The sequence below is a fragment of the Stomoxys calcitrans genome, chromosome 1 (assembly GCF_963082655.1).
Source record: "Stomoxys calcitrans chromosome 1, idStoCalc2.1, whole genome shotgun sequence".
Classification (NCBI taxonomy): domain Eukaryota; kingdom Metazoa; phylum Arthropoda; class Insecta; order Diptera; family Muscidae; genus Stomoxys; species Stomoxys calcitrans.
Window position 1 is genome coordinate 3,681,163 of NC_081552.1, and position 213,311 is coordinate 3,894,473.

The 213,311-nt window shown below is 37.7% G+C and overlaps 11 protein-coding genes and 1 long non-coding RNA gene across 23 annotated transcripts; 7 read left to right on the forward strand and 5 right to left on the reverse strand.

The window, feature by feature from the left end:
- Positions 1-27,085: 27,085 nt before the first annotated feature.
- On the reverse strand, positions 27,086-39,281 carry LOC106084752 (protein kinase C and casein kinase substrate in neurons protein 1). Of its 8 annotated transcripts, none has more exons than XM_059370853.1 (10): positions 39,192-39,281; positions 31,141-31,247; positions 30,940-31,049; positions 28,753-29,090; positions 28,373-28,599; positions 28,166-28,286; positions 27,989-28,099; positions 27,760-27,920; positions 27,473-27,639; positions 27,086-27,394 (listed from the first exon to the last, which is right to left on the reverse strand). In XM_059370853.1, exons 2-10 carry the CDS (start codon positions 31,242-31,244, stop codon positions 27,282-27,284), a joined length of 1,452 nt encoding a protein of 483 aa, XP_059226836.1. In that variant the 5' UTR covers positions 31,245-31,247; positions 39,192-39,281; the 3' UTR covers positions 27,086-27,281. The 8 variants fall into 8 exon arrangements, with proteins under 8 accessions (XP_059226836.1, XP_059226837.1, XP_059226835.1 ...); XM_059370854.1 differs by lacking the exon at positions 39,192-39,281 and adding an exon at positions 38,641-38,868; XM_059370852.1 differs by lacking the exon at positions 39,192-39,281 and adding an exon at positions 38,313-38,868.
- Positions 39,282-47,321: 8,040 nt separating this feature from the next.
- On the forward strand, positions 47,322-48,168 carry LOC131994301 (uncharacterized). Its single transcript, XM_059361030.1, has 2 exons — positions 47,322-47,389; positions 47,444-48,168. The coding sequence occupies exons 1-2, from the start codon at positions 47,340-47,342 to the stop codon at positions 47,760-47,762; spliced, it is 369 nt and encodes a 122-aa protein (XP_059217013.1). The 5' UTR covers positions 47,322-47,339; the 3' UTR covers positions 47,763-48,168.
- A 1,485-nt stretch (positions 48,169-49,653) lies between these two features.
- Positions 49,654-57,149, forward strand: LOC106084753 (protein argonaute-2). Its single transcript, XM_013248660.2, has 10 exons — positions 49,654-49,871; positions 49,945-50,004; positions 52,986-54,029; positions 54,219-54,508; positions 54,589-54,677; positions 54,738-55,332; positions 55,399-55,767; positions 55,825-56,475; positions 56,528-56,895; positions 56,952-57,149. The coding sequence occupies exons 1-10, from the start codon at positions 49,856-49,858 to the stop codon at positions 57,043-57,045; spliced, it is 3,576 nt and encodes a 1,191-aa protein (XP_013104114.2). The 5' UTR covers positions 49,654-49,855; the 3' UTR covers positions 57,046-57,149.
- LOC106084754 (protein PBDC1) lies at positions 57,032-72,605 on the reverse strand. 2 transcript variants are annotated; one of them, XM_013248662.2, is made up of 3 exons: positions 72,498-72,605; positions 72,325-72,432; positions 57,032-57,528 (listed from the first exon to the last, which is right to left on the reverse strand). In XM_013248662.2, exons 1-3 carry the CDS (start codon positions 72,507-72,509, stop codon positions 57,139-57,141), a joined length of 510 nt encoding a protein of 169 aa, XP_013104116.1. In that variant the 5' UTR covers positions 72,510-72,605; the 3' UTR covers positions 57,032-57,138. The 2 variants fall into 2 exon arrangements, with proteins under 2 accessions (XP_013104116.1, XP_013104115.1); XM_013248661.2 differs by having other exon boundaries at positions 72,313-72,432.
- A 1,858-nt stretch (positions 72,606-74,463) lies between these two features.
- Positions 74,464-74,884, forward strand: LOC106084739 (uncharacterized; the record flags this gene model as incomplete). The annotated part of the gene is made up of 2 exons (XM_059360825.1): positions 74,464-74,552; positions 74,612-74,884. Coding segments are annotated over 2 exons (207 nt in total), but the record flags the coding sequence as incomplete, so codon positions are not given.
- Positions 74,885-78,600: 3,716 nt separating this feature from the next.
- Positions 78,601-79,740, forward strand: LOC106084731 (large ribosomal subunit protein uL24). The gene is made up of 2 exons (XM_013248633.2): positions 78,601-78,704; positions 79,041-79,740. The coding sequence occupies exon 2, from the start codon at positions 79,065-79,067 to the stop codon at positions 79,515-79,517; it is 453 nt and encodes a 150-aa protein (XP_013104087.1). The 5' UTR covers positions 78,601-78,704; positions 79,041-79,064; the 3' UTR covers positions 79,518-79,740.
- Positions 79,741-97,331: 17,591 nt separating this feature from the next.
- Positions 97,332-109,473, forward strand: LOC106084745 (short/branched chain specific acyl-CoA dehydrogenase, mitochondrial). The gene is made up of 4 exons (XM_013248649.2): positions 97,332-97,602; positions 97,698-97,809; positions 108,023-108,330; positions 108,395-109,473. The coding sequence occupies exons 1-4, from the start codon at positions 97,570-97,572 to the stop codon at positions 109,187-109,189; spliced, it is 1,248 nt and encodes a 415-aa protein (XP_013104103.1). The 5' UTR covers positions 97,332-97,569; the 3' UTR covers positions 109,190-109,473.
- Positions 109,397-110,436, reverse strand: LOC106084747 (ninjurin-B). Its single transcript, XM_013248651.2, has 3 exons — positions 110,216-110,436; positions 109,770-110,155; positions 109,397-109,713 (listed from the first exon to the last, which is right to left on the reverse strand). Exons 2-3 carry the CDS (start codon positions 110,151-110,153, stop codon positions 109,594-109,596), a joined length of 504 nt encoding a protein of 167 aa, XP_013104105.1. The 5' UTR covers positions 110,154-110,155; positions 110,216-110,436; the 3' UTR covers positions 109,397-109,593.
- Positions 110,437-111,172: 736 nt separating this feature from the next.
- LOC106084744 (long-chain-fatty-acid--CoA ligase 5) lies at positions 111,173-184,763 on the forward strand. Of its 4 annotated transcripts, none has more exons than XM_013248644.2 (12): positions 111,173-111,554; positions 112,279-112,721; positions 138,134-138,469; positions 138,565-138,719; positions 172,818-172,991; positions 173,061-173,598; positions 177,347-177,700; positions 177,765-177,967; positions 178,034-178,116; positions 178,180-178,408; positions 178,468-178,641; positions 184,210-184,763. In XM_013248644.2, exons 3-12 carry the CDS (start codon positions 138,403-138,405, stop codon positions 184,345-184,347), a joined length of 2,115 nt encoding a protein of 704 aa, XP_013104098.2. In that variant the 5' UTR covers positions 111,173-111,554; positions 112,279-112,721; positions 138,134-138,402; the 3' UTR covers positions 184,348-184,763. The 4 variants fall into 4 exon arrangements, with proteins under 4 accessions (XP_013104098.2, XP_013104097.2, XP_013104099.2 ...); XM_013248643.2 differs by having other exon boundaries at positions 111,173-111,468; XM_013248645.2 differs by lacking the exons at positions 111,173-111,554; positions 112,279-112,721; positions 138,134-138,469; positions 138,565-138,719 and adding exons at positions 166,761-167,358; positions 167,587-167,622.
- Positions 123,758-124,976, reverse strand: LOC106084746 (uncharacterized). The gene is made up of 3 exons (XM_013248650.2): positions 124,468-124,976; positions 124,068-124,397; positions 123,758-124,008 (listed from the first exon to the last, which is right to left on the reverse strand). The coding sequence occupies exons 1-3, from the start codon at positions 124,540-124,542 to the stop codon at positions 123,802-123,804; spliced, it is 612 nt and encodes a 203-aa protein (XP_013104104.2). The 5' UTR covers positions 124,543-124,976; the 3' UTR covers positions 123,758-123,801.
- LOC131998043 (uncharacterized) lies at positions 129,039-129,844 on the reverse strand. Its single transcript, XR_009398505.1, has 3 exons — positions 129,763-129,844; positions 129,525-129,708; positions 129,039-129,350 (listed from the first exon to the last, which is right to left on the reverse strand). It is a non-coding gene; the product is annotated as an uncharacterized LOC131998043 (long non-coding RNA).
- A 15,653-nt stretch (positions 184,764-200,416) lies between the features above and the next one.
- Positions 200,417-209,157, forward strand: LOC106084758 (lysosome-associated membrane glycoprotein 5). The gene is made up of 5 exons (XM_013248670.2): positions 200,417-200,807; positions 201,349-201,431; positions 201,548-201,796; positions 207,975-208,381; positions 208,448-209,157. Exons 1-5 carry the CDS (start codon positions 200,714-200,716, stop codon positions 208,488-208,490), a joined length of 876 nt encoding a protein of 291 aa, XP_013104124.1. The 5' UTR covers positions 200,417-200,713; the 3' UTR covers positions 208,491-209,157.
- The last annotated feature ends 4,154 nt before the right edge of the window (positions 209,158-213,311 follow it).

The following is a 213,311-nucleotide window of genomic DNA, read 5'->3' on the forward strand; positions in this document are numbered from 1 at the left end:
AAGTTACGAATGTCATCCGTGCCGCCAAATCATCCAAGGCGTTGGGCCCCGACGGAATCTCTACAATGATGTTGAAGAATCTGGATTCACCTGGAGTTGAGTACCTTACCACTGTCCTCAACCTGTCATTGAACACTCTTATAGTTCCCGATGTCTGGAAAATGGGCAGAGTGATCCCACTACTGAAGCCTGGAAAAGACCCTAATTTGGGAGAGTCGTACAGACCGATCTCCCTTCTCTCACCAGTGGCAAAGACAATTGATGCATTACTCCTCCCGAGCCTCGTAGGAGAATTTCCATTCGCCGAGCATCAACATGGATTTTGGAGACTGCACAGCACAACAACAGCTTTGCATGCCATCACCGCACACATTTGCCGTGGCTTCAATCAGCCCAGGCCATGTGATAGGACGGTCCTCGTGGCACTGGACCTATCGAAGGCATTCGACACAGTCAGCCATGCCAAATTATTTGAGGACATCGCCAACACGTCCCTCCAGCTAGACCTGAAACGATGGGTCGCGATTTATCTGTGTGGTCGTCAGTCATTTAACCTCTGTTTAACCTCTACCTATCCTCCATTCCAACCCCTCCAGACGGCATAGAGATCGTATCATATGCGGACGATTGTACGATCATGGCATCAGGCCCCCTACCCATTAATGACATCTGCGATAGGTTGAACGTCTACCTCAACGAACTTGCCTCATATTTCGCTGCAAGAAATCTGAAGATATCCGCCACCAAATCTTCAGCCACATTGTTCACTACAAATACGCGTGATGTGAATACTGAGCTGACTGTGATTGTCGATGGAGAAATGATTCCGGCTATCAACTGTCCCAAAATACTGGGCGTCACATTTGACAGCTCTTACACATTCTCCCCACATGCCACAGCAATCTGCGATAAAGTCAAAAGTAGAAGCAAGGTGCTCAAGTCACTTGCTGGCAGCACTTGGGGTGCAGACAAAGAAACCTTGTTGACCACGTACAAAGCAATTGGCCGGTCTGTGGTAAGTTATGCTGCGCCAGTGTGGTCTCGTCAACTTTGTGAAACGCAGTGGAATAATATTCAGATCTGTCAGAATGCCGCACTCCGAACTGCGACAGCCTGTCTCCTCAGTTCTCATGTAGACCACGTCCATCAGGAGACAACGATCCTACCAGCGCGAAGACATAACTACATGCTGTCCAAGCAATACCTTTTGGGCTGTTATCGCAGAAACCATCCAAATCATCATCTTGTGGATAGATATCCACCGCCCAGAAGCCTTAAGGTAGATCTACATGATCTAGAGCATGAGGTTCAGCGCTACAAGAGAGAACCTCTAGATCAAGCGGGTCTAAACAACATTCATGCAGACACGGTAGCAGATGCGATAATTGGCTACAGGGTGAATGTAGTCCTTGGAGAACGACCGCCACCCATTGCACCCGAAGAAATAGACCTCCCCCGGCAAACCAGAGTAGTTCTGGCTCAATTACGTTCCGGCAAATGCAGCCGCCTCAATTCCCACAGAGCTAGGATTGATGCCGACGTGCAAGATGTATGTCCCGATTGTAATCAGGGACCGCACGATACACGTCACCTGTTTAACTGCCCGGCCAGACCCACTCAACTCAGACCCAGATCCCTGTGGACGCACCCCATCTTAGTCGCAGAGTTCCTGGGTCGTGACACTCAACATGTTACCGTTTTACCTCAATCATATTAAAATTGCACAAAATGAAAAAAAAAGGTACAGAATGCTTTGAAACATTTTTAAAAGAACTCAATCCGGAAATTTTCTGCATTTTGGGTGTTCTAAACGCCCAAGGATAACACTGTAAACACAAGTTGTTGCAAATTATTGAGGATATAGGGGGTATTGTTTTGAATAGTAGGACAACAGGTGATACAGAAGGAAGTTTTAGCTTAATGGGTAGCTCTGTAATAGACTACAAAGTATGCTTCCACAGCTTTTTGAGATATGTTGTAAATTTTAGTGTGGATATGACAATTTTTCGGACCACCTTTACACTTAGAGGTCAAAATACCAAATCAACGTCGGATGAGTGATAATGAAAGGGTGTCTATACGGAAACTACATTCGAAGGACAAGTTTAGGATTCAGTATAGGCAAAATTTCACAGCACATGATTCCCATTTTTCTGTAGACTTACCAGCAATAGACATGATTGACACGATTATATCTAAAATAAAACAGTCGAACGTAGTAAAAGAGAGAAAATTAGTTTTTGAGCCGAGGCAGATATGGTTCGATTGGGGGTGTTTTCGTTTGCGGGCAAGCATGATGAAGAATTTGAGAATGTACAGACGTCCGCATACACTGATTAACCGAAGACGTTATTTTTTAATCAAGGGCCAGGTTTCGGTCTCTATGCAGTAAGAGGAAACAGGCGTATTATAATAACAATCTGAAGAAATTGGAATATATAAATTGTAGTAAGGACTGGTGGGCTCTGTCCAAATCGTTAAAAACCCCTTCTGGCTTCCATAGAGATAATCTTAATGCAGACCAGTCCAGATGCCACTTTGAACAGATTTTGCAGTATACGTATGAGAAGCAAGCAGTGAGCTGGTGTATACCCTTTTTATTGGACCCCTTCCTAGATTCCCCTATAGAATTCGCCGAATTACTCAATGCCATCAGAAAGCTAAAGGCAAACAAGTGACCAGGGCAGGACGGAATTCCCTACGAGTATTATAAATATGCTCCCCATAATTTTGAAAGATGTTATCCTTACTTTTAATAGGATTTTGTGGATATACCAATATCCATCATACAATCTATATTGATTCCCCTTTTTAAAAAAGGTGATCCTAACATTACTTCAAATTATAGAGGATTGCCGCTCATCCTATTAAATGGTATTACAGGTCGGCTAGAACGTGGAAACATTCTTAACGAATTTCAAACTGGTTTTAGGAAGGAATTTTGAACGGTTGATAACATTTTTAACCTTGTGAATACTGTATGTCTCAATATGAATGATAATAAACCCACTTATAGTTTTTCGTCGATTTTTCGACAGCATTCGATTTGATACCTAGAAACAGCCTTTTTTACAAATTATCAGGTATGGGTTTATCTACGAAGATTATAAGAATATTACAGGGCCTGTATAATAATACAACTACAAAGATTTGGAACGGTTGCAGTTTTTCGAAGGCATTTGGCGTAAATTCGGGTGTGAAACAGGGATGTATTCTAAGTCCGACACTGTTTTCATTATACATCAACCATCTACCACATGAATTACTGGGTGGGGTCAGTGTCGCAGGTTGTAATATTAAAGTATTACTTTACGCAGATGACATAGTAATTCTAACTGATTCCCCCAATGGTTTACAAACGACGATAAACTCTTTGCAAGGGTATGCCAATAAATGGCGTTTGAAAGTCAACTTATTGAAATCGAAGATACTGGTTTTTCGTAGAGGTTGTCGAATAAAGGCATTATGATAATCAAGAGATTGAAATTGTAAAGCGATACACTTATCTTGGAGTTGAACTTGCATACAATTTATCATTCAATACCTACTTACAGACTAAACTTTTGTCTTCCAAAATGGCTATAAATTCAACATGGTCGAGATATTTAGCCCAACCTGGAATATCGAAAACTACAATAATAAATTGAAGATTTTCACAGCATGCGCCAAATCAGTAATGTTTTATGCATCCTTAATATGGAGTTTACAGAAATATGAATGTGTGGAGAAACTGCTAAGATTTTCCATTAAAAAAATGTTGTGCCTTCCAAATAATACGCCAAACTATATCATGCACTTAGAAACTGGTCTACCCACTTTATATATGTCTACGTTAAAGAATCATTTTTGTTATATCAGCAGAGTTCTGCGTTTAGGATTACACAGATTGCCATGGATACTTATTTATTGGGCAAAAGAAAGGTCAAATATATGCGAAAAGATACAATACTTTCCTCCCAATCATAACTCCCCCTTTGTTATTATTGGAAGGAGATTATTGACACTTTGAGTACTCAGAAACGTAATAATTCTGTAGCAGTACAAATAACTCGCGATTCCACGATCTTTATTCGTGTTTACAATACAGTCAAATCCCCTCTTGTACAACATATCTATCTGCATATGCAACAGGCTTGATTATAAAAGCTAGAGGATGCCTGCTGGATTTGAATGCTAAACATTGGAAGTAATAACTCAAATGTATTTTGTTCAATTTGCAATTTAAATCAGCCCGAAAACACATTACACTTTGTTGGAGCTTGCCCTATATTAGCAGAATACAGAACAATATTTTTTGGCAAAAGTATTCTTGAAGAGAGTGAAGTTATAGATATACTAAATGGGGCCGTACTTGACACAGTTGTTGGAAGTCATAACGGAACTCTAGATGCTAAATTTAAGCCAAATCGGATGAAAATTTCGGCTTCCAGGGGCTGAAGAGGTCAATTCGGGAGATCGGTTTATATGGGAGCTAAATCTAAAACTGAACCGATATAGCCCATTTGCAATCCCCACTGACCTACACATCAATAGTTAGTATATGTGCAAAATTACAAGCGGCTACTCAGCTTAAAGTTTCCAAGACAGTAAAGAATCTTGGGATACTTCTGAACAATTTCCTATATTTTAATAGTCATATTACTCAAGTATTTGATAGGACACGAAGGGCTTTTTTCCCGAATCAATCGTTATTCTACTCAAAAATACTTTCGTATTTTTAAATAAAGCCCTATTAAGACCAATAATTACTTATGGCTGCCCAATTTGGTTCAACATATCGCCTTCATGCATGGAGAAAATAAGGGTTCTAGAGAGAAAAATACTAAGAGTATGCCGATCACCTTAAAGTAATTTTAAGCAACACGTGTCAAATAGGAAACTATATAAGATTGCCGACATAAGTCGTATAGACAACTTTATAATTCATTTGATTAGAAATCATATTGTACGTTGTACTCGATCGGTTGAATTTAATTTGATTGTGGCTCCCTACTACTCGGATTCATCTTATCTAGAAAACACTATACAAAAGGGTAACGTACCGCCCGAAGGTTTCCTATATTTAGATAGCCAAAGGGCTATACAGAAGGAAGATGGTACCCCAATTTTTTTTATCACTACCTAAGGCAGTCACGATTCGAACTCATAACAATGTGGGCATGGGATATAGTACCGTCATATCAGATAAGGATTATAATCGAATAAGCATATTAAACGCCAACGAATACTGGTGGGTAGAATGATGTAAATCGAAGCTTGTTTCGCATATTTTTCTTTTTTATACTTTGACCATTTTATCCTTCTTATCATACATGTAATGTTTTTTTTTTCATTTTTCCATTACAGTCAATTAAAAATAAATCACATTAAGATTGATACTATGTAAAAGCACTATATAAATTGTAATAGATTATGCTCGAGTACTCCATATGGATCATTGTATTTAACCATTATACTTATACTATTGTTTATTTTAGTACGTAAGAGATTGAATAATTTAAATAAACAACTGCTAAAAAAATACAAGTGACTAGCTACGCGTTCGACCGCTATCGTAATTTCGGCAGACGGACGGACAGACATGGCTAGATGGACTCAGAACGTCTAAGCGAATATTTCGGAATGACGAAATTTGTATGAACCCATCCTATGGTGGTGGGCATAAAAATATGTTCAAAAGGTCTTTTTCATAGTTCTACACTATTTGGGAGTTATTGATCTTCGATAATAGTGGCATTTAATGAGTGACCTCGTTATGACTGAATTCGTTTTAAATTCAACAAATATCCATACAAATGTCGCTATTGTTATGTCAGCCCAAGCATAAATTAAAGGACAAGATCGCGGTGCTAAGGGTTACAATTGTTATACACAGGGACGTAGTCAGGGGGGGGGGGGCTAACTGACATAGCTGCCATATAAACCGATCTGGGATTTTGACTTCTTGAGTCTCTAGAGGGCGCAATTCTCATCCGATTTGGAAGACATTTTGTACAACGGCTTCTCTCATGACCTTCAATATACGTGTCTAATATAGTCTGAATCGATCAATAGCTCGATATAGCTCCCATACAAACCGATCTCCCGATTTTGCTTCTTGAGCCCATACAAGGCGCAATTCTTATCCGAATGAGCTGAAATATTACACAATGACTTCTACAATGTTCAGCATTCATTTATGGTCCGAATCGGACTATAACTTGATATAGCTCCAATAGCATAACAGTTCTTATTCAATATTCTTTGTTTGCCTAAGTATCTCTGTATCGCAGAACTCGACAAATGTGATCCATGGTGGAGGGTATATAAGATTCGGCCCGGCCGAACTTAGCACACTCCTACTTTTTAATTATACATTATTTGAAATACATTAGCAATGAAGTAAAAAATTTTAGGACATGCAAGCACTATTAAAAACAAGTAAAAGCGTGCTAAGTTCGGCCGGGCCGAATCTTACGTACCCTCCACCATGGATCGCATTTGCCGAGTTCGTCTCTCGGCATCTCTTCTTAAGCAAAAAAGAATATAAGAAAAGATTTGCTCTGCTATTAGAGCGAAATGTCAGCCAATTCGAATAAGAATTGCGCCTTTTGAGGCCTTAAGAAGTAAAATAGAGAGATCGATTTATATGAGAGCTCTATCGGGCTATAGACCGATTCAGATCATAATAAACACGTATGTTGATGGTCATGAGAGGATGCGTAGTATATAATTTCAGGCAAATCGGATAATAATTGCGACCTCTAGAGGCTCAAGAAGTCAAGATCCCAGATCGGTTTATATGGCTGCTATAGCAAAACATGGACCGATATGGCCCATTTACAATACCAACTGACCCAAATATTTGTGAAAAATTTCAAGCGGCTAGCTTTACTCCTTCGGAAGTTAGCGTGCTTTCGACAGACAGACAGACGGACGGACGGACGGACATGACTAGATCGACATAAAATGTCGCGACGATCAAGAATATATATACTTTATGGGGTCTTCGACGAATATTTCCAGGAGTTACAAACAGAATAACCAAATTAGTATACCCCCATCCTATGGTGGATGGTATAAAAATGATCACCCATATTAATTTACGTTTCAAATAAAACCAGTTCGGGAATTAAACCGATTAAGGAACGAAAAGTCTAGTAGAAATTTGTTAGTTCTGTTGGCTTTGACCGTAGATTTGAGCACAGATTTTCTTCCAAGAAAATCGTTTTGCTGAAAAGACTTCCTTATGACACATAACGACATGCGAAAATCTTTTATCAAATTCGTCGAGTCAAATTGCATGTTTCGAAAAAGTTCGTCTTTCACAGTAAAATACCCACGTTTTTCACGATTACTTTTTTGGAATACTACAAAATTATCACTGATAACATAACACTTTTATTCAATTTTTATGATAATGGAAATGCCCTAATGATTGAAATCACAAAGCCCTTTTGCTTCAAACCCTATTAGTATTATTATACGACACACCTTGTGTTAAAGTAAGTAAACAGACTTTTATGTATTGGAGCAAGTTTTATATTACATTTTCATCTGCCGCTAGGTCATTTAACATCAATTAGTGGGCAAAGAAAGAAAATAGTTTACAACTGCAATAACGTAGAAATCTTTTCGTGTTTCTGATTTTTAGTTCTACCACCTTTTCTTATTTTATCTCCAAAAATAAAGAAAACTTTGGGACTTATAAAAACAGGATTAAAATTATAAGCATATACGACAATAGTTGGATGCAATCTTTACCGCACATCTTTTCCATCAAAAACAGATTTTCGATCAATTTAATTAAGTTCGAAAAAGCAATTAGCGAGATAATTTAAGCAGAATGTAGATAGCTCTTCATAAAAATTGGAAAAAAAATATTTTTTGAAATAATTAATAATTGTAGTTGCTTAATGTTTTCAGATTGTTTGCGTACAATTTTATGGAAATAAAAGTCATTTAAAACCAATATACCAACACAAATAACCTCTTGTAATTAAAAAATAAAATCCTGGCTACGTCCCTGGTTATACCACTTGCATGGGTGGTGTCTACCAGAGAACTGCATAAAAGCCAATAGACACTTATGAAAAACACTCGATAGGCACTTGTTTTGTTTCGCATCCCAAAAAAAATTACAACTTAAAATAGTAAAATAAAGCGACCCAAACATTAAGTTAAAACTTATTTTTTAAAATACATGTAACTAATTTTTGTGGTGGCATGCTTAACAAACATACGTGATTGCCAAATATTGGGTCTTATGCAGTTCTCTGGCGTGCACACGATCCCATACTCCTAATGGTTTCTCATTAAAACAACGACTTGATGGCAAATATAGGATCAAAATATGGTTTGGGTACTAAGCTATGTAATCTCTCTCGCGTGGGATGTATTCAGGCACTATTTAGGAAAATAGATTTTTAAAGACTCAGATTATCGTTAGTTAAGTCATTTGTATTTTCAAAATGTATGAATTTTGCTGACATCTGTTAATGGTCGTTTTCACAATTCTCAACTGTTTCTAGGGTGCCATCTATTTGAGTATAACTATTCAATGTTTTTTGTAAAGCTTAGACATAAACCATATCTGAGTGACGTATACATAATTTCTACAACATCCAGCTTCATATAGATGGCGTTTCAACGGCTTTGAATAGAGATGGGCCATGAGTGAATAAGTAAAAGATATTTACCCATATATACCCAAAAGCTGGGTATTAATAATTTTGCTGATGGCTTGGGTATGTATTAACACATTTTGCAGGCAATTTTTAATTATTTCGTTTTCTTTGTATGTAAACCTGATCATTTGATGTCATAAAATCGGACTATAGTTATTGTTTTGGGCAGAATTATTCTATGAAACTTAATTTGTCCATTTGTTTTTCTTAGTATATTTAAGTAACCTGAAATGTATTTAATAACCATCAAACATAATGGAAATGAAATGTAACATCACTAATTTACCGCTTACGGTACTATCTATGTACATTGTTCATATTTATTTTTTTGTAAACCAGAACCTGTTTGAACATCAAAGAGAAAAGAAGTCAATTTCACTCATCGAGTTTTCTTTTTAATCCACACATAAATTTGGCGACCGTGACAGGACTTGGAAGTCAAGTCATTAAGAACAAATTTGAAGTTACATTTGATCGCCATAGCCGCAAAAATCTAAATAACGAATAATATCAAAATCCAAAAATTCTGTCGTTGGCAACTGCCGCTTCGCTGCGCACATATTTCCACATTTCCTTCATGACATAATTACCAGGTAGTGTACCGTAAACAGCTGAGTACAATTTTTTCTTGCGAAGAACACTATCTGTCAACGAGTTTTGTTTGCGTACGTGTGTATTATAGTTAAGAACCAGAACACACAAACAACGAAAAATGGCAACTTAAAATCAGAGTTGCAATTATCATTGATTTTGACAGATAGTGTACTCAATATTTTGTTGTTGGGCAACTGCCACCACCTGTAAATGAATATATCTTGATTTCCTTCGTCTGCGTTGCTAACCGACCGCCGTTGCTGCTTTGGTGTGCCATTCCATCGGCTAATGCCAATTTGATGTCGATTCACCATTGATACAGTTGTTAGATACATCATCTTATCCCACATCCCATACAAATTCATCGTAAGTACACCAATTCATCAATGCTTTTCGTTTTCGCTTTCACCTTACAATCATCGAAATTCGCGTATCTATACCTTTTTCATCGCTTATTGCCATTTACCACTCCCTCGTCGTTCCAATTGGAATTTGCAAACCCCCTGTCGCTTTGCCAAATTTATTCTCTTCGATCATCTATCAAACATCACTGATTGAAAGTTGCGACATCTGACTTCGAACTTGTTCACATCGAACATTGATAGCATTATAGTGCTTTTTTCACTTGCAACCTGTGCAAAGTTTACGAGTCGCTACTAATCTTCAGCGTTTTAAACCGTTGAGTTACAGTTTAAGAAACATTTGTTTACATCTGTTCAAATATGACGAACAAAGAGCACATGGAAGTGGGAGACAACAGCGCCTCTGATTTCACATCATTGCAATCGCAGCGAACGTCCATGAAACGAAACATTTCGAATCTAAGAGCAAAAACAAGGAAAGATGGCGATAAAGTAGAGCCAACAATATGAGAATGTCGTCTACAAATTCTGGAATCATATCTTAAACAAATTATTGTATGTAGTTACATTCAGACACAAATTGAAAAAGTGAATCGAGCCGACACTGGCAGAGGCGACATTGTACAATTATATGTCGGTGCGAAATCAGCAATATTAAGGAGGCTGAAACTAACTCGTCGTTCGCGCGAAATTGACCAAAGCTTTTGAACACAACTCCCCAAACCAGTTCTCACCACAATAGACTGCCTCAATTAAAGCTCCTACGATTCGTGGAAGAAAATTATAAGCGCGCTTTGGACCGTCTTAAAGAGAGATATGATAACAAGTCTTTGATTTTTTTAGAGATTGTAAAAACGTTGTTTACCCTAGCACCTATGCCGAAGCTCAGTGCTACAGGGTTAAGATCGATTGTAGACACTGTAGCGACTATTCGCGGATCGTTGTTGACGTTCGGCAATGAGTCCGATGTAGTTAATGCAATGCTCATACACAGAGTGTCATCAAAAATTCATCCGGAATCGAAAACTGTTTATAATGATAAGCAAGACTTTTCGAAATTGCCCTCTTGGGATGATTGTTATGCGATTCTCAGTCGTAGGTGCCAGTTTTTAGAGAGTTATAATTCAGTTTCTCATACAAATACAGACCGTAAAATGGAAAAAAAGAGAAGGATCGTCGGTCAGGTACATCTTTAGTAGTATCCAATGCTTCATGTGATTATTGTCAGAGCAAAGATCATGCTGTGGGTAGCTGTCCATCATACTTGTGCCTTCCAATTCCTCGAGGTTTTTATTTTACAAAAAGCGCAGCTCGTTGTTTGAATTGCCTTCGAAAGGGACATATGGTGGCTAAATGGCAGTCAAAAACTCTTTGTCGAAATTGTAATTTTTCCCATCAACTAGTGAGACACGAAATGCGTCAACCACGAATCCCCAAAGATCCTTATCGGTAGACACATCTCCATTTCAGCCATCGTCGCAAACCCTAAATTCTTCTCAGCCGCAACAGTTACCAAAGCTGTCGTCTTCGTCATCGGTTCACTTTGCCATGAATTCATCCATAGCTACACGTTCTTTCCGTAGAAATATATTACCAACCGCCATAATTCTCGTAAAAGATAATTTTGGCATTTTCCAGCAGGCGCGAGCACTACTTGATTCTTGTACAGAGATTTGTCTAATAACCGAGAAAGCAGTGAATCGTCTTCGCCTTCGTCTTCGTCTCCCTCGAACAAAGGACATTCAGGATATATTAGGGGTGTCTGATATTCGAGCTCAGCTAAGTTTCGAACATAAAGCAGACATCTAAATTTTTCGTGACCAAGTCGATTTTGGCAAATCAACCGTTTGAGCACATGCCAATTTCTCTTTGGAATATACCAAATGGAATCGAATTGGTGGATCCTCAGTTTTATATGCCACAGCGGATAGACTTGTTAGTAAGTGCTGTCATCTTTGTTGACCTTCTGAGTGATGGTATGATTTGCCTTGGCGATGGTCTGCCATATCTTATAAACACGTTGGCAGGTTGGACTGTAAGTGGTAGGGTAAATTCAACAAGGCCAAGTGAATCATTAACATGCAATATAACTACGAAATATGATAACTGAGACGCAAAATACCAAAATTTATCGCCTCTATCGGAGGAAGAGAAAATATGTGAACAGTACTTCGTTGAAAATACTACATTCGGTGAGAATGGAAGAGTAAAAGTACGTTTGCCATTTAAACAAAATGCACGTAAGATTGGTTAATCATTCGACACAGCCCAACGACGATTTAATTGACTAGAGAAGCGTTTTTCAAAAGACAACCAAAACCAAAAAGTTGACTTTATGAGTGAATATATAAATCTTGAGCATATGACTCCTATTAATGAGTCAGCGTTAAGGCAACCACATTATGTGATACACACCATCCAGTTCTTCACCTTCAAAGGTCATCTACAAAGCTCAGGGACTTTAATGGTTAGCCCTACCATACAACAAGATCTCATTCTAACACTTCTTGTCTTTCGTATGCATAAATATGCGATGACAGCAGATATATGCAAAATGTATCGCCAATTTGTGGTTGATAAATGTGATCGGAATTTTCAAATTATTGTTTGAAGAAAAAACAATGATGAGCCTCCCAACCTCTACCAGCTTAACACTGTTACATACGGCACGTCTGCTGCCGTATGTGATTTGCAGTTTATTAACAATCCAACCATAAGACCAGTGCTTTCTGCTATTTCGAAGATTTTTGATGTTTTCGGATTATTAGGCCCGATCATTGTTTCATGCAAAATATTGATTCAAGAGATGTGGAAGAGGCAGTTTGATTGGTACTCTCCATTAAATGAAGAACTAATGAAGCGCTGGTTTCAAATTCAAAACAGTTTACCCTATATAAATCAAATAGAAGTTCCACGCTATGTTTCATTTGACATACATGGATTTTCGGATGCGTCGCAATTAGCGTACGGTTGTTGCTTATATGTTGTAATAAAAACACAAACTCAGTTAACCTTTTAATTGCTAAATCGAAGGTGGCTCCTGTCAAACAGCAATCACTTCCTCGTCTAGAGCTTATAGCTGCACTACTGCTTAGTAGAACTTGGGACAAGATCAAACACAAATTCGAACCTTACACTTGCCGTATATTCTTCTGGTATGATTCGAATATTGTCCTGAATTGGCTCAAAAACCACTCTTCATCAACAAAACAAACAAATCCCTTGGAATCACGTGCCATCTAAACTAAATGCAGCTGACATCGTATCTCGTGGATGCCTTGCGAAAGAATTGACATCTTCAATGTGGTTTAATGGTGCTGATTTTTTACAGCGAGACGAATTGGACTGGCCTAAAGAAGTAGACATTTTGGTTGAAGTTCCAAAGAAGAAATCAGAAGAATAGTACTCACAAACACACTGCAAATCGAGTCTTGTATACAACAAATCATCAGTCGACAATCTACGTATACTAAAATTCTTCGCAACATAGTCTACGTTTTTCGTGTTTTCAATACCAAATTTAAAATGAAATGAAATCACATTAAAGGGCCAGTTTATTTGCAGGTCTTGGAAAAAATCACAATCAATAACACAATTAGGAACATTCAATTCCTTCAAACCCTCTGCCGTTCTTAGCTCAGCTTTGTTGCTTTATTTAAAAAACTCAAATCCAGCAATTGATTGTCATATTAAACCAAAAAATACACCTCAGCCTATACTAACAAGTGACAAATTCAAACATTAAAAATCTTAATTTCACATAATGTTTCAAACAAAACACTGCTATGTGAGTATAGGCGTAGGTGTATCATTAAGTGCCGATCGATTTGTTTCAAAACAATTACAACAACACACATCCGAAGCGCAAGTCGTTAAATAGGCTGTGGATGTGGTCGAACAGAGAGTAGATCGGAAGTAGAATGCAGAGAGCTAACTAATGGAAGTGATGTTCGCTCTTTGATTTCTCAAAGATGTTACGAATACAGTAGCAGACTTAACATAGATAATGTGAGCAAACGGAAGTAAATTTTTAGTCGCATGTTAAATGTGTAACTGCGTTAAAATTTAAAGTAGTACAAAGCAGACGTAATATAAAAAGAGTAATAGTAAAATATTTTAATATTAAGGGAAACGATTATAGGTTTTAAATACTGTAGAAAGTAAATGTGAGCAGGCTATGTTAAATAAATAATAAAATAAAATGGGCTGGTGAATGTTTCGCCAACATTCTCCCCCCTGGAGAACGAATGTTTTCGGTTATAACGATGATGTTGAGCAAATATGGCTTTTCATTGGGAGTGTTTTAGTTGAGTCTCAAGACTCCGCTGTGCTCCGATTCACAGCGAGGTATTCAGGCTATATCTTAGCAAATGGTCTTCGTATAACTGTGTGTTTCTGATGATGAAAGGGTGAGATGATAGAGATGATGTTCGCTCTTTGATTTCTTAAAGATGTTACGAATGCAGTTGCAGACTTAACATATTGGGTTGCCCAAAAAGTAATTGCGGATTTTTCATATAGTCGGCGTTGACAAATTTTTTCACAGCTTGTGACTCTGTAATTGCATTCTTTCTTCTGTCAGTTATCTGCTGTTACTTTTAGCTTGCTTTAGAAAAAAAGTGTAAAAATAGTTTATGATTAAAGTTCATTCTAAGTTTTATTAAAAATGCATTTACTTTCTTTTAAAAAATCCGCAATTACTTTTTGGGCAACCCAATAGAAAATGTGAGCAAACGGAAGTAAATTTTTAGTTGAATTTTAAATGTGTAACTGCGTTAAAATTTAAAGTAGTACAAAGCAGACGTAATATAAAAAAAAAATAATAATAAAATATTTTAATATTAAGGGAAACGATTATAGGTTTTAAATACTGTAGAAAGTAAATGTAAGCAGGCTATGTTAAATAAATAATAAAATAAAATGGGCTGGTGAATGTTTCGCCAACACAATGCCTCTCATCTGCAGTCAGTTATCTCTGCTGAGGAATTGGAATTTTCTTTTTGGCGAATTATTCATGATATTCAGACAACAACATTCGGTGATATATGTTAACCACCTTTTGTCAAAACCCGTTGAAAAATGCATACCTTATGCCCCATAGTAGCAGTTCCGATTTGGACCAAATACTAATAAGTACAAGTCATTGTTCAATTGTGTATAACAAAATATTAGTTTTTTTAGAAGCTATATCTAAAAATAAACCGATTTGAACCATATTCGGCACGGATGTCGAAAAGCCTAACATAAGTCCAAGTGTAAAATTTCAGTGAAATCGAATTTTAAATGCGCCTTTTATGGGCCCAAAACCTTAAATCGAGAAATCGGTCTATATGGCAGCTGTATCCAAATCTGGACCGATATGTGCCATATTGCAGAACTTTGTCGAAGGGCTTAACTTAACTAACTGTTCCAAATTTCGGCGACATTGGACAATTAATGCGCCTTTTATGGGCCCAAAACCTGCCTAAAATCGGCCTATATGGCAGCTATATCCAAATCTGGACCGATCTCTGCCATATTGCAGGAGTATGTCGAGGGGCTTAACTTAACCCACTGTCCCAAATTTCGGCGACATCGGACAATAAAAGCGGCATTTATGGGCCCCAAACCTTAAATCGAGGGATCGGTCTATATGGCAGCTATATCCAAATCTGAACCGATCTGGGCCAAATTAAAGAAGGATGTCGAAGGGCTTAACATAACTCACTGTCGCAAATTTAAGCAAAATCGGATAATAAATGCGGCTTTTATGGGCCTAAGACCCTAAATCGACGGATCGGTATATATGGGGGCTATATCAAGATATAGTCCGATATAGCTCATTGTCGAACATAACCTGCCTTTGGGCATAAAAGGATCTGTGCAAAATTTCAGCTCAATATCTCTATTTTTAAAGACTATAGGGTGATTTCAACAGACAGACGGACTGACATGGCTAGATCGTCTTAGATTTTTACGCTGATCAAGAATATATATACTTTATAGGGTCGGAAATGGATATTTCGATGTGTTGCAAACGGAATGACAAAATGAATATACCTCCATCCTTCGGTGGTGGGTATAATAACAATTACTAGAGTCGGCAGTCGGTTAGCGAATGCAGTTTTATCATACGACACGAACTTTCAAGCTCTACTACCGAAAGATCACCGCTTTACACAACTTTATCTTGAATACCTTCACCGAAAGCATTTACATGCAGGTCCTAAAGCCCTCGTGGGGATTATACGACAACAAGTATGGATAGTTAACGCAAGGGAACTCGTACGAAAAGTCGTTTGACGTTGTGTACATTGTTTCAAATTTAAACCTCGATTTTTACAGCAAGTCATAGGTGATCTCCCAGCTGACCGTTTAAATGCTCAACGCCCCTTTTTGGTGTCTGGTGTAGACTTCTGTGATCCCTTTTATACGAGTTATTGCATTCGAGGGAAAGTTCCTCACAAGACATATTTCGCTATTTTCGTATGTTTTGCATCAAAGGCAGTTCATATTGAACTCGTTTCAGATTTATCGACTAATACCATCATCTTATGTCTTAAAAGATTTATAGGAAGACGTGGTATTCCCATTCGGCTATATTGTGATAATGCAATGAATTTCGTTGGCGGAAACTCCAAATTCTTGCCCAATCCGATGACCCTAACGATGGGGAGGCACTTACCTCAGCTCATCTTTTGGTTGGGTCGTCACTATTAGCGCTTCCGGATGAAAATTAGAAACCTGTAGAAATGTTAACTTTTTAAATCTTGAGGCAATAAATTGCTCATTTTCATCCGGCACAGTGATTTTTGTTGTTTGAATATTATTCAGATCGGACCATATTCGGATATAGCTGCCATATAGACCGGTCTTCCGATATAGAATGTTAAGCCTATAAAAGGAACATTTTTCATCCGATTTCGATGAAATATGGCACAGTGAGTTTTGGTTGTTGGTTTACACGTTTTTGTGGAATGTTGTCCAGATCGGACCATGTTTAGATATAGCTGCTGAATATTTGTAGTTAATTTGGCTGCTATTGTCGCAGCAGTTCTGCTTTTACAGCAGTACTTCTGCAATTTCCAAGCAGCAGGCTGACTGCTGAAATGTCTGTTGTTTACTGAAAAAGACTGCTGCTTCATTATGTGGGTGATGTTAGAAGAAACAAATAAAAGCGTGATAAGTTCGAACGTGTTGAATCTTATATACCCTCCACCATGGATCGCATTTGTCGAGTTCTTTGCGCGGTATCTCTTTTTAGGCAAACAAAGAATTTTAGCAGAATCCATGGTGGTGGGCTTCCAAGATTCGGCCCAGCCGAAATTAGCACCCTTTTACTTGTTTCTTCTAACATCTCCTTCATAATTAAGAAGTAGGCATTTTCAGCAAACAACAGACTTTTCAGCAGTCAGCCTGCTGTTCTGAAATTGCAGAACTACTGCTATAACAGCAGCAAAATTAACTACGTAAATTCGGCAATCAGTGTTTGCTTTTTTCAGCAACAGCAATCTGCAAACAGCAGATTTTTTTTGCGGTTTAGCTGCCCGAAATGTTTGCTAATAGCAGCAGCCCTTTGTTTGCAGAAACAGCAGTAATGTCTACATTCCAATTTTCAGCAGACAATAACTGCTGTTTTAGCAAACATTTTTGCTGTTTTGAATAACAAATTTGGTTGAGTGTTGGGTCTACCAAATCTTACTGCTGCAAATTTCGACGCATTCGAATGAAAAATGCTTTTTTTATGGGCGCAATATCAGGAGATCGGTCTATATGGCAGCTATATCTTAATATGTTCCGATCTGGACAATGTCTCACAGGAGTGGATAGGGGTCTACCAGAACTCACTGTGCCAAATTTCATCGAAATCAGATGAAAACAAGTAAGGAAAGGCAAAAGTCTGGCGGTGCCGACTTTATAATACCCTACACCTGTCTTATTTTGAACCAGATTTGATGGACCTCGCTGGATGCTTTCAAATGGGTTATTAAACAATCTGTATCACATTTGGACAAATATGTTCAAACTGTAATAAATACGGTTCACAAATGACAACTTTATTGCAAATTAAACAAAATTTGATAATGTGGTACTCGTCGAGAAAAGCGTTGTGCAAAATTTTGGCAAGATTGGTCAAAAAATGCTCTTAGAGTGAAAATCGGGCGATATACATATGTGACAGCCATATCTAAATCTGAGTCGATTTCTATGAAATTCATTTATAATGTTGAGCAAAAGAAAATCTGTCTTGCCATATTTCGAGAGAATCGATTAACAAATTATCATTTGATTGCAATTTACTGCAAATCGGACGAGAATACATATACATGAGAGCTATGTATAAATCTGAACCGATTTCGAGCAAACCTAATAGATAATATTGTGGAAGTCGTCGAGGAAAGGGTTGCACAAAATATTGGGAAGATTGATCAATAAATGCGCTTGCAGTGGCTCTAGAAGTGAAAATCGGGCGATATACATATGTGACAGCCATATCTAAATATGAACCGATTTACATAAAATTCACCAGTAATCTTGAGAGTCATAAGAAAATCCTTCCTGCCAAATTTCAAGAGAATCGGGCAACAAATGACAATTTTATTGCATTATTACTGCAAATCGGACGAATATATATATATGGGAGCTATATCCAAATCTGAACCAATTTTTTCCAATTTCAATAGGCTTTGTCTCTAGAGCGAAAAACATGTCCATACCAAATTTGAAGACGATGAGATGAAAACTGCTACCTGTAGTTTGTACACAAATTAACAGGCAGACGGACATAGCTAAATTGAATCAGAAAGTGATTCTGAGTCGATCAGTATCCTTATCCTTTTGGGTGTTACAAACTAATTCACTAAGTTATAATACAATGTACCACAGTATTGGTGTAGGGTATAATAAGCAATTGATTGCCTCAAGATTTGAAGTCGAGAGATAGGTCTATATAGCGGCTATATTTTTTCAATTACCAAACAGATGGTTTTAATTTGTGGTGTGGAATATTATCGTATAGAAGCTACCTGATCCATCCATTGGTATACATTTTGAAATGTGGCTGAGCTAGCTCGCATTTTTTGTTATTTGTTATTGCTCTACTAATGTGCACATGACTGGCATGGCCTTTTGTATCTAAATTTAAAGAAAGTATGTTATGGAAAGTATACATTCAGTGGTGATTATAAACATCCACTGAGACACACATTTACATATGTGTTCTTTTTTCTTCTAACATTGCAGTACTACTGCTGTAATAGCAGAACTACTGCTACAATAGCAGCAAAATTATCCACTAATATTCAGCAGACATTGTTTGCTATTTTCAGCAAAGTTTATTCTATGAGTGTGGAAAATGCTAAAAACTGCCTAAAGTAATGCAAACAAGTAACAGGCAAAGTAGCATACAATTTTTTTAGCAAACTTGTGTACTCACAACAGCAGATTTTGTTAGTTGGAATAGCAGGTAGAAATGTTTGCTAATACAGCAGCCCTATGTTTGTTGAAACAGCTGTAATGTCTGCTTTCCCATTTTCAGCAGACAAAAACTGCTGTTTTAGCAAACATTTTTGATGTTTCTTATATCAAATCTGGTTGAGTGTACCCAAATACCCACGCATGGGGAATATGTTTACCCGATAGAATTCCATCTCTAGTTTCGAATGATTAGGAAATCTTTAACAAGTGACTACGAAATTTTCCATTCAGGACACATTTGTGAAATGAAAAAAGCTTAAAGGGTTAAAAGGCGTAAGGGCATTAGTACCAGCTCTGTACGATTTTGGTTCATGTCGGGAATGAGAAGAAGCCCGAACCATGATTGTTTCATGTTTGGCTTAACAAGTCTTCAGTATAATAGTCATAGTCACTACGCTACAGGGAGTAAATCAGCTTTGTAGCCTACTCCAGTTTGGTTAAGTCTCGCGTAGTATGGCCGATCCACATAACCTCTCGGTTGATGTAGTTTTAGTGTCTTCATCTGTAATACACTAGCTAGGTTAGGTTCGGTTGGAGAGAAACTTCCATTACTAGACGGTTTACTCGGAGACATAAAAAAATAGAAGAAACTCTAACCTACAATGACTAGCGGATTAGGGGTCTGAAGGGAATCCAGGCACAGAAAGAGGTGTTCACCAATTATCCTGTATTTTCTCCTTACAATTGCAGGGCAGTAACACCAAGGAGCTCGAACGTAGATAACTCTTCTTTGTCATCGCACATTCTGCAGAGGTCTGCCTCTCCTTGCATCCAGCGCGACGTCAAAGAAATGACGTTGCAATTACCAGTCAGGACGCCAATCAGCAATCAGTTCCAGGATAAGCAACGTCCAGTTGCGCCAAATGCTCTCGTTATGCAGCTCCTGTTATGTCACAAAATGGAGGGGCTTAGGCGAAAAACGTGTAAAGACTGTCTTATGCGACACAATTGACTATTTAGACAGTGTGACACCATTGACTTTCACATTCATTTGCCGACGTGCCTCCGCTGCCTAGGAAGTCAATGTATATGAAGATTTGGCATATATTACAACTTCTTGCAGTGAAATAAGTGGCAAACTCGGCGAGATAGACGTTGGCCATATACTCATCCACATTTGAGAAACTTTAATTTGGTATGTTATCTTTTTGACATTTGAGAAACTTTAATTTGGTATGTTATCTTTTTTTTTGCAACACATGGAAATATTCTTTTCCGACCCTATAAAGTATAAATATTCTAGATCGTCGTAAAAATCTAAGACAATCAAACCATGCCCGTTCGTTCGCCTGTCTCTTGAAATCACGTTTGTCTTTAAAAATAGAGACATTGAGCTGAAACTTTGCACAGATTCTTTTTTGGTCATAGGCAGGTTAAGTTCGAAGATGGGCTATATCGGACTTGATATAGCCCCCAAATAGACCCATCTGCCGATTTAAGGTCTTGGGTCCATAAAATGCGCCAAATGTCAAATCAGGCATATATTTCGGTATTATTATTTCGAGGAGCCTTACAAAACTCGCTATACGAAATATCTCCGAAATTGGACAAAAAATCCCTTTTTGGGCCTTAGACCTTAAATCGAGAGATCGGTATATATGGCAGCTATATCTAAATCTAGACCTCTGAACCGCTGAACAGCAGATTTTGCTGAAATTTGGGTCTAAGGCCCAAAAAGGTCTAAGGCCCAAAAAGGGCCCATTTATTGTCCAATTTCGGAGATATTTCGTATCGCGAGTTTTGTAAGGCTCCTCGAAATAATAATAGCGAAATATACCGATCTCCCGATTTAAGTTCTTAGACCCATAAAAGGTGGATTTTTTTAGCCGATGAAATTGAGATGTGTTAGATCCCCACATAGCCTTCTTGGATATAGTGTAATGCAAATTTTGCCCATGAACACTAAGGAACAGGGGCAAACTTCTTACATATCAATGAGTGCAGTCCGATTCAAGTTTAAGCTCAATGATAAGGGGCCTCCTTTTTATAGCCGAGTCCGAACGGCGTGCCGCAGTGCGACACCTCTTTGGAAAGAAGTTTTACATGGCAAAGTACCTCACAAATGTTGCCAGCATTAGGAGGGGAAAACCACCGCTAAAAATTTTTTCTGATGGTCTCGCCAGGATTCGAAACCAGGCGTTCAGCGTCATAGACGGACATGCTAACCTCTGCGCTACGGTGGCCTCCATATAGATATAGTGTGCTATGCTATGGTTTCATAAATAATGCTAACTACTAAATTTTCCATGAACATTCCATTAAGGAACAGGGGATACTTCTCTCATACCAATGAGTGCAGTCCGATTAATGTTTAAGCTCAATGATTGCCGAGTCCAAAGGGCGTGCCCCATAGCGACACTACTTGGTAGTGAAGTTTTAACATGGCAGGATACCTCACGAATGTAGCCAGCATTAGTTATGGAAAACCGCCGCTGAAAAATTTTCTGACGTTCAGGTCGGGACTTGAAGAAAGGCGTTCGGCGTCATAGGCGGACACTCTAACATCTGCGCCACGATGGCAATTCATAAATAAAGCATTTTAACATATATATTCGAGGTGGTGAGTATCAGAGAATAGCAGCTGTCATTGCTGTCACGAGAAGCTTAGCCGTCAGCTGCCGGGCGCGTCCACATGATGCGGATAGTGGAATGCTCAATACGAAGTAGCTGCAACGGCAGTCGCGGACAATCAGTGGTATCGAACGGAGAGTCTCAGTAAGAGGTCGGGCCGCACCGGCTCTTGCACAAATACTGAGTGCCTATGATGCTCGATATGACAAGGAGAGCTATTGGCGCCTTTAAATAACCAATGGCCAGCCTGTACCCGCGGCGATCGGTCCTTTGGACCGGAACGAGCTTGCTCACCTACAGGAGCTTGTCAAGGATCGCTACCTCCACATGCAATGTGGCTACAACAACCAGCAATCGTTGTTGACGCTTACGACTCTCAACGACTAAAACATAAAACACTCCTTTTAATTCGTTAAGCTATTGTAAGCAGTATTGGCACTCAAGAAAATTATTTCCTACCAAAATTTAAGGAAAAAACTACCAAACCCAACCAAAACCTACCACCACAGAGTTGGCAATTGCGCCATTACATTTGAAACACGTCAAATAATACATTTCCAGCCCTAAAAAGTATACACATTAGATCGTCGTTATATTCATAGCCAATTTATTCATGTCCGTCCGTCTATTTGTTCAAATCACTCTACAGCTTATAGTTCAAAGATGGCCTATTGCTTGATATAATCCTTTATACCGATCTCCCAATAAGAAACCTCGAGTTCATAAAAGTCGCATTTTTGCCACGATTTCAATAAATCACTATGCCGAGATCTGAATATGGACCAGATCTGAACACATTTATGAACACATTTATTTCCGATTAAATACATTTAACACAAAAACCACATTTCATATCCAGAAATTACGAAATTTGGAAGAGATCCTTTTGCCCTTGTAACAGTATGCACTCTTAGAAACGAGAGTTTCTGCACGCAGAAACGAAAATATGTAAAATAATTTTGAGTTTTCCCCCTCAATTTTTTCGTAATTATTGTAACTTGGTATTTATATATTGGGAAAATCAACAAAAACCTGAGATCAGTCTACCAACCTACCAAGAGAACAATAACCTACAAATTTCGTCGGAAAACTACCTGCTGGTGAGCATAAAATGATTGCTGACCCTATTTTACATTTTGAGCAATACTCACGAGGACTCACATTGACCATAACTGAATAGAAGACACACACAGCTACAGTTCAAAGTTATGAGAACTGTAAACCACCTTTTGTCACAATCGGGTGAAATGCGCAATTTATGCACTCATAGCAGCTATGTCGAAATATGGGCCGAAATTTGGACCAAATTCGGCATGGACATTAAGTGGTCTAATTGAACCATATAGGACAGAGATGTCGAACACCCTAACATATTACATGTCAAATTTCAGCGAAATCGGATAATAAATAGTAGAGACCTTGAATCGAGAGATCGGTCTATATGTTCCCGAGTTCTCATATACAAGTAACAGTTTCAGCGAAATCAGGCATAACTGAACTGAACCATATTTAACCGGCAGATCGGTCTATATGACAGCTATATCTAAATAAAAAAAAAAGCTTTTATGGGCTTAAGACCCTTTATCGGCAGATCGGTCTATATGGCAATCATATTTTGTCAATGTTTCAAATTTCAGCGAAATCGGGTAAAAATTAAGCTCTTATGAGCTTTGCACGCATTATCGGCAGATCGGTCTATATGGCAGCTATATCTAACTATAGTCCGAACTGAACCATATTTAAATCGGATGTGGTGGCTTAAAACAATTCACTGCTTCAAATTTCAGCGAAAACGGGTAATAAATAAAGCTTTTATGGGCTTCAGACCGTTTATCGGCAGATCGGTCTAAATGACATATATATCTAAATATTGTCCGATCTTAACAATATTTGGGTCGGATGTTGAAAAGCTTAAAACAACCCACTATTTCAAATTTCAGAGAAATTGGGTAATAAACGCAGCTTTTATGGGTTTCAGACCCATAACCGGCAGATCGGTCTATATGACAGCTATATCCAAATAAAAAATAAAGCTTTTATGGGCTTTAGGCCCTTTATCGACGGATCGGTCTATATGGCAGCTATATTTATATATAGTCCGGTCCGAACCATATTTGGGTCGGATGTTTCAAATTTCAACGAAATCGGTTAAAAAATAAAGCGCTTTGAGCTTTAGACCCTTTATTGGCAGATCGGTCTAATTTGGGTCGGATGTCGGGAGGCTTAAAACCAATAACTGCTTCAAATTTCGTCGAAGTTGGGTAATAAACGAAGCTTTTACGGGCTTTAGACCCTTTATCGGCAGCCAGGTCTATATGGCAGCTATATCCAAAAATGATCCGATTTGGTTTGTTCAAGAACTTAACCTACGTGCAGCAAAAAGACGTATCTGTACCAAATTTCAGCTCAATATCTAAATTTTTGAAGGCTGTAGAGTGATTACAACAGACGGTTAGACACACGGACATCGTTAAATCGTCTTAGAATTTTACGACGATCCGAAATATATATACGTTGTAGGGTCGGAAATGGGTATTTCGATGTGTTGCAAACGGAATGACTAAATGAATATCCTATGATGGTGGGTAAAACAATGGAAGTAAGTCTGACATTTTGAACAGACGGAGACAGAAAGCACGCACGTCACTGATAAAATCAATTTTCATCCAAAAATAGAAAGCAAGTGCAAACAAGTAAAAAGGCGTTAAGTTCGGCCGGGTCGAACTTTGGATACCCACCACATCTGGTATATATGTAAACCACCTTTCGTCAAAATCCGGTGCAAATGCATACCTTATGCCCCATAGCAGCTATATCGAAATATTTTCCCATTTGGACTAAATACTAATAAGTACAAATCATTGTTCAATTGTGTATAACAAAATATTTATCTTTCTAGGAGCTATATCTAAAAATAAACCGATCTGAACCATATGCGACACGGATGTCGAAAAGTCTAACATAAGTCACTGTTGCAAATTTCAGTGAAATCGGATTATAAATGCGCCTTTTATGGCCCCAAAGCCTTAAATCGAGAGATCGGTCTATATTGCAGCTATATCCAAATCTGGACCGATCTGAGCCAAATTGAAGAAGAATGTCAAAGGGCCTAACATAGCTCACTGTCCGAAATTACAGCAAAATCGGATAATAAATGTGGCTTTTATGGGCCTAAGATCCTAAATCGGAGGATTGGTCTATATGGCAGATATAACCAAATCTAGACCGATCTGAGCCATATTAACAAAGGAGGTCGAAGGGCCCAACACAACTCACTGTTCCAAATTTCAGTAAAATCGAATAACAAATGTGGCTTTTATGGGCCTAGGGCCTAAATCGGCGGATCGGTTTATATGGGGGCTATATCAATATATAGTCCGATATAGCCCATCTTCGAACTTAACCTGCTTATGGTCAAAAAAAATAATCTGTGCAAAATGTCAGCTCAATGCCTCTATTTTAAAGACTGGAGCGTGATTTCAACAGACAGGCGGACGGACATGGCTAGATCGTCTTAGATTTTTGCGCTGATCAAGTATATACTTCATAGGGTCGGTAATGGTTTGGTGTTGGTGTTGCAAACAGAATGACAACATGAATATAACCCCATCCTTCGGTGGTGGGTATAAAAACAGGTAAAAGAGTGTTAAATTTGGCCGGGCCGAATCTTGGGAAACCACCACCATGGATTCTGCAAAAAAATTTTACAAAATAAATTTGTAGGGCATAATTTTATTCTACATACCAAACTTCTGTCAAACCAGCAAAAATTATAACTCATGGGAACCAAACAAGGATGATCGGGAGATCGGTTTATATGGGAGCTATATCACGTTATTGATCGATTTGGCCCACTTGCAATCCCCAACAACCTACATTTCAAAATTTCAAGCGGCTAGCTTTACGCATTCGATCTCTATTGTGATTTCGACAGACGGACGGACCTTCCGTTTGTAACACCTCGTCATTCCGTTTGTAACACCTCGAAATGTGGATCTAAGGCCCCATAAAGTATAGATATTTTTGATCGTCTCGACATTCTGAGTCGATATAGGCATGTCCGTCCGTGTGTCGAAATCACGATAGCGGTCCAACGCGTAATGAAATTTTGCACACATACTTCTTATTGATGTAGGTCGTAGCGAATTGCAAATGGGCCATATCGGTTCAGATTTGGATATAGCCCTAATATAAACCGATTTAACTTCTTAAGCCATTAGAAGCCTCTATTTTCATCCGATTTGACTGAAATTTGGAACTAAGACTTGAGTTGAGTTGAGTTGCCAAGTATGATTCGAATAGATCTACAAATAGATATAGCCCCCATATAAACCGATCCTCGGATTTGACTTCTTGAGCCCTTAGAAGCCCGAAATTTTGATCCGATTTGGCTGCAATTTGGCCCAAACCCCTATCTTATGACTTACAACATCAGTGCCAAGTTCTGTCAATATGGTGATATAGTACCAATATGACTTCCCCTAAGTACTGATTTGACTTCTTGAAATAATTCAAATACAAACTCAGTTAATAAGGGTACATTTTTAGCAGAATCCATGGTGGTGGGTACCCAAGATAAGGTCCGACCGAAATCAGCACGCTTTTACTTGTTTCTTGCTCTCTTGCGTTTTCCTTTTGAAAAATCCCATCTCGATATCGAGTTTGATTATCCCAAACAGTCAAAATAGGACAATTGTACAAATTTTAATATAATATTGAGAATACTACTTGGGGATTTTTTATGCAAATTGTATGTTGTAGGTTTTCCGTTTATTGTATATGTTCTTGTTAATATACTTTAATATTATATTATTATAATAATATAATTGTAATGTAAGGGGTTTGTTTTGTATTCTTTTTTGTATGTTTTTATTATTTATATATAAGTTAAATAAATTACAAATACTAGTAACATGTAAAACGGAGTTGGATCTTTTCTTCTGCATTTTGAGAAAGGGTTTCGCTACAAAATTTTAACAATATTGTAAAGATTATCGTTTTTACTTCTTTTCTATATTGCTTTTGTTCTTGTTTTTCTTTTTTTGAAGGACATACAGTGCTTTCTTTCTTGGATTTCTCATTGATTGAGTGCGTTTTTAAAAAACTCACGCTTAAAAATGAAAAAAATCTTTCTTTAATTTCCCTAAAAAAATTTCATTTGGTTTTTTCATTACATGCTGAACTTATGTGTAAGAAGACTATAATTTCGGGGTTGGAAAATAAAAGGAAATAGGTTTTAAATATTAAAGTCAAAAGTCGCATGCAAAGTGTTGTTTCGATTTTCTTTTTGTTTATGTTGCAAATGTAAATGGCTGTCGCTTTTGGTTTGACTAAGTGATTTTTCTTTCGAAAGGAAGTGAGGGGAAATGGTGTTTTGGGGGGAAGGGCCAAAGTGGCAGGACCTGGGGAAAAATATTAAGTGTTTCGTCTGTGTCGTCTCTTTTGTGGTCAATTGTTAATACTTAATAAATGCTACAAAAGCTTCCGTTGCTTATTATTGTTGTTCGTTTATGGTTCTGTTTTTGCTTTTCTCACTGTATGAATGAAGGATAGTAGAGTAAACAAGGTGGATCAGCGCTTTTGATAGTATCCGGGTGTATAGGTGTGTGTGTGTGTGTTTGCATAGTGGAATTTATGTGTGCACGACTTCCACATAATTAGCGGGATACAATCCAACACGGCCATTCATGCGTCCCTTGCACCATCCCTGTTCGTCTTCATCTTCGAGTTTTTCAAATACATCTCCTGCAAGGAAATAAAAACAAGAAACCAAACCCCTTTAGATGCCCGCACGTCTATCTTATGAGAAAAATGTTTGTATACCTTGTTTGAATGTCAGCTCATCACTTTCAGCGCCATCGTAATCGTAAAGGGCCTTCACGGGAACTCCTGGCTCCCCATTATCAACCAAAACATTGTCGCCTTCGTCCCATTCTTCTTCCTCTTCGAAGGGATTGGCGTCAGTTGAATTCGATTTGTTGCCATTGCTGCTGTGTTATTGTTGTTTTGATGTTTTCGTTGCATTTGTAAATAAGCAAAAGGCAATGGTACGTAAACGATTTGTAAACTATACCTCTTGTGATGTTGTAATTAATTTCAATAATACTTACGTTACGCTCGAATTGCGAGCATGTGTTGTTTTATTTGTCGCTGCTGTTGCTGCCGTTGCTGATGTGGGCGAGGTAGCTGTAGAGGAAGAATCTTGTTTGCCAGTTGGTTTCGCTGTAGACGAATTGTTGGACTTTTTCAAACTAGACGTACCCGAATACTCCTGCAATAAAGCCCAAATGTTAATGATTTGGGGCAACGTCTTGTTTATGCATTGATTTCAGTACTTACATGTAAGTCTTCATTCACCGGCCTTTGGTTAATTAAGGTTATAGGCGCTGCTGGCAATGCCTCTTTTGATTTACTACCCTTGGCTATGTCCCGGAATTCCTCCGTGTATTCCTAAGCGAGGATTAGTAGGCATCTCTTTTACAATGTCGAAGGGTTTTTGATATTCACGTTACTTACCACAAATGCGGGCCAATTCATCGCCATATTTACACCGTGATTATTTGACCACCATTTCAAATCTTTCTGATTATCGGCATTATTGATGGTATGATAGAACTCTTCATAGATTTGAGGCAAACTAACAGCAACAAACAAAAGAAGCGTTAAAAGAAAAAAAAAAACAAAACAAAAGACCTATGCCATGGCTGTTGTTTATATTCTTACCTTGGTACCTTAGTAAGATCCAATACCGCATGTAAATTGAACAGTACTTCTTTGAAGAACATCAATCGTGTCTTTTCCATGGCTTGGCACTTTTCGAAAACTGACGTCATATCTTCTATGTACACAGAATTGTATTTGGTTATCTCGGCAATTGCCTGCTCATATTTCTCCCTACACTTTTGCACTTGATCTTTAGTCTTTTGAACACGATCGTGCATTTTTTTCACCTATTAAGAGAAAAATTAAAAAAAAAAAAAACATATTCTCAACCAGAGGCTTTACGGCGGTACTCAGTAAGCAGTTTATCTTTGTAATAAGCTTCGTGGAAATGGAATACCTTGGGCAAGATAACTAGTTGGGGCTTGATAAGAATTAATTACCTGATCAGGCGACAATGAACTGTCGGCGGTGGCATTCCGTTCTTGGTTTGTGGCACTTTTTTCTGTTTTGCACGCAGCATGATATTCTGACTTTGCCTTCTCCACCTTAGCCAACAGTTTGGCCCATGTCTTTTGAGCCTTTTTAAAGAGGTCCTCCATGTCTTTGCGCTCCTTGATTTGCATCAACGTGTGATGGTAGTTGTCCTTTTGCCATGATTTGATTTGTGAACTCACATCGCTACACAGATTTTCTTTGATTTTCATGTGTACATCGGATATGCGTTCCGACTCTGTCAAAACGCCCTTCCAAGCAGCCTCTGTTGTGCCATATTCCGGTCCTGAAAGATTATTCAGTTCGAAGAAAAAGAAAAACATAATCAACACATTGGTAATTTGCATGCTCGTTCTCTTCACTTCACCATCTTCTGGGTGCTCTTACATAAATAGAACAATAGAGCACCTTAATTCCCTAATGACGGCGAAAGCTATCATGTTGCTGTTTGTGCTTAACTAAAATGTGGGCAGATTTGCATTTTCTAATATTCTTTCTGGGTGTCATTGATTTTTGAAACCTTTTCCGTGTAAATACTAGCAGTGCAAAACATAAAGAACAAAACTGCAAAACTAAAGCAGATGATGAAAATAACAACAACAGAAGGAGAGCACAGTGCTCACTACCCCTTAAGCCATACTCATTCGCCAACACCGGCACTCACTAGCACTAGCACCCCCAACCCCAGCGTTAATAAAGCTTTCTTTTAATGTTGTTGTCATTAAGAAACATTGCCGCCACTCGCCGCTCAAACCGGCCCAAGCAAAAAATGCCCCTCACCACCACCACTTGCAGTGTGCGAAATCAATTGCTACTGTTGAATCAAAAAAAAAAAAAGCTGAGGTGTGAGCTCTCGTAAGAGGGTGGTCGGTCGGCCAAGTGTGTTAAGTGAGGCAAAAACATTGCAAAGACTACACCGCACTATGGACTATTGTACATACAACTCATATTTGCTGCTTTTACAAACCACTCTCAATAGTGCAATACATAAATCACATTAGCCGTACTGGTGTTTGCTTGTGCTGACTGCTGGCTAGTTATTGGCTTTCATGCAGCGACAGCGGCGGCGGCGGCGACGGTGACGGTGACGGCCTCGCTCCCTGTTTGTCAACCAACGAAGCAAAAGACAGAGATTATTTTCAGCTATTAGTAGTATGACGCAACAATAACGATGCCTTGTTTAGCATTCAAAGTACAAATATTTTCGAGTTGCAGTCACAAATTTATTAATAAATCCATCGTAAGGTCATATATCCAACTCATTGCCCAGCGTATATTTAATGCAGATCTGCGAACCCGATGGCGAAGGAAAGGTCAGGGAAATATCGAATGCCAATTAAAGTGAACGCCCTGACCGTAAGAGATCAATGCATAGAACAGCAGACATCGCTCTCTTAGGTACTCCGAAAGCGACAAATGAATTGATTGAGTTCGGATCCAATACCACCAAGAATAGACAGGCGAAATTCTTTAGTCGTAGTGATGAGGGGTGTTGGGCAACGATGTTGAAGAAACATTGTATGCTAGAGCACTCTCTATACTCAAAGTTCACTTTGGCGAAAAATTCATTGATATTTCCGATTGCGTACTGAGAGCATGCCCCACTTATGGGCATAAACAAACTAAGCAAAGAATTCATAGGCCCAAACTAAATGAGAATCTCATTCAGTTCTCAACCGGCGGGGCGCAGCAAAGGGAGAATGTTATGGCTGTATTATTATATTCTATCTAACATTTGTTGTTGTTGTATTTACTTTTTTTTTACCAAGTTAGCAAGCATGGCAAAGAAGCTGATGATGATGACGGCGACGAAAATAACTGCTAGCAACAACAACACAAACAGAAGAGGAATGCTTAATTCCTAAATAACTTTGATTTCACTCACAACCATTCGTAATGAATTATAAAAGAATGTGGTCAATTTTAAAATAGTAGGTGATGGAGAGATAGCGATTCGGTCAAGTAGTACCAGGGAAAGATACACACACACACTAACACACACGCATCATTCACACCGTAAAGTGGGGTGGATGATTAAATAGAATAGATAAACTTTTGTTCTATTATAACTAAAGCGCGTCCAAGTTCTTGGGAGTGTTATGGCGGTGCAAAGCATTCAATATTTATTTAGTTACCTTTTTCTATAAGTTCTGCCCATTTTTTTGACCATGCACGCAAACTTTTGGCATACGACTTTTCTATATCCGCTCTTTCCTGTATGAGTTGCTGCAAATCATTACAAAGCCTGAAAACGATAAATAGACATGTTTTAGTGTCCCAAATAAAAAAAAAAACACACAGCACACTTAAGCACCTCCTTATTGCTATATACTTACTTGTATCCATCTTCTATGCGTTTGGTCGTACGTTTGTAGTTACCAGGCTCCCAAAACGATTCACTACCAGCTTCTAATAATTGATCATCGCTGTGGTGCGACATTTTCTGCAATCATAAAAATGAAATTATTATTTGTTAACCCGATGCTCATCTATAGTTATAAGAAAGGTAAATGCTGGCCTGTAAAATTCATCATCCAGTGCATATTGGAAATCAAGTTCATTTCAATACACATATGTGTATATTTTACCAGAGCTGGGTTCGGCGCTTATAGGGAAGTAGGTCAACGGATGTGTTCTAAGAGATAGAATTGCACTATATGCATGGAATGGTCTCAAACTGAACTAAATTTTGATAATGGACATTGCTCCCACAAACAGTGAGACCTAATTGAACATATCCTAAAGTTGCACACAAGGTTTACCAGGAAACGTTTTCTGATGGTGCAGCAGAATTTTGAAAAAACATTGTAAGTAATTTTGCCCACAATTCAAGGATTAAAATCGGGTTATTTGGACTGTAGAAGAACATATAACACTTCAGCACAAATTTATTGATTTATTTATTCATTGAGAACATGTAACAAAAATCCACAAAAATGGCCAATGTAGATAATTTCAATGGGCTACTCATTAGGGTGTTTAACAGTTAACAACAATAATTAAGTAACAAATACTTAATGTCTTAGAATATTTAACAACAACAAATAACAACTGATCCATGTTTAAATAATACTTTTCTTGAAAGAGACTTTACATTTTAAAATAATTTAAATTTAGTATTTAATTATATAAGTACAATAGAAAGCTACACATTGGTCTTTTTTATGGTACAATTAAAAAAAACTTATTTTATTCACAATTTTCGCAAAGATAGAGAAATAAAACCATGGCAATAACGCATCTAAGTTCCCAAAAATGCAATGCAACAACAAGAATTAAAGCAGCATAAACCATTTTTTAAATGTGCAATATATAAACTTTAATAGTCTGATTGTGACAATAGACGTATTTACCGCCACACTTCTAAAGTACTCACAAAGTTTACCACGATACGAATTATTGCTAAGAGAAATTTGTTTTAATGTACCAGGTAGGCGGTTAAAAAGTCTGGCTACTCGAAGCACGAATGAATTAGTCATAAAACCCCTAATACTGGGCAATATCAGTTGGTTAGCCCTGCGTGACCGGGTAAAACTGAACAATTCGACAAAAAAGGTGGAGATTGCGGAATCAAAACCTTTCGAAATAATATTAATCAGCGAATGTCAATAAAATGCCAAATGAGCAACCTAAAAAACGTTGAACATGTGGAGAAATATGATCAAATCGTTTAACGGAATACAGGTAACGAAATCCAATAAAAAAAGCTTTCAGTCACTTGAGCAGAAAAATCGAGAAAATCGTCTAATTGTTGGCACATCGGGTTGGCACATATTAGGCGTGGATGGTAGAGTACGTTACATAACTTCGAAAGATCAATCTGTATTCGAGTGACCAGGTGTTGGAATGTATTGCTCGCCGAGTTAATAATCTTTTCACACTCGAGGAGGCTTATTAGGCATTAGGAAGTGAAGTCGTGGTTTTAATTTCTCCAGATTATGAGTCTATTCCATTTTTCAGATGGACCGATGAGCGGTATCGAGCGGAGGGTCTCAGTGAGAAGCCGGTTGGCAGAGGCTCTCGCCTAAATACTGAGTGCTTGTGATTCTGGATATGCCAAGACGAGTTATTTGCGTTTTTAAATAAGCTTTGTAAAATGTCCCTTTGTTGTAAACCTCCAAAACTCCCTGCCGTAAGCAGAAATCGCTCCGCCGTACGCTATTGCATCTTGGCTATTACGTCTTGGCAGTGAAACCGAGATTTCCCTAGGAAAGATGATATCTCGCGTGCGCCAGAGAAACATTCTTATTTGAAAAATTCCCGAGCGGTGAGTTGGGCGGGGAGGGTGAAGTCCCTGTAGAAAATAATTCAACCCGCCTGTTCTGTTTAAAAATTTCTTAACAACTAAATTTATTTGTTCATGTCTTTAACATTCAATTTTAAATTTGAATTCTTTAACACAATTTGATAAATTTAAAATGAAGTGTATGCTACATCCCCAAGTTTGTTGCTCTCTTCAATCAGTCGCCATCATGCTCTGGTCCTCGCCGTCGAGAGCTACTTTTGTAACGGTCGCTCACTTGTTGCTAGGTGCCTTCCGCGCTTGCTTTGAAATGCCTCCTCACTGAATCGTTTCTGGCCGTAGTTCTATTCTGTCGTCGGTTAACATTTCGGGATTATGAAAGAGTCGCTAAACACAGAAATGGACTTCAACGGATTATCAGAACTCCGGAAAATATCGAAAGAGAGAGGCAGTCAGTTGTGCGTTCTCCCCGGCGTTCGGCTCGCAAGCACGCAGCTGCTGTGGGAATTTATGGCACCAGTGTTCGACGAAGTCTCCATTTTGTTCAACCGTCAATTTATTGTTGTTATTGCAGTGTGTTGTACACTCAGGCGGCAGCCCTTGCCTGCATAGCACAACAACTGTTTTGCATGCCATCACCGCACACATTTGCCGTAGCTTTAATCAGCCCAGGCCATGTGATACGTAGCACTGGACCTATCGAAGACATTCGATATGGTCAGCCATGCCAAACTATTTAAGGATATCGCCAACACGTTCCTCCAGCCAGGCCTGAAACGCTGGGTCGCGAATTATCTTGTGGTCGCCAGTCATTTGTGGAATTTAAGGTTAAGAAGTCGAAGCACCGTAGAGTGAAACAGGGAGGTGGGATGATATCTCCGAGGTGGGATGATATCTCCGGCACTGTTCAATTTCGAAGAAATGATTTCGACCATCAAGTGTACCAAAATACTTGGCGTCACATTTGACAGCTCTTACACATTCTCCCCAAACTTGCCGGCAGCACTTGGGGTGCTGACAAAGAAACCTTGTTGACCACGTACAAAGCAATTGGCCGGTCTGTGGTAAATTATGTAGCGCCAGTGTGGTCTCGTCAGCTCTGTGACACGCAGTGAATTAATATTCAGATCTGTCAAAATGCCGCCCTTCGAACTGCGAGGGCTTTCTCCTCAGTTCTCATGTTCTCGCCAAGCTACAGTAGGAGAGCAAGCTCGTTCCCGTCCAAAGGATAGATCGCCGCTGGAACAGGGTGGCCATTGGTTATTTACAGGCGCCATTAACTCGCCTTGTCATATCGAGCACCATAGGCACTCAGTATTTGTGCAAGAGCCGGCGACGCCCGACTACTCCGTATGGTGTATTCCACAATTTCCATCTATTTGTGCACTTGTTCAAAAATACAACTATATAGCGATTATCTATTGTTTGTCGTCCAACAAATCGCATATAAATGTTCAATTTGTTGAAAAATGTAATTTTTTGAGCTGAACGATACCTACAAATAGATATTCTGTAGATCGTAGATCGATTTTGCGAAGTCCTTTCGTCCGTCCAAATTTAAATTTGGCTTTTGGTTACAAAAAGTCTCGACCAAAAATCTAGGATTGATCTACGGTGGTGGTAATCTATGATTCGGATTGAACAAACTTAACTTTTATACACCTCTTTAAGTTATTTATAAAATGAATTGTTTGTTTTTGTTATACACGTTTTATTTTTGTTTTTTTTTTATGAAAAATTTTGTGCCTAATTTTGGGCCAATTTAAACTTTTTTTACGTTACTTATGTAAAAAACAGAAAGTTATTGTATGCTTTTGTTTTTGTTACTCTTAGTTTTTTTGTTCGTTTTTTTAGAATAAAATCGAAAAAAAAATCGCTACTTTTTGTACGACTGCTACTTTTTTTACAATTTACACTTTTTGTGCCACTGTTTGAAAATTTCACTAAGTAGTTGTGCAAGTGCCGGTTTCTTATTTCAGCTACATCAGCATGTCTTCTATTTTAAAAAGAAGACAAATTTTAAAGGTTTACGTAAAACAGATGAAGCAAAAAAAGCTACACAACATGACTTAATATTAATATATAATATCGAATTTCAAATAAAGATCTGCACCTACGATAAACACCTGTCGAGAATCCCATGGCAGCTGGTTGTACGTACCGGATTGACCCGACGGAGTTCTTTATCGGTAAGGGCTGCCGCCTCTGTGTGTAACACACTGCTACAACAACAACCATCCTGTCGATATAGAAATCCGGCAAACCCATGGCAGCCTGTTGCACGTACAGGATTGAACCGATGGAATCATTCATCGGTAAGAACTGCCGCCTCAGTGTACAGCACACTGCTACAACAACATAGAAATCCGAGGAAAAAATGCACTTGTTTAGGTCATATTCTACGTGGACCGAGGTGATACCCTAGAAACAAAAGGAACCGCCGTACAAAAAGAGAGTTGAAATCAACTTATGCCCTATGTTCACGCTGAAATTTTACTATTGGTCTTATTATTTTTAATATAGGGTATTTGCTCCTAAGTTCGGTATGTACCAGTAGTCGATACTTTTGTTTTTAAACTCAAATAACTAAGAATATTTAAAACTTTCTATTTTAAAAAAATGGTCAATAAACATCAATAATATGCTCGGCTCTACTTGTAAACAAAAATATTTGAACTGAGATTACAGATAATGGCATAAATACACCTTTAGTGAGAAGTGTCCATCAACAAGTGCAAAAGTGCCTCCTCTTAAGAAAAAAATTAGTGGAAGTGTCAAATAAATAAGTTAAAAAATCATAGACAATTTTAAAATGTTTGATCACAAATAGCTTGTAATGGTAAAGGACAATCAAAAGAACATTTTAGTTATAAAAATTGGATTTTTAGTAGTCGGCATTTGAGTGCCGAGTGAAAAATGGCTCTTTTGCGCCCTTCCGAAATCGAATTGGCAGATCGGTTTATAAGGAAGGAATATCAATATATTGTCCGACGTAGCCTATCTACATTTAGTAATCTGTAGTATGTTGAAGGCCTCCGTGGCACAGAAGTTACTTGTCGAGCTATGAATTTCAATCTCCGGACTCGAATCCTGACCAGAAAAATCCGAAAATATGTCCCTTAATTCAATTATTTTGTAACGCTGCAGCCTCTTAATATTAAGACCTGAAACTTGGCACAGATTATTTTTTTACCCAGTGTGGTGTTCAGTTCAATTATTGAGGTCCATTTTCGAACTAAATCTTTATAGAACACCTTTATAACCGATCACCCTGTTTAACGTTTTCAGCTCAGAAAAGGAATATTTTTTACACAATTTGTTCGAAATTTCCAAAAATGTGTGAAATTAGATCTCCTTTTATTCGAAAATGGTCTATAACATATCAGATTTTAATATAGCTGCCACGAAAATCGATCTCGGAATTTAAGGTTTTGAGCATATAAAGGCAAATTTTTAAGCTAATTTCGCAAGTTTTGTATAAATGCGTTGTAGAGAGATTTTAATGAAATTTGCAACATCCTTTCCTAATGCGGTCCACACCGAATCTAAGTTGAATTTTGCATTTATATATACCGATCTCCAAATGAGAAATATATCTATGGTTAGGGACATCTAATTTTGTATCGGGTGAGCTTATGATTTTTTTTTTGTGTGTTTTCGTTATTTTTTTATAAAGTGTGTGAGTTTATAAAATAAAAACATTTGTATTAAAATATAAATAATTAATATTTTCTCTACCAATATACAATATGTCGACTTTGGGAACTTACTACTCGTGAAAAATAACTTTTTTTAAAAAATTTGAAATTTAACAAAATTGATAAAAGAAATTGCAATTTTTGGTTAATTCTGTTTTTGATGTATTAACCAAAGATTGCAATTGCAACAAAATTTCCATATGTGAAAACCAAATTTCAATTGAATTGAACATTTGTAGCCGGAAAAAGAATGGATTGAAGAAGGCAAAATTATTAAACTGCCGTCTACGGGTACACTTACCCTATAAAATATAATAAATAAAGGACACACATGTGTACATAAAATGTATTATCTGAATCTAACCTGAATCTGAATCTTGCTAATATGCAGCTTTAAAAAACATTACTACTCTTCTCTACTAGTATATCCATTTTTCATTAGTACATAGATAAGAATCCACAATCACGCGTTGAAGTCTGTAGTAATAAGAAGGCCGATTATAAATTCCACAGAATTTCCATGTTGCGTTTTCACAAAAATACTGTTTAGTAGATGAGGGGAAATATCCATGAAACGAATTTGGCCCAATATTCAAAGACCCCACGTTTGCAGCCCACTCAGAAGTTTAACAAAACTAAACTAAATACACAGTAATCCTCACTAATATTGGTTGCGCAAAAAGTAATTGCGGATTTTTCATATAGTCGGCGTTGACAAATTTTTTCACAGCTTGTGACTCTGTAATTGCATTCTTTCTTCTGTCAGTTATCAGCTGTTTCTTTTAGCTTGCTTTAGAAAAAAAGTGTAAAAAAAGTATATTTGATTAAAGTTCATTCTAAGCTTTATTAAAAATGCATTTACTTTCTTTTAAAAAATCCGCAATTACTTTTTGGGCAACCCAATATTTCTATTAATTATGCAATTAGATGGATCAACTTGCAATAGCAACTAAAATTTCTGTATGATTTCTAGATTTTTTTTTTTTTGAAAATTAAAACGTCGAAATGTGTTTCTTTTCCTAGATAGGTAGGTAAATAAATTCTCCCAAAAAATGTATCCAATAGAAAACTAACGCTTTGCTCAAGAATTTGCCCTTCTAGTCTTCGCCTTGAAATGATCTCTCACACGCTCATCCAAACAATATCGGTGTTCTCTTCAAACAATCTCCAATTGAAAAAAAACTGTTATCAGAAGGAGATTGTGAACCCCCACCCATCCCAATGATAGAATTTAATATTTAATTAACTTTACAAAAACACCAACCAAACTATGAACTGTCGGAATAAAATCAACATTAGACAAGTTTCGAGTTTTCCTACCTGAGCTCCAAGTATTGGTGTTGGGGTTGGGGTGGGGTACTTGGGCAAACAAATATCTTATAGATACGCTGCTATCTTCGTACTTGAGCAAATTATTTGCGAAACGATGATGATGATGTTGATGATGATGACGACGACGTCGGCTGGCGCTAACCAACACACCTGATTACGTTTTAGATAATTTCTTAAGAATTTGAGCGATTTTGAAGATTTTTCCTGCCATTCACCAAACCAGGAATGGACTTACATAATTGGATAGTCTAAGCTGGAGGAGGGAGGGGCTTTAATCACTTGGCAATTCCGATGGTCTTTGAATTTAAAGTTGTTTTTTGTCTTGTCACACTAGCCGCAGCCACAGAGACGTCGGATAAATATCAAATTAAAATAACAATCAACAAATCGAACGACAAACAAACGACGAACACACGCACGCACACGGAAAGACAATTATATTACATTAAACATAAACGCTGGAAAAAATCAAAATTCAAATATTTTGTGCCTCGTAAAACAACAAGTTTAACTTGTTTTATCGAGCGTTGTTAGTTAAGCGTTTTTCCACACACAATACGAACCCGAAATCACATAGATTAAGCGTTTTGACGACCACCGCACCGAACGGAATTTATTGATGGATTTTTTCACTGGACTCCTATTTGCTGCTGCTCTCCACCTTTTTTATATTTTTTATCTGACATTTATTTTTGGAATAACCACAAACCGCACTTAACACACTTCCTATGCGGCTTTAAATGTGAGTTCACAATAATAAAAAGGACAACGTCAACAAAACAACGTTAAATTTAAACCTTCTGTGGGCACCGAGCCAAGACGTCCACCCATAGCAAATGGAAACAAAAAATGAATAAAACAAATCTAATTTCTTCTGTCAAATATCGAAAACACGGAGCGCAATAGTGAAAATACCTCTCCATGCACAAACACTTATATACACATATAAATATGTAGATAAATTCACCCATACACCCAACATATACGCAAAGCAGACAAATTGCAACTATTTGTACATTTTAACTTCGGTTTTCCACTTTCCATTACATCGAATTATGAATACGATAATTTTATCTTCATATTGATATAATTTAAATTTAAATTTGTGACAAACCTTTCCCAAATCGTAAAAAAATCGCGACTTCTCTCTGCGTTGGAATTCTACTCTCTAACGAATAAGCTTGCCATATTGAAAATTTGATCTGCACTGCCATATTGATAAACTCTAGGAAAATTTATACAAGGTAAAGTCATTTGCACAACAACACGAAATCAACTATACATCCAGGATGTATTGGGTTGTCCAAAAAGTAATTGCGGATTTTTTTAAAAGAAAGTTAATGCATTTTTAATAAAACTTAGAATGAACTTTAATCAAATATACTTTTTTTACACTTTTTTCTAAAGCAAGCTAAGAGTAAAAGCTGATAACTGACAGAAGAAAGAATGCAATTACAGAGTCTCAAGCTGTGAAAATTTTGTCAAAATTTGTCAATCCGCAATTACTTTTTGGGCAACCCAATATTAATTTACAGCTAGTGGCAGTTGCCCAATAACAAAATATTGAGTGCACTATCTGTCAAAATCTGTGATTAGTGCAACTCTGATTTTGTGTATGTTATTAGTTCGCGCAATCTTTCGTTGTTTGTGTGTGGAATGGTTCTTAACTATAATACACACGTTGACAGCTAGTGTACTTCGCGAGAAAAAATTATACTCAGCTGTTTGCGATTCACTACCTGGTAATTATGTCATGTATACATCCCCATGGTTGAATTAAGAAGACTGACTACTAGGCATATTTATATAAAACCCCTTTTATAGTGCTCCGGGATGCATTTGTAAGGTGAGGTCATGCGAATAGCTGATTCCATTTTTTTTTTATTATGTTTTGGTTTTCCTGTAATTCTAAATGCCAAAGGCTTGATAACACAGCTGTGATTTTTTCTCAAATCTTGAAGGAATGTTCTATTTGATCAGATATTTCACACATAAACCACAAAACAGTGTTAACAGGATGAGACTACAAATCTATAAAACAAAGTTTATTTCTAAAACCACCTTGACATTTCAGTTTACGGCATTTGCCACTCAAGGTTGTTACGTTGGGGGCTTTTTTGTAATTGTACCATGACAATGCTCTTTAAAACCGGATTTAATCAAGATATATTAAATTACAGGTAGCGGCAGTTGCCCAACAACAAAATATATAACGCACTATCTGTCAAAAGCAGTGATTAGTGTAACTCTGATTTTGTATATGTTACTAGTTCGCTCCATTTTTCGTTGTTTGTGTGTATTATGGTTCTTAACTTTAATACACACACACAACCAAAACTCGTTGACAGATGTGCACTTCGCGAGAAAAAATTGTACTCAGCTGTTTATGGTAATCTTGCGGTCTTGTGATTTTGCTTACATGTACATACCCGGGGTCATGGAGAAACCATTAAAGGTGATCTCATTTGTACAACAACCACATCATCAAGCTGATCGCCGTCTTGCAAACACACTCAACGAAATTTGTGTGCGTGTGTTTGTACGTGTGCGTACATGTGCAGAGAATATGCGAGAAAGAAGATAACAACAAAGAGAATGCCAACAAAAATCTGACATCTTAATACTGTAAAACCTGGTCGGCTGTTTACAGCTGCTCGCGTGAGTCCACCTTTTTAAATCCGCCTTAACCCGAGGTGGAAAAATAAGTATTTGTGGATGCATAAAAATAATACTTCTGAAATAAAAAAAATAAATGTTTCTTTCATAACAAGCTATTCGAATAAACCTGTACGACGTAATAACGATTGCAAAAGAACGTGTTGTGCTTTTGGACATGCAATTACAACAAAAACAAAATCGAGTAAGGAAGTAGAATAATGTACAGCACTCAAATGAATAGATATGATGGCTAATTGACGCATTAAGCCGCCTACAACTTACGCGCACACTATAAGAAGACGACAAATCAAAAAGATTATTATTGAAATCTCCCATCTCTCTAAAACATCAACAACTTCACTTTCAAATGCCTGAAAATTTCCCCGTGAAATATAAACAACACCAACAAGAACATTTTTACAACCAAGTAAAAGTTCTACAAACAAACATTCAACCATCCCATATTGACTACCACTATAAACAACTTTGTACTTAATAGAATGAGAGACAAACAAAGCAAGTCCTCCACCTCTCATACACGGACGATCATTTCTGCAACAAGAATTTCCCGAAATTTCAAAGACGAAGAAGTTAAAACTGCGACAATTAAAATGCGGAACATTTAAATTATCACTATAAAGCCTAGTACTAACTTCGACTTTTCACACGAACAACAGTCAAAACGCACTATAAAAAAAATGTTGACGAAGATAATGCGAACACATTCCGTGCAAGTGGTACTGAGTTCTTTTAGCAAAATAGTAGCGACAAGTCGCTGCATTAGTATCTGCAATTAAATCCAATAAAATAAAAAGTTTTTTATTGATGCAAAGAAATTTTCTTTAAATATATTTATAAAAATGTTATTTGGGAGAAGTTCAAATAAATTGGTTTATTGAGTTGATAACCGCTTTAATTAGATTCTGGGCTTTATCATAAATCCAAATCACAAAATTGTTAATCAATTATTCGAATTTGTTTTTAAGTCCGGTTTCCATGATTTTTTTAATTGAATGTACAAATTTCTTAATTGAATCATGTTTTTCAATCTTTCTGTGTAGTACGCACATGACCCATTGAACGGTGCTAGAAACATCTCCATTAGCGTTGCTTGTAAAGTTGGGTAGTTCCGTACAGAACTAGTTCATTAGAACTTATCCAAGTAAGGAACTGCTGGAACTAGGTCCATCTCTTTCCTTCTTATTTTACATGTACACTTTTCTTTTGGTCCCTTTTGTTTATTTGTTGAGCAGCTGATTGAGATGCCATATTTTTATCTTCATACAACAACTAAATAAAAGCGTCAACTTTTTAAAGGACAAAAACCGTGTACGTTGTGATTTAGGTGAAAGGAAAATAAATTATTCGTGGCAACCACATTAAATGGCACAAGCATAGAAACCAAGATATATATTTACAGGTAGCGGCAGTTGCCCAACAACAAAATATTGAGTGCCAAAATCTGTGATTAGTGCAACTCTGATTTTGTTTGTGTTACTAGTTCGCGCCATTTCTCATTGATTATGTGTGTTATGGTTCTTAACTATAATACACCACACACACATCCAAATCTCTTTGACAGTGCACTTCGAAAAAAATTATACTCAGCGGTTTACGGTACACTACGTGGTAGTTATATCATGATAGAAACGTGGTGGCATCCATATATTTTTTATTGTCAATAAATCAAAATTGTTTTGATGCGCTTCGATTCGTGTTTTTTAGCATCGAGACTTAATACGCGTTTAAAACAAAGTACAAAAAATGAATTTTAAATTCAATTACATATACAGTCTGTATGTTTTTATCTATATATACAATTAAAAATACTCATTTTAAGGTTCAGAACAAAATTCAAAGCTCTTTTTTGTTTTGTATGAAGGAATCAAAAAAGTGGATCGCAAATAAGAAAGGAGGAAAGGAACTAGTTCCTTTTGTGAAACGGAACTAAAATGCCCAAATCTAATTGCTTGACTCAACATCGCCAAATAATTGATATTTTAACGTCACCATTCAGTAACGAAAGGCACACCTTGCGAATATCTCCATTTATAAACCGTATCTCAATATTCGCTTTTGTGACCGCATCTTACCACATTTAAAAACAAGGTTAGAGGCAGGTGCGGTAAGATGATCATTTAAATACACACGGGAGTCAGCCTCGACACCAATACCTGATCGAGTTAAGCCTAGAATAGTTCCCCATAATCAAATCCCTGGTATGAACCGAATTGAACTTGATAAGCACAAACCTACCATCAGAAATGTAACAGCAGTGATTAATATCACTGGGGGCCAACTTGCACACGGCGCAAGCGGGAAATTTGTATCAATGGCTCACGAAGATTCGTAATTGATCTCGGCATGACACTAAAAAGAATGTTCGCGCGACTGAGACGTCTTTGCTGAACTGTTCCAACTGCCGTATTCTCTCACACAGCCTAGCATCAATATTAGCAATATTTTGCTGGCAAAATAGAATATCAGATTTGACATTCTGAATTGAAGCAATAGACTCATCCACCCACCATTAATTGAATATCCTGCAAACATTTCTGCATCTGCTCATCAAATTTTTGTTTCCTGGGCTCAACATAGTCATCAAAAAGCCCACGAATACAGCTGAGACGATCATCTGCTGCTTGCTCAGACAGGCCATCACCTACACTCTGCAAACCAGTAAGCAGCTCAAGCGCACCACTCTGAGATTGCACGGCGTCAACATAATTCGTTTGACTGGTATTGGATAATGTAGTCAGAACACCCAATACTGTAAAGTCCACGAGTGGTGAGCATGCGACAAACAGGACATTTCCAGCTTTTAATAATAGCTTGTTTAACAGATACAGGAACCAAGATTCAAAGACGAACAATAGCAATGGTAAAACAATTCAAATGAAATGGCGGCAAAACGATGCACCACACAGCAACAACAACAGCTCAGAGAAACGGCAACAAAAAACCACGAAATAAATGGTATCCGAGTACGAGATGCTATTAGCTTATTAGGCAGATGACAACAGCTTAAAACTCCATAGATGAACCCACGATAAGCTGAGTATTCTGCTCAGCTTTTCAGGCGGAATGCTGTCAAACTCCATATAAAAGAATGTCGGCGAAACGCATGGCGAAATAATTAAAGGTGGTCTCATTTGTACAACAACCACAAATCATATGGTGCAATCCGCCATGTTGTCATCAAGCTGATCGACGCTTTGCCTACACACACATAGAAATATGTGAGCGTGTGTGTATACATGTGCGTATATGAGCAGAGAATATGCGAGAAAGAAGATAACAAAAAAGAATATGCAAACAAAAATCTGTCAACTTAATACCGTCAAACCTGGCCGGCTGTTAAAATTGCTCACGTGAGACCACCTTTTTGAATGCGCCTTGGACGAAACGCTGGAGAAAAATGGGCGAAAAAGAAGTACTCTGTTTATAGCGAGGAAAATGGCAAAAAGAAATTTTAGTGGCAACGCTTGACATCAATGTCGGCTTCACTTTTGTTTTAATCGTTTCAATGGTTCTTTTTTTTCAATTTTTTTTGCCTATTAGGGCGAGATCATTAAATTTGACAATTTTCGTTTGTTTCTTTTTCGAGACGAGCTGAATGATCGAAGGTGCAAATGGAAAAGCAACACACACCAACCACTATGGGACGCATTTCGTCTTTGGTTAGAAAACTTTTCGACCATATTAGGTGTGATGGCTTCAAGACCGTGCGTTGGTATGTTGTATTTAAATCGTATTAATTGCGAAACGCATCTATGATACAATTACCACATTAACCAATCTCGACAATCCTGCTTATTAGCTGTACTTTTTCCAATTCATTTATTTTTTGTAATGGCAGACATTCTGTCTGTGGTAAATTACACTTTCTTCCTTACCACACGCTAAGACAACGGCAATGGCTCTCGCCGTTGCTCCGTGGTCCCAGGTTCGAATCCTGGCCGGACTCTGCCGAATTTTTAATTTTTTAAGTCTTTTTTGCCTGTTAGGGCGAGATCATTAAATTTTACAATTTTCGTTTGTTTCTCTTTCGAGACGAGCTGAATGATCGAAGATGCAATGGAAAAGGAAAGCCAAAGTTAGCAACATACACCAACCACTATGGGACGCGTTTTGTCTTTGGTTAGAAGACTTTTCAAACATATTAGGTGTGATGGCTTCTTTTTGTTATTTTATTTATTTGCGAAAAAAATAAAATCATAAGTGCAGATAAAAAATGTCTTTTGTGCCGGGCTGTATCATTATCAGTGTTTTCATTAATTATGGCAACAGGAGAGGTAAGCTGATTTAGCCCATGATGAATGTTCATGGAATTCATAAATTTCCTTTATCAATAGGTTTTCGTGTGTGGCCATCTTTTCGAGGAGTAGTTTCTGAAGCTTAAACGCGTAAAAGCATAAAGGTTCAATGCCAGAAGTATTACAGATGTAGTTATTGGATTATTTTTTGTACGGTTTTGGTAATTCTTGTTTATACATTTTCGCAGGATTTTCCGTTCGAAGATTTCTATCTATTTGGCTACTGATGGGGAAACAGTAAACTATATTGGAAATCCGTATGTTAGCACAGGTCTGATGGCCACTTTGTATAGCAACAACTTTGTGGATTGGGGTGTCTGCTATTTAAGATATATGTAAATGAACCAACAATTCTTTTTGCTTTCAACAGTGTTGACCGGGCATGTGTATTAAACTTCATCAACTTGTCGAATGTAATACCCAGGTACTTGATTTTGGATTCCATTGGGATATTAACGCCATCAAGGGCAATTTCCAATTCCTTACTTTGTTGAACTACATACTTAGGACATTTGCCAGATGCATTCCTTATACATATGACTCTGGATTTGTGTACATTTATTTTTATTCCCATGTTTCATAACAAATCTTAATGATTCTAAGGTGTTGCAGCACTTTAACGCGGGCGATTTCCGGCGATGTATCATGGGCGTATAATAGGCAGTCGTCTGCATATAGAATTGCCTGTGAGTTATGTGTCGTATAAGGAAAATCATGCAGGAAAAAATTAAAAAGATGTGGCGCTAACACATTTCCTTGCGGTACTCCACTATTAACAGATCCTATATCAGAAGAGGTATTTTGGATCTCAACACAAAATCTTCGATTTGAAAGGAAGCTGCGTATTGTTTGTACCAGGTAAGAATCAAACTCAAGGTCAATAAGTTTGTGTAATATGCCTTGGTGATTTACAGAATCAAAAGCTTTTGCAATGTTAAGGGAAATAGCAATTGTACATGTTTGGTTTCCATCGAAGCCGCTCGATTTTTTATTTTTCGTAGATGTAATAATGCTTTTGATTATCTTAATTTTGAAGGGCGTTAAATTCGTCATCAAATGTAAAAATGTGACGGGGTGGACGGATGATATCTTCAACTGGACGTGGGGGTAATCTTCTACTGAATGTGTTCGAGTAAAACTCGTGGAAATGTTGGGCTATATCGGAACTATTGGTGAGTATGTTATTATCATGGACAATTTGCTGACAAAAAGGTGATTTAGATTTCCCTGTGATTTGGTAAATCTTTTTAAAAGCGGATGGACCAGGTTTAATAGTTTGTAATTTTTTATTGAATTTTTCTGCTTGGTCTATGTTGACAGTTTCCTTTATTATTGTTTTTAGCAGTTGTATCTGATTAGAAAGAAGTTTTTACTCACTGCTTGTTCTATTTCCTGAACGATGAAATATCTTTTTTAATTCCTTCCGCCAAAGATGTTTAATTTTGTAGAGCTTTCTAGCCTTTTCGGAAATAGGAAATTTGTTGTTATAGATTTGAACCTGCTTTGTGTGACGATTATGTAGATCTTTAAATGAAGAGTTGAAATTTTCAATTAATGTATCTATTTCTTCATTTTCCAGGTTGGAAGAGCAAAGAGGCATAATACAGCAAGAAGCTGAGTCCACGTCTTGTATAAAATGGCTCCTGTTTGTATCCTTATATGATGTAAAAGTACGTGGAATTCCCATAAGGATCTCGAGATGATCTATACGGAGCGACAATTTGATTGGGAAATGATCCGAGAATGATGGTAAAGATGTTAAATGAAAATTTGGTACTATTTCATTTAAGAGATGAGGGCTAACAAGAGAATGGTCCAAAAATGAAGACCCATTTGGATATGATGGCGTAGAGTCACATATTAGAGCCACGTCAAGATTGTTGTCCTTTAGCCATCTTCGCAGAACTCTACCGTTTGTATTTTCTATTGCATCTCCCCATGTCTGACTTTTGGAGTTCAAGGATAAATCCATCAAAATTTCCGCAAATTTGGGTGAGTTTGGAAAGATCTGCCTCAGATTAATGACTTCGATAATTACATTAGACGTAAATCGATCCAATCAAATATTTCTTGCGGACGGTATTGTTCAAAATTCTATTTGAGCGAGGCAAGTATCTATTCCAAGATCGTTAAGGAAAATTCGGTTAAAATGAATCGGATTTTTAACAACAATGGCGACTCCAATCGATCAGTTGTCATAGATGAAATTATATCCGTCTAATTTTATCTTCTTTCTCTTCAGGTGGCACTCCTGTATGAATCCGATATCTGTCTTGTTACGCTGGATAATGTTCGTTAGCTCTATTTGCCGACTGGAATCAAGGAGAAACCTTACATTGTATGTTACAAAATTAAGCAACCTATGGTCCATAATTATTTCTTACTTTAATAGGCGCAAAAATCCTGTTGTGGCCTCGGGTTTGGACATAGTCGAATACTCAGAGAGGAATATGTTAACCTCTTGTTTCAGTGTCAATTCCTCTGGTTCTAGAAACAGCGAAGCCAGTTTCAGAAACTGTTCGATGACAAGAGGCTTGTTTTGCTGGAGATTATCTCGCAGTGAAGAACCTGATTGGAAAAGACTTGAGAATGTTTGCCCTGGCATTCTCATGGACATGTCCACAGCTCTATTTACGTTGGCCCTAGCCTGGGCCTTTTCTTCAGTGGCTTTAGCAATTCTTTGCTGGCGAGCAGCAGCATACTTTTTGTAAGTCGGACATCCACGCCAATTCGCTGTATGGCCTGTCTCACCGCAATTATTACAAAATGGATTCACCGAATCTTCCCTTTGACGTTGACACACGCCTGGGCCATGATCTTGATCGTACTTCACACATCTGTAGGCAGAATTGCAGTTCTTCGATATGTGCCCCCAACGCTGGCATCTATGGCAATGGATATCGGACTCTTTCTTTTTAGGCTTTTCCCAAGTGACAATTTGGTTCTGCAATCCTCTAATGGTAGATATGTCAGAGGTTTTTTCCTGACAACAAGGAAACTATGAAAAGACCAGTATCATTATTTTTCTGTGTCTTGTATTTCACTACATTGGCAACAGTATCTGGAATTTCTAATCTAATTCAGCTTTAATGTCACCTGTTTCAGTGTTTGCAGTAAGCCCTCTTACAACAAAATAAACCTGTTTCATTTCTTTCGGTGTGAAAGAATAGGAGTGTACTCCTTTATCTCGCAAAATCGCCATCATCGAGGAGTGAACAGATTATTTTAATTAATATTTTTTACCTTGAAAGAAGCAGTACCAATTGTATCCCTCAAGGAGTCGACAAGGGCTTTTACATTAACATTGTAAATAAATACCGGTGGGCACCATCTTGGTTTTGATTCACTATTGTTGTTATTGTTGTTTTTATTACCATTGGTTCCCTGAGTGATTTGATTTACTGGAGCAGAGGCGAAATTCACTTGAGTTAGGATGTTATGTTTTTTTAGGCTTTCTCTTAGTTCAAGACTTTGTAAATCCTTTATGTCAACAGTGGTTTCAAGTCGCTATCTTTTGTTGGCATTTGTTGATGTTTGCGCGGCTATATTGTTGTTGGTAGACACTGCCTTTGGTTGATGCCTCTTCCTCAGCGACGTCGAAGGCCATGTCATGTATAATTTCGACAGGAATCTTGTTAGCAAAAATTGAATTTATTTATTGTTTTACTTGAAAATATATGAATTTGTTTGTTTGTTATTCTTTGTTGAAAAAAAAGCACGTCAGGTTGAGTTCAGCGTTGCCTACTCAAGACAGATTTCAAAAGGTGGTGTCACGCGATATTAAGATGTCAACTCTGAAATTGCAATATTACATTCATGACATAATTATGTATATAGATATGAATAAATATATATATATATATATACATATATATATATATATATATATATATATATATATATATATATATATATATATATATATATATATATTTATATTTATTCATATCTATATATATAATATATATATTTATATAAATGCATGCTTGTCTCAGTGTACACGATAATTTGGTATATACCCATTTTCAAGATGATTCTTGGTGAAAATAGCCCACGAACAACACCTAAAATACACGCCACCAACAAGCACATGCAATGTTGCCAGGTGTAATGTAAAAATTGTCAAATTTATAACAGCGCAGCAACTTGCTGAGTTTCATTTTATGGAGAGTTTATACGGGACATCAAACTTTTATTCATAGACAGCAACTGCCTTGACCACTATATTTTCTCTTTTTGTCGCTCGCATCGAGTGCAAAGTAATCAAGATATATTCATTGTGGTCAAGGCAGTTGCTGCCTATGAATATATGTTTGATGTCCCGTATATACTGTCCATAAAATGAAATTCAGCTAGTTGCTGCGTTGTTATTATTTCACCATATTTATATAATACCTGGCAACATTGCATGTACTTGTTGTGACGTGTATTTTGGCTGTTGTTCGTGGTATATTTCCACCAGGAACCATTTTGAAAATGGGGATATACCAAATTATCGTGTGCACTCACACATACATATGTCAAAAAAAGAAAGCTGCCACATTTTCTAGTAAAATTTGGATTAAAAGTGCTTAAAATCTTAATTTTGTGGTAATGGCAACCCACTTTTCAAACTATATATGCAGATGTTGCAACCACATTCAAGTTATTTGAGAAAATACATTTCATCAAGATAATTACGTAGCAGAAAAATTAGCTTTTGCAATAAGACTGTAAAATCTGATATTAATCAACTATTTAATAAAGAAAAGAGAAATAAATACGAAAAGTTTTTTGTGTCACAAATTCTTTAAATTTTATAAGAATGGGAAAAAAGAAAAGTAAGTATCTTGCAAAATATATGTCCCTGCAACATATACATATATAGATGATGATGAAATTCTTTATTTGTAGAAAATAAGCAAGATGGAGAGAAGGATCCGGCCAAAGATCGTCAAGGAAATGCTCAAACAGGTATAAACATATAATAAACATTTATCCTTTCTCATAAAATCGTGCTCAAGTTGTTTGATCCATATGTCTATAAATCTTCCCATGAAGATTTGCTTAAAGAACAGCGTCCTCTCATATCAATGAGTGCACTTTGATTTAAGTGAGAGGAGTAGTGCACAAATGGAGGTTTAACATATAAAAATAAAATATTTAATGTGTTTTTGTTGTTAGGTCAATCCGGTACGAACAATCAGATTCAATGTGTTGTTGTAGCAGTTTGTTGTGTTATATCTTTCGTCCCTTGATCCAGGAGCTAAGATGGGGTGCGTCCACAGGGATATGGGTCTGAGTCGAGTGGGTATGGCTGAGCAGTTAAACAGGTGACGTGTATCGTGTGACCCCTGGTCACAATCGGGACATACACATGGCACGTCGGCATCAATCCCTGCTCTGTAGTAGTTGAGGGCTGTATCTGCCGGAACGTAATTGCAAATTTCTTCAAGTGCAATAGGAGGCGGTCGTTCTCCAAGGACCACATTCACCAGGCAGCCATTTACCGCATCTGCTACCGTGTCTGCATGAATGTTGTCTAGACCCGCTTGATCTAGAGGTTTCCTCTTGTAGCGCTGAACCTCAAGCTCTAGATCATATTATTCCATTGCGTGTCACAGAGCTGACGAGACCACACTGGTGCTGCATATTCAATGTTTAGTGCCTTATGGTGGATGAATTATATGAATTAGCATGCTAGCAGCTGGAATACTGATTTGGTACTCACAATCCACAAATGGTTTCCCATCGCAAAATTTAGAGGACAGAATTCTCTTGTACTCTTTCTTATTCCCGTTGTCGAAGACGAATTTCACATTTCATGGTATTCTGCAACTTATTCGCCTTCGACAGTTTGATGATAGAAAAATATTGCGGTAAATAAAAAAATAATATAAAAGTAGGTTCCATACTCTTTCGACAAATAGGTGCGATGTAGTGTAGAATGCAATTAACTTATATATTGATTGTTTTCGTCAAATTTGACAGTCGAATTCGACTTATGTGATACCAAAAATGCAAACGAATTTTCGTCTTCGACAATCGTAATACCATTCTGTAAAATTTTCAACATTCGACTATGTCATCGCCAACCGGAATAAGGGGGAATACGTCTTGGACCCATGTGTATTTTCAATTTGTGTGTCCTCTTGATCCTCCCGTATCTACGCGATAGATTTGTCTGTACAAACTTGAATACTTTAAGTAAGACATAAATAATGTTTGATAACCAACCGAATTGGGTACAGCTACATGTTTCTTGCAAATGAAAAATTAAAAGCTTCTAGAAACTTTTTAGTCGCTTATGGACTGCAATTCAGCTTTAGTTGCGTCGACAGGACATGCAGTAAAGATGAATAACAAGTTGGAACATATTTTCAGGTTTAGTACAATATCAGTGTTTTGAATGTTCAGCTGTTTAGTGGTATGCATATGAATCATAAAATCATACTCCCTATCCGTAAATTCTACAGGCCCGGCACATAGCGTGCCCGCTTTAACGGAGCAGAAAGTTTATCTTAGCAACTTTCAAGTGTAATATAGGTGTGTGTCCTTTCACCAACATTATTCCAGCTGTTGTTAGAGAAGGTCATGCTGAAAGCGAACAGTGAAAATCCAGGAGGTGTTCGCATAAATGACAGCGATTACTTAGATATAATGTCTCCCGGTTTTAACGACATCGAAGATAAACCGAACAGACTAGCAGAAAACGCTGCAGCTGGGCTTCAAATAAACATAAAGAGGACAAAATTAATGCCTGTTGGCACAAGCGTTATAGCACCCCTGACAATCATCGACGAAACGTTGAATCCTTCTGCTATCATGGAAATTTAATATCAGGAAACGTTAAATCTGAAAACGTTATAAAGTACCGTAAAAATAAGGCAAGGGTACCTTTCCAAGTAGTGCACGGAATATGGCGGTCAACAACAACAGACGCAAAACCAGACGTTGTTGTTTCTTCAGGTGCAATGGGAGGCGGTCGTTCTCCAAGGACCACATTCACCCGGTAGCCATTTACTGCATCTGCTAGCGTGTCTGCATGAATGTTGTCTAGATCTGCTTGATATGCCGCTTGATCTAGAGGTTCTCTCTTGTAGGGCTGAACCTCACGCTCTAGATCATGTATATTTACCTTAAGGCTTCTGTGCGGTGGATATCTATCCACAAGATGATGATTCGGATGGTCTCTGCGATTACAGCCCAAAAGGTATTGCTTAGACAGCATGTTGTTATGTCTTCGCACTGGAAGGGTCTTTGTCTCCTGATGGAGGTGGTGGTACAGGTTGTATAGCTCCTTCTCGGCAGAACCGAACCTGTCTGCTTTCCCCATGCACTCCATGTAGGGGTCACAAGCGCCAGGCGCAGGCGAGATGGGTCTATATTGCACTGAATGGTGTATCACGAAGGCCAATCCCCCACCTCCATTCCTTGAGCGATCCTTACGTAGCACATTGTATCCGTGACAACTGTGCAAGCTGCAGGTGTTGGTCAGCTTTGTCTCCTGGATCGTTGCGACCAATATATCTTTTCGACTCATTAAATCCACAATCTTCACCCTTGTCGGTGAAGAACTCCATCGGATCAATCCAGTACGTACAACCGGCTGCCATGGGATTGAAAATAGCATCGCGCAAACCGATGCTTAAAAAAATCGTTTGGTGCTGGACAAAATGACCTGGTATGACAAGTTGTGTGAGAGGATAACACGAAGCGAAGGTAATACTATTAACATTCTATATGTTTTTATTTTTCTCAGTATACGTAGATATATTTAGTAAGTAAAGAAGTTGGGTAAATTGGGTTGCAATCCATAAACGACCAAAGATTAAAAAATTGTTCTTAGGATAGTTAGATTAGGTGTTAGGTGTGCAGTGTCTTAAAACGCTTCTAATACCTCTCGTCGCCTTGCAATACTTAAACCTTGTACATATTTGGTTTTTTTCAATTAGCTGGACCTAGCGGACAAAGTCAGGGGCAAGCCCAGCCCGCATCCTCTGGACAACAGCAAGGAAGACAGGGCGGACAGAAAGAGGCCCAAAAACATCAAGGATCTGGAGCCGGCAAAGGCCAACAACAACAACAAGAAAAAGCATCGGTCCAGCACGGAGGAAATAAAGGTCCACAGCAACAAGGAGAACTAAAGCAATCACAGCAGAAACCAAAGCCACAGACAGGCGACCAAGGACAAAGTCAACAGCAGAGTTCTTGGGGAGGAAACCAAGGACAACAACAACCCGGCCAGTGGCCAGGACCAGGACCAGGTGGTCAGGGAGGGCAACAACAACGTGGTCCTCCATCACAGGCTGTTGCACAAAGTCAACAGCAGAGTGCTTGGGGTGGGAATCAAGGACAACAATCCCGCGGCCCAGCGCAACAGGCCAGAGGACAGGGACAGCAACAAGGTTCTTGGGGAGGAAACCAAGGACAACAACAAGCCGGCCAGTGGCCAGGACCAGGTGGTCAGGGAGGGCAACAACAACGTGGTCCTCCATCACAGGCTGTTGCACAAAGTCAACAGCAGAGTGCTTGGGGTGGGAATCAAGGACAACAATCCCGCGGCCCAGCGCAACAGACCAGAGGACAGGGACAGCAACAAGGTTCTTGGGGAGGAAACCAAGGACAACAACAAGCCGGCAAGCTGGCACAACCAGGTGGCCAGGGAGGGCAACAACAACGTGGTCCTCCATCACAGGCCGTTGCACAAAATCAACAACAGAGTTCTTGGGGTGGGAACCAAGGACAACAATCCCGCGGCCCAGCGCAACAGGCCAGAGGACAGGGACAGCAACAAGGTTCTTTGGGAGGAAACCAAGGACAACAACAAGCCGGCCAGTGGGCACAAGGAGCTCAACAACGTGGGCCAGCACCACAAGCAAGCCAACAACAACATCAGCAGCGTGGTGGTCCTGGCCAGCAGCGTGGTGGTCCTGGCCAGCAGCGTGGTGGACAGCAATCTATGGAAACATCATTCCAAAAAATGTCTGTATCAAATGGTAAGTCCTATTTTTTTGCTATGTGTGTTATATCATTTATTTTGACACAAATCCTAAAATTTGGCAACCTCTAAAATCTTTTTCTCGCTTGAAAAATAAGAAGTAAAAATATTTTTGTTTTTCTTATGTGTTTTTGTTTTCTTACTGACTTGTGTTTATCGACGAATGCTTATTACATGCAAATTTTAGAACAAGTTCTTCCTTTGAAGCCGAAGTCTTGTTCGGGTATTGTGCGCGGAACTTTGGGAACCCCAGGTAGCGTCGAAGTAAATTACCTTAAATTAGATATAAATAATATGCCAAACGAAGCATATCACTACGACGTCACCATCACGCCCGACCGACCAAAGAAGTTTTTGAGGCCTGCGTTTGACCAGTGCCAAAGAGAAATGTTCGGAACTATTGCAGCGGCTTACGATGGCATGAAGAGCTGCTATACAATTTCACGCCTGCCAACCCCCATCGAACACACTGTACAGGTATGAATCAAGAATATTATTTTCTTAGGAGATAAATCCCATAACAATTAGTAGTAACTTTAATGCCTACATAATTTCAGGTTGCAGACTCCGGCAATCGTATGAAAGATTTCAAAGTTGAAATAAAGGAAACTACTGATCTTGTTGTGGACCTCAACTCTTTGCGAACGTATGTCGCCTGACATTATAATATTGATATGTTATGCTGATGTTTTACTCCATTATATAGTTATCACAGAGAGAGTGTCTCCGATAAGCCAATGAGAGCCATTCAGGTGTTAGATGTCGTCTTGTCGGGCAACAACCATGAACGCGGCATTCGTGTGGGAAGATCATTTTTCCATAAACCCGCAAATCCGTTTGATTTAGAGGGAGGGTACGAAGCTTGGACTGGTCTGTTTCAGGCTGCCATTTTAGGTGAACAACCTTTTATAAACGTCGACATTGCTCATAAGTCGTTCCCACGCAAAAGTAGCCTTATAGAATATTTGCAAAATCAAAATATCAGACCAGATGAACCATTGAACAACTATTCATATAGGGATGTGGAAAAATTCCTCAAAGGCATTGATATAGTATATGAACCACCAACATCGTTTGGAAGTTTCCCAAGGAGATATAGAGTGTTAGGTATTGGAGATCCAGCTTCAAAACTTCGGTTTAGAAATGATGAGGGGCTAGAACTAACTGTCGCCGCATATTTTCAATCTCGCGGTTATCAGTTGCGTTTTCCAAACTTGAACTGCGTAAAGGTTGGCTCGACAGTACGATCAATTGCTCTGCCTATGGAATTGTGCCACATTTCGGAAGGTCAAGCCTTAAACGTGAGTAACTGATTAAAAAAAATATCTATAACGAACTGTTTGTATTCGTTTTGTATTCCATTACAGCGCAAAGATGACGCGAAGCAGGTTCAAAAAATGATTCGATTTGCTGCAACGTCTACCAACGTGCGCAAGGAAAAAATAATGAACATTCTCCAATATTTCAAACATAACGATAGTCCAATTATACGAGCCTTTGGCATTCAAATTGGTTCGAATTTTATTAAGGTGCCAATGCGTAACTTACCATCACCTTACATGGAATATTTGGGTGGTCAAACTGTAACCACATTCAAAGGCGCATGGCGCATGGATGGAAAGAAGTTTTTGGCTTGTTCAAAACCCCAAGGTGGTGGCCACAAATGGTGTATAATGTATGAGAAAAATCCAGGTTCTCGCTTAAACTATAATGAACTCAATAATTTCAAAAATAATGTAGGTATACGTGACATTGGGTGTTCCATAGTAATAGCCGACTATTGCATATTATAGGTTTTGAGAGAGTCGGAGAAATTAAACATGAATTTAGAAAAAAGCGCTGAAATCATTGAATACAACTCTCGCGATATCGCCAGCACACTCCAAGACCTTGCTAAGCAAAAGTATGCCTTGGTATTTGTGGTTCTGGGCAAATTCGCATCCTATGCCACTGTTAAGCAGAGTGCCGAATTAAGGGTAGGCATTCTCACACAATGCATCAAAGAACAAACTGTGGGCAGAACAGCCAGAGACCAGACCGTCTTCTCCAATATACTTTTGAAGGTTAATGGAAAACTTAATGGAACAAATCATAAGATCTCTGCTGATGCGATGATGGCTCCTATTAAGAAGGTTATGTACTTGGGGGCAGACGTCACACATCCTTCACCAGATCAGCGCGAAATTCCCAGTGTCGTTGGCGTTGCGGCCTCACACGATCTTTTTGGAGCTTGTTACAACATGCAATACCGCCTGCAGAGCTCCAAAAGAGAAGACATAGAAGATATGGAGTCCATTGTGCTCACACATTTGCAAGTATTTGCAAAATACCAAAAGGGTTATCCCGAACAAATTATCTACTACAGAGATGGCGTCTCGGATGGTCAATTTCCTATAATTAGAAATGTGGAATTGACTGCCATTAAAAGAGCTTGCGCAAAATTGGTAAGAGACTTTCAATCTAATGTTTTCTCTCAATATTTGGTTTGTTTTTCAGAAATGTCAACCAAAGTTGACATGCGTCATAGTGGTTAAGAGGCATCACACTCGATTTTTCCCCATGAAACAACCAAGAGATGCTAGAGATTTTAACAATGTGGATCCAGGCACTGTGGTCGATCAGCACATAACGCATCCCAATGAAGTTCAGTTCTTTATGGTTAGCCATCAATCCATTCAGGGGACAGCAAAACCTACGCGTTACAACGTGATAATGGACGAATCAAAGTTTAACATTGACGTTTTACAGAAACTTACATACAATTTATGTCATCTATTTCCACGATGCAACAGAGTCGTGTCCTATCCAGCTCCTGCTTATTTGGCCCATCTTGTCGCATTCCGTGGACGCGTTTATTTGGAGGGGTAAGCGAGCATATATTGCGCCTGCTTTTCAATTAATTATTTCTTTTGTTTCGCAGAGCCCGAGGCTATTCCAAGGATTTAAAGGTCGAATACGAGAGACGTCTTATCAAGCCCAACTTCATGGAAACCAATCCAATGTATTTCATATAAATATATATATTTAAAATTAATATGTATACTATCCATATAATCTCCGTCATCTTTACAAAAAATCAATTAATGCGAAAAAAAATTTAGTTTATACTAATCCGAAATGACTTGTTTCTTTTCGTTTGTAAGGCATGATTTGGGTTTTGGGGCCGGTCGAAATTTCCGATATACCTCGTCATTAAAGCCTTCAATGTTTCGGGCGATTTCTATTGCCAAGAATTGTATGCGCACAACAAGTAATGAGTTTTCCGGGGAAAATTCCTTCGAAGCATCGGCACGCATCAAGGTTCCATAAGAATAATCATCCAATTTGTTGAACTTTTCTGCGAACGCACGCCATGCCACTTTGGCCTTTGGAGATTTGAGCACATCATCAGAGAGAATATCCACACGTAAATCTGGAAAGTCCTGACGAAAAGTCTGATAGATTTGTTCGTCATAGGGCGTCAGTCTGATGCATGAGGGATGTATGCTTGTTATCAGCTGTAAGAAGAGAAATGTTTTATGAATGTCATGAATTTTAAGTTTTTTTTTTATTCTTTTTTAGTTTGATTAAATATGAAATATTTTACACAATCATCCCATTAGTGAATATACTTTTCTTCCTATCAATTAATGCTGCAAATAAGGCCAACAAAATAATTTATGTCTAGATAATTTGGATTAAATGAGAACATGTTCATCTGTGTCTAGTCTTAGAGCAAGTGGATACAAATTTAGCTTTTCATTGATTTTAAACCCAAGTCGGTGAATTGGATTTTTTTTATTGGTGTGTTTTGTCTCCACCCCTATTTTTGTTCTGTTATATACCTAGACTTAAGAATCTGCAACTTTGGTGGTGTGCGGCCAGAGTGTTTGGACCGAATTGCAGCATGGGTGATCGAGTACGCTTCTGTAAGCAATTTTTGAATTTCGTTATGTCCCCATATTGACACTAGGTTTGGTCTTTCGGCAACTCAAAAGCTCTCAGAACGATTGTCAACCCACCAATGTCTAGCCTGAGATATAACACAAAAATAAAAAAGCAACGCAATTGCTATTACATTATACAAAGCGACAGTGGCATTGGAAATCCATGGTTCATTGGTCCAAATTAATGCATTCTATGAACCCCATTTCCCTTAACCGCTCCTTTACCCCCATACCTATTACCTCTCAAGTGAATGGACCTAAACACATTATTTCGTTATCACTTAGCGTTTCAAAATACGTTTTTATTGGTAATTTTTTTACCGATTTATTAGAAATATACAAATCTTACATTCACAAAAACACAAATAAAAAAAAAAAACACAAGGACGTAGAAAGTTCTGTGATTTTTTTGTAAACTCTGAGTTTTAAATCGACGTTAATTTCCCTAACTAAATAAGCTCAATTAAGTGGTTCATATTTGGGTAATATCAAGAAACATATCCCAAACAAGCAATTAAAGAAATTGAAATGAACTCTATAATGCCCCTATCTATAAATGAATTAGCTAAATGTTTAATACTATGATTTCAATAAAAAAATAATAATAAAATAAAAAGTAATCAGGGCGTGCAAATTGTAAAAGTTTTACGAAATTATATTGTGTATTGTTGACCTTTTTTATTATAATTTCGTGGATAGTTCGGCTTGAGGCCATGTACAATTATTAAAAACAGATGTCGGTGCTTTTTATTAATTGTTTTATTTTAAATTTTTCCAATATATCGATTACCAGCGGTAATCTTCATCAGGGAATGGATAACGAAAAAGATTATAGTAACATAAAACCGAATTTAACAAAAGCAAAGAAACAAAAATATAAATTTGATTAAAATTTAACTTTTAAAATAGAAATTACATTTTAAAACAAGTGAACATTTTTTCTCACACCACACAAGAATGACTGAAGCTTATTGTCTATTGCCTATATTTATTAATTTCTTTCATTTCGAGCAATGCAAAGCCATCAGGCCTATAAACAATCACACTATCCATAAGACGTACTTTTCTAACTAAACTACTCAATTAAAATAAAAAACTTAAAAACTTAGAAAATGCAAAAACTTTTAACCTTTTTAGCACTTACTGATTCTAGATAACATTTAATTATAAATAAAAAACAAATTACTTAAAATTATAGGCAGTAACCGGTTAAAAAAAGCGTACTCAAAAAGATCAACGTAATAAAATAAAAATAAATAAAAAAATAATAATACTAAAACCAAAATAAAAAATAAAATCATAATAATACTCTTGGCTTTAAAAACAAACAATAAAGAGTTACAAACAAAACAGATTTAAAAAAAAAATAATTAAAAAAAGACAATTAACAAAATGGAAAAAATAAGTAATACTAAAATCAAACAAGTAAAACGGCGTTAAGTTCGGCCGGGCCGAACTTTGGATGCCCACCACCTCGGGTATATATGTAAACCACCTTTCATCAAAATTCCGTGAAAATTTCATACCTTATACTCATATACCTCATACCGATCTGAACTATATACGACACGGATGTCGAAAAGCCGAACATAAGTCGCTGTGTCAAATTTAGCGGATTATAAATGCGCCTTTTATGGGGCCAAGACTTTAAATCGAGATATCGGTCTACATGGCAGCTATATCCAAATCTGGACCGATTCGGGCCAAGTTGCATAAACATGTCGAAAAGCCTAACACAAAGCACTGTCCCAAATTTCGGCGAAATTGGACAATAAATGCCTCTTTTATGGGCCATAAACCTTAAATCGAGAGATCGGTCTATATGGCATCTATATGCAAATCTGGACCGATCTGGGCTAAATTTAAGAAGGACGTCGAAGAGCCTAACCAAACTCACTGTGTCAAATTTTAGCAACATCGGACAATAAATGCGTCTTTTATGGCCCCAAAACCTACAACCTAGATATCGGTCTATATGGCAGCTATATCCGCTATATTGAGCGATCTGCGCGATACTGCAGAAGTATGTCAAGGGGCTTAACTTAACTCACTGTTCCAAATTTCGGCGACATCTGACAAAAAATGAGCATTTTATGGGCCCAAAACCATAAATCAAGAAATCGGTCTATATGGCAGCTATATCTAAATCTGAACCGATCTGGACCAAATTGAAGAAATATGTCAAAGGGCCTAACACAACTCACTGTCCCGAATTTCATCAAAATCGGATAATAAATGTGGCTTTTGTGGGCCTAAGACCCTTAACCGGAGGATCGGTCTATATGGCAGCTATATCCAAATCTGAACCGATCTGAGCCAATTTAACGAAGGAAGTCGAAGGGCCTAAGACAACTCACTGTCCCAAATTTCAGCGAAATCGGATAATAAATGTGGCTTTTATGGGCCTTAGACCCTAAATCGGAGGATCGGTCTATATGGCAGCTATATCCAAATCTGGACCGATCTGAGCCAAATTTACGAAGGATTTCGAAGGGCCTAACACAACTCACTGCCCCAAATTTCAACAAAATCGGATAATAAATGTGGCTTTTATGGGCCTAGGACCCTAAATCGGCGGATCGGTCTATATGGGGGCTATATCAAGATATAGTCTGATATAGCCCATCTTCGAACTTAACCTGCTTATGGACAAAAAAAGAATCTGTGCAAAATTTCAGCTCAATATCCTCATTTTTAAAGACTGTAGCGTGATTTCAAAAGACAGACGGACGGATATGTCTAGATTGTCTTAGATTTTTACGCTGATCAAGAATATATATATACATTATAGGGTCGGAAATGGATATTTCGATGTGTTCCAAACGGAATGACAAAATGAATATACCCCCATCCTTCGGTGGTGGGTATAAAAATAAATAAATTAACAATAATACGAACGATAAAAAAACAAACCGTAAGACTATATATTAAGACTCATGGGTTTGTATGTACGATACAATCATAACTGACTTCTTTTTTTTAATCGTCAATGCTCTTAATTTCGAAATCTGAAAATCACTTTCCAGATTTTCTTTTGCGTCTATCGTTATGGCACATTGCTCTCCCTGAAATGTTGTGTGTGTCGCAGTATAGTCCCAATCCAGTCCCTGTCCCCTGAAACCCTCCTCAGTCTGCCCACCGCATCCTTAGTGTCCAGAATGGAAACTTGGCCGTATTCTGTCTCCCCGTGCGGCCCATCTCCTCGTTGTTAAATGTCCTCTCAATATTCGAGAAGGCCGCCATTGCGTACTCCTTCAGTTGGAGAGACGTCTCAACTTCAAGCAACACTACGTGGAGGGCCGTCTTCTCCAACCAGCTCTTGAGTTAGTTATGCCTGAACTTTTTAAATTTTACAATTTTTGTTTGTTTCTCTTTCGAGACGAGCTGGATGATCGGAGATGCAATGGGTTTCGTTTGAAATGTCAAATGCTACATCTGGTAATAAGCATAATTGCCTCTTTACATTTACGATACATTTGTTCTACATTTACACCTTATTTACGAGAGCATAACCAGGCCTTTAAACTCATTAACAAGAAAAAAATAGGAGACCGACATTTCAATAACTTAAAAAGAAACAACAAAACGAATCATATTATTAAAAGCGACCTGAAGACGATGTATGCTCACTTGTGACTCACTGGAGTACAACTCCAGACAATATAAAATGGCCGTCAAAACTAATGCATGCACCAAACGCTCCCTCACAAAGACTGGTAAATATAAAATCGTGGTATACAGGCTTCTTAAAGAAAAGTTAACCTTAGACACTCCGGAACTAACGTGCCGATCAAATCGAAGTCTGTCATCCAGCTGAACACCCAGACAATCAACGCTTTGCACAAATTTTAAATCTACATTATTATATCTAACACTAACATTATTGTGACAGCCTGAAGATGATGTCATCAGCATATGCTGTTTTTTTTGCAAACGGGCATTATTTTGGCTGATTTCCAATCGGACGGAAAATAAGAAGTTAACAAAATAGAATTTGCAAGATGTAACAAATGACTAAACACAAGAGGATGGACTTTCTTAAGAAATTTTAATGAGAAACCCTCTACACCAGCTGCATTGGACTTAATGGCCGAAAATGCCTTATCCAACTCCCACAACTACACGTTCGGAAGCAAAACTATTATAGTCATACTCCCTGAGAGAATTACTTTGGGAGTCCAATTGGTTTCTATTAAAGTTCGTATTCAAATCCTCCACATTCAAATCACAATCATACGACTTGCAACTGCCAAGTCCATTGGATTTTAACAACGCCCACAACAGCTATGTGCTTTTATTGCCCTTAAAACTGCAATACATTCGCTTCCCTTCTAACTTTTTTTATAACAGATTTGGCTTTATTCATGGCTCTACAAAAATTCGGAACTTAACATTGGATCTATTCTCCAAGAAAGATTTAAAAGTCAAATCTCGAAACGAAAAGTGATATAAAATGAGGGGATTGCTAAACCAATCCTCACTCCTAGTCCTCATCACCATTTTCTATGAGAAACGCATAATGGATAGACCCAAGGCAGCTACTAAAACTACTACATTGAAAATCAACGTCGCTAGTGGAATAAAAAGCTGAAAAATCAGTAGACGAAAGAACTTTCTGCAACTCATCACAACTCAAAGTATTACAATCAACATAGTCAAAGTACTACAAAGCATTAAGGACTGAAACGTTAGGAGAAACGAAAATAAACGCATGATTCGATATACTGGAACAAACAACCTGGTTAGTAACACAGATACAACTACGATCACTAACAAGAACAAAATCGAGTAAGGAAGTAGAATTATTTACAGCACTGAAATGATTAGGTAGAGAGTTGTAGCCAATTGACACATTAAGCCGCCTACAACTTTCGCGCACTCTATAAGAAGACGACAAATCAAAAAGATTATTATTGAAATCTCCCAAAATTTGACGTCAGTGTATCTCACCAAAAATAAGCGACTTCACTTTCAAATGCCTGAAAATTTCCCCACAGAAGATATACAACACCAACAAGAGCATTTCTAGAACCAAGAACAATCCCATATTGACTACCACTATAAACAACTTTGTACTTAATAGAATTAGAGACAAACAAAGCAACACACCCACCCACCTCTCACACACGAACGATCATTTCTGCAACGAGAATATCCCGAAATTTCAAATCGACTTGACGGTATACTTGGTTAAAGACAAGTTTCGGAAAAAGGTCAAAACTTCGGCAATTAAAATACCCTACATTTAAATGATCACTTAAGCACACAATGAGGAGCGAAAAACGAATTATTGCATGTAACATTACCTAAGTTGCAAGTATTCACAACTAATAACGCTCTAAAGGCTCAATGAAAAATTAATTGCTAAAAAAAAAAAAATACAATAATATAAATAAAAGACTAGTACGCACGGGATCCATCAGTAACGGTGCTAGCCACATCTCCATTAGCGTTGCTTGACTCAGCACTACCAAATAATTGATCACATTCACTGTTTTAACGTCACCATTCAGAAACGTAAGACATACCTCGGGAATATCTCCATTTATAAAGACGTATCTCAATATTCACTTTTGTGACCACAGCTTACGACATTTAAAAACAAGGTTACGGGCAGTTGCTGTAAGATGATCATTTTAATACACACGAGAGTCAACCTCGCCACCAATTACATCGTTTAGCCTAATCGAGTTAAGCCTAGAATAGTTCGCCATAATCAAATCCCTGGTATGAACCGAATTGAACTTCACCAGCACCAACCTACCACCAGAAATATAATAGCAGTGATTAATATCACTGGGGCCAACTAGCACACCGCACAAGCGGGCATTTGTTCTAATGGCTCACGCAGATTGGTAAGTGATCTTTGAACTGCTCCAACTGCCGTAGTCTCTCACACAGCCTAGCATCAATATTGGCAATGTTTTGCTGACAAACTAGAACATCAGATTTGACTTTCTGAATTGAAGCAATAAACTCACTTCGATAGGAAGCCACATCACCATCCACAATTGCTTGAATATCCTGCAAACATTTCTGCATATGCTCATGAAATTTTTGTTTCATGGACTCAACAAAGTCATCAAAAAGCCCTCGAATACAACTGAGACGATCATCAGCTGATTGTTGAGACGGGCCAACACCTACACTCTGCAAACCAGTAAGCAGACCAAGCGCACCACTCTAAAATTGCACGTGGTCAACAGAATAAGATTGACTGCTATTGGATAGTGTTGTCCTCAAGACGCTGGAATTATCGACACCACTGGAACGTGCATCAGCGGCACTATCATTAGCAAATCGACTGCTATTGGGTAATGCACTCCCCAAAATGGTGGAATTAGCACAACACAACTGGAACGCGCAGAAGCGGCTTTATCACCACTGCACTTCTTACAGGTGAACTGCAACGACTTGTTTGTTTTGATTTCATTACTAGAAATATTGATGCACTTTGTGTGGAAATAATTGGGGCAGCCAGAACACCCAATACTGTAAACTCCGCGAGTTACAGCCTTGTTTAACAGGTGCAGAAACCAAGATTCAAAGAAGAGCAATAGCAATGGTAAAACAAATCAAATGAAATGCCGGGAAAACGAGGCAACACACAGCAACGACAACAGGAGCTCAGAGGGACGGGAACAAAAATCAACGAAATAAATGGTATCCGAGTATGAGATGCAGGTAGCTTTCGCAGACAGATGACAACAGCTTTACAATTCGTTAATCGGACTACGATACCCTACATTATTATAATTTTTTGTGTGTTAAGTTTCTATATATTGGTGCACAGTGGTCTGTATCCGTTTTGTAGTTCATACGTTCGTCAGTTTGGGTGTTAGGCTCCTTGTAGTTAGGTTCTTGGGCTAATATCTTGACGTCCTTGAGATTAGACACTTGTCCTCGAGTTGCACAGTGGGCTGTGAGTGCAGTCTTCTGTTCTAAAGGCTTATCCTTTGCCTATTGAATCGATTTATGAGCGCAAAACCCTTGTCTTTAGCTTCGTTTTTGTTGTGCCAATAAATGCCATTTGGCACAAATTGGACTTGTCTCCATCGCAGCTTATTTTCGATTTTCCCTCTTTCCTTATCCTGGTTTTAGCCTTGCTAAATAGGCTGTCGACGGTATTGCCGTTTTTTAGTGCCAGTTGCTATGAGTCCTTGTTGTAAATGTCTAAATATGCCGAAAAGCCTAAAATATATCTTGTCCTTTTATAAATTCTTGTTGCAAGTTCTTTCGTTCCTCGTCCTTTGTGTTCTTCACGTCTCTTATTAGAATTCGAATTCTCTTCTCATTTTTGATGTGGAAACATTTGTCGCTTATTTGGAATACCTTATCGATAAAATTTGTGCCAGTTTTGATTTTTATCCACCTTGGTTGCTTTGAGTAGAAGTTGTTACGTCTTCCCGATGTTGTGTCTTTCTGTTACCAATCGAGCTTCAATCTGTTGCCTTTACAATTGACTACTGTGTCAAGGTAGGGTAACATGCCATTTGTTTCGCATTCCATTGTAAATTGGATCTGTTTATTGAATGAATTCATTAGTCCGATTGTGTTTTCTATTTCGTTCTTGTCGATTATGCAAAATATGTCATCTACATATTTGGTCAAAATCGCGGTTTACTCGTTAGTTTATCAATACAATTGTCCATGATTATGTCTGCTTATAATTCGGTGGGCTTTGGTATTAAATATTTATACTTATGGAAATATTTTATAAAATGCTAAACTAAATGTACCTCAGTTCATTTTGATTTTAAGGTTCCTCAACACAAAAGCCATAACTTATATATTTATTGATTTCAAATTTTAGTATTTTAATTACTGTGTTCAGCTACTTTAAGTTGCTGAAGTTATTAGAGTAGTGAATCTTTCATCAATCATTGTTTTGTGTTAATTCGTATCTTGTTCCATGTAATTTGTTCAAATTTTTATTTATTTTTCATTGAAGTTGTCTCAATTGAGTTGTTATTCATTCATTATTATATATTTGTACAAAAGAAAAAAATTATACCCACCACCATAGGATGGAGGTTTACAAATCTAGTCATTCCGTTTGTAACACCACGAAATATTGATCTATATATTCATAATCGTCTCGACATTCTGGGTCGAACTAGCCATGTCCGTCTGTCGAAACCACGATAGCGATCGAACGCGAAGAGCTAGCCGCGTGAAATTTGACACAGATACTTTATATTGATGTAGGTATTTGGAAAATGGGCCATATTGGTTAAGATTTAAATATGGCTCCCATATAAACCGATTTCCCGGGTTCACTTCTTTAGCCCCTGGAAGTCGCAATTTTTGTCCGATTAGGCTGAAATTTTGCACATAGTTTTTGTTATGATTTCCGATAACTGTGCCTAGCACGGTCTAAATCGGTCTATAACCTAATCTCCCGATCAGTTTATATGAGCCCCTAGAAGTCTCAATTTTTGTCCGATTTAGCTGAAATTTTGTACATAGTTTTCTGTTATGACTTCCAATGCCAAATACGGTTTGAATCGGTCTATAACCTGATATAGCTCCCATATAAACCGATATGCCGATTTGACTTCTTGAGCCTTTACAAACCTAAAATTTTGCACATAGTATTCTGTTATGACTCCCAATAACTGTGCGAAGTATGTTCCAAATCCTTCAAGAACATGATGTAGCTCCCATATAAACCAATCTCCCTATCTGACTTCTTGAGCCCTTACAAGTCGCGATTTTTCATTCGATTTGGCTACAATTTGCATATAGTGTTCTGTTATGACTGTCAACAACTGCACCAAGTACGGTCCAATTCGGTTTATAACCAGATGGGCTCCCATATTTCAGCAGAATCTATGGCGGTGGGTTCCCAAGATTCGGCCCGGCCGAGCACGCTTAGCACGCTTTTACTTGTTTTGATATTTTAACTTAAATGTAGCCCATTAGTCAAATAAGGTCTTAGGGCTTGGTTTTTATTTGAGCCAAAAAATAAATAAAATAAACAATAAATAACATGCTATACTGTATGGCCTCTTTGGTTTACAACCATGCACAAACAAACGAATTCGAAAGTGTGGTAGCTAGCCTTTAGCGGTGTTCATAACCACTCGTATAAATGTGGCATTTCTCGGCGGTGTTCCAACTACCACACTCTAATTCTGCCTTTTTACACACAGGGGCTTCTATCAGGGATTACACATCACAAAGTCATACCTGTTGCCCGCAGTTTTAATGGGTTACCTTGCATACAGAGATTTCACTAGTGCAGACGTCTTTATTGCTGTTAAACTTGATGCTAATGCTGTCCTTGTAGAAGTTTTAATGATGGTGAAGTACAGTTTTAGTTGCAGAAATTCCGGCGTATATTACCAGAGGTCTAAAGAATGGCCCCTCCTGATCCCACAGGAGTTTTTTTTTTTATTCCTAACGGACACATCAAAGGAAGTCAAATCATGCCTCACATTCCATAATCTATACTTTTTATGCCTCGTTTTTTGTTATAGCGCGCTAAACAATCTGTTTTTTAATATTTAACTTTGAAATTATATAAATTCTTGCCAATAGATAAAGCAATTTTAAAAGCAAAAAAATAAATATTGCACTTTCTTCAATTGTGTAATCTACTTTGCTTTTTCTTTTATTTGTAATTATAACAATAAATCCGTCCGAGCGTTGAACCTTCTGATATGAAAAATTGCAACTTTTGCCGCATCCCTTCCATTTATAATCACTGCACCCATGCCATCATAGGCCATTTCTTCAAACATTGTTCGAAAGCAGGTTTAATCTCCTTTTTATTAAATTCTTCTTTCCGGTCTTATACATCCTGTAGTAAGTATTCCACCCACTCATATTTTCTTCCCCGCCACAAAACAAAAAAAAAGGAATTTCCACCGAAAAAACTAGTTTTATATCGACAATGAAAACTGGCATCGCATGTTACCACAATTAAAAAAAAACTTTTGGGGTCTATAAAACAGATGAAATAGGGATATGTCGAAAAATTCCAATTTTATTACCGATATTGGTTGCCGCAATCTTAGGCAAGAAATGCATGCACAGAGGCCGGCTAAAGTTACCCCCACCGTTACACATCTTATATATAACAAGTAAAAGCGTGCCAAGTTCGGCCAGGCCGAATCTTATATACCATGGTGGCATGGATTGCATTTGTCGAGATCTTTTCCCGGCATCTCTTCTTAGGCAAAATGCTCTGCTATTAGAGCGATATCAATATGGTCCGGTTTTGACCACAATTAAATTATATGTTGGAGACCTGTGTAAAATGTCAGCCAATTCGAATAAGAATTGCGCCCTTTGGGGGCTCAAGAAGTAAAATAGAGAGATCGATTTATATGGAAGCTGTATCGGGCTATAGACCGATTCAAACCATAATAAACACGTATGTTGATGGTCATGCAGAGGATCCGTCGTACGAAATTTCACGCAAATCGGATAATAATTGCGCCCTCTAGAGACTCAAGAAGTCAAAACCCAAGATCGGTTTATATGACAGCTATATCAGGTTATGGACCGATTTGAATCATACTTGGCATAGTTGTTAGATATCATAACAAAACACGTCGTGTACAGTTTCTTTCCAATCGGATAAGAATTGCGCACTCTAGAGGCTCAAGAAGTCAAGACCCAAGATCGGTTTATATGGCAGCTATATCAAAACATGAACGACGATCAAGAATAGATATACTTTATGGGGTCTCAGAAACGGCTGAACCGATTTTCTTGAAATTTTCACTGATGGTGCATAATGATCCCGTGGTGAAAATATGGTACTAAATTTTTTGATATCTGAAGGGGGAGTGGACCCTCCCCTTACCCTGATTTTCAGAAACGCCAGATCTCGGAGATGAGTGGTGCGATTTAAGCGAAATTTTGTGTGCTCTCATATAGTACCCTAAAAATAAAAATTTTATATCCAAATTTCGGATGGGGAACCTAGGGTGGGCGCCCCACCCCAAAACCTACCAAATATATATATACACCAATCACGACAACATGGGACTCAAATGAAAGTTATTTAAGATTAGAAAACGTATCTGATATCCAATTGTCGGACGAAGTGTTTGGGGGACCACCCCAACCCCCAAAACAACCCTAAATCGGACATATTTACCGACCATGGCAATATGGGACTCAAATGAAGGGTATTTGCGAATAAAATACGAATCTGATATCCAAATTTGGGACAAAGTTTCTGGAGGTCCACCCATTCCCCAAAATACCCCCCAAAGAAGACAAATTTACGACCAAAGCAATATGGGGCTCAAATGAAAAGTCTTTGGAAGTAAAGCACGAATTTGGGTGTAGAATACGAATTTGATATCCAAATGTAGGAACATGTATTTAGGCAACTCCCAAGGCAGCCGGTTGTACGTACCGGATTGACCCGATGAAGTCCTTCATCGGCAAGGGCTGCCGCCTCAGTGTACGACACACTGCTACAACAACAACATGTATTTAGGGCATCACCCCTTCCCCAAAACACCCCCGAAGGGTAAAAATTTTTCGACCATGTCGCTCACATGAAAGGTATTTGAGATTAGAAAACGAATTTGATAACCAATTTTGAGACAATGTGTTTGAGGGACGCATCTCCTTGTAAACTCCACCTCAAAACCAATGGCAATATGGGGTTTAAATAAATGGTATTTGAGAAAAGAGCACGATGCTGATATTTTTCAGGGCCAAGTGTCTTGGAGACTACCTCACTCCCGAAGACACCCTTAAATCAGACATCATGAGAATATCGGACTGAAATAAAGTATTTTAAGAATGGAGTACATCCTATTGGGTTGCCCAAAAAGTAATTGCGGATTTTTTAAAAGAAAGTAAATGCATTTTTAATAAAACTTAGAATGAACTTTAATCAAATATACTTTTTTTACACTTATTTTCTAAAGCAAGCTAAAAGTAACAGCTGATAACTGACAGAAGAAAGAATGCAATTACAGAGTCACAAGCTGTGAAAAAATTTGTCAACGCCGACTATATGAAAAATCCGCAATTACTTTTTGGGCAACCCAATACATCCAAACTTAAATTCGTAGACCAATAAAGATCATATGGGATTCAGATAAAGGCACTTATATTGTAGAACTGTTTGTCAAGCGATATACTATTTTCGTAGCATGGTATTTCACTAAAATCTCTGTAATTGTCAAAAATAAATATTCAATAAATATTCAAATATGTTCAGCTAGTGTATGTATAACATTTAGGGGCCTGAATACTTAAATATTCCAGCGTATACCGCAGTCAGCATGTAGGCGAATAAAATAACCACGATATAGACATATGGAAAACCATGTAGAAAATTCATTGCCCATAGACATTTATGTGGGTCTGTACTTAGTTGGACGAACAATTGACCTGGTCCGTGTTTGACATCAAACTCAGTCCATTAGGAATTAAATTGAAAACAGTCGCCGTGCTATGCAATTTGCAAAATTGCATTCTAAATTCTCACATAGAAAGGACTGAGTGTAGTGCCTTAAGCGTCTTTACTACGGGCGAGATTAATCAGTGTGTACGATTATTCCATTTGCCAGACATCGGAAACTAAACAACAACACTTCCTAACAATCCCCCAATCCTCATCGGCAAGGGCTGCCGCCTCAGTGTACGTGTTCGTCTTTTTTCGTCATGGGAGAGGCACATACCGGAGTGCCTTCTCCGCACGCTTCTGGTCCGTGCCGGGATTGAAAAGAACCCCGGACCTTGGTTCTGTTCGGTTTGCCAGAACCGCCTTCATCATCGGTCGGTGTCAGTGAGGTGTAACCGGTGCATGGAGTGGGTACATTTCCAATCTTGCTCTGGCCTCACTTCACTACTGGAGTATAGTCATACTGGCTATATAGCAAGGTGCTGTGCGAACATAGCCCCAGCCAGTGGATCACAAGCGTCGTCGTCGTCGCCTTCTGCGTCCTCGTCAACGGACTATGTGACCCCCCCGACCTCTCCGTACGTCAATTTACGCAACGGCAGCATCCTAGCCCAAATATTGCAAGGCCAGTGCCGGGAAGTATATCGTTCTTGTTGACCACGTACAAAGCAATTGGCCGGTCTGTGGTAAGTTATGCAGCGCCAGTGTGGTCTCGTCAACTTTGTGTAACGCAGTGGAATAATATTCAGATCTGTCAGAATGCCGCCCTCCGAACTGCGACGGGCTATCTCCTCAGTTCTCATGTAGACCACCTCCATCAGGAGACAACGATCCTACCAGCGCGAAGACATAGCTACATGCTGTCCAAGCAATACCTTTTGGGCTGTTATCGCAGAAACCATCCAAATCATTATCTTGTGGATAGATATCCACCGCCCAGAAGCCTTAAGGTAGATCTACATGATCTAGAGCATGAGGTTCAGCGCTACAAGAGAGAACCTCTAGCTCAAGCGGGTCTAAACAACATTCATGCAGACACGGTAGCAGATGCGATAATTGGCTACAGGGTGAATGTAGTCCTTGGAGAACGACCGCCACCCATTGCACCCGAAGAAATCGACCTCCCCCGGCAAACCAGAGTAGTTCTGGCTCAATTACCTTCCGGCAGATGCAACCGCCTCAATTCCCACAGAGCTAGGATTGATGCCGACGTGCAAGATGTATGTTCCGATTGTAATCAGGGACCGCACGATACACGTCACCTGTTTAACTGCCCGGCCAGACCCAGATCCCTGTGGACGCACCTTATCTTAGTCGCAGAGTTCCTGGGTCTTGACACTCGACAGAATCAAGCAGACGAAAGATAGAACACAATAAACTTCTACAACAACAAGAACAACAACAACTTCCTAACTCATAGAGCTAGCACGGGATAACTGTGAGCGCCACACAGGCTGGAACTTTGAGCTCCTATCTATATGATGTTCATAGTCGTAGACAATTAGCGGTATCCGGTGGAGTCTCAGTGACAGGCTGGACGGGACCGGCTCATGCACAAATACTGAGTACCTATGATGCTCGATATGACAAGGAGAGTTATTGGTGCCTTTAAATAACCAATTGCCATCTTGTTCCCGTGGCCATCGATCCTTTGGACTATAGGAGCTAGACGCGGAACGCCACCTCCACATATGGACTCGTGGCTACAACAACAACCAACAGTTACATTTGAATGCTTTTAATGGTCTTGCCAATAATTTTGCTTCTTTTCGTAGGCCATCCCGTCGGATTCTAGTTGCAGCTCCATCTATAGTTTTAACAATCAACAATAATCAGTCTGCTGGAGAAGGACTAAAACAGACTAACGCGATATGTATGCCCCCATCTTCTGTTTCTTTTTATAAAATATTGCAGTCCCTTCATTTCCCAATGAAAAATTGTTTCTCTAATCCAAATGCTGGCATCATTCTTACCGAGAAACTTACGTTAAAATGCACTTCAGCGTGATCCATTGCTTTAACCGCCCACATTTCCTCCACCAGACCATCATTACCAAACTCATCGGCAGGCCGCGAAAGCAAAGAAGCTCCTTGCTAAAAGTGAATTACCAATACTAAATTAAAATTTTCATCACCTACTGCAATCGATGCCTACGAACCATTAATTCCATTTAATTTAATTAATTTAATTTTTTTCACACGTGTGACAAAGCCCAAAGAAAAACTTTTGTGTTTCTGTTTTGGTTTTTAACTTCTATCCATTCACAGGAGTTGATTGCTTGGCATTGCATGGTCACTGTCAATTCCTATTTATGGAATAATGGATAGTTTACACGAAATGTTTGTCATACGTCGAATACAAAACCATAAAAGTTGACATGAATTTTGGGTGACAGTTTGATCGCTCCGCAGAAATCCAAAAATCGACTATTTCAATACAATTTTAATACAAAGAAATTTGTGTGCGTGTGGGTATATTAAAGCGTACATGAGCAGAGAATATGCGAAGAAAAAGACAACAACAAAGAGAATGTAAAGTTCAAGAAAAGGATGAAATAAACTTGTTTTATTTGCATTTTGAAAAATATTGACCCTAACAACCCGCAAAAATCTCGTAAGAAAAATCTGTCATCTTAATACCGCCAAAGCTGGCCGGCTGTTAACAACGAAAAACGGCGCGAAAAAGAAACATACACAAAATCAGAGTTGCACTAATCACTGATTTTGACAGATAGTGCACTCAATATTTTGTTGTTGGGCAAATGCCACTACCTGCAAATGAATATATTTGATTTTGGCGAAAGAAATCCAAAAAATCAAATGTGGTAAGCTTGTCAACCACCGAAAGAACGACTTTCGGAAAATTTTCCGCAAAAAGAAAGTAGTATTCAATTACAAGTAGTGGCAGTTGCCCAACAACAAAATATTGAATGCTCTTTCTGTCAAAATCAGTGATTAGTACAAATCTGATTTTGAGCATTTTATTAGGTCGCACCATTTTTCGTTGTTTGTGTGTGTGTAATGGTTCGTAAAGCTAGCCATAGACGAACGATAAATTCGAGCAATTTGTTGGGTTTGTGGTCGCGTTTTTACGTCTGTGGGGTAGTTTGCGAACAAATTGCAAGTTTTTGAAAATTTTCAAAAACTTGCAATTTGTTGGCAAACAAATCATACGTGTGTGGGCTACTGCGCAAATTTTAAGCCATTTTGCCATTTCAGTTGCTCTTCAACCATTGTAACGAAAGGTCGTGTAGTGCACACAAAAAATGGCAAGCAAAGACTTTATGATAGAATTTTTTGATGTGTTAAAAAATGAAAATGCCATTTGGCAAACAAAAAGTGAAAAATATAAAGACAAATTAGAAAAACAAAAATCATGGGAAAAACTCGTAACAAAATGGAAAGAGGTTGATAAATATGCTTTTTATAATCCCTTGGAGTAAGCATTTCCATATTTTTGAGCGTTGCTACATGGGAATGCTTTTTTCTTTCGAGCAGCCACTCTTCACTCCATTTTCTTTTTCTTTTTTTTTCGATTTTTTTCTTTTCTTGTTTTTTATGTTCTATGTCGAAACATGTATATATAATTAAAAGCGCAGCTGCATCAGCCGCTGCATCGTCGCACATGTTTTTTTAAGTTTCCTATCAAAAGAAAAAAAGAAAAGAAAAGCACAAACCGAAGTTCAAACACAAAATGAACATCATCCGCTTCGTAGCATATGCTTACTCTTCAACGTCAGCCGAATTATGATTTGTTCGAGCGTGTGTGGAGAAACGGTATGCAATAAATCGCAGCAATAAATTTGCAAATCACACCAACAAATCGTTCGTCTATGGCTAGCTTAACTATAATACACACACACAACCAAAACAAGTTGACAGATAGTGTACTTCGCAAGAAAAAATTGTACTCAGCTGTTTGCGGTGTTTATACCATGTTTCCATTAAAGGGCAAAACAAGATTTGCTACGAAATTTCGCAATCCTCGAGGTTTGCTACGAGGTTTCCCATACATTTTTGGTTCGAGATAATCTCTTCAAGTGGCGAGGTTTGCTCAAGATTGTGTTCGAAAAATTGGGCAACGCAAATTGACATGCTACGTGGTGCAAAAAAAATTAACATGTGTACGAAGAAATAGAAAAGGAGTTGGAGGAGCTTCAAGGAATTGTAGTAACCATCCAGGAAATTAACACAAAGTTGCACAATTTAACAAAGTAAGTAAGTATTTACTCATTGCATGTGTTTGCTCTTTTGATAGTCACAATTTTTTTAGCAATGAGAAAAAGAATATTGGCTCATCTGGAGGATCACCATCATCATGGCCATTGTACCAAAAAGTACATGACGTACTTGGCCCTTTTCGGAAATATAATCTTGAGGATGTTGTCTAAGACACCATATCAGGTTTGTAAAATAGGACATTAGACCTGACCAATTCCGCGCCAATTATGCCTCTCATAAGTTGTCTACATTGAGTGCAACAAAACTTATTCAAGAAGCAATCCAAATAAATAACTATTGTACTACCCTTTTCCATAACTGCGAATGATTGAGTGTCCATTATTAGCTTCGACAGAGGGAACACCAACCGCTTGTGCATCTTATTGTGACCTACTCCCCTCTATAGCTTTAGCAAAACCGGAGATAATCAAGAATATTTGTGTCCCCTTTTTAGAATTATTTCCGATTCGATTAAGCTATGTCCGTCTGTCTCTCCATGTTAATTTGTGTACAAAGTACAGTTCGCAATTTTTATCCGATCGTCTTCAAATTTTGTACGGGCATCTTTTTTGGCCTAAAGACAAAGGCTATTGAAATTGGAAAAAATTGCTTGAGATTCGGATAAAGCTCCCATATATATATTCGTCCGATTTGGACTAATATTGCAATAATTTGGTCATTTGTTAACCGATTCTCACGAATCGCAAAAATAGCAAACATATTCTTTTATAACTCTCGGTATTGCCATTAAATTTCACAGAAATCGGAACAGATTCAGATATAAAAGAAGAAAAACAAAATGTTTTTGATTTTCCAAACTTGGATTTGTACATTAGGGTGGATCATATAAGAAAATTTTTAGAGTTGTACTATATACATTAGACATATATAATAATATTAAAAAAAGTAGTGATTTTTCAGATACAAACTTGCCATCAGAAAACGAACCTGTGGAATACAGTGAGATGAAATTTTTAGATTTGGAATTTGAAATTCAACGGAAAATGATTTTAAAGAAATTTCTCACTGCTCTCTCGTTGGATAATGCCTCTTCAACTCCCCGGAACAAATATTTGAAAAAATTGAGAAATTAGAACATGAGGAAGAAAAGATAGAGCTGAACAAAAAAGATGGGAAGAAAAAATGTACAAGTTGGAGTTAGAGAAATAGGCATGTGAAACATGTAAAAAGGGCAGGTTGGAGAAGACCTTCATGCTGTGATGCTTGAATGTGAGACGACTCTCCAACTGAAGGAGAACGCAATGGCGGCCTTCTCGTATATTGAGAGGACATTTAACAACGAGGAGATGGGTCGACAGTCACCGCCCTGAGTCGTACGGGGAGACAGAATATGGCCATGTTTCCCTTCTGGACACTATGGATGCGGTGGGCAGACTGAAGAGGGATTTATGAGACAGGGACTGGTTTGGGACTATACTGCGACACACACAACATTTCAGGGAGCGCAATGTGCCATAACGATAGACGCAAAAGAAATTTTGGGAAGGAATTTACAGTTTTCGAAATCAGTTGTGGTTGATGATGTTGCAGCCACATTTCTATCGCCTTGCCACATCGAATATCACAGGCACTCAGTATTTAAGCAAGAGCCGTTGCCGCCCGGCCTCTCACGGAGACTCTCCCTTCGATACCGTTGATTGTCCGCGACTTCAATTGCAGCTATTCCGTATACAAAGACTTTCACTAATCGCAACCTGTGGACTCGCCCGGTAGCTCTCAGCTGATCTTCTCGTAATAACGATGAACACCAAACAAATTGGAGCTCAGAGTTTCAACTGATGTGGTGCTTATAATCATCGAGTACTGGGTCGAAATCAGTATATGTATATGGCGGCCCTCAATGCCGTAGGCTCTAGTACAGTGAGGTCGAAGTGCGTGGAATCCCTGAATAGACCTCAGTTTCACGACATAGTGATAACATGTTGACAAATGCAAATCACTTGAATCGTAGCTAAACCCTGTTTACACTTCTCTTTGAATCCGGATTTAATGGCTCCATCATCTGTTTCCCTTTATGAAATCAGCTTACGAGAACCTTAAATCCGGATTTAATGACCAGTCTAAACGGGGTTTAAACAGCTTTTGGAGATTATCTAAAATCAAGTGAATTTGGGCTCTGGTGTAAACATGGTTTAAACGAGGTTTAAGGGTGGTACTTCGTTCTTTTTTCGTAATAATTTTCCCCGATTACTTTTTTAGATAATAGATCTTAAGGGAAAAAACTTGCTAAATTCATACATTCATGACTTATTATAAAAATTTGATTAACACTTTTATTTTATCATTGATATTTGTGCAGTGTTTCAAAAAAGTAATCACGAAAAACATGGGTTTTCAACGATGACAAACGAACATAGTACCAGCCATTAAACAAGATTTTAGCTGTGTTCGGAAACTCAAAAATTTGTGCAAATTTGCACAAATTTTTACTAGAAGTCGCGCAAGAGAGTGCAAATTTTGACAGTTCAAAAATAGAGAACCTGCTAATTTCTACAGGGACTTTTTTTGCCAGCAGAAATTTGCAATTTTGAGCAGATGTTTTGTAAAGGTCAGCTGTTTTATAAAAAGCAGTCGTTACATGAAAATACAAAAGCTAACGGCAAAATGGATCAAAAAGGCAGAGGTAAGTAAAAAATATAAATCTTGTTTATTGGGTATTGTTAGATTTGTTTCATTTTTATTTACTTTTAATGAAGATTCATGGCAACAGCTAGTGTTCAGTTACAGAAAACTCGACAAATGAAGTTGTAATTTTACCTCAAGTCGGTTGTAAGTGCAAAATTTGCGGAATTATTTGGAAAATCTTGAAAAATTACAACAGACACCAAGAAAAGAGCAATTATCGGTTTCTTAAGTGTTTTGATGGATTCATCCTCATTGGAGAGCTACGATGAAACCAACACCGTTCCTTTGAATTTGTTAAAGAGGGAAGATGCTGCCATGGGACTGAGTGGGTCTAGTTGAGCAGTTAAGCAAGTGACGCATAGTTTGATTAGAAAAAATTAGTGAAAATTAGACTGCCAATTGTGAACAAATACAGATATCTTCAATGATAACAAAGTCTCCGTAGCCGCCACATGTCCCTTAGCCTCACATCAGTGGTCGTAGCAATTTATCTGGCCAAAATACCCAAAAGCATTAGATGGTTAGTCCAAGGTATTTTTGTCAGCACAACAAGTGTAGTTTTGTATACGGTGATGGCATGTATAGCAGCCTTCGAAACGCATGCTGATGCTAGGTGAATGGAAATTGTCCAACGAGAGGAGAGGGAGGAATAGTCTCTCATGCGTCTTGGCTACTGATGAGAGAAGGAAGATTCGTCTGTACGATTGCCCCATGCTCCTGTCCTTTTCAGGTTTTAGTAGCGGGATCAGACTGCCCATCTTTCAAACATCGGATACTATAGTAGTGTTCAGATAAGCTGAGCAATCGATAAGTAAGGCAATCGACTCTAGGCAGGTCCAGATTCTTCAGCACCAGTGTAGAGATTCTGTTGTTGTTGTTGTTGTAGCAGTGTGTTGTACACTGAAAGACTCCATCGGGCCAATTACAGACTCCATCGGCCCTATGCGATACGTACAACCGGCTTTCATGGGATTGCGCGGTAATTTGTGATGGCTGTCGTGCGGCACGGAGGTCCCGGATATACAAATAGCTCCAATTCCAGCCTCTACACTCCCGGGTCAATAAATGGACGTTTATATAAGGAAAATACTTCACATGAATCGCCAGCATTTTTTATTAAAAAATTGTTTTCCAAGCAAGCAAATAAACAAACCATAACAAAAATCAGCTATTCTTCTGCAAATTTTCACTGGAAGTTGTTCGCGTACTTTTGCTTGCAAATTTTTTAAAGAGTAAAATGGCTCTTACTCTCCTGCAAATTTTTACTGACAAATTTTTGCTGGAAAAATACGCGAACAAACCTTTTTAATTGCTCTTTTTGTTTTTCTTCGTTTGTGTATGGTGCAAATACCCCTTTATTTATACCTATTTCGTTAAGCACAGAGTTGATGCCAGATTGAAAGCGGCGAAATATAACGAAACCGTCTGACATTTCTCTACTTCCGACAGCGCAACTGTCAAATTCTTTCTTTTTCGTATTTTTACGATAGTTGTTTGGTGTAAGTTTTTCTAGTGAATTTTAAATCAAGAAACATCGCAATTTACAAGGACAGACAAACTAAATATGAGTTATGACCGCTTTGCAACTTATCCAAGTTATATGGGAGTGATAAAATTTAAGGAAAACTCTTGTTGGCAATGTGAAAATTAACTACAGTGCTAAAAGTACCGCTCCTATCGTTTAGTGACTGACAAATAAACAAATATAAGACAGTCTGTGCGCGTTGTGTTAGAAATACATTTAAAGTTTGATTCATCTGTGAAATTTATTACACATAAGCAAGTAAATTTTATAGTAAATAATAAAATATTTTCCCATTCTTGCTTTCTTGCAGTGAACACAACAAAGCACACTCACAATGAAGTTGAACAGGTTCGTGTCGTCTTCCCGCAGGAAGAATCGCAAGCGCCATTTCCAGGCCCCTTCCCACATTCGCCGGCGTCTTATGTCCGCTCCCCTATCGAAGGAGTTGCGCCAAAAGTACAATGTCCGTTCTATGCCCATTCGCAAGGATGACGAAGTGCAAGTTGTTCGCGGCCACTTCAAGGGCAATCAAGTAGGCAAAGTTGTGCAATCCTACCGTAAAAAGTTCGTTGTTTACATTGAGAAGATTCAACGTGAAAATGCCAATGGTACCAATGTATATGTGGGTATTCATCCCTCCAAGTGTTTAATTGTCAAATTGAAATTGGACAAAGATCGTAAGGCCATTTTGGAGCGTCGTGGCAAGGGACGTTTGGCTGCTTTGGGCAAGGACAAGGGCAAATACACCGAAGAGACAGCTGCTGCCCAGCCAATGGAAACCGCCTAAGCCCATTTATTATAGTAGTTCATCAAACAACAAAAACAACAACCAAATTGAAAAACATCAATATCAAGACCAACAACAAACTTGATAACAATAATGTCGGATTATGGTGGCATGGAAGGATAAAGTCCGTGACTTGCTGCCCAGGCCACCGTTTTTATTACGATCTTGTGATTGTGGAGTGTTTTATTTTTTATTAAAATAAAAAACCCTTAAAATAAAGAAAGCTTAAAATTTGTTTTATAAAATTAAAAGGTGTAACAATTGGGTCGTGATGTGTTCTATTGTAGAAGGAGGATTAGTTATAGCAAACAGACAGTGGAAAATGAAATAAAATGTAAAAACTATTTCAACGGTAAGTTGTCGTTGTTGTTGTACACTGAGGTGGCAGCCCTTGCCGATGAAGAACTCCATCGGGTCAATCCGGTACGTACAACCGGCTGCCATGGGATTGTGCAACGGTAAGTGTTTTGTATACAAGCAAGTGAAACCTAAGACAACATCTTTGGCTCTGATTTGTTTATTTTGGTTTACGAGCCCCTCACCTATCTCCTTGAAACTGATATATTATGAGTAAGCTTGGTGGGCTGATTCCAACAATGTAAACAATTTTCTCGAGAAGTTAATCGTTCTTGAGAAATACGCCCACAAAGGGACGGTCAAAAGTTGCTATATCTCTGTTTGTTCTTTTCGAAGAGATACTAAATTTTTGTGCAAAAAATATTGAAAAAGTTTAAAGAAAATTTCGTTAAACATCAAAAAGTGAACCATACCAGTAGTTTTTCCCATTCCAATGAAAAGCCCCTTTCCAGACCTTTCCTTTCCTTTACAATAATTCATACATATTTTGCAATAAAAATATTTTAAGAGAAAAAATTGACCTGTCTTCACTGTCGGACATATGAGAGGAGAAAAGCTTACGCCCGGCCGTCTGCCATCAGACTTACTTAGACGTTTTTGTCAATTGTGATGTCACAGGAACAGAAGAAGGAAGATGCCTTCTAGTTCCTACCGTTGAACCATCCAGATGGCTTTAAAAAGCCCAATAACTTACGAATGTTCACATCCGCTAAATCAGACAGGTTCTCAAAGAAATCAGAACCTAAAGTGGAACTCCTTCGTGCGGGACACACACACAGAAGGTGTTCTATAGTCTCTTCTTAGATGTTCCTGCAGCTTCTGCAAAAGTCGTTGCTGGCAACCTTTAATCTGTCTTGTGATTGTTTTCCGATTAGACAGTGACCTGTCATGACGGATACACTGACTGAGAAGTCTGTTCTAGCCAATGATAGCAAAGCAATAGACTACTTCAAGTCTAGATTAGGTCACATAGTTTTGGAATGCTCACAGACCCTTCTTTGTAACCATCTATCATTCGTTGTCCTTCGGGCCTGGTCCTGAAAACTTAGCTTACATGGCGCTAGAGCCATACCCACAGATTCCAGTGTCCCTGGAATGTGTAGGGTAGTTCCGAGTCTCGCAAACTCATCCGCTTTTCAATTCCCTGGGATATCTCTGTGGCCAGGCACCCAGAACAGGTGAATTTTGAACTATTCAGCCATCTCCTGCGACAGTCGAGGGCGGTTTTTGTGTTCAGAAATACGTTCTCCTGGGTTTTAATGGCTGCCTGGCTGTCTGAGAAGATATCTGTGTCAATCGTCGTAATGACAGTATATCTTAGCCATTCCACCACTTCCTTAATTGCAAGGATCTCCGCATGATACACACTGCAGTGGTCGGGTAACCTTTTTGAAATGATCAGTTCTAGATCATTAAAGTACACCCCAAAGCCCATCTGGTCGTTTAGTGTGGAACCATCCACATAGAAGTGGGTAGCCACAATGTCCAGAGGCTTATGCCTCTGGACATTGTGGCTACCCACTGCCGTGAGGTTAAGGGAGCTATCCCATTGGTCATGTGGCGGCTACGGACACTGTGTCATCCTTGATACAATATCCGATGTTCAAGGCAGTGTGGATTACACCCTACCAGAGCCGCTTTTTATAAAAATGACTGTACCTCTATTCCTGATAGAACCGATTGGAACTACGATATCTCTGGTAACTGAAGTTACATAGACTTCTATGTGGATGGTTCCACACTAAACGACCAGATGGGCTTTGGGGTGTACTTTAATGATCTAGAACTGATCATTTCAAAAAGGTTACCCGACCACTGCAGTGTGTATCATGCGGAGATCCTTGCAAATTCAGTGCATCAGATGGTGTCGTCCTTAGTGCGGCCATGATGCACAACGAAGCCATCCTTTGGATCCGGTTAAGTACTGAGCAGTAGGTGGATTTTGGAAGCGCCGTCCACCAGACCACAACACCATATAGCATTATAGGTCTGACAACTGCAGTATATACCCAATGCATGACACGCGGTCTAAACCCCTAACTTTGGCTAATGGCTCTCTTGCAGGTGTATAGGGCAAGAGTGGTCTTTCTTGCCCTTTCCAAAATGTTGGATTTGAAGTTCAATTTCTTGTCCAGCAAAACAACCAGGTATTTTGCGCTTTCTGTAAATTGAACATTCTCTCCACCCAAGGAGACAGGTTCCACTGTAGGCAACTTGTATCTCCTGCTGAAAAGAACTACTTCTGTCTTGCACGGACTTATACCCAGACCACTTTCGGTAGCCCACTTTGCTGTTGCACGTAGAGCTTCCTGAAGTATATCTCTTAGAGTGCTGGGAAACTTTTCCCTAACCGCAATTGCCACGTCATCAGCAGACGCGACCACTTTTACGCCTTTTTCTTCCAGAGACAATAATATATTGTTAATGGCTATATTCCAAAGTAGAGGAGACAGCACACCTCCTTGACCCATCTTTTTGGATCGCAAGCCTGACGTAATGCATCTTTTAATAAGTAAGTTATTAATAAACTTTCTTATGGTAGAGTTGATGCCTCGAAACTCCAACTCCTTCATGATTGACGTCGGTTGTACATTATTGAGAGCACCTTCAATGTCAAGAAATGCTACCATTGCATATTCCTTGACAGCGAGAAAACCCTCTATGTAGCCGACTAGGTCGTGAAGGGCTGTTACACTGGGTTTGCTTTTACTATATGCATGCTGCTGCCGCGACAGGCGATCTCCAGGGATCTTTGCCGTAAGATATGTTTCTATCAACCTCTCAAGAGTCTTCAGCATAAAGGATTACAGGCTAATAGGACGAATATCGTTCGCATTTCTTTTTAGCGTTTTCCTGCTTTCGGAATGAAAATGATCTTCGTGCCCCTCCATCCCACAGGTATATATGACATTCTGATACAAGTAGAGTATATCTCCCTAAGCCAGGGAACCAGTCTATCAGACACAGCTTGTAATTCAACCGGTGATACATCATCAGGGCCTGGCGATTTAAAGGATTCGATACTTCTTATCGCCCAAAGGATTTTCGGCTCAGATACAATTTGCCTAATGGCCTCCGATGAATGCTTATTAGTGACAACCTCTTCTGGCGCCACGTTGTCCGTTGGAGAATTTCCCGGGAAATGTGTATCAACGAGTAGTTCTAGTGTTTCCCCACTAGACATTGTCCATACATTCTCTGACTTCTGGATATACCTCACCGTAATAGGTCTCGAGGGCAGAATCTTCCTTAGCCTAGAGGTCTCAGATGTATCATCCACGGAGCTGCAGCATTCTACCCCACCCAATCGTGTGGGGCTCTTGTGGGTTTTGCTCTGTTGAAGAGTTTTCTGCAGTCCTTCCTTAGACCAACCAGCTCTGGGGTCCACCATGGCGGTCGCTGTTTGCCCCTTGGCTTGGCACTAGGGCATGCTGACACAAGCGAGTGATTTTATTTATTTATTTATTTTATTTCATGCAATGCGAAGCCATCAGGCCTATAAATAATCACATTATGCATAAGACGTACCTTTTCTAACATCAATTAAAAATAAAAAACTTAAAAACTTAGAAAATGACAAAAAAAAGGTTTAACCTATTTAACACTTACTGAATCTAGATAAAACTAAATAACAAATAAAAAACAAATTTCTAAAAATTATAAGCAGTAACTGATTAAAAAATCCTACTCAAAAAAGATGAACGTAATAAATTAAAAAAATGATTAAAGCAAAATAAAAAAAAAGGAATACTTAAACCAAAATATACAAAAAAAATTCACAATAGTACTCTTGGCTTTGAAAACAAATTATCAAGAATTATAAACAAAACAGCTTGAAAAAAAAATAATTAAAAAAAATCACTTAACAATAAAAAAGAATTAAGCAAAATGGAAAAATAAGTAATACTAAAATCAAAAAATATATAAATTACCAATAATACGCACGATAAAAACAATCCGTTCAAGTTGTTGACAATTTGACACAAAAATAAAAAGCGCTGAAAGTGTAGACGGAGACGATTTGATAAAGATCTTGTTGAAAAACTGAAGTTTTTTAATTCCGTAGGCAACGAGTTGTACAAATGCGCAACTCTTACAAAAAAAGTACTACTTAAAAAATTATTAAATATCTACCCTGGGAAGAACCAACTGTTTAGTTCTGGTAGAATGACAAAAATTAAATTCATTAACAAGAAAAACGGGAGACCGACATTTCAATAACTTAAAAAGAAACAAAAGCAAACGATAATTAACATACGACAGGATATCACAACCGACACACATAGGGTGTTATATGAACACGACGACCTACACCGTAAACAAAACGAATCATATTGTTAAAATCGACCTGAATACGATGCATGCTCCCTTGCGACGCACTGGAGTACACCTCCAGACAATATAAAATGGCCGGCAAAACTAATGCATGCGCCAAACGCCCCCTCACAAAGAGCGGTTAATATAAACTCGTGGTATACAGGCTTCTTAAAGAAAAGTTAACCTTAGACACCACGGAACTAACGTGCCGATCGAACCGAAACCTGTCATCCAGCTGAACACCAAGACAATCAATGCTTTGCACAAATTCTATATCTACATTATTATATGTATCTAGTGTTAGATATATGATTGTGACAGCCGGAAGATAAAAAAGGGCTTTAGTTTTTGAAGCGTTAAAACTGAATCTGAAAAACATTCAAAAATCGGTTATCACCCTTAAAAAGCAATTGGATGTCATCAGCATATGCAAATGGAGTGCACCAACAATCCAGACGAGAAAAACATCATTGACAAATAACACAAAAAGAAGTGGACCTAATACTGAACCCTGAGGAACACCGCTTCTTACAGAAAGAACACTACTACATTCACCATAAAAACAAACAAACTGGCTCCTACCTGTAAGATACGAGCATAACAATGTACATGCACTGGTCGAAAATTTATAAACGGACTTTAATTTACTAAGAAGAAGGTCATAATCCACTCTGTCAAATGCCTTTTCCAAATCTAAAGACAATAGCACGCAAAATCGTGATCCACCCATGTTTGACCGGATAGAATCTGTCAAACCCAATAACAATGAGGCTGTACTCCTACCTCGCCTAAATCCACACTGGGCATCACAAATAAAACGGTTACTTTCCAAATAGCCAGACATTTGACATTTAATAACATGCTCGACAATCCTAGAACAAATAGGTAAAATAGAAATCGGACGGAACTCCTTCAGAGCGTGATAAGACTGTTTTTTTCCCAACGGGCACTATTTTGGCTAATTTCCAATCGGACGGAAAAGAAGAAATTAGCAAAATAGAATTTACAAGATGTAACAGATGACAAGACACAAGAGGATAGAGTTTCTTAAGAAATTTTAATGAGAAACCATCTACACCTGCTGCATTGGACTTAATGGCAGAAAATGCCTTATCCAACTCCCACAAATACACGTTCGGAAGCAAAACTATTATAGTCATACTCCCTGAGAGAATTACTTTGGGAGTCCAATTGGTTTCTATTAAAGTTCGTATTCAAATCCTCCACATTCAAGTCACAATCATAAGACTTGCAACTGCCAAGTCCATTGGATTTTAACAATACCCATAACAGCTATGTGATTTTATTGCCCTCAAACTGCAGTACATTCACTTCCCTTCTAAATTTTCTTATAACAGATTTGGCTTTATTCCTGGCTCTACAAAAAATTCGCCACTTAACATTGGATCTATTCTCCAAAAAAGATTTAAAAGCCAAATCTCGAAGCGATAGATAATATGAAATGAGGGGATTGCTAAACCAATCCTCACTCCTAGTCCTTGTCACCCTTTTTTTATAGGAAACGCATTATGGATAGACCCATGACAGCTACTAAAACTACTACATTGAAAATCAACGTCACTAGTGGAATACAAAGCGGAAAAATCAGTAGACGAAACAATTTCCTGCAAATCATCACAACTCAAAGCATTATAATCAACATATTCAAAGAACTGCAAAACATTAAGGACTGACACGAAAATAAACGCATAATCCGATATACTGGGACAAACAACCTGGTTAGAAACACAGACACAACTACGATCACTTACAAGAACAAAGTCGAGTAAAGAAGTAGAATTATGTACAGCACTAAAATGAGTAGGTATAGAGTTGTGGACAATTGAAACATTAAGCCGCCTACAACTTTCGCGCACACTATAAGAAGACGACAGATCAAAAAGATTATTATTGAAATCTTCCAAAATTATGACGTCAGAGTATCTCACCAAAACATCAGCAATTTCCCCGCGGAAGATATACAACACCAACAAGAACATTTCTAGAACCAAGTAAAAGTTCTACAAACAAACATTCAACAATCCCATATTGAAACAACTTTGTACTTAATAGACTTAGAAACAAACAAAGCAACACCCCCACCTCTCACACACGAACGATCATTTCTGCAACAAGAATATCCCGAAATTTCAAAACGGACCCGACGGTATACTTGGTTTTAGCCAAGTTTCGGAAACACCTACTACACTTAACAAACTGTCAACAACAACATTACTAATTTCGTTAATTTTAGATAACCTCTCAGAGAGGTTAAAAATGCGGCAATTAAAATGCCCTACACTTAAATTATCACTATAAGCAAACAATGAGGAGCGAAAAAACGAATTATCGCACATAATATTACCTAAGTTGCAAGTATTCATAACTAATAACGCTATAAGGACACAATGAAAAATTAATTGCTAATACAAAATAATAAAAATAAAAGACTAGTACGCACGAAATCCATTGGCAACGGTGCTAGCCACATTTCCATTAGCGTTGCTTGACTCAGCACTTCCAAAAAATTGATCACATTCAGTCGCACTCACTGTTTTAACGTCACCATTCAGAAACGTAAGGCACACCTTGGGAATATCTCCATTTATAAAGACGTATCTCAATATTCGCTTTTGTGACCGCATCTTACGACATTTAAAAACAAGGTTAGAGGCAGGTGCGGTAAGATGATCATTTAAATACACAAGGGAGTCAACCTCGCCACCAATACCTGATCGAGTTAAGCCTAGAATAGTTCGCCATAATCAAATCCCTGGTATGAACCGAATTGAACTTGAACAGCACAAACCTACCACCAGAAATGTAACAGCAGTGATTAATATCACTGGGGCCAACTTGCACACGGCGCATGCGGGAAATTTGTATCAATGGCTCACGAAGATTGGTAATTGATCTCGGCATGACACTAAAAAGAATGTCCGCGCGACTGAGACGTCTTTGCTGAACTGTTCCAACTGCCGTATTCTCTCACACAGCCTAGCATCAATATTAGCAATATTTTGCTGGCAAACTAGAATATCAGATTTGACATTCTGAATTGAAGCAATAGACTCATCCACCCACCATTACTTGAATATCCTGCAAACATTTCTGCATCTGCTCATGAAATTTTTGTTTCCTGGGCTCAACATAGTCATCTAAAAGCCCACGAATACAGCTGAGACGATCATCTGCTGCTTGCTCAGACAGGCCAACACCTACACTCTGCAAACCAGTAAGCAGATCAAGCGCACCACTCTGAGAATGCACCGTGTCAACAGAATTATTGGGTTGGCCAAAAAGTAATTGCGGATTTGTTAAAAAAAGCTAAAAGCTGATAACTGACAGAAGAAAGAATGCAATTACATAGTCACAAGTTGTGAAAAAATTTGTCAACGCCGACTATATGAAAAATCCGCAATTACTTTTTGGGCAACCCAATAGATTGACTGCTATTAAATAATGTTGTCCCCAAAACGCTGGAATTACCGACACCACTGGAACGCGCATCACCGGCACTATCATTAGCAATTTGACTGCTATTGGGTAATGCACCCCTCAAAACGGTGGAATTAGCAACACAACTGGAACGCGCAGAATTGACTTTATCACCACTGCACTTCTTACAGGTGAACAACAACGACTTGTTTGTTTTGATTTCATTACTAGAAATATTGATGCACTTTGTGTGGAAATTATTGGGGCAGCTAGAACACCCAATACTGTAAACACCACGAGTGATGATTTAGCCAAAAACAGGACACTTCCAGCTTTTAGGAATAGCATGTTTAACAGGTGCAGGAACCATGATTCAAAGGCGAACAATGGCAAAACAAATCAAATGAAATGCCGGGAAAACGAGGCAACACACAGCAACAACAAGAGCGCAGAGCGAGATGTAATTAGCTTATTAGGCACGAGATGCAATTAGCTTATTAGGCAGATGACAGCAGCGCAAAAATTTCGTAGATCGGACTACGATACTCTGCTTTATTTTAATATTTAATTAATTTTTCACGGAGCTCAATAACAACACTTAACTTCTCATGATTATCGATAATCGGGCCTTCGTGATCCGCTTGATATCCTCCTATCCTATGTCTATATCCTCCGTAGTTTCCACTTCCTTTTCTAGTCTAGAAGGGATAGTGATGCAGAATTTGAGCCGAAATTTATCCCAATCCGCCTTTCTTCTGTTTAGCCAATGGATCATTACTTCAGTATTTTCTGTAAGGCTGAAGCTAATATAACGATGATCAGAGAAGCTGTGGTCTTCCAACACTTCCCAGTCGCATATTCTTCCACTTATATCTTCCGATACAAAGCTAATAATTCAGAATAAAAAGGGGACTTTTTTTTATCTAATATACTATTGAATTCATGTCCAATAAAGTTTATTTTAAAATTTAATTTTACGAGTTTTTTTTACTGTTTGACCTCAGAGAGGAGAAAGACCGGCAAATTTTTTCCAATTTAGTATAAAAAGGGGATTTTTAATCTAAAATACTATTCCGTTAATCACCTTACGGTTAATACATCTAAGACCAAGGCTATTATGTTTGGATCTTATGATAACATCTGTGATTTGAATATTCAAATTGAATATGTTCATCAATTTAAATGTCTTGGCATTGTCCTCGATCCGAGACTTTTTTGTAGAGTGTGGATTTCTTTGAGAAGAATTTATGCTTCTAATATCTACTTGCCTACTTCTGTGAGGAAATGCCTTGCTCATACCCTTTTGTTGTCCCAAGTAATGTATGGCCCTGAGATCTTTCCGGTACTAACTTAATTCATACAGCGTAGATTAAACGGATCGTGAATACGATCGTGCGCTTTGTTTATAATGTTAATAGGCGTGACCACATTTCGAATTATGTGCAGCAGTTCCTAGATTGTCCATTTGATAATGTTCCATAAAATCATCAAATATGGACGACCGCTTACTCTGTACGAAAGCTTTATGTTTAGTAGGTCTACCAGAAATCCGCAATAGTGATTCCACCCAAGTGATGTCAGCAAGTGAGGACTTTGTGTCTACTTTTGGCTTTATCGCAAATTGCTGTGGCATGTGGGGAGAATGTGTAAGAGCTGTCAAATGTGACGCCAAATATTTTGGGACACTTGATGGTCGGAATCATTGCTCCAACGACCATCACAATCAGCTCAGTATTCACCTCACGAGAATTTGTAGTCAACAATGTGGCTGTAGATTTGGTTGCAGATATCTTCAGATTTCTTGAAGCGAAATATGAGGCAAGTTCGTTGAGGTACACGTTCAACCTATCGCAGATGTCAACAATGGGTGGGGGGCCTGATGCCATGATCGTGCAATCGTCCCATTTTCCAGAATTCGGGAACTATAAGAGTGTTCAAGGACAGTAGTAAGGTACTCAACTCCAGGTTAATCCAGATTCTTCAACATCAATGGAGAGATTCCGTCGGGGCCCAACGCCTTAGATGATTTGGCGCCACGGAAAACATTCGTAACTTTGCCGACGGTAAATTGTGATGGCTGTTCATCGGCTCGGAGACCACGAATACGGCGAAAGGCTCTCCTTCTTGCCCTGTCACTCTCGGGATGCACAATAACCTCGCGGATCTCTTCGGATCAGTCACGGTAAAGTGAACGAGTAAAGCCACTATTGTGAAAAATTTATTTCTTTATTGAACGAACATTTTCGAAATTTAATTATTATTATTAAAATGTATATAAAAGTGGTATAACCTGATCGGAATACGACATATATATAGTGGAATATATGTCGTATTCCGATCAGGTTTCCCATTGTCGCTTTAATTATCTTAAGTTTCATAGACTTAACCCGCCTGTCGAACAGCTGCACCCAGTGCTCTTGCTGTTGTACCACATTTGTATGTGAAGCTACGCTACGGTCCTCGTCATGCTGCATAGGTGACTATGCTCGTTCGGGTCCATTGGACCCATCGCCGCGGGAACGCTATGAGCATTTGTTATTGTAGCATTTATTAGAAGTAGAGGCTATAATCAAGCTTAAAAATTAACAAAATATTTAATATAATAATATAATGGATTATAAATGTTAGATATAGTACATACGAATACTACTAAATTACCAATAAAACAAGTAAAAGCGTGCTAAGTTCGGCCGGGCTGAATCTTATATACCCTGCACCATGGATCGCATTTGTCTAGTTCTTTTCCCGGTATCTCTTTGTAGGCCAGCAAAGGATTAAGAGAAAATAATAGCTTTGCTATTGGAGCTATATCAAGTTATGGTCCGAATCGAATAAGAATTGCATCTTTTTAGGGCTCAAGAAGTAAAATGGGGAGACCCGTCTATATGGGAGCTGTATTAGGCTATAGACATATTCAGACCATATCTAACAAGTTTTTTAAAGGCCGGATAAGAGTTGCGCCTTCTAGAGGCTCAAGAAGTCAAGATCCCAGATCGGTTTATGACAGTTATATCAGGTTAAATACCGATTTGAAAGTCATAACGAAGCACGTCATGAGAAATTTCAGCCAAATCGGATAGGAATTGCGCTCTCTATATGCTGAAGAAGTCAAAACCCCAGATCGGTTTATATGACAGAAATATTAAGTTATGAACCGATTTCAATAATACTTAGCACAGTGGTTGGAAATCGTAACAAAAAACCTCGTATAAAATTTCAGCCAAATCGGATAAGAATTGCGCCCTCTCGAAGTCAAGATCCAAGATCGGCTTATATGGCAGCTATTTCAAAACATGGACCGATATGGTCCATTTACAATCCCAACCGACCAACACCAATATTAGAAAGTTAGTGTGCTTTTGACAGACAGACAGACGTCATGACATTTTAAGTCGATCTTAAAATGTCATGACGATCAAGAATACAATATAGACTTTATGGGGCCTAAGACGAATATTTCGAGGAGTTAACAAATGACAGAATGATCAAATTAGTATACTCCCATTCAATGGTGGAGGGTATAAAAATTTAGACGTTATTAACTCGCTTTTGACATCGAGTATCACAGACACTCAAGCTGAACGCAAGTTGAACACCACGATTAACATCACATTAATCCCATGGCAACCGGTTGTACGTACCTTATAGACCCGATGGAGTGCTTCATCAGCAAGCGCTGCCGATTCATTGTACAACACCCTGCTACAACAACAACAACATGAACACCACACAAATCTGAGCTCAGAGTTTCAACCCGTGTTGTGCTCCTAGTCGTCAATTTCAGTTTTTTATCCAAAGTATTTTACCTTGTCGGAAATGTATTGGCCGTCTACGTGGCCCTCAATAAAGCTACTTTATTCCTTATTATTAGGACATGAAACCAACTATTTATCCACGTGTTCCTAAGCATATGGCTTACCCGATCCATCTTATACAATACTAAGGATTCGATCACGGTGTCAGCCCTTATCTTATTTTAAGCCCCTACGATGTCATGTACACAGAAAGAAATATGTTCATGATATTAATGATTTTGTCATAACTTGTATGAAAAAAAATATATATATTTAATTACGTCCAAATAAAACCAAATAAAGTTTAATAAATTTCAAAACAATTTCACAACATGTCATAACATTTATGAAAATTAAACTAAACTACATAATGAAAAGTTTTCATAGCATTAACATAAACAACTTTACATAGCATTTAAGAAACAAATTTCATAAAATTTATAATAATATTTATTTTGTTTGGGTATTGTTGACCTGTTTTAAAAATTCTTAAATTTTGTTGTATTGTTTCGGCTATAGGTCCATGAAAACACAAATATTTAATGTTTTTTCTTTTATTCATTCCAATATTTCGGTAGACTCCAGCTACCATTTTCAAGGCTAGATGGATTTAAACAAAAAAATAGAAAAACACAAACTTTAGTAAAAGCGAATCACACAATAAAAACAGAAATACAATCAGAATCTTTCACTAACTATTACATTAAATGAGTTGCTACACAAACTTTTGTCTGTTGGCAACTGAATGTTCTCTTCTGCCGTGCTTGTTGACTGTGTGACGATATACCTTCGCGCAGCTTTCTATGTCTTTTTTGAAATTCATTCTCTCGTCAGGTGGATGATATGCAACATCTCGAAAGTGAATCGTCTGTAGTTGTTCTCTTGAGCCAAGATGCCCACGTCGTTGAAGTTTGGCTAATGACCAGTCAATGCACAGTGTGCTGCTAGAGCAGTTTTTTGCTCGATTTGTTTATCCTTGGCTTTCTGGTCAGATTTATGTCGTCTACATATTTTGTCAATATCCTAGGTTTTACCATTTTGTCAAATGTGTCAATCAGAAGTTCCTCCATTACAATGTCATCAATAATGGGTGAAGCGGGGGATCCCATTGGCATTCCTCTAAGCTCTTCATACAGCTTGTCATCGTATTTAAAATATCTGCTGTCCTTAATGAAGAATGTTAGTAATTCTTTGAAAATTGCCCGTGGTATATTGGTATATTTCTCAATCTCTTCCCATTTATTTTCAATTATCCGAAGTGCCAAATTCATTGGAATACTTGGAAACAATGACACCACGTCAAAAGATACTAAAACTTCGTCATTGTCTATGGTCATATTTTTTCGCTTTAAAATCCACAGCGTCTTTAACATTATATTTGGAATCCTTTGTGATATTTTTCAGAATATTCACTACGTACTTACCCTCCTAATGCTGGAGACATTTGAGAGGTACTATGCCATGTACGACACCTCTCTCCAAAGAGGTGTCGCACTGCGGCACGTCGTTTGGACTCGCCTATAAAAAGGAGGCTCCCTATCATTGAGCTTGAACTTGAATCGGACTGCACTCATTGATATGTGAGAAGTTTGCCCCTGTTCCTTAGTGGAATGTTCGTTTCCAAAAATTGCAAATTGCATTTACTTACATAGATGATAGGACGGTGCGTTTATTAATGAGCATATTGGTCTCAACGGTGTACCCTCTCTATGGATCTTTGGGAGTCCATATATTCGAGGGGCCAACGCGGTCCTGCTGGTCAATTTATTCTTTTTCTGGATATTTATGAGGTTCAAATTGTAAAGTTTATCCACCAATTTGTTGTTCCTTGTCTGTAGCTTAGATGTTGGGTCAATCTTTAACCGCCTATACATACACATATCGTTTATTATTGCCTTCATTTTATTCTCGTAGTCATCTTTGTACAAAGCCGACGCCTTATTGTATTTGTGTTCCACAGTTGAAAAAATATTGCTCACGGTTACGTTTTTTGTATAATTTTGATGGTCTTTCAATGGCTTCCACTTTGCAAATTATGTACCAAGTTTTTACGCTTCAACACCTCCAGTTCCGGATGCTCCTAAAAAAGTAAAGATGTGTTATTAAATAATAAAATTCTTATGAAATATCGCGTATCCTCTTTTATTTCATGTTAGAAAACTTTTTTTTGGCACGTTTCACTTCACTGGAAAGTTCAAACACACCCAATATCTTTAAGATTATACGTAGAATAAAAAACGCGGACATTGTGCAATTATAGAAGGCAGCGTTACTTGCCCAACAACAACAACGAAATCAACGATGCAACCATGTGTGGATGGGGGTAGAAATTCCCATTCATCTGTCTAAACTTCTGTACACTTTTAAAATAACATTCTAGTTTTTATTTGCATAGCACGTGCAGCATCCAAAAAATTAAAAGCTTTGTGATTACAAACGTATAAATTATAATTTCGTGGATAGTTCGGCTTGAGGTCATGTACAATTATTAAAAACAGATGTCGGCGTTTTTTTTTATTAATTGTTTTATTTTAAATTTTTCCATTATTTCGATTACCGCCGGTAATCTTCATCAGGGAATGGATAACTAAAAAGATTATAGTAACATAAAACAGAATTTAACAAAAGCACAGAAACATAATATGAATTTGATTAAAATTTAACGTTTGAAACAGAAATTAAATTTTAAAACAAGTGAACTTATTTCTTACACCACACAAGAATGAATAAAGCTTATTGTCTATTGCTTATATTTTTGTATTAAGTTTCTATACTTTGGTGCACAGTGGTGTGTATCCGTTTTGTAGTTCATACGTTCGGCAGCTGCGGTGTTAATTATGTGCAGCATTTCTAATGTGTAGCTTCTTTTGTAGTTAGGTTCTTGGGCTAATATCTTGACGTCCTTGAAATTTTGTACATGGACCTCAAGCCGAACTATCCACGAAATCAACAATCAAAAATGTCAACAATACACAAAATGTCAACAATACACAATATAAAACGTACAAATTTTAAATTAAAACATTAAAAATGTGAAAAAACAAATGGAATTTTGAAAAACGTTAAAATTTAAACAAACCATTTGACCTAAAGGTTGGTACTATATTCGATTTTCGCGGTGAAGCTCCATATAAAATATTGATGAAAAGTGTTAATTTCGTTATAATTTGTTTTTTCATTTAGGGGAAATTTTCATTTCACGAACGCCCAAAAGAGCACAACACTGTCGCTGCGCAACAGGACGTTTTGGTACGTAAAATAAACGCGATCGCCAAACTTTTTAATGTAACTAAGTGTTTGTTAGTATAAGTGATCTTGCTCACATGTATTTACTCGGGGTGGAAAAAAATATTATTGTATAAAAACATAATGTTTCTTTCATAACAAGCTATTGTAATACATACGTATTACATGTGTTCTTTTGGTCTTGCTATTACAACAAATTTTTTTTATACAAGTGGAAGATGCTTGCAAAGGCTTTTGGAAAGTTGTGCTTATTTATCTAATACATACGAAAATACTACAAAATTTTGTTATTTTTACAAATAAAAGCTGAATGCGATTCATTTTAAATAGTTTTGTGTTCCATTATTTATTAATTTCGAGGGGGTGGGTTTTGGTTGAAATTGCAACAACATATATGAATTTGAGTACGGTCCACACACTAATATTTGTGTGTAAGCAGCTGATAAATTGGTTGGTGCCATATTAATTTTTATACGTAAATGGCAACATTTTGGCCAAAGAAACCCAAAAAAATCAAATGTGGTAACCTTGCCAAACCACAGAAAAAACGATGTAGGGAAATTTTTCCAAAAAAAAAAAAAAAACGTAGCACCAGCCAAGACATATTTATTTACAGGTAGTGGCAGTTGCCCAACAACAGAATATTGAGTGCACTATCTGTCAAAATCATTGATTAGTGCAACTCTGATTTTGTGTATGTTACTAGCTCGCGCGATTTTTCGTTGATGGTGTGTTATGATTCTTAACTATTGGGTTGCCCAAAAAGTAATTGCGGATTTTTTAAAAGAAAGTAAATGCATTTTTAATAAAACTTAGAATGAACTTTAATCAAATATACTTTTTTACACTTTTTTTCTAAGCTGATAACTGACAGAAGAAAGAATGCAATTACAGAGTCACAAGCTGTGAAAAAATTTGTCAACGCCGACTATATGAAAAATCCGCAATTACTTTTTGGGCAACCCAATATAATATATACACACACAACCAAAACTCGTTGGCGGATAGTGTACTTCGCGAGAAAAAATTGTACTCAGCTGTTTACGGTACAGTACCTGGTGATTATGTCATGGTACCAGCCTTGAGAGTTTATTTGGATACAACTCTGAAGTTGCAATATTTCGTAAGCTGGGCATGTGACTTAACCTTCTTTAGTAAACACTGTTGCTTACTTTTCTTGTCTGTGTCTGACATTCAGAACGTGATTGTGAAGCCTGTGTAGGCATTCCATATTTCGAAATGTAGAATGATTGTAAACTAGTGTAATTAAGAGAAAATTAAAATATAATTTGCACAATATAAGTAATATGCAAGACATTATGCTTATAAATAAAAAAATCTATTTAATATTGCCACTTTGCCACATTTAAGAATCTTCGCATTGAAGGGGATTTTTGTCCCCTCCACGATTCTATGATTTAGATTGAAGACCAATTTGTTGATTTTAAATTTTTGTTGTTCAGCACAACAAATTGCTGTTAATTTGCATTTTTGCCTACAAGTAAGTTGAGATGTGTGTTTTCCCACAGCTGTGCGCTCATGAAATACTAGCGCACGTGGCTATTTGCCCCCCCAACCAGCCTGCTCAAATGTGTCTAGAATCTTATACGTATAAATAGGAGTTTTTTTTTAATGTAGTAACAATTATATTTTACATTTTAAATAAATTTTCTTTTAAACTTACATTCAAATATTGGCTTTTGTAACTCACTAAATGCTTCTATTTTTCGTAAATTTCTATTTTAGTGTAGCATAGTTACTATATGTAGTATCCCTGCAAACATTTGGAAGTGACTTTCTCACTCCCTCCCTGAATAGTCACTTTTTAGGTACTTTTGTATGATAGTTTGTAGAGATTTCATGATTTAAAACAAAAATATACATTACAGTCGGAATTCTATCATTCATGTTTCGCTAATTAGTTTCTCAAAATCAACTGTTATTGCTACAAATTTAAAAATAGATTTTTTGTTGTTGTTTTGTACGCTGACACAAAAAACCCCACACAAGAGAATGTATATTTACTTAGCCTTCTGTAATGAAGAAAGGCACAGAGCGATAGCATACGCCTCACAATCGTAAGGTTTGCCTGTTCAAATCCCAGGCAGGGAAACTCATTGCAAATAAAATGTTCGATTATTAATCTTGATTTGGAAAAGAAATAAATTAGAAAGAGAAATAAAAATAAGCCCCACACTAAAAGATAAAAAAACATTAGGCAAAAAAAATTGATATTCAAATTTTAAACTTTTTAGTCCCTTTTTAGTCACTCATGGGTATATATCACTAAGTGACACGTTTTCTCCCGTACCAAGACACTAATTAGAGTAAAAAATGATATCGGTTGAAATTGTTTTCAACTTCCTTGAGTGCAGATTTAGTGACTCGCACGATAGAAAATGTTTGCAGGGATATTTTACGTTTTAGCCTTAAAATCATGCTCTTGTATGGGTTCGGTGTTTTTACGTTTCACCTCTCTCCTAACTTAGTGGCCCAACACAATTTGGGAGCCAAACACGAGAAAGCATACGATTCAACAAATATCTCATCGTGAGACGTAAAAACAACACACAAATCAACATGTGCTGCAAAACACTAACAACAAGTGGGCAAATGTGGGGGCATGGCAGAGAGTGTTTAGACAAGAGCTCTATACATCATACGTGTACTGGAGGTAGATCAGTTGATATTAGCAGTCAGACGTTGGAGGTCGCAGTTTTTCGCACGTCTTCCATCCTCATCTCAAGTGATCAGTACGGTGTGTACGTGTGTGTGTGTGTGTGAACGGTGTACATACATACAGACAAATTGGCAGACCAGCCCTGCTTATTGGTGGACATATAAATTTATTCAATTGAATTAAATTCTTCAAAGAATCAAAAGCATAGCCATATACTACCATGAATGCATTAAGGAAATTGCCCACACGCTTGGTGAGTTCGTTTTTCCTAAGGAATATAACAGCTCTTTTTGATTATGAAGTTATGCTTTATGTAATATGTCTTCTCAATTGGTTCTTTTTCCAAAGATCGCCAATGCAGTGCGACAACAACAATGTGCTGCCATGTCCTCGGGCAGTGCCAATACTCCAACTCCCCTAACTTTTCTTACCGATGATGAGAAAATGATGAAGGAAACCGGTAAGTGGAAATCGAATGTATCTCAAAGTCCGACTTTGTTCGTGTTTTTGAAGGGTTTATAACGAATTTGGGGTATAACTTCATTAGAGAAAATCGCTTTGCTGGCTTTGTATTGTATATTAAAAAAAACCCAAAAACATTCTAGTTCTTTTTTCTTTTGTCTGTCACATAGTAAGGCGGCTGTTACGCAACCCTCCCCATATGTATATTGTTAATTTTATTTTTTTTGTTGGCTGGCTTGTTTATCTTTGAAAATAAGAAAAAAAGTTTGATTTGCAAGTTACTGGCATAAGTTAATATGTATGTACATATGTGCATATTTTGCCTTTTTGCGCAGCATTTAGATTGTTTCTTAGGCATTTCTATATGAAATGCCCCTATGAAGGGGACAAAAAGAAATTCGATTTTTTTATTGAAAGAATATTCGAAGTAAGAGAGATATATTTAAAGCCCAAGATAAATGTTAGTTAAGCTGTTTTATAGCATCCATTTACATGCACCTACATACATATGTGTAATGTAGATATATTTGTTTCACATTGATATCAAGCGCATTTCGTTTTCTAAACGTACTAATTTATGCACTACTGCAGGCATGCAAACCAGAATATTCGTCGATGTCGCTAGTGCCTGCTAAGCTAAATATTAATGAAAACGCAAAAACAAAGCAAGCGGCATGCGGTTGTTGATATTGCATAACTCACAATTTGTTACTACCTACCACATACAATTTTACAAAAAGCTGAAAACGTACTCGATATTTGAACAATTGTTGTTTTTGGCCTTAGCCTTAAGATAAGGGGCTAACATACGCTCTACTGGCCACAACGGATGTGTTTTCATACTTGTGTCTATTGCCGTGTTATTGTTTAGTTGGGGAGAATAGTGAAAAATCACATTTATATAAACAGAAAATCTCGTGGGTAGTGAACATAGACGTATAAACGCATTCCAAGTTCCTCTGCAATGGTGGATGCTAGACCCTGGCTTCTATAATTGTGCCTTAGAACAGGATCAAGGAAAAAGTCTGACAGGAACTTTGTCATTTATTTGATAGGACAACATGTGTCATTTATTTGATAGGACAACATTTTTAGGTAAATTAAGCCTAGAATAATGAAGAAAGCTTTAAACTTCTTTCCTTTATATATATATTTATATCCTTCACAACTGCTATTATCAAGGGGTTTACCTACATAAATTGTTAATAACTTTAAGTATGTAAGGGTATTTATTATCTATAGACTTAAATAAAAAAAAATAAAAAAAAAAAACTCTATAAGCAGATAGGTACTCTCTATTTGTAACCCATCACTTTCTATTGGCGCCAAAAAGATGAGAAAAAAATTACGGATTTTTTTTGGTAGTCCTCGCTATTTATGAACTTTTCTATCAACACACCAAATTAGGTACACGTGATGCCCCTTAAGGATTTTGCCCTTTTTAATCCATCCTCCTTCCGGGTACAAATGTTTAATTCAATTTTGCTTTTACAATTCAAAATTTTGCTTTGTTTAAGATGTATTAACCAAAAATTCTAATTTCTTTTATTAATTTTGTAAAATTTAAAAAAAGTGATCTTCCACCGGTTTTTTCTACGGTCGGCATTTAGTATTTTAGTTAAGAAAGTATTAATTATTAATGAAAATTACTGATGCATTTATTTTAAAACAGCTTTATTCTATTTACTCACATACTTAACACGAAAAAACCAAAGGAAAAACCAAAAATAATTTCATAATCACACCCCAGCAAAAAATTAGATACCCACAACCATAGGCATATTTCTCATCTGGAGATCGGTATACATAAAAGCTATATTGAACTAAGATTTGGTGTGGACTGTAGAAAGGTCAATACTACCCAACTATCCGAATTTCAGGGAAATCGGTTGAAAAACATGCCATTTATGTGGCCTTGAAGCTCAATCGAGAGGTATATCTATACAAAAATTTTATCCCAATACGGTGCGATATGGATCGTATTCGACGCGAATATTGAGGGTATCTTACTCCTCTCTCTCTCTCTCTCTACACACAACGCATTCATGCAAAATTTTGCGAAATCGGCAAAAAACCCCGCTTTTAAATATTGAAAACCTTAAATTGCGAGACCGATCTGTGTGGCAGCTTTATCCAAATCTGATACAAAATACACTATTTTCGAATAACAGGAGATCTTATTTAACATATTTTTGGAAATTTCGAACAAATTGTGTAAAAAATATTCCTTTTCAGAGCTAAAGGCGATAGACAGGGTGATCGGTTATAAAGGGGTTGTATATAGATTAATTCGAAAATGCCCCTCTATAATCGAACTGAACTCCACACTGGGTAAAACATAATACCTACCAAGTTTCAGCTTTTATTATTAAGAAGATGTAATGTGATTATATCAGTTAAGGGGTATATTTTCGGATTTTCTCGCCAGGATTCGAGCCCGAAAATTGAGGCCTTCAACGTAGTACAGATAACTATTTCGTCCATAGGCGGGGTAATATATTTTTGTTTACAAGGAAAGCCGAGGATATTATAGATGTTTATTAATAATTTTTTAAAAAAAAATGTTTAACATATTCTCAGTTATTTGAGTTTAAAAATAAAAGTGCAGACTACTGGTACATGTCGAACTTAGCAGCACTTAACCTATTGTGGTTGGCGAAAAATCTTTGAAATTTTTAGTATCACTTTAGTGAACTATCAAATTTGATGTTCAGTGACCATTAAAGCTGTGTATGAAGGAAAGCAATGTTTTCCGAAATAATTTGCATGCTTCAAATTATATGACATTGTTCTGCATCGCGCCACATTTTGAAAAGGTTTTCCCATAAAATTTGCCAACATTTTTTGGGTTTAATTCTCTGACGACAACGGAATGGTACACTTTTGCCCAAAAACAAATGCAGGGGATGCTTGTGAAATTCCAGGCCTTTAAAATAAGCCAGCTATTCATTACAATGTCATCCTGCATATCGAAGACATGCTGCAAGAAGTGCAACAAATCCCATATTAAGTCCGAATATGCAAATTAGGCATTTATATGATTTCTTTCAAAAAGTCATGGGATAATAGTGATTAAAAAGTAAAGAAAATGAACATGCCTAAGCAAAAAGCTCAAAAAATGTAATTCAGAGAAAGTAGCCGGGTATAATAAAAAAATGCTCCTTCCGGGATTCGAACCTGGACTTTCAAAGATATGTCTCATATGCTTAGAGTTATTTTATAGACGATTTTGAAAAATACAATAATATTTTTACAGCCTGTAAAAAATATCAAAGAAATTGACTATAATTTGCTTTGAATTTACGACCGCTTTAATGATGTTTGTTTTTTTTTTTATTTCACAACAGTAATATTATTTTGCCAATATTAAACGTCAATTGTTTTCAAGAAAGTAAAAATAAACTCACACACACAAGCCTTAACATATTTTTGGCATTGCAGAGCGCCATGTGGCATAACACTAACAACAGAGAGAACCACATTTGTGAATAAGAGAAAGAGAGTATATCGGCACCACAAAATAGACACAACATAAACACCCGTGAATACTTATGTCTCTGTAGGCGAATGGGTAGGCAAGCGGTTTTATGAATTGACGTTATATCAATGCAGGGCAGCACAAGGGTTCGAAACCACTTTGCTTTTGAGGGTAACATTTCATTTATTCGGTTTAAAGAAAAAAGTAATATTAGAAGTATTAGGTTTAGTTCTATTAAACTTTTCACAAGCTTAGTCAGCGGTTTAAATTTAGTTCTTCCTTCATTCCTATCCCGAAAATTCTTCGGAAGATGAGTTGGTTGGGTTTGGTTTGTTTGTGTCGAACGTTTCAATATTTAAATGGCGTTACACTTGTGATAGAACAAATCTTTGGATTCAGCATTATGCCCTTGCCGCCCACTGTTCTAGTGGGTTCATGTGGATAATAACGTTGATATCTGCTAACTTTCCTAGAGAGTTGAAGTGGTGCTGATTTCAGTCGGTCCAAATCCTAGTTGGAAAGTTGACAAAAACAATTTTGCTTTAATTTATTTTGAGTTTTCTGGCTAGTAAGCGCTATATCTTATCTTTCTAATCAGATTAATCATTTAGGTATCTACACATATTAGATAATGGCCAAAACAGTGTTTTTTTTATAATTCTTGCTAAATTTACCTTCTAAGCAATTTCTCTTATGCAGTAATAGTCAAAACACAGTGAGTAAGGAAAGGCAAATGTCGGGCGGTGCTGACTGCATAGTACCCTACACCTAGCCTATAAGTAAAAAAGTGGGTGCTGTATCCAATTCTGACTAATTTTTGTTGGCGTACGTTTTGAGATTGGTTATTAAGCAATCCGTATAAAATTTTGAGTAAATATGTTCAAACAGTAATAACTATGGTCGACAAATGACACCATTATTGCAAATTACCCAAAATCCGTTGCGCATAGGTTAGCATGTCCGCCTATGACGCTGAACGCCTGGGTTTGAATCCTGGTGAGGCCTTCAGGAAAAAAATTGTCTGCAGTTGTTTTCACCTCCTAATGCTGGCACTATTTGTGAGGTGCTCTTTCGTGTGAGGTACTCTTTCATGTAAAAAATTCTCTCCAAAGAGATGTCAAACTGCGAAACGCCTTTTGGACTCGGCTATAAAAAGTAGTTCCCCTTTTATTGAGTTTAAATTTGAATCGAACTGCACTCATTGGTATGTGACAAGTTTGTCCCTGTTCCTCAGTGGAATGTTCATGGAAAATTTGCAATAAATCAGATTTCGAGCAAATTTCTCTTTCACTGACTTCACTGACTCTCTTTCGATTCTTTCAAAGGCTGCAGTTACTACTTCCGGTGACCGACCTATGATATCGATGTCGTCGGCATAGGCGAGTAGTATGTGTTCTCTTGTGATTAGTGTGCCATATCTATTTACATCTGCATCTCGTATAATCTTCTCCAGCAGGATGTTAAAGAGATCACACGATGGGCTGTCTCCTTGTCTGAACCCTTGTTTGGTATTAAATGGTTCGGAGAGATTCTTTCCTATTCTTACTGAGGAACGCGTATCAGCAAGCGTCATCCTGCAGAGTCTAATTAATTTTGCAGGGATACCAAACGCAGACATGGCTTGAAATACCTTTGAATGTAAAGGAGTATCGAAGGCGGCTTGTTGATTTGTCCTTCTCGGGTCTTTTCTGGGATTTGGCGCAGTGTGAATATCTGGTCTAGGGTGGATTTACCAGGTCTAAAGCCGCATTGATTGGGCCCAATTATCTCAATCTTTGACACAGTACGCTCGAGAGTATCTTGTATGCGATGGGGAGGAGACTTCTTCCTCTGTAGTTGGCACATTCCGTCTTGACTCCTTTCTTGTGTATGGGACATATTATGATGAGGTTCCAATCATCGGGTATGCGTTCTTCTACCCAGATAGCGCAGATAAGCTGATGCATACGTCTTATCAGCGTGTCGCCTCCGGTCTTAAATAGTTCAGCGGGTAACCCGTCGGTTCGGGCGGCCTTGTTGTTCTTTAGTCGGGTTACTGCTACTTGGACCTCATTCTGACTAGGAGGTAAACATTCTATACCATCATAAAGGATTGGTTCTGCGGTATCCTCTTCGCCGCCAACATCGGACACTAGCAGTTGGGTAAAATGTTCTTTGCATATCCTCAGCATGTTATCTGTGTCAGTTACCAGATTTTCTTCTTTGTCTCTGCAGGAGGATATGCCTGCACCAAAGCCATCGGTTTGATGTTTAATTCTTTGGTAGACTTTCCGGACTTCATTCTGACTCCTGTACATCTCAATTCGCTCACACTCATGTCTTTCCATTTCTTTTTTCTTTCTTCGGAACAGACGTTTCTGGTCTCTCCTTTTCTCCTGATACCTCTCCTTCATCTGACGCGTTGCCACCGATTGCCGCATTCTTGGCTTCTCGTGTTTTGATCGGGTGACAGCCATCTGGCTTTGTGAATATTTTTATGTTGAAATCTTGTGGTACTAACTACCATGTTTTTTGCCGCGGCAAAATCTATCAGCCTCAACCCATTACTGGACGTTATCTCGTGGAGGCTAAACTTTCCGACTGTTGGACCAAAGATGCCTTCTTCCCTAATTTCGCATTAAAATCTCCCGGAACGATTTTAATATCATGGGCGGGGCAGCGGTCATATCCTCTCTCTAGGCGCTCGTAGAAAATATCCTTGGTCTGCTTGTCTTTGTCTTCCGTCGGGGCATGGGCACAAATAAGGCTGATGTTGAAGAATTTGGCTTTTATGCGGATTGTGGCTAGCCTCTCATCCACCGGAGTAAAGCTGGAGACAAGGTGTTTCAGTCTCCGACTAACCACAAATCCACAACCAAATTCATGCCTCGTGTTATGGCAGCTATAGTATAGTTCGTCACCTTTTGGTGTTGTAGTGACGCCATTCCCAGTCCATCGCACTTCCTGTAAGGCGGTAATATCTGCCTTGTACTTCTCTAATACATCCGCCAGCGTGTATACTGCACCTTCTCTATAAAGAGTGCGAACATTCCAGGTGCAGATCCGCAAATCATGGTCTTTTTTTCGTTTGCGTGGGTCGTCAACGTTGGGGGCGTCCGTTTTTACTATTCCTTTGTTTCTCATAGTAGTTCTCAGTTTTCCGGGGGCGGGTTACTGGCCCAGCGCCCCAACCGCATGGGTTTTGTGGGATTGCACACGTATCCCTTGTTGTGGCGAGCTGCTTGCTCCAAGATCCGACGCTCGCCGCCAGCCGCCCCTAACCTGGGAACAGACGCTGATGTTGAGCATTGGTTATTTGAAGGCGCCAATAACTCACCTTGTCATCTCGAGTATCATTGGCACTCAGTATTTAATTAAGAGCCAGTGCCACCTAACTCCTCACTGAGAGGAGCTGAGCTGACTGCCCGCGGCCGCATTTGCAGCTACTCCGCAGTCCATCCGCAACCTGTGGACTGCGCCCGATAGCTTTCAGCTAAGCTTCTCGTGATAACGATGGGCACCACACAAGTCGTAGCTCAAAGTTCCAGCCTGTGTGGTGCTCATAGTCATCCCGTATCGGCCGCGGTGCCAATCGGCAGCCATCTGTATGGTGAGATGTAAAATTGACGTAGAGGATGCTTTTTTACATTGGTGAAAAAAAATAATTATAAGATTTTTTATCTTGTTGTGTAGGTATTCATCAAATAAATAAATAAATAAATAAATAAAAAAATGTAAATTTTGCTGTGACAAACGGTTACTTTCTCACTATAGAAATTTTTGCCATTTCTGCCTGAACAAAAATGAGCACAGCAATTTGAAATTACCAAAATTTATTGAAAATTACCCATAACTTGCTTAAAAACAATTGTTAAGTAAACTTGCAATAAGAACGAATAAATACTTGGGCATTGTTCACAAATAAGTCTTTTTCAAGTAATGATTTTATTGTACCAAGATTTTATTAACATGTGAAATCCGAATGATTGCTGACGCTGACGCCGTCGAACAAATATTTCACACATAGGTTGCAAATGTCTCAAATAAAAAACATTTTGTTTTGCCAATTTCTTTCAACAGTGTAGCATTTATAATCAATTTTAAATTGAATTGACCTGCGTATTTATTTACAACTACCAACATGGAACTCTGCTTTATAAAAGTCAAAATTTGCATTGCTTCTGTCAAAAATCTCTTGGGCTACCCAAAAATTATTCACCACACTAAACGTCATATTTTTACAAACCCTATTGGGCGCCTCGGCAGCCGAGTTGGTAGCGTGCTTGGATTATCGGTGCAGGGGTCGTGGGTTCGATTCCCGCCAGAAGCCTTGGTCTGTCGCTACTGTGGTATCACAATGGACTTAAAATTGTCTAAGTGAGTCTGTAAAGGACTGCCACTCTTACATAACCTACAAACCCAACAACTTTGCTATCAATCGGCACACAGTTTATATATAATAGGCTGTGTTCGGATATGTCATGTTGAAAAGGATAGAATGCAAGATATATTCATTTACAGGTAGTGGCAGTTGCCCAACAACAAAATATTGAGTGCACTATCAGTCAAAATCCGTGATTAGTGCAACCCTGATTTTGTGTATGTTACTAGTTGGCGTCATTTTCGTTGTTTGTGTGTTTTGTGGTTCTTAATTATACACACACACACAACCAAAACTTTTTGACAGATAGTGCACTCGCAAGAAAAATTGTACTCAGCTGTTGTAAGGATGTAAGGATATGTAAGGTTGAAAAAAAAACTGTGCAAATACTAATCCGCTCTATGCCGCTTTGGACATTGTGCGCTCTAAATTTCTAAAATGATTGGAATAATTAATTTTTTAATTGAAAATTAAAAAATTTCAATCACAATCGTAATTGAAAAGAAGAACAGATTCAATTAAAAAATGATTGAATCAATTAGTTTTTTAAATGGAAAATTCCTAAATTTCAGTCACGATCGTAATTGAAAACCAGTAAGGAAAGGCAAATGTCGGGCGGAACCGACTATATTATACCCTACACCACCGAGTAAACGTAATACTTTTAATAGATAGCTCTTATATCCAAATTTAGTCTGACTTTAATTTTGCATACCTATTGAAATATCGAATAGAACCTTATACGATTTTCTTACGATGGTAGGACAATTGTGGCTTCTACAGCCTTAAAAGTCGAAACGCATAAAAGATATATATGGGAGTTTTATCTTAATCGATTTTGATGCAATTTTGCACACGTATTGAGATGTCAATTAAACCATCTCATGAAAAATTTTGTAGAGATCTGACCAAAATTGTGGCTTCTACAGCCTTAAAAATATATATGGGAGCTATATCTAAATCTGGACCGATTTTAATGGAACTTTGCACACATATGAGAACGTTGAATAAAACGCTCCATGTCAAATTTTGTAAGGATTGGACCAAAATTGTGGGTTCTACAGCTTTAAAAGGGCATATCGGATGAAAGATATACATGGGAGCTAAATATAAATCTGATCCGATTATGATGAAATTTTGCACACATATTGGGACGTCACACGAAACATTTCATGCCAAATTTGGTAGAGATCGCACCAAAATTGCGGCCCCTACAGCTTTAAAAGGGCATATCGGATGAAAGATATATATGGCAGCTATATCTAAATCTGGACCGATTTCAATAAAATTTTGCAAGCATTTTGGGTCGTTAAAAAAACACTTTGTGCCAAATTTTGTAAGGATCGGACCAAAATTGTGGCTTTTACAGCTTTAAAAGGGCCCATCGGATGAAAGATATATATGGGAGCTATATCGAAATCTGGACCGATTTTTTTCAAAATCAAAGGCGTTCGTTCTTGGACCAAAGAAGACACTTGTGCAAAATTTTGTGAAAATCGGACAACAAATGTAACCTGTACCTTGATTACAAGAATACATGGACAGACAGACAAAGCTAAATCGAATCAGGGTATAAAAATACGGATTAAATTAAAAAAAAATATTGATTCAATAATTTTTTAATTGAAAACATTTTCAATTATATTTTTAATTGAAAAAAATTTCTTAATTTTTTTCTGTGTAGGACAGATGTTATGGTTCTTATCGTCTAACCTCGAGTTGCTGTTTACGTTCCAACATTATTATGACCGCAAATTTTTATTTCTCATTAACCCCACTGCAAACAGTGGTGAATAGAATATTGTGGTGGTAACAATTGAAGAACTTTTTATTGGGTTGCCCAAAAAGTAATTGCGGATTTTTCATATAGTCGGCGTTGACAAATTTTTTCACAGCTTGTGACTCTGTAATTGCATTCTTTCTTCTGTCAGTTATCAGCTGTTACTTTTAGCTTGCTTTAGAAAAAAAGTGTAAAAAAAGTATATTTGATTAAAGGTCATTCCAAGTTTTATTAAAAATGCATTTACTTTCTTTTAAAAAATCCGCAATCACTTTTTGGGCAACCCAATATGTTTCATTATGAAGATAATTATGCAACATTCAGAAAACATTTCAAACATATTCCGTATAAAGACAATGGAAATATATTGTCTTATAAAACCTCTTATCAATTCAATGGGCACATGTGCCCGCCACTCAAACATGGTTTGTTATTTATAGAATGACGTATTGGTCTATACAGAGGTAGAGGTATATATAGTGCCAATGCTATAATAAAAGGAACGACTATATCAATAAAGTTAACCATAAGCTAAAAAAACATGAGAATTACTGTTTACACTTTAATAATACTTATTTTGTGAATCCTTTCAGTTGCCAAGGTGGCCCAGGAACAAATTACTCCTCATGTCAAAAAAATGGATGAACAACACAAATTTGAACCATCCGTTGTTCAGGCCATGTTTGACAATGGTTTGATGGGCATTGAAATCGATACTGAATTGGGTGGAAGTGGTTGCAATTTCTTGACCACCATTCTGACTGTAGAAGAATTGTCCAAAGTTGATCCAGCCGTCGCTGCTTTGGTTGACATTCACAATACCTTGGTCAATTCGTTGATCATGAAGGTGGCCAATGAGGAACAGAAGAAGAAATATTTGCCCAAATTGGCCCAGGAATATGTAGGTGTCTCATTTATCTGTATGCACATGTGGCCGTTATTAAAAATGTTTCTTTTACTTGCAGCCTGGTAGTTTTGCCTTGACCGAACCTGGTGCTGGTTCTGATGCCTTTTCCCTGAAGACTGTTGCCAAGAAGGATGGTAATCACTATGTCATAAATGGCACCAAAATGTGGATATCTAATTCCGATTTGTCTGGTGTGTTCTTGGTATTCGCCAATGCCAAGCCTGAAGATGGATATCGGGGTATCACCACCTTCTTTGTGGAGCGTGACACACCTGGTTTCACCATCAATAGACCTGAAGACAAATTGGGCATCCGTGCCTCTGGAACTTGCATGTTGAACTTTGACAATGTACGTATTCCCGAAGAAAATTTGTTGGGCACTTTCGGTCATGGCTATAAGTATGCTGCTGGTTTCTTAAACGAGGGCCGTATTGGCATTGCCGCACAGATGCTTGGTTTGGCCCAAGGTGTCTTTGATCACACCATTCCCTATTTGTTGGAACGCAAACAATTCGGTTCGGAGATCTACAACTTCCAGTCCATGCAACATCAAATTGCCACCATTGCCACAGAGATTGAGGCTGCCCGGTTGTTGACCTACAATGCTGCTCGCATGGTTGAACATGGTGTTCCCTTCGCCAAGGAAGCCGCTATGGCTAAATATTATGCCTCCGAAGTGGCCCAACGTGCTGCCATTAAGTGTATCGACTGGATGGGTGGTGTTGGCTTCACCCGTGACTTCCCACAAGAGAAATACTATCGGGATGTTAAGATTGGTGCCATCTACGAGGGTACCACCAACATGCAACTCAGCACAATCGCTAAGCTCTTAAAGAAGGAGTACTCGTCTTAGGTGGACTTATCAGCCAGGTGCTGTATGTTAAAAAATATGTAGTCCTGATACAGTCATGGAACTGTACATGCAATAAGTTTTCAAAAGTCCCCTCCATACATAAGATAACTTCTTCATTACCGTAACAGATACCAACAGTGCATTTATTTGAGGACACGGTGCGATCTACTACTCCATATGGTAATCAGACTGTGATCTCTGGTATAATTAGAGATTGTAATAGTGATTTTTTTTTGTATTTGAAAAGTGATTTATACAATAAAAAAAACTTTATATTATTTAAAGCTGTGTGGAATTTCAGTTTGTTACTTTTACTGTTGCTGTTGGGGTTGCCAAATACTTAGCCAGCTGGGTGGTTTCGGTGCATAGAGCCGATGGCTGGGCGAACGAATGTCAGTTCCAGTTCATTTATTCTCATTGGTGGTTGTAAAGGCTGCCAAAAGGATATTGATGACAGTAATAATAAAAACGCCTCCCAAGATGAATTCGTTATAGCGCTTGCTGCGACAGCGGCGGAAACGGCGCTATATATTTTGATATGAAAATGTATTAAGTGATAACGAAGACAACAATAGCATACCTTGAATATAAGGGCTATTCCAACTGTTATCTGCATTATGAGTGAGAGGGATACCAAACCCATACTAATGAAATAAGTTGAGGAATCGTGGTTATAAGTTATAAGAAATCTCAATTGATTAGCATTTGCCGATAACAACGCTATATCCATTAGTCCTTCAGCAACATTTTTATTACCCGCGTAGCTACCCCGATTAGGGTCTTCTATGGAAATTTTGCAGGATTTTCCAGTGGTTTTTGGGTTTTCAGTAGTATCCGCTGGTCCTGTATCATTCGATTTGCAGCACTTTCCATTTTCTTCGCTTGATTCACTATCATTGTTAGACTGCTCGGATGTTGATGATGCTGTCGAGGCATTCTCATTTTTATTTACTATCGAAGTCATACCTGCAGAATAAACTTGACTTACGAAATAAATAGCAACTTTGGAATTCAAACATACTATACCTTATGAAACCTCAAAACATTAACCGTATCTTCTTTGTCTGTGGAAATGATATTCATTTCTTTTAATGCGCTGTTTCTTCTGCGGTTAAAGTGTGATAATGAAAGACACTGGGCTGGCACTCGTTTGAATTGAGGAAAACGGTTATTCATTAAAAGCAACAATGTGGCAGCCCATGTGTACGGTTTTGTGATTGGTTGAACTTGTAACAGCTGTTTAAAATATTTTGTGCTGGTAACACCCTCAAATATAGTCAAGAAAATTAAAAAGTACAAGAGTACAATAATGAGCATGGCCATTTAAAAATGAAATAAAAACTGATTTTTAAATCATTATATATATTTAATTTTCTACTTTCATGTTGTTTTAATTTAAAGTGATGTTAATTTTAATAAGTTCTTTGACTTTCAAAATGTTGGGTTTCCCATTTGAATTTACTTTGACAATTTGTATCATTATATATATCTTTTTGTTGAAGAGAATTGGAATGTAAGTTGTTTTTAATATGGGTACCAATAGTATATAGGCACTTACTTATTTTTTAATTTATCCCTATTTTATTTAAGTCGTATTTTTTTTCTTTTTCAGTGTAAATGTTCCTCACGTCTTAATGGCATGGGTACACCAGTTACTACCCATATTCCGGTTGTGCGGAAACGAGTTTTTTCAAGTTTAAACCATGTGTGTGTCTCTGGGTGATTGGTCATAAAAGCCGGCTTTTAGAGAGAGAGTAAGAGAGTGCTGTGCTCATAAGAACTTTAGTCTCTTTTTCCTTTTGTTCTCTTTCTCTCGCTTTACCCATTTTGAACAAAACACATGTTTTTATAGGTAAAAATAAATAAACGCGCGCATCCACCACTTTAGTTTACAAAAGTCGCCTGTTCCAACCCCCTCTGCAAGTGGGTGAGTAACGAGGCAATGGGCATGCTCACGACGTGGGTTCTGCTTGCTTTTATTTATTCTTTAGTCGTTCGTTCAGATGTTTAAACGTCGTTTAAACTTCAAACAGCTAAGCCAGCCACTAGACGTCGACGAAATCAGTTTTATATATAGTTTCCTTTTTTCAATTTCGGTTTAGTCGGATATCGCCTCTTTCTTTTTTTGTTGTAGAGTGTTTTGGGCCGCCCATTCACCTTAAGAAAACAGGAATTAAAGAAGTATAATTGGTGTCGTCGATTGATTTTTCGGATTTTCGGGGCATACAAAACACTACTCACTCCAAAAATAACGACAAAAACAGAGCCATAACGAGGAGGTTTGTGAAAAAAGACGTCTTAAAAAATATGTATGATAGTTATTGTCGCGTGTGTTTTTGTTATAATAACAGTTAAATGAATAAAGGTACATAAATAATAAATACAGGTATAATGTGCATGCACACACATTCACATACATACATATTTGCACCAGTCACCGTGTCCTCTGTGAGTGTGTGTGGCATTAATTCACGGGTTGCAGTGTGTTGTGTGTTCCTATGAGAAAAATAACATAAAAAAATTGTGTGCGGTAGCGGCGACGGTTGGCTCTTTCGTCGTATGATTATTGCTCATATGCGTGTGTAGAGTTATTGGTTTCATTTTAAGCGGCTTTTCCTTTTTGTCCCTTTAGCTACACATAAAATATATTACTCTGCATGAGAGGTTGTGTGTGTTTTTGTTCGATATTTTTTTTGTCTATCATAAAGGCAGTGAATGTTCAGGACTCACGTGTTTGCCAAAACGGTACAAACAGCAGGACCACCGAATTTTACATAAGTGGCCTAAGTCAACTCCTTCTATTCTTTCATGCACATACATGCATACAGTTGTATGTAGGTTTCTGAGTAGGTGCGCCAAGGCGGTCAACAAATTTACGTATGTACGTACACCTACAGTAATTGATTGTTCGCTCGTGTTTGTGTGTATAGTGTAGGCGACGAATGTCAGTGGATAAATAAAAGCAAAATAATTTCAGGAAAAGAGCAGAAAGAAGGAAAGAAAATATCCTTGAACTAATAAAAACGCTACTAAAAATACGCATTCTTCTTCTTCTTCTTGCTATTTTTTTCTCGTTGGTCCATTGTCAGTGTGTAACGTCTAGAGAAGGAGAAACAAATCTAAACGCCATTGCTCTCTTAAGGCTCGCTTAGGACATCGTAGCATAAGGGAGTGCAAAAAAAAAAATTAAATATAAAAATAAATACTAAATAAAACAGAAGCAGTAGCAGAACAAACATAAGTTGCAATTTTTATCACCTTCGAATCGGCGAGAAACACAACAAATACATAATCATCGTATCGCTTCGCTTTACATCGCATCGCATCGTCGTGTGTTCATTCATTTTATTTGTTGCAAAACACCCAAGAGCAAAATCAAGAACAACAAATCGATAAAATCGAAAATTGCTCGCCACTATTGTGACAGGAGAGAAATAAGCATTTAATTTCGAGGCGAAAAAGAAGACGAACGAACTAACGAACGAGCGAGCGAGCATACCAGGAAAAAATACGACGGCCACAGTTAATAGCGGTAAGTTAAACAAATTTTAAATTGAAGAAAACTTTGTTATTCCTTATCGAAAACAAAAATCATTATATAACAATAAATACACAAACAAACATGCATAACCATTATGTTCCAAGATGGACGGAGGTGTACTTCTGGAGGTTGGCCGCCACCATTTACCAATTGTCTTTGTTGCACTATCTAAGCAGTTTTCGATAATTGTTATGGCGCGTGTGCTTTTTCTACATTTATTAAGAATTTAGTTGTTGTTCGTGTCTCAACGGGGAGATATTGATTTGTTGTAAAGTCAACAACTACAAGAACAAAAAAAAAAAAAAAAAAACAAACGGCACATAGTACTAAAGGAAGGAGATCTCATTTGTAGGCAAAGCTAGACATCAATAAAAGCATGTGTAAATATATATAAATGTACACATGTACAATCCAAGTACGTGCATACATCTACTCTTTGCCAAACAAATGCATATGCCAATGCATGTGCGCTTGTAGGTGTGTGTGTGTGTGTATCTAAATGTTCCTTCCACTGCCTAAAATAACAATGAAATGTTAAATGTTATCACTAAGGATGACCCTTATTTGGCAAAGATGTTTAAAAAAGGACATGTGCAAGTTATCGAACAGGACCCCAACTCAGAGGGATGCTGCTATTTTTTCGCAATTGGGTCGATCAATAGGCAAACAAACCGTAGTTCTGGAGGTGACAAACATTCAAAGTCACACATGGGTTCACTCATTGTAGCATATACAGTGTCGTACAAAACATAAGCAACGTTGTTCCGTATTTATGAAAATAATCCTAAAATTCGATTAATGCATTGTTTGCATATAAAGTTTTATAACCATTTTACTTGATTGCTGACACAGATAAATCTTGTCCATTTGGTTTTAGCGTTTCATACAAGTATTTACATATGTATAAGAACTACAGATCCATCATTGTTTTCATTGAAAAGAAAACAGTTTTGTATCCAGCGTTAGGGTTGACTAATGGTAAAATTGTAACCGCTTGCCTTGTACGAGCTCTTAACCGAACTTAGAAACATGTTTCTTGCAATTTTTAGTAAAACTATTAAAGTTTAACCCCAGTCAGAGTTAGCATCTGTAAGTATTTAAGTCCTTTAAAGTATTTCTCTTAATAACCATTTGAATCTCTTTAAAAAGTTTTTCATTATTCATTCAGATTGGGGGAAAAAATCATTTAAATTGTGTACAAACTGTAGGAAACACAAGTCAAAAGCATTATATTGGAATTTCCTTGCTTGAAAATAATATAACAGTAGCAGGGATAAGAGCACTCGTTTAAAAACGGACCCTTCGAGAGAGAACATGCTATTCGAATTTCACCATATTAATTTCGTTTTATTACTAAGTATCTCAATTTCTCTAATTTTTCTGTTATGATTCTTTGACATTCTTTGACATAGAAATTCGCTTTTCTTTTGTATCGCGGCAAGTAATTGGTAAACAAGGCATGCGTTGAACATATTTTTAATAGTACGAATTAAATTGTTATTTAATTGTATTAATTGTGTATTGACCAAGATTATATTGTGCTCCCTTGCACACATATGCAGTGGGAAAAGAAATGAGGTTGCCCAAAAATTAATTGCGGATTTTTCATATAGTCGGCGTTGACAAATTTTTTCAACGGCTTGTGACTCTGTAATTGCATTCTTTCTTCTGTCAGTTATCAGCTGTTACTTTTAGCTTGCTTTAGAAAAAAAGTGCGCGAAATTTTGTTTACATTTGTTTGTTTGGCGTCAATTTTAATATGGATACCACATGTATTGAAAGAAATTCATTTAGCAAACCGAATCAACGCTTGTGATATGTATCTTAAACGCAATGAATTCGATCCATTTTTAAAACGAATCATAACTGGAGATGAAAAATGGATTGTTTGCAACAACGTTAGTCGAAAACGATCATGGTCCAAGCGTGGTGAACCAGCTCAAACCACTTCAAAGGCTGATATCCACCAAAAGAAGGTTATGCTGTCTGTTTGGTGGGATTGGAAGGGTGTGGTATATTTTGAGCTGCTTCTAAGGAACCAAACGATTAATTCGGATGTTTACTGTCAACAATTGGACAAATTGAATACAGCCATCAAGAAGAAGCGACCAGAATTGGTCAATCGTAAAGGTGTCATATTCCACCAGGACAATGCTAGACCGCACACATCTTTGGTCACTCGCCAAAAACTGAGTGAGCTTGGCTGGGAACGTTTGATGCATCCACCATATAGCCCTGACCTTGCACCACCAGACTACCATTTATTTCGATCTTTGCAGAACTCCTTAAATAGTAAAACTTTCGGCAATGATGAGGCTATAAAATCGCACATGGTTCAGTTTTTTGCAGATAAAGGTCAGAAGTTCTATGAGCATAGAATACTAAATTTGCCAGGAAGATGGCAAAAGGTTATCGAACAAAATGGCAATTATATATTTGATTAAAGTTCATTCTAAGTTTTATTAAAAATGCATTTACTTTCTTTTAAAAAACCCGCAATTACTTTTTAGGCAACCCAATACTTTGAATTTAACCCCATATTGTCATAATTGGTGTATGCAGCCGTTCGGTGGGGGGCGCCTCACTCCATCTGCACAAATTTGAATGACGCACTCCACTTTAAAATATCTATCATTATTTTAATGGGTCAAACAAACAATTGAAGGCGACTTTAGGAGGTAAAGCATTACCTAGATTCTTAGACACAAAGTTTAATGTCATATTCCTAATATGCTACCAAATACCTTTAATTTGAGGCTCATCTAGCTAGGATCGAATTATATTCCCATTTGAGGGTGGGGCGACCCCCAATTACTTGGACCTCATTTTTTATGTCATATTCGTAGTCTAGTCCCGAATACCTTTCATACAAACAAGTATTATAATGTATTGTAGTACATTTGTTTTTAACACCCAGAAGAAAGATAGCTACACCGATTGATAAGTATATCGATCGACCCAAATTCACTTTCTGATTCGATTTAGCTATGTCCGTCTGTCCATGTTAACTTCTGAACAAAGTACAGGTCGCAATTTTTATCCAATCATATTCAAATTTGGCACCGGCAATTTTTGTGGCCAAGAGATGAAGCACATTAAAAATTGGAAAAATTGGTTTAGATTTGGATATAGCTCCTATATATGTTTGACCGACTTGAATACACACTCTTGTTAAATTTGATAAAATTTAACAAAATTATATTCATTTTCCATGTACATATATACCGCCCTATTTGCACACAAAGAGTCGTAGCTATTACAATTTCGAGGTGTTACAAACGGAATGACGAAATTAGTATACCCCCCATCCTATGGTGGAGGGTATAAAAATAAATTAAAGGCGATGAGCCTACTACGTTTGGTAGCAGGTACGGCTTTCTGTCAAAGACTTTAATATCCACTATTTCTTCTTTCCTCGAAATAATCGTCTAAGACCCCATGAAGTATATATATTCTTGATCCTCTCGACTTTCGGAGCCGTCCGTCTGTCGAAATCACGATAGAGGCCGAACGCGTAAAGCTAGCCGCTTAAAATTTTGCACAGATACTTAATATCGACGTAGGTCATTGAAGATTGCAAATGGACAATATCGGTTCAGATTTAGATATAGGTCCCATATAAACCGATCTCCCGATTTGACTTTTTGAGCCCTAACAAGCCACAATTTTTGTTCGATTTGGTTTTTTGGATTAAAGTTTTGCATCTAGTGTTCTGTTATGACTCCCAACAACTGTGCCAAGTGCGGTCCAAATCGGTCAAGAACCTGATATAGCTCCCATATAAACCGATCTCCCGATTTGACTTCTTGAGCCGCTGGAAGCCGCAATTTTTGTCCGATTTGCCTGAAATTAGCATGTAGTAAAATTGCATGTAGTGTTCTGTTATGACTCTTAATAACTGTGCCACATACGGTCCAAATCAATCTATAACCTGATCTGGCTCACATATAAACCGATCTTCCGATTTGACTTCTTGAGCCCTTACAAGCCGCATTTTTTTCCGATTTGGCTGAAATTGAGCATGTAGTGTTTCGTTATGACTTCCAACAACTGTGTCATGTACATAACTCCCATATAAACCGATCTCCCGATTTGACTTCTTAGGTCCTTACAAGCCGCAGTATTTGTCCGATTTGGCTAAAATTTTGCATGTGGTGTTCTGTTACGACCTCCAAAAACTGTGCCAAATACGCTCCAAATCCGTTTTGTAACTTGTTATAGCCCCCATGCATCGGAATACAGTAGAAAATGTTTGCTGTTTTATCACAAATTTACTGCTATCCCATTTTCAGAACACTTTCGCTGATTTTACTAAGAAATTTCTCTGAGTGTAGATAACTTCAAACAAACCGAACATTTTATATGTGATTGTGATATTTTATATTTGATAAAATTTCTATCAATTTTGTGTTTTTTAGATAGGCATTGTGCATTTTGCGACATTTTGATCAAAACAATGACCTCTTCCGGCACACATTTGTATGGCGTCTGCTCGACGTTTAGCTGAAATGCAAACCGCAGCAATTAAAAATCCTTATCGCTCACCACTCACAAATGAAAAAACTTCAGAGCGATTTGTTGTTTTCTTTTTGTTTTGTATTCTGTTCTGGTTTTCGATTTTCTGGGGCGGTCCAAGCAGAGGCTGAGTTTAGTGACAAATTTACTCTGCAACTAATTAACCACAGTGATCGCTTACACCCAAAGAAATAATTTTTAAATTTAAATTAAAATTCTTATTCTTATTCTTCATTTGACAGTTCTATAAAGGAAATCTCTCAGTTTTGTGAATAAGCCCGTTTAACTATTGATGGAAACTATTTAAAATTGTTGAATTCTTAAACGTTAGTTAAATCATTTGTACATTCTTGGACATTTTTGTATTAATTTTTTGCATCAGAGCAAAAATATGATTTCGTTGAAGATTTGGTAAAATTGTATTCGGTAAACCTTTAAAATTCAAAGATAAGCGGCCTTATTTACACAACTTAATTTTTCAGATTTACTTTATAGAACTGTAAAAAACCTATTTTAAGGCTTCATTAAGTTTTGTGAATAGGGCCGAAGATGAAGTATTTTTGACATTTTGACCATACAATCAACATTTTACCATCTGAAAACTGCTGAAAATGTTTGCTGCTTTAGCAAAACCGTACTGCTGTTCCAGCAGACTTTTTATGATGTTTGCTGTTTCTACTAACAAATTTGTTCCGAGTGTTTGTGCAGCACATTCGATCATCGGCTCTTTAGGAAATGAATTGCAATAAAAATGTGTAGTAAACAAAATATTTTACATTGAGATTCATTCGTTTATATTTTGTGATAACAGTGATGCACAGTCTGGCAAGAAAAATTAAAAAAAAGACCTACAGAAACAATCTACAACATATTCCGTCAAGAAAAGGAGGGCTTTAGACTTTGAAATTTATTCAAGCACAAATTTGTATATCCCTAGGATTGCGTGCACCTGAACTATGGGTTTTAAACAACAACAACTACTACAAATTGTAAAGGAACTTTGTTCAAACAACATGCCACAGTTTTGCTATGGTATTTGAAATTATAAGAGGGTCGTTCAATGCCTTACCGATTCGTTGCCAAGAACCAAAGTGATCATTAACAATTTAATTGTGGTCACATAAAAAAGTATGATGACCACAAGCCGACCACGGTCCGGGCCACTTAGGTTAAAAAAAAAAACGATAGGAAATGTCAAAGCTATAAAAGTGAACACATGTTTCCATTTCCACAATCTAGCAGGCAACTTAAGGTGGGAATCTAGAATATGCGTTATTTCCTTTCGACCTCTTCCTACTTAGCACAGATGGTGCTCTTCGCATCAGTTCATCGCTAGAAACTGAAAGCAGTGCATGTTTGAGAACAAAAAAAATCGTATAAAAAACAGCTTCACCTTTTCCTCACATGATTGTTTGCCTTTGCTGTGGAAGGGGGTAACGTATCAAAGTTCAAAATACAATGTGGAAGTTTTAATTATTGAAACAATTATTTGTGTGTTGCTGAGAAGCCTCAACCAGATGCTAGATGGGGCAAACGTTCATGTCCGAATTTATGGAAAAGCCCAATGACGTGAGTGAGTGATGCCTAAGTGACCATAAATCAGATTTTCAATATAACGTTTTGGAATTTTTCAAAAAGTCATCGATGAGCACAATTTGCATCGGGATTAGAGACTATTTTTGTTATGAACATTCAACCGCAATTCAAAATAAGGCAATGATATGCGACAATGTCGATTTCAAAATAAAAACTTGAGTGATTAAATAACAAAGCAGGGAGTTATGAGGAATTTGTGAATAAATATATAGCGAATGTTATGATAAATGCACAAGAAGTAAATACATAAAACATTTTGCAACTACACAGATAAAAATAATTTTGCAAAACAACAACTTTTGTCGAAAAAACAACGATGAAATTTGCAATATTTCCTGCAACAATTAAACTTGAATCACAGCGACCAAAAGTTGAAATTTGTTGTTAAAATGCCCTCTTTCCAAGCTAACAAAAAATAACAACAACAACAATAAGTTTAAAGGTGTCGTCATTTATTTTTTTTTCCAAAGAGAATTGAAATAACAGAGAAATTTTTGTGCTCTCAAAATTTGGCAGTAATTGTTTTATTTTTCTTCAAAGCCAGCAGCTCTGGCGAAAAAATAAAAAAAAACAAATTTACAGTAAAATGAAAAGAAATAAAACCAAGAAAGATACACTTATTGGAAGCTAAGACTGCCGAAAACCTTATATACGTCCATTACGCCATAGTTTCCTTCACGGGAAAGGAAATAATGCATATTTAGAAAATGCAAACGACGCAAACTGCAAGCCATTGAGAGCAGAATTCTGCTTGCGGCATGTTCTCAGATAATTCTCATTTATCTATATTCATAAGCGTCGCCAACAAGTCTATGTGTGAAGTTCAAATCCTAAGTTTGGACGGGCCGAACTTTGAATGCGCACCACCTCGGTTATATGTGTAAACCTCATTTCTTCATAATCATATGTACCTATAGCTGCTATATCAAAGTATGATTCGATTTGGAAAAAATTCGGCACGGTCATTGAGTGGTCTCATAAATACAAGTCACTGTTCAATTATGTAAAACAAAATATTGGTGTTTTTGGCAGCTATATCCAAACCGACCGATCTGAACTATATAGGACACTGATGTCGGAAAGCCTAACATAAGTCACAATGTCAAATTTCAGCGAAATCGGACTTTAAATCGAAAGATCGGTCTATGTGACAGCTACATCCAAATCTGGATTCATTTGGGCAACCTAAAAAAGGAAGTCGAAGGGCCCAATACAACTAACTATCGAAATCTGGACCGATCTCAGCCAAATTGAATAAGGATGGATCAAATTTCAACGCAATCTGACAATAAATGTGGCTGTTATGGGCCTACAACCTTAAAGTGGCGTATAGGTGTCTATATGGGGGTTATATAAAAATATAGACCGATATAGCCCACCTTCGAACTTAGCCTGGTTATGGACAAAAAAAGAATATGCGCAAAGTTTTTTTTTTTTTTATATACAGACGGATGGACGGACTGACATGGCTAGATCGTCTTAGAATTTGATGACGATCAGGAATATTTATACTTTATAGAATCGGAAATGGATATATCGATGTGTGGCAACCGGAATGACAAAATAAATATACCCCCATCCTTCAATGTTGGGTAATAACAATTTTGAGTGCTGTGTGGAAAAGCTCAAAATCCGGATGTTTTCTAAATGATGCAAGAAAATTCAATTCCTATTAACTAAAACGAAAGTAAAGCATATAAAATTGTTAAAAACCAAGTAAAAGCGTGCTAAGTTCGGCTGGGTTGAATCTTGGGAATTCACCACCATGGACTCTGCTAAAAATTTATACAAAATAAATTTAGTTGATACCGGTCAAACCAGCAAAAATTAAAGCTTCTAGGAACCGAACAGAGTTAGTCGAGAGACCGGTTAACATGGGAGCTTTATCAGGTTATAGACAGATTTGGATCGTATTTGCCACAATTGTTGGAAGTCATAACAAAATACGTGAATTTGACAGAGTCCCAATTGGCCGTAGTAGGCAATTATGACCGGTTTGAAGAAAGTTTAGAGGCGGACCCTGAAGTTATAACAGCATCGTGGTAGAGCATGACTTAGTTTGAACCCCATAACGTCAATCATTTTGAAGGTGGCTATCAAGATATTCGGGGCTACGGGTCTCGTAAATATATATATATATATATATATATATATATACGAGACCCGTAGTCCCGAATATCTTGATAGCCACCTTCAAAATGATTGACGTTATGGGGTTCAAACTAAGTCATGCTCTACCACGATGCTGTTATAACTTCAGGGTCCGCCTCTAAACTTTCTTCAAACCGGTCATAATTGCCTACTACGGCCAATTGGGACTCTAACAAAAGAAATTTGAGAGTACAGCATGTTGCTGATATTTTTCCAGGGCTAGGTAGTCAAACTAGACATATTTTAAAATTATGCCAAAAAAGAATCTCAAATCTGTATCTGTTTCATGGGCAAGTGTTTCAGGGACGCCTCGACGGACTCCCCCTAAACCACACATGTATACCGACTATTGCAATATGTCACTTCAATGTGGTTTTTGGCAGTGGACTAAGAATCTGGTATCCAATTTTGGGGCAAAGCATTTGGCTATTTCAATCCACCACCAAATCCAAGAGAATGAAGTAGATCTAACGTCCAAACTTTAATGGGCGGATCCTTCCCTTACCCGATTTTCAAAAACGCCACATCTCGGAGATGGGTGCGGCGATTAAAGCGAAATTTAGTTAGTTTATAATAACTAACAGAAATTTTTATCCTAGGGAGCCGTCCGACAATGACAATATGGGAATCAAATGAAAGGTATTTGAGACCAGAGCACTAATCTGATATATGTGGATCCGCCTCACCCCCAAAAACAACCCCATACCGGACATATTTACCGACCATAGCAATATAAGGCTCCAATGAAATGTATTTGGGAGAAGAGCACCAATATAATATCCACATTGGGGCGAAATATCTGAAAGGCCGTACCAGCACCCCCAAACAGGACTTATTTTCAGACGTAACCGTATAGGGCTCAGATAAAATAAAAAAAAAAGTGAAAGAAGGCGCAGCCTAGGGGGCCCTGTCCTGCTGGTCATATATATAACAAGTAAAAAGGCATTAAGTTCGGCCGGGCCAAATTTTGGATACCCACCACCTAGGTTTTATATGTTAACGCCCTTTTGTCACAATCTGGTGAAAATTGGATAACTGAAGCTCCCAAATTCGGATCTAAGGTAATCGGTTCGGCCGTTTTTGAGTTTATACGAAACAAACAATCAACCACAAATTCATTTTTATACCCATCACCGTAGGATAGGGGGTATATTCATTTAGTCATTCGGTTTGCAACACATCGAAATATCAATTTCCGACATTACAAAGTATATACGTTTCGGATTGTCGTAAAATTCCAAGACGATTTAATGATGTCCGTGTGTCTGTCCGTCCGTCTGTTGTAATCACTCTACAGTCTTCAAAAATTGAGATACTGAGCTGAAATTTGGCACAGATACGTCTTTTTGATGCACGCTTGTTAAGTTCTCGAACGGGCCAAATCGGACCATGTAGCTGCTATATAGACCGATCTGCCGATAATCCGATTTTGATTGATTGCAATTTGAAACAGTGAGTAGTTTTAAGCCATCCGACATCTGACCCTAATATGGTTCAGATCGGACTATATTTAGATATAGTTTCCATATAGACCGATCTGCCGATAAAGGGTCTGAAGCGCATAAAAATTACAGTAAGACCATACGCAAGCGCCAACGCACAATGTCGAAACAAAATCAAAGGCATGAGATCAAGTCCTGCGATATAGCTGCCATATAAACCGATCTTGGGTCTTGACTTCATGAGCCTCTAGAGTGCGCAATTCTTATCCGATTGGAATGAAATTTTGCACAACATGTTTTTTTATGATATCCAACAACTGTGTTAAGTATAGTTCAAATCGGTTCATAACCTGATATAGCTGCCATATAAACCGATCTTGGGTCTTGACTTCTTGAGCCTCTAGAGGGCGCAATTCTTATCCGATTTGAATGAATTTGCACAAAGTATTTTTTTATGATATCCAACAACTGTGCCAAGTATGGTTTAAATCGGTCCATAACCTGATATAGCTGTCATATAAACCGATCTGGGATCTTGACTTCTTGAGCCTCTAGAGGTCGCAATTATTATCCGATTTGCCTGAAATTTTGTACGACTGATCCTCTCATGACCATAAACATACGTGTTTATTATGGTCTGAATCGGTCTATAGCCTGATAGAGCTCCCATATAAATCGATCTCTCTATTTTACTTCTTAAGCCCCCAAAGGGCGCAATTCTTATTCGAACTGGCTGACATTTTACACTGGTCTCCAACATATAATTTAATTGTGGTCCAAACCGGACCATATCTTGATAACAACAGAGCAAATCTTTTCTTATATCCTTTTTCGGCTAAGAAGAGATGCCGGGAAAAGAACTCGACAAATGCGATCCATGGTGGAGGGTATATAAGATTCGGCCCGGCCGAACTTGTTTTATTACACAGATGACTGTTCAATTATTATTTTTTGAAAATCTCTTTTTTTAAACTTCAACTAACATTCCAAGATATTTTGACCGTCATTTTAGATTTTCGTATTTAATAACAAGACGCAATGTTAAAGATCTGTTGACCTACCATTGAATATAAAAAAATCTTAATATCAAGGGAAATATCTTTCGCAAAGGAAATGCCTCTTTAAAAAGTTGGAAATTTCATCAACTTTAAATTAAGTTTGTCTTAAAACTAGGACGCATTTTTTTCAGTGTAGAGTATTATAAAGTCCACACTGGCAACTTTCGCTTTTCTGACTTATTTTGTTTTACTTTTTTGTAAAACTTAATTTTATGTTCTTGCAGTTCGTTTATATACCTACTTATTACATCATCGGACCTCGTACAAATAGACTTGATTTATTAAAATAATTAAGCGATTATGTAGTTATTAAAATTTGTTTCTTTTTTGGTTTTTACCTTTGCTCAAATAAATTCCGGCACTATTTTTGGATTTCACATGGGCCGTTAAAAAAACACTAAATGCATAGGTTTGGTTGTGGCTAATACCCAGAAATGCTGTAAAATTGGCGTCTGGAATATATGGCGGAAAGATGTCTTCATTGTAATAGAATTCCATAATGGTATAAATTTGATCCTGAAAGTAACCACTTGGTCAATACCTTTTGGAAATGAATTTCTTATAGAAACACCAACCTTTCTCAAAGGACATTTGGCTGGAAGTTCTCGAACGTATTTTTTTAAGAGTTGCATTACAACACCGAATATGGGGTTAAATTTCCCCCTTAGATTCTCCAAGAACTGACAGCCATCAATGCTGATATTATACAAGAGTGGTTGTCTGCCATTGTTTTGGTTTAAAGTCGCCCAATTTCTGATACCACCAGCATGTAAATCATTCACAAATGAAAATGATCCATTGATTTTATTGTGTCCATCAATCCTCACTAACTCCATCGATATACTTTTAGTTAGATTCGGATCAAATTCATATTGCAGCGTATCAATATCAATGACAAAATCACGCTTTGAAATGCAAACAGCATAAACTTTTAAAGAGAAACAATTCCTTAGAACTGATCACTTTGATGCTTACCAATCCTGTTATTAGGTGTAAGGCCAAGGATACCACCATCAGGGTTCCAGACAGAAAAATCGCTCGTTTCGCCATTTGTTGAGAAGAAAGCAGTATGAAAATCCGAAAAGGAAATGTGAATGGGATGAAACGTTTGTTTGTTTGCCCATTATATTGAAGTTAAAAAATTTTCCATTGCTCTAATAATTAAATATTTACGCTCGGCTAGCGATTGTCAAATATTACTAAGTATAACACTTATCTTTGAAATTGCAGAAAAATATCTTTGGATTATTAATTTAGGAAGTTTCGAAAGCAAAGGTTAAATTTAGCACACAGGAATATGTATGTTTATATATAACAAATTTATTTTAAATTATTAACCCAAACAAGAATGATTTTTGCCTTTTACAAATTAACATGGTAGAGGTTAGACGGTAGATAAATCATGCAGACAGAGATTATCACGTCTGGTTGATCTCGTTGACTTATGTCTTTGGCGACTTATCATTACGGGATAAAATTTTTTTTGTATCTCTATTGTCGATTAGTTGAAAATTATAAAGGCCAACCGAATAACATTGATGAGCTAATTGACAACTACAATACAAATGCATCTACACTCAACGAAATGTGTTATTCAAAATAGCACCTCAGACATTGCGACTCAAGTATGGATATCAAGTTCGTGATGCACTTCCGAATCGCTTTAATTTGAGCCCCATATTGCCATGACCGGTAAATATGAACCGTTTGGAGGCCGTTTTGGGGCCACCGGTACTTTGCACTGAAATTAGATACCAAATTCCTACTTTATTCCCAACGGAATAAAGTTCAGTTTAGGGGATGCTTTGGGCGTACCCCAAAACACTTGGCTCCAAAATTGGATATTAAATTCGTTTTCTACTCTCAACTTAATACTTTTCATTTGAGTCCCATATTGTCATAATGGGTCAAATAACCCATTTGACGTATCTTTTGGAGGAAAACCGTCACCTAAACTTAAACGCATATTTTAATGTCATATTCGTAATCTACTCCCTAATACCTTTCATTTGAGTCCCATATAGCCATGGTCGGGTAATATGACTATTTGGGGTTGGGGCGGCCCGGTGGGAACGTAGACTCAAATTTGAATACCATATTCGTATTCTACTCTCCAATACCTTTTATTTGATACCTATGTTGTCCCGATTGATCCACTTTTGATTTTGGGATAAGGGGGAGGGTCCGTCCCCCTTCCGATACCGAAAAATTATATAGTCTATGTTTAGTTCCAGACCAACCTCAACAATATGCGAACATTTCGAGAAAATCGGTTCTCCCGTTTTTCAGTCTATACGGAACAAACAAACCGAGTCCCACATATCCGTGATTGGCTAATGCGCCCATTTTGAGCGGTCTGTGGGGGTGGGGTGAACCCCTATACTTCGACATGAATTTGCATGCCAGATTCGTTATCTACTCCCGCATACTTTTCATTTGATACCCATATTGTCCTTATCGATCCACTGTTAATTTTTGGTGGTGTTTTTGGTGTAACGGTGGAGGGTCCGCCCCCTTCCTTTATCAATAAATTATAAAGCCTATTTCTACTTCCTGACCATATTTGTAATCTACTCCCAAATACCTTTCATTTGAGTCCCATATTGTCATGATCGTCAAATAAATCCACTTTAAGGGGTTTTGGGGCTTAGCTGCCATATAAATCTATGTGGGGTCTTGACTTCTTGAGCCGCTGAAATTTTGCATGATATGTTTTATTGTGACTTCCAACAACTGTGCTGAGTATGGTTGAAATCGGTCCATAACCTGATGTAGCCGTCATATAAACACAAACACAAAACAAATAGGACGCAATTATTATACGATTTGGCTGAAATTTTCCATGAGGTGTTTTTTTATGGCCCTCTTCAGCCTCTAAAGTGCGCAATTCTTACAAGATTTGGCTGAGATTTTACACAATGACTTCTACTATAGTATGGTCCGAATTGAACCATTACTTGATATTGCTCCAATAACATAGCAATTCTTTTCTTTTATCCTTTGTTTGCCTAATAAGAGATACCGTGACAAGAACTGGACAAATGCGATCCATGGTGAAGGGTATATAAGATTCGGCCTGGCCGAACTTAGCACGCTTTTACTTGTTTTTATACCCACCACCGAAGGATGGGGGTATATTCATTTTGTCATTCCATTTGTAACACATCGAAATATCCATTTCCGACCCTATAAAGTATATATATTCTTGATCAGCGTAAAAATCTAAGACGATCTAGACATGTCCGTCCGTCTGTCCGTCTGTCTGTTGAAATCACGCTACAGTCTTTAAAAATATAGATATTGAGCTGAAACTTTGCACAGATTCTTTTTTTGTCCATAAGCAGGTTAAGTTCGAAGATGAGCTATATCGGACTATATCTGGATATAGCCCCCATATAGACCGATCCGCCGATCTAGGGTCTTAGGCCAATAAAAGCCACCTTTATTATCCGATTTTGCTGAAATTTGGGACAGTGAGTTGTGTTAGGCCCTTCGACATCCTAAGTTCATTTGGCCCAGATTGGTTCAGATTTGTATATAGCTGTCATATAGACCGATCCTCCGATTTAGGGTCTTAGGCCCATAAAAGCCACATTTATTATCCGATTTCGCTAAAATTTGGGAAAGTGAGTTGTGTTAGACCTTACGACATCCTTCGTCAATTTGGCTCAGATCGGTACAGATTTGGGTATAGCTGCCATATAGACCGATCCTCCGATTTAGGGTCTTAGGGCTATAAAAGCCACATTTATTATCCGATTTCGCTGAAATTTGAGACAGTGAGTTGTGTTAGGCCCTACGACATCATTCGTCAATTTGGCCCAGATCGGTCCAGATTAGGATATAGCTGCTATATAGACCGATCCTCCGATTGAGGGTCTTAGGGCCATAAAAACCACATTCATTATCCGATTTTGCTGAAATTTGGGACAGTGAGTTGTGTTAGACCTTACGACATCCTTCGTCAATTTGGCTCAGATCGGTACAGATTTGGATATAGCTGCCATATAGACCGATCCTCTGATTTAGGGTCTTAGGCCCATTAAAGCCCCATTTTTTATCCGATTTTGCTGAAATTTGGGGCAATGAGTTCTCTTAGGCCCTTCAACATCTGTCTTTAATTTGGCCCTGTTCAGATCAGATTTGGATATAGCTGCCATATAGACCGATCTCTCGGTTTTAGGTTTTGGGGTCATAAGAAGCGCATTTATTGTCCGATGTCGCCGCAATTTGGGACAGTGAGTTATGTTAGGCCCTTCGACATCCTTCTTCAAATTCACTCAGATCGGTCCAGATTTGGATATAGCTGCCATATAGACCGATCTCTCGATTTAATGTTTTGGGCCCATAAAAAGCGCATTTATTGTCCGATGTTGCCGAAATTTGGGACAGAGATTTAAGTTAAGCCCCTCCACATATTTCTGCAATTTGGTCTAGATCGATCATGATTTGCATATAGCTGCCATATAGATCGATATCTCGATTTAAAGTCTTGGCCCCAAAAAAGGCGCATTTATAATTCGATTTAACTGAAATTTGTCACATTGACTTATGTTAGGCTTTTCGACATCCGTGTTGTATATGGTTCAGATCGGTTTATTTTTAGATATAGCTACTAAAAAGACCAATATTTTGTTATACACAAATGAACAATGACTTGTACTTTTTAGTATTTGGTCCAAATCGGAACATATTTCGACATAATGGCTATGGGGACATAAGGTATTAAATTTTCACCGGATTTTGATGAAAGGTGGTTTACATATATACCCGAGGTGGTGGGTATCCAAAGTTCGGCCCGGCCGAACTTAACGCCTTTTTACTTGTTCTTCACATTATTTATCTTATGGCGATTTTGATTATGCAAAAAAGGGTTGCATTCTTTGACATGTTGCACTGAAATCGAAATTTTCTGTGTTCGTTTGTAATGGTGTTGCCTACAGCGGGTGGAAAAATGTTGCATTTCTTACACCATGCCAAGTGTACGGTGTAGAATGTCGCACTTAAAAACAGCGGCTATAATTCAAGCAAATTTTGTTTGAACAACAGAAGAAGAAGACAAAATATGATAAATGTTTGGAAAAAAGCGTCAAAGTATCCGGGCCTCTATTAATCGGTTACCCCTGTTAACCGGCATGCTGTGCTTTACCTCTATTATCGGTGTGTCACTAATGTTCTCTCTATTAACCGTGCACAACACACATGATTGTTTGATGTAAAATTTATTTTTAGTTTAAGGTGAATATTAAATCACATTCAGTCGCCAAATGAAAATTGACCGGTCAAGGTGTTTCCTCGAAAATGGATCCAACAACAAAAGAGAAAAAAAAGAGCGCGTAAAGATCTTTCAATGCAGGTAAAATTATTTTTTTTAATTAAATTTGCCTCTAAAAGTGAATCTATAGATGGTTTGAAAAAAAGGAACACACTAAAACAATTTGAAAACCCAAAAGTTGATTTCGTAAGAAAGATTCAAGGGAACCCCCATTTGAAGTGAGTTGACCCAAATGTAATAATTTTATTGCCTGCCATAAAATTTGATTGTGAATTTTAGGTGAAGTAATAACTAAAAAGGAGGCCACCGTAGCGCAGAGGTTAGCATGTCCGCCTATGACGATGAACGCCTGGGTTCGAATCCTGGCGAGACCATCAGAAAAAATTTTCAGCGGTGGTTTTTCCCCTCCCAATGTTGGCAACATTTGTGAGGTACTATGCCATGTAAAACTTCTCTCCAAAGAGATGTCGCACTGCACCACGCCGTTCGGACTCGGCTATAAAAAGGAGCCCCCTTATCATTGAGCTTCTACTTGAATCGGACTGCACTCATTGATATGTGAGAAAATTTGCATTTGCAATAACTAAAAGGGAGAATTATTTTCATAAAAAACCAAACATAAATTCGGAACGGAAATATTAAACTAGTTGGCCAGAAGAATTCAAAAAACGACAAAAACGATGGAATTCGCAGGCTCAAAGCGACAGGGGAAAAATAATGCGCTGATAATGAATCACTCTGTTTGTAGAAGACTTACGCGAATATATTGAAAGTGAAAATCAGTCAACTGAACAAATTTATAACGCCGACGAAACCAGCCCATTTTTTGAAAGTGTTAGCTGGTAACTGGAAAACAATTATCCATCGATGGATACAAAGCATCCAAGGAGAACATAACAGCTTTGCTTTGTGGTAATGCGGCTGGAACAAACAGATGCAAACTGATGGTAATAGGAAAAAGTTCCAATCCAAGAGCATTAAAAAATGTTCCCAACCTTCCTGTAGTTTATAAATCCAATAAGAGAGCCTGGGCAACACAAGAACAACTTTTCCTCGAGTGGTTCGACAACAATTTTGTGACAAAAGTAAGAAAACATTTACAAAACATTGGCTTTGACAGGAACTGCAAAGTGCTTTTGCTTCTAGATAATTGTCCAGCACACCCAGATATAAATGTTCTGCAATCTGAAAACGTTGAATTTCTTCCACCGAATTGCACTTGTTTATTTCAGCCTATGGATCAAGGGTAATTCGAAGCTTCAAATGCAATTACCGAAAAAAATTCGTCCAAAAACTTTTGGCTGCAGGCAGCAGACATGATTTCGCCAAGACATTGAATATAAAGACAGTTGCCATATCTTGGGACAAGGTAACACCACAAATGTTACGCAATGTTTGGAACAACCTGCTGTCCCAAGATGACGAAAATGCGAACTATGCCGCAGTTGTACAATCAGACATTGTAATACCGCCTGGATGTTCTATTGATGACCTCTCAAAGTGGGTCGAGTGCGAGGATGATGTCACATCCTGTGTTATTCTATCTGATACCGACATAATACGTATGACAAATCAAAGCGAAGATTGCGAGACTGTTGGGTATTCCGAAGTGTCAGCCGAAGGAAACTCAAAAGACCCAAAAACAACACTTCATGAATACTTTAAATAATTATATATAACATATTGTATATTCATTTTTTCATTTTAAAACGCTTTATGTATACCGATGTATGTATATAACATCATAGAATTATTTATGGTATTGAATGAAATCAATATAAATATATAATTAATGACCTTAAAAAAAGACCGATTTTCGATTTTCAGTGCTAAGTTTGGTACCGAGCGATCAGGATAATCGAGGTTCAAATGTGTATAAAATGGAAAAGATTAGATTTATTGCTAGAAAGTTCTTCATCCGAAGACAAGGATGCTATTTTTACCATATTATTGGGTCGAAATGATTGTATATGAACATGTTCGATTGAAAATGCAAAAAGTGTTACACTATTGGGGTGACATTTGCAAAATGTTGTCCCGTATAAGTGCAACATTAGTGTAACATTTTTTTCGACAATCGAAATTATTCTATTTTGTTTCATTCTTCTCATAACAAGCTATTCATAAATTGAACAGCAGACACTTTCAGCAAACAAGAGACGTTTTAGCAGGCAGCCTGCTGGTCTGAAATTGCAAACATTTTGCTATGACAGCAGAACTACTGCTGCAATAGCAGCGAAATTAACTCCTTACCGTCAGCAGGCACTGTCTGCTATAATCAGCAGACTTTTTTCTATGAGTGTATGTATTATTAACTTGTTGGTTTTCCACAACGATTAGAAAGACTAAAGTAAGGCGTTAATAAGGAGACCAAACTAAAAAAATAAATGTCTTACATTTCTTTAGATTACTCTGAAAATTCGTAAATGATTTTTTTTTGGCCGTATAGAAACATGAATCAAAATTTAGGCGTGTTCCTAAAAATATATATTGTCTCGAACGGCCTTCATGTTCCTTTGGGGTGTTTTAGGGTATAGGGTGAACCTCCAGACATTAGGCGACCCATTTTGTTTCATTACGTCCGTTTAAAGGTTTTTTTGGGGTTGGCGGCCTTCTAGCTGAATTTTTGTATCGAATTCGTACCCTTCTATCACACACCTTCAATTAAGACATACGTATCTATGGCTTAATAAAAACGAGTAAAAAGGTATAAAGTTCGACCGGGCCGAACTTTGGATATCCACGACCTCGGACATATATATTGGTTGCCCAAAAAGTAATTGCGGATTTTTTAAAAGAAAGTAAATGCATTTTTAATAAAACTTAGAATGAACTTTAATCAAATATACTTTTTTTACACTTTTTTTCTAAAGCGAGCTAAAAGTAACAGCTGATAACTGACAGAAGAAAGAATGCAATTACAGAGTCACAAGCTGTGAAAAAATGTGTCAACGCCGACTATATGAAAAATTGGTTCATATCTTATTATCAATTACTTTTTGGGCAACCCTTTTCGTCATAGTACGGTAAAAAATGCACCAATACAGCTCTATCTAAATATGGTCCGATCTTCACAATATTCAGAATTGCTATGTATTGCTCCAGCACAACTCATTGAACCAAATTTATCGGTCAAGAAATCCATCGTTTATGGGCCTAAAAACTTAAATCTGGAGATCGGCATACCATACTGAACACGAATACCATACTGACACTTAAATTTCAGCGAAATCGAGTAATAAACGTGCAGTTTTTTTCCAAGAACTTAAATCGGGAGATCGGTATATATGGCAGCTATATCCAAATATAACCCGATCTTGACCACACTCGGTACGAATATCGAAGGGCCTACAGGACTCATTGTACTAAATGTCAGCAAAATCGGTCAATAAATTCATAAAAAGTTTAATAAATTCAACCTTAAGTCGGGAGATCGGTATATGTAGCAGCTACATCTAAATCTGGATCGATCTAGGCAATATCGAATAGGGATACAGTGGAGCCTAACACAACTCGCTATATGAAATTTCAGCGAAGTCGGACAATGAATGCGCCTATTATGTGCCCAAGACCTTAAATGGAGAAAGCGGGCTATATGACATTTATATCAAAACTAGCTGACCCGGGCCCGCTCCGCTGCGCCTTATTTACTTTATATGGAACAATTTGGAATATTTATTTTCGACAATTAAAGATCTTTTAGTGAAATTACATGTTAACTTGACTAACAGTTTAACAATATAAGTGCCTGTATCTGAATCCCATATGATCTTTATTGGTCTACGAATTTAAGTTTGGATGTAAGGTGTACTCCATACCTGAAATACTTTATTTCAGCCCGATATTCTCATGAGGAGAGGTGGTCCCCCAGATACTTGGCCCTGAAAAAATATCAGCATCATGCTCTTCTCTCAAACACCATTTATTTAAACCCCATATTGCCATTGGCTTAAGAGGAGTTTACAGGATGAGGCGTCCTCCAAACACATGGTCCCAAAATAGGTTATCAAATTCGTTTTCTAATCTCAAATACCTTTCATTTGAGCCACATATTGGCATGGTCAAAAAATGTTTTCCCTTTTGGGGGTGTTTTTGATGCCTAAAACACATGGTCCTACATATAGATATAAAATACTTTTGTTTGAGCCCCATATTGCAATGGTCAGCAAAAAATTGGTGAGCACATACGTCCTATTTGGGGGTTGTTATGGTGGTGGCACGTCCGCTAGACAGTTGGCCTCTAATGTTGATATCAGATACGTGGTCTTTTCCCACATACCTTTAATTTGAGCCCCATATTTCCATAGTCGGCAAACATGACCGGCTTGGGGGTGTTTTGGGGAATGGGCGGCCACTCAGTAAGTTGGCCTTAAAAGTATATATCGGATTCGTGTTCCCTCTTATTTGAGTCTCATATTGCAATTGTCAGAAAATACTTCCTATTTGGGTGGTGTTGTGGGGGTGGGGTGGCCCCATAGGCACTTTTCCCGAATATTGATATCAAATTCGTGCTTTACTTTCAAATTCCTTTCATTTGAGCCCCATATTGCTACGGTCGTAAATTTGTCTCCCTTAAGGGATGTTTTTGGTGAGAGTCGCCCCCCCAAACACTTGGTCCCTTTTTTGGGTATCAGATTTGTATTCTGCATTGAAATACCTTTTATTTAAGCCCCATATTCCCATAATCAGTAAATAAGCCCAGTTTGGGGGGTGTTTTGGGGCTTGGGGTGGTCCCCCTAGCACTTGGTCCGACAATTGTATATCAGATACGTTTTCTTATCCTAAATACCTTTCATTTGAGTCCAATAATGTCGTGATTGGTCTAAATATATGTTTGGTAGGTTTTAGGGTGGGGCAGCCCCCTAGGTACCCCATCCGAAATTTGGATATCAAATTTTTATTTTTAGGGTACTATATGAGAGCAAACAAAATTTCGCTTAAATCGCACAACCTATCTCCGAGATCTGGCGTTTCTGAATCAAAAAATGTACCCTATTTTCACCACGGGATCATTATGCACCATCTGTGAAAATTTCAAGAAAATCGGTTCAGCCGTTTCTGAGTCTATTAGGAACACACAAACATACGACCAAACAAACAAAAAAACCTACAAACAAACACAAATTAATTTTTTTATATAAGATATGAACCAACCTTAACCATACAAGATATGAATGTCTCGACATTCTGAGTCGATCTAGCCATGTCCGCGTGTCTGTCGAAATCACAATAGCGGTCGTTCGCGTAAAGCAAGTCGCTTGAAAATTTGCACAGATACTTCTATTGATGTAGGTCGTTGGAAATTTTGATATAGCTCCCATATTAACCGATCTCCCGATTTGATTTCTTGAGCTCCTGGAAAGCGCAATTTTTGTCCGATTAGGCTAAAATTTTGCACATAGTTTTCTGTTATGACTTTCAACAACTGTGCCAAGTACGTTCCAAATCGGTTTATGATTTAGCTCCCATATAAACCGATTTCCCAATTTGAATTCTTGAGCCCCTGGAAGCCGCAATTTCTGACCGATTTGGTTGACATTTTGCACATAGTGTTCTGTTATGACTTTTAACAACTGTGCCAACCTGTTCAAATCGGTCAAGGTGATGATTTAGCTCCCGTATAAACCGATCTCCCTATTTGACTTCTTGAGCCCTTACAAGCCGCGATTTTTATCCGATGGCCGTCGAGAGGTCTAACACATTTCACTGACCCAAATTTCACCAAAATCGAATAATAATTGGGGCTTTAATGAGCCTAAGACCTTAAATCGGCGAAACGGTCTTTATGGGGGCTATATCAAGATATAATCCGATATAGCCCATTTTCAAACTTGCCTATGGAAAAAAAAGAATTTGTGCAAAGTTTCAGCTCAATATCCCTATTATTGAAGGCTGTAGATTGATTTCAACAGACGGACAGATATGGCTAGATCATCGCCGATTTTTACGAAAATCAAGAATATATACACGTTATGGGGTCGGAAATGGATATGTTGCAAACGGAATGACAAAATGAATATACCCCCATCCTTCGGTGGCGGGTACAAAAAGCCCAACTGAATATTTCCCAAATGGCGTATTTTGTTAATACTGGATCACAAATGTCAGAGGCACCTTCCCTTTTAATTTTAGTTGAAAGCAATTTCGAATAACGGATTTGTAACGATTTCAAAAAAGAGGCCTAAATTAAATTATTTTCATCTCTTGTAAATAAACAAACAACGAATTTTGCGTTTTTATTTGTTCTGGAAGACAAATGTACGATTCACCTTGCCTCAAAATTCCAGGCGGATGCAATTTCAAATAACAGAGTTATAACACTTTCAAAAAAGGCCTATGTCATGTTGTTTCCTTCTGCTTTAAAGTAAAAAAATATCGAGTTAGGTCCGTTTTATATTAAGTCAACGATATGTCCCAATTGGTCATTATATCCATTTTAGGTATTGCTACTCAATTTTGGCACAGTGGCTCACGTTGCATTTCATAAACTTTTGTTGAAAAGAACCTTCCATGTTTCCTAATGATTTTTGTCATTGGACGTACCTATGGCGAAACTTTAAAAATTGTCAATGTCCAAGTTTACCATCAGACCGTCACTTTTAATCCATCACTGGTCTATACGTTAATGTGCTCACCCTTTCGCTCTCTCTTATCGGAGAGGCAATAGAGAATAATTATTGTTCCAGTTAACGGATAATCATTTGCGGCTGTCGCAACACTTTTGCCATTAAAGAGTATTTGGTTTTACAACAAAAGAAAGGTACTTTTACCGCAGGCGAAGTTGCTAAAGGCTTTACAATAAATAAAGTTAGTTATATTCAATATTGCTACGTTTATGGCTACCGTTTGAAATGTTGAAGAGAAACGTTACATAGTTTTTTTTTTCTCGTAAAATGTTTCAAACGTTTTATTTTTTTGCGTGCAGATACAAAATTTTTATGTTTTCCAGGCTCTCTTATTTGATTTATAAATTATAGGAACTTTTTCCTATTATCATCAATTTGAATCTGTGCGTCCCAGTTGCCATTACCACAAAGCAAGGCTGTTATTCTCTCATTGCATGCTTTGTATCCATAATTCTTTGCCAGTTACCAGCGAAGTCTGAGGCAAACACTTCCAAAAATGGGCCCGTTTCGTCGGCGTTATTAGTTTGGTCAGTTGACAGATTTTCACTTTCACTATATGCACGTAAGTCTTCTACAAACAGAGTGGCTGATTCATAATAAGCACATTCTTTATCCCCTGTCGCGTTGAGCCTGCGAATTCCATGTCGTTTTTTGAATTTTTCTAGCCAACCAGTTTAGTATTTGCATTGCTTTTCATGAAAATATTTGGTGTTTTCAGTTATCATTTCCCCCTTAAATTCACAATCAAATTTTATGCCAGGCCATAAAATTGATAAATTAAAATTCAACTCACCCGAAATTGGGGTTCGCTTGAGTGTTTCTTGATGAAACCATTCGTATGTTGCGAAATCAACTTTTGGATTTATAGATTTTTTTAGTGTATGTCTTTTTGTTTTTATACCCACCACCGAAGGATGGGGGTATATTCATTTTGTCATTCCGTTTGCAACACGTCGAAATATCCATTTCCGACCCTATAAAGTATATATATTCTTGATCAGCGTAAAAATCTAAGACGATCTAGACATGTCCGTCCGTCTGTCCGTCTGTCCGTCTGTCCGTCTGTCCGTCTGTCTGTTGAAATCACGCTACAGCCTTTAAAAATAGAGATATTGAGCTGAAACTTTGCACAGATTCTTTTTTTGTCCATAAGCAGGTTAAGTTCGAAGATGGGCTATATCGGACTATATCTTGATATAGCCCCCATATAGACCGATCGGCCGATTAAGGGTCTTAGGCCCATAAAAGCCACATTTATTATCCGATTTTGCTGAAATTTGGGACAGTGAGTTGTGTTAGGCCCTTCGACATCCTCCGTGAATTTGGCTCAGATCGGTCTAGATTTGGATATAGCTGCCATATAGACCGATCATCCGATTTAGGGTCTAAGTCCCATAAAAGCCACATTTATTATCCGATTTCGCTGAAAGTTGGGACAGTGAGTTGTGTTAGGCCCTTCGACATCCTCCGTGAATTTGGCTCAGATCGATCCAGATTTGGATATAGCTGCCATATAGACCGATCATCCGATTTAGGGTCTAAGTCCCATAAAAGCCACATTTATTATCCGATCTTGCTGAAAATTGAGACAGTAAGTTGTGTTATGCCTTTCGACATTTTTCTTCAATTTGGCCCAGATCGGTTCAGATTTGGATATAGCTGCCATATAGACCGATTTCTTGATTTATGGTTTTGGGTCCATAAAATTCTTATTTATTATCCGATGTCGCCAAAATTTGGGACAGTGAGTTAAGTTAAACCCCTTGACATACTTCTGCAATATCGCACAGATCGGTTCAGATTTGGATATAGCTGCCATATTGGCCGATATCTACGTTTTTAGTTTTGGGGCCATAAAAGACGCATTTACTGTCCGATGTCGCTGAAATTTGAGACAGTGAGTTTGGTTAGGCTCTTCGAAGTCCTTCTTCAATTTTGCCCTGATCGGTCGAGATTTGAATATAGCTGCCATATAGACCGATATCGCGATTTAAGGTCTTGGCCCCATAAAAGGCGCATTCATAATCCGATTTCACTGAAATTTGACACAGTGACTTATGTTAGGCTTTTCGGCATCCGTGTCGTATATGGTTCAGATCGGTTTATTTTTAGATATAGCTAGTGTACTTTTAGTATTTGGTCCAAATCGGAACATATTTTGATATAATTGATATGGGACATAAGGTATGAAATTTCCACCGAATTTTGATGAAAGGTGGTTTACATATATTCCCGAGGTGGTGGGTATCCAAAGTTCGGCCCGGCCGAACTTAACGCCTTTTTACTTGTTAAAATTCTATAGATTCATTTCTAGACTCAAATTTTAAAATTGTTTCGTTCTTTTTTATTAAATCGTGTACAATTTTGTGATAACAAACCAATTGACATGTTTTCACTGTGATCCTTCCTGAATTGAAAGAACTCTCTCTGCTCTTTTTTTCTCCTTTGTTATTGAAGCCATTTTCGAACAACCACCTTGACCGGTCAATTTTCAATTGGCGACTGATTGTGATATACAATAATATTCACCTTAAACTAAAAATAATAAGGACATCCCAGAATTTTACATCAAACAATCAGTTTGAAGCACGGATAATAGAGGTAAATAACGGTTAATAGAGGCTGAAAATCAATGTCAGTAGAGGCCCGGATTATCGAGGTTCAACTGTAGTAGATAATAATAAAAATAATTTAAAAAAATAATAATAATTAAAGAAATATTTTCTTTTTATCTTTTCAGATTTGACTTTTAACCACAAACAACCTAAAACTACACAAATAGAAATATTTTCTTAGTTTAACCATTCAATAAAAAAAATCATACTCAGGAATTTGGTTAAATATCATCGTTGAGACAATTATATTTTAAGACCAAAGAAAAAACATTTAACATAAACATTCCCATCACCTCCCCGCCCATTATATCAGTAGGAAAGTATAGGCAAAAGGATTGAAAACTATAGCAGCAACACCAACAAACAAATACACTGAAGTAGCAACAGCAAACATATGTCGCCGGAAAAATCCATTTGGGCCTATGTGAATCATTTCATAATGAGCAATATTTCATATTTGTGTAAGTAGAAGGAGGACACCGTGCAACATCACCAATTCTAATTAAATGGTTTTATTTATTTCTCTCTCTCTCTCTCTCTCTCTCTAATTTTGTAGTTGATGAAATCGACGGTTATCTGTACTATTTCGGAGGCACCGCTGGTGTGTTAACCCTAACGGGCATAGCAGCAGCGTCCGCATATTATTTTGCATCACGGCCTATACCGGAAAAACCATTAGTGCCTCTGGAAAATCAGTCACCTATACTTGAAGTAAGTGCAATAGCAAAAACAAAATAGACTTATGTCTGCTTCAAAAACTTTGTCGTTGTTGTTCGCAATTGGGTCAATAGGAGACCCATGAATATGGGTCTGCATGCGTGTTATGGTCATTCACCATTCTAGTGGCCAACGTTATTGGAGGTGGAGGCATAATAAGGGTTAGACTATTTCCAACTCTTTCTATAATGTATGCTAAGCACACCCCCTTTTTAATTTTTTCTAACGGCCGTCATAAAGGGGGTGTAAGCCTGGATATGTTAGTTCACTCTACATATCATATATAGGAAAATGAACAAATGTCTATAAGTGTTAATGGCTACTGCCACGTCTTTTGCAGTAAGCGCTGTTATATTATTACTCATTAATTAGAATGGGTTTTCAAATATCTAACAGACGGACACACAAAACTCTATCATCTGCTTTAAAAAATAAACCTTGTCAAGGCTGCCTAATAGCACATATAAATAAATGCAAATGGTTTATTGGACTTTGTGCGTTGTTGTAATTTTACTATAAACTTTTCATATTGATTTTGTCATTCTGTTTGCAACACATCGAAATATGCATTTCCGACCCCATTAAGTATATAAAGGGTGATTTTTTGAGAGCTATAGGGAATTTTTCAAAAACAAACACATAAAATTCGGAAAAATGCATGACATTTTTATTTGAATCGTTAGTACGGTCCACATAATTATATGTTTGAAGATTATCTCGTTCAAAAGTTGACCGTGGCTGCGCCTCAAATGGTCCATCTGCTTAGTCCCATATTGGCATACTCTTTCCAACTCTTTCTCACAAATAAATACTTCAAAGTTGTCTTTCAATGCGTCAGTTGAGGCGAGATTGTCTGTAAAGACATGAACTTTAACATAGCCCCACAAAAAATAGCCCACAGGCGTTAAAACGCACGATCTAGGCGGCCAATTGACCGGTCCCGAACGTGAGACAAAATGTTCACCGAACTCGCCTCTCAATAAGTCCATTGTTACGCATGCTGTGGTGCATGTGGCAGCGTCTTGTTGAAACCACATTTCGTGCAAATCAAGCTCATCAACCAACTTTCAAGAAGTATGGCCCAATGATGCCACCAGCCCATAAATAGCATCAAACTTTGACTTTTTCTGAATGCATTGATACCTCTTGCAATGCTTCTGGCTGATCTTCACCCAAAAATCGACAATTCTGCTTATTTACGTACCCATTGAGCCAAAAATAAGCTTAGTCGATGGAATGGAAGAAGCGCGATGAACTTTCTTAAGAGAGCGCGCATTTTAATTATAAAATTCAATAATTTGTAAGACGATGCATGGTTAAATTATAGACCAAACTGAAGATGTTTGACAGTGAAACCAGTGTTGCCAAAAAGATAAAAGTTAAAGTAAAAATCCCCTTTATATTCTTGACCGTCGTAGAAATCTGAGACCATCTTTCCATGTCCGTCCATCTGTCCGTCTGTCTGTTGAAATCACGCTACAGTGTTAAAAAATTGAGATATTGAGCTGAATCTTTGCACATATTCTTTTTTTTATCAAAAGGCTGGCTTAGTTTGAAGATGGGCTATATCGGACTGTATCTTGATATAGCCCCCACATAAATGCCACATTTATTATCTGATTTCTCTGAAATTTGGAACAGTAAGTTCTGCTAGGCCACTCGAAATCCTTCTTCAATTTGGCTCAGATCGGTCCAGATTTGGATATAGATGCCATATAGACCGATCTCTCGATTTAAGGTCTTGGCCCCATAAAAGGAACATTTATTGTCTGAATTCACTGAAATTTGGGACAGTGAGTTAGGCCAAGGGCTACGGAGTCCGAGTCGGAGTCTTGGAGTCGGAGTGGAAAAAAATTACCTCGACTCCTACTTCAGACAAAATAGAAAAAAAATTTTCAACAAAAAAAAAAAAAATAAAAGCGTCCTTTATTCGGCCTTTCCAAATCTTGGGAACCCACCACCATGGATTTTGCTAAAAGTTTATACAAACTAAATTTAGTTGAAGGGCATAGTTTTATTCTACATACCAAACTTCTGTGAAACCAGTAAATTTAAAACTGTTTGGAACCGAAAAAGAATAATCGAGAGACTGGTTTATATGGGAGCTACATCAGGTTATAGACAGATTAGGACCGTACTTGGTACAATTGTTGGAAGTCATAACAGAACATCGCATGTAAAAACAGCCAAATCAAACGAAAATTGCGGCTTGTTATGACTCATGAATCGACAAATCGTCAAATCGGAAAATCGACAAATCTGTTTATATGGGAGCTATATCGGGTTATAGACCGATTTGGACTTAGTACAGAAAATCATAACAGAACACTACGTGCAACATTTTGGCCAAATCGGACAAAAATTGCGGCTTTTACGGGTTCAAGGAGTCAAATCGGGAGATCGGTTTATATGGGAGCTATATAAGGTCATAGACCGATACGGATCGTACTTGGCACAGTTGTTGGAAGTCGTAACAGAACAACGCATGCAAAACTTCTGCCAAATCGGAAAAATAGGGCTCAAGAAGTCAAATCGGGAGATCGGTTTTTATGGGAGCTAAATCAGGTTATAGACCGACTTGGACTGTACTTGGCACAGCTGTTGGAAGTCATAACAGATATGGCCCATTTGCAATCCTAAGTAGCAGTGCAAAATTTCAAGCGGCTAGCGTTAGGCGTTCGACCGCTATCGTGATTTCTACAGACGGACGGACGGACATGGCTAGATCGACTCAGAATGCCGAGACGATCCAGAATATATATACAGGGTGGCTGATGAAAGCCGCTACCAAAAAAAAATGTAATAACTTTTTTTCTATTTAATAATAATAATTTAATAATTAATTTAATTAATTAATTAATTAATTTAATTAATAATAATTTAATAATTAATTTAATAATTTAATTTAACATGAATAAAAGAAAAATGTATTCCATACACCGAAAAAAAAATGTAGCAATATTCATCATTGTAGCAATATTCATCAGCCACCCTGTACATTATGGGGTCGCAGATGAATATTTCGAGGTGTTACAAACGGAATGACTAGATTAGTATATCCCATCCTATGGTGGTGGGTATAAAAAAAAAGAAATTAATTGAAATTTAGTCTTTAGAAACAACTTATTTGAAATTTTGTTTTTAGAAAAATGTCATTAAAATTTTGTCATTGAAATTTTAGCTCTAGAAAATTTTCATTAAAAAATTGTCTTAAGAAAAAAAAATTGTCTTTAGATAATATTCGATCGACATTTTTTTCTTTAAAGAAAATTTAGAATTTAGTCTTTTGTAAAAATCTCGTAGGAATTTTGTCTTTATCGAGAATTTCATCGAATATTGTCTTTAGATATAATTTTATTGAAAGGTTTCTTTTTAAAAAAAAATTTTGGAAAAATATCAATAAAATGTTGTCTTTGATAACTTTCTTTGAAATATTAGCTTAAGGAACGTCCTTGAAATTTTGTGTTCAGATTTTTTTTTAAATTTTGTCTTTAAAAACATTCAATTGTAAAATTCTATATAAAAATTGCATTAAAATTTTGTTAAGAAAACACTTTGTTTAAATTACTTAATTATTTTAGTCAAAAATTTACTTTTTAATTTTTCCATATTTATCATGTATATCCTGCAATGGATATTTAAAATATAAAAAACTCTCACACGTTTTGAATAAGCTCAGTTTTCGAATATTTTGAAAGTCCAGTTGAGGAAAAAGTTGGCCCATTAGTCAACTTAGAAACGTACGTTGTACGAAACAATTTTTAAGTGCATAGGTAAAATTTTTTTTCATGAACTAAAATCAATCTCACAATAAGAAGTATCTGTGCAAAGTTTGATGGATAGCCTTATTCGTTCCGATGGCATTGTGAATTCATCTACCTGTTGAACGAACGGACGGATATGGGTGGATTGACTTCGAGTACACAGCCGATTGAAGATATTTAAATATATAAATATTTCTGGTGTTACCAATGAAATGAAGAGATTTGGGGAAAAATTCACATATGGGGTTCACCTCCTTGTTCTGAGCCCAGGAACGAGATTCTGAAGTCCGTTTCAGAAGTCCGACCTAAAATGCTCCCTCGAGGGGGACGTGCTTCCTATTGTTGTCGCTACCCAGGGATTGCCACGTGGATGTGGCAGTCAAATTTTTAAGCCCTTAGGAGTATATTTAATGTGGGCGCCTTTTACACCTACGATGTGATATCTTCATTCCCATCATCATCCTCCTCCTCCCTTTTATCTTAAATTTAGGATAAAAATGACAATTGGAGAAAATCACCCTTGGTGAGTGTAATTAATTGTTTTTTTTTGTGTTTTCATAATCTACTCCTTAATACCTTTTATTTGGTACCCTTATTGCGTGGGGTTAAAGGGGGCCCAAAATCCTCAAGACCTCGTAGATCTTTTCCAGGTTAAATTTTTAGTTGTTTTTACATATTCGTAATCTACTCGCTAATGTCCTTCATTTGATATCCATATTGCCTAAGTTGGGTATCACCCCCATTCTTTAATGGTGGGTATAAAATATAGCAGGCATGAACCAACCTAATAGAGTGGTATGGAAAACAATTAAGGATTTTGTAAGCGGCATGGAACTCCTAACATAAAATATTCTTTTTCGAGATTACTTTTTAGTTTTTAGAGCTCACAACAAGCCGATTATTTGCTAAGGTGTATGTCCATAGTGGCACGGGGCGGATTAATATCCGCACCTTTTTTATACCCTCCACCATAGGATGGGGATATACTAATTTCGTTATTCTGTTTGTAACACCTCGAAATATGCGTTTAAGATCCCATTAAGTAAGTAAGTCATGTTATTTTATTTTCGATCTAGTCATGTCCGTCCGTCTGTCTGTCGAAAGCACGCTAACTTTCGAAAGAGTAAAGCTAGGTGCTTGAAATTTTGCACAAATACTTTTTGTTAGTTTGGGTCGATTGGGATTGCAAACGGGGCAAATCGGTCTATGTGTTGATACAGCTGTCATATACCGATCTTGGGTATTGACTTCTTGAGCAATTCCCGTCCGATTTGACTGAAATTTTGCACGTGGTGCTAAGTATGGTTCAAATCAATTCATAACCTGATATAGCTGCCATATAAACCGATCTGGGGTATTGACTTCTTCAGCTTTTAGAGGGCGCAATACTTATCCGATTTGGCTGTAATTTTGCACGTGATGTTTTGGTATCACTTTCAACAACTGTGTCCATATGATTCAAATCGGTTCATAACCTGGCATAGCTGCCATATAAACCGATCTTGGATCTTGACTTCTTGAGCCGCTGGAGGGCGCAATTCTTATCCGATTTGGCTGAAATTTTGTTTGAGGTGTTTTGTTATGACTTACATAACCTGATAGAGCAGTCATATAAACCGATCTGGGATCTTAACTTCTTGAGCCTATAGAGGGCGCAATTCTCATATAATTTGGAAATTTGTAAAAATTTTCTATAACGGCTTCTCCCAAGACCTTCAACATATGTGTCCAATATGGTCTGAATCGATATATAGCTTGATACAGCTCCCATATAAACCAATCTCCCGATTTAGCTTCTTGAGCCCCTACAAGGCGCAATTTTTATTCGAATGAACTGAAATATAAACAATGATTTCTACAATATTCTGCATTCAATTCATTTATGGTCCGAATCAGACTATAACTTGATATAGCACCAATAGCATAAAGTTTTTATGCATTATTCTTCTAAGACTCCATAAAGTATATATATTCTTGATCGCCTCGAAGTTCTGAGTCGATCTAGCCCTGTCCGTCCGTCCACCCGTCTGTCGAAATCGCGATAGCGGTCGAACGCGTAAAGTAAGCCGCTTGAAATTTTGCACAGATACTTTATACTTTGATGTAGGTCGTTAGGGATTGCAAATGGGCCATATCGGTTCAGATTTGGATATAGCTCCCATATAAACTGATCTCCCGATTTAACTTCTTGAAATCCTGGAAGCCGCAATTTTTGTCCGACTTGGCTGAAATTGTGCATGTGGTGTTCTGTTAAGACTTCTCTGCCAAGTACGGTCCGAATCGGTCTATGACCTGGTATAGCTACCATTTAAACCGATCTCCCGATTTGACTTCTTGAGCTCTTACAAGCCTTATTTTAGTCCCATTTGGCTGAAATTTTGCATGGAGTGTTCTATTATGACTTCCACTAATTGTGCCAAGTACGGTCTCAACCGGTTTATAAACTGATATAGCTCCCATATAAGCCGATCTCCCGATTTGACTTTTTGAGCCTTCTACAAGCCACAATGTTTGTTATTTGTGGGAAATTTTGCACAGTTTTCTGTTATAACTTCGAACAATTGTACTAAGTAAAGTCCATATATATATATATAGCTTCCATATAAACCGATATGCCGATTTCACTTCTTGAGCCCTTACAAGTCGCAAATTTTTATCCGATTTTCTGTTATGACTTCCAACAACTGGGCCAAGTATGGTCCAAATTAGTCCATAACCTGATATAGCTCCCATGTAAACCGGTATCTTGATCATCAGTTGTATGTATGTATATTAAAATTACGCCTTTCAATTAAATTTATGTTGCATACATTTTTAGCAGAATCCATGGTGGTGGGCTCCCAAGATTCGGCCGGCCGAACTTAGCACCCCTTTTTTTGCTTATTCAGATCGGTTCATATTTGGATATAGCTGCGATATATACCGATCTACCAAACTCAGGTCTTGGGCACACAAATCACTCATTTATTGTCCGATTTCGGTGAACTTTGGGACGATCATTTTTTAATATGATCGGTCCAGATTTGGATATAGCTGCCATATGGATCGATTTCTCGATTTAAAGCCTTGGCTCCATAAAAGGTGCATTTATTATCGACATCCGTTTCCTTTAAGGTTCAGATCAATCCATATTTGAATATAGCTGCCAAAAAGGCCTATATTTTGTTCTGCAAAATTGAATAGTGACTTATTTTTATTAGATCACTTAATGTCTATGCCGAATTTGGTCCAACTTGGACTATCATGCATAAATTATGCATTTTTCAGCGGATTATGACGGAAAGAGGTTTACATATATACCCGAGGTGGTGGGACCGACCGAACTTAATGCCTTTTTTATACCCTCCACCATAAGATGGGGGGTATACTAATTTCGTCATTTTGTTTGTAACTACTCGAAATATTCGTCTGAGACCCCATAAAGTATATATATTCTCGATCGTCGCGACATTTTATGTCGATCTAGCCATGTCCGTCCGTCTGTTTGTCGAAAGCACGCTAACTTCCGAAGGAGTAAAGCTAGCCACTTGAAATTTTGCACAAATACTTCTTATTAGTGTAGGTCGGTTGGTATTGTAAATGGGCCATATCGGTCCATGTTTTGATATAGCTGCCATATAAACCGATCTTGGGTCTTGACTTCTTGAGCCTCTAGAGTGCGCAATTCTTATCCGATTGGAATGAAATTTTGCACGACGTGTTTTGTTATGATATCCAACAAGTTTGGTTCAAATCGGCCCATAACCTGATATAGCTGCCATATCAACCGATTTTGGGCCTTGACTTCTTGAGCTTCTAGAGTGCGCAATTCTTATCCGATTGGAATGAAATTTTGCACGACGTGTTTTTTTATGACATTCAACAACTGTGCCAAGTATGGTTCAAATCGGTCCATAACCTGATATAGCTGCTATATAAACTGATCTTGGATCTTGACTTCTTGAGCCTCTAGAGGTCGCAATTATTATCCGATTTGGCTGAAATTATATACTACGGATCCTCTCATGACCATCAACATACGTGTTAATTATGATCTGAATCGGTCTATAGCCCGATACAGCTCCCATATAAATCGATCTCTCTATTTTACTTCTTGAGCCCCCAAAGGTCGCAATTCTTATTCGAATTGGCTGACATTTTACACAGGTCTCCAACATGTAATAATATAATAATAGCAAAGCAAATCTTTTCTTATACCCTTTTTGGCCAAAGAAGAGATGCCGCGAGAAGAACTCGGCAAATGCGATCCATGGTGGAGGGTATGCAAGATTCGGCCCGGCCGAACTTAGCACGCTTTTACTTGTTTATTGTTTTTTTTTTTCAATTTTCCCAATCTGAAAAAGTAGTGCAGCATAGCTAAAGGCCACTGACCAACAGAGTAAGCTAGCAGCTCATGTACATTACTAATGAGCACATGAGCATCCATCATGACACGCCTCAAAGATTTTTAATTCTGTGCATTATTTGGCTTACACATTGCCCTTCTGCCCCTGCTGGGCATTCTTGTTTTTTTTGTCAATTTGTTGAAGGCACACAAAGTTGCAAGGAATATCTTTTGGTTTTGTTTTTCGTTAAACTCACAACTGTATTAGCACAACTGTGTAAAAATAGTCAATTAATGAATAATTGCCTTTTTTGGTGATGTTGATTTATTTTACCACCTATAAATTAGATGAAATAATTAGACAATTGCTCAGCTGACATATTAGAGGGTTTATTTTAATAAAATAAATTTTTCGATCATAATCCAGCTCGAGATCATTTAAATTCAAAGAATAGCATAGCAAAGAACTTGTAAAAGTTTAGCAAGTGTGTGTTGTTGTCAAAACACTTTGGCTAGCATGGTGGATGGCGATTTCTGATATCCTACACCACCACTGTGGTACACAGTACATTTGTTTGTAACACGCATAAGGAACAGAGAGAGATGAACCCATTGACTGGATTTAGCTATGTTCGTCTACCTGTCGGAATTTTCATTCGATCGTCTTCAAATTTGGCACATATATTTTTTGGCCTCGTGATGAAGCCTATTGAAATTGGAAAAAATCGGTTCAGATTTGGGTATAGCTCCCGTATATATGTTAGTCTGATTTTGCAGTAATAATGCAATAAAATGGACATTTGTTAAAATATTTGTTAACATATATTTTTTTAAAAAAAAAATTTGATGTAGTCTATATCTTCAGGATTTTTTTTTTAATTTTCATCAAATTTGATGTAATATATATCTCTAAGAATTCTTTACGAAAATTTTACTGTAACTTTTTTTACTTTTTATAGAACTTTACTGCTGTGTATTGTCTTTGGCTAAAAATTCAATACATTATAATTTTTTTTTGAACAAATATTTGAATTAAAATATAAAACTCGATTTGTTGATGCTAACAGGAGCACATTGATGAAAGCGAACGATGGTGAATGATGAATAACATTTACCACCTAATTTAGTGAATCAAACAAGAAATATGAATGAATTAATTATATGCGAATATATTGAATTGATATACACATGTACGAGTATGTGCGAATAGCTCCCCGTGTAAACATTTCAGTAGCCAAGAAACATGTAAAAGTTTTAAAATAATTTATGGTGTTTATTACCTGAATGTGTTGCGATCATAATGATGATCATTGTGCGCAGCGCCATTATCAGCAACACAAAATCAAATGCAGGAATTTCTATGTGGCTGTTGCTGCGGACAGCTTGTGTTTTCCCGGGGGGTTATTTTTATACACCATGTCTGGCCAAGCTTTCACAGAAAGACAAAAAGAAAGAGGAGTCCGAACACAACAATTAATTGTTTTGGGTTTACACGACCTATGCATCCCCATCTATAGCCGCTCTCGTTTGTGTACCACGGCAAGTCATGTGCTGCCACTAATAAAACCACCATCGCTTGTGGATCGATCCACTTGCCACTACTCTCGCGAATCTGAATCATTGCCTAAAAACAAACAAAAAAAAAAAAAAATTCTATCCCCCAGAATTATTATCTTAAGAAATTTGAAAGAAATACTCTGTCTTGTTTTGGTCAATACCCTACTAAAATTGGGGAAGCATGTTAAAAGCTTGCAAACTATTTTGTTGTAAAAGATCTTGAAAAGTCAAGAGGCTTTTGGTATACTGAGGCCATTTTATGACTCTTTAACACACCTTCAGAAGTTGTCTGCAGGCTCTCTTATCTTTAAATGAAGTGGAAGCTTCAACGCTCTTTGCTATTAAAGAATTTTTTGTCAGTGAAACATACATTTTTTATTCCATTATCACTATGCAATTTTCATTGCGGCAATTCTCAGTTTGTGAAAAAAAATTAAATAATACAAATGAAGTCTTTAACTCTTGTCTCTCTCTCCCTCTTACAAAATCATGATTGCTGCCATATTTGTCGATTTTTTGGGTAAAGAGTCTAAACGTAATCAAAAAGCCGTCGCGGCTAGAGTCAGAGACTAGCGTCATGACGCTGAAATAGAATCTATTCTATTTTGGCAGGATCGCTCGCAGTGTTCTCCTCCCTCATCAAATTTCTCTCTGTAAATATTGCCACATTTTTGCAAAAAATCGTCAGTGGTACCAACATTTAACGAGGAGTTGTAAGTGGAAAATGTGGTAACATTTGTTAAACGCCAATATCTGTCAAAAATTGTCTTAATTTCTGTGAAAAATTAATAGAAGAAGTGAAAAAATATATGTATTTTATATTACTTAGTATCCAGAGAATATAAAAAAGGAAGACATTTGGAAAGCGATTGCCAAATCACGAAATACTACTGGTAAGAACTAAGAAGAATAAATTTTGTAAAATTTATGCAATTTGTGATCGGCTTGAGGACTTTTCTCTTTAATTAAATTCACAGGAGATATGCATCTTAAATGGAGTTCCTTGAAAAAATTCAAAGTTACAGAAGCTAAACATTATGTCTTAAATGGTTTGCAAAAAAGAAAACATTTACATTTTAGGACGATTGGAAACATTTTAAATGAGGACAACTCTGATGTCGAAATGTTAGTTGAAGGACCTTAGCCGACTAGTTCGACATTCTCCACCTCCAAAGAGAAAAGGCGAAATCAAAAATATGATATTGAGGTGGAAATCTGTTATGTTCCGAAAGCTGCCCAAAGCTCGTTGGTGGACTCAGAAGAAAAGAGCAGGACTAAATAGATGTTTGAGTTTTTACAAATGACAATAAGTGATTTGAAATTATCTCTTGACGAAAAAGAAGAACTTAAAGACAAAATATGGAACATTGTCAGAACCGAAATTAAAATGTGTAGTAGTCTCGTTGCCTTTATTTATTTATTATTAATTTCTGTTCGTATTTTTATTCATTTAATTCCTTTTAGTTATTCTTTTCATTAAGCTTAAGTATTGATTTTTTCATCTATTATTATATTTTGTTCCTTTTATTTTTAAGAAGCATTTTGAATTAATTTCGAATATTTTGTTTTCATACCCTACATTTAAATCAAAGGTGATTTGGAATCCTGATATGTGATATTAAATAAAATATTGTATGTGATGGTAAATAAAAAGAAAAAAGTAAAGCAAATCATGGACAATATAAATTTTTTCTTTAATGTTTCGATGAGCAAACGCTTTTGAGGTTGATCGATTTGCAGTATTTGATCTGTGTGATGGCAAGTTATTTTGTTATAAAACTTAATCTGTTGCAATTGTACAGTAATAACTGTCATCTTTTTGAAAAATTAGGAAATTTTGAAGAACTGCTATTGCCAAAACAAATTTGTAATAATTTCGATCGAAATCACTGCGTATAATTTTTGACGCTATACTCTCACTCTCTTTATTTGGTTTCGCCACCAACGAATTTTCTCGACGCTGACTCTTGACTCTTTGATTGTGTTTAGACTCTAAATGCCTATTTCTTAAAATGTTGAAAAATTTATCTTTCTTTTTCAAATCAATTATTAAACAAAACAATAACACGGAACATAAATTGTTAGTCTATCTCTGTATGTATATTCTCGATCGTCATACAATTCTTAGAATATCTCTCCATGCCATGTCTGTCAATCATACTACAGTCCTTAAAATTTAATGTATTGGGCTGAAATTTGATGCAGATAATGTTTTACAATAGGCAGGTTTCGTTAGATTATGTCTTGATAAAGCTACCTTAGCTAAGAATACTCGCCAAAAAGGGTTAAAATCGGGCCGTATTTAAGCATAGTTGCCATAAAGACGATATCGCGATGAAATTTTTTTAACTCATTTAAGGCGTTTTCGGTTCGAACTTCTTTCATGGTGGTGAATGTGTAAAGTTTGGCTGCAATTGAGGCGCTTTGACTTTAATTAATCTAGTAGCCTTGATTGCTGCATATAATTCTCGGATTGTTAAGATTGATACTCTGTTCGGCTTTTCACGCGAACAACTGTCAAAATCCGTATAAAAAACCAGTAAGGAAAGGAAAAGTCAGGCGGAGCTGACTAATAATGTATGGAACCTATGTAGAATTTTGCATTCCTGCATGAATGATATAAATGCATAGAAATAATTATCACAAACATGTTTTCATTTAATTTTTTGTCTCATTTTTTGTTTGAATCCAGTTTTGTTTTAAATTACGATCGTGATTTAAATTTTGGCACTTTTCAATTTAAAAAATTAATTGATTCAATCCTATTTTAAATTAAATCAGAATTTTTTTTCAATTACGTTGGTGTTTGAAATTTTCAATTAAAAATTAATTGATTCAATCACTTTTTTAATTGAATCTGACCTTTTTTTTCAATTACATTCGTGATTGAAATTTTAAAAAATTAATTGATTCAATAATTTTTTTAATTGAACATAAAAAAATTTTATGTATAAAATGTGATTGAAAATTTAATCGACAAGACCACCATTTGTTCGCCAATTTATTAAAAACATCTGATTTTATAGAGGGACAGCAGCTGTTTTCATGGAACTGTCGAACGAATCGAGTGTCAAAAAGAAACAAAAAAATTAGTTGTCTAGGCAGTAAGATCTTTCAATAATTTTTTAACGGAAACTTTTTTAAACTCACAGCACTGTTATAGGGGTCCGCTTTACTCTTTACATATGGAAGATTAATCTTCCCCACAAACAGTCCTTCGACTACCTTACGGCATCGATCTATACCCTCCACCATAGGATGAGGGCATACTAATTTCGTCATCCTGTTTGTAACTCCTCGACAAAACTCCTTTCAGTTTTAATATTCCTGATGGTCATAACATTTTTAGTCAATCTAGCCTTGTCCGTCCGTCCGTCTGTCTGTCGAAAGCACGCTAACTTTCGAAGGAGTAAAGCTAGCCTGTTGAAATTTTGCACAAATACTTCCTATTAGTGTAGGTCGGTGGGGATTGTAAATGGGCCATATCGGTCCATGTTTTGATACAGCTGTCATATAAACCGGTCTTGGGTCTTGACTTCTTGAGCCATTAGAGGGCCCAATTTTTATCCGATTTAGCTGAAATTTTGCACGAGGTATTTTGTTATTGTTTCCAATAACTGTGCTTTGTACATTTTAAATCAGCCCATAACCTGATATAGTAAGAATCGGCCCGGCCGAACATAGTACGCTTCTACTTGTTTTTATTTATTTCATAATGTTACTGCCTCGCAACTCTTCCTTTTATAATTCGGAAAAACAATATATTCCGTTTCATTTTTGGAGAAACCCCGGAGGTGTTTTGTTTTTAAGGAGTGATCATGGATTCAAACATAAATCTCAAATTCGATTTACAGGAGTTTTACATATCTGAACCATGTTGCATTGAAATCGAGGGAGCGCCCTATACAGCGGGCTTTTTTCTAAAGTTTCAATATAACATTTGAATATTTTCAATTACACTTTTAATTGATCCAATCAAAAAATTAATTGGATATTTCGAAATTTAAATAATTATTTTATTTGGATAAATTAGAAATAAATTTTTTAATAGAAAATTTTTTTCGTGATTGAAGCAGTTTCAATTAAAACTGAATTGGATCAATGAATTTCGTGATTGAAACCGATTTTTATTTTTTCTGTGTGGGAGCTATGCCTAAATCTGAACCGATTTTGTTTCAAAATCAATAGCGTTCGTCCTTGGAGCAAAAAAGTGACTTGTGCAAAATTTCATGACAATCGGACAACAAATGCGATCTGTACATTGATTACAAGAATACAGACAGACAGAGGGGCATAGCTAAATCGAATCAGAAAGTGATTCTAAGCCGATCGGTATACTTATCAATGGGTCCAGCTCCTCTCCTTCTTAGCGTTGCAAACAAATTCACAAAGTAATAATACCCTGTACCACAGTGGTGGTGTAGGGTATAAAAGCGTATAAGCTAAAGAGATGTGAAATAAAATAAATGCTTTTTTTACGCCAATGGCTTAACAGGAGTACTTAAAAGTAAATAAATTATAGTGAAATATGAATGTAAGATTGAGTTAGTGCAAAAAATTTCATGTAATTACGTTAAAAAAAAATTACGATATTTTGTTAAATTTTTTCGCAACAATTCTGAAAACTTGACTTTAGATTACTCTGCTCTCTCTCTCACTCTTTCTTACAAACTGAGAATTGTGACAAGTGCAATAGCCTAGTGTGAATCGGGAGTTTGAATGCAAACTTTTTCCATTTGTAGAAGAGAGAGCGGTAAGAAGTTTGGTGTCCCTCTTAAGACTAAGAATTTCTCCAAGTTTATAGGGTGTTTGGTCAATCGTCTTCGAAATTGCCCATTGGCATATTTATATCGGCAAAAATTCGTGAGCAATTTTTGTTATGTTAAGGATTTCCCCAGTAATTTCATGTGATCTTCATGCAATTCTGTAATGACCAACTGTGAGATGGATTATTTTCTACAGCAGCAGACACTCACTTGTTCATTCATATCGGTTATCGGGGCTCTCTATGAAGAGGGTCCATTCTCTCTCTCTCTCTCTCCCTCTCTCTCTATTTCTTGAAAGAATTTTTTTTTTCATTAGGCACCACCACTGATCTTTGGGCCAAGAAACCACAAAGATTGGCAATGGGGACATACAGACGGTAAACATTTTGCCGTCTGTCTGGCTGTGAAATATAGAACTATATGCTCAGTACGATTTTGAACGTCCATCGCCGTGTTGTGAATCTTTTTCAAAGAGCGTGCGTTTAACGGTAGATTTAAGAAAAAAATTTAAACGGGCAGTTTTATGAAATAGCACATAGGGACATTGTATTAAAAGAGATGAGAGGATACAATAACAGCTCTAAGTTCTAGCCCAACAAAGGCAATGAGCCCTGATATTATTAAAATATATCCAAATAAGCCAAAAGAACGCATAGAAAAGCAAAAGAAAAATCAATACAAAAAGAAAGGAACAATTATATGCCTCAAGAAAATCGGATGCGACTATCTTTGCATTGGATGTGACACTTTTGCTGTGAGCGATTCTGTTTATTACGTAAAACACAAATCAGAAGTGCAACAACCAACCATTCAAGCGTTTGGCCAATCCCATCCAACGCAAGCAGCCACGATCACGCAGTGAAAACGTAATTGATTGTGGCTTTTGCTTTGGCCACTTTTCACTTGCGGATATTTTGGTCAAAAAAAAACAAACTGCAAATAATTGCAACTAATAATAAAATATCCTCAACATAGAGCCCCCAGATCAGGGAATAATAACAAAAACCTAGAAAAAAATCCTTTTCAAACAACTGAAAAAGGTTTAGGGACATGTAATTTTTTGCGTGTGTGTGTGTGTGTTCAAAGTTCATTCGAAATCTATTAAAGTCTAGAATAAATAAAAATTAGAAAAAAGCGTTGAAAGATAAAAAAATCGGCAAATTTAAGGAATTTCATGCAATAAAAAACTTAATATGTCGCTGACAGAAAATTCGCTAAAAAACAAAAACACAAATGCTCAATGCCCGTATCGAAGCCCGCACCCGCACCCGTGCCCGTGTCCGCGTGTTTTTGTTTTTCAATACTAATTCTCTTTGATATATGAATGAATAAATTTAAATTGTCTGCCATTAAGAAAAAAATGTGAAGAGCTGAAAAAGTGAAAACGAAGACAAATTCGAAGACAAAATCTCATCTAACATAATTTTTCGTTTTTTTTTCGACCGCTGCTAGTTGTTGTTGTTACGTAGTGGTGATGGTGGTGGTGTTTGGTAGTGATTTTCCAAATTTCCCCCAAAAACGAAGAAAAGAAAAACCCATGTCCAAGTGGTTTATTTCATTATCTTACAAATGAGTCAGTTATGAATTGGAATCTGTCGTTGTTGTCGTCTATGATGTTGGTGTTGTTATTTTTTAAATTTAATTTTGGCATAGACGAGCTTTTTTTTAGACAATTATTTTTATTCTACATTTTGTCCAACACAGATTTTTGGAGTTGATTATATATTCAATATTTGGGTTATTTTGTTTTGCTTTTTATTTTAACTCATCTTTATCCGATTTGTTACCACGATGTGAGTTTTTGTGTATGTGTGTGTGTGTTTTTTACAAATAAAATAATTTAAAAAGCCATTAAATGTGTTTTAGAATTTTGAAGTGTCTCTTTTGGATAGCAAAGTGTTTAAATGGCCCAGAAAAAAGGGTTTTGGCCAAGCTATTAGTATAATTGTTGAGCGATTGTAATGACAGGAAATTGATTAGAAATAAACATTTACGGCTCGACTGACTTTTTTTTTGGGTGTTGTTTGCTTTGGCGACCTGTAGGCGTTCAAGTACCTATGAATGTAATGACTTTTATAATTATAAGTTGGGTTAATGATTGTTCGGGGGAAGGGTAGCATTGGAGTAGTTAGAGGGGTTCTTGGTGGGGCGAGGGAGAAGAGAGCTAGACCCATTAATCGACTCAGAATCGCATTCTGACTCTATTTAGCAATGTCCGCCTGTCTGTCCATGTTAATTTGTGAACAAAGTACGGGTTGCAATTTTCATCCAATCGTCATCAAATTTTGCACTGGCATTTTGACCGCTGGGAAAAAATCGGTTCGGATTTCGATCAATATGTTCGTCGGAATTGAATAATTGGGCCATTTATCAACCGATTGCCACGAAAATGGGCATACGATATATAAATCTCTTATGACAATATACATTCTTATTAAATTTGATCAAAATCGGTACAGATTTGTATAAAGCTTCCATATACAGATATACCGCCTTATTTGCACACAAAAACAAAAAATTTTGGCCATTAACATTCCACTTAGGAACTTTTTACATATCAATGAGTGCAGTCCGATTCAAGTTTAGGCCCAATGATAAGGGGACTCCTCATTTTTATACCCACCACCATAGAATGTGGGGGGGGGGGGGGGGGTATTCTCGTCATTCCGTTGGTAACACCTCGAAATATTGATTTAGGACCCCATAAAGTATATAGATTCTTAATCGTCTCGACATTCTCAGTCGTTCAAGCTATGTCCGTCCGTCTGACGAAATCACGATAGCGGTCGAACGCGATGAGTTAGGCGTTTGAAATTTTGCATGGATACTTAATATTGATGTAGGTCATTGGCAATTGCAAATGGGCCATATCGGTTCAGATTTGTATATGGCTTTCATATAAACCGATCTGCCGATTTGACTTCTTGAGCCCCTAGAAGATGCAATTTTTGTCCGATTTGGCTGAAATTGTGCACATAGTGTTCTGTTATGACTTCCAATAACTGTGTTAAGTACGGTCCAAATCGGTTAAGAACGTGACATAGCTCCCATATAACCCGATCTCCCCATTTGATTTCTTGAGCCTCTGGAAGCTGCAATTCTCGTCCGATTTGGCTGAAATTTTGCACATGGTGTTCTGTTATGACTTGCAACAACTGCGTCAATTACGGTCTAAAACGGTGAAGAACCTATATAGCTCCCATGTAACCCGATCTCCCCATTTGATTTCTTGAGCACCTGAAAGCCGCAGTTTTTGTCCGATTTGGCTGAAATTATGACTTCCAGTAACTATGCCAAATACGGTTCACATCGGTCAAGAACCTGATACAGCTCCCATATAAACCGATCTCCCGATTTTACTTCGTAAGCCCCTGTAAGCTTCAGTTTTCATCCCAATTGGGCTGACATTTTGCATATAGTGTTTCGTTATGGCTTCCAAAAACTGTGCCAAGTACGCTCTAAATGGGTATATAACCTGATGTAGCTCCCATATAAACCGATCCCTAGATTTTACTTCGTGAGCCCCTGAATGCCACAAATTTTCCCCGATTTGGCTAAAATTTTGCACATAGTTTTCTGTTCTGTCTACCAACAACTGTGTTCAAATCGGTCCAATGTAGGTAGGTTCAAATCGGTCCCATATAAACTGATCTCCCAATTTCTTCTTCTTGAGACCCTGGAAGCCACAATGTTGGTTCGATTTGGCTAACATTTTACGGATAGTACTACGTTTTCACTTCCAACAGCTGTGCCAAGTGATTTTGATTTGGACCGTAATCAGTCTATAACCTGTTATATACCCTTTCTCGATCATCCTTCTTCGGTTCCTAGAAGCTTTATTTTTTGCTGGTTTGGCCAGGGGCAAACTTCTCACATATCAATGAGTGCAGTCCGATTCAAGTTTTAAGCTCAATGATCCTCCTTTTTATAGCTGATTCGGAACGGGGTGCCGCAGTGCGACATCTCTTTAGGCAGAAGTTTTTTAATGGCATAGCACCTCACAAATGTTGCCAGCATTTGGAGGGGAAAACCAATGCTGAAAATTTTTTCCGATGGCCTCGCCAGGACTTGAACCCATACGTTCAGCGTCAAAGGCGGACATGCTAACCTCTGCGCTACGGTGTTCTCCATTTGCACACATAGAACCGTAATTATTACAAATTCGAAGACATTTGATCGAATTTAAGTCCGTTCCGCTCGAATTTTGCCCTTCCCTTACTTGTTTAGAAATTTTTTTAGAAGAGAAGATTTTAATTTGTGGAATATTACTGTAAAGAAGCTTCCTGATTCATCTATTGGTATACATTTCGAAATGTGGCTCTCTCGCATTTTTTGTTATTGCTCCACTAATGTGTACATGACTGGCATGGCCTTTTGTATTTAAATTTAAAGAAGAAAGATTATGGAAAGATCCAAATATTGCCCAAAGTTCTTCTTATCGAAGTGAATAAATTGGAATTGCAAATAAGCCAAATCGATCTTTCCATGTGACTTCTTCATCCCCTAGAAGGAGCATATTTTATCCGATTTAGTTAAACTTCTGCACAAAGACTTAAATATGCTGTCCGCCCCAACGATCTGCAAATCTATCAACTATTTCTGACGCGAAGAAGTATAGGGCGAGTGTACAAATTGAAGAAGAAATCTCAATTTGTATTCTTATACCGTTTATGGCGCGACCGACTTGATGATTTGTGCAAAGAAGTCATAAAGATGTATGTGGTGCCCACGGCATTAAGCCCACAATTAAAGAACAAGGGAAACGGGACCTTTTATGTGATAAAAACGCTGAAAGCCGGGTTTCAAAAATCGAATAGTAACCAGGTATACGACTAACGTTCAAATTATGGAAATAATTGCCGAAAGTGTCTATGGTATACGGAGAAGATTTTTAATTTAAACCAGGAAAAGCTTGTTAAGCGTGGGCCGACTCTTGGGAACCCACCATCATGAATTTTACTAAAAATTTATACAAACTAAATTTAGTTGAAGGGCATAATTTATTCTACAAACCAAACCACTGTCAAACCAGCAAAGCTCCTAGGAACCGAACAGTATGATCGAGAGACCGGTTCATATGGGAGCTATGTGAGGTTATAAATTGATTTTGGACCGCACTTAGCACAGTTGTTGGAAGTCATAAGAGGACATAATCTGAAAAATTTTAGCCAAATCGAACAAAAAGTGTGGCTTCGAGAGGCTCAAGAAGTCAAATCTGGTGATCGGTTTATATGGGAGCTATAACCGAATCTGAACCGATACGGACCATTTGCAATCCCCAACGACCTACAAAATAGCATTAAAAGTAAGTATCTGTGCAAAATTTCAAGCGGATAGCTTTACGCGTTCGACCGCTATCGTGATTTCGACAGGCGGACGGACATGTCTAGGTCGACTCTGAATTTCGGTTCTTAGATCAACATTTCGAGATATTGCAGACAGAATTACTAGATTGGTATACCTTCACCCTATGGTGGTGGGTACAAAAATGAAACTTGTCGATTTATTCCGACCACAGTCTCTTTACTAAAAACCATATCCATTATCTACGTTTTTACATTACTCTTAGATTAGGTTCTCTCAATATCAGTCGGAAAAAGAGACCTGTTGATCCAATATTCGATATATTAATTTGAATATATATTTTCGACAATTAAAGAGCTTTTAGTGAGATACCATGCAACGCAAATAGTATTTGTGTGTATATCGCTTGGCTAACAGTTAAACAATGTAAATGCCTTTATCTGAATCCCATATGATCTTTGCTGATTTATGAATTCGCTCAACGTGTATAGGGTCATTTCAGTTTGGATGTTAGATGTACTCCATTCTTAAGAGACTTTATTTGAGCCCGATATTCTCGTGGGGGTTATGGGAATAAGAAGGCTCTCATAGTGGCGGTTGGTGGGTTTAGAGGGTGGTGTGGACCACATCGTGCTTTTCTCTCAAATACCATTTGCCATTGGTTTGAAGGAAGTTTATGGGATGAGGCGTACCCCAATAACTTGGTCCCAAAATTAGTTATCATATTCGTTTTCTAATCTCAAATACCTTTTATTTGGTCGGTAAATTTGTATTCTTGGGGAAGGGACGGTGCCCCAAATACAGGGTTTCACATTTGGATATCAGATTCGTATTCTACTCCCAAATACCTTTACTTGAGCCCCAAATTACGATGGTCAATAAATAATTGCTGTTTGTGAGGTGTTTTTGGGAAGGGGTAGACCCCCAGAAAATTTGTCCCGAAAATGGGTACTAATTTCGTGCTCTACTCCCCAATACTTTTCATTTGAGCCCCACATTGACCTGGTAAATATGTCCTATTTAGGTGTGTTGTGGGAAGTGGAGTTGTCCCCCATACACTTAGCCTTGAAAATAAATCAGCATCGTGCTCTACTCTCAATATCATTTATTTGCAACCCCTATTGCCAGTCCAATGGCAACAAGTTGGATATCAAATACGTTTCCTAATCTCAAATACCTTTCATTTAAACCCCTTATTGCAAAAGTCAGCAAATATGTCCGTTTTGTGGAGAGCTCCACTCTCTTTAAGACCCAAATTGCCTTGATAACCAAATACGTCCTATTTGGGGGTTGTTATGGGGGTGGGAGGTGCCCTAGACAGTTGGTCCCGAATGTTGATATCAGATTCGTGGTCTACTCCAAAATACCTTTCATTTATGCCCCATATTTGCATAGTCGACAAAGATGTCCGATTTGGGAAATGTTTTGGGGGATGGGGTGGCCATTCAGGGACTTTCTCCGAAAATATATATCAGCTTCGCATTTTCTACTCTAAAGTACCTCTTATTTGAGCCCCATATTGGAATGGTCAGCAAATACTTCCTATTTGGGTGGTGTTATGGGGTGGGTTGGGCCCATAGAAATTTTTTCCCGAATATTGATTTTAGATTCGTTGGGTACTTCCAAAGACCTTTCATTTCAGCCTCGTAAATTTGTGCTCTTTGGGGGGTGTTTTTGGGGAGGGGTGGCCCCCAAAATACTTGGTTCCACATTTGGATATCATATTCGTATTCTACACTCAAATACCTTCTATTTGGGCTCCATATTGCGATGGTTAGTAAATAAGTTCTGTTAGGGGGTGTTTTTAGGGAGGGGAGGCCCCCCAAACACTTGGTCGCACAGTTTGATATCAGATTCGTATTATACTCGTAAATACCTTTCAGTTAAGTCCCATATTGCCACGGTCGGTAAATATGTCCGATTTAGGGATGTTTTGGCGGTTGGGGAGGTCCCCCAAACACTTAGTTCCAAATTTGGGTATCAGATTCTTATCCGCTCTTAAATATCTTTCATATTACTCCCATATTGTCGTGATTGGTCTATATATATATTTGGTATGTTTTGGGGTGGGGCGTTCCCCTAGGTACCCCATCCGAAATTTGGATACAAAATTTTTGTTTTTAGGTTACTAGTAGAGAACACACAAAATTTAGCTTAAATCGCACCACCCATCTCCGAGATCTGGAGATTCTGAAAATAAGATAAGGGGGAGGGTCCACCCCCCACCACGGGATCATTATGCACCATCTGTGAACATTTCAAGAAAATCGGTCCAGCCGTTTTTGAGTGTACACGGAGCAGACAAACAAACAAACACAAATTGATTTATATAAGAGTTAGAAAGAAGAAAGATATGTCGTGCCGTCCAAAAAACTTGTATGGCGCAAAAGGGGTGAAACTTAGTCGCGTCTCTACCGTTGTTTTGCAGTCCTGGTAAATGTTTCTCGAGCAAATGCAGCGATTTCTCATGAGAATATTTTGGTCTATTTCCCATCCGGTGTTCTGTACCATTAGGTGCTGAAGGTTTTCAAAATCTTTCTTGTTTGGTTGATACAAGGCATGCTTATTGTGCCGAATGCTAGAAGTTTTGAGTACATTTGCGATTTAAGCGGATTTAAGGTTTAGCGTTTGTTCAGGCTAAATCGCTGAATTGGAAATTGCTTAGGAGTAAGCTGGAGCAAATACGACCTGGATCAAAAAAAGAATCGCTCTTGAGCCAAGGCAAACCAATAGAATCCAAATTTCGATTGGTTTGCAACTCAATTATTAAAGATCCCAACGAAATAGAAAACAAGAACAAGAAAATAAAACACACGGAATTACAAATATGGAACCAAGATGTGGATTTATTTTCTTATGGATGAGATCTTACCAGTACGGTGTGGACTGTTGTGCAGGTAAAAAAGGAATAGGCAGATTTGCGGAAATTGCAATCGCAATATGGCCGTTTCGTGGGGCAGGCGAACAAAAAAAGGCAAGAAAGTAATCAGATACTTTCTTGCAACTAAAGACGTATTTACACTATAATCTAAGTGAGAAAAATTTGGGGATTTTTAGATTCCCAATTGGGATCATATTTACGGCTTTGACGTAAACAGCGTTGTCGTGAAGAAGGATCACCTGGCCTCTTCTGTTAGTTTTTTCCGTCTGTAGATCCTCGTTTACCGGGTGGAGGTTCTTCCCAATTATTTTGCTCTTCTAAAGCATAAAATAATGGACTAATTCCATTTCATTTTACTCCTTTCTCTTCTTCATAATTACGTAGAGGCAACACTTTATGTCTCCGGTTACTCTTGGTAAATTTTTGCTTATGACCACAAGTATCGCGATGCCGAGCAAGATTTTGAGCGGCAATCAAAATTCAAATTCCTTAAGTCTTTTTCACACGAGCCCCAAGTTTTTTTTTTTTTAGCCAGTGTTGAGTGTTACGACACAGTTCATAATTTCTCGAAGTTGATCTTCATTGCAGTTATCTATGCTGGCCCAACAGAGCGAGGAATGTCTTTAAATTCAAAAGTGTCCATTTAAAACTTGTACTGTATTTAATGGAATATGCATGGGTAAATTTTCAAACGGCAATTCCATGTTATGTTGGGACTAACGTTAAAAAATGTTACCATGTATGTCATGTTTAATATTGAATTATTCTTTTCATTCAAAGTCTGTGTTTCTAAAGAAATGTATGCAGAAAATGAACTTGTCTTCTAACTTGTCTTCCAAATATCTTGTAGTCTTTTCTGTGTTGAACAATGAGTAAAATTAGTTAGTTAGTTACTCAGCCGTATGAGTAACTTGAATAGTTTATTAATAATACGCAAGGATGTGTCGTCATGACATAATTTTTTAATACTAGGGATTCCGTTTTCAAAATACCGTCTGACTTAATAATCTCTTGTTAAATTGTTTAACCTTTTGTGCCCGATTCTATACTTTTACGGCCTATGCTAGCCCATTACTTTACATATTATGGGCTTGTCTATCAATCGCTTTAATAAATATTGTTTTATGTCTTGTCGAATGAGTAGTGGCAGATTTGTCTTAAATCCCATAATTTATCTTTTTTTTTAATAATTTAACCCTTATATGTGAGGATATGATGTTTTTTTCTCAATTTTCAATTAGCAAAGTATGTGTCTTACTCATCACTGGCTGATTGGCACTATTGCATTGTTTCGCCAATGGAATATTCTGTGTTTAGTGTTGTTGTTTTTTCTTGGCTAATCCTTAGCTTAACCACTTGATATGATATGACGAAAATGCCACTCGAAATAGCCGAAATGGCATGAAATGAAACAGACTTTCCCCAAATCATATGACAAATGAGCTCATACAACCTTTGCATACAACCATCTACACACTTTGCCTACCAACACAATGATGCATTGTCTGCTAGTCGGTGTTGTTGGTAAATTTCTTTGGTTGTTTAATTTCTTGTTTTTTTTTTCAAAATTTCTTTACAACAAATTCATTGAACTCTTACAAGGTCTTTCGGAAAAAAATGACATTTAGGGAGGTGATATATTTCAAAATGTGTGTCTAAACTTGTATGTTTGCTATTGTGTGAGTGTGTGTGTGTGTGTGTGTGCGTGTAAAATTTGTGTATAAATCGAAAAAAAAGAAAACAAATTTTAAAGAGGGGCACGTCCCAGACTATTGTGAAATTGGTTAATTTGTTAACCTTGAATTTTATAGAAAGGAAGACTGTAGCACGAGAGCCACAGTTAAATCCCTAGGGGAAAATTATTATGACTACCACCCACCAACGCCAACCAAAAATAGAAGGACCAAAAGAGTAGCACGAATTTAAAATATCCTCTTCTATCCTTTTGAGTGTTATTTATATTTGGGTTGTCGTTCTTATTGCTTAGGAAGAGGAATCGCTCGAGAGCGAATATCAAATTCGTTGTCACAAGTGGACGCTTAAGTGTTTTCTGTAGGGCAGTTTAACTTTTTGATGAGACAGGCATATACTTTCTATTTTTATACCCTCCACCATAGGAAATATCCAATTCCGTTGCGACGCTACAGTCTTCAAAAATAGAGATATTGAGCTAAAACTATGCACAGATTCTTTGTATGCCCTTAGGCGGGTTAAGTTCCAAGATGGGCTATAGCGGACGATTTAAGATCCTAAGCCTATAAAAGCTACGTTTCTTTTCCTATTTTGCTAAAAAATTCTCTTGATTAAGGGTCTTTAGCTCATAACAGGCGCATTTATTATCCGATTTCGATGAAATCTGACACAGTGACTTATGTTTGGCTTTTCCACATCCGTGTCCTATATGGTTCAGATCGGTCCACCTTCGGATACTGTGGAATTGCAAAAAAGGCCAAGATTTTAAAGTTGGCCCGAACTTAATGCCTTTTTATTTGTTTACAATCGGATATTGTCCGGTTGCAGACCGTAGGGTTATCTGTTTCTATTACAAATAGAAGTACAAACATCTCATTTTTAAAGTTAGGAAAAGCTATGAAACGTGTTTTTGCTTTGTAATAGCATTTGACTGGTTTATTAGATTACGATTCCGTTTGGTACCTATGATCTTAAACATACCTGCCAATTATAGTCTAAATCGGTTGATTTGATTTGATTACATTTTACAATTCTATGATATTATTTTGTTGTTTGTGTTTGTAGATAAATTTGATATTATAAAAAATAAAAAAAGCTAGTAAAAAAGCATTGTTTGGCCGAGCCGAACTTTGTATACGCATGGGTATATATGTAAACCCCCATTCGTCACAATTCGGTAAAAATTGAATAACTTAAGCACCCAAATTCGGAACGGACATTGAGTGGTCTAATAAATACAAGTCAATGTTCAATTTTGTAGAACAAAATAGTGGTCTTTTTGGCAGCTATATCCAAATGTAAACCGTTCCGAAACATAACATAAGTCACTGCGTCAAATTTCAACGAAATCGTATAATAAATGCGATTTTCATAGGGCCAAGACTTTAAATCGAGAGATCGTTCTATATGGCACCTATAACCAAATCTGGACCGATCTGGACCAAATTAAACAAGGATATAATAACCATCCTATTTTATTATAACTCCACTACTATTGGGTTGCCCAAAAAGTAATTGCGGATTTTTCATATAGTCGGCGTTGACAAATTTTAAGCATTAATCGAATTGGGTCGTCATGTAAGTGAGCGTGAGATAGGAGAGAAGTTAAATATACCAAAATCAACCGTTCATTATCACATAAAAAGTCTTGGACTGGTGAAAAAGCTTGATATTTGGGTACCACATGTATTGAAAGAAATTCATTTAACAAACCGAATCAACGATTGTGATATGCACCTTAAACGCAATGAATTCGCCCTATAGCCCTGACCTTGCACCATCAGACTACCATTTATTTCGATCTTTGCAGAACTCCTTAAATGGTAAAACTTTCGGCAATGATGGGGCTATAAAATCGCACTTGGTTCAGTTTTTTGCAGATAAAGGCCAGAAGTTCTATGAGCGTGGAATACTAAATTTGCCAGGAAGATGGCAAAAGGTTATCGAACAAAATGGCAATTATATATTTGATTAAAGTTCATTCTAAGTTTTACTAAAAAATGCATTTACTTTCTTTTAAAAATTTCAATTACTTTTTGGGCAACCCAATATATCGGTAGTTATATCTTAATAGGCTGGTATCGATCATATTTTATTCAGGTCCCGAGAATTCATGTACCAGTAACATTTTCAGACAATAAATCTACTTTGTGTGGGATTAAGACCCTAAATTTGAAGATCGGTCTATATGACAGATATATCTATATTGTCGGATCTGATTCATATATTGGTCGGATGTCGGGAGGCTTTAACCAACTCACTATTTGAAATTTCGACGAAATTGGATAATAAATAAAGCTTTTATGGGCTTCAGACCCTTTACCGGTAGATCGGTCTATATGACAGCTATACCCAAATAAAGTCCGATCTGAACCAAATTAAAATCGAATATTGGGAGGCCTAAAACTACTGATTGTTTAAAATTTCAGCGAAATCGGATAAAAAGTAAAGCTTTTATGGACTTCAGACCATTTATCGGGAGATCGATCAATATGGCAGCTATATCTTAATATAGTCCGAACTAGTTCATATTCAGGTCAGATGTCGGGAAGCTCAAAATAACCCACTGTTTCAAATTTCAGCCAATCGGGTAAAAAATAAAGCTTCTATGGGCTTCAGACTCTTTACCGGCAGATCGGTCTAAATAGCAGCTAAATATAGTCCGATCTGAACCATATTTGGGTTCTAAACTGCTCACTGTTTCAAATTTAAGTGAAATAGGATAAAAACTAAAGCTTTTATCTGCATTAGACTCTTTATCATGAGATCGTTCTATAAAGCAGCTTTATCCAAATATGGTCCGATTTGGCCCGTTGCAGAACTTAACCAGCGTGCATCAAAAAGACGCATCTGTGCCAAATTTCATTATCTCAATATCTCAATTTTTGAAGGCTGTAGAGTGATTGGAACAGACGGGCGACGATCCGAATTATATATACTTTTTAGGGTCGGAAAATGATATTTCGATGTGTTGCAAACGAAATGACTACATGAATATACCCTCTATCCTACGGTGATGAGTACAATAAACTATAAAGTTCATTAAGAAGTATTGACACATGCAATCTACTTCTTCAAAGTTTTTACATTTATGTAATTTTCATACCCTACATCATAGGTTGTGGATGTACAAACTTCGTCATTTCTTTTGTGACTCATCGATCAATTCGGCTGAGGCCCTATAAAGTTAACATTTACTAGGACGTGGGCTTATTTAATGAAAAAGGTTTTCGTAGAGACAATTTTTGAAGGTTAGAAGAAAGCGTTAATATCCCACAAAAAGCGTTTAATAAAAACTTTTTTTAATAGAGTATATGATATATGCTTGTTATTTTGATAGCCAATTCATTCTTAATTTGCAATCATTTGCATAGGCCACAAATCTTGTGACATTGTTAAAACATTTCAAATTCCATGGCAAATAGACCGTCTGCAACAAATGAAGAACGGAATATTTGAAGCAAAAAAAAAACATATAGATATATACCAAAAAAACATATGTATGTGAGTATGTATTTATTTGTGTTATATGTAGGTATGACGTCAAAGTTAGAAAAAATCTATTTTTCGCATTTCACTCCACCACAATAAAAAGTCATAAGATTTTTTGAAGAATTATTATCCACCACGGTGTGTGGTATGGCCCCCGAGCCGCAACGAGATATAATCGAAATGCTTTGTTTTGATAGTAGGTGGCATGGGCCATCGCATACGATAGCATCTATTTTTTGGTATTTATACATGGAGAGAGAATATCGCTATAGGCAAATATCGCTAAATACTTGTCCATATATCTTGGACGTTAAGGGAATCGAAAAATAAACAGAAAACATCGAGTCTTGGCAATTTTTGGCCCCTGGAGTTTCAAGCAAACCACCACGGAAATCATAAACAATCGCACAAAATCAATTTACAAAATAGCAACAAACTCTTTGAATATTTCCACAAATTAGCAACATGTGCAAGAGATAGTGGTGAACGCCCAACACCGCCACCCCCTCAAAAAGAAAGAAAAGACTGATGAAATACAGGAGAGAAAGTGAGCGCGATCTGAAGAGCGGTCGGTATTGAAACAAATTACTCGAAAACATAAACACGTCATAAAGTGAACTGCAACAAAAAAGAAAAAAAAAAACACAAAAAAATATCGAAATATTTGCAATTTGAAATAACAATCATTGAAATTTTAATAAACGTTCGCCCCTGGGTGAGCGTATGTGTGCTTCAGCGTATCGAAGAGTGTTTCATAGGAGTATAAAACGAAGCCGCCAACATGTCCTGCTGTGGCGTTATCAACACCATACGACCTCCCATCGATATGGCCTCCCAAAGTGATATACTCAAGGTAAATCTCTAATAATGAGGTCCTTTACATCCCTTGGGTTCTCCTATGTTAAGAGAACGAAAAAAGGCCTCTCGTATATAGCCTAGACTATATTAGATTAAATTAGCATACCTTAAAAAAAAAAAACAAAAACAAAAAGAGAACCAGCAAACTAATGCCGAGTTTTTCTTTTCTTCTTAAATTTTTTGTTTTGTGCGTTTTTTTTTGTTTGTTTGGTTTTAATTTTAGATAAAATATGATCCCCGTCTAGATATAAATCACAGGGTAGGCAAAAAAAAAAATCAATGCATAGCCAATTTGTTTTTGCCCATTCAAACAACAGCCAATCAATCATACATGTAGAACAATTGAAACGATCACCAAATGCCATAAGCATTCACTGCGTGTGTGTGTGTGTGTGTGTGTGTGCGTGTAAAGGGTTTGAAGGAGGAAAAGTTATATGTATTGGGTTGCCCAACAAGTAATTGCGGATTTTTCATATAGTCGGCGTTGACAAATTTGTTCACAGCTTGTGACTCTGTAATTGCATTCTTTCTTCTGTCAGTTATCAGCTGTTACTTTTAGCTTGCTTTAGAAAAAAAGTGTAAAAAAGTATATTTGATTAAAGTTCATTCCAAGTTTTATTAAAAATGCATTTACTTTCTTTTAAAAAATCCGCAATTACTTTTTGGGCAACCCAATATATATATTTTTTATGATTCAGTAATATCAAATTATTCTGTAGGGCATGCAGATCTAGGTAAAAAATGATCAAAATTAAGTTAATCTAATATTCCATTTGCATACATATAGCGATAACGATCCCCTTTTTCTATGAATACAAGCTTTGAGGAGCCTGTGCAGCGGAAGCCAGATGTATTGCTCATTGCCTTCAGTCCAGGGAAGTTTAGTGCAGTCACCAGCTCTTGCGTTACCAATTCTAATACCTTACGTAACATAACTATTTATGATGGCATTCAATTGGAATGTCAACTCCATTCCAATTTGCTGTGGGTAACATTTCGATTTAAGCCGCAGCTATCTTTTCGAAGGCTGTTATACTCTAACAGAGATTATCCATAGTTAGGCTGAGGCTGAAATTTCAGCGGTTCTTGACCAGCGTACCATCATACCGTGAGAAAGAGGCATCCAAGGCCATTTCTTTTTTTCTTCGATTCAGCTCAATTTTACAATCGTCCAAACAGGTTCGTCTAGAAACAAAACAACCAGCGTCGTAGCAAGGGGGTGTCTCGAATGATTTTTTTTTTAAACTATTTTTAATGAAATTTTTTCCAAACACAAAATTTGAGCGTCAAATTCTTTAGCGAAAAGGCCGGACTCCCTCCAAATTATCTTTTTAAAGACAACATTTCATTTCATCAACATACATTTTTTTTCTACATTTTTGTTTGTTTCTCTTTCGAGACGAGCTCAATGATCGGAGATTTTCTTTGCAAAGGAACCACTATGGGACATGTTTCGTCTTTGTGGGACGGCTTCAAGGGCCGTACGTTGGTATATTGCATTTGTATCGTATTTATTGCGAAAACGCCTCTATGATACAATTACCACACCCAACAACCGTGTCTTTTAGCTGTACTTTTGCCAATGCTTGTGTTTTCGTGTAATGAGAGATTTTTTGTCTGCAATAATTACACTACTTCCACGGTATGCACATGATTCTGTGCATCTGTTGGAAGTTGTATTGATGACTTCGAACGGCAGACAACGGCTGTTGCTGTTGCTAAGTGTGCGCAGGTTCGAATCACAGCCGGGCTTTGGCTTATCTTTATACCTACCACCATAAGGGGTACAATTCAAACAGAATTGTAGCATTTTGAAATATTGATCTAGGTCCGCATAAAGTATATGTATATATTATTGACTCTCTCGACTCTCTGAGTCAATCTAGCCATGTCCGTCCGTCTGTCGAAATCACGATAGCGGTCGAACGCGTAAAGATAGCCGCTGGAAATTTTGAATAGGTACTTAATATTTATGTAGGAGGTTGGGGATTGCAAATGGGCTATATCGGTTCATATTTGGATATAGCTCCCATCAAGGACGTAGCCATGATTTTGTTTACAGAAAAAAATTTTAATTAAATTTATTCTAAACACAATATTTTAGTAAAACCTTTTAAAATGACAAATTTCATATTTATAATATTTTACAGAGAGAAAATTTGGATCAGACCACCTCAAAACTATTCTTCTGAAGTTCAAAATTTCAATGATTTTTTTTCTAAACAAATTGTAATGCAATTTTTTCTAAATACATTTTAGCGTAATATTTTTAAAAACAGAATTTCATTTAAATTCAAAATTTCAATAAAAGTTTTTCTAAAAATTACATTTTAATGATTTTCTTTAAAGGCTATATTTTCGTGATAAATTTTCTAAAGACAAACTGTTGCCCCGTCTACCTCGAAAATATTTTATAGAGCCAAAATTTAAAAAAAAAAAAAAATTATTACTAAAATGCATTTTGCTACACATTTTTAGTTTTTTTATTATGCTTTTCTGTTCCAAATAGAAACATAATGAGAAATCACAAAATACAAAATGGAATTTTTTCTATGTAAAAATAAAAATTGAAAGACTTTTTTTCTAAAGGCAAAAGTTAATGAAATATGTATAAAGGCAAAGGTTGCTCAGGCCCGGGCATCCCCGATACTATTTTTTCTAAAAGAAAGATTTCGATAAATTTCAGTAACAGCTTTTCAAACGAAAACATTTCTATAGACAATTTTCAATAAATATTTTAAAAGACAAAATATTAACCCATTACACTTGGCCCTCGATTCCCTTGTCCAATTTGGATGAAGTTTCATATATTCATAATTTAGAGCTTTTATACTGACATTGTAAAATCTTGGCTACGTCCCTGGCTCCCATATAAACCGATCTCCCGATTTGACTTCTTGAGTACCTAGAAGTCGCAACTTTTGTCTGACTTGGCTGAAATTTTGCACATAGTGTCCTGTTATGACTTTCAACAAATGTGCTAAGTACGGTTAAGATTGGCCAAGAAGTATCTTAAAGAATACAAAGTATCTTAAAGAATACATTTAATTTCGGATTGCCTATTTTTGTTTAGTTTTGGCAGAAAATTAACTTTTGCGATCGGTCAAAAAATTAAACATCGACAGTGCCATCGATAGACTACGGCAGTAAACATTCAAACACCCCATCTAAGTTATAACTAACTAAGACATTTTTTATACCTACCACCGAAGGATGGGGGTATATTCATTTTGTCATTCCGTTTGCAACACATCGAAATATCCATTTCCGACCCTATAAAGTATATATATTCTTCTTCTAAAAGCCACATTTTATATCTGATTTGGGTGAAATTTGGCACAGTGAGTTGTGTTAGGCCCTTCAACATTCTTCGTCAATTTGGCCCAGATCGGTTCAGATTTGGATATAGCTGCCATATAGACCGATCCTCCGATTTATGGTCTTAGGCCCATAAAAGCCACATTTATTATCCGATTTTGCTGAAATTTGGCACAGTGAGTTGCGTTGAGCCCTTCGACATCCTTCGTCAATTTGGCCCAGATCGGTCCAAATTTGGATATAGCTGCCATATAGACCGATCTTCCGATTTATGGTCTTAGGCCCATAAAAGCCACATATATTATCCGATTTTGCTGAAATTTGGGACAGTGATTTTCCTTAGGCCCTTCGACATCTTTCTTCTATTTGGCCCTGATCGGTTCAGATTTGGATATAGCTGCCATATAGACCGATCTCTCGATTTAAGGGTTTGGGCCCATAAAAAGCGCATTTATTGTCCGATGTCGCCGAAATTTGGGACAATGACTAGTGTTGGGCCCTTCGATATTTGTCTTCAATTTGGCTGAGATCGGTCCAGATTTGGATATAGCTGCCATATAGACCGATCTCTCGGTTGAACAATGACATGTACTTATAAGCATTTGGTCTACATCGGATGATATCTATAGAGCTGCTATGGGGCATAAGGTATGCATTTTTCACTGGATTTTGACGAAATGTGGTTCACATATATACCCGAGGTGGTGGGTATCCAAAGTTCGGCCCGGCCGAACTTAACGCCTTCTTACTTGTTTTTATTTATTTGCATTAAATTTGAAACAGATTTCTCCTTATGTCTTAGAACATGAACCAGATCTAGAAATCTAAATACTATTTTGCTTATATAAAGAAATTAGAAGAGATCTGTCATTTGCCAAATTTGAAATGCAACGATCAATTTGGAGGTCATCGAACCTAATGAGTTTTGAGAATACAGCCAGCCAATGCTTCCGGAATACCCTTAACGCACACTCACATCTTAATGTGGCCCCAAAAAAATGTTCGTTATGCTTTTGCACAAAACAAACACATATGGCATGTTAAGCTTGTTATTGTCAATCTTTCAGAATGACCATCACACCACCGCCACGCTGCAACTGCCCCCAACCGCCCTCTTCCGAATTTAAGCAGAAGCAACAGCATGTCAATCATCAATGCATGGTTTATGCATGCATCATTCTTCTTAGCGATAGTAGTGCAGTAGTGGAAATATTAGTCTCTGTTTCTTGCTGCCTGTATTCGATATCATTTTGAGTGTTTTTTTAAGCCAGCCACACAAATATGCACACACACCCCCACTTTCTAACATATTGCGATTTGAAAGCGTAATTGATGAGTGTCCGGTTATGGGTTTATAGCCCTGCCAATAAAAAAGTAGCCTCGCCGCTTAATCACTTGCCATTGATTTCTATCAACACTTGTTGAATATTAACGTGTAACGTAATCGATAAACGGCATGAATATTTCAGCGCTGACCACATCAGATAGCAAAAAGCTTTCGGCATTTCAGATCCCAGCGAGGCATTTACTCGGCCTCTCTTCTTAGTATATGACCGCTTTGGTGATGGGAACGTCATTTGGGAAATTTATTTGGTGGTGGCGGTGGCGGTGCTTGAGTGCTGTTGATGCCCGCGATCTAGGATCGCGTTGGGGGGGCTGTGTGCAGAAATGTGAGAGACCCATGCATCCATGTCACGACGTCACAAAGAGTCAATAACAATAAAAATGCCAAGAGAAGTGTCTAAATGAATTGATCGGTTAATTGAACATCGAATGTGTTGGTCAGGACATCCCCCTGCACATCTAGAGCCGTTTTTGGCATCATATCAGTGGCCATAAATTTTGTTGGCCTGCTTTGGCTAAGAGCATTGGTCAAAAGATTGATGGCTTTTTACATAAGGAATTTGGGCATGTGATTGGCATTAGGGGTGGAAAGAAAACCCCTTACACTCAACTCTTTGCGAACAACAACATTTTCAAATCCCCACCCCTCAACAAATACCTCTAACCATACAGCCATACTTGTAAGATAGACCACATAGAGAATTTTGTTAATGCACCACCCCTCACTCATCATTGTCTTGTTCTTTCATTTCTTTTCGTTGTGGTTTTTCGATTTTCCCCCTCTGATTACAGGGTCCGGAACAAATTCATGTATCCAAATTCTACAAAGAATCGAAAAATGGCAAATTCGTCTCGTACATCACAGAGAATGTTCGAACCCTGTATCAGACATTTCGTGAAGGTGCATATGCCTCCAACAATGGACCATGTCTGGGATGGCGAGAGACTCTGACATCCCCTTATCAGGTAAGTGGTTAACAAAATTTAGGAATTACTTCTATTTCAATGAATGTTCTTCTTCCTCTAACTTAACAGTGGATTAATTATGATGAGGCACTGCTGCGTGCCAAGAATTTTGGCTCTGGCATGCTTACTCTGGGCGTTCGTCCTAAACAACTGGTGGGCATATATTCACAGAATCGTCCCGAATGGATTTTGTACGAGCAGGGCTGCTATTGTTATTCGTTGGTGGTGGTACCGCTCTACGACACCCTTGGACCAGATGCCTGTGCTTTTATTATACGACAGACTGAAATGTCAATTGTTGTGGTGGAGGACGATGCCAAAGCTGCCCTGCTGCTAGACAAGGCCCCACGTTCGCTGAAAATAATTGTCGCTGTTAAGCCGGTGAGACCGGCTACCCTAGAGAATGCCCGCAGTCGTGGCATACAAATCTACTCATTCATAGATGTTGAAAAATTGGGCGCCAAAAGTAATCACCCCGAAGTGCCACCAACCTCCGAAGATCTGTGTACGCTATGCTATACCTCGGGAACTACTGGCAATCCTAAAGGCGTTATGTTGACCCATGGCAATGTTGTTGCTGGCGTGTGTGCCGTCATATTGCAGCTAGGTAAGGAGAATATTTTTTAATATGAAAAAATGGTAGTCGAATTTTTATGTTGTTATAATGTCGGCAACCTCTGAAACATCGATCCACTAAACTAGGTGAAATTCTTATCCGATTTTTTCAAATACTGTTACTTTTCTCGGGTTTTGTCTGATTTGCCTCAAATTAACTTTGTAAAGCACACCAACCTATGATCGAAATTCCCATGCCAAATACGGTTAAGATAGATCTTTAAGGTACCTTCTCCTGCTCCGGCATTATCATATTGGACTTAAATGTCTGATGCAGATTACTACCTAGACTTGGTGCTCAAGAAGACATAGGCCCCATATAAATCCATTCCCCTATTTTAATTCCTGGGTCTCTAGAAGCCCCTTAAAAAAAATCGATTACAATTTAGTGCGTGAAGTACTCTCTTGACTCATAAATGGATGTGGCCCCATATTAACCGATGCTCCGATTTGATTTTTTCGTGGAATACTAGGTTTGCGCCCCATGCCACTATGGACATATACCTAAGCCAGCAATCGGCTTGTTACGCGTTCTAAATGCCAGAAAGTAACCTAAGTCAGGAATTCTGTGCTGCTTCTAAATCCCTAATTGTTTTCTTTAAGTTGGTTCAAGTCTGGTGTTATTTCCTCACCTAAATACCGTTGTCTGCTAGCCGCGAAAGCTTGGCAATGACATGGTAAATGATCCAACGTCTCATCATCTTCCCCTTTTGAAAAAAACAATGCTATCACTTGTCGCACCGATTTTGCATATGTCGTGCCATCCCCTTACCCTAAACGCCATATCTCGGAGATGGGTGGTACGATTTTGCGAAATTTTGCGTGCCTTTTTATAGTAACCTAAAAACAAAAATTTGGTATCCATATTTCGGGTGGGGCGTCTAGAGAGGCCGCCCCATCCCCAAAAACCACCATATACATATAAAGACCAATCACGACAAAATGGGATTCAAATCAAAGATATTTAAGAGTAGAAAACGTATCCGATATCTAATTGTGAGACCAGGTATTTCGGGGTCAACGCAGTTCACAAGACACACCTAAATCGGACATATTTATCGACCATGGCAATATGGGGTTTAAAAAAGTATTTGAGAGAAGAATACGAATCTGATATCGAAATGTGGGACCATATGTTTGGGGGCCGCCCTTCCACCAAAACACCCTCCAAAGAGCACAAATTTACCGACCATAACAATATGGGGCTTAAATGAATGGTCTTTTGGAAGTAGAGCACAAATCTGATATCAACACTCCCCAAAATACCCCCAAATAGGACGAATTTGCTAACAATTGCAATATGCGAGTCAAATATAAGGTATTTTAGAGTACAACACGAATCTGATGTATATTTTCAAGATCAAGTCACTCAGTGGCCGCCCCATCCCCCAAAACACCCCCCAAATAGGACATGTTTGCCAACTATGGAAATCTGGGGCTCAAATATAAGGTATTTGAGATGAGATAACGAATTTGTTATCTAATTTTGGGGCCAAGTGTTTGGGGGACGCCTCAGCCCATACACTCCACTAAACCAATAGCAATATGGGGTTTAGAGAGAGTAGAGCACGATGCTGATATTTTTTCAGAGCTAAGGATCTGGGGGACCACCTCTACCTCCGAAACACTCCTATATCGGACATACATATTTACTGACCATGGCAAGATGGGGCTGAAATGAAAGGTATTTGCATGTAGAACACGAAATGGATGCCCACATTGGAGATCACATATCTGGGATTCCACACCACCCCCTAAACCCACCAACCGCCACCCTGGGAGCCCCCTCACTCCCATAACCCCCACGAGAATATCGGGCTGAAATAAAGTCTTTTAAGAATGGAGTACATCTAACATCCAAACTTAAATGGCCCTAAACCCTCCGAGCGATGATCTTCAATAAAGATCATATGGGATTCAGGATTCAGTCAATGGGAGTTGTTGTTTTGCACATTTGTTTATCAACTTTGTGGTGGATATTTCTTTATCGTTATCGTTCTTTATGTTACAAAACAATGTGTGTGCCCTAGAAGATCTTGTTGAATTTTCTTGCGCCTGGCAGCCATTTGTGTGTTGCTCTAATGATTCATGTCATTGGACATACCAGAATTTTTGTACCGAAAACATTGTCACTATCCGAGTTTACCATCCGCACTCGTCCAAGCTGCTCAATATACTGACTGCTCTTTGCTCATTCAAAACAAAAAAGGGAAAGTGTTGTGTGTGGGAATTTGCCTATACCAGTGACGAGCACGCAATTGCAATTATTTGCAAGCCCACGGGCCTGCTTGGGATTATTTTCTTGTGTACGTACAAACTAATGTGCAAAAGTGCTTGTATTTTTGCCAACCACTGGTCTATACGTTCAAATACTCACCCTTTCTCTATAGTAGTATAGAGACACAAGAGAATAATTATTGGTCCATTTGCGGCTATCGAAGCACTTTTGCAATTCAAGAGTTTTTGGTTTGGCAACAAAAGGAAGGTGAAACAGTGAGCTGCATTTAGCCTCCCGTCATCATCCGGCCAGAATATTATCCATATCGGACTATATTCAAATACAACTCCCATATAGACCTTCTCCCAATGGCATTCCAATGTATTGCCCGATTTCGTTGAAACAGTGATTTGTAAAAGAGTTTTCGGCAATATAATCAAATATGATGCAGACTAGCTTATAAAGGGTGATTTTTTTGAGGTTAGGATTTTCATGCATTAGTATTTGACAGATCACGTGGGATTTCAGACATGGTGTCAAAGAGAAAGATGCTCAGTATGCTTTGACATTTCATCATGAATAGACTTACTAACGAGCAACGCTTGCAAATCATTTTCAGTGAATGGGCCCTAGAAAAGTTGGCAGAAAATCCGCTTTTTTATCAACAAATTTTGTTCAGCGATGAGGCTCATTTCTGGTTGAATGGCTACGTAAATAAGCAAAATTGCCGCATTTGGAGTGAAGAGCAACCAGAAGCCGTTCAAGAACTGCCCATGCATCCCGAAAAATGCACTGTTTGGTGTGGTTTGTACGCTGGTGGAATCATTGGACCGTATTTTTTCAAAGATGCTGTTGGACGCAACGTTACGGTGAATGAACCATAGGATGGGGATATACTAATATAGTCATTCCGTTTGTCTAAGACCCCATAAAGTAAATATATTCTTGATAGTCTCGACGTACTGAGTCGACCAAGTGTGGACCGAATCGGTCAAGAACCTGATATAGCTCCCATATTAACCGATCTCCGGATTTGACTTCGTGAGCCCTTACAAGTCGCATTTTTTGTCCGATTTGGCTGAAATTGAGCATGTATTGTTTTGTTATGACTTTCAGCAACTGTGCCAAGTGCGGTTCAAATCGGTCTATAACCTGAAGCTCCCATATAAACCGATCTCCCGATTTGACTCCTTAAGTCCTTACAGGCCGCAATTTTTGTCCAATTTGGCTGAAATTTTGTATGCGGTGTTCTGTCAACTACGGTCCAAATCAGTCTATAACCTGATATAGCTCCCATGTTAATCGGTCTCTCGATCATCCTTGTTCGGTTCCTAAAAGCTTTAATTTTTGCTGGTTTTACAGAAGTTTGGTATATAGAATAAAATTATGACCTTCAACTAAATTTATTTCGTATAAATTTTTAGCAGAATCCATGGTGGTGGGTTCCCAAGATTCGGCCCGGCCGAACTTGGCACGGTTTTACTTGTTGTTAATTTGCTCTTTTTTGTGTCCCATTTATCAGGTGACCACCGTATCCGTGCTGGAGATGTTATGATATCGTTCCTGCCCTTGGCCCACATGTTTGAGCGGTGCTGTGAGAATGGCATTTATTATGTGGGTGGCTGTGTGGGCTTCTATTCGGGCGACATCAAAGAACTGACCAATGATCTGAAGATGCTAAAGCCAACAGTTATGCCGGCAGTGCCTCGTCTCTTAAATCGTGTCTATGACAAAATTCAAAATGACATCGCTGCCTCGTCCATAAAGAGAGCCTTATTTAATATGGCTTTAAAAGCCAAAGAGAAGGAAATTTCTCGTGGAATTTTGAGACGCAATGGTTGTTGGGACAAACTGGTATTCAAAAAAGTGCACCAAGGTAAGTGGAAAGGAAAAAACTGAGATTAGAAAGAAATAAATGTGAGAATAAATTTGTCTTTCAGCATTTGGTGGCAATTTACGTTTAATGGTGGTGGGTTCAGCTCCTTTGGCGGGTAATGTCTTAACCTTTATGCGCTGTGCGTTGGGTTGTTTGGTGGTGGAGGGCTATGGTCAGACAGAGTGTACTGGAGCCATAACTCTGACTGTGCAAGGAGATTATATACCAAATCATGTAGGCCCACCGGTATCCTGTAATGCTATTAAGGTGATTATGAAAGTCGCATGAATGTCACTTAAATCTTAAATCATTTTGTTAAAATTATTTCTCCAGTTGGTTGATGTACCCGAAATGGAATACTATGCCAATCAAAATACGGGAGAAGTATGTGTGCGAGGTTCAAATGTGTTCCATGGGTATGTAGATTAGTCCTTTTTCTATAACCCCAAGGGATATGTATTATTCCATTCTCTTTCCAGTTACTATAAGGATCCAGAGAAAACTGCCGAGGCCATTGACCCAGAGGGTTGGCATCACACAGGCGACGTTGGCATGTGGCTACCTAATGGCACCTTGCGTATTATTGATCGTCGCAAGCACATCTTCAAGCTAAGCCAGGGAGAATACATAGTACCAGAGAAAATTGAGAACATCTATACATTAAGTCAATATGTAAATCAAGTGTTTGTATATGGCGAAAGTTTAAAGGTAAGCCTTACCACAAATTTCAAATAATATCATATTGCAAATGTTTTCGCTGTTTTCAGAGTTGTATTGTTGCTGTGGTAGTGCCTGATGTTGAAGTTCTGAAACAGTGGGCCATGGAAAATGGTGTGCGCGGCACCCTGTCGGTACTATGTAATAATGGCCAAGTCAAAGAACTCATTATGAACGATATGCTGAAGTGGGGCAAGCAAAGTGGTTTAAAATCATTTGAACAGGTGAGTTACTGGGCAGGGATATGAAAAAACTAAAATTAGAGACAAAGTTGTAATGTGATCTGAGAACCTGAATTCAGTGCTATTTTGAGCAAATATCACTTTGGGCCTAAAACAATTAAGTTTTTTATATTTCTCTACAAGAGATAGCGGGCAGTGATGAGACCCAAGAAGAAGAACATACTCGAAATAGCATGACCATATAAAGAATGGTACATGGCTTTAGTAGCACTGGCAGAATCCTGGAAATGCTTAAAGTTGAACACATGTCTCAGTTTTTGATTTTTGCCTTTAACTTCCTCATTCCCTTTGCAACAGCTCCAAATTATAATATAAGACCCCATAAAGAATGTATTATCCAGATCGTCATGACAATTTAGATCGCTCTGGTGCAGTTCTTCCATCTTTCGAGTGCTTGTTGACATCGGCATAAATAAAGCTTTGAGCTTTAAATGTTAAGCGAATATTTATTGTACCCAACACCATACGATAGGGGTTATACTTAGCTGGACGTTCCGTTTGCAACACCTCGAAATGATTTAGTTTTGATCGTCTTGACATTCTGAATCGATCTAGCCATGTCCGTCCATCTGTCGAAATCACGACAGCGAACATGGGAGAAATTGGAAAAAAAAACTAGTAAAAAATATGCCGTGTACGAACGGGTGAGATATCTCTTTGAAATTTAGAATGGTTAGAGCTGAGGTGTTAGCGAGATCGAGTGTACAAACCCTTGATTGTCCGAGCGCCTTTTGGTAGGCCCCTAAAGTTGTTCACCTCGGTAGTTCGAAAATTTCTTGGGTCAAATTCTCGTTCGTGGTCCGATTTCCAAAATTTTTTTGGTGAATAGTACTCAAAAATCCATTCAAAAAAGTGCGCTTGAGCACCACATAGGTTGGTGTCAGTAAGCACCACACTGTGTTGTGTTCATTGCTGTCACGAGAAGCTTAGCTGCGAGCTACCGGGAGCGTTCACAGGATTCGGATAGTGGAAGGCTCCATATGGAGTAGCTGCAACGGCAGTCGCGGACTATCAGCGATATCGAACGGAAAGCCCCAGTGAAAGGCCGGCGCCACCGGTTCTTGCACAAATACTGAGTGCCTACGATGGTCGATATGATAAAGCGGGTTATTAGCGCCTTTAAATAACCAATGGCCAACCTGTTCCCGCCGCGATCGGTCTTATGAACCGGAACGAGCTTGCTCACTTGCAGGAGCTTGGCTAGGATCGCCACCTTCATATGAAAATGTGGTTACAACAACTACAATACCTGAACTGGTTTCGGGGATATTCGATTTTTAATTATTTTTTTCAGTTTTGACCGAGACCTGCTTCGTATGATTCAATTTACAAAGGCATTTGTGGTTCGATTTTCATTTTTATGAATGATTTGGCAAAATTTACAACGACCGACAAAGTGACCTCTTGGCCGATATTTTAATTATGATGGTCGGTAATGAGCTCCAGACTAAGCACCCTAATGGTAGAACCTGTAGCGAGCTCAGTATTTTAGTGCGTGAGTGAGTTCGATTTCCACCAGATGCTTAGGACTATGGCAAACTATGGTATCGCAATTCTAGCTACATATTTGTTGAATAAAGTAAATAACTGTTCGAAGAAGACATTCCATTAAGGAACAGGGACAAACTTCTCACATATCAATGAGTGCTGTCCGATTCAAGTTTAAGCTCAATAATAAAGGACCTTCTTTTATAGCCGAGTCCAAACGGCGTACTGTGGTGGAGGACCCCCTTTGGGGAGAAGTTTTTACATGGCTTATATGCATAGGATAGTACCTCAAAAATGGCGACAGCATTAGGGTGGTAAAACCACTGCTTAAAAAATGTTCATCATATTCTCGCCAGGATTCGAACACAGCGGTTCAGTGTCATAGACAGACATGCTAACCTATGGCTTGGGTGGCCTCCTGTGTGACGGAGGAGCTCTTATTTTTGGTTATTTCCCGCTGTAGAGTCTGGTATACGTGAATTATTTTGGTTATTTTGTGTTGATTTTCAATCGTTAGTTCTTCTCAATCATTTCAGAATGCACCGTGCGTTCTACCCATTGTCACCAGAAGTCGATTTTCTGGGGTGCGGATGTTTTTGTTAGTGCGTGAGTAAAATGTTATTCTCGTGAGTGGAACATCACTCGCGCTTACATCTCTACTGTCCACTTCAAGTTTAAGCTCTTAGATAAGTGATCTCTTTTTAAAGCCGAGTCCTCATTGGTAACCAACGAGTCCTCATTGGTAACCAACGATAACCACCACTGAATTTCTTTCTGATTTTCTTGCCAGGATACGAATTTAGGTGTACAGGGTCATAGACGGAAATTCTAACTTCGACGTTCGACATTCGACATCGACTTCGTTTTTATACCCACCATCATAGGATGGGGGTATACTAATATAGTCATTCCGTTGGTAACACCTCGTAATATTGATCTGCGACCTAATAAGGTACATATATTCTGGATCGTCTCGACATTCTGAGTCGATCTAGCTATGTCCGTCCGTCCGTCTGTCGAAATCATGATAGCGGTCGAACGCGTAAAGCTAGCCGCCTGAAATTTTGCACAGATACTTAATATTGATGTAGGTCGTTAGGAATTGCAAATGGGCCATATCGGTTCAGATTTGGATATAGGTCCCATATAAACCGATCTCCCGATTTGACTTTTTGAGCCCCTGGAACCTGCAATTTTTATCCGATTTGGCAGAAATTTTCCACATAGTGTTCTGTTATGACTTCCAACAACTGTGAGAAATGCGGTTCAAATCGGTAAAGAACCTAATATTGCTTCCATATAAACCAATCTCCCGATATGACTTCTTGAGCCCCTGGAAGCCTCAGATTTGGCTGAAAATTTGCATGTGGTGTGCTGATATGATTTCCAACAATTGTGCCAAGTACGGTCCATAACTTGACATAGCTCCCATATAATCCGACCTCCCGATTTGACTTCTTTAACCCCTGGAAGCCGCAATTTTTGTCCGATTTCCGACGAAAGGTTGTTTACATATCGTCCCCTAACCGCGAAAAAGTGTAAGTGCATAAATCAAAAGCCTCGTGACACCCGGATCGAATATGGTCCAGATCAGACCATATTTGGATACATCTGCCACATAGACACATCTCCCAATATCTGGTCTTGGGCCCATAATGGGCGCATTTGTTATCCGATTTCGCTAAAATTTAGATCAGAGATTTGTGTTAGGGTCCTCAACACATTTTCTGAACATGGTCCACATCTATTTTTTTATATAGCAGCCGTATAGACTGATCTGGGATTAAAAGTAGAAAGAATGGGGTCAAATTCAACTCAAATAAAATTCTTGCCTTATAAGCATTGATTTTTTTTTTATTGAATTTAAGTCAGGCTGATTTTAACGTGTTTTTACTCCCAGAATTGGAAGCGGAGCGCAGTGGCCGAAACTGGGGCGCTCCGCTCCCTTCGTCCCAAGTATATCAAATCCGTAATATTCTCCTTCGTCGTTTAATTGAAATCCAGTCGACCCATTATTCCGTCTTATGGAGATTCTTTGGGTGTCTTCAAATTTGGATATGACCTTCGTACTTTAATTCCAAACGCTGTTATTTGTGTCCCATATTGTCCGAATGACCAATAATGGTTTATTGGTGACCACTGTACTTCCTCACTTTACTTCTATTGGCTATAACAGAATATTTGTTCCACTAGCCGAACGTAGAATAGCATTCCAAGCGCCTCGATCTTCTGCACTCATTCTAAAATCTCTGACACCAAGTTTAGAGGTGTCTCCCACCACTTGATCTTTCCATCGGGCTTCTGGTCTTCCCGGTTTGCGTGTACCGCCGTTGTTGCCTTCAAAAGACTTCTTTGCTGGAGCTTCTTCATCCATTCTGACAACATGACCTAGCCAACACAGCCGTTGTATTTTGATGCATGTAACTATGCTATTGTCGTCATACAGCGCATACAGCTCGTGGTTCATACGTCGCCTATATTCTCCATTATCGCAAACTGGTCCATATATTTTACGAAGAATCTTTCTCTCTGCCTCATCTGCTTTCACAAGTACCCATACTTCAGAAACATATAACAGCACGGGTAGTACCACTGTACTTCCAAAGGCTTTAAATTTGAATCCAATGTTACCAATTTATTCCTATGGGGGTTTGCTCGAGGGTGGGGCGCTCCTCGGATACTTAGCCCTTCCTTTCAAATATTGTATAAAACGTTTCATTATGATAACCTACATATTTTTGCAATTATTGCTTAATTTGTTCGGAGTCCTTGTGTCTGGCGACAACAATGTAAGTGCCCTTCGCTGTCACAGAATTCACCTACCAAAATTAAAAGGGTACTAACATTAAAATTGTTTTTGTTGTAAAATCATAACGGCTTGGATTATCGACACAAAATCTTAACAGAAGGTGGAAACAGTTGTCGGTTCCGATTAAAAACTGAAAATACAAAAATTTGGCACTTACATATTTTTGGCTAAAAGGGGACGATATATACCCGAGGGGGTGGGTATCCAAAGTTCGGCCCGGTCAAACTTAATGGCTTTTTTTTCCCTCCACCATAGGATGGGGGTATACTAATTTCGTCATTCTGTTTGTAACACCTCGAAATATGCGCATAAGACCCCATAAACTATATATATATCCTTGATCGTCATGACATTTTAAGTCGATCTAACCATGTCCGTCCGTCCGCCCGTCTGTCTGTCGAAATCACGCACAAATACTTTTTATTAATGTAGGTCAGTTGGAATCAAATCGGTCCATGTTTCGATAAAGCTGCCATATAAACCGATCTTGGGTCTTTACTAAGAAAGCCTCTGGAGGGCAAAATTCCCATCCGATTTGACTGAAATTATGCATAAAGTGTTTTGTTATGACTTCCAACAACTGTGCTAAGTATGGTTTAAATCGGTTCATAACCTGATATAGCTGCCATATAAATCGATCTTGGGTCTTGACTTCTTCAGCTCTAAGAGGGCGCAATTCTTATCCGATTTGGCTGCAATTTTGCGCGTGATGTTTTGGTGTCATTTCCGACCACTGTGCTAAGTACGATTTATATCGATTAATAACCTGGTATCCAAGATCGGTTTATATGACAGCTGGAGGGCGCAATTCTCATCCGATTTTGCTGAAATTCAGCATGACGTGTTGTTATGACTTCCAAGAACTGTACTTACCTTCAACATACAAGTGAAATATGGTCTGAATCGATCAATAGCTTGGTACAGCACCCATATAAACCGATCTTCCGATTTTGCTTCTTGAGCCCCTACTAGGTGCAATTCTTATCCGAAACCGAATGGACTGAATGACTTCTGCAATGCTTAGCATTCAATTCATTTATGGTCCGAATCCAACTATAACTTGATATAGCTGCAATAGCATAACAGTCCTTATTCATTATTCTTTGTTTGCCTGAAAAGAGATAGAACTCGGCAAATGCTATCCATGGTGGAGGGTATGTAAGAAGCGGCCCGTTCGAACTTAGCACGCTCTTACTTGTTATTACTTGTTACATTTTGTAATAACTATTTGGTGTGTTCTTCTTTTTTTTCAGGTGAAAGATATTTATCTCCATCCAGATCCCTTCTCGGTGCAAAATGGATTGCTGACACCCACATTCAAATCGAAACGGCCACAGCTGAAGAGTTACTTCAAACCACAATTGGAGGATATGTATAAAAATCTGGCCTAAATTGGCTGGGGGGTTAAATGCTATTCGCAAAACAAGAACAAAAACAAAATAAACCAATCAACCAACAAAACCAAAAACAATAATTATGTGTAATTGTAAAATATTCTCAGCAAAAAAAGAAACAACAACAACAACAAACAAGAAAAAAACCTTTCGATAAATCTCCTATCAAACACAACAACTAATGAAGAACAACAATAACCGGCTGCAAACTTTCAAATTTTCAGAACTTCCAAGCGATTTCCTTTTTTTCTGACAAAATTTCATTTCTTTAAAACGATGAGACTATTTAGCTAATAGTTCTGAAAAACTAAACAAATTTAATATAATGTAATTTAAAAACTAAAAACATATGATGAAGATGGAAAAGAAATGAACGATTAAGATGAATAAAGAAGAAAGCGTATTTAAATAAATTAGTACCTCTTTTAACTACATATATAGTTTATATGAAAACCTAATTCAAAATAGAATAACATTGAAAAATGAAAAAATAAAACATTACATGGAAACAGGCATACTACATACAAGCATACATGCATACTTATGTGTATCGTAAAAAACGAAAGCAATAATTTCCAAGAAACGAAAACAAAATTTTACGAAATTTTCCCCAAAACAGCAAAACCATTTTCAGTTTCAATTACAAGTTTACCATAAAACACAACAACAAATTGGAGAAGACGAAGTTGGTAAGAACAAGGCATAGTTTTTTTCGTTGTTTTGTAGAAGTTTTGTAGACAAAAGTAAAACCAAATCAAATACCAAATACGAGTGAACAACTCCACCACAGTTCAATTATCACCTCTAAATCATTTAGTAAAAGAAATATTCTTGTATAGAACTCAACACAGGTTCTCTCTCTTTATAGATATTGAAAGCATTTTTGTTTTTGGAATTTAAAGAATTAAAACTAAATATATATATATACATATATAATTATATTAAAAAATATGAAAAGAAAATAATTTTAAACTCTCAAGTTTATTGAGAAGTATCCTATAATTCAAACAGAAGGACATACGAGTAAATATCTTTTATAAATCATCACTTTTAAAGAATTTTTCCATACACAACAAAAAAAAAATAATAATAATAATAAAAAAAAAAATCAGAAAATAGAGAAATGCTAAATTTTATTAAATTAATTATTAACTAGCAAAGGTTGGAGTGAGTGTTTAGTGCTTTTAATCAGAATTGTATTTTTTTTAATCATCCCAAACAATTATTTATTTATGAGAAATTGTCTATATGTGTTTTTATTTTTATTTCCATTGTTATTGTATCTCGTTTTTAAGTGTGTGTTTATATAAATTATTACTATTATTTATTTTAACTACTCTGGGTTTTTAGAACGATTTATGTTTAGTTGTTGCCTTATAGTTTTCCCAAAAAAATTGTTTTTATGTTTGGTTTTAGAGACTTTATTAAATAAAGAAAATAATCTATGTACATAATAATATATTATTTAAAACAAGAAAGAAAAATCATTAAAAATGTGTTTAATTTCAAAAATAGCGAATGAAAACGAAATGAAAACGATCTAACAGACAGGTTCAAAAAGAATTTGTCTCGCCAACCAAAGAAAGTCATTTGTTCGCTTGACAAATCCCTAAAGTCAAATCACTTTTTTATTTCGAAAAGCCCAGACTTTGTCAGGACTGGACGCTGGGCTTCTGAGTTGTAAAAACGTCCATTTTCATTTGATTTGAATAGTTGGCTATACACAGACACAGACACAAACACACACCTAAACACTTTCACACACCCGCATAAATTCGCAAAGGACAAAACTCACATAAGTTGTAGTTAAAAATTGATTGATATGACTGTCTATCGATGTCAGAAAACAAACTCATCACAACAACAAAAATGCAAAAAAAAAAAAATATATTTATAAAGCTTTAATAAAACAAAAATAAGAAAAACAAAAAACAACAGCAAAAACCAACTCAATTAAGAGTCTTCAAGAAGAATTTGAAAAGGAAAATTAATAATAAAGCAACAATAAACCAACTAAGGAGTATTTACTTTATTTCGAGTTAATTGCAATAGGAATCAATTATAAATACTACATACAACAAAAATGTCCTAAAATTAAATAAACAAAAAACAAAAATAAAATCAAATAATAAAATAATAATCATAATACATTGCTGTACAATTTAATAACAAATAACAATAAACAGTAAACACAATATTATTAACATGCATGGAACTTATTAATCATCATTTCCGATAGGTCAGGTCAACTTTTACCTAAAGGCTGGTACTACGTTCGTTTTTCTCACTTGGAAATACATGGTTATCGCGATTTACAACCACCACCGGAGGATGGGGGTATATTTTTCCGACTCCCCTGTAAAGTATATATATTCTTGATCAGCGTAAAAATCTAAGACTAACCAGACATGTCCTTCCGTCTGTCCGTATTGTTGTTGAAATCCCGCTACACTCTTTAAAAATAGAGATATTGAGCTGAAACTTTGCACAGATTCTTTTTTTTTTTGTCCATAAGCAGGTTAAGTTCGAAGATGGTCTATATTGGACTATATCTTGTTACAGCCCCCATACAGACCGATTCGCCGATTTAGGGTCTTAGACCAAAAAAAGCCACATTTATTATGCCATTTTGCTGAAATTAGGTACAGCGAGTTGTCTTAGGCTCTTCGACATTCTTCGCTAATTTGGCCCAGATCGGTACAGATTTGGATATAGCTGCCATATAGACCGATCTCTCGATTTAATGTTTTGGGCCCATAAAAGGCGCATTTATTGTCCGGTGTTGCCGAAATTTGGGACAGTGAGTTGTGTTAGGCCCTTCGATATCCCTCCTTAATTTGCCTCACATCGGTACAGATTTGGATATATCTGCCATATAGACCGACCATAAAAGCCACATTTATTATCCGATGTTGCCGAAATTTGGGACAGAGAATTAAGTTAAGCCCATCCACATATTTCGGCAATTTGGTCTAGATCGATGAAAATTTTTATATAGCTGCCACATAGACCGATATCTCGATTTAAAGTCTTGGCCCCAAGAAAAGGCGCATATATAATCCGATTTAACTGAAATTTGACACAGTGACTTATGTTAGGCTTTTCAACATCCATGTTGTATATGGTTCAGATTGGTTAGATATAGCTACTAAAAAGACCAATATTTTGTTATACACAATTGAACAATGACTTGTACTTATTAGTATTTGGTCCAAATCAGAACATATTTCGATATAACTGCTATCTGACATAAGGTATTCAATTTTCACCGCATTTTGATCAAAGGTGGTTTACATATACACCCGAGGTGGTGGGTATCCAAAGTCCGGTCCGGACAAACTTTACTTGTTTTTTTTTGCTTCAAAATCGTGTATCTAAAAAGGTGATCACGAAAAAATAACACGGAAAGCAAACATAAATTGTTGCGCTTTGTTTGTTAGTGTGTTTGTCTGTTCCGTATAGACTCAAAAATGGCTGAACCGATTTTCATGAAATTTTCACAGATGGTAGAGCTTGACCCCCCAATGAAAATAGGGTACTTAATTATTTGATAGGGGGTTGACCCTCACCCTTACCCCAATTTTCAAAAACGCCTGATCTCGGAGATGGGTGCACCGATTTAAGCGAAATTTGGTATGCCACCTTATAGTACCCCAAAAACACAAGTTGATATAAAATTTTGGGGTCAAATAACTTGGGGAGACGCCCCATCCCAAAACCCACCCGTGCGGACATTTTTACCGTTTGGGACAATATGGGTATCAAATGAATGGTTTTTTTAGAGTAGAGTATGAACTTGGCATTAAAATGTAACCCTAAGGGTCGGGGGGAGTCCCATCCCCAAAAAACATCAGGCAGCAGGACACTTTTACGGCTTTGGGCAATATGGGTATCAAATGAAAGCTATTCAAAAGTAGAATACAAATCTGACACAAAAATAAATTTTTTGGTGTCTGAGAGCCCTCCCCAACCCCCCAAAACCCCTCAGTAAGACAAATTTTTTTGACTGGGACAGTATGGGTATCAAATGAAAGCTATTTAAAGGTAGAGTCCAATGCAGATGTAAAAATTTATTTCTTGGTGTCTGAGGCGCCTCCCCACCCCCCAAAAGAGGGATTTTAGGACATATTTACCGATTGGGACAATATGGGTATCAAACGAAAGATATTTGGAAGCTGACCGGACCCTCTCTTACCCTATTTCAAAAACGCCAGATCTTGGAGATGCGTGGGGCGATGGAATATAAACTAATAATGACAATATGTGACTCAAATGAAAGGTATTTGAGACCAGAGCACGAATCTGATATATGGGGATCCGCTTCACCCCTGAAAACACCCCCATACGGGACGTATTTACCGACCATAGCAATATAAGGCTCCAATGAAAGGTATTTGGGAGAAGAGCACCAATATAATATCCAGATTGGCGCGAAATATCTGAAAGACCGTACCACCACCCCCTAAAAGAACTTATTTCCTGACGTGACCGTATAGGGCTCATATAAAATAAGAGAGTGAAGAAGGGCAGTTCGGTCTATATTACAGCTATATTTTAATATAGATCGATCTTAACAATATCTGAGTCTGATGTATGATGATGTGATGAGGCTTAAAATAACTCACTGTTTCTCATTTCATCGAAATCGTATAATAAATACGCCTGTTACGGGCGTATGATCCTAAACTGGCATATCGGTCTATATGGCAGCTCGGACATGCTAACCTCTGAGCTACAGTGGTGCCCAACTTATTTTTATAGAGGGCAAACAAAATGATTAGGCTAACAAGGCTTCGAACCTTTTTTGAAACAAAAAAACTTTTTTACCCTTTTGTTCAAAAAAATACCCTTTTTTTGACCCATTTAAAAAAAATCTCAACGGTAAACCTGTCTTTGTTATAAGTGACTCATATTTTTCCTCTAATATTTAAGCGCTTTCTGAAAAAATTTCCTATTCACTCTCTCTCTTTTTCTTCAGAAATGCCAATCCTTTTAAATTCATGCTTAGGTTTTTATATCTCCACCATAGGATAGGGGTATACTAATTTCGTCATTTTGTTTGTAACTCCTCGAAATATTCGTCTAAGACCCCATAAAGTATGTATATTCTTGATCGTCATGACATTTTAAATGAAACTAGCCATGTCCGTCCGTCTGTCTGTCGAAAGCATGCTAACTTTCGAAGGAGTAAAGCTAGCCACTTACAATTTTGCACAAATACTTCTTGTTAGGTCCACGTTTTGATATAGCTGCCATATAAACCGATCTGGGATTTGGACTTCTTGAGCCACTAGAGGGCACAATTCTTATCTGATTTGGCTGAAATTATGCATGAGGTGTTTTGTTATGATTTCCAATAACTGTGCTGAGTATGGTTGAAGTCGGTCCATAACCTGATATATCTGCCTTATAAATCGATCTGGGGTCTTGACTTCTTGAGTCTCTACAGGGAGAAATTCTTATCCGATTTGGCTGAAATATTGCATGATGTGATTTGTTATGACTTCCAACAACTGTATTAAGGATAGTTCAAATCGGTCGATAACCTGATATAGCTGCCATATAAACCGATCTAGGGTCTCGACTTCTTAAGCCACTAGAGGGCGCAATTATTATCCGATTTAGCTGAAATTTTGAATGAGGTGTTTTGTTATGATATCCAATAACTGTGCCAAGTATAGTTCAAATCGGTCCATAACCTGATATAGCTGCCATATAAACCGGTATGGGATCTTGACGTCTTGAGCCTCTAAAGGGAGCAAGTATTATCCGATTTGGCTGAAATTTTGTACAACGGCTTCTCTCATGATCTTTAACATACGTGTTGAATACGGCATGAATCACTTTACAGCCTAATACAGCTCCTCTATAAACTGATCTGCCTGTTTTACTTCTTCAGCCCTAAAGTCCGCTATTCTTATTAGATTTGGCTCAAATTTTGCACAATGACTTCTGCTATGGTCCTTAATATTCAGTTCAATTATGGTCCGAAATGAACCATAACTCGATATTGTTTCAATAACATAGCAATTATTTTCTTTTTTACTTTGTTTGCCTAAAAAGAGATACCGTGGCAATAGCTCGACAAACGCGATCCATGGTGGAGGGTATAAAAGATTCGGCCCAGCCGAACTTGGCACGCTTTAACTTGTTATTTTTCCTTTGACTTCATTGTAACATAGTTACCTGCGAACAGCATGCTGGTGGTTGGAGCATAAACTATTTATAATTGTAGACACAAACCAATCCGTCTCCCTTCGCATATCGATGACAATTGTGAATTGTCTTATCGACACGATAACATTCAATGGCAATGTGAAAACTTTGTGTTATCGAAACGATAAATATGTAATAGAGATGCCAATCCTAGACACAAACACATCAGCATAGGCATTCATCATAGACAAAGTGGATAAAATTATTATCTTGTTTTCACTTCATAGTAGCAATAAATGGTACAAGTGAAGTATCAGATATATATGTAGTGTTTGTAATGACTTTGCAACACCAAAGGCCTACAGACCTGAAAGCCTTACGTCCATTCTGCTCCACTTCTTTTAAACCGTGGAACGTATTGTGGATACCATGACATTGTGTAGGACGTGCAGCAAACTGCTCACATACAAACAGTATGTCTATGTCAAGGGAAGATCGGTGGAGACTGTCCTGCACGAGAATCCTTCGATGCCGAGACGTACACATTGGTGGTATGCATTGACAGGAGCTTTTAGCAATGTGCAGACCGGCACATTGATCCAATTCTTAGAGTAGTATCGGGTGGATCGGACCGGGTCTGCTTAAACCATATGCTAAGGAACAGGTGGAGAAATTGTGGGGGCATTTTATCGCCACTATTAATAACCTATTATGGATGCTGACTGTTGAGTAGGGATTTGAACCAGTCTAAACCAGCTATGTAGAAGTGCATACGACTGCGCACCACATTTCCTCAATAGAACGGTTTTCACATCTGACAAGGTCAAACACTCAGGAGTGATCTTGCACAGAAAACTGAATTGGAAGTGTCACATTCAGGAGTGTAACGAGAAGGCTCACAGGTGTTGGGTACTATTTAGACGGGCCGTACGATTGATCAATTATAATGACGTAACAGGACACTGCCGCCGTACCCCCAAAGTTATGACGTTCAGTGTGATAGGAGCAGTTGCAAACCTTAAGTCAAGGTGGCCGCCATTTTTACCCCATCGACAATGAGCCTTCTTTTCCTAGTCCAAACAACGTGCTGCTGGGCAACACTTTCATTTTCAAAAGTTTTACATGGTTAAATTACTAAGAACTGTCGCCACCGCACCTAATATAAATTAGTTCTCTACCACTGAGAATCGTTTAATATGGCAATTTGATTTGATTTAAAAAATACTTAACTATGACTATTCAACATGGCTACGTAGTATGTTATAGACACATCATAAGCCGGTCCAAGCGAGTAGCAGCACAGACGAAAGAAATCTATAGACTCATAACATATATTCAAAAAAGCTTTAACAGATGGCAGAAATGTAAAATTCTCAGTCGTTTATATGTGATTGCGCAAACATCCAGGCGACATGGAACGGATAACTTTTAAGTTATTTTGTTAATATTTTGGGTATCAAAGTCTTAACCTTTCCCTTATTGATGGCACCACTAACATTTAAATAAGCGCCATCTATTCTGTTTGCAAATGAATCAACTGAATGGAGACGCCACCACGAACAGAGAGAGAGAGAGAGAGAGCATTTATCTTTGTTATGGCAACCTATCGGTCCGTAAAACAAAGCAAAGAAAAATACAGTATAGGAATTTCGTTGCGGTTTATTGCTATATTGTTTTTTAAATTTCCCACCCTTAGATAGGTGTTTCAGGTAGTTTAAGTGGCTATCTTTGCCATAGATAAAAATTTATTTAGTAGAGTGCGAATATCCAAGTAATATCCAAGTTTGTGTTACACAGTTAGAGTGGAAGGCTCAACGAACGTACACAGAATCAGAGCTATTGGAGGGAAGGTGACATTTTTCTACGTCTTCAAAGCGAAAGCTGAGTGGAGCGGGTTTGATTAAAAATTTAGCACAAAGATAAGAAGCCTCCTTTTTTATAGTCGAGCCCAAGTGGCATGCCGACACATTTTTTTTTTCGTTTTGTCACTCGATTCGTTCGCCATTGAAAACAGCTGATTTTATAAAGAGAAAATAGCTGTTTTCGGCGGCTCGCCGTCCGGACTCGGCTATATAAAGGAGGCTCCTTTTCATTGAGCTTAAAACTTGAATCGGACTGCACTCATTGATATGTGCGAAGTTTGCCCCTATTCCTTAGTGGAATGTTCATGGGCGGATCAGAATTGCGGCGTTTAGGGGCTTAAGAGGTCAAGATCCAAAATGGGTTTATAGTGCATCTATATCGAAACATAGACCAATATAACCCATTTAATCCCAACTGACCTACATTAATAGGAAGTATTTGTGCAAAATTTCATTCGCCTAGCTTATTTCCTTCGAAAGTTATCGGGCTTTCGACAGATGGTCGGACCGACATGGCTACATCGACTTAGAATGTCAAGACGATCAAAAATTTACATACATATATACTTTGTTGGGTCTCAGAAGAATATTTCGATGTTTTACAAATGGAATGACGAAATTGGTTTATGATAGATGGTATAAAAGGAAAAAAAAAATTTAGTGGACTAGGATGGATAATGAATATTGTCGCAACCATTATTAAAGGAATATCCACCGCAGAAAAAATTTTCTGATATTTTTGGCATGGGTAAGCCAAAGATGCTTACCCATGGGCAACGGTGACATTAAATACGCCGACAAAACTGGAAATTCGATTGAATTCAAAAATAGACAAAATGATGGGAATCAACAGCGAGCATCACCAACTACAAATTCAGCGCCATCTGTTGGGAGATAGAAATTATTTGAATAGCCAAGCAAATCCGAACGAAGAAAAACAGCGCGAGAGGTACAGGAGAGTGTGTTCAAAGTTGATCATATGCTTTTCACTACTGTTTTGACAAGTTGTCTGTTCTACGAATAAATAAAAAAGGAACCAACCTTTGACTGTTTTAATTTTTATTTTTTAACCCTCCTACCCTGGGACAAGCTTCCGCAGTAGTTCTATAAAAACATGGCGGTAAAATATATACGTAACATAGTGAAAGCAAAGAAGAGTAATTGAAAAGAAAGTTATAATTCATATGGTGTAAAAGGAAGCGCCGCGGAGCGGGCCGGGTTCAGCTAGTCTTGTATATACAATTCAATTTGTGTTTGTTTGTTTGTTTGTTCCGTATAGAATGAAAACAGGTGAGCCGATGACCTTGAAATTTTCACAGATTGTGTAGGTTGGTCTGGAAGGAAACATAGGCCACATAATTTTTTGATATTTTTTACCCCAAAAATAAAAGTGGACCGATCGGGACAGTATGGAACTCAAATGAAAGGTATTTGGGAGTAGATTACGAATATGGTCAGGAAGTAGGAATAGGCTATATAATTTATTGATAACGGAACCCCAAAAACACGACCCAAAATCAAAAGTTGACCAAAAAGAACAATATGGGTATCAAATGAAAAGTATTGGACGTTCATTTTAATATGGGGCTCAAATGAAAGGTATTCGGGAGTAGATTACGAAAATGACAACAAAATTTTCGTTCAAGTCTAGGTGGCGTTTTTCTCCTAAAGCTTTCAGTAAAATACCGTGCTTCGAAAAATATCGCACGACTAATAGCATAACAATATAAATGCCTTTATCTGAATCCCATATTATTTTTATTGGTCTACGAATTCGCTCGAAGGGTTGAGGGCCATTTATGTTTGGATGTTACATGTAATCCACTCTTAAAATACTTTATTTGAACCCGATGGGAATTTTGGGAGTTGGAAGGCCCCCAGGATGGTGGTTGGTGGGTTTAGGTAGTGGGGGTGAGGTTGTCCCTCAGACATTAAGCCCTGCACAAAATATAAGCATCGTGCCCTTCTTTCAAATACCATTTATCTAAACGCCATATTTCCATTGGTTTAACGAGAGTTTATGGGATCACTCGTTCCCCGAACACTTGGCCCCAAAAGTGGTTATCAAATTCGTTTTCTAATCTCAAATACTCATTTCATTTGGGTCAATTTTGTCATGGTCGGTAAATTTGTACTCTTTCGGGATTGTTTTGGGGAAGGGGCGATGCCCCAAACACATGGTTCCACATTTGGATATCAGATTCGCATTCTTCGCCCAAATGCCTTTATTTGAGCCCCATATTTCAATGGTCAGTAAATAATTGCTGTTTGTGGGGTGTTTTAAGATAGTGGTAGACAAATTGGTCTCGAAAGTGTGTATCAATTTGGTGCTCTACTTCCCAATTCCCAATTCCATTAATTTGAAATGGTTGGTAAATATGTAAAATATACGGGTGTTTTGGGGAGTGGGGTGGTCCCCCAAACACTTAGCCCTGAAAATATATCAGCATCGTACTCTTCTCGTACATCTATATATCATTTCATTGAACCCCATATGGCCATTGGCCTCACAATTGGGTATCAAATTTGTCTTCTAATCTCAAATACCTTTCATTTAAACCCCTTATTGCAAAAGTCAGCAAATATGTCCGGTTTGGGGTATGGGCCCTAAAAACATTCAATGTCGAACTCCACTCTCTTAAAGGCCCAAATTGTCATGGTGAGCAAATACGTCCTATTTGGGGGTTGTTATGCGGGTAGGTCGTCCCCCAGTTAAGTTTGTCCGGAATGTTGATATCAAATTCATGGTCTACTACAACAAGCTTTTCATTTGAGACCTATATTCCCATAGTCTGCAAACATGCCCGGTTTAGGAGGTGGTGCGGCCACTCAGTGACTTGGCCCTGAAAATATATATCAGATTCGTGTTCCTAAATACCTCTTATTTGAGCCTAATTTTCCAATGGTCTTCAAATACGCCCTTTTTAAGTGCTGTTATTGGGGGTGGTGTGGCGCCATAGACACTTTTCCCGAATATTGGTACCAGATTCGTGCTTTACTCTCAAAGACCTTTCATTTGAGCCCCATATTGCTATGGTCGTAAATTTGTCTTTTTTGGAGGTACTTTTGAAGACGGGCGGCCTCCCAAACACTTGGTTTCACATTTGGATATCGCATTCGTATTCTACACTCAAATACCTTTTATTTCAGCCCCATATTGTTATGGTAAGTAAATAAATCCTGTTTGGGAGGTGTTTTGGGAAAGGGGCGGACCCCAGAAACTTGGTCGAGCTTTTGGATGTCAGAATCGTATTCTACTCGCAAATACCCATATTGACTGGGATAGTAAATAAGTCCGATTTAGGGTTGTTTTGGGGGTTGGGGTGGTCCCCCAAACACTTGGTGATTCAAAAATTGGACATCAGATAAGTTTTCTAATCTTAAATACCTTTCATTTGAGTCCCAAATTGTTGTGATTGGTTTATATATATGTTTGGTTGGTTTGGGTGTGGGACGTCTCCCCTAGGTACCCCATCCGAAATTTGAAATAGAGCACCATCTGTGAAAATTTCAAGAAAATCGGTTCAGCCGTTTCTGAGTCTATACGGAACAGACAAACAAGCAAACGCAAATTGATTTTTATATATAAGAAAGATAAGTGCAAAAAGACTTGTTTTCAACAAAGACGAGCCATTGACATTGGCATGTGAGCCCAAATAAATGCTTAAATTGTGCTAAACAGACACAGCCCTGAATAATGTCAAATAATATCAATCGTCGTAATGACATTATATCTAAGCCATTCCACCACTTCCTCAATTTCAAGGATCTCTGCTTGATACACACTGCAGTGGTCGGGTAACCTCTTCGATATGACCAGTTCTAGATCGTTAGAGTTCATCCCAAAGTCCACCTGGTCGTTTAGTTTGGAAGATCGTAGTTCCAATTGGTTCTATGAGGAATAGTGGTATAGTAATTTTTATCAAAAAGCGGCACAGGTAGGGTGTAATCCAGACTGCCAGGAACATTGGATATGTATCAAGGATGACACAGTGTCCGCAGCCGCCACATGACCAATGAGAAAGCTCTCTTAACCTCACGGCATTGGTCGCTGCAATATGTGTAGCCACAATGTCCAGGGCATAAGATGTAGCATTAAATTTAGTGCATCAGATGGTGTCGTTCTCAGTGCGGCCTTGATGCACAACGAAGCCATCCTTTGGATCCGGTTAAGTACTGAGCAGTAGGTGGATTTTTGAAACGCCGTCCACCAGACCACAACACCATATAACATTATAGGTCTGACAACTGCAGTATATACCCAATGCATGACACGCGGTCTAAACCCCCAACTTTTTCTAATGGCTCTCTTGCAGGTGTATATGGCAAGAGTGGCCTTTCTTGCCCTTTCCAAAATGTTGGATTTGAAGTTCAATTTCCTGTCCAGCAAAACACCCAGGTCTTTTCACCAATGGAACATTCTCTCCAGCCAAGGAGACAGATTCCACTGTAGGCAAATTATATCTCCGGCTGAAAAGAACTACTTTTCAGCCTTGCACTTTCGGTAGCCCACTTTGCTGTTGCACGTAGAGCTTCCTGAACTATATCTCTTAGAGTGCTGGGAAATGTTCCTCTAACCCCAATTGCCACGTCATCAGAATACGCGACCACTTTTACGCCTTTTTCTTCCAGAGACAATAATATATTGTTAATGGCTATATTCCAAAGTAGAGGAGACAGTACTCCTCTTGGAGGAGTTCCTCTGCTGATCCATCTTTTTAGCTCCACAGATCCCAAGCTACGACAGGCTTGCATCTTTTAGTAAGTAAGTTATTAAAAAACTTTCTTACGGTAGAGTTGATGCCTAGAAACTCCAACTCCTTCATGATTGATGTCGGTTTTACATTATTTAAAGCATCCTCAATGGCAAGAAATGCTGCCATTGTATATTTCTTGACAGCGAGAGAAACCTCTATGTAGCCGACTAGGTCGTGAAGGGCTGTTTCAGTGGATTTGCCTTTACTATATGCATGCTGCTGCCGCGACAGGTGATCTCTAGGGATCTTTGCCCTTAGATAGGGTTCTATCAACCTCTCAAGAGTCTTCAGCATAAAGGATGATAGACAAATAGGACGAAAATGACCTTAGTGTCCCTCCATCCCACAGGTATATATATAACCTCTTCTGGCGCCACGTTGTCCGTTGGAGAATTTCCCGGGAAATGTGTATCAACGAGTAGTTCTAGTGTTTCCTCACTAGACATTGTCCATACATTCTCTGACTTCTGGATATACCCCACCGTAATAGGTCTCGAAGACAGAATCTTCCTTAGCCTAGAGGCCTCAGATGTATCATCCACGGAGCTGCAGAAATCTACCCAGGATTTGCTCTGAGCCTTTCTAAGCTCGCCCTTATATTTTCTTAGCTCAGCCTTATGGGGTTGACCATGGCTGTCGCTGTTTGCCCCTTGGCTTGGCACTAGGGCATACTGACACAAGCGAGTCATTATGGGCTTTCGTGATCCGCTTGACCACTATATTTATATCTTCCGTAGTTTCCACTTCTTTTTATACCCACCACCGAAGGATGGGGGTATATTCATTTTGTCATTCCGTTTGCAACACATCGAAATATCCATTTCCGACCCTATAAAGTATATATATTCTTGATCAGCGTAAAAATCTAAGACGATCTAGACATGTCCGTCCGTCTGTCCGTCTGTCTGTTGAAATCACGCTACAGTCTTCAAAAATAGAGATATTGAGCTGAAATTTTGCACAGATTCTTTTTTTTGTCCATAAGCAGGTTAAGTTCGAAGTTTGGGGCAGTGAGTTGTGTTAGGCCTTTCGATAGCCTTCGTCAATTTGGCTCAGATCGGTCCAGATTTGGATATAGCTGCCATATAGACCGATCCTCCGATTTAGGGTCTAAGGCCCATAAAAACCACATTTATTACCCGATTTCGCTGAAATTTGGGACAGTGAGTTGTCTTAGGCTCTCCGACTTCCTTCGTTAAATTGGCCCAGATCGGTTCAGATTTGGATATACCTGCCATATAGACCGATCCTCCTATTTATGGTGTAAGGCCCATAAAAGCCACATTCAATTTTCGATTTTGCTGAAATTTGGGACAGTGAGTTGTGTTAGGCCCTTTGACATATTTCTTCAATTTGGTTCACATCGGTTCAGATTTAGATATAGCTGCCATATAGATCGATTTCTTGATTTATGGTTTTGGGCCCATAAAATGCTCATTTATTGTCCGATGTCGCCGAAATTTGGAACAGTGAGTTAAGTTAAGCCCCTTGACATACATCTGCAATATGGCACAGATCGGTCCAGATTTGGATAATGCTGCCATATAGACCTATATCTAGGTTTCAGGTTTTGGGCCATAAAAGACGCATTTATTGTTCGATGTTGCTGAAATTAGACAAAGTGAGTTTGGTTAGGCTCTTCGACGTCCTTCTTAAATTTTGCTCAGATCGGTTCAGATTTGCATATAGCTGCCATATAGACCGATCACTCGATTTAAGGTTTAGGGCCCATAAAAGAGGCATTTATTGTCCGACAGGTCCCCCAGCCATTAGGAGGACCTTTAGTGCCAATGGTGGAGATTTATCTGTAGAAACCAGACCATAGTCAGAATTCAGAACTTGCACCACTGTTGCGTTAGCCTCGCCTTCTGACTACACCAGGAGTTCATCCTCACAAGATTCGTTAGAAATTGTTATAATGAGCTTCCGTACGCATCCAGGGGCTGGTGAGAAAGCTGTGGAGCCACTCTTCCTCAGAACACTGGGCACTTGCGGTGTGGACGATTTCTACTTAGATTCTTCATTAAATGCTGCTGTCGAAGTACTTTCTGACTTCCGTGCTTCTCCGCTGGCGCGCACTTTGAGCCCAGTCCAACTATGTGACCCATCCACATGGGGCTTGTCGGGTCCCGTTTCGATGCCATCCCCTCCTGTCTCGATTGTGGCAGGGGGATTTTTAGTCTCCTGCAATCCGCCAGACTTTAGCGATAACAATTGCTGAGTCGTCTCCTGATTCCCCAACCCTACCGCTTCTATAGACCTCCGGTTTGAACTTGTTGAATCCGCAGGATACAACCACTTTAGACAGCCGGAGTTTAGTACGAATACTGCATGTCTCCGGTCACCATCAGCCTCATCCAATCTACTAATCTTCCAGTCGGTGGTTGAAAGATTGGGATTACATTCCCTTAGTCTTCCAAGTATCGTTTAGGGATCTGAGGGAATCCTTGGTATCCAAGCATGTGCCATTGGTCGAGAAGGAACATCTTGCTTCTTGACTAAATCTAGTGCTGCACCTGGCCAGATCTCACCAATCTTTTTTACCGCACAACGATACATTTCAATTGAGCGTTGATTGCCGAAGGCAATTAGTCTGTATCGGCCTTGATACCAGCCTGCATCGTCACAAACTGGATGATACCTAGGAAATTCCGCAAGGACATTAGAGTATATTGATGACAGTCCATTGAATATCCCACTCCAATTATTCCTAGGTATGCAGCCATGTTGCTCTCCCTTATCGACAATTGCCATCACCAAACTGTCCCTAGCGACATTAGCGACATAGGTTATTGGACCCATCTCACTGTTGTTCGCCCTAGTTTCTTAGGCATGTGATGCCCTCCAGGTGACCGCAGCCTTTTGGCTGACTGCGGTGCAGTTTCCGAATCTAGCACTAACTTATTTCTGAAATTAATGTATACAAAGATTAAAAAAAAAACGGGTATAGGGACTTAGTTAAGAAGTTTGTAGAAGAACCTTACGGTGCTGTGTTCGGTGTGTGGGTGTTGAAGGTCATGGAACTAGTTCAAATACCATAATTTATGTTAATCGCGCAAATCGAGAAGTAAAATTTCCGCTAAATTGCAGGCGGGAAATACATTTTTATGAATTCCCTCTTCACTTGCCAGAGATGGAGAAAAAGGGCGGCAACTCTGTTCTGATTCATTCCCGTTTCGTCCTGGCATGGACTTGCGCACTATCCTATCCACAGAATGTACGTGTAGAGCTAGTTCTCTCCGTTCCATCGCCATCATCATCCATCGCGAATGTCAGTTTGAAATTTTATACAAACAATTTCATTCATCATTTGTACGCAGGACTCGCATAAGGACTCGTTTTCATTTGCGAAAAGAGGAAAGAAACGGGAGTGCTTCTCAGTGTGCTTGTGTATGCGTGCGGTTGTGTATGTTCGCGTGCTATTGCTCGTTTCCACATTTTCATTTTTCACTTGGAGCCAAGAGCTGTAGATAACCGAAAGAAAAATCAAGCCAAAATTCTGAAGTCAAAAAAAAAAAATAAAAAATCGCTGAAAAATCGTATATAAATTAACATTTATATAGCGTTCCATCAAATACCACACTGAAAATGATCAATCCGTTGAAGTTTCTGTGTAAAAGAAAATGGGATTCGGTGCGTTATGAATTCTTAATCATCACAAGTATACTTTTCTCGTTAATGGGTAAGTAAAGGAATGTGTTGCATCTGCTGGCGCTTCCCCCCGCCCTCCAACCTTTGTGATGCCTTCTGAAACGTCACAGAGTTAATTTTCGGAATTTTGGTCAGGGTGGGGAAGGGTATGGGAATAGTCATGTCGCCGTAGGTGGTGAACATGGACTAAATCGTCGTAATAAAATCCACAACGGAGAAATTGAAAGTGTCACAAGGGGTAGAAATAAGACAGAATAGAAGAGCGGGGATGGCGGAATGTTTTCTCCCCCCCCCACAGCGTGTTGGAATATCGATTTTCTTAGTTAGTCACATAAATGTTTTATGGTATGATAAAAAACAGACAACAAATTAAAATGATCATCCCCAATAAAGCGAAATACTAGGGGCCAAGCGATAAGCTGCCATCCAAGCTGTTATAGCAATCTCTTATCATTTGGCCGCGAATACCATGGACCTATTTTAATCCAGTGTTAATCATCAGTCACTCGATGATTAATATGCAAAATCATTTTTGAATCTCTTGTTTTCTTTTTGTTTTCTCATTCTTTCAGTTACATATTGCCAAGGACTACAATTGAGCGCATTTACAACCAAAACGCCAAGGGTTACCAGATACACGACGAAATCGCCTTCGGTAAGTGAACAAGGCGGACGGTAGACTGGTAGACTGGCAAACAGATGGACAATCGTTTGTCTCTTACTGCCACTTATATAACAATTAATGTTAATTTTTTCTTTTTTGGTCCATAGGCTTCGTCTATGAATCATGATGCCACAACCTCCATTTATCGCTTTAATGCCACCAATGGCATCACCTGCATCCTGATTAGTGTCGATGGCCTTATCAGCATTAAATACCGCAACAAACTGAACGAGGATGTGGAAGCTGATCTATATCTGCCCGATAATCCCGTCTTAAGCGGGGAGTGTGTGGAATCGAATATGGAGATTCTATCACTAGAGTTCAAAGGCTTTAAGCTTTCAATGACTTTCAAAAAGGTAAGTGTATGTCTGTGAGTGTGAGAGTATGCCCTTTGGCAGCAGCAATTTGTCACTGAGTGCGTGGGTGGCTGTCTCTTTGGCTAGGAAGCTTCCTACTCCCCCCTTAGGGTAGATGAAAATAGACCACATGAGACTGTATGGCAGTATGAGATTGTGTTTTGTTATTTTTACCATGTAGCTGTTATGTTACTTTTTTTCTTTTGCTGCTGTTTTTGACATTTAACTAAGGCTCTTCTTCTCCGGCTACAAGGAGTGTAAAATAATAGACACTTTTTCGTAGAAGTTATGTACTCTAGTGACCTACATAGAGATTATTTTACAAGACATTGGTAGATATTACTTGACTAGTTCTCATAAAGGGGCTTTTTCGTTAGATGGTGGAAAATCTTGCAAGATAACAAAATCTATATCGAAGAATTTAAGGTCAAGAGTTGGCAATACGAAACAAATCCCTACAGCTATAAATTTGCCACATGATGCAAAGGTATATAGTGCGACATTTAATGTATTAATATGGAGTTTTCTCTTGAGATGTAAAGAATAAACAAAAAATCCCCGGTGAAAAGTTGTAAAAATTTTACGCAAAATAACACAACAATACTTAAAAGGCTTATGGGCTTAAAACTGGGATCCGGAGTGGGTACTACTTTCCCCTTACACTCCTGTCCGCTCCACTCAGGCAATTATTTTTTTTCGCTCTGCTCTGTCCCACGGTCCTTTACTTTTAAGTTGACTATTTATTTTTAAATTTTCTTCTAATACACACCGTGCCCTATTTACAGCATAAAGCAATATTTAACTCCGATTATACATATAATTGATCGTCGTTTATATCGGGCTATATACTTGTAAAGACCCATATAAAACGAATTGATTCCTGAATTGATTTCTTGAACCTCTAGAGGGAGCAATTCTACCCGATTTGGCTGAAATGTTGCAAACTGGTTTATTTCATGACCTCCGACATTTTGTAAAATATATTCTCATTCGGTCCATTACCGTTTATAGGCCCCATATAAATCAGTCTACCGGTTCTACTTTTTTAGTACCTAGAGGGCGCAATTTTGATCAAATTTGGGTGAAATTTTGCATGATTTCACCTAACACCTCCAAGTCCCGTATAATTCGACCACCCGATATTACTTACTAAGCGTCTAGAGGGCGCAATTATTATTTGATTTGACCAAATTTCATGCATAATGATTTCTCCCATAACCTTCAACTTCCATGTATGGTCTGAATCCGTGTCTATTGCTCCTATATAAACAGATCATCCGACCTAACTTCTTAAGCATATACCGGAAGTAATTCCTAACTAAATCAAAAAAAAAAAAAAAAACAAGTAAAAAGGCGGCCGGTCCGAATTTCGGATACCCACCATCTCGGGTATATATGTAAACCACATTTCATCAAAATTCGGTGAAAATTTCATACCTTATGTCCCATAGCAGTTATATCAAAATATGTTCCGATTTGGACCAAATACTAATAAGTAATAAAAATAAACCGATCTGAACCATATACGATACGGATGTCGAAACGCCTTACATGAGTCATTGTGGCAAATTTCAGTGAAATCGGATTATAAATACGCCTTTTATGGGGCCAAGACTTTGAAACGAGATTTCGGTCTACATGGCAGCTATATCCAAATCTGGACCGATTTGAGCCAAAGTGCAGAAAAATGTCGAAGAGCCTCACACAAAGCACTGTCCCAAATTCCGGGAAAATCGGACAATAACTGTCCCTTTTATGGGCCCAAAACCCAAAATCGAGAGATCAGTCTATATGACAGCTTTATTCGAATCTAGGCCGAATTGGCCAAATTGAAGAAGGACGTCGAAGAGCCTAACTAAACTCACTGTCTCAATTCTCAGCGTCATTGGACAATAAATGCGTCTTTCATGGCCCCAAAACCTAAAACCAAGATATCGGTCTATATGGCAGCTATATCCAAATCTTAACCGATCTGTGCGATATTGCAGAAGTATATCAAGGGGCTTAAGTTAAATCACTGTCCCAAATTTCGGACAATAAATGCGCATTTTAATACAAAACACAAAACCTTAAATCGAGAAATCGGTCTATATGGCAGCTATATCCAAATCTGAACCGATCTGGGCCAAATTGATGAAGGATGTCGATGGGCCTAACACAACTCACTGCCCCAAATTTCAGCCAAATCGGATAATAAATGTGGCTATTATGGGCCTTAGACCCTAAATCGGCGGATCGGTCTATATGGGGGCTATATCAAGATATAGTCCGATATAGCCCATCTTCGAAGTTAACCTGCTTATGGATAAAAAAAGAATCTGTGCAAAGTTTTAGCTCAATATCTCAATTTTTAAAGACCGTAGCGTGATTTCAACAGACAGACGGACGGACATGTCTAGATCGTCTTGGATTTTTACGCTGATCAAGAATATATATACTTTATAGGGCCGGAAATGGATATTTCGATGTGTTGCAAACGGAATGACAAAATGAATATACCCCCATCCTTCGGGGGTGGGTATAAAAACAAGTAAAAAGGCATGTAGTTCAGCCGTGCCGAACTTTGGATACCCACCACCATGGATATTTTTATTATACTAGTAGCCGAAACGCCTTTTGTAACTCTCTAATATCTTTTTAGGATGGGGACACTTCGCCCTGAATGTGGATATCGAATTGGTGCAACTCTAGCCTATGTCCGCTTATGACGCTGAACACCTGCGTTCGAATCCTGGCGAGAACATCGGACAAAATTTAAAGCAGTGGTTATCCCCTCTTAATACTGGCTACATTTGTAAGGTACCATGCTTAGCATGGTCATGTAAAAAATTCTCCCCAAAGAGGTGTTGCACTGTAGCACGCCGTTCGGGCTCGACTATAAAAAGGTCCCTGTTATTGAGTTCAAACAATCATTGATGTGTGAGAAGTTTGCACCTGCTCGGTTCCAGGGCAAAATTTCACTCTACTCCCAAATGCCTTTCTTTTGAGACCTATAATACCATATTGGTAAATATTTACGATTTAGGGGTATTTCGGTGGTGGGATGGCCACCCATACACTTGGCCCTTAAAGTAAATATATATAAATATACCATTGGTGCTCTACTCTGGCGTGATCGGTAAATGAGTTCTGTTTGAGGGTGGGGTGGACCCCATGGGCTTTGTTCCGGAAATGAGTATCAACTTCCCGAACATCAATAAATTCCACTCCAAATAGCTTTTGCATAATTGGGAGTTATTTTGGGATGGAGCGGCTCCCCAAACACATGGCTCTTCACATTGGATATCAAATTGGTTTTTTTTATCTGAAGCTCTTTTTGTTTGAGCACTATATTGTCGTGATGGGTATACATATCCATTTGGCGGGTTTTGGGTGGCACCCGACCCCAACAATAGAAACCATGCCTTGTTTTTGGTGACTGTGAGATTTCGAACGAATCACATTACCAATCTCTGAGATCTGGCGTTTTTGAAAACTAGGGTAATGAAATGTGATTTTTAGGGGAGGGTTGGCACCTCAGACATTTCGACTCAAGTATGGATATCAAATTCGTACTCCACTCCCAATTTAAATTTCCGCCCCATATTGCCATAGTCGGTAATATATGAACCGTTTGTAACATACTGCCATATTATCCATATTTTTAACCTACTGCCGAATGTAGAGGAGTTTTGGGGTTTGTGTTCTACTCTCCAATACCTTTTATTTGACACCCATATTGATTTTGGGTGGTGTTTTTACGATAACGGGGGAGAGACGTAGCTGTAGCGATATCAACAATTTTAAAGCCTATACCTCCTTCCTGACCATATTGGTAATCTACTCCCGAATACCTTTCATTTGAGACCCATATTGTCATGATCGTCCAATAAGTCTATTGGGGTTTGGGGCGGCCCCCCAGTTAGTTAGACACACTTTTAAATATGAAATTCGTAGTCTACTCCTGAATACCTTTCATTTGAGTCCCATATTGTTTCGATCGGTCCACTTTTATTTTTGGGCAGTATTTTTGGAATAAAGGGGAGGAGAGTCCGCCCCCTTCCGATATCAAAAAACTATATAGCCTTTGTTTCCTTCCAGACCAACCTACATAATCTGTAAAAATTTCAAGGTAATCGGTTACGCTGTTTTTGAGTCTGTACGGAACAAACACAAATTGATTTTTATATATAAGACTAGTTGGACATGGCCCGTTCCGCTGCGCCTTCTCTCTCACTCTCTTATTTTGTCTGAGCCCTTTACTGGTACGGTCAGGAAAGTCCTGTTTGGGGGTACTGGCCGTTCAGATATTTCGCCCCAATGGGGATATCAAAGTTTCTTTCAAATACCTTTTGTTTGAGCCTTATATTGCAATGGTCGGTAAATAAGTCCGGTATGGGAGTATATTTGGGGTTGAGGTGGACCGTCATATATCAGAGTAGTTTTCTAGTCTCAAATACCTTCAATCTGAGCCCCATATTATCATTATTGTGTTGTAATTCCATTCAGCGGGCTTTAGAGATGGCGCGGCCCTCCTAGGTATCCCACCCTAAATAAGAATACAAAATTTCTGTTTTGAGTTATTATAAACAAACTAAATTTTAAATTTCTCCACGTTTTCGAAAATTAGGTAACTCCCCCCTTAACCTATTTTAAAAAACTCCCATTATAGTATGGTTGTTAGATATACTTCATTCTCTTGGTTTTGGTGGTTGATTGGAGTTGAAAGTTATAACAAAACGCAACGGGCAAAATTTTTGCCAAATTGGAAATGATTGCGTCCTCTAGAAGCTTAAGAAGTCAAATCGGAAGATTGGGTTTTTGGGCAGCTATATCAAAATATGGACCAATTTGGCACGTTTACAATCCCAACCAACCGACGTTAAAGTATTTGTGCAAAGTTCCAAGCGCTTAGCTTTACCCCTTCGAAAGATGGCGTGCTAGACCAATATTTGGATGTGTTACAAAGAGAATGACTATACTAGTATACCCAGTCCTAAGATGGACAATATTTTTGAAATAATTTAAGTTTTTTAATTTATAAAAATATAGACATGAGCTCGTTTTTAAGAAGTTGACGCATCTGCTTGTTAAAGTAAGTTGCCACTGTGGTATATAGGTTAACAAATCTGCCTATCATGGTAAACGCCTGGATTTAAGTTCTGGCGGGAATATCACTAAGGGGTTTCAATGGTGGTCAGCGCTTAATAATGCTGAACTCATAGCAATTCGGGAGTAAAAGCAGCAAAAATTTACTGTTTGCTGAAACAGCTGAGAGTCTGCTGAAAATGGGACAGCGGTAATTTGTTATTAAAACAGCAACAATGTTTCGCTGTTTAAACAACTTATCCTGTTTTTATACCCTCCACCATAGGATGGGGGTATACTAATTTCGTCATTCTGTTTGTAACACCTCGAAATATGCGTCTATGACCCCATAAAGTATATATATTCTTGATTGTCGTGTCATTTTAAGTCGAACTAGCCATGTCCGTCCGTCTGTCCGTCCGCCTGTCTGTCGAAAGCACGCTAACTTTCGAAGGAGTTAAGCTAGCCGCTTGAAAAACTTTTTATTAGTGTAGGTCGGTTGGTATTGTAAATGGGCCAAATCGGTCCATGTTTCGATATAGCTGCCATATAAACCGATCTTGGGTATTGACTTCTGGAGTCTCTAGAGGGCGCAATACTCGTCCGATTTTATTGAAATTTCGCACGAAGTGTTTTGGTAGCACTTCCAACAACTACGCTAAGTATGATTTAAATCGGTCCATGTTTTGATATAGCTGCCATATAAATCGATCTTGTGTCTTGACTTCTTGAGCCTCTAGAGGGCGCAATTCTCATCCGATTTGGCTGAAATTAAGTACAACGGCTTCTCTTACGACCTTCAACATACGTGTCTAATATGGTCTGAATCGATCAATAGCTAGATACAGCTACCATATAAACCTATCTCCCGATTTTGCTTCTTGAGCCCCTACAAGGCGCAATTCTTATCCGAATGAACTGATACAGCTGCAATAGCATAACAGTTCTTATTCAATATTCTATGTTTGTCTAAAAAGAGATACCGAGCATAGAACTCGACAAATGCGATCAATGGTGGAGGGTATATAAGATTCGGCCCGGCCGAACTTAGCACGCTCTTACTTGCTTAATATAAACATATGTATTGTTTTGTTGTTCTATTTTGCCATAGTCATCTGGAGGAGAGGGCTGGTATATCAATCTCTTCGAACTTTCCTACTCATCATCAAATGCTCTCTTTGAACATCCGGATCGTCCAAATTTAGATGTTAAGCTGACATCGCCCTCGCATACGCCCATGTATTTCCCAACACCGGTGGGCAAATCCTATGTCTGCGATAAGGAGCAAACAGTGGTGATGCATGCTCCCTTGGATTCGGATCAGTCGGGTCACATTGCTCGCCTTTATTTGCGTGATATGCATATGCAAAGTTTCATGTTCAAGGAGAGTGGTAAGTGGGGACCACCATTCCATTGCAGTGCCACCGGTTCGTATAGGGATGAAACGGCACCCTTGGCAGTGGGCACAGCTTTGGCGATAGCTGTGCTCTTAACCATCTCAGGCTATGGGGGCTGGAGGTGAGAACCTATAAAAAAGGCTTTCTTAAAAAAAAAAAAACATTTAAAAAACATTTATACTTTTAGATATTTCAAAATCAAAAAGGTTCAATACGGCACTATGGAGTAAAAATCTTTATTACATAAACTGATAACAAATCTTTAATTTAAACCCAACATCAACAAAGAAAAACAAGTTTTGAAGAAAATATTGCGGGGAAAGTGTGTGTGTAAAGATTATTTATTTAAGTTATTAAATATTGTTTTTTTTTTTTCTTTAACAAAAAAACAAAACTTAAGATTGTCTTATTTCGATTATTTCCAAAAAAAGATACAAAAATTTAAAAAAAGAACCTAAAAAAAACAAATATAAATGAAACCACATTAAATACATAATTATAGTAAAATGAATTGCAAATGTCTTCCATATTGTTAAAACTAAATAAATATAATATTTAATTAACAAAATATTTAAGAGAGCTAAATTAATTGACAAAAATCTACACAACACACTGAAGAGAAAAAACAACTACAAACATATCGCATTACGATATGTCAGAATGAGACAAAATATGAAAAAAGATGAAACACATTTTTACTCAATTGTTTCCTCAACTAAATAATGATTTGTTTAAACTCCATCGAAAAACAATTTTTTTTTTAAATAATTTGGCACTTAATTTCATCAAGAATCTAACACTTTTTCAATAATCTCGATGTTGTTATTTCAATTTAAAACCAACAAAAAAGGACAATGAAGCGAAAACCAACTAAAGAAAAAAAAAATAAATAAATAATGAAAACAACAAACTAAAGAGTATATACATACATATACAGGGTGGCTGATGAATATTGCTACAATGATGAATATTGCTACATTTTTTTTTCGGTGTATGGAATACATTTTTCTTTTATTCATGTTAAATTAAATTATTAAATTAATTATTAAATTATTATTAATTAAATTAATTAATTAATTAATTAAATTAATTATTAAATTATTATTATTAAATAGAAAAAAAGTTATTACATTTTTTTTTGGTAGCGGCTTTCATCAGCCACCCTGTACATATTATATGAGACAATTTTTAGCCTATATTGCAAATATTAAAAACCCTTACTCTAAGATGTTAAACAGTTTAAAAATTATATATCTAAATAAAATATAAAACTAACAACCAAACAAAACAAAAACCATCACTATAAATAATAGACAAAGGGTAGTTTCGAGGGAGCCGTGAAACAAAAAGAAAACCAAAACCAAAAACGAGGCCAAAGCCGAATACTTAAGTATTGCATTACTATGCTCGTATAGACAAACAAAGATGACCGATTTAGCATACGCATTGTTGTTAATTGCCAAATAAACCCTTAAGCAAAACTGCGGACCGACCACAAAACCTAGTCCTATCAAACAACGCAATATTTTATAACATTCAAAACACATACGGACGGACAGTTTTGACCTACCTGCAGTATATCTGAAATGGCCTAGTGACAAACATAGAAAAAAAAGACTTCACACTCAACATGCAAAATTTTCTCAAACGACATAACGCAAAGCCAGTGATGTAGTTTTAATGAATATCAAGGAATACAATAATTTAAATAGTTTCATATCATGTTATTTACAAATATTTCAGACTACCTTATTAAAATTGTTCACTCCCCCTCTTACCATTACCAATGCATATACACACATATCTTCATGTACCTACCATGCCAGAAATTGTAAGCCATACCAAAATATAAAATAACAAAAAAAAAAAAAAAAAGAAAACAACAACAAAAAGACAGAGACAAAGCCCATTTAAAATTCAATAACTAAATGAAATGCAATCTATCATTGCAAATGTTACGAAAAGCAATTATTTCGAAATAAATTCAAGAAAGAAAAACAACAAAATGAAGATTAATTTCGTATTTTACTTCAGCACCAAGTAGTGTAGTCACTTAAGGCAACCATTTTCGATTTTTGTGCTTTCGCCCGGGCTGGTGCTTTCTCCACCATCGATTTATGAACAACATCTTTTATTTGTATGCTCTTCCATCTTTTAAACAGAGCGTTCACAATGTTCTTCTGGCCGCTCCACACCAAGAAAGACGACGAAGAAGAAAAAAGGTTTTGAAAGGCAAATACTGGTTTAAATAAATCATAATTACAAATACACTGCACGTTCACACACACACACAGAGAGAAACTCGCATACGCTTACCAACACATAGCAAATGAAAAACCAACACTAAGAGGGAACACCAAACCCCCCTGGTTCCCTCGGTGTGGCAAAGGGTATAGTAAAATATGTTATTATCGCATCTTTAGGTAAACCAAAGGCGGAGTTTTCTTTAGAAAATCTAAAATAAATAAAAACAAAACAGTACAGAGGAACAGAACGTAAACAATACAAAAAAAAAAACACACAAATATAGAACAAAATAGCCCTGTTTGAGGCGATAAGCCCACGTTTTGGTGCAAGTCTAAGTACAATATATTGCAAAAAGTATGGTAGTTAGAGAAAATCTTACAGCTGAGATGGTGTCTTGTAATTGCAGGTTTGCTTTTTAGGTCTTTTGTTTTGGTTAAACTACTGTTTCTATACCAGGGCTGATAGAGGTGGTTTTGAAAATGGTACAAAATACAAGTCAAAATGGTATTTTTAACTGCCACAAAGTACAACTGCTGCAACAGCAACGAATCCCATGACAGCAGGTGGTACGTATCGGATTGACCCCACGAAATCCTTCATCGGCAAAGGCAATGGCTATTGTAGTAGTGTACAATCCACTGCTACAACAACAACAACTACCATTTTAGCTGAAGTATAGGAAACCACGCTGGAGATCATTGTTGAAGATGAGTAAGGGCAAATGTGCACTTTATAGGGTGCACCCCCGTTTTTATACCCTACACCACTACTGTGGTACCGGGTATTATAACTTAGTGCATTTCTTTGTAACACCTACAAGGAAGAGAGATAGACCCATTGATAAGCATACCGATCGATTCAGAATCACTTTCTGATTTGATTTTGCCATGTCCATCTGTCCACGTCAATTTGTGTACAAACTACAGATCGCAGTTTTCATCCGATCGTCTTCAAATATGGTACAGTCATGTTTTTCGGCCTAGAGTCGAAGCCTACTGAAAATGGGGAAAAATTGGTTCAGATTTAGATATAGATATATATTGCAATAAATTGCTCATTTGTTAACCGATTCTTTAGAAATTCGGCAGAAAAGATGTTCTTATGACTCTCGACCTTACTGGAGAATTATATAGAAATCGGTCCAGATTTAGATATAGCTACCATATATGTATATCGCCCGATTTTCTCTTATAGAGCCCTGGAAGAGCATTTATAGACCAATCTTGCCAAAATTGTGCACAACGCTTTTCCCGTTGACTACAACAATATCTAATAAGTTTGCTACAAATCGGTTCAGATTTAGATATAGCTCCCATCTATATGTGCGTTAGATTTCGACAAATATTGCAATAAAGTGCTCATTTGTTAACCGATTCTCTCAAAATTTAGCAGCAAAGATTTTTTATGTTTTTATTATTACCGGCGAATTTCATAGATATCGGTTCAGATTTATATATAGCTGCCATATATGTATTTCGCCCGATTTTCACTTCTAGGATTTAGATGTAGCTCCCATATATATGTTCGTCAGTTTTTGGCTAATTTGCAATAATGTTGTCATTTGTCAACGGTATTTATTACAGTTTGAACATATTTGCTCGAAATGTGACACGAATTGTTTAATAACCCATCTGAAAACATCCGCCGAGGTCCATCAAAATTCAGAATTAGATATAGCTTCCACTTTGTACCTATAGGTTGGGTGAAGGTTATTATACAGTCGGCACCGTCTGACTTTTGCCTTTCCTTACTGGCCTTTTTTGGTTTTTTGCACCCCTAATTTTGATCCGAGGAACACAAATCTGAAGTCTGTTTTTGGGGCAAAGGCTCCAGGACCGCAAAGTAACACAAATTATCGCGCCATTTTTTTGACCCATAGGGGGTCTTGCGATCTTTTTCTTTCTAGAGAGAAAATTTCAGTGTAATACCCTGTTATGACAAAACTTCATGACGGTCCGGACCCCCACTCAAAAATATTTTTTTAGGACAAAATTTCTTTAAAATTTTTTTTGAAGAAGAAGCTAAAAGAAAAAAATTTTTTAATTTTTTCTAATGACTACATTTTTATGATTTTTTAAAGACTTTCAGCGACAATCTTTCTAAAGACAACGAGTTTTTTCGTTAAACCAAAATTAAAATTTCCCATAAACACTTTTAAAGTATTTTTATTATGCAAACAACATTTTCCTAAAATTTTTTCTTTAGAAAAATTTCAATAACCCCCAATTTCTTTGCACGATTTTGATGAAATTTTATCTCTATATATAAAAGGGGCGCATGATTGACTGACTAATCAACGCCCAGCCCAAACGTCTAAAGCTAGAATCATGAAATATGGCACGAATGTGGGACTTGGGTGGTAGGCGCGGTTTTATTATATTCGTACGTTTAGGTACTAAAAAGTACGAAATGGTGACTTTTTACCCAGCGTGAACGGATGGGGCTAGAATTATGATTTTGGGCTCAAATTAAAGAGCGTCTCAAAAAAATAAGATTTAATGACAAAAATTTCCCTAAAAGAGCCGGAAGTGGGAAAAAGGTTCGTTTAGTACCGCAATTGGTACTTTTTGGTACCTTGTTTGTTAATTGAGCTAGAGCTTTGAATTTTGGCATTTAACCAAAAGAGTTTTTGGACATTTAGAAACAAAAAAGTACCAAAAGTGGTACAAAATAGGTGAACTTTGCATAGGGCGTACGGGTGGAGCTAGAACTTTGAAATTTGGCTTAGATTGTTGTTGTGAAATTAAGGGGATAGATAGAAAAAATATGAAAAATAGTAATGGAAAAGAAAGATACTTACGTTT

Excerpts from the sequence above, each read along its gene's own strand:
- LOC106084752 (XM_059370853.1), bottom strand. The coding sequence starts at position 31,244 with ATGTCGCACCACAGCGATGATCAATTATTAGAAGCTGGTAGTGAATCG. Across the intron at positions 31,050-31,140 it reads CGCATAGAAGATGGATACAA|GCTTTGTAATGATTTGCAGC; the intron begins GTAAGTATATAG and ends TATCGTTTTCAG. Across the intron at positions 28,100-28,165 it reads TGAATTGGCCCGCATTTGTG|GAATACACGGAGGAATTCCG; the intron begins GTAAGTAACGTG and ends ATCCTCGCTTAG.
- LOC131994301 (XM_059361030.1), top strand. The coding sequence starts at position 47,340 with ATGTTCGTTAGCTCTATTTGCCGACTGGAATCAAGGAGAAACCTTACA. Across the intron at positions 47,390-47,443 it reads TCAAGGAGAAACCTTACATT|GCGCAAAAATCCTGTTGTGG; the intron begins GTATGTTACAAA and ends TTACTTTAATAG.
- LOC106084753 (XM_013248660.2), top strand. Across the intron at positions 55,333-55,398 it reads CGGAAGGTCAAGCCTTAAAC|CGCAAAGATGACGCGAAGCA; the intron begins GTGAGTAACTGA and ends ATTCCATTACAG. Across the intron at positions 56,896-56,951 it reads GGACGCGTTTATTTGGAGGG|AGCCCGAGGCTATTCCAAGG; the intron begins GTAAGCGAGCAT and ends TTTGTTTCGCAG.
- LOC106084754 (XM_013248661.2), bottom strand. Across the intron at positions 57,529-72,312 it reads ATTTTAACGTAAGTTTCTCG|CTGATAACAAGCATACATCC; the intron begins GTAAGAATGATG and ends CTCTTCTTACAG.
- LOC106084731 (XM_013248633.2), top strand. The coding sequence starts at position 79,065 with ATGAAGTTGAACAGGTTCGTGTCGTCTTCCCGCAGGAAGAATCGCAAG.
- LOC106084745 (XM_013248649.2), top strand. The coding sequence starts at position 97,570 with ATGAATGCATTAAGGAAATTGCCCACACGCTTG. Across the intron at positions 97,603-97,697 it reads GGAAATTGCCCACACGCTTG|ATCGCCAATGCAGTGCGACA; the intron begins GTGAGTTCGTTT and ends CTTTTTCCAAAG. Across the intron at positions 108,331-108,394 it reads CCAAATTGGCCCAGGAATAT|CCTGGTAGTTTTGCCTTGAC; the intron begins GTAGGTGTCTCA and ends TTTTACTTGCAG.
- LOC106084747 (XM_013248651.2), bottom strand. The coding sequence starts at position 110,153 with ATGACTTCGATAGTAAATAAAAATGAGAATGCCTCGACAGCATCATCA. Across the intron at positions 109,714-109,769 it reads GAATAGCCCTTATATTCAAG|CGCCGTTTCCGCCGCTGTCG; the intron begins GTATGCTATTGT and ends CAAAATATATAG.
- LOC106084746 (XM_013248650.2), bottom strand. The coding sequence starts at position 124,542 with ATGGCGAAACGAGCGATTTTTCTGTCTGGAACCCTGATGGTGGTATCC. Across the intron at positions 124,398-124,467 it reads TACACCTAATAACAGGATTG|CGTGATTTTGTCATTGATAT; the intron begins GTAAGCATCAAA and ends TGCATTTCAAAG. Across the intron at positions 124,009-124,067 it reads CCAAATGTCCTTTGAGAAAG|GATCAAATTTATACCATTAT; the intron begins GTTGGTGTTTCT and ends GGTTACTTTCAG.
- LOC106084744 (XM_013248644.2), top strand. The coding sequence starts at position 138,403 with ATGTCGCCGGAAAAATCCATTTGGGCCTATGTGAATCATTTCATAATG. Across the intron at positions 172,992-173,060 it reads CTCTGACATCCCCTTATCAG|TGGATTAATTATGATGAGGC; the intron begins GTAAGTGGTTAA and ends CTAACTTAACAG. Across the intron at positions 178,117-178,179 it reads GGTTCAAATGTGTTCCATGG|TTACTATAAGGATCCAGAGA; the intron begins GTATGTAGATTA and ends TTCTCTTTCCAG.
- LOC106084758 (XM_013248670.2), top strand. The coding sequence starts at position 200,714 with ATGATCAATCCGTTGAAGTTTCTGTGTAAAAGAAAATGGGATTCGGTG. Across the intron at positions 200,808-201,348 it reads TATACTTTTCTCGTTAATGG|TTACATATTGCCAAGGACTA; the intron begins GTAAGTAAAGGA and ends TCATTCTTTCAG. Across the intron at positions 201,432-201,547 it reads ACACGACGAAATCGCCTTCG|GCTTCGTCTATGAATCATGA; the intron begins GTAAGTGAACAA and ends TTTGGTCCATAG.